This window comes from Podarcis liolepis, assembly GCF_965112155.1.
Source record: "Podarcis liolepis genome assembly, chromosome: 1".
NCBI classification, from domain to species: domain Eukaryota; kingdom Metazoa; phylum Chordata; class Lepidosauria; order Squamata; family Lacertidae; genus Podarcis; species Podarcis liolepis.
Window position 1 is genome coordinate 1,487,134 of NC_139554.1, and position 219,690 is coordinate 1,706,823.

Genomic DNA, 219,690 nt, shown 5'->3' on the forward strand with positions numbered 1-219,690 from the left:
CCTCTTAGCACGTTTGTCCTTTGCATCCTGAGTTTGAGTGTCTTCAAAGCCCATGACACCTTTGGTCAAGGCTGTTCTCCAACTGGAGCGCTCGCAGGCAAATGTTTCCCAATTATTGGTGTTTATACTACATTTTTAAGAATTTGCCTTGAGACAGTCTTTAAAACTCTTTTGTTGACCACCAGCATTATGCTTTCCCTTTTAAGTTCAGATAGAGTGGTTGCTTTGGAAGACGATCATCAGGCATCCACACAACATGACCAGTCCAACAAAGCTGATGTTGAAGAATCATTGCTTTGACACGGGTGATCTTTGCTTCTTCCAGTACACTAGGATGGCATGTGTTGAGCTTGACCATCTGGCCAGCATCTCATGGAAACGGAGATGTCTCACATGGGCCCAGGGCCTGGACCAGTGTGGCAACTTCTCTTGCATGCCTAGACATAGAACCATAGAGTTGGGGGGGGGAGCCCAAAGGGCATCTAGTCCAGCCCCCTGCAAAGCACAGCTGGAAAGGCCTGGCTCAAATGAGCTGCCAGCTATGTGGAACATTGCATGGGGAGCTCTTTCTTAGATGTTTGGCGTCCGCTTTAGATGGTGTCCAACATGAAGGATGCCAGGTGGGGAGAAAGTGGCTAGTTACAGAAGAGGCAGCCGCTGGATCAGGCCGAGGGTCCATCCAGCCCAGAATCCTCTTCTCACAGGGGCCAACCAGATGCCGATTGCTGGAAACCCACAAGTGAGATCTGAGCTTTCGGGTTTCCCCAGCAAATGGCGTTCAGACGCATTGACCGAGATGATTTGACGGAGGTTTCAGTTGAGATTCCTGCATTAGAACATGGCATTTCAGGGGGTGAAGCTTAATATTTGCAAATTTCTTCAGCGAGGGGTCTTAAAATATATGTTTGGATGTGGGGAATTCAAAACTGCTAATTTTTTGTGGTTGGACAACATTTAGCTTGGGAAATCTACGTTTGATGTAAAAGCACATAAATAACTTTGTCTCTTTTTTAATTTGATTTCTTTGTTTATCTTTGTTACTTCTTTATTTCTTTATAAATTTTCTATTTTATATACTTTTTTTCCTGTTAAGAGATAGTACATAATGTTTGTATAGACATGCAAAACTTTTAATCAATAAAGAATTGATAGTTTTTAAAAAAGCACATAAACTGGTCTCAGAAAACCCAGGAATTTTCATTTTACCTTCTTGCAGTGTCAAGCAGTGCTATAAAAGTGTCAGTTTCACTGCATGAAGGCATGTCCTGCTAATCCTGCAAATTCACCTTGCAATCATAAATCAACGTTAGGAAGTAATGGCATCAGTTAGTAAGAAATTTAAGCAACAAGTTTCCTCAAGTCACCCAGAGTGGCTGGGGAAACTCAGTCAAGTGGGTGGCATAAAAATATATTATTATTATTATTATTATAATTGTTGTTGTTGCTGTTTAGTCGTTTAGTCATGTCCGACTCTTCGTGACCCCCTGGACCAGAGCATGCCAGGCACTCCTGTCTTCCACTGCCTCCCGCAGTTTGGTCAAACTCATGCTGGTAGCTTCGAGAACACTGTCCCACCATCTCGTCCTCCGTCGTCCCCTTCTCCTTGTGCCCTCCATCTTTCCCAACATCAGGGTCTTTTCCAGGGAGTCTTCTCTTCTCATGAGGTGGCCAAAGTCTTGGAGCCTCAGCTTCAGGATCTGTCCTTCCAGTGAGCACTCAGGGCTGATTTCCTTCAGAATGGAGAGGTTTGATCTTCTTGCAGTCCATGGGACTCTCCAGAGTCTCCTCCAGCCCCATAATTGAAAAGCATCAATTCTTCAGCGATCAGCCTTCTTTATGGTCCAGCTCTCACTTCCATACATCACTACTGGGAAAACCAGAGCTTGAACTATATGGACCTTTGTTGGCAAGGTGATGTCTCTGCTTTTTAAGATGCTGTCTAGGTTTGTCATTGCTATTACTACAATTAACAATTGTTATTTCTTGCACTGCAGGGGGTTGGACTAGATGTCCCTCAGGGTCCCTTCCAAGCAGCTCTACAATTCTATGATGTTATGATTGCAACTGTGGAGCATTGCTACTTCCACTGTTACTTGAGCAGCGTGGACAGACGGAGGATGAGGAAATTCAAGATCAGTTGTGTGGAGCAGCAAACCAGCATCTCAACCATCTGAATTCTCAAACGTTGGCAGGTGCTGCCAGCTGGCGTGAGAGAGCAGCCCGAGCCCCTTGTTCCTGTTCGCCCAGCCGCTGCCGCTGCCTGCAAATGCTCAAGGGACCCCTCTCCATGCCAAGGTGGGCGCAGCTCATGCAGGCAGCTCATTAGCTGTGAGCGGCTCTCCTTTGGCCACCAGTTATATGCCAGCTCGCTCTTCCCCCGTCCAGGGTGCCAGGAGATGAGAGATGGAGGTTCCTCATTAACTGGCTTTCCGCTGGCAGAGAAGGCTGTGTCCTCCCTGCTGCCTCTTTCCTTTGCAAAGAGTTGCCTGGACCTCTCAGAGAAGGAATCGCAGCAGGCTCTCTCTGCGGCGCTTCCGTAATAGGGACCCCACCAGGCTGCGGAATTTGTGCAAAGTGGCCTTTTTAAATGCCAACAGGAGGGAGAGGCGGAATCCTGTTTCACGGGGGCCTTTTTGGTCCCCCCCCCCCCCCAGTGCCTAAAAGGATTGGAAACAAGCATTGAACGCAGGGCCAATTCCAGCTCCCCAAAAGGGAACCTGGTTGTTTTTTTAAGATTTGTAATAATAATAGTAAAAATTAATATTTTTTTATTTATACCCCACCCTTCCCAGTTCAGAAAACCGGGCTCAGGGCGAATAACAACAAATTTAAAACACTTGATAAACCATAAAATGCAGTATAAAACGTGAATAACAATAAGTTCAGAATTCAAAAATCAATTGAGGGGGGAAATCCATCCAATAAACATTAGATGATCACCAGGGCTAGCTGGCTAAATTACCGTATTTTTTGCTCTATAACACGCACCAGACCATAACACGCACGTAGTTTTTAGAGGAGGAAAACAAGAAAAAAAATATTCTAAACGAAATAGTGGATATATGATTTTTGTGGTTCATGCTGTGGCCACAGACATGTGATCTGACAGTGAGTTTGGAGTAGCCCAATGCAAAAATCCTGAGGATCCATGTGGATCCATGCTTTGTAACCACGGAGGAGGGAAGGAAGGGGAACCATGGATCCTCTGCTCACGACTGCAGCAGATCCCCCCCGCCACCCGCGTGCATTCGCTCCATAACACGCACAGACATTTCCCCTTACTTTCTAGGAGGAAAAAAGTGAGTGTTATGGTGCAAAAAACACGGTAGTTCTATTTGGGCCAGCGAGGAGAACAGGGGAGAATTAGCTGTGGGATCCCAGAGCGGATAATCTTCAGCTGAATTTTTACATCCAGCAAAAAAGAGAATTTCCAGGGAACCTGTGGCCTTCCAGATGTTGATGAACTCCAGATGTGTCAGTATTTTCATTCTCTCCGGTTGCTGGATGTGTGATTGTCACATCACATGTCTGTGTTTACATGCTTGGTAAGTGCGGGAAACGGAAGCCAGTCCCATCTCTTCCGTTGTGTTGTATTTTTGTACTTTTTCTCTCTCTCTTGGAGAAGGTGTGAGAGGACACCATGATTGCTTTGTCCTGTATATACTGCTTATTAAATTACTTAGATGATACACCTCTTGGCCTCAGATTCTAGCTTTACTCTGCTGTTTGAGTGGGCACATATTTTTGGATATGTGTCACTGCTGCGCAACGGGACTGAAGAGTGATGACCGCCCCAGGCTGAGTTCCAGAGGAAGATGCCTGGAGAGGTTTGTCTCGATCTGGGGGCTGTGCGGTGCCCCCCCCCCCCCCCGCAGCGCTTCCGACACAGGGATATGTCTCCATTGGCCAGGCTGGCTGCTGGGAGTTGGAGTCTGACGGCATCCTCAAGTTTGTAGATGACACCAAACTGGAAGGGGTAGTTAATGCTACTGAAGATGCACAAATATTAGATGGGGGATACCTGGCTTACAAGCAGTACAGGTGAAAAGGATCTAGGGGTCTTAGTGGACCACAAGCTCAACATGAGTCAACAATGTGATGCAGCAGCAAAAAAAAGCCAATGCAATTCTAGGTTGTTGTTGTTTGTTGTTGTTTAGTCGTTTAGCCTTGTCCGCCTCTTTGTGACCCCCTGGACCTTCCAGTGAGCACTCAGGGCTGATTTCCTCCAGAATGGATAGGTGTGATCTTCTTGCAGTCCATGGGACTCTCAAGAGTCTCCTCCAGCACCAGAATTCAAAAGCATCCATTCTTCGGCGATCAGCCTTCTTTATGGTCCAGCTCTCACTTCCATACATCACTACTGGGAAAACCATAGCTTTAACTATATGGACCTTTGTTGGCAAGGTGATGTCTCTGCTTGTTGTTTACTAATTTTTATACCACCCTTCATCTGAAGAACACATGGCAGTTTACAAACTAAAAATACAAAACCAAAACACAAAATCCTTAATAAAAACAAGAACAAGAACAAACCAATAACCCTCCGTCCCGCAAACATAGCACGTCAATCAGCGAATGGCCTTGTGAAAGAGAAATGTTTTTGCCTAGCACCTAAAAGTGTTTAAGGAAGGCACCAGGCAAACCTCCCTGGTGAGAGCATGCATGCCACAAATGGGGAGCCACTGCAGAGAAGGCCCTGTTCTCGTATTGCAACCCACCGGACCTCTCATGGAAGAGGCACACAAAGACGGGCCTCAGAGGCTGCTCTCAGGGTCTGCGTTGGTTCAGATGAGGAGAGTTGGTCCTTGTTTTATAGGTCCAGATGGAGCACAGCTGGGCCAGCTGCTGAAGCTGATTGGAGGGCACCCCACACCACCAGTCAGAGGCAGCGATAATTTCAAATACCGGTTGCTGAAAATCACAGGTGGGAAGAGTTGGGTTCTGCTTAGTTTCCCATAATGGACAACTGTTCAGCCACTGTGAGAACAGGATTCTGGACTAGATGAGCCCTTGACTTGTCCCAGCAAGCTCTCCTTAGGTTCTTCCATGTTCATTCCCACTGCTGTGACTTCAGCTCCACCCCATCCTGCTCCCCTCAAGGCCAGTTCAGCTGCTGATGCAATGCCTGTCCCAGCTGCGATTTTACCTGCCAGGCTCTGGTGACATTTTTAGCGATGATTTCACAAGAAAGAAGCACGGCCGATCAAGTCAAAAGCGGTTTGTTTCAAGGACCGGTGGATGAATAATGGATGGGCTGAAAGTCGGTCAGAGTTTAGCAGAGCAATTCTGCATATTAAATGGAAATTAGCGGGTGGCGCTTGAGCACCCGAAATCCATCCTTCTTCAGGGCTCTCGTCTGCTCCAGAAACAGGGAACTCCAAAGCCTCTGATCTCTGCTGTGATTTCCAGCATATCCTCATACGGCTGCCTTTCTGCTCAGCACAAGGCCCATAAGTCTGCCTTAAATACCATGAAAAGGCAGCATTTGCCAGAATCCCTCTTGCCATCTACCTCTCAGATTAACAGGGACATCAGAGAGAGAGAGAGAGAGGGAGAAAGTCAGGCAGGTAGGTAGGCAGGTAAGTACCATTTTTTGATGTAGTAGCAAAAATAAAATAAAATAAAATACCTAATGCAATTCTCAGCTGCGTCACAGAAGTCCAGCATCCATGTCAAGGGAAGTCATAGTCCCACTCTCTTCTGCCTTGGTCAGACCACACCTGGAATACCATGTCCAATTCTGGGTGTCGCAGTTTAAGAAGGGGTGCAGGGGATGGTGACCAATATGATCAAGACTCTAGAAACCAAGCCTGATGAGGAACGGTTGAAGGAGTTGGGGGCGGTTTCAGCCTGGAAAAGAGAGAAGACTGACGGGTGACATGATGCTCATCTTCAAATATCTAAAGGACTGCCACATGGGATATGGAGCAAGCTTCCTTTTTTTGCTGCTGCTCCAGATTTTATAAACTTCCACCATGACACTAAACTTGCCCCTCCGGAGTTGCCCAGTGGTGGCGATGATGGGGCCTGGGTGGTTTGGAAGAGAAGCCTTTGCCCCTCCCAGGATGGTCTGCAGCCTTGTTACCCCCACTTCTCAAACGTAATGGGAGGTGCCTTCGCCAGAGAGCCCTTCGGCCATCTCTGGGTGCTGGGCCCCTGCTCCTGAGGCTCTAAAAAGACTTTGCTGTGTTTGACTAAGAAATTGTGTGTGGGTGTGGGTGGGTGTGGAATAACCACCCAACACCCGCCTTTTCCTTCCCGAATGAGAAAACTCTGCCCTCATTGGTAATAGGCTTTTTAAAGAAAACCAACAGCAAGCCACGATAACGCACAGCGCTCTCCATCTTCAAAGTGTTTCGCAAGCGTGAACAAATTAGTTCTTCTAACACCCCTCTGAGGAAGAAAATGCCACTCATTTCATCCTTTCTGTCTCCCTTCTTTGCAGATGGAGAAACGGAAGCAGGCGGATGTCGTCCTTTATCTGCCACCTCCGGAGAGAGGCACTACTACTTTCCTCATTTGTTTGTTTATTTATTTATTTTATATCTTGCCTCTTCTCCAATGAGGAGGATGGCCTTCCGGAATGGCTGTGCTCTGCCCTCGCGGCTGGAGGCTGTCAATGTTTCTGAAATCTCAGTTGCTGGAGACCACAGGAGGGGAGAGGGCTATGCTTGGATCCTGTTTGTGGGTTCCCCCACATGCCTGCCGGATCCCAGACCTGAGTGTTTCCGGCACGGCCGGGTTCTCGTTGCCGCAAATCCCTCCGAGGCAGGTAGGCGAAAGCAGCCATGCTGCTCCACCTCTCGCTCCCTGTAAAGAGCTTATGCAGCCAGAGATACGATAACAGGGAACAAATTGGCCGGTGTAAGTAAACTGCCTGCGCTTTGTTGCCGAGGCCTTGGAGAGCAAGCGAGACAACAAAGGGCTGCCGGAGATAAGCATTAATCTGTCCTCCGTGCATGCCAAGTGTGTGTGCATGTGTGGATGTTCCTAAACCCACGTCGGAGACCTCGGCCGCTGCCTCCAGGCTCAGCTGAAGTAACCGATTCAACGTCCAGGTTCATCCGGGTGGGAGGAGACCTTACTCACCTGCGGAAGGACCTGGGTCCAGGCAGGAACGGGTGGAGAACTCTGGCACATCTGTGGTTGGGTTCACGTATTGTTTCAGGTAGTTGGATTCATGATAAAATTTCTCTCCCGTCCTTCTGTCAGGGATGTTTAGTAAAGATTCCTGCAAGGGGTGGACTAGATGACTCTCGGGGTCCCTTCTGACTCTACAAGTCTATGATTCTATGGTTCTGGAAGCGACTAGGCCCCAATGGGACACAAGGTTTAGGTTCCTCACCCATTTAGGAAAATGAATGAGGACTAGAGCATTCCTTGTTGTTGTTGTTTAGTCGTTTAGTCGTGTCCGCCTCTTCGTGACCCCCTGGACCAGAGCACGCCAGGCCCTCCTGTCTTCCACTGCCTCCCCCAGTTTGGTCAAACTCATGTTGGTAGCTTCCAGAACACTGTCCCACCATCTCGTCCTCTGTCGTCCCCTTCTCCTTGTGCCCTCCATCTTTCCCAGCATCAGGGTCTTTTCCAGGAAGTCGTCTCTTCTCATGAGGTGGCCAAAGTCTTGGAGCCTCAGCTTCAGGATCTGTCCTTCCAGTGAGCACTCAGGGCTGATTTCCTGCCTTGCCGTGGCAAAGGGGTTTGAATAACTCGGAGAAGCTATGAGCTATGCCATGCAGGGCCACCCAAGATGGACAGGTCCTAGTGGAGAGTTTTGACCAAACGTGATCCACCTGGAGGAGGAACCGGCAAGCCACTCCAGTATCCCTGCCAAGAAAACTCCATGGACAAAGACAACAGAGCCTTCCTTAGATGGCCAAGATTTGGGAAAGTGCTGTAAGGATGGTAGAGGAGAATTGCAGAAGAGTCTCAGCTAAGGTGAGTTGGGGAGGAGAACATAGAGGAGGAGGAATGAAGCCCTTGTGGTTGATGGAGGCAGGGAGAGGGTGCCGATTCCAGTGAAGCGAGAGGCAGATTATGAGGGTAGCAAGACTTGGGGGGGGGGGAGAGGGGCAAAGGTTGACAAAGGCTTCTGGGATGCAGAAGGTCCCATGTTTGGCTCTCAGCTAAAGAACGACTGACTTGAGGGGGTCAGCTCCTGCCTTCAAAGGCAAGCATGAACAACTTCTGGATAGCGCAGTTCTAAAACTCCTATCCCATGGAATTTGGCCTGCCTTGGTTCCTCATTTAGTAATAATAATAATAATAATAATAATAATAATAATAATAATAATAATTTTTTATTTGTACCCTGCCCATCTGCCTGGGTTTCCCCAGCCACTCTGGGCAGCTTCCAACAAAGATTAAAAATACATCAAAATGTCACACATTAAAAGTTTCCCTGAACAGGGCTGCCTTCAGATGTTTTCTAAATGTCAGGTAGTTGTTTATATCTTTGACATCTGGTTGGAGGGCGTTCCACAGGGAGGGCGCCACCACCGAGAAGGCCCTCTGTCTGGTTCCCTGTAGCTTTGCTTCTCACAGTGAGGGATCCGCCAGAAGGCCCTTGGAGCTGGACCTCAGCATCCGGGCAGAAGGATGAGGGTGGAGACGAGGCTGGACCGAGGCTGTTTAGGGCTTTCAAGGTCAGCACCAAAACTTTGCATTGTGCCCGGAAACATACTGGGAGCCAAGGTAGGTCTTTCAGGACCGGTGTTATGTGGTCTTGGCGGCAGCTCCCAGTCACCAGTCTGGCTGCCGCATTCTGGATTAATTGCAGTTTCCGGGTCACCTTCAAAGGTAGCCCCACGTAGAGCGCGTTGCAGTAATCCAAGCGGGAGATAACCAGAGCATGCACCACTCTGGCCAGACAGTCTGTGGGCAGGGAGGGGTTATTGAACTGGCTTCCCAAAGCAGGTCTGAATCCCCTTTAGATCCTGAGGTGGAGGCAAGGAACTTGCTGTGCAAGCCCAGAGCTCGTGCTGTTCTCAGAAATATCTCCGTCTGCTGCAGACAGAAAGAAGAATGACCTCCTTTTTTAGAAGAGAGGCGAAACCTCAGCCAGACAGAACCTCCTTCTCTCTCTCTCTCTCTCTCTCTCTCTCTCTCTCTCTCCCTGATCTCCCTCCCTCCTTCTGTTGACAGAGAAAGAAGGGCATCCCTGGCCCAACTGGGACTTGAATAGCACGTCAACACCAGGAAGGAGGGCATGCAGACCTGCCCCTCCAACTCCTTCAGGGGCAGAAGAAGGGCCTTCTGGATCAGGCCACTTGTCCTTTGAGTCCAGCATCCTGTTCTCCCAGCGGCAAACCAGAGGCCCCAGTGGGAAACCCGCAAGCAGGAGCTGAGCCCCAGAGCAGTTCTCCTCTCCTGTGGGTTTCTGCTAACGCCATGCACCGCTGCCTCCAGCCACAGAGCACAGCCACCAGCTGCCGCCTCTTCTGTGCACAGAAAGTGTTCTCAGCCGCGCACTCACTCTGCGCCCTCCCGCCTGCATTGCTTTGCTGGCTGCCTTCATGCAGGTCCTGGGCGAGGAAGGTCTGATCTGCTGCAAAGGTTTGAATTCCCAGCTGCGTTTGCCCGCAGAGCTCTGCTGCCACCTGCCGGGGAGAGGCCCGGATGCCAAGCCAGCCGCTGGGGCCAGAGGGAGATCTGTGGAAGGAGATTCCTCCTCCATCACCCGTGCGTCTCCCTTGGCCTCCTTCTCCCCATATTTAACCCACATCCCGGCAGGACTTCACAGGGAGGCTGAGAATGAGGGTTTGAGTTCACCTCTGCACTGAGTGATCCCAGCTCAGGAATTCGGGAGCTCACACTTTCGCTTGCCCTGCCGCCTCCCCCTAGGAAAGCCAGAGAGAGGCAGTGGGAAGCAGTTCCCTCCAGGTCTCAACTCCACAGGGCTGTCAGGCTTGGGAGAGGGCCATGGGGGGCTCCTAGCCAGGAGGGCCTGTCAGGTGTGCATGCAGGAGCCAGGCCCTGTGACCAGTAGGGCTCCGCAGGACTGGGGCCTTCCTAAGTTTGTTCTGGAGAGGCAAGGTGCGGCCGCACAGGTGAGGTAACTCACTGCACCTGGTGGCAAGAGCTGGGAAGGGATATAAGGTCAGCATTTCCCTTCGGCTTTTTGCCACAGCAACACGCTTCCTGCCTTGGGCTTCTTGCTTCTTGATCCTCAGACCCCTGACTTCATGACTCCTTGCTTCTTGACCCCTGACTTCATGACTCCTTGCTTCTTGACCCTCAGACCCTTGACTTTCTGACTCCTTGCTTCCTGACCCTCGGACCCCTGACTTCGTGACTCCTTGCTTCTCGACCCTCGGACCCTTGACTTTCTGACTCCTTGCTTCTCGACCCTCGGACCCCTGACTTTGTGACTCCTTGCTTCCTGACCCTTGGACCCCTGACTTCGTGACTCCTTCTTCTTGACCCTTGACTTCGTGACTCCTTGCTTCTCGACCCTTGGACCCTTGACTTCGTGACTCCTTGCTTCCTGACCCTCGGACCCCTGACTTTGTGACTCCTTGCTTCCTGACCCTTGGACCCCTGACTTCGTGACTCCTTCTTCTTGACCCTTGACTTCGTGACTCCTTGCTTCTCGACCCTTGGACCCTTGACTTCGTGACTCCTTGCTTCCTGACCCTCGGACCCCTGACTTTGTGACTCCTTGCTTCCTGACCCTTGGACCCCTGACTTCGTGACTCCTTCTTCTTGACCCTTGACTTCGTGACTCCTTGCTTCTCGACCCTTGGACCCTTGACTTCGTGACTCCTTGCTTCCTGACCCTCGGACCCCTGACTTTGTGACTCCTTGCTTCTCGACCCTCGGACCCCTGACTTTGTGACTCCTTGCTTCTCGACCCTCGGACCCTTGACTTTGTGACTCCTTGCTTCTCGACCCTCGGACCCTTGACTTCGTGACTCCTTGCTTCCTGACCCTCGGACCCCTGACTTCGTGACTCCTTGCTTCCTGACCCTCGGACCCCTGACTTTGTGACTCCTTGCTTCTCGACCCTCGGACCCTTGACTTCGTGACTCCTTCTTCTTGACCCCTGACTTTGTGACTCCTTGCTTCTTGATCCTTGATCCTCGGCTTCCTGACTCCCGGCTCTCTGACCCTCGGACTCTTGGCTTCCTGGCTTCTGGACAATCTTGCCCCCGGATATGACGTCCCCTGCCAGGACTTCGATCGCCCGTGAACCGGACCGTGACAGGGCCCTGGTCTGCCTCCATGGTCAGAGGTAGCCATGCTTCTGAACACCAGAAGCTTTCCAATTAGGCATAACAGGAATGGATATACAGTGGTACCTCAGGTTAAGTACTTAATTCGTTCCAGTGGTCCATTCTTAACCTGAAACTGTTCTTAACCTGAAGCACCACTTTAGCTAATGGGGCCTCCTGCTGCTGCCGCACCGCCAGAGCACAATTTCTGTTCTCATCCTGAAGCAAAGTTCTTAACCTGAAGCACTATTTCTGGGATAGCGTAGTCTGTAACCTGAAGCGTATGTAACCTGAAGTGCATGTAACCCAAGGTACCACTGTACCAGGACCACAAAAGGATGTACTTAAGTACGCAACTACAGTCACACGAATATTGCTAGCACAACATTGGAAAGAAGGAGGTGTCCCAGCTAAAGAAGTCTGGCAAGTTAAATTAATAGAATATGCTGAAATGGCAAAATTGACATTGAAACTAAGAGGAAGAGACAACAATGAATTTAAAGAAGATTGGAAGGACTTTATTGCATATATACAGAGGCGATGTACACATTGGCAGGATTGTAGAAATACTTGTAATGATATTATGAATGGACAATAAGTAATTTCAATGATTTTTTTAATTTGAAATGGACATGCGGTATGATGATAAACAATGGCACCAGGGAAGGGACTAGGAGGAAGTCAATACTTTTCTTTTTTTCTGTACTATTGTTGTTTTTCATTTTTGTCATTTTTGGGAAATTAATAAAATATTATATATAAAATAGAAGAGGTAGCAGAGCGTCTGAACACCAGTTTTTGGGAGCCGCAGAATTGGAGAGGGCTCTTCGGCTCGGATCCTGCTTGCAGGTTCCCCACGGAGGCATCTGGCCAAGTACTGTGAGAAAAGGATGCTCAATTCCATTGCTACCCGCCTGGCAGCTCCAGAGTGGAGGCCAGGAACCAAAGCAGCCCCAACCATCCACAGCCAGCCAGTTAGCAACTGTGTCCCTAATAATAATATAATTAAAAAACTTCTCTAAACAGGGCTGCCTTCAGATGTCTTCTAAAAGTCAGATGGTTTCTTTTTCCTTGACATCTCACGGGAGGGTGTTCCACAGGGCGGGTGCCACCACCGAGAAGGCCCTCTGCCTGGCCCATCTCTTTCTCCCCAGTAGTCTGGCTTGACCTGGTTTGGGAAGGCAGGTGGAGTCAAGACTGCCGGCTGGTCCTCTCAGCCCCTCTCCAGGAATATTAGGCACAGAGCGCTGGCAAGTGAAGCCCCCTGTTCTTGCCTTGACAGCAGCAGCAGCAGAAAGCAGAAAGACACATGAAGATGGAAAAGGACTGAGCAAAAAGAATCTTATGCTAAGTAATCTGGGTTTATACTTGCTTTCCCTTTTTTATAGTGACTCATCAAAAACCCTTACAATGAAATCTGGCCTTTGAAGCATCTTTTAACATATTATAATTTATATATACTAGTTGTCCTACAAAATAATTTGTCTAGGTTATGCACGTCATTTATCATTTGCAACAAAGGGTTATACGAATGATAAATGACATACATAACCTAGCCAAATTATTTTATGGGACAACAAATGAATGTAAATAGTAAAATTATAGATACACTTCAAAGACCCATATTAATTAAATATGGGCCTTTGAAGTGTATCTATAATATTATTATTATAGTTTTGTATGTTTCCAATCATGGCTTGTAATTGTCCCTGCTGCTCATTATGGGACACAGCGTGAGGAAAATCCCTGAGGCGTGTTTGAAAATGCCCCTCTCCGCAGGGACCCGGTGGGGCTGGGAAGAGACGCTCCTTTACGTCCATCACTGCCCATCCCAGTATCAACTAGTCCACACAGGAGGCCACATTGAGCACATTAAGAGATGGAGAGGAAGAGCCACGCTGTGGAAGAGCAACTCCATCGCAGGCAGAAAGGACCCGGCTCATTCTCTGGCGGCATCTCCTGGAAGAGACCTGTCTGGTCTGAAATTCCTCTACCAGTAAGGGTGGACCAGTGGCCCCCCTGCACCCCCACCTAGGGCTCACTTGGTGGACTGCTGCAGATAGATATGGGGTGGTTTTTAATTGTATTTTTAGACACACCACAGACCACGTGTATGTATAGCTGCTAGACTGGTCTAATAATAATAATAATAACAATAATAACAACAACAACAACAACAACAATAATAATAATAATAATAATAATAATAATAATAATGTATACCCCGCCCAGAATATTAAAATACAATAGTCTTTTAAACATTAAAAACTTCCTTAAACAGGGTTGCCTTCAAATGTCTTCTAAATGTCATATAGTTCTTTAACATCTGATGGGAGGGCATTCCACAGGGCGGGTGCCACTACCGAGAAGGCCCTCTGCCTGGTTCCCTGTAGCCTCACTTCTCGCAATGAGGGAACCGCCAGAAGGCCCTCGGTTCTGGACCTCAGTGTCCGGGCAGAACGATGGGGGTGGAGACGCTCCTTCAGGTACAGTGGACCGAGGCTGTTTAGGGCTTTAAAGGTCAGCACCAACACTTTGAATTGTGCTCAGAAACCTACTGGGAGCCAGTGTAGGTCATAACGGTGTTATGTGCTCTTGGCAGCCGCTCCCAGTCACCAGTCTAGATGCCGCAACCCCTGCGAAAACCCGCACTACACCGCTGAACTGGTCCAAATGTGCATTTGTTTTTCTGCGTGTTGATGTTTGCTCCAATTCAGTGCTAAGCAGGTCTTCCTGGGGAAAGTGGTGGTGCAAATGGAAAAGCGCTTTCCATGTAGGCCAGAGCTTTCCAAACTGCACGTTGCAACACGTTCGTGCTTTGGCGTCTAGGTGTGTCGTGTGAACGCTCCACACTCTCCTCCCGGGGCTGGACAGGGGTTAGTTTAACCTCTGGTTTTCTAGTAAAACTGAATGGCTGTGTCACGAAATGACTCATGTCTAAAAAGTGTGTCGCCAACATGAAAAGTTTGGAAAGCTTCAATGTAGGCTGTATTCTGTGTCCTGTTGAGGCAGCCATGCTTCAGAATGCCAGTCGATGGAAACCACCAGAGGGAAAAGGACTCGAGTTCAGATCCTGTTTGCGTGTTTCCCATAATAGGCACCTGGTTTGGCCTGGATGGACCATAGGCCTAATCCAGAAAGTTCTTATGGGTCAGAGGCTCCCAAATATGCTAGACAAATTCATGGAAAAGGGAGGTCAGTCAGTGGCTACTAGGTAAAGGGACCCCTGACCGTTTATCTCGCTTTATTGGCCGAGGGAGCCGGCTTACAGCTTCTGGGTCATGTGGCCAGCATGACTAAGCCGCTTCTGGCCAACCAGAGCAGCACACGGAAACGCCGTTTACCTTCCCGCCAGAGCGGTATCTATTTATCTACTTGCACTTTGACGTGCTTTCGAACTGCTAGGTTGGCAGGAGCAGGGACTGAGCAACAGGAGTTCACCCCGTCACAGGGATTCGAACCACCAACCTTCTGATTGGCAAGCCCAAGGCTCAGTGGCTTTGGCCACAGAGCGACCCGTGTCCCTAGTGGCTACGAGTCACAACTAAATAGAACCTCCATTATCAGGAGCAGCATATCTGGTTGATGCCGGGGACTGAGACATGTTCTGCGTGCAGAAGGGGCCCAGTCTCAGCCTTTGATCTCCATAGGCCAGGACCCCCCCCCCCATGTGGTAGCCTCCTGACATTTTAAGACTACAACTCTCAGCAGCCTCAGCATCATGCGGGTGTGCAATGCGGGGAGGAGGTAGCAGCATGGCTCAGAACTGTCCTCCAAAGCACCTGAAGGGCACCAAGTCTGGGGAGGTAAGGCTGGAGTAGACGTTTGTGGCCTCATCCATATAAAGGCAGAGTCATGAATCCACTGTTTAGGTTCAGCTGGCTACAGCTATGGGTGCTGTTTGTTCTTCCGAGGGGCCAGCGTTCCTCTCTGCGGCAGCGAGGGGCTGTGGAAGGACTGGTTGCTATTTGTTTTTAGGACGACCTTGATTATATTCCCTTTGATGTGTATTTTGAGCCTCCCTTCGGACCAGCTCAGCGTCACAGGGCCACTCGGATGGTTTGCTCCAGCGGAAAAGCATCTCCCCCTCTCGCGCTGCAGAGACGCAACAGGAACGAGATGTGGCAGCACAGCTGCCGGACATTTATCTGAATGCCAGTCCCCAGAGAAGCCGGCGCTTGGGGGGCTCCTTTTATAGCTCAAGTGAAAACGCTCCACTCACGTGTGCGTGGGCTTCCGTTTAAAAATGCGGCAGGGCAGATTCAACGGCGAAACGGGAAGCAGCATTTTAATCTGGGCCCTTAAAGCACGTCTCTGCGGATGCTGGTACTCACATTTATTTTCACTTCAGCTCGTCCAGCTATTTTAATCTTTTGACACACACTGCTAGCAAGAAGACAAATGAGCTTGGGAAATCAGAGTGGGCGACACACGGGGTTGGACTAGATGACCCTTAGGATCCCTTCCAACTCTACAATTCTATGATAAAAGGCGTGAGCTCCAGGATGTTCTGGGATGAACATCACCCAGGAAGTTCCCTAACTTATCAAGGATTTAAGTCACTTGCGTCATTCATTTAGAGAGGTGTGCAAAAATAGGTAATGGACCCCTGGATTGTTAAATCCAGTCTAATTCAACTATGGGGTGCAGCGCTCAACTTGCCCTTCGGGCTGAGGGAGCCGGCGTTTGTCCAGACAGCTTTTCCGGGTCATGTCGCCAGCAGGACTAAACAGCTTCCACAGCAATGGGACACTGTGACGATTGCCAGAGTGCACGGAAATGCTGATTAATTTCCTGCTGCAGTGGTACCTATTTATCTAGTCACACTGGTGGGCTTTTAAACTGCTAGGCTGGCAGAAGCTGGGACAGAGCTACAGGAGCTCACCCTGTCATGTGGATTCAAAAAGCTGACTTTCCTGTCAGCAAGCCCAAGAGGCTCAGTGGTTTAGAGCACAGCGCCACCCGTTCCCTCTGATGTGCAAAAACAAACACGTGCATACAAAAGTGAGTGGTGCAGCAGTTAAGAGAGTGTCAGACTAGGACCTGATAGGGACCAGGGTTCCAATCCCCACTCAGACATGAAGCTCACTCCCAGGGTTGCTGTGGGAATAAAATGGGGAGAACCATGTACCATGTTCCTTGGAGGAAAAGTATAAATGCCATACAAACAACCAACAGTGATCTCACCAGTAGAGAGACACGCTGTCACCTCTGTAAAACGAAACTCTGGGCAAGAAGTTTGGGATCAGAACAGAGCCTCCAAGATGGGGTGTGATGGAGAAACAGCTGTGTTCTGACAGTGTTTAACTGAGCAGCAGGCTTTATTTCAATTGACTCGATTGCCCGCTGTCCAAAGGAAGTGTGGACAGGGAATGTTGGTTAAGTGTCTACTGTTAATTATTAGGTTTTGGGGCAGGGGGAGATACACCATTTTAGGGCTGCTCCAGTTCATTTGAGACGCCTCAGAGGGAGACTCTGGCAGCCGCCCCCAAAGACCACAAGGTACAGTTACAAGTTTCCTACATGTCTGTAATTTTATTACTTGGAAACGATTTCCCAGGTAGGACCGAGGCATCTAGTCAACTGCAAAGACAACATTCACTCAACAACTGAGAACAGCAAACATGCTTCAGTTACTGCGCCTTGGATCATGAACTAGTCTTTCGTGTCACAAGTCACTTGTGCAGTAACTCTGACCTAAACCTAGTTTCTGCAAGCCGCCTTTCGGAGTGCTGCCTGTTCGCATCAGGAAAGGCTCCCTCGTTCTTCAGAGCTGGAATGCATTCAGTCAGCTGCCTTGGCCACGACTGCACCAGGGGGAAAAGGAGGCGGGTGCACCTGTCCCACTCAAGGAGCACTGTTTGTTTAAGTCAGAAACCAGGAATGTCCTTCCTCAAGCAAATGGCAGGCTGCAAATGGAATGACCCCCTTCTTTGCACTTCCCCTCTCAGGGGCCATGTGCCAACAGTTTAAAATATATATTTTAAAAAAAAATCTCCCACACCAACTAGGGCTTCAAAAGTTGTGGTTCAGGCAGAGAAATGTTATGGGATGCAACTGAGCCGTCTTCTGTGGCAAAGGAGAAGCACGCATGGGCACACACCTGCTGATGACTCAATCTGCCTCCCCCCCAACTGCTACATAAAGGCAGCCTTGGCCCACCTGGGGCCCACCTCAGTGTTTTGGACTCTTATCATCCCCTGCCATCAAAGCAGTGCTGGCGGGGGATGATGGGAGTTCAAAACACCCGGAAGGCCCCAGGTTGGCCAAGGCTGGATACCTGAGGGGATACAGGAGTGGGGAAGAGGGTTGCTTACTGACCAGGAACTGACTCTGAAAACCTTATCTCCCCCCACCCCTCCAATATTTTTTATGCATGAAAACACAACGCAAAAGGAAAACAGCAACAGCGGGGCAGAGGGCTTCTTGAACACGGCATGAAGCCGGAGATCCAAGGCAGACAACTAGGAAGTGGGGCAGTCCAAGGCCCACTTTGCAGTGGAACTTACTGAAAACTTTAAAAGGTTTAAAAACAGCATTACTCTAAAAAACCAGCCTTGGCTGACCTGGGACTGACCACCTTCAGCCGAAACACACATTTGGAAACCCAAGCTCTCAATCATTTCACCAATTATCTGAGTGGTACTGAGGTTGCAGCCCACCTTAGATCAGGCCGTGACCAAGTGCTGGGTTCAAGGCTCTAAAGGGAGTTGGAGGCAATGACAACCCACTTTCAGAGACAGGCAGGACCTGGCTAAACAGAGCGGCTGTAAGCCGGTCTCAGTGTTTTCCAAGCACATCGTTGGTCCTTTACAAGCACCATGCACCAGAAGATTTGGGAGAGATGCCCCAGGTTTTTTTAGAAGCCGACTAAAGAGGATTACAGAGCTTTCATGTGTTCATCTAGATAAAACGAAACACCTATGACGAAAAACTGCCTGGGATGTCTAAAAGCGGCCAAATCTTGAGCATGAAATGCCCTTAGTCTGCTCTGTGAGGAAACAATGAGAAAGTGAATACACTCAGGCTGTACTTAAAAGGGCAGAAAGCAAGTTGGCCCCAAGGTGGAAAACCTTCAAGAGAAGAATGGCGTGCGCCGTAGAAAAAGAGTAAGTGGCCGCAGAGGAAGCGAGAGACATAGAAATGCTAGCGGCATTCACAGTGTCACTGGCCTTTGTGGCTGCCACAGGAAGCTGCCCAAAGAGTCAAAGCCTCTTCTAGAATACTGTGAGGAGTAATAAACTTTCAGTTGAGGATAGAGATAGAAAAAAGGCACCTGGGCAGAGAAACCAAGGACTGAGCCAAGCCCTCAGAAAAACCTGCCAGAGTTCATATCCTTAATTTTGCAATCGACTTACAAGTATTAGTTTGCAAGAACAAGTTAGAAGGTGACCGAACAGCTGACTTCACAACCTGCCTTTCCCCCTTGCATATGATTCGCATCCCTTAGACTCAAAGTCAACAAAGTTTGGGACACGGCATCTCCCAACTCCTTCATAGGTTATAAAAGCAGGAGGAACAAGGGGGTGGGGGGACTGTCACATAAAGGGGGGGAAGAAACAATACCCAGAGGCCAAGCAGAGGGCCAAAACTAACAAGCCAAGACAACCAATGTTACACTAGGCTGGGGGACAAAGGACTGTTTTTGGGGTGCCCAGAGGGTTTGGAGCTCCTTCCCAGTTGGACAGCAGACCCCACCCAGGTCATCGACAAACGGCTTTGGCAGCACCCCTCGGTGGTTGTGCTGGGGGCAGCTGGCCAAGAGACGCAGGCCCCTTCCTGAGCATGCGAAATTAGCTACATCCTTCGAATCTCCCTGCTTATTTCAGAGGCCTGTTTCAGACACAGCTGCAGATTCCTTTTTTGCATTCTGAAGAGCGGAGCTACTTTGAGAGGACTACCCTCTTGTTAGCATTGGAGGAGGAGAGCAGACGGCATGTCTGAAGACTCCTCTTCCCGGACTGCCTCTGCATGACGAGGAAGGAATGCGTACACAGAGAAGCCTCATCGGGGACAGTTCAGGGAAACTTCCTCCAGCACTGCAGGCTGGCCATCAGAAACAACTCATGTGGATACCGACAGAAAGCCGTATGTGTAACTTGCCCTTCTGCACTGCCCGGCCCAGCCCAAGGCTGCCACCTCCATTGCTTCACATATCAAACTTTATCAAAGACTGGCTAAATCAAAATGTGGTTGCGCCCCCCCCCCCCGCCCGCACTTCAAACTGTTCCATGTCTGTTCTCTTGAAGGAGAGGAAAAGGAGGACTCCCTCTCCTTCCCCTTTGAATGTCAAGTAGTAACTCAGGAAATCCAGAAAGGGAGCCAGCTGGAATTAGTAGCTACGACTGCTCTGCTCCAGCGCGGGCAACAGGGTTTGCAGTACGCTGCCTCAGTGCATTCGGTGGTTCTCTGGGCTCCACCTCGGCATCGGAAAGATCATCTTCCTCCAGTCCTTCACCCGCTTTTGGCAAGAGCTGAGTAGACTCCGGTGGCTTTTCTGAAAAGAAAAAATATTTTTACCTCTGGGCAAAGATCACCTGTTCAGGCCTACGGGGGATCCAAGCTTGGAGCTTTGCCCAAGTACTGGGACTTCCATTTTTCAAAACCACAAATAAACACCAGGAATTTCTGTTTCATTAATGGATCTGTCTTTTTACCAGCAACTTTAAGCAAAATGCACTAAAATTAATCACAGACATAAAAAGAAGCACTGAGGTAGTTTTCTCTCCGTTTTTGGAACACTTTTTAAGTTTTGAAACCATTCTACAAGCCTTGGCAGAGTGAAACTAGTGTCCCAGACAAACGAATGTCCACCTCCTTCCATGGAAGGACAGCCCACCAGCTCCTGAGGCTCTCTCTGGTCTTCCACTGTTTGTCCCACAGCTCTAAACTATGAGCCAGTTTCTCTCAACAGCTCAGCCAAAATCTGCTTGCCTCAAATGTCCACCTACTGATTTCAGCCCTGGCCATTGCACAGGGCAACTAAGGAGCCAAGCCATTATCCAGTGGCAATTATTACATCCATTTTGTAACTATGATTTTCATGCTGTATATTTGGAGCATGGGGTGTGTTTGAGGAAGGCCACTGTCAAGAGAAAGGTTCTTTCGCTTAGACCTCTGAAACGTTATTTTTCAGTAACTGGGATGAGCTCATCAGTCAGGAGCACCTTTGTCAACTTGTGCTACTGTGCTCCGAGACGGGAGACTGGGCCTGCCAAATGAGAATTGGCTTCAGCTCTGAGAATGTGAGTAAGCCTGAGTCCAGAAGCTTCTGGCTTCTCTAACCCTTCTGACTGGCTCAGGGGGCACCCCCTAGTTGCTATCCCTTTCGGCTATGCGATCAGCCACTGCCTTTGCCCCTTGGTCTCCTGCTTCCAAGCTGTCCTGCTTGCTTCTTCTACCTGTTTCTACCTGGGACACAGTATTTCCTGGGCTATGGAACATCAGCTTTTGGGTCTTTGCTCTCTGCTGGTGTTCTTCAGCTTGGATCCCCAGATGTTCTGGGACTACAACTCACATCATCCTTAGTCAGGAATGACAGGAGTTGCGATCCAACCTCAGTTTGCAACACAAGACACGCAATAGGGCTTACTTTGATAATGGTGCTGCAGCGGTCTGTGCTTTTTGGAAGGGCAAATACAGTCTGCCAGAAATACCATTAGCTGAAAAAGAAAAATTCTTTGTTTTAACACGGTATTATTGCTTCGTGTGTGATGTGAGATGTGACCTTCAAAGTTTCCAAGACATACGAAAACATCTACTTACAAGCCCCAAAAGGAGTCCTGAAAACAACGTTGCAAATGCAAAAATGGCATAGGACCCCCAGGTTGGGATGCCGAGGTTTTCTGTGAAATAGTTGTGGCAGTTCTACAAGAGAAGGAAGCTGGTTAGGGCAGAGGGTCACCAAACCTTTGGTGTGTGTGAATTTTTGAGCTAATGCCACCCCCTCTGATCACATCTCCCCCAACCCACCCACAAAACCCCCAGAAAGATAGAAATTGCACTTTTCCAAGGGACCTGGGTATAAGACCGACCCAGCAGAACTACTCTTGAGCACAGAGAGGTGAATGAGGAAGTGGGAAAGAGTGTGTCTCTTCCAACTTCCTCCTTCAGGTCTATGCACTTTTCTATGAAAGAAAGGATAACCTCCCTCACCGGTTCAGAAGCAAGGGGGCAGTAAAAGGGAGGATGGCCCAGAGACTTGATGGGCGGCAGGGGAAGACCTCCTCAAGGTGGCAGTTGTGCCCACAGGAGCTATACTGGCAACCCCTGGGTCACCAAGGTAGACACTCAAGTGTCTTTGGCTCAAAGGGAGATTTGAAACACACACATACCCTGATCCACATAGATAGCTGGAACAAGGCAGACATGCTGCTCATCCTGCCAAAAAAAAAAAAAGCAGAAGAGATAAAACAAAAGGCCTTTTCTGCAATCAAAGAAGGCAACAAAACACCAAGTGTTGTTCACTCCCGTTGGGGCACTAATGAAACCTTTGTTCTGAATGCCTGATGTTTTCTTTGCCATACTTGGGATTCTGACGCCGGATGTTTGCTAGAGAAAGTGTGCGTGTGGCACAACTGCAACATCCTTCTCGTCTCAAAATTCACTTTTTAACATTCTGTAACCTCCTCTGGACATGGTTTCCTTGGCTCCACCATCAATCTTCTCCTAACACAGAGTTAAAAGAGGCTTTTGACCAAGACCAGATTGATTAAATAGGCTGTGAAAAAGGCCCTAGTCTCGAGCACATGATTTTCATAATATGGTTATGGAGAAGGGCAATTTTTGCTGGAAAAGTTAGCAGCTTAAAGAAGCCTCTTTAAGCAGCCTGGCCTAGGCTGACCTGCAATTTCCACAAGGTGATACTGGTTTGACCACACTATCAGTGCTGAAATAAGTAAGTTTATTAAGTGGTCTACCAAGACCCTCAAGCAATTTTCAAGGTGACTGTTTTTTTTTAAAAAAAATTATCTTAATAGGTAATTCATTCATTTGCATTTATTTATTTTTGCAGAAGCCTATTAGGGAGGAGAAAGAGACTTTAATTGTCACTTACAGGAAGGAAGATGGACCAAACCATGATGAAATGGGCTCAGTGGACTTCCACTCCTGGTCACTGATGAAATTGATGAAATCCGTTTTAGTCCGTGGACCCTGGTATCGTCTGAATTCACCGTCTTTACAGCTGCTCAAAAGAAGAGTCCTGTCAGTAACTCAAAAATTCCACATATGTGAAACTATGGAGAAGACTGCTGGACTCATATACTAAGGCTGAGCATTGGTACAAACACAAGAACTCGTTGTCAGCTTTATTCCCCAATGATTGAATGAAGAATGAAGAACTAAGGACTCCCACCACACCCAATAAAAACACCTGTCACATTTAATTAGAGTACTTACTGGTAGATGGTGGGGAGTGCTGTTATGATAAACCGTCCACTCAGTCCTGCAGAAAGATCCAGAAGGAAAATCAGAGCTAAAAGTTTGTTAGAAGTAAGGGTTTTTTCTCTGCTATCAATATGTATTGCTGCTAAAGGCTTGTTAAGACTTATTTTCCCAAATTGCACATATTTTGTGTAACCCTTGAACTCTGTACTCTTAAGCCTTCTACAGCTCACATAAGATACTCATGTAGCAATCAACTCTCCAACCCCACGTAACATATGATCAGTACTCGGACCCCAAACAGACAGGCCTTGCTCTACAAAAGCTATTCGTCTTGAATAGTGACTTGAAAATTTTTGCAGCAGCAACACACATGCATGCATGCTAGAAGGACATAATTCAGGTGGTGTACTGTTAATTAATACAGTAGCAGGTTTTTAAAAAACACTTGTAAGAGAATGTTTAAATTCAGAAACAATTAAAGGTAAGGAAATCATTGACATGTATAAATTAAGATAACACAAAAGAACCAGGGGAGGGAGTGGAGGGAAGTCGAGGGATCTAAGAAATCCCAAAATATGAATTTATTATGGTGTGAAAATGTTTTATTTTCTATTTTTTATTTTGTGTGGTTTATTCTTTTATGATGATGTGATGATAATGTTTAATTGTGAAAATTAATTTTAAAAATATTTTTAAAAGGTGGTGTACGGTGTTATCCATGTTAATATTTATGGAGCAGGCCATTTAACTATAATTACTTCAGTTTTATGCATGCTCTCCTTTGCAAATGTCTTGCTACTTAGCCCAGACACAGGCAAATTCTGGCCCTCCAGAGGTTTGGGACTACAATTCCCATCATCCCTAGCTAACAGGATCAGTGGTCAGGGATGATGGGAATTGTAGTCCCAAACATCTGGAGGGCCGGAGTGTGCCTATGCCTGATTTAGCCTAATCCACACAGATGTGTGGTACATGCATCTGCTCTAATGCAACTACTGTATCTGAACAAGTTAGAACATCCTTGTAAATGAACTCTCAAAAGTTACTAACTAGCCTCTCATGGACTGAGGGCCTTGAAGTCCTGTGTAACGTGCAGGGGTCTCCCTTCAGATGTCAAGGAGATAAAGAACTACAGAACTTTTAGAAGACATCTAAAGGCAGCCCTGTTTCGGGAAGTTTTTAATGCTTGATGTTTTACTATGCTTTATATGTTCTGTAAGCCCAGAGTGGCTGGGGAAACCCAGCCAGATGGGCAGGGTATAAATAATAAAATAATAATAATAATTAAATAATAATAATAATAATAATAATAATAATAATAATAATAATAATAATTATCCTGCCCCCAGAAGTCCATTGTATTACTGTGGCGGCACAGAGGATGGATTTGGTTTCTGTGTTGAGACAGAGGAGGTCAGAGCACCTCACTCACCTGTGTGCAATTTCTTTTCACCTACAAGGTGAATGCTTTAATAAGAGAATGAATTACAAACATATAAACTATTTCCCCTATGACAGAAGTAAACCTTACCTGGCTGCTCTGTCACATCCACTTTTGCAATGTTAATTTCGAGATCCTCCCCCCATTCAGCAAAGCTCTCCCATTCTGGCTGTAAGTTCTGACAGGCAGGGCACCAAGGAGCATAACTAGAAAAGAAAACTTATGTAAGCAACTACTGCACGAGAAAACACAAATCCCTCTTTTGCCCTGCTAATGATTATGTAGATTTACACCACTTTTCTGGAAAGTTTCCTTTCCACAAAACCATCACCTTTTATAATATATTTTTAAGATCCGGTTCCCTGAAACATATTCACCATCCATGCCATGTCTATAGAGTGCTAAAAGCACAACTGAAGAGAAAACTGCTTACAAAAAAATGTATCGCAGCCGCTCACAATGCAAGATATGCTCTTTTGTTCAATATTGTTTTATGAGTTCATGGTTAAGAAAGGATTTGGAGTCAGCCTCCTGAATGGTCCACTGCCAGTGACATGATCCAGCGGCTCTCCTTTGGGAGGCAAATACTTCCCGCTCTGCACTCTCCCAATAAGGGCTCACAGGAAAGAACCCGGAGCAGGGGGGGGGGGGCTTGCAAGGCCTCAGAACCTATCCTTAGACAATGAGATGAGTTCACAGCTGAGGAGAGAGGAGACAGCAAAGCCAACATTCCCTGACTCAGCTTTTGGTGTCTCCAGCTAAAAGGACCTCAGGCTGCAAATGACCTTGTCCTGCCTACAATTCTGCAGAGCTACTGCTCTCCAGAGCTGACAACTCTGGGTGGAACACCAGATTCTCCTCTTAGCAATGTAATGCAGCTGCATATGCTCATTATTCTAGATTCAGGTAGGTATCTATGTTGGTCTTGAAGCAGTCCAAATAAATACAAAAATTAAAATATTGCCCAGTAGCACCTTGTTGTTGTTTAGTCGTGTCCGACTCTTCGTGACCCCCTGGACCAGAGGACGCCAGGCACTCCTGTCTTCCACTGCCTCCTGCAGTTTGGTCAAACTTACGTCCGTAGCTTCGAGAACACTGTCCCACCATCTCGTCCTCTGTCGTCCCCTTCTCCTTGTGCCCTCCATCTTTCCCAACATCAGGGTCTTTTCCAGGGAGTCTTCTCTTCTCATGAGGTGGCCAAAATATTGGAACCTCAGCTTCAGGATCTGTCCTTCCAGTGAGCACTCAGGGTTGATTTCCTCCAGAATGGAGAGGTTTGATCTTCTTGCAGTCCATGGGACTCTCAAGAGTCTCCTCCAGCACCAGAATTCAAAAGCATCCATTCTTCGGCGATCAGCCTTCTTTATGGTCCAGCTCTCACTTCCATACATCACTACTGGGAAAACCATAGCTTGAACTACATGGACCTTTGTTGGCAAGGTGATGTCTCTGCTTTTTAAGATGCTGTCTAGGTTTGTCATTGCTTTTCTCCCAAGAAGCAGGCGTCTTTTAATTTCGTGACTGCTGTCACCATCTGCAGTGATCATGGAGCTCAAGAAAGTAAAATCTGTCACTGCCTCCATTTCTTCCCCTTCTATTTGCCAGGAGGTGATGGGCCCAGTGGCCATGATCTTCGTTTTTTTGATGTTGAGCTTCACACCATATTTTGCGCTCTCCTCTTTCACCCTCATTAAAAGGTTCTTTAATTCCTCCACACTTTCTGCCATCAATGTTGTGTCATCTGCATAACTGAGGTTTTTGATATTTCTTCCGGCAATCTTAATTCCGGCTTGGGATTCATCCAGCCCAGCCTTTTGCATGATGAATTCTGCATATAAGTTAAATAAGCAGGGAGACAATATACAGCCTTGTCGTACTCCTTTCCCAATTTTGAACCAATCAGTTGTTCCATATCCAGTTCTAACTGTAGCTTCTTGTCCCACATAGAGATTTCTCAGTTGGTCTCTAAGGTGCTACTGGACAATTTTTTAATATGCTGATTATATCACTGAAGCCTGGCTTTATAATTAAGGGTAATGAACAGTGAAAGTGTGCATATAACAAAGTAAGGGGGGAGGGTGGTGTTTCCTTGGTTCACATCTGGCTCTAGCAGCAAGAACAAAGTTGTTCAAAAATGCTCTAAGTTGTGCAACAGCAGGCTGTCAGTTCCCCCTCCTATGTCACTATGTTTGCTTATGTATTTTTCTTTAAGGTAAGTCGCCTGATGACCTTCAGGTGACAAGGCAAAAACATTCTTCTCCTCCCTGGTCTTCGGCTACTTAAACAATTTGTGGCCTTTTAAACCCTGGAGAGGGGGGTATTGCTCTGCTTGTTAACATGTTACGTATTTTTATGCTTTCATACTACAAACCACCCTGCGCTCCTTAGACGAAGGGAGCTATAGAAATCAAGTAGATCTATAAATAAATAAAAACATCATAAAATCAACCAAAGTAACTGCTGGACAAGTGCAGATTTTAAAAAGGGCAAAGCTGTTTTAGTAACTCGCTGAAAACTCTTTGCAACTTTTGCAATCTTTGCGCATTTGAGGAAGTGGCTCGTGTGCTTGTTGCGTGTCAACTACCATGTTAAGAGTTTTGCCCTGTTGCAGTGGTTTTTTCTGCCTCCTCATGGTGCAGCTGTGCCTCAGAAAGAGAAGTGAAGGTGCTTCCAAGGAGCCTAAGAGGGACAAGCCATCTAGTCACAGACAAGCTCTTCTCTCTCCTTTAGGGATTAGTGTTTCCTGCTAGTATCCCTTCCTGTGTTTCCATGCTGCAAAACGCCCTGTGTTGGATGAGGAGCCATGGGGGAACTTTATAAATAGGCCAGAAGGAGAACAACACAATGGTGGAGAGCAGGAAGGAAGTCAACTTAACGGGGGGAATTGTATCCAATCTATTGTAATTTGTTAAAAATTCAGAAAACTATCGTTAGTAGGATTGGAATAACACTTGTGGTTTAATGCTGAATTTTGGACGCAATGGAGAGAAAAAAAGATATGGATTATCGTAAAAGATACAAGGGGAAATAATCAGGACCCACAAAGGGGAGGAGGAGAGAAGTCCAGGGGAGTCTTTGGAATCTTGTTTTTATGTTGGATATGTGACTCTAAACTTTTAATCTGAAAAACCAAATAAATAAATTTGCAAATAGTTATAGAAAGGTAGAAAATTTCTCATCACGAGTCTTCAGACAACCCTGCTAGGGATGTCAATTGCTTGCAATAATCTTTCAAGTACCTTTCTGTATTTATTTAAATTTTGAGTAACTTTGTAATGAGTGCAATTAGAATTGGAAAACATGCAAAATGCTGTGATATAAAGGTGAATTTTGATAGCCATGAGGTGGGAGAGAAGGAAGGAAGGAAGTCAATAGGCTCTAAAGAGCCAGGGCGGTAAAGTGGATCATATGATGATGTGAATGTATATAATTAAATGGAAAATAAAAATATTATTTATACACACACACACACACACACACACACACACACACACACTGTTCTTAACCTGAAGCACCACTTTAGCTAATGGGGCCACGCGATTTCTGTTCTCATCCTGAAGCAAAGTTCTTAACCCGAGGTACTATTTCTGGGTTAGAAGAGTCTGTAACCTGAAGCGTATGTAACCCGAGGTACTACTGTATATATATATATATTATTATTATATATATAATAATTTACAATTTTTTTGAAAAATTATGTGCATGTGTGTATATATATATATATATATATATATATATATATATATATATATTTGCTTTCGTAGATTTTCACGGGTACAGGAATGTAGGTTTTGGTGTCTTCGGGTGTCTTCCCGTGTAAGAGTTGGGGTGTCTAGGCGACGTTTCGACGAGGTCTCACTCGTCATCTTCAGGCTGGTGCTTTCGGCTTCTTGTTACTGGAACAGAGCAGGATCTCAGTGTTTGAGTTCCTATAAATACTGTTGAGGGGGTGTGGTGTATAGCCTCCAACGTTCTGGGCAGAGAGGAAGTTCCCAGGTTAGTGTGCCTTTTCTTCTTTTGTTCCTTAATTACTTGAGGGATATCTTGAGTGATTTCTTGAGTGAATTCTGAGTACCACTTAGGTGGGTCATTAAGTGTGGATTAGTTGCTAAAGCTTTCGTGTCTTGACCTCTTGAGCTTGTGAAGAGTTTTTCTGAGAAGATGGCTGTACTGCACTTAGTTGTGCTCTGGCTTGGCTTCGTGTATAGGGGCGAGCTGTGGTTTTGTGCCCTGTGCCAGCCAGATCTGTGTAGGGATTGCAGGGGGGTGCAGCATCCGGAGGTGCCACTATGGTTTGGCTACTGGATGGTGTCTGTAATTTATCTGTGGAGAGGGTCTGGGTTTGGGTCTGGTGTGGTTGATTGGTGATGGCGTTCTGTGTGCCTCTGGTTCTGGTGTCGGTATTTGTGGGGAGGGCTAATTTCCAGATGTCTGGCAGGCGGGACGTGTCGTCACGCTTGTTCATGTTGTGAGGGTGTTTCTCTATCTCGATGGCTTCCATGATTATTCTCTTGTGGTGATGTTCCATGTTAAAGAGCAATTTGGAATCTGCAAAATTAATTTCGTGTCCTGTTTCTTTCATGTGTTGGAAAAGAGAGGAAGTTTTTTCTTCTTTTTTGACGGCATTCTTGTGTTCTGCGATACGTGCATTTATTCGTCTGTTTGTTTGTCCAATGTACGTGGCTGGGCAGACTTTGCAGGGTATTTCATAGACCCCTTGGTTTTCCAACTGGATTTTATCTTTGGGGTTTCTGAGGATATTGGCTATTTTTTGGTTGGTGCAAAAGGCTGTTTTGATATTGTGTTTATGGAGGATTTTGCTAATTTTATCTGTAGTGCCCTTGATATAAGGAAGGAGGGCCATGCCATTGTTTTCTTCTGTGTCTTGGTTTTTGGGGGGTGTTTCTTTTTGGATTAGCTTCGTAACCCTGTTTTGCTGGTATCCATTGGCGATTAACACATTTGAGAGATTCTGTAACTCAGTTGTCAAGTGGTCTTTGTCAGCCAGGCGTTTGGTTCTGGAGATGAGAGTCTTGGCTACGGAGTTTATTTGTGCAGGGTGGTGGTGTGATTGTGCATGTAAGTAGCGGTTGGTGTGTGTTTTTTTCCGGTAGATAGTGTGTCCTAGGGAGCCATCAGGTTTTTTGTAGATTAGGACGTCAAGGAAGGGAAGTTGGTTGTTGGCTTCTATTTCCATAGTGAATTGTATTTTGGGGTGTAGGCTGTTGAGATATGTGAGGAAGCTATCTAGTTTTTCTTTCCCGTGTGGCCAAATTACAAAGGTGTCGTCAACATATCTGAGCCAAAGTTTGGGTTTGTGTTCTGACTTGTCTAAAGCATTGGTTTCAAAGTGTTCCATGTACAAATTTGCGATGACCGGTGAGAGGGGTGATCCCATAGGTGCTCCTTCTATCTGTTTGTATCTTTGTCCATTGTGGATGAAGTACGTGTTGGTTAGGCAGTGGTTGGTCAGGTCCAGGATGTATTCGGGGGGATTGTATTTGTTTTGAATGGCTGTCAAGGCTTCATTGATGGGCACTTGTGTGAAGAGAGATACAACATCGAAGCTCACAAGTAGGTCATCGGGATGTAGGTTTTGCTTCTTTATTGTTTCTATGAACTGGAAGGAGTTAGTAACGTGTGAAGCGATGGATTCTGCATAGGGCTGAAGTTGCTTAGCGAGAAATTTAGCGAGATTTTGTAGAGGTGAGCCTATGGAGCTGACTATTGGTCTGAGTGGTGTTCCTTCTTTGTGTATCTTGGGGAGACCGTAGAGTTTGGGGCATCTGGATGATTTTTCTCTGGGGATGATTCTTAGCTGGATTTCTTCACTGATAGGAGAGGCTTTTATTTTGGATTTGGTGGTTTTTTCCAGATAGGTGGTGGGATCTGTTTTTATAGGTTGGTAGGTAGGGTCTTGGAGTAGATTTGATAGTTTTGCTTGGTAGTCCGATGTGTTCATCACAACAGTGGCATTACCTTTGTCTGCTGGGAGAATGATTATGTTGTTGTCTTTCCTCAGGTTGGTGAGTGCTTTCTGTTCTTCTTTGTGTAAATTGCTTCTGGGTGGTTTGCTGGAGCAGAGGATGTTGGTGACTTCAAGTCTGATTTTATTGGCTTCATCTGGGTTGATTTTGGTTAGGCTAGCTTCGACTCCGCATATGATGTTTTCCGTGGGGATGCGTCTCGGGGCGACTGCAAAGTTGAAACCTTTGGAGAGTACTTTGGTTTCAGTTGAGGTGAGGATCCTGTCTGATATGTTATGTACTGTTTGTTTCATGGGTTGTTGTGGAGGGTGGCTGGGCTTCTGGCGTTTCTCTAGTTTGTGGAGTTTGTTGGTGTGTCTGTCTGTCTTATGTGAGGTCTCAGTTTCAGCTCTCCAGACGGCTAGTTGTTTGCATTTGTCCCAGAGTGCAGGGTGGATTTTGTTACAGAGTTTGAGGTGAAGAGTGAGCAGATCTTTGTTGGTTTGGTTTAGTAGGTATCTTTTCTTATGTATTTCGTTTCTGATTAGGGATAGTTCAGTTCGTTTCAGGATCCTTTCGGTAGCTGGGGTTTTAGAGTGGAATTTAAGTTGGAAGCATGTGGGAATTAAGTTGTTGTCTCGGCAGTTGCGTAGGAACAAGAGATCACATAAGATGGTGGCTCTTCGGATTTCTAGTTTCTCGTAGGTTCTTGTCAGCTGGAAGGTTTCCTCCCCGTAGAGGTGAGATATTTGCTTTCGTAGATTTTCACGGGTACAGGAATGTAGGTTTTGGTGTCTTCGGGTGTCTTCCCGTGTAAGAGTTGGGGTGTCTAGGCGACGTTTCGACGAGGTCTCACTCGTCATCTTCAGGCTGGTGCTTTCGGCTTCTTGTTACTGGAACAGAGCAGGATCTCAGTGTTTGAGTTCCTATAAATACTGTTGAGGGGGTGTGGTGTATAGCCTCCAACGTTCTGGGCAGAGAGGAAGTTCCCAGGTTAGTGTGCCTTTTCTTCTTTTGTTCCTTAATTACTTGAGGGATATCTTGAGTGATTTCTTGAGTGAATTCTGAGTACCACTTAGGTGGGTCATTAAGTGTGGATTAGTTGCTAAAGCTTTCGTGTCTTGACCTCTTGAGCTTGTGAAGAGTTTTTCTGAGAAGATGGCTGTACTGCACTTAGTTGTGCTCTGGCTTGGCTTCGTGTATAGGGGCGAGCTGTGGTTTTGTGCCCTGTGCCAGCCAGATCTGTGTAGGGATTGCACACAAACCCAAACTTTGGCTCAGATATGTTGACGACACCTTTGTAATTTGGCCACACGGGAAAGAAAAACTAGATAGCTTCCTCACATATCTCAACAGCCTACACCCCAAAATACAATTCACTATGGAAATAGAAGCCAACAACCAACTTCCCTTCCTTGACGTCCTAATCTACAAAAAACCTGATGGCTCCCTAGGACACACTATCTACCGGAAAAAAACACACACCAACCGCTACTTACATGCACAATCACACCACCACCCTGCACAAATAAACTCCGTAGCCAAGACTCTCATCTCCAGAACCAAACGCCTGGCTGACAAAGACCACTTGACAACTGAGTTACAGAATCTCTCAAATGTGTTAATCGCCAATGGATACCAGCAAAACAGGGTTACGAAGCTAATCCAAAAAGAAACACCCCCCAAAAACCAAGACACAGAAGAAAACAATGGCATGGCCCTCCTTCCTTATATCAAGGGCACTACAGATAAAATTAGCAAAATCCTCCATAAACACAATATCAAAACAGCCTTTTGCACCAACCAAAAAATAGCCAATATCCTCAGAAACCCCAAAGATAAAATCCAGTTGGAAAACCAAGGGGTCTATGAAATACCCTGCAAAGTCTGCCCAGCCACGTACATTGGACAAACAAACAGACGAATAAATGCACGTATCGCAGAACACAAGAATGCCGTCAAAAAAGAAGAAAAAACTTCCTCTCTTTTCCAACACATGAAAGAAACAGGACACGAAATTAATTTTGCAGATTCCAAATTGCTCTTTAACATGGAACATCACCACAAGAGAATAATCATGGAAGCCATCGAGATAGAGAAACACCCTCACAACATGAACAAGCGTGACGACACGTCCCGCCTGCCAGACATCTGGAAATTAGCCCTCCCCACAAATACCGACACCAGAACCAGAGGCACACAGAACGCCATCACCAATCAACCACACCAGACCCAAACCCAGACCCTCTCCACAGATAAATTACAGACACCATCCAGTAGCCAAACCATAGTGGCACCTCCGGATGCTGCACCCCCCTGCAATCCCTACACAGATCTGGCTGGCACAGGGCACAAAACCACAGCTCGCCCCTATACACGAAGCCAAGCCAGAGCACAACTAAGTGCAGTACAGCCATCTTCTCAGAAAAACTCTTCACAAGCTCAAGAGGTCAAGACACGAAAGCTTTAGCAACTAATCCACACTTAATGACCCACCTAAGTGGTACTCAGAATTCACTCAAGAAATCACTCAAGATATCCCTCAAGTAATTAAGGAACAAAAGAAGAAAAGGCACACTAACCTGGGAACTTCCTCTCTGCCCAGAACGTTGGAGGCTATACACCACACCCCCTCAACAGTATTTATAGGAACTCAAACACTGAGATCCTGCTCTGTTCCAGTAACAAGAAGCCGAAAGCACCAGCCTGAAGATGACGAGTGAGACCTCGTCGAAACGTCGCCTAGACACCCCAACTCTTACACGGGAAGACACCCGAAGACACCAAAACCTACATATATATATATATATATGTCTATGAAATACCCTGCAAAGTCTGCCCAGCCACGTACATTGGACAAACAAACAGACGAATAAATGCACGTATCGCAGAACACAAGAATGCCGTCAAAAAAGAAGAAAAAACTTCCTCTCTTTTCCAACACATGAAAGAAACAGGACACGAAATTAATTTTGCAGATTCCAAATTGCTCTTTAACATGGAACATCACCACAAGAGAATAATCATGGAAGCCATCGAGATAGAGAAACACCCTCACAACATGAACAAGCGTGACGACACGTCCCGCCTGCCAGACATCTGGAAATTAGCCCTCCCCACAAATACCGACACCAGAACCAGAGGCACACAGAACGCCATCACCAATCAACCACACCAGACCCAAACCCAGACCCTCTCCACAGATAAATTACAGACACCATCCAGTAGCCAAACCATAGTGGCACCTCCGGATGCTACACCCCCCTGCAATCCCTACACAGATCTGACTGGCACAGGGCACAAAACCACAGCTCGCCCCTATACACGAAGCCAAGCCAGAGCACAACTAAGTGCAGTACAGCCATCTTCTCAGAAAAACTCTTCACAAGCTCAAGAGGTCAAGACACGAAAGCTTTAGCAACTAATCCACTCTTAATGACCCTCCTAAGTGGTACTCAGAATATCACTCAAGAAATCACTCAAGATATCCCTCAAGTAATTAAGGAACAAAAGAAGAAAAGTCACACTATCCTGGGAACTTCCTCTCTGCCCAGAATACACCACACCCCCTCAACAGTATTTATAGGAACTCAAACACTGAGATCCTGCTCTGTTCCAGTAACAAGAAGCCGTAAGCACCAGCCTGAAGATGACGAGTGAGACCTCGTCGAAACGTCGCCTAGACACCCCAACTCTTACACGGGAAGACACCCGAAGACACCAAAACCTGCATTCCTGTACCCGTGAAAATCTACGAAAGCATATATATATATATATACACACACACACACACACATATTACAATTATATAAACTATATATATAAATTATATATATACTCTCTCTCTCTATATATATACTATATATATATATATATATATATACACATATACACACACTATACTATACTATTATTTTTATATATATATATATATATATATATATATATATATATATACACACACACATACACACACACACACACACACACACACTATACATATATATATGTATAATAAAAACGAATTGATAATTTTTTTTGAAACCTAATGAAAATAATTTGGCAAGGAAGATTTATTTAATCCATTAACAATAATAATAATGATAGCAGGGATAGGGATATGAGAAGGGCGTTCCTCTTTCCCCTGAGCATGCACAGAGCGCCCCTTCCCCCTCAGCCTCTCCCCTCGACTCACAACTCGACCATCCACTCTCCCTGCAGGAGGTCCCTCCACGACCCGTCGCTCAGCGCCCTCACTCGGCTCCTTCCCGCCCGCGCGGGCCCCGCCGCCAGGAAGAGGAGCGCGAGGAAGAGGAGGAGGAGGTGGCGGCCAGGCGGCGGCGGCGGCGCTGCTGAGGAGAACGGGAAGCCGCCGGGAGCCGCCATCTTGGCCCGCTCCACCGCGCATGTCACAAGGGAAGGCGGCCCCGCGGCATGCCGGGAAAAACGGGCGGCGTCAACGGTCGCGGGGAGGGAGGGGGAGGGAGCTGGCCTGCGCATGCGCTGCGTTTCTCCCCTGCGGGCGGGCGGGGGGAGGTGGGTCGGAGATGGCTCCGCCCAGGCCCCGAAGGGGGACGGCGATTGGGCGGCTGCCCCTCCGCGGCGAGCCAATGGCTGTCTGGGACCGAGGCCTGCCCCGCCCCTCCTGGCTGGGCAGAAGAAGCCTCCGTCCCGTTAGGATGACTCAGCGATTCTTATCGCGTGACGTTGCATTTTATATAAGAAGCGATTCGCTTCGGGGGGAAAAGACCGGGAAATGGAGCCGAGAGATCAGGGTTTATAATAATAAAATAATAATAATAATTTTATTTTTTTCGTAAGTTCTCAAAATAAAGGCTCAATTTTTTATTTTTAAAAAACACAGAATATCGGGCTACCCGAGTTGTAGGATTCCTTCAACAAAGCAATTCTTCTTTAATAAGTAGTTTTATTGATTTCCAATATCTAACAATTGCAAGAGGGAGAAAAGTGTAAAAACAAAATCCCAAAGCAATTTTTGTACTTAAGAAAACAAGAAAATTTTATCACAAATCAGAAGAAAAGAGCTGTGTGGTTGGGAAGCAGGGTGCTATGTAAACTGGGGTCAGAGATCATGGTAATCCTCATAGAACTCTAGCCCAATGGTTGCCATTAATTTGACTCTGAATTGATTTTAGAATGAATTGATTTTCAAATGTATTTCTATTAATTGATTGTGAATTTATGTAAACTGTGTTACTTTTACTGTTGTTAGCCGCTCTGGGCCTGGCTTTGGCTGGGGAGGGCGGGATATAAATATATTATTATTATTATTATTATTATAGCCCTCCCATCTGGCTAAGTTTCCCCAGCCACTCTGGGCGGCTCCCAATCAAGTGTTAAAAACAATACAGCATTAAGTATTAAAAACTTCCCTGAACAGGGCTGCCTTCAGATGTCTTTTAAAGATAAGATAGCTGCTTATTTCCTTCACATCTGAAGGGAGGGCGTTCCACAGGGCGGGTGCCACTACTGAGAAGGCCCTCTGCCTGGTTCCCTGTAGCTTTGCTTCTCGCAATGAGGGAACCGCCAGAAGGCCCTCGGAGCTGGACCTCAGTGTCCAGGCTGAACGATGGGGGTGGAGACGCTCCTTCAGGTATACTGGACCGAGGCCGTTTAGGGCTTTCAAGGTCAGCACCAACACTTTGAATTGTGCTCAGAAACGTACTGGGAGCCAATCTGGGTCTTTCAAGACTGGTGTTATGTGGTCTCGGCGGCCATTCCCAGTCACCAGTCTAGCTGCTGCATTCTGGATTAGTTGCAGTTTCCAGGTCACCTTCAAAGGTAGCCCCACATAGAACACATTGTAGTAGCCCAAGCGGGAGATAACCAGAGCATGCACCACTCTGGCCAGACAGTCCGCAGGGAGGTAGGGTCTCAGACTGTGTATCAGATGGAGCTGGTAGACAGCCGCCCTGGACAGAGAATTAACCTGCGCCTGCATGGACAGCTGTGAGTCCAAAATGACTCCCAAAATGTTTCTCAACCTTGGGGCTTGAGATGTTGTTGGACTACAACTCCCATCATCCCTGAGTTCTGGCCTTGCTAGCTAGGGATGATGGAAGTTGTAGTTCAACAACATGTGGGAACCCAAGGTTGAGAAAGGCTGCGACAGATGATAACATTACATGATGTCTTCCGGGGTGTCACATTGCAGAACGCCCTGGGATCTTGAGAGGAAGGGCGGTATAGAAATTAAATAATAATACAGTGGTACCTTGGTTCTCAAACTTAATCCGTTCTGGAAGTCCATTCCAAAACCAAAGCATTCCAAAACCAAAGCACGCTTTCCCATAGAAAGTAATGGAAATGGATTAATCCGTTCCAGACTTTTAAAAACAACCCCTTAAACAGCAATTTAGCATGAATTTTACTATCTAACGAGACCACTGATTCATAAAATGAAAGCAATAAGCAATGTACTGCAGTCACACAATCAATCAGTAACTGAACTGGGTTCCACACAGTCACAAAAAAGCCACAAAAACTAAAACGCAAAATAAATAGCAAAAACACAACGATCTCAGTGTAACACTCAAAACAGAAGCATGGCACTCAAAACGGAAGTATAACACTCAAAACGGAACATGTTCAGCTTCCGAAAAAAGTTCGCAAACCAGAACACTTCCGGGTTTGCAGTGTTTGGGTTCCAAGTTGTTTGAGAACCAAGGCGTTTGAGAATCAAGGTACCACTGTGTATATATATGTATACACACACACACACACATTATATATACAATGCAATAATTACATTCATTCATATTTTGGGGCCACCAGGAACTCAAAAGAAATTTGCAAAATCTTAACGCACCCCACCCCCAGCACATACATACATTAAAACTAGCATTTCAAAAAGCTAAAAGATCGTTCTTTCTTTTTCAAAACGTGTTTCCAGCCGTGTGGGTGGGCAAGAGGGAGAGGTGGCAAAGGAAGAAGGGGGTTAAATGCACCCCACCAATGCACCCATTTACTTTTATCAACCAAACCAACCAAATTGTCCGGAAAGAAAGCGTGGGGTGGGGGGTGGGGTTAATAGCCACAAAGAACGAGGCTCTCTGGTGGGGCATCTTGGGAGGTCCCAGTGGTGGGGGCCGCATGAAGTGAGGTCTGGGGCCAGAGGCTGCCCCTTTATGTGTCACTCAAACTTGACACTGAAACACAGTTGGATTGCAGTCAAAAGCAACTTGCTTCTTTGTCTGTCCGACTATCAGAGTAGCTAACACCACTTTTGTCAGCTCATTAACCTCGGGCAGACCTGCTGAGGACCCAGAGATCCTGGAAGGAGGTTCACTCGTGTTTATTTTGCATTAATTTCAAAATTCCTACATCTTCGCAAGATTCATAAACGATTGTCCATCTCGGTTAACTGGTGTCCTGATGCTTAAGTCTTAATGGTCATTAATATTCCAATTTTTTTATTCCCTAAATGGGAATTTGAATCTCTTTTTGAAAGTGAATACTTAACACTACTACCTCTTCTTTTCAACCCTGGAGCTGCAGATTTTTTTCAACTGAATCTATTTTTCTCAAGAAGACTGGAGGAAAGAAAGAATGTGAATCCAGGACATGATGACTGCTGTATGAGCCTGGGAACCGGAGACCTGGCTCCCAGAAACCTGGCAATTCTCGAACCAAAGGAAATATATTAGAAATACATTTATTATCAGAATGATTCTTTGGTCTAATTGTTCCAGTTAAAGACCAGAAGATTTATTCCTTGCTTTGTAGGGTAGCTACATGTTTCTATTGAATGCTTTAGGTGTGTTTGTAACTTTGATTCTGGAAACTGAAAACACAGCAGAATTTGCTACCTAACTACCCAGGCAGTCCAGTGAAACACGCTGAAGTGTGGGTGACAGCAGTCTACAGCAGTGGTTCTTGCACGCCAGCTCAATGGCTACCACACAACCCACGGGAGCGACTTTGCAGTTTTCTGTTTCTCAAGTATTGTCCAGAGGCAGCCCTGTTGGTGCCTTGCCTGGGACTTGTCCTTCTGTGTCAAAGATCATCATTTTCAATCTTTACTTGGCTTTGAAACTTCCTCTGGACATGTCTCTGTCTTTGCAACCTGGCCTGATTTGAAGAGCTGTTGTGCAATAGAATTTCAGAGTGCTGGTATTCAACAAAAAGGATTAATAGCAAGGTTCGAAAGAATCGTAGACAGATAGGAGAAAAAGGGGACAGCTCCCAAGGGGCAGTCACTTTTGGGACTGGTGAACAAACTCCAGGAGCCGGAGGGGTCACGCAACACACTCCCAAACTGCTTGCTTTCACTGATTTATTTAGTAAACATCGCACAACCAAATGAAATACCGTTACAATGAGAAAAGAACATTATCACACTTAGCAAACACAAAAGAACAAGGAGGTTGCTGAGCAGGTTCCCACTCAACTCGAATGCCACCTTTGTAAACGGGGCGGGAGAACACGAAGCCCGCTGGTAGGAAGCTATGCTAGTTGCCCAGCAAACCCAGGGGGGAAACGGGTCAGAGTCGCGCTGAAAGCTACAGTACATGAGGGGTCGGAATCCTGCTTTAAAAGCTGGCTTTGCCTTGGGCCAGAGAGGTGACAGCACATCCCGTGTAAGGCAAAGAGAGGAGCCGTCACCCAGCTCTTCCAAGGAGTTCAGAGGGGTTTAAGGCAAGCATGGAGTGCTCATGTTCTGACACACAACGGAAGGGTCACAAAGCAACAGTAATGAACTTCTCTATCTCTGGTGGGTGGGCGAGAGGGGCGAATGCAAGCAAGGCGACAAACAGGTGCCCAGGGGAGCGCCACGGTGGAACCACAACACTTCCCAAGGTTCTGCCTCAGGTCCTTTTAGGAGCTGAATGACAACAGTCTTGTGGGACCAACGAGCACCATGTGCAGCCCAGCATACCTCACACCTGCCGCCCCTCCAATCTACTCTGCTCTATGTTTCCTGATGGAAGGGAAGTGCGCTTCCAAGCGTGGGCAGTGCGTCTGCTGCTTTCTCCTTGAGTCACCCATTAATGCAAATCTGACCGATAGCAGGCACGCTCTCCCCCTGATCTACAGTTGCTTTGCCACACGGGGATGATGACTTAAGCAAGACCTTGTGCAATGTCTTATGTGGAAAGGCCTTCTCTGTGAGACAAGACAGTTGCTGAACTACAGCAAGCTTATTGCAGCCTAGAAGTGTGACAGCCGGGCTGTTCGGTTTGCCTTACGCCTGAGCACTTAGGTGAATGGGAAAACAAAGCCCCCAGACAGAAGGGAGGCTGGCAAACTTGCTGAAATATGCCTATCCCTAGACTTGCATCTACCACACTCACAAATTACCCTGCGAGGAATCAATCCAGTCTTGACTAAAACTGTTATTTGCTCCTTAGCACACTGGTTTTTAATGCAAGTGCTCTACATAAATATATTTTTAAAGAACTCATGAACATCTACAGGGCTAGATTCCAATAAGCTAACAATTTTGTAGGGTGCCCAATGAAAGTGCCCAGAGGCCCTTGATAAAAAGCTGCTACATCTGGATTAGTTGGACCCTCTTCTGGGTACTATATGCCACCTCCTTCCAACAGGGCAGCTTAGGAATGGGCAACGGGCAGGATTCAATCACTGTGTTTCGAAACACATCCTTGGCTCAGGGGTCCTTAGGCATGACGAGAAACTGCCAGCTCTGCTTACGGCGACAGCCTAGCCGCAAGTCATGCTTTGCAGGAGGCTCAAGGGGCATGGCAGATAACGAGGGCAACCATGTGCCCATCAAGGCCTTTGCATCCCGCAACCATTTCATACCCTCCCTCCCTCGCCCTCCGGTCATGCCTTGTGGCTAGGAGTTCCAATAATCAGTCTGCTTCTAAGTTCAAAGGCACCTCAGAGAGAGCGAGAGAGCGCTAGCACATGCGAACTGTTTAACCAAGCATTTTTCCTGAACTGAAATTAAGTAGTTCATGAACGCAGAAGAACCGAAACAGCTTTGACGGCCTCCTATAAATTGCTTAAGGTTTTCTTCGCGCTGTCCAGAGTGAGCATCTCCGAAGGAAGCCTCACAGAAATGAACAGTAATTCCTCCAAGTGCACAATTCCGTACGTGAAAGGTCACTGCAACTGTTTGCATGATGCTATTATTGCTGAGGAACAAGAATCAACAAGCCACCCTGCGGCCACTAGGCAGAAAGTGCTTGTTCAGTCATTTAGTTGCTTGAAAACTCTGCTGGACTCCCTTAATATCTTAAGGAAAGTTTCGGGAAAACACAGTACATGCAAGGTAGAAATGTGATGCAACTTTGACTGTGTCAGTCTAAACGTGAGCTCATGGAAGGAGGAGGAGGAAGGAAGGAAGGAAGGAAGGGGGGAAACAGCGTCATTTACCCTGTTAGAACTTGGGACAAGTTCAGAAGTAAAAGGCTTAACACAAAGAAACTGCGTACCCCATTGCTGTATGCTTGTGAATTATGAATAACTGGGGAAAGTAACTTGTGTTCAATAGAGAAAAAAGAGGGGAGAAATGATTTTGAGAGGAAGGAAAGTGGGAGAGCACAACAGCAAAAGGGTAGCCGCCTGAACAAAGCAGAAATATATAGGGGCAAACACACAAAACAGAAATCTGAAGAACTAGTTTCACAGTCATCTGTATAAAATGAGGATGACCACACAGGGTCTTGCTTAACCCTTCAGAACATAAAACTAAGTTTAGATGGATATTTCTTACAGGAACTGCCCGGCTGGAGAGCAATTCACCAACACTGGGCAAGTCCTCCTGAAATGAACAGCAGCATTTGAAGAATTGCTTGGAAAGACTGAAAGTAGTGGGATCAATGCTGCCTCATTATTTGTCTTAAAGGGAAAAGGCAATAATCTGTATGGAAGAATATACTTTCCGTTCATTAAGAATCTGAGTTAGAGTTCTCCAAATGACGTAATCTAATGAAATGCTATGATGTTAATTGTTTGACATGTCGCACAGGCACGGACGAAAGAAACAGAAGGAAAATGTCAAAACAAGAAACCACCAGCGTGTACACTGGCGGCATTCACCACATCGGCTTCAGACCCCCTCAGACTCCGCAGATCCTGCTCTTTTCGCCAAACCATCAAGACAGTGCAACCCTCTCCTATGTACCCGGAAGCTGGTCCCTCTGGTTTCAATGGGACTTTGCTTCCTTGCAATTGTGCTGCGGGTAAGAGCCTTAGACTGCCAACAGCCTTGCTAAAAAAATAAATAAATCTTTTCTTAGCACCATGTTAGAATCAGAAGACTTTGAAAACTTGGTTGTACATTCTTTACAGTCATACATGGGCCAATTAATACGGATTGAAGGGAGGGAGGACACTTCTATCTTTTTGAAGTAATTTTTACACACATGCTGCAAAACTGATTAAATATGATAAAAACACACACACACAACCAACCCAAGAGGTGTGGAAGGGTTTGCTGTCTAAACTGCTATCTCTGCGTCAGGCTTGAAAGCTGCTGATCCTTTCATTCAGAGAAAGAGAAGGGAAAGAAGGGTTACAGGTTTTAGACAGGTAGGCAACTCCAAAAAGTGCAGGGCTAAAAAGGCATTCAGCTTATCAACTTAAAGAGAGCCACCCGCTCGTCCACTCGCCAAATCCACACAAGCAAGTTAAGAAAAACAACAGGGAGTGGATACTAAGTGCAGGCAAACAGACGACGACCGCATCAGTTATTTACAAACCTGGAGTAATGGGGGACGGGGGGAGAGGCAGCCCTTTAGTTAACTGTTCATAAAAAAATTGTGAAGCAATGATGGTCTCTCACTGCAAAGATGGAGCCAGACATCAACCAGGCAGTCTTCACCCAGGTTAACTGCGTCAGTCAGAGGAGGAGGAGAAAGAGGACAAAGCTCCGTGAGTCAGGGAGTTTCTACGCCTACTTCAGGCAACACAGTGATTCTTGCATCGAGATGAATTATTTCACGTTAATGACAGTATGCAGCCTGGGTCCCTGCTAGGAAACCGGCTTCATTTTTTCGCCCTTCGCTTCTTTGTGATCAGCAATAACCAGGAACAATTCTTGTTTGGGGTTAACCTGTCTGCATTTCATTTGAGCTTTCCCCCCTTCCTCCTGACTCCACAAAGTGCAGCTTCCGGTCTCCACAGTCTGTGCCAGTTGCATCCTCAAGTGCTCCTTCTTCATAGCGCCGTCAAGCCAAAATTGCACCGGCAGTACATCATGCCAGCCGTGTCCAGCCAGCTATCCGATATGGGGTCGTATTTCTGTACAGTGTTCAGGTAGGATGACCCTGAGTGTCCGCCAACTACATAAAGGTAGGTGTCAATTACAGCCGCACCAACTCCTAATGGGGGGGGGGAGTAGAAAGGAGAAAAAGAAATGTTGAATGCTAGGATATCGCCTCCCCTTCTCTACAAAAGGAGAACACTGTAGGAACAGAATGTAGGCCAACTGCGGAGCCTGGAGACTGATCATAAGCAGGCCCAGACTGAAGCCCTGCTGAGTTCAAGAGAACTTACAGATCCGAGTTTATTATTGGGCCAAGTTCATCTGCGAAGTTTATTTAACAGATTTATATTCCACCTAGCAACGTAAATATTTTCAGGGCAGTTCACAATACCAAATAAATACAGAACAATACAAGTTAACGTGGCCCATGAAACTAGCAGCAGGAAGGAAAGCCTCTTCAGAAATTAAAAGTTAAATTAATAGAGACTGATGTGGAATCTCTGGGTGATGCCTTGGGTCTGGTTTATTGTGAAAAGGTGTCTAATAGAAGGGCCAGTACAGTACCAATCACAGCATGCACCTTTCAGGTATTCTGAAAAGACCACCTAACCCAACTCCCTTTCCTCATTCTCACATTATAATGCCGCCTAGTTCCTACAAGGCCACAGAGTAGTAGATCCATGGCTGGAATTAGCCAATGACTTGATAAGCAGAGAAGGCATATCTGGGAGGGAGGGGAAGTGCCAGACCCCTTGAGCATCTAGGCTGGGGGATGCAGGGCTGAGAAGAACGCCCAGCAGAAGCCAGAAGCAGAAAATTGTTCCTTGTCCAACCTACAGTGTCACAAATGCATTCCCAGATGGAACAGAAGCTTCCACTCGTCTCTAGGCCAGGGTGATGAGAGTCCATGGAGGTCCCTCTTGGGCTGGTCCGGCCCTTGAGCAAGCAGGACACCGCCCTCAAGCCCACAAGGGAGGCACAACCTCTCGTTGGCTCACCATTGCTCTTGGGGCTCAGATTTGGGGACTCCCTCTTAGCGACAGCAAGCAACTCCCCTGTGGAGCTTATTGGGGTTATTCTGCAAGTCAGGGCTACAAACAAAGGAAATCGATTCAAGGGTCAAGCCTCACCCAATTCCTCACCAGAAGAAAAAAGTACACGGTTGGAAAAGAGGAAACTGGCAAAGCCACATTCAAAGACAGCAAAAAAGCCATATATTGCCTGCGTATTAAAGGAGTCAGATGGAGGAAGATACGCGATCAGGAGTCACTGAAGCAGTTCAGTAACCTTCAGGCTAAGGCCAGCCTTCTCCCAAGTTGGTGCACTCCTGATGTTTTGGACTACAAGTCCCATCAGCCACAGAATCACATGGGTTGCGCTGTAGGGTAGTCGTAGTGGAAAACATCTGGAGGACACCAGGTTGGTAAAGGTAGGCCTAAGGTATGGGAAGCATCTTAAGCTTCATCGAGAGATCAATCCAACATCCCCTTTCAATGCATTTTCAGCTCCTGGGCTGCTCTCACCCAGAGAGGACTGGAAGTGAGGAAGGAGCAGGTGTATGAGGTTTTAAAGGTTTTATATCCCTGAACCATCAGTTATTTGAGTGCTACTGCTCAAGTAGGTCCCTTGCAGAGCTTCTTGGTCTTCCGTGGCAAGACTACCATTTCCTTTCTGGAAAGCAAAGCCAAAGAGCCCTTTGGGGTATCCTGGCAACTTCACTAAGCACTGTCCTGCCTGGACATAACAGATGAAGAATGCATTCCTACAAATAAAAGGCCGGTGAAGAGCACTGAGGCAAAGAGAATTCTTGCACGTGGCCTCAAAGGAGGACTCTGTGCTGTTTCACTTAGTTCCACCCCAGCCCCCGTTAAGTCACAAGGAAGTGGCAGCGACTTCTAAGCCAACCAGAACCAGCTCCTGGGATTCTTCCTACCTGTTCGGGGTTCCTTCATCGGCTGGCAAACAGTCCACTGGTTTTGATGAGGGTCGTATCGCTCAATGCTGGACAAGTGGGAGACGCCGTTGTGCCCTCCGACCACGAAAATAAAGCCCAGCATGACCCCAACGCCGAAGTTTATTCTTTTGTCCGCCATCGGAGCGACTGGCTCCCAGGAGTCCTTGCTGGGATCGTAACGTTCCACGCTGCAGGAGCAGACCAACCAAAGGGATTAGTGGCAACACTTTGTACTGATTTAATATCTCAAGAGGCCACTGTAGCTGTGTTCAGGAGGGATTCCCAGAACATTGGGAATCCCCAGTGAGATATTCGATAGAACAGGAGTTACTCGCCTCAATATATTTTGCTGTAACAGAAAAGCTCTGGGTACAAAGAGGAAAACATCTACCAAAGGAGCAATTGCTAAAGAAGGGTCACCCAGTGCAGTATCCTTGGCCCACAATGAAAGCAAGGCTGCGAACTAGCTGCGTGTAAGGAGAAGGGCCATAGTTCAGCAGCAGAATATATCAGCTTTGCAAGAGAAAGGTCCCAGGTTCAGTCCCCAATGGCCCCTCCAGGAAGGACGGAGAAAGACTCCCTGCTCAAAACCCTGAACAACCACAGTCAGTGAGTGTAGACAAGGCACAGCTTGATGGACCAATGGTCCGTCTCCGTTTAAGGCAGCTTCCTCTGCTCCTAAAAGACCAAGACAATTGAGGAGAAAAAAGAGGGGCACTGCTCAGGTAAACCTGCCACACCAACATGGTCAGCCCCTCTTGGGCTCATGCCGTGCTTCCTTAACGTTTTGATGGCTAAGGGACCTTGCCTTCGTGGACACTTCTACATACCAGAAGTGCAAGGAATGCCACCCACATCATGAAGGATGAAGTGGCCCACAATAATCCTGCACCCACATTGTATCTTGGCTCAAGTCAATGGAAGCCACCTGTCCTGGCTCTACTTAAAACTCCACTGGGGAGGTAGACTGGTACCATGTTACCTGTCGTAAGTCGCTTCCTCCTGCACAAAGATCCCTTCTCTCACTCAGCACATTTTCTCGAAGAAGTGGAGGGATCCGAGGAAAAGGGCTGGACACACCTCCGTGCCTTCCCCATGGGGTAAATGGGGAGGCAGCAAGGCACTGCCTTCTGCAGCATGCTAACATCCTGCCCAGTTCTGGCAAGAGGCATCAAAAAGGCCAAGGCTTTGTGCTGTTGAAAGGAAGACGCTCCTTTCACCAGACATTCACATATCAGGGCAGTGACTCCTGCCTCCAGCTACAAGAACATCAAAGCAATCCAAGACCTTCCTCTTTCATACCACCCATATAACAAGCCTGGGAACAGAGAGTAGTGCTGAAGCTCTGCTAGTGCAATGGACCTCCGAGTGCACAAAAGGGTTTATTTTTCTTCTTCTCCTGCCCCCCTCAAAATGAGTTCTGGAGGGTTGGGGGACCCTCCAGAGATTTTGAAGGCATGCAGGGGGAGAAGAGGAAATAAATATCCAACTGTGCCAAGGGAATCATGCACATGGAGCACTGGACACAACTCTTAAGCTCTACCTTTCATGCCGTGTGCCTATTTTTCCCAAAGAGACCCACCTAAGTGTACCCACGGCAGGAAGAAGAGAAGATATTGGATGTAGGGTGGTGGGGAGGATAAGAAACCAGAGTGTGTGAACCTGAGCAATTGCCTACCACACTGCAAGGCCTCCTAGTTTAGGAGTGAAACAGGGAAGGTTTGGGGCAATGTTAATTCTGCTATAATAATGTGGATTTGAATAGACAGTTTATTTACTTGTTTTAAGTGGGCTGGTGTTTTTATGTGAGCTCACTGCTGAGTCCTGGGTGTTAGTTGAACTAGCAATTCAGTTATATAAAGACTATGGTTGCCAAGGCTGGACAAGAGACCCCAACTCTACAGGGTGGGGGCACAGAGGAGTTCCTGCTCCAATTCAAATCCAAACATGAGCTTAACAAAGATGTTTGCATGAAGCAAATTTCCACTCTGCTTTTGCAACACCAGTCAGGCTCCCAGCCCTTCCATCAAGTGAGCAGGGAGTATTCAGCCGGAGTAAAACTAAGCCCAGAGAAGACACAAGGGTACCCACAGGGGTGCCAACATCTTGCCCTGTGAAGGGCACAGAGCCAGTGCGCACAGAGACATTTCCGGACCAGGACTTTTTTATTAGCCCCAAGCCAACTAAAAGCTTCTTTGAAACGTTCCAATTTCTCTTTCTAAGTTTGCAATGAAGGAAAACACGTTGAACTCTACTGCAGCTGAAGATCACAGAGAATTCCTTGGGCGAATCCTCCAGAGAAAGCTAATGAGGCTCACTGGGAGCAACTACGGGTTGCCTGGAAGCAGCTCCTGCATCTGCCGACTGAACAGCGCTTAGGTCTGTGGGGGTGGGGCGGGGGGTGAGCTAGGGGGTGCTTCATCCAACCCCCAATGACCCAGCTCTACTTACCTGTTCATATGGGCAGGGCCATAACCTCCAATGGCATAGATCATTCCATCCAGGACGGCTGCGGCAAAGCAGCTCCTGGTTTTGCTCATGGGCGCCACAGGCTGCCACTCCTTCACCTTGGGAATGTACTTCTCCACCGACTGCAGGTAGGACTGCCCATCGTAGCCCCCCAAGGCGTAGATTTCCCGCGACAGAACCGCCACCCCCAGGGTGCTGCGGCTCTCGTTCATGCTCTCGAGGGACGTCCAGGTGTTTGTGTCGGGGTCCCAGCATTCCACCGAGCTCTCGTGCTTCCGGTAGTTGATGCCTTGGCACATGTGGGTCGCGATCCCCCCTATAACGTAGATTTTCTGGTCCAGGACGCAGATCCCGAACTCGTAGCGAGGGACGCTCAAAGGGGCCAGGCCGATCCAGGAGTCGTTCTGAGGGAAGTACATCTCAACGCTGCGGGAGGAGAGGGAAGAGGTCATGAGGGAAAACGCAAGAAGTGAAGAAGAGGCCGCTGTATTGAGCCAATGGCCCACCTAGCAGCCCAGCATCCCGTTCCCACAGGTGCCTATGGGAAACTCTCAGTCGGGATCCGAACACGAGGGCAACTCTCCCCTCTGGTGGTTTCCAGCAACTGACATGCTGAAACATTGCTGCCTCTGACCAGGGAAGCAGCGCATGGCCATCAGGGTGAGTAGCCACTGGTAGATTGAAATTGTCCAATCCTCATTCAAAGCCATCCAATTCAGTGGCTACCTTGGGGTCCCACTTCACCACCCACAACGATTCTGTGGAGTAGTCCACCCCTTTGGGGATTTCTAGTTTGCTGGACTCAACGCCCTCCTTGATGGACAGAGCGACCCCACCTCGCGCATCGCCCAGCGTCAATAATCATGGGTACAGGCAGTCCAGCAGACATTGTATATGTGGACATTCAAAAGGTTTTCCTTCGCCAAAGTATTGAGCTAACTTTGCAGTCATGGGATAAGAGGACGGGTCCTCCCATGGACCTGTATAATTGGGCTTATTTATTCTTCTTTCATAAAATTTAAAAACCGCTTGGTGGTTAGGAAAAAAACTCAAAGCGGTTTACAAAAAGGATAAAACAATAAATTGCCCCTAAAAATGTAACAAGCGCAGAAAGTTAAAAATAGACTAAAACAAATGAAAACTCATACAAGCTTTTTAAACATCTGGGTAGGCTTGCCTACGTAAGAATGTCTAAGAACAAGAAGCCAACAGTAGGAATAAACTGAGAGTTCTCTAGGATGGAGGCCAGTAAGTTGTTGGGTTCTGCAGTTATCTGCACAGAGATCTTTTTAACTTGTTCATAACCAGTATTTGGGGGTGAAAAGTGGGGTGGTTAAATTTGCTGATGACATGAAATTACGGTACTGTATGGTAAGAAAAGTTATGAAGAGCTGTGAAAGGATCTCTCCAAATTTGGTGAATAGGCAGTAAAATTATGTGTACTGGGGCACCTTCACATAGACCCTGAAGTGATCCAAACTGGGGGTGACTGGTCAGGAAAGGAACCTTGGGAGCAGAAGTGCATAGCTCAGTGTGCAAGAGTTTTGATAAAGGCAAATTCCTTGCTGGGATAGGGGCGAAGAAGAAAAACTGTCAATAGCATCACGATTTACTATGAATCCAAGATATGACGACAATTGAATTACTGTCTACATTTCAAGGTTGCTGCCCCATAAGCAAAATATTGTAGAGCTGGAAGAAATTCAAAAAGGGGCAGCTGTGATGATTGGGGTCTGGAAAAGCTCCCCAACAACTTTAGAAAAAAGTGACGGTCTTGGGACACAGAGGCATAAATAATTATGCACGGTGCAAAGAAAGTGGGGAGAGATATTTTTCTCCCTCTCTCATAAAACTGGAACTTGGGAGTCATCCATTGAAGGTGATTAGTGGGAGCTTCAGGACGGACAAAAGAAAGCCCTTACTCCCACTGCACATAAATTAAATGGTGGAATTCGCTCCCACAGTGAAGGCCAGCAACTTGGATGGCCATAAGAGATGAGAATTCACGGATGGTAAACCTCTCAGTGCCCCCATGCTGCCTCCAGGATCAGAAGCACCATGACTCTGAATAGCAGCTGCTGAGGGAAAACAAGTATGAAAGCCCTATTGCTCTCGTGTCCTGTCTCTGGGCTTCCCGGAGGCACCTGCCATCTGCCACTCCAGAAAAAAGGGTGCTGGACTAGGAAGGAGTTTGGTCTAACCCAGGGGTTGGCAAGGCTTACTGGCCATGGGCCAGATCACCCCCAGAGAGATCATCACAATGCCGGAAGTTGCGCCTGCGCATGTCCGTGGCGCTGGAAATCGCTTCTGTGAATGCCCAGACACTGAAAATTGTGCCTTCCGGTATCTGTGCATGCACAGACGTGATTTCCGGTGCCACTCAGTGAGTCCCCGCGCCGCGCCGGTTTAGCGCAGCGCATGAGGGACTTGCTGAGCGGGCAGAGCGGTTCAGGGGCAGGTCATAGGCCGGTAAAATGGTCTTTGTGGACCGCATCCAGCCCATGGACTGCACGTTGCTGACCCCTGGCCTAACCCCCCAGGGATACTAGCTGCCTTTACAGAGTGGCTACTGGAGTGCATGAAGAACAGAATAACAGCTGATAAAGAGCATTACATATTATAAGCAATGAACTGATTGCCTTCCCGAAGCTGTTTCATCCCAAGCCTTTCCTTGCTTGACCCTTCTGCTTGCTCTACAAGACCCAGGAAATGAAAGGCCACAGAAGGCTGCCCACCAAGCTATCACTCTGTTATGTTCAACTACGGGGTGTGGTAACCATCGCTCACTGTCATGGCTTCGGAACAGAAGCGCTAGGAAAAGCAAGACCGCAGACTCCTAACCCTTTTCTGGCTCTCACTATTCCTCACCTCTCCAAGCAAGCGAAGAGTCCAGCCTTCCCTCCCACAGCGCAGATCACTTTGGGAGGGCAGCGGGGGCGTGTGGTGAGCACCGTCTGGTAAGACAGCCTGTGCTCAGGCATGAAGTGGTACTTCAGGGCTTCGTTCAGCAGGTGCTTGCAGGTGTGGTCATCGCGAATGAGATGGTTGGCTTCGTACAGCCTCGTGAGGAACTTAACGCTCAGCAGAGGCAGCCGCACGCAGTGCAGGAGCTGGGCCAGGTACTGCTGGCGTTCCTGCACGTCATACTTGATCCAGGACTCCAGCGCGTAGAAGACCATCTCCTCGGTGGCCACATTCAGGCAGTCATTGGAAACTATTTCATCCAGCTCGGAATGAGTCAGTTCAAAAAACTCTTCCGTCTGGCAAACGTCTTCAAAGTTCTGGCAAATGTATTTGTTGGCGGCCAAGTAGAGGTCGTGGCAGCCGTACGTCTCCGCAAAGCGGGAGATCCCGATGCAGTTTCCAGGATCCAGCTGGCTTTCCAAGAAGGTGCAGCATTCCTTCAGCACGAGCTTGATCTGTAGGAGGTTGGCAGCAGGCAGCAGGGACTCCACGGTGTCCTGAGAGATGAAGACGGTCCCCGTGTAGGCATATTCCACTATGGCCTGCAGGGCCGCCTCGGCGATGCACTGGAATTCCACCTCAGAGTTCTCTTTCTCCGAGAGGTTGCCGCCAAACATGGCTTTGAAGTACGGGCTGATGCTGGCGAGCACCACTTTGTGGGCGTGGATCTTGACGTCTCCAACGCGAAGGATGATGTCGCAGAGCTCATGGTGCTGCCGGAGGAGGTTCAATCCCTGCAGGAGTTGTTCCGAGTGCAAAGGGGTCAAGTTGGCAATCATGTAGGTTGGGGACGACGGGTCCATCTGCAAGACATGGAAGGGGAAGTTGGGAAAGCGTTAAGCAGAGCTGAAACCTCAAAGCATAGTGCATGAGCAACCCTGGCTCATGATTGCACATGGAACATACCTAAACACACAGGCTGGGATTCGTGTTAGTGCTGGAGATTTCTCTATCAGCACAAGAATTTCTGCTTGCCTCCCCACTCCTCACCTCATGTGCAATTCTCAGGGTCCTCCCTGCCCCCCACTGCTAGAACCGACTGGGGGTGGAGGAGGGGAGGGGGAGAGCCCTGTTGTACTAACGGGACTTGTTGTGCTGAGTCCACCTAGAAATTGGACGCAAGTCCTGTATGGCCGCACATATTTTTTCTTAATTTGCTAGGCTTCCATGAGAGCACTTTCTCTCTCTCTCTCTCTCTTCATTATCCTTGCTGCATTGATTTCTTGTTTCCCTCCACATCTGGCTTGAATTGCCTATCTTGCGTGGAAGCTACTTGAAGTGCACAGTTCTTTGATGCCACCCAGGATGAATGCTTTCAAAATATTTTGGCTTGCCACATTCATAGGACCATGCAGAGGGCCTTTTCGGTGGTGGTGCCCTCCCTATGGAACACCCTCCCTTCAGATGTCAAGGAAATAAACAACTATCTAACTTTTAGAAGACATCTGAAGGGAGCCCTGTTGAGGGAAGTTCTTATTGTTTGATGTTTTAGTATGCCCTGATATATGCTGGGAGCGGCCCAGGGTGGCTGGGGAAACCCAGTCAGATGGGCAGGGTATAAAAAATAAATAAATAGTATTTTATTATTATTATTTGCCTTATACCAAGAAAGACCATTACTCCATCTAGCACAGCATACTATACTGTTCTAAGAATATCCTTTACCTTTTTTCACCTACTACATATAGCTGTATCTCTTCTTCCTTCCATTTTATGGTTGTAACGGTTTATCCATTTCATTTATATGCTCATGCTGCAACCCAGCCTGAGACCTTAAGGGTAAGAAATCTAGTAAATAAGGAAATATCGTCCATGTTGCCTGGCAGTGACTCTCCTGAGTCTCCGCTCATCCTGGAGAGATGCAGGTGGACTGAAGCTAAACACATTTTATTTGCAAAACACATGTTCTACCACTGAAATGCGGATCTTCCGTAAGCAAGAGGGGTAACGAGAGCTTCTATCAGAGAGAATAGACTGGTGTCAAGCAGACCAGGCAAAATACAACCAATGTTATTCCCATACCCCCCCCACTCCATCCTCAAAAGCCAGTGTGGCCAGTGTGGCATAGTGGTTAGCGTGTCAAACAGACGATGACCTGGGAGAGGCCAGGGCTCAGATCCCCCCAACTCAGCTACGGAGCTCACTGGGTGACCTTGGGCCAGTCTCTCCGCCTAACAGGGTTGCTGTGAGGAGAGAGAACCATGTAACTACCTTGAACTCCTTTTAGAAATGCAATGGGAAGAATATATATACATGTATGTATGTATACACACACACACATATATATCTACATATATATCTACATATATATATACACACACACACACACACACACACGTTATATATATTGCGGCTCACAGACCCCAGAAAGTGCTACCCAGCCATTCACCCTCTTGAGGAGGTTCCCTGCACCCGCACCCTGTCGCCTTCGGGGCATTGAGTACAGTACACGGGGCCAGGCAATGAAAAGATGTGACCACCTAAAACCCCCTTTGGGAGTCTTTGGACGCCTTGCTGATGCTGCACAGCGGGGACAGAGGGCTTGCTGAGAGGCCCGGAAAGGCCAGGGTTCAAATCCCCCCCCCGTCCCGGCCATGAACTTCACCTGGTGGGGGGGCAGCCCCTGCTTCCTCCCAGCCTAGCCTACCTCGTAGGGTTGTTGTTGTGGGGGGTGTCAAGTGGGGGTGGGAGGTCAAGGGGGGCCATGAGATGCAGCGCTCGTTCTCCTTTTCTCTCCCTGGGGCGGCCCCCCCCCTCCCCGCCTGGCCTACCTGGCAGGGCTGTTGTGGCGGGGGAGGCGGGCTGCGAGGAAGAGGGTCCTGCCGCCCCTCCTCACAAGGGACCCGGGGGAGAGAGCGAAGGACGACCCCCCCCTTCTCGGCTCACCTGAGTCACGTGGCTGCGGCCCGGTCGGGAGAGGGGCGGGGGCGGCGACCTCCGCGGGCTCCTCGCAGCCACAACAACACAGGCGGAGGAGGAGGAGGAGGAGGAGGAGGAGGAAGGGGAGGAGGGAGGGGGCGCGTCACTTCCGGCGCCCGCCCCTGAGGAAAGGAGGTCGGATCCAGGCCCTGACAGGCGGGAGAACACCCGCCCCCCTCACCAAATCCCCAGCCCGGCTTTTATTTCCCGGCGCCTGTATGTGTACAGGTGTATAAGTATGACGTATGACGCGTCCCTCCCCCACCATCCCGTTTCTTGAGGCGAGGACTACGACTCCCAGCACGCCCCGCGCGGAGGAGGAGTCGGCCTGCCCCCACGTGACCTCCGCTCTCCCCCCCCCCTCCCGGCTGCTCTGCTGTTGCTCCTGCCGCGCCTTGCGTGTCCCTCCGCGCAGGCGCAGTGGGCGCGGCCTGGGCGGGCTGCCTGAGGCGGCGGCTGAGGCGAGGCGGCGGCGGCGGCGCTGGTGACGCGTTTCCCTGGAGACGGCGATGCTCCCCTGCGCGGGGCCCGGCGGCGGCGGGGGCGGCCCGGGGTCGGCGTGGCGTCTGAGCCGGGCGAGGCCCCGCGGGGGGCCATGGCCAGAGAGGAGCCCGAGGGCGGCGGCGGCGGCGGCGGGGCTGAGGCGGAGGAGCGGCCTGGGCGTGAGGCTCCGGGGGGCGCCTGCCCGCCGCCCTCGTCCCCCCCTCAGCCTCCTCCTCCTCCCCCCCCGGGCGAGGGCCTGCGCTTCGGCCTGGTCCCGGCGGAGCTGCACGCGCGGCTGCTGGACCAGCGGGACTACCGGGGCCGCGTGGGGGCGATGGGGCAGCTGAAGCGGGTGCTGGGCGAGGCGCCGGCCGCGTCCCTGGCCTGCCTGCCGGCGCCCTCCCTGCTGGGCCTGCTGAGCCTGCTGCGCGCGCTGCTGGACGACTCCAACTTCAAGGTGGCGCTGGGCGCGCTGGAGGCGCTGCGGCTGCTGGCGGCGCGCCTGGGCCCGGCGGCGGGGTCCCGCGCGCGCCTGGAGCCGCTGGTCTCGGCGGCGGCCAAGGTGCTGGGCGACGCCAAGCTGGCCGTGCGGCAGGAGTACCGCCAGCTCTTCCTGGCGCTGATGCGCGCCGCCGGGCCGCAGCCCGTGCTGGACCTGCTGCTGCGCCCCGAGCACCTGCGCCACCGCAACGCGCGCGTCCGCGAGGTGGTGCTGGCCATCTCGGTGGCGGCGCTGCTCACCTTCCCCTCCGAGGACTTCCAGCTGCCGGCCCTGGCCGCCGCCCTGGCCCCCGCCCTGGCCGACGCCAAGCGCCGCGTGCGCCACGCCGCCCTCGAGGCCTTCGCCGTGCTGGCCTCGGCGCTGGGCCCCGCGCGCGCCGGCACCCTCCTGGAGGCCGTCGACGCCGTCGAGCTGCGCGGCGAGGGCGAGGGCGTGCTGGGCGCCGTGCAGGCGCGCCTGGCCCGCAAGACCCTCCCGCGCCTCACCGAGAACTGGTTCGTCGAGTACGCCGTGCCGCTGCCCGACTCGCCCCACGCCGCCGCCGCCGGGCCCTGGCCCCGCGGCGCCGACACCGACTGGCTGCTCGAGCAGGGCAACCGCATCCAGAGCGCGCACAGCGGGTCCGCCGCCGCCGCCGCCAACCTCGCGCCCTTCGCCGAGCAGGCCGGCTGCCCCAGGAGGGTCCTCAGCGCCGGGAAAGGGAAGCTGCCCTGGGAGAGCGACAGGCCCCCGGCCGCCCCCGCCGCCGGGCGAGGATACTGCTTCGCCAAGGCCGGCGACGCTGCCCCGGTGAGTCCCCGCCTGCCGGGCAGGCTGCAGCACAGCTATCCAGGCTTTGAGACGTGCATCGATTGGGATCACCGGTGCATTCGGTTTTATAAGCGTCTCAGACTGCTAACCCCTTTCCATGCGCCAGGGGGGCGTCACACATAGTTTGGGAAGCTGGTTTACTGTCATGGACCAGCAGCTTAAAAATAGCTGAAAGACAAAACTGTAGAAAGGAGGTAAAGTAACTATAAAAACGGAAAGACAAAAGTTGCTGACCAACAGGTTAAAACAACTCAAATGGGAACTACAGTGGTACCTCTGGTTACAGACGCTTCAAGTTACAGACTCCGCTTGCCCAGAAATATTACCTTGGGTTAAGAACTTTGCTTCAGGGTGATAACAGAAACTGCGCTGTGGTGGCAGTTGGAGACACCATTAGCTAAAGTGTTGCTTCAGGTTAAGAACAGTTTCAGATTAAGAACAGACCTCTGGAACGAATTAAGTACGTAACCAGAGGTACCACTGTATTATTAAAGCGATCTAGTTGAAGACTTCACAGGATTTCATAAATGGAATACTAGTGGTGCCTCTCTAAGGCCCACTGTCCTTGTTTTATCAGGGAGGAGAGGTGGAAGCAGGGTTGCTCTTGCCCTCTTGTGCATTTTGCACCTGGCTATTGGCCACTTGCGACCAAGTGAAGACGCCTGGGTGCCAGGATGGCAGCTGACATCTCCACTGTCTGGCTGGCACACAGCAGCATATATTTGTTGCCATGCTATGGTGCGAGTCAGATTTTAGCTGGAGCTGACAGGAGCTCACATTTGTCATCTTGAAATAAAAAAGGCACCTAAACATTCCATTAGTGCACCTGTAACCTAGGTTTAAGGGGCTATATGGCGAATAGCTTTTATATCTCTAGTGTGGGATTTGAATCCTAGCCCAGCACTGCTGGTTGCATCCTCTCCAAGATTGGCTCTTGCAAGGCGGTGCTGATGCTGAAACTTCACGTCCCTCTGTTGAATGGCTTTTGCACCCTGCAGTAGCTGAGGGTGGGGACAAAGGGTTTCCCCGGTAGATTCGTAATCTGGGGAACCGGGTTCACGTCTTATATGCATTGCAAAGCATATAAGGGGATTGCTTGCGTTGATCCAGATTATTGGTTCAACCAAGAGCCAATGTGGTGTAGTGGTTAAGAGTGATAGACTCGTATTCTGGGGAACCGGGTTCACATCTCTGCTCCTCCGCATGCAGCTGCTGGGTGACCTTGGGCCAGTCACACTTCTCTGAAGTCTCTCAGCCCCACTCACCTCACAGAGTGTTTGTTGTGGGGGAGGAAGGGAAAGGAGAATGTGAGCCGCTTTGAGACTCCTTCGGGTAGTGATAAAGCGGGGTATCAAATCCAAACTCTTCTTCTTTTTTCGTTATAGTGCAAGGAAGAGAGCCATGGGGGTGGGGGGGGAGCTTGGCATGTGGTTTAGAGAAGCAGGTGTGTCGGATGGGGGAGCTATAGAAGACGGACTGGTAGGGCGACAAAAGAAACATTCATAGCCTTTCCACCAAGGAACTCTAGGGGGCATGTCTGGTTCTCCCCCCCCCCTCGTTTTATCCCCACAACAGCCCTGGGAGGTAGGTTAGGCTGGGAGAAGGCAGTGGCTGGCCCCCAAAGTCTCGCCCAGTGAGCTTCATGGCCAAATGTGGGATTTGGACCTTGGTCTCTCCCAGGTCCTAGTGGGACACTTGTAACCACTAGGCCACCACTGGCTCCCATAGGGTAGGTCAAGAAGAGGAAATGGCTATTCGCATTTTCTCCAAACTGGCCCCTGCCAAGGGGTGTGGATGCTGCAGCTTCAATGGTGTGGTCTTCACGCCACAGGAGCCGAGGGTTTTGCTGGTGCAGCAAAGAGCTGTGGGGAGGGAAAGCTCAGCAGACCGTTTGGAGAAGCAGGTTCCTTGGCATCCATAGAAGAGGGAGCAATCTTTAAAGTGCAAGGTGGGGTGAGGAAAGGGGCATTATGATTCTAATATGCCTGTGGTTAAAGGTTCAGCACGTTAGAAGCTTGGATAGCGGTTTTTTTAAAGGTAATAACTTTTAGCTACCCTCCACACACTTCTTGTCACACCCTTGGAAATGTCTTCATAGGAGCTGATGGTGAATGGCTTCCCTGGTCCATCTACCCAGATACGTTTAGGTTACATTAGCTGAGATCAAAAAGGAGGGTGGGATTTCTTTTTACAAAAGCTCATTTGCCTCATCTTCTGGAGGCAGTATTTCATACCCCATAGACCACTAGACAAGTAGCTATTTGCAAGCTTGTGCTATCCATTATCGTTACTATTTTATTATGGGCTGACCATCCTTCATCACTTATAGTGATCTAGATCAATGGTTCCCAATTGGTGATCTGCAGCACCCTCCCCCAGGGGGTCTGTGGCACATACTTGTCAGCTGTCCAGGACATCCCCTTTTGGGGCACTGTACTCTTGCACAGGTCACATGACTAACCAGATTCAGCATAAAGTGAGACTCAAATTGAAGCTTGAATTTTACAGGTATCTGTAGAATTTCAGGGAGGAATTATTTGGTGGTTTCTCCACTGTAATTTTGCTTAAAGATTATATCTGAAGGAGCGTCTCCACCCCCATCGTTCAGCCCGGACACTGAGGTCCAGCGCTGAGGGCCTTTTGGTGGTTCCCTCGCTGCGAGAAGCCAAGTTACAGGGAACCAGGCAGAGGGCCTTCTCAGTAGTGGCGCCCGCCCTGTGGAACGCCCTCCCATCAGATGTCAAGGAAATAGACAACTCTCTGGCATTTAGAAGACATCAGAAGGCAGCCTGGTTTAGGGAAGCTTTTAATGTTGATGGACTACTGTATTTAATATTTTGTTGGAAGCCACCCAGAGTGGCTGGGGAAACCCAGCCAGATGGGCGGCGTATAAATATTAAATTATTACTACTACTGTACTATTATTATTATTATGATTATTATTATTATTACCACTACAACTGGGCTTGTTTTTTGTTACTTACTGAAAACTTTAAGTTTTTTAGGATTTTCTTCTGTATTTTAAATGTTTGTCAATTGAAAGATGAATTTAAGAAGTATAATTCTCATGGTTGGGAATTGATTCTTGAAAGTAGCAGCAAAAATGCTTCCCGGGATCATGGAGCAAATTAATTATTACCTTCAGGCGCATTCCAGTGAGCTCATATTTTGCTACAAATTAACACAAGTTGTTCAGTAATAGCTGAAAGAATTTATAATGAGGAATGTTCATAGTGATCCAGTAACAGTAGTGAAAGGTAGAAGACCAGCAGCCACAGAAATACTGAGAGGAAGAATAATATAATGAAAAATTCCTCTCGGTTTGTCCAATCAGCTTGCAGATTGTTCTGTTAGAGTGTGCTAGAAATTTAATCTGACTCCCAATTTCTAAAGGTAATCAGGTTTGAGCTGTCCCAGAGACTGATGGTATGGTACTTGAAAATGCTGTAACTTTTGTAAGAAACATTTATCCTTCAGGCTTCCAAGGTCCAGACTCAGCACAGTTGTCCATTGCATGTGACCACATCGCTTTTTAGTTTTACAAGGACGAAGGCGGAATTGCATTTTAATGCCTCCTCTGTCCTGTTTCTCTTGCAGCTCTCGCCATCCAACGATTTCCTGCAGTCTCCAAAACTGAGGCCTTCGCAAGGTAAGCGCTACATGTGTGTGCCGACCCAAGTGACTCCCTGTCATGCGATGGGGCAAAGGAAGCGGGGTCCCTGTCCTCCAGATCGGCCCTTTTCTCTTAATATGACACATAGGATGGCGTTCCTCACCCCCAACTCCGTGCCGAATCTGGGAGAAGTGCTTTCTGCTAAAACAAAGCCATGATTGGCTACAACCCAGTAGATTTTATCACAGTCCTGTTTTAGAACCCATTGATCCTGCCGCACACTGGATTGATTGGGCTAACATGTAAACTCTGGCCAGTAGACTTAACTGTGGTTTGTTTCAGCAATGAGTTGGCATTGCATCTGAACCCAACATCCTTGCTTGATCTCAGTTTGTTTGGCAGCTCCATACCAGAAGCCAGCCAAGCTACAAAGGCACATGACAAGAGCCTTTACTGGTCTGAAAGGCAACCTGTGATTTGTTGAACAAACCATGGCTTCCTGTTACAAGTGAACACACCTGTTGTCAGTAGGGATTTCCGGGGTGGGGGGGGGGGAGTGCTCACTCTGCAGAAATGAAAGCAGGGTGGATTTTAAAAATAAAATATGATTTGTTAAAAAATTAAAATTGATTTTTTTTAATTTAAATTGTATTTTTAAAATAAAATGCTTTTGGAGGAAAAATATTTCTAAAGAAAGTTTTCTATTTAAGTTGCATTATAGTCCAAAGGCTATTCTTCAGGAAATAAGGATTTGTTTTAAGTTTTTCATGTGTGCTAAGGCTCAAAGTTTTTTTTTTTTTAAAAAAACAAACATTTAACAACATCAGTTAACAAACATGGATACATATGCTATAATGTTACTGTTTTAGTTTAATAAGTTGTTTAAATTGTTATTAAGGAAATTATTATTTTTCTCCTTCCAATAAAGTACAGCAGAAAAGTTGTCCAAATATAAACAGTTAACTTATTGAACCTCACAATAATTTCATAATTATTGTTCTATGTATTTCTAATAGTATAACCAAATCAGTAATTTTTGATATAACTATAAAAACTACTCTGAAAATTTATTATTCAAAAAGTGAAACCTTCATCTGGTTGTAAATAGTAAGATTAGTCTTTCTGTAAAAAATAATGATTTAAATCAAGCCTTACTGACTAGTGATTTAAATCAAGTCTTACTGACTAGTGATTTAAATCGTGATTTAAATTTATTTGATTGTAAATCAAATCTACCCTGAATGAAAGAGCCAGCTGAGCACTAATTTGGCTGCTTTAAGGAAATGACCCTGAGGAAGATGCTTCTGTTGTCCTGGAAACCTTTCCAAGAATCTTGGTTCTTTGGGGAAAGCCCTAGACATTGAATGAAAAGCTCTATGGAAATAGCAGAATCCAGGACAAGCCCCTGAACTTCTTTTAAGAAAAGGTTGTTATAATTATTCCTCCATTGCACCGTTGAGTTCTTGCCTTTTTGAGTTTTTCTGCCCCATCAGAAAGGTACTGTCTTTATTGTCTTTTCTTTGCCTGTGAAAAACTTTTGTCTTCCAGCAAGCCTTTTAAGTGGTCTTTGCTGGCACAGAAGTTGCGTTTCTATATATATTTATTTATTGGTGGTAGTTTTTCTTATTAAATTTTTCTGGGCTGTTTCATGGGAAATGGCTATTAAATAATTTCCCCCTTTTTAACAACTGGGGGAAAGTTCAGAGTAACAAGTGGTGGTGATGTGAATGCCTGGGAGTTGAGTTGGAGCCAGCCCTTTTAAATTGGCAGTCATTTATTTTTGAAATGAATGTGTGAGTAAAGCACTTTTCTTATTTGGCGAGTCCCTCATCTTTAAGAGAGACTGAACTACTTCTAAATCTCTCCTCTTCGCAGAACTGCCAGCTATTTCCTATTCCTTTGCATTTGTGTAGAAAACGTAGTTTTGGGGGGCGGCGGCTCACTGAACCCCACTGTCTATCTGGGTTAGAGGTGGGGAACCTCCAGACCATGGGCTGAATTCAGTCTGACACAGGTTCTGGTTTGGCCTGTGAGCCCGTTTTCCCCAGACCACGGCCACCTACCCAACATCATACACGATGAGGTAGAGTCGTGGGTTTGATTGGATGTGCAGCTCAGTTCCCCATAGCGAACTTGAGCATACCGGTTGAAGTCGCCACCCATCGGCTGGCAGTCCGTGACTTCAAGCCTACTAGGTCAGGTGCATGACTCATTTCCCCGGTGAATAGAAATAATTCCCTAGAGTTCTTTAAGCAAGTGGATCTGAAAGCTGTAACCAGACAGCAGGCTATCCCTGGAAAAGTGCTAGATCTGCTTCCCAGTAGCTCAGCCAGGTGGATCTGTGGGGCAAATGCGGGGAGGGGAGATGCTGCAGCTGACTTCAGGTGTGTTTAACTGGTTCGTAGGAAGTTATTGCCAGGCCTGTGCCAGTCCTTGGGCAGGAGAAGTTAATGGAGTGAGTCTGGAATGGTTAGCATATTTGTAATAGTGACTCCTGAGAAAGTTTTTTGCGCTCTCGTAATAAGAAGGAGCCGAGCTTTGTCCCTTCCCACTTTAGTATTGAAAAGGCCGTACTGGACAAGACCAGACTTGCTTTGCTCCCTTTTATTGGCAGTGCATTGGGCACCTGCCTCTGGGTGGACTGTGCCAGTTTAGAGGGACTTCAGAGTTCATTTAGGATGAGCTCAATTAGAATGCAAGTGTGTGTGTTTGAGGGGGGAAGCAGGAGATGTGAAACTACTGGATTACTTTCAGTTGTATATGTTTTGTTTCTTTTTAAGGGCTGCTTTTGATTTTTATCTTTCTCTGTCCTGGATCGATTAGGGCAAAAAGTACTTGGGAGAAACTGCTGTGCCCCAAGGAAAAGGAACTCTTGTCTTTTCCGCATCTTGCCAGTTAAATTATTCTGCCTTGTGCACATGAAGAAAGCTTGTTGTAAGGTTGCCTTGGGAGCTTCTTCACACTTGGTGCTGGGAACTCTCAAGGGACATTCCAGAGTCCCCAAAGGAGTGTGTGAAATCCCAGAAGAGGGGCTGTGTGCTTGCATGCCTGTGTGTGGTCTCTTTGCTTGCTAAAGTTGCTTTTGAAGTGTCACTGCTTATGGAAGCATACTTGACTGCCCTTTCTTTTTTTCTTGAAAGGTGTGATGGCCTCTCATCAGCCTCATATTCCAGGAAAATGCGGGCTGCTTGGTTTCTCTCACACTCGCGGGAAGAGCGGCAGTGTGGATTCTGATCTGCAGTTTCTAGGACTGAGCAATCCCTGGCAAGATAAAGGTATTTGTAGAATGACCCATCTTTTAAGCATTTGTGCATGCCAGACCCATTCCAGCGTCCTCTGTAGCACTCTGTTGGGCAGGTCAGATCTGCATTGCAAAGCATATAAGGGGATGGCTTGCGTTGATCCAGATTATTGGTTCAACCAACAGCCATTGTGGTGTAGTGGTTAAGAGCGATAGACTCGTCTTCTGGGGAACCGGGTTCACATCTCTGCTCCTCCACCTGCAGCTGCTGGGTGACCTTGGGCTAGTCACACTTCTCTGAAGTCTCTCAGCCCCACTCACCTCACAGAGTGTTTGTTGTGGGGGAGGAAGGGAAAGGAGAATGTTAGCCACTTTGAGACTCCTTCGGGTAGTGATAAAGCGGGATATCAAATCCAAGCTCCTCCTCTTCTTTTTCAAACTGGCGAAGCACTTGCCATGGTTTTCCGGGCCATGAGCAGAAGTTTTTTCTAGCTTTCTGCTGTCTTGACATCTTTAACCTGAGGTGCACAGAGCATGTGGATGATGGCAGAAGTGTATTAATAATAATAGGACTCATTATGTTCTGAAGCCCTTCAAGGTCAAAGCTCTGTGCTATATATTACTTCCTCATGCAGTGCATGCATGAATGGGTCAGTTTCCTCCTCTGAAATGAATGGTGAGCCCTCCAAGCAGTGAGTACCCAGTGATGCAGCTGCTGCGCCTTTTCTTCTTCTTTTGCTTGTTAGGAAGCAGGAACACTGGCAAAGAGCATGAGGAAAGTATGGAGCCCAGCTCATTCAGCCAGCTTTGGGCACAGGGCCCTTGGTTCTTGCTCCAGCCCACCTGCTTATTCTCCAAACCCATAGGGCAGAATTACATCTGCAGTAGGGAGCAAAGAAGGAATAAATTATGGAGAATAATTTATGCCAGTGAAGCCAAAGTGGCAGGACCCGTTTGTATGTCACAGACCATCAGTTAAGCAAAGTAACGTGTCCTTTTTGATATGCTTATGACTTCAAGGAAAATCGGTGTGACTTGTGCTTGAAGATTGGTTATCAGACAGGTTAGACAAGAAATAGTTTTAAAATGGTTGTGTTTCCTTTCATGCTTCTTTAACCTGGATCGTTCATTTCTTTTCCCCTCCCAACCAGTGTGTGCCAGCCTCAGTTTCACCAGCAAGCCTCAGCGGACCTTCTGCAGCCCACCTGAGCATGCGCCGCCTCTCCTGGGCTCCCACCCCAGCCAAGGAGCTTTCATCCTTCCGTCCTACCCATTCTCATCGCCCAGGCACAGTCCAAAGCACACTTCCCCTCCTGCGGACTCGCTCAAGAAGTCGCAAGACTTCTCTAATTCCTGGCCTCTGAAGAGTTTCGAAGGGCTTCCAAAACCTAGTCATCAGAAGAAGTTTTCCAGCCCGATGGCAGGAGAGGACGCAGGTACGAGCCCTGGTGGAAATAGCTTGATGCAGTCTCCAGTAACGCGTGCTGAGCCTGGTAAGGAAGGGTTGCCAAAGCCGAAAAGAGAAGGAAAAGGAAGGTGCCACCTCACCCTGCTACAACCCAGTCTCCAGCAAGGGGGGGGGGGTCTTCCAGGAGGGAGGAGGGAGGCTGAGGTCAGCACTGGCAAGAAGCAGACAACCATGGAAATCTCTGCGTTTCGCCTTTGCACACTGCTTCCCACACACACTTCCTTTACATGTTACTGATCAGTCACTAAGCATCTGTCCAAATAGGGGGGATCTTTTTTGCCTCTAGAAAGGGGCTGTAGCTTCAGGAGTTGGCAAATTCCAGAGAAAGGGAGTTTCACAGTCGGCGAGTAATTGGCATTGTGACAAGCGGGGGAAGAAGCCATCTCGGGGTCCTCAGGGCTCAAGTCGTTGAGGGATTTATAGGTCAAAACCAGCATCTTGAATCGTATCTAGGAAACAATATTAAAAGCCAATGTGGACTGTGCATCAGTAGTAAAGAATGTCGTTCCTTTCTGTATATGAAAAAACTCCACTTTTAAAATGTTCTGAACGTGTGTTCTCTCTGTGTTTTCTGATGCAGAGGCAAAGCCACAGGATACGCCTCCCATTCAGCTGAAACCTGCCTTTGTGAGGTCGCCGGCTTCGCGGAGAGGCCTGAGTGGAACAAAACCAGTGCCTCCCATCCCCAGGGGCCTTAGTCCCTTACCTGACAGAGTGGAAATCAACGTAGTGGGACACAAGAATGGGGAGCCAGAAGACATCTGGCTGAATGAGAGGGACCGGAAGCTGGCCATCGATCTTTCAGAGTTGAATGTCAATGAAAAGGAGCTGGATGAGGAAGAGGTGGGGGCTCAGTGTGCTCTTTTTACTGTTAAGAAAGGGTGAATAGCAAAATTATTTTCCCGGGCTTCCCATAGGATGTATACACGTGGCCAACACAGGTTTGTTTGTAGTTTCTGTATTCCATGTTGCTTTCTTACCGTAGGCACTGCTGGTGGCGGGGGGTGTGTGTGTGTGAGATGATGCGTCTTTTAAGCAAAATTCCCGCTCCTCACTCCAGCATCCATTCATAGGCAGGCAGCATATAATTCTGCAGCCTCACACTTGCGCTTCCTCACAGCGTCCAGCTGGGATCACGTCTCTTCCCTCCTTTTCAGATGCAGAGTTCTCTGCGCTCCTTACGCAACAGCGCCGCCAAAAAGAGAGCGAAGCTAAACGGCAGCACTTCCGACCTCGAGAGCCCAGACTCTGTCCTGAAACTCGACCTGACCTCAGAGTCTCCTTCTTGCTTGTCGTCCCCAAGCACCAGCTCCTACAGCGAAAGTGGGGTGTATAGCCAGGAGTCCGTGACATCCCCGCTTTCGACAGCCCCTCAGGGAATGAGAACAATGTGAGTGTCATTCATAGCACGAGGGGGGAATCCACAGGCTGGGGGGGGGGGCGTTCCTTATCCTATGTGGGCCTTTTCCTGGAGGTGGTGATGCCAGGGACTGAACCATCTGGGACCTCCTGCATTCAAAGCAAGTGTTCATTCACTGAGCTGTAGAGGAGCAGTCCTTGCTTTCTTTTGGAGACTTCAAGGGTTGCTGAGCACTGATGGGGGTGGCTGGGGACATGTTAAGCCAGTGCTCCAGAATATGCGCTTGCTGAAGCCTCCTGGTTGCCATTCTCCGGGCAAGGCTCGGTGGTTTGTCTCCTTGTCCCTCATTTGAACTCCTATAAACAACAGCTAAAACAACAGCACGTGCATAGAAGCAGTTCATATCCAAGGCAGACTCCAACTGGGGAAAAGGCTTTAGAAGGCATGTTGAAAGAGAACCTTGAACTTGCCATCCTTCTTCTGGGTGCTGGGAGCTGCTATTAGAGGCTTTTCTGTTCGCAGTGGAACACCCACTTGGAGGGATGGTTTTCTCTGGGCCATGTGAAGAAGTTGCTCTATTTCCCATATATTCTCGGTCCTCGGAGAGCTGGTTCCTTCCTGCAAATTCTCTCGGATGAGTAATAGTGAAAGCTGGAGCACTTTGTGCAGGGTAGGAACAAGTTAACAAAAGTGCCTTCCTTTCTGCCACAGGTCGGACATATTCCCTCTCCTTGGAGGTAACTCCCAGCCAATGAAGCTCTCACCAACACGGAATCGAGGTCCTATAACTGTGGAGCAGAGTCCCACCACAGGTAGTCTGTAGGACACATAAGGACAGCATGGATTTAATGGAGTTATTCTTTCTGCAGTGTCTCTAGATGCTCCAGTGGGTCTCCCTTTGTTGTCATCGAAAGAGGGTGGGCAGGCAGCAGCCATAGACCCAGCTAGCTTTTTAATGTGGATTTGCAATCAGGTCGCATCATATCTGGGGGCTGGGCTCTAAAGCTTGGACGTAATAATGTGAAAATGCATATAGCAAAAATTACCTCTTCATCAGCCGGAAAAGAAAGGGAAGCCTCTTCCATGTCTCTGCTGGCTCCCCTCCTCCCCAGAAAGGATGGATGGAGGCAGGCAGGCAGAGATGGGAGGAGGAAGGCGGGCAGAGAGTGATGCAGGCAGAAGAAAAAGGCTGGAATGGAGCTGCAGCTGGGCGTGTAAAGTTGAATTTGCGTAAATGCAATGCACGTATGATGTGACTCAACTGTATTGCTGGGAGGGGTCAATACAATCTTATAAATATTTGAAGACTCTACACATTAAGAAAATAAAGGTACTGCAAACTGTCAGCATATTAATTTTGATGTCCTAGAATGACTGTACATAAATATACATGCTTTTTATGAGATTTGCTTTAAAGAAGTTAATAAAAACTTCGACTTGGCATTTGGCTGGTATTGGATCAATTTAATGAAGCAATGTTTCTAGAACCAGAAACTTTTCTTTCAGAAAAACATAGCAGTGGAAAGTTTTCTACGCCAGCCGCATTGCATACTGGATGTCCTGCTACTTCCCCAAACATGTACTGAGACCTAAATTCTAGTTTTCCTTGAACTGTCTCCCAAAGCCCACATCATACATGTGTTAACTCTTTTCACCGGGTTGTGGCAAAAATTCGCCAGGCAGGCATGCCTCCTGCAAGCAGTTTGTAAACGCAGAATTCACACTCTGCCCAGCTTGGGACTGTGGCATTTGCACAATTAGGCATCTTCCTGTGTTGCTCTTGGGAACAATTTGCTGTGGATTCTGCCTTCCAGGGATCATGTTTCATGAAAAAGCGGCTTCCAGCGTGAGCATCAGCGGCCAGCGCCTGAGCTACGGGAATGGATCAGGAGACTATGAAGAGGACAGACAGAAAGTGGCATCGCCCGCCATCCTTAAAGGGCAGAGTAAAGAGCACCAAAGGCACTGTAAATCCACCAAAGGTGAGCAGGTAGAGGGTGCTGGAAGGGAGGGGCTTCGACTCTATTCCTCTAAATTTGGGCCTGAATCCTCTCTTAGTCTTCCTTCCTGATTTTGTGTGTGTGTGTGTGTGTGTGTGTGTGTGAGAGAGAGAGAGAGAGAGAGAGAGAGAGAGAGAGAGAAGTGCTACCTTCAGATGTGGTAGAATCTAGCTTTTCGTTTTAAAGTTAAACTGGAGGAATGTTTCTGGGCGGAATGGGAGTGACGGCACATGCTTTGGACCTGATCCAGAGCTGTGCGGTGCTGCAGCAGGCATCCAGGTCCTCCGTGAGAGCATTTGCTTCTCTGTCTTTGGATAAGGCTCCAGAGGGTAAGTGGAGGCCCACCTTGTGTACTGGATGCACTGGTTTCGGCTGTTGATATCAAATGCAAAACCAGAAGGGAACTTTCTCAATGTCATAGATGCAAAGCCCAAATAACTTAATGAGGAATTATAGGTAGTCTTAACGCCCGGTTTTTGTTTGTTTTTCTAGGGTTTACAGGGCCCACTTCGAGTTTACAGCAGCTAACTAGCTTAGATTTCATTTCACCGAGTGCCTTGTCAGAAGACTCTGTAGTCATTGTTGGAAAAGGTATTTCGAACAAGCACTTCTTGATTACAATTCTTCTTAAGCTGGCCTGAAAGATTGTCTCACCACTTACACAGCCAGTCAGTCACTGGGCTCTGCAGGGCCTCCTTCAGAAACCATCCTATCAGGAGGTCCACTCCACCCGATGGAGGCATTGGGCCTTTAGGGTTGTCTCTCCCCTTGAATATTGGACAGGTGCCGTCTCTGTTGCCCTTTCAGCACCAACTGAAGATCTTCCTTTTTCAATAGCCCTTTTAAATTCCCAGTCTGCATCTGGGATGAAATTGTTCTTAAGATGTTTAATCGCTTTTGCCAGCCTGGACTCGTTTGTGGGGAAAAGAGTGGGATATAAATTTCATTAATAAATAAATAATGAATAAAATGATCAGGAAGGCTTAAAATATATTTTGCTTTATCATCCTTCTCCCCCACCCAACTCCCTTGTAGGTGTTTTTGTTGGAGTGGGAGGTCACATGGTCCTGTGCAAACATTTCTTGCTGAGCAAATAATATACTCGGTGTGTGCAAAAAATTGCACATTGGTAGCTGTGCTTGCCTTTTCCTGCTTGCAATAAAAGAGGCAAAGAAAGGTAGAAAAGAAAACAGTTCCTGTGCACATTGAATGACCTTGGTGCTGTCGTCGCCTTGTTTAAACCTGTGCATAAAATGGTTGTGTTTAAAGAAATAATGTATGCCAGGGAGGGGAAATTCATTGTGTGTTAGATCTTTCATGATAACCCAATGAGCCATATATGTCTTTTTAGGAGTGTTTGGAAGCCCGCCTTCAGCTCCACTAAGTTACGGCCAGTCCCTGATATTCTCCATGGAGAATGGAGATGCACCTTCGTTCAAGCAAAGCATGGAGCCGCTTTCCGGGATCTACGGGAGAGCCGTCCAACAGCAGAACCCTGCACTTTATTTTGATGTGGAAAACGAAAGAGATGTAAGAATGGAAAATACGTTGCAGAAGGGGGACTGTCACAAAGACAAGCTTTCTGAAAATGCATAATGCACCTGTGTGCCACGGTTGCTACGATCGCATTTTGTTCTTGTTCATGTTGTTTAATGTGTTAAGATGTTGCATGTTGCCAAATAATTTGTCTACAGGTAATGGGCTCACGGAATAATTGCAAATAGTTCCTGATGCATACTGCGGCACAGTGACAAATGCCAGTATGATCCCATTCTGTTATCCTAAAAGGTTCCAGCAAGTTTAAACAATAAAGAGAGAGAGCCAGTGTGGTGTAGTGGTTAAGAGCGGTAGTCTTGTAATCTGGGGAAGCGGGTTCGCGTCTCTGCTCCTCCACCTGCAGCTGCTGGGTGACCTTGGGCCAGTCACACTTCTTTGAAGTCTCTCAGCCCCACTCACCTCACAGAGTGTTTGTTGTGGGGGAGGAAGGGAAAGGAGATTGTGAGCCGCTTTGAGACTCCTTAAAGGGAGTGAAAGGCGGGATATCAAATCCAAACTCCTCCTCCTCCTCCTCCTCTTCTTCTTCTTATTATAAAGCACAACCTTTTTTTCACTAGGCTAGATAATGCTGAGCGCAGCCCTATTTTATTCTTAACTCTGGTTAGCAGAATAAAGAGAGACTTACTTTCCACCTTTGTTCATTTCTCCTTTGCACTAAAGTATGTACTACAGCCATCTGCAGTCTCGTAGCAATTGTTGACCTCTCAATAGCTGATCACTCAGATGCACCTGCCGCGTCTTGCAAAGTGCATCAGAGTTAACATTGCAGCCATGGCGTTATTTGCATGACTGTTTCTTGAATCATCTTGTTTTTCTGCTGTGGAAAAGTTATTTGAGTACGACATGATACAATATCTTTATTGTCATTGTCCCATATAGAACAATGAAATTGAAAAATCTACATAAGACATTCAAAACCCCCTAAAAACTCTGAAACCCCATTTTAAAATACAATATACTATAGAGACTCCTTATACTGCATTTAAAACCAGAATTGCATTTGGGTAGAAACTTTCTCAGGCGGCTAGTCCTGGCCTTTACAATCCTATACCTTCTTCCAGAAGGTAGAAGTTGAAAGAGATCATTTCCGGGGTGCGCACTATCCTGCGCTATCTCTGCAGCTTTCTTACAGCACCTGGAAGCGTAGATTTGATCCAAGGTGGGAAGAGTGCACCCAATTATTCTCTCCGCAGTCTTTACAACCCTGGACAGCATTGTTTTTCCCCTGGTCGTGCAGCTCCCAAACCACACACACAGACCAAAATGTGTGTGTGTGTGTTTGAAAAGGTGAGGAAATTATTGTGAGAGAAAGGGGACGTGTTCTGTTTCTCACTGAAGTGCTATTTCACTTCATCCATTAAGATCTTGTTGGCCTCCAGGAATGAAGTCAGACTGCTGGAGACTCCACCAATAATATTCAGAAATTTTGACTTTTTATGCCAACGGTCCTTCGTAGCTATTTTATTTTTGATGAGCCTGGCACATGCATCTGCATCTTTTAACATTTTTTTGTTTTAACATTGTATGCCACCGTGATATTTTTTGATACGGTGGGTATAAAAATACTTACTATAAAACAGTACACTTTCCTGTTCTATGCAGATGAAAGTTGCCTTATCCAAATCTGCCCGGGAGAAGATGAGACAGAAGAAAAGAGAAGAAAAAGAATATCAGGAAGTTAGAGATCTTGAAAGAAAGGAATCGCACTCTTGGGAACTGCTTAAGCACAATGAATCGGAGAAGAAGACAACCGAAACCAGTAAGCCAAGTTGTTGTTTTTAACTGCTCTTGCAATGCCACCTTGTAAATACGCCTGTGAAAGTCACTGACCTGCAAGTCCAGCTCCATCGCTTATTTCTGTGCTGTGCATGGAGGGAGAGGCCTTTCTTCCCCTGGCAGGCTGCTTAGTCTCTGTGTGCAGATCGCAAAGGAAGGATGAAACACTGAAAGAAACAGTGCTTTAAGATCCATTGAGCTCTGTTTCTTACTCCAAATGCAGTTTCTTTCTAGTGTGGTTTGGGGTGTGCATATCACTTGTTTCTCTAAATCGTCTGGGGGCTGTACAAAGACTAAAAGAGGCTTGTGATTTAGGTAACTTATGGAGATATGCTGTTAATGAAATCTGGTTCTTTGCCCTCAGGAAATGCTGCTTTCAGTCCTCTGTTGAAGAGAATGTCAAGTGTAAAAAGGGCACAGCCTTCGGTCTTGCTAGAATCAGGTGAGACTTCACAGCTCAGATATAAAAAAGAGATAGTTGCCGTGTCGCGTGTTGTGGGGCGTCTCAGATAGGTTGCTTCTACCGTTGGGAAGATCTGGCCATCCCTGGGGTTGGGGCTGCCTCTGGTTGCTCTGCCTATGCAGCCACATGCTCATCATGTGCTACTAGTCCCATTGCACTTTTGAATCACCAACTGGGCAATGCTTGCAGGTGACGTCTCTCCTGGTCCGCGAATGCAGTTGAGAGACCGGGTGCTGTCTGTCACGCACAGTCCAGAGATAATGGAACCGTCCGAACTGAGACCCTTCCCTAAACCTGAACTTGCTCTTTCGGAAGCCCTGCATTATCTTGCGGAAGACGACTGGTATGTGTCCAACGTTATCTTTCTCTTCTTTATTTTTATTGACTTGGTCATGCAATCAGCAATTAGAATTGAAGTCCGCCCTGTGCTGCTTGCATAGCTTTGTGTTGTTTCCGTTTTCAAACACAGGGAGAAGAAGATTGAAGGCCTGAACTGGATTAGGTGCCTCTCTGCCTACCACCCTGATGTGTTGACGGCAAAGCTGCACGAAACCAGCCTGTCTGTTGTTCAGGAGGTTAACCTCACCTCTCCTTTCTAGATCTTTTCCTGCAATTTCTTGGCGGATGGTTTTGAGGGGATAATAATAATTTTTTATTTATTCCCTGCCCTCCCCGGCCAGAGCCAGGCTCAGGGCGGCTAACACCAGTAAAATTACAGTAAAAACAATAGGGGGGAAAACAAAAAAAAAAAAATTTAATACTGGTTAAAATGCAATTTAAAATGCAGCCTCATTTTAATAGTAGCCCATACAGTGGTGCCTCGCAAGACGGAAAACCCGCTAGATGAAAGGGTTTTCCGTTTTGGAGGTGCTTCGCAAAACGAATTTCCTATGGGCTTGCTTCGCAAGACGACAATGCCTTGCGAGTTCCTGCTGTTTTTTTTCTCCCCCCCCCCTTTTTCTAAGTCGCTAAGGCGCTTATCAGCTGATCCGATCAGCAGATAAGCCGCTAAAAGCCACTAATAGTGCTAATCCGCTAATCCGTCAATGGGCTTGCTTCGCAAGACGAAAAAACCGCTAGACGAAGAGAATCACAGAATGGATTCTTTTCGTCTTGCGAGGCACCACTGTACATCAAAACCATAAGGGGAGGGAAACATAAGGGTGAGACTGAGTCCAAACCAAAGGCCAGGTGGAACAGCTCTGTCTTGCAGGCCCTGCGGAAAGATGTCAAGTCCCTAGTCTCTTGTGACAGAGCTTTCCACCAAGTCAGGGCCAGTACTGAAAAGGCCCTGGCCCTAGTTGAGACCAATCTAACCACCTTGCAACCTGGGACCTCCAAAGTGTTGTCATTTGTAGACCTTAAGGTCCTCTGCAGGGCAGACCAGGAGAGGTAGTCCCGTAGGTACGTGGCAAAATCCTAACCACGATGCAGTCCCAGCTAGGAGGGCTTAGGGTCACAGCCTAAATTTGCCAGCGCATTGGGCAGCCGATAATTTTATGTACCATGCTAGATACTGAAGTTGGGATTTTGCTTGGCTTCTTTTTTATGCCTGTCAGTGGGATGCGGGTAAAATACTATTTTTTGTGCCTGTTCTGGCCTACCAAGCCTAAGCAAAGGTGGTCCTCAAATTCGGTCCCTCTAATTCCATTGGCCTTTTCTAATGGACTGAGTTGGGGCTGCAGGTGCTTCTGAATTCCAGGATGACAGCCATGTTACTTTGTAGTAGCAAACAAAACCTTTGAGCAGTTTGCAAGAAATTAAAATTATCAGTAACAATAAGTGGTTAAAACATTTGAAAGAAAATGAAAATCAGCAGTAAACTAAAAGGAGATTGAAACACATCAGCTTTTACATGTCTATGTTGGCTTGTCTCAACAAAAATGTTTTATGCAGGTGCTGAAAAGACTATATACAGTACACCTGCCTAGTGTTCATAGGCAAGGAGTTTTAAAGGGTGGGTGCTGCCACACAGAAATATTTTTCCTTAAAAAAAATCGGACCTGTTATGTGACACTTGTAACTAGTGCCAGTTCTGCAGACTGAAGTGGTGGGCCCTTTGGGATAAGGCAACCCTGCAAGTAAAGTGTTCCAAAGCTGTTAAGGGTTTTGTATACCAGTATACACCTTGAGCCTCACCCAATAGCAGATCTCTGAGCACACATGTTATGTGCTGACAATGAATCCAGTCGGCAGTTATGCTGCAGCGTTCTGCACTAACTGTAGCTACCAGGTCAAGTACAAGGAAAGCCCCACATAGAGTGCATTGCAGGTTTCCAGTCCTAGAAGTCCCTGTTGCCTGAACTACTGTGGTCAGGCTCTCCCACTCAAGGATCAGTTGTAGCTGCCATGCCAGACACTGGGCCTCCAGTGGCAAAGCTGGACCCAGGAGCGTCCTCAGACTGCAATCCTGTCCAGCGCAGGCAGTTTACTATTTTTCAATACTAGGGAAACATTCTCAGTGCCTCTGCTGTCTCGTCTGGATTTAAGGCAACCGTTGCATTTTGCCACCATCATCTGACTCAAGGTCTTTTCTTTCGCACAGGTGAAGAATTTGCGTTCCGTTGTTTCCCGAGCTGCCGTGGTTTGCTTAGGGGACTTGTTCAACTACCTGAAAAAGAGCATGGATCAAGAACTGGATAACACGGTGAAAGTCCTTTTGCACAAGGCTGGGGAATTGAACACCTTCATTAGAGAGGATGTTGACAAAGCCTTGAAGGCCATGGTGAACAATGTGACACCAGCACGGGCGCTCTCGTCTCTGATCAACGGAGGCCAAAGGTGAGCCTCTGGGACTCTTCAGAGCTTTCTCCTGCTTCTTATTGCTCCTTTGTAGGCCTCTTCATTGTCAAACAAATGTAGATCATAATAAGAGCCAGTGTAGTATAGTGGCCAGAATGTTGGAGTAGGACCTGGGAGATTGGGGTTCAAATCTGCACTTGACCATTGGGGTTCAAATCTGCACTTGACCATGGAACTCACTGGATACGACCGTATCAGTTGCTGCCTCTCAGCCTTACCTTCCTCATGGGGAGGAGAAGGAGGAGGACTAAGTGTGTCACCTTGAGGCCTTGGAGGAAAGGTAGGGTATAAATGAAATAAAATAAATAGCAGTAGTTAAGCCTTGCTGTGTGAGCTCCACTGGAAGAAATGGGACTCACACGGGAGCACTATTGAGATGAAGTCCAGTTAGAAATGTGTGCAAGCTGTTTTGAAAGGTGTGCTTGGTAGAAAGTTAGGACAGGCAAATTCTATGTGAGTGCAGAAGACCCGTCACATAAACCATTCGCTCATCACACTTCAGAAAAGTATTTTTTTTCCTGCAGCAGAACTTTGAGAGAGCTGCTTTAATGCTTCCCCTCATGAGCAACAGTGATTCATTGGAGTTCTTCCTTGGTTGCTGCTGCTTCTGCATGAAACAAAACTGTTGGTTGGTGAAAGGTTTCATGTCAGCGCATTCCTACAAGGCACCTGCTCTCTGGTCCAGATTACGTTGGGAGAATGGAGTGAGGCTGATGATTGGTCAGCCAGCCAGATCCACTGCTTTTACTCCAGATGATCTTCACAGTGCTGTGATCAGCAGCTTAAAGGAAGGGTTCCGGTGTGCAGCTGTGGAAGTTTTTAGGGACTGCTTTCAAAATCATTGTTTTCAAGGCCAGATAACCACACACTTCTCTCTTGCGGATGTTTTCCTTTCTTCTCGTTCCCATTAGCCACTTGAACACAGCAGTGAGAAGATGTGCAGCCCAGCACTTGTCAGATGTGGTGGAGCACATGGGGCCGGGCCGAGCGTTGTCAGGCATTAAGGATGTGACCGACAAGCTTCTGTCTGCAGTAGCCAAATTTGTCCAAGACGGATCACAAGAAACAAGGTGAGTGAGCAGGTGCAAAGCGAAAAGGAATATGGGATGCTGTGACCTCCCAACTTGTCTGGAAACCTAGATTCACACATGAAGAAATGTGAATATGTAATGGCAGAAATAGCTGACGGATCAGAGACCGGGAAGGAAATGAAAGAAGCTCAGGTCACATTTTTTCAGCTGATTTTTCAACCTTGAAAAATCTCAGTATAAGCTTTAGAAAACACCATTTGAAAGTTTTCTACATTTCTAAACTGGTTCAGAATGAGAGCATTGAATAAAAGTGCAGTTTGTCTTCCAGCTGCTGCAGTTTTATGCATGTTAGGTTCATGCAAATTGGTTCACCACTAGAGGCTCCATATGCAAATTACTGATTGACACCTGGCTCCAAATATAGTTATTGTCGTGATTCCCAACTTTTGATCTCACTGCTCTTTGTGCTCCTTTTTTTTTACACATGCAGAGAATACATTTTGTATGTACATAATTAGCAAAGCCAAAATAATTAGTATGAGCAAGGTTTTATATGAATGCCTTCCTGTGGTTCATTGTACCATTGGAATTGTTTGGAAGAGGGACCCCAAGGTTCATCTAGTCCAGCCCCCTACAATGCAGGAAACATGAGCCCTCAAATGCTTCACAAATATGATATGGGGTGTGTGTGTTGTTGAGTTGTTGTTTTTATTTTGATTACATATTTTGTGGTTTTATATTTTGATTTTGTTCTGTGAGCCACCCTGAGACCTCTGGGTATATAAATTCAAATACTAATAATAATACTGTACATTTTACAGAAAGATGTCTGTACTTAGAGCATATATTTATAGTGCTTCGTAATGTACATCCCAGGGAGGTGGGGCAGGGTGTGAACAGCTCTGAGATCTACGGGTGAAGGGCAGTATACAAATTTAATAAAGAAGCAGACAGACAGACGATGAGTCTGTAACTGAGCTCCGGTATCCTCAGTCAAGCATTATTATTGTTGTTAATTTACCAAAGAATCTGGCCTGACAGACATGCGCTGGGTTGTGTTCATGGGTGTAAATCTACTCAGCTGATTTGTGGTGGGTGCAGGTACTACGGACGGAAGATGCTCTTCACTTTGATGACACACGCAGACTTTGACAAGATGCTTGAAAAGTATGTGCTGCCAAAGGACTTGCCTTACGTGAAAGAGACTGTCAGCAGCCTGCGGCAGAAGGTAGGCTGTGAAGACTGTAACGCCGTGTATAAAAACAAGAGGTGGGGAGATTTGTCAGATTTTGGAAGTAGTGATGAACTGACCGCTGCTGACAAGGTTTTTCCAACTTGGCAATTCCAGCTTCTCTTTTAAAGAGTCGGTCGGACAGACCGCAGAGGCCTTTGTCTTCGCTGTGTTCATTGGTTGTCACTTAGATGACACCTATGTATCCCCACCTACAATATCCAGAAATACTTTAGACCATCTTTGAGAGGTGACATCTGATACTCTTCCTGAGGAACAATCCTTAGTTCTAATTATCACAGACAGTGAGGAAGCTCAGTGGTCTTCCCTCATTAGCTTTTCACAAGTCCTGCTTTCAGTCCCTGGCTTGTAAGATAATTAGTTGGTCCACGTTATAAACCATGTGTAGGCAAACTAAGGCCCAATCGCCTTCTCAGTCCGGCCCGCGGACGGTCCAGGAATCAGCGTGTTTTTACATGAATAGAGTGTGTCCTTTTATTTAAAATGCATTTCTGGGTTATTTGTGGAGCATAGGAATTTGTTCATATTTTTTTTCCAAAATATTGTCCGGCCCCCACAAGGTCTTAGGGACAGTGGACCAGCCCCCTGCTGAAAAAGTTTGCTGACCCCTGTTATAAACAGGCACAGTTATTGTTTGCTGCTGCTTTTATTATCTGTCTGAGAAACTATACGGAGGCTGATCATTAGCCTCCTGAACCTTGGATTTTTTCAGAAACTGTCACTGCTTTTAGAACCCTGCAACTAATGCCCTTTCCACCAGTTAGGTAGAGAACGCCTCATAAATATTTTTCCTTGTGCACCCCAAAAATTCGCTCTTGGGGTGTGGGGGAGAACCCCTGAAACAGCACTTGGCGGGAGATTGTTCTGTCTGGCAAGTTGATGTGTTTGTGCAGATGAAACATTTGCAGTAGCACAATGTTGAATTCTACCCTTAATTTTTCATCCAGATGCCCTCTTGGAGTTGTGTCCAACATTAATCCTACTCAGAGAAGACCCCTTGAAGTTTGTAGACATGACTATCTTAGGCTCATTCATTTCAGTGGGCCTTTTCTGAATAGCACCTAGCTGGATATAACCCAAAAGACCCTCCCTGTCTTTGTAATGCAATTTCAGGGTCTGGGAGAGATGCCGATAGTCACACCCTCAGCCAAGGGCGGAAGAAGGGGCCACACCAGCAACATGGACAATTCCAGATCAGCCTCTGTGTCGCGAGAAGCCCTCAGTGCTGGCGACAGGTACAGTTGTGCCTTCCTGCTTCAAAAGCTTTGGTGGGGGGGGACATGGGTTAAGGAGTTGGGAATCTCTCCTGCGTAGCTCTAGTATCTATTGAACTCTGTGGGCCTTCTCCGAAGTTATTACAAAGGCTGCAGAAGTAGGAAAGTTCCGCTGCAAAACCTCTTGACGTTGTTCTTTTCAGCAGAGAGATCAGAGAAGTACGCGAAATGCCCCGGAAATTAGCTCCCCGTAACGCCTTGGAAAGTGCGGAATACGTGAAGGTCATAACGACGCTACTGAATGCAAAAGATTTCCGGGATCGAATTAATGGAATCAAGCAGCTGTTGGCAGACACAGAAAATAACCAGGACCTTGTTGTTGCAAACATTGTGAAGGTAACCGTATAAAGAAAAAGCCCCCAAGATCCTTGTTGGAGCTAGCAGGGGATCCCATAGAGCAGAAACCAGGAGATTTAAATTGGAAAATATCATGGCTCCGAGGGGAAAGGGAGAGTCGCTCTAAACAAAGGAGGAGCCTGCTTGACCCTAGAAGTAGAAGCACAGCTATATAGGGGGAGAAATGATGTGTGGGGGGTTCGATCACCGTTCCGGCTAGCCCTGTCGTCTACTGCAACTGGCAGTTCTCAAAGGGCATGGGGAAAGAGCTCCCTTGAGTTGGGAAGGGCAGGGATTGGGTGTGGCATCTTGTGGCCCCACCACTGAAATGTACATGGAAATGCAAGTGTGTTCGATGTCTTTATGGGACTTTTTACGCCCTGCCCTCCTCCTGGACACATGCTCTGCTCACCCCTTTGCACCATGGGATTTGGACCAAGACCCCCTCATGGCCTGGGACTGGGCACCAGGTTTAGACACCAGGGACTGTCGCTTGGGTTCTCCCTGGCACATGGATGTGTTGCAGAGCCTTTGACAAGTTAGCCTTTTCAGTCTTGGCTCTCTATAAAATGCTCAGAACAGGTCGTTTAGGAGCTTGGTTTCCTTGTTTCCTTTTTGATTATCTGATATTAACTTGTTTTTCATATTTCGGCTATTTCTTGAACAAAAGAAGCCCAGAATTCTAACTCCTTCACTGACTGTAGTTTTCAGAGATGGTGGGATGCACGCTGACCAAAGGGGTCTGCAGCCTCTTCCTTTGTTTTGTCCTCCCCACAAGTGTTGGGAGTACGTCGCTTGATGTGTGTGCTGTTGTCCTGGGGCATCAGCCGCGTTTAGATCAGCGTGCAGAGCCTGGTCAGCTCACTGCATCCGCGTGAGGAAATAGGCTTCCAGCTGTTGTGGTCCTCTGCCCTTGTCTAGATCTTTGATGCCTTCAAGTCCCGCTTGCACGACTCCAACAGCAAAGTCAACCAGGTGGCCCTGGAGACGATGCACCGCCTGATTCCTCTGCTGAAAGAGAAGCTGTCCCCCATTATCAATATGCTGATACCTGCCTTGGTGGACAACAACCTGAACTCCAAGAATCCAGGCATCTACGCCGCTGCCACAAACGTCATCCAAGCCCTTTGTCAACACTTAGGTAATGGGACCTTTTCGGCTACCAGCCACGCTTCAGAAAACAGGGTTGCGAAAAAGAATTCGCAGCAGGTTTGGGGCTGAGCGAACAAAAGCTCTTGTTTCTTTTTCCATTGCTCAGTTTATGCATCTGTTCATTGTGTGTTGGCACACTGGCGCTCAAGGGGGTGGAGGAACGATTCCAAACTGGAGCAGGCCTCCAGCCAATTCTGGTGTGTGTGTGTGTGTGTTTTAGGATTCCAAAGGCCTCGTTCTGTGCACTTCCCTGCCAGGGAATGCCAAAATAGCCCCTTTCTGGCTATTCTGCATCAAACACAGGATATATGTTGCCCTCCTGAGACTCCCATTGAGTTGGCTTTCTGTCTCCCTCCCTCCTCTGCATCTAGACAACTACCTGCTGCTTCAGCCGTTCTGCACAAAGGCCCAGTTTCTGAATGGGAAAGCCAAGCAAGACATCACGGAGAAACTTGCAGGTAAGGCTCTTGGTGCTTTGCTTCCATGCCTTCGTACCCAGAGTTTGCCCTTCCAGGATGAGCCTGCGCAGGACCTGCTTGCTCAAGACTCTTCACTGCTCTGCAGGCTCCGTGATGGTGCCAGGCAGCTTGGAAGGTTGTTGCCAACCTAAGGGATGTAAAACGAATGTGAAATAGCCCATTGACGTCCCATCCCATTATAACAGCTGAAAGCATAGCAGGAGTTCAAGCTTAAGAACTGAGGAAGCCGCCTCACACAGAGTCAGGCTATCGGTCCATCTAGGGCAGTACAGTGGTATCTCGGGTTAAGTACTTAATTCGTTCCGGAGGTCTGTTCTTAAGCTGAAGCTGTTCTTAACCTGAAGCACCACTTGAGCTAATGGGGGGCTGTTGCTGCTGCTGCTGCGCGATTTCTGTTCTCATCCTGAAGCAAAGTTCTTAACCCGAGGTACTATTTCTGGGTTAGCGGAGTCTGTAACCTGAAGCGTATGTAACCTGAAGTACCACTGTACTGTCTACACGCATTGTCAGCAGGGGTCTCCCCTAACCCTACCTGGGGATTGAAGTCAAGGCCTTCCACTGTGCTCTGCTGCTGAGCTGGGCCCTTCCCCACAAAGCTTGTTTGGAGCACTGTGCGCTTACCTTATTTTTCGCTCTGTAGGAAGCACCAGACCATAAGACGCACCTTGTTTTAGAGGGGGAGAACAAGAAAAAAAAATTCTGCCCCTTCAGTGAAGCAGCAGGAGAAACGGAGCCCCTTCCATTTCTCCTCCCGCTTGGCTGAAGGGGCGCTGCACAGCTCTCCCTCTCTGCTGAAGCCAGGAGAGTCTTGTTCCCCCGGCTTCTGCAAAAGGAACCCGAAGTCTTTGGAGCACAGTGGGAACTTGCGCTGCGCTCCAAAGGCTTCAGGTGGCTATCCCTGAAGCCTGGAGAGCAAGAGGGGTCAGTGCACACCGACCCCTCTCGCTCTCCAGGCTTCAGTGAAAGCAACGCAAAGCCTCCGGAGCACGGAGGGAGTGCTCCCTCTGCACTTCAGAGGCCGTACACACATTTCCCCTTCATTTTCAGAGGGGAAAAAGTGCGTCCTATAGAACGATAAATACGGTAATTGGTGGCCTTTCCAGAAGATGCTCTGAGTTTGCATGCTTTCAGTTGCATTCTTGCTCAAGTTGAGCAGGCCAAGGCTTGAGGTGGGGAAGAGAGCCTTTGGTGTGACCAGTTACTCCCCCTCCCTCTATGTCTCCCCCTTTCTGTTGTTCCGAATCCAGAGCTGGTGGTGGAGCTGTATCCTCGCAAGCCTCACGCCGTGGAGCAGAAGGTCTTGGTGGTCCTGTGGCACCTGCTGGGCAACATGACCAACAGCGGCTCCTTGCCCGGAGCCGGCGGCAATATTCGGACAGCCACTGCTAAATTGTCCAAAGCGCTTTTTGCACAAATGGGTCAGAACCTGCTGATCCAAGCTTCGTCCCAGTCCCCCCACATCAAAAGAACTCTGGAAGAATTCCTTGACCAAGCTACCTGAAGCAGACTGAGCAGGGGCAGGTGTGCGCATGAATAAATGCACCGGCATAGACAGTACGGTACCGACAGGTTACTGAATAACTGACAGCAAACTCTTTTCCGTGGGGTCGAGTGGAGCACCCCCCCCCTCTCTCTCTCGCTGCATTCCTTCACAGTGCCTGTGCTTTTCACGTGGAAGTGGATTTGGATTGACTGCTTTTAATTACTGGGTTTTCCTTCCCCCTGGTACGCGTCCCAGGCCGAAACCAAAATCAGTATGATGCTTGGGAACTCTCCCCCCTCTGGTGCTGTCCCAAGAATTCTGTGGAGTTGGGGAATGGATGTCTTGCGAAAGCAAAAGTCAGCTCTGCTTGTTTGCACTCTTCTGTAGACTCAGTGGGACAATGCCCTGTGTGTGCGCTAACGAAGATGAGATTTTAAAAAGGAATAGTTCTAATCATGAAATCATGTTATGACATGTCTTCTCATGTAGCCTTAAGAGGGAGGGGGGAAAAAACTTTTGAGAGGCACATTTATAAAGAACAGGGTTCTGTGTGATATTTGTGGAAAAAAATGTATTTTTAAAATCAGTCCCAGTCATGATTGTGCAGTGTTCGCTTGCTTTTGCTGCTGCTGCTGTTGATGTATGACATCTGCTTGACAGTTGGGCATCATTATCTGCACACTCTTGTCAAACTTTTAACAGGTTATAATGAAGCATGTTGACCAACATTTATAGAAAAGAAATAATTTTTACATATTTTGAACAACACATGTCTTAAAAGAAATGTCACGTATTGAATATAGCTTCCATATTTTAGTGTGAAAAAATAATACTGAATTTATCTCTGTCCAGAATTTATAAAGGTGTTAAGTTTTCTGCCCTGCTGTGCAATCCTCAGCGATCTAGTGCCAGTTGTTCCTTCTGCTCTCGAAATTTTACCATCTACAAGTACTGTATTCATTTGAAACACAAAAACAAAATGTTATTAAAAAAATAAATGGATTTATTTCTGTAAAAATGATTCCCTCATGTTGCTAGACTTGAAATTTACTTTGCATAAAATGTATGTCATGAAAATCCACGTGGAAGTAGGGGGAAAGTGGCCGGCAAATGCACCATTTTGGAAAGAAAATGTGGGGAGGTCAGGATCGGACCATTTGGTCCATTTAGTTCACTACTCTGCATAATCAGTCTTCTATGTGGGAAGTCTGTGAGTTGGGGCTGTTGTACGTTGCAGCCATATGAACTTTCTGAGAAAGTTCATGTCAGGAACGCCACTTTCAGAGATGGTTTTATGGAACAAACCTATTGATGGAGGGAAGACGTGCGGAGGGAGGGGGGAAAGCAGAACTACGAGACCCGCCATACTAATCCTCTTTTCCAAAGGAGTGGCCGCATCCTTGCGAAGTGTAACCAAGGGTACTCAGATCATGGCACAGCCTCAATTAAGGAGGAGCAGTGGGCTTTGTCCAGTTGGGGGAGGGGCGGATCTGGAGTGTGTTCCTAGCATGGTTCTCTCTCGCTCGGACTACTGCAATGCGCTCTATGTGGGGCTACCTTTGAAGGTGACCCGGAAACTACAATTAATCCAGAATACGGCAGCTGGACTGGTGACAGGGAGCAGCCGCCGAGACCACATAACATCAGTCCTGAAATACCTACATTGGCTCCCAGTATGTTTCTGAGCACAATTCAAAGTGTTGGTGCTGACCTTGAAAGCCCTAAACGGCCTCGGTCCAGTATATCTGAAGGAGCGTCTCCACTCCCATTGTTCTGCCCGGACACTGAGGTCCAGCACCGAGGGCCTTCTGGCAGTTCCCTCACTGCGAGAAGCCAAGTTACAGGGAAGCAGGCAAAGGGCCTTCTTGCTAGTGGCACCCGCCCTGTGGAACACCCTCCCACCAGATGTCAAAGAGAAAAATAACTACCAGACTTTTAGAAGACATCTAAAGGCAGCCCTGTTTAGGGAAGCTTTTAATCTTTAATAGGTTATTGTATTAGTGTTTTGTTGGAAGCCGCCCAGAGTGGTTAGGGGGACCCAGCCTGATGGGCAGGGTATAAATAATGAATTACAGTGGTACCTCGCAGGACGAAAAACGCGCAAGACGAAAGAGTTTTCCATTTTTTGAGTCGTTCCGCAAGACGAATTTCCCTATGGGCTTGCTTCACAAGACGAAACGTCTTGCGAGTTTGTTTCCTTTTTCTTAAAGCCGCTAATAGCCGTGCTTCGCAAGACGAAAAAACTGCAAAACGAAGAGACTCGCGGAAAGGATTAATTTCGTCTTGCGAGGCACCACTGTATTATTATTAGGCAAACAGGACAGATTAGGGAATGTGCTGGTTCTGTCCAGCAGTCTCCCTACCTGAGCTGGTTTTGGAGGCGGTGTTGAAGACTCCCGGACTGCTGGTTCTGGGGAACTTCAACATCCGTGCTGAGGCGACTGGCTCTGGGATGGCCCAACATGTCACTGGCCCAACACATGTGGGAGGACACACTCTGGACCTTGTTTTCTTGACTGGGCAGGAAGAGGGTGGTCTGGAAGTGGGGGACATGGACATCAGCCCCATGTCAGATCACTTCCTGTTGAGAATCAGGCTTTCGGCACCTTTCCCCCTCCACGAAGGTGGGGGACCTACAGTGGACGCTCGGGTTGCGAACGTGATCCGTGCAGGAGGCACATCAGCAAACCCACAGCGCCGTGTCTGCGCACGCATGGGTTGTGATTCAGCACTTCTGCACATGCGTGAGCGCCGAAACCCGGAAGTAACCTGTTCCGGTACTTCCAGGTTCCGGCGCATCTGTAACCCGAAAACGCACAAACTGAAACGTCTGTAACCCGAGGTATGACTGTATTAGGATGGCCCAGCTTCTGGGACTCTTAACAGCTGGGAAATAGCAGCTCAGCTAAACGAGATCCAGAAAACACCAACTGGAGAGTAGCATGATACATAGAGGTCTAACGCATTGGGCAGGCAGGGGATGGCTTCCCAAGTCCCAATAAAACTGTCATCCCCACCACACGGGACGTGGACTGCTCTCTTGCTTAAGAGGCTCCTGCGAGACCACAACCATGAGAGGAGCTTGGAGTTCTGATGTGTAAACACAAAAGCACACTTGAGCTTGGGGAAAATAATAGGTAATGTCGCTGTGAGGGTGGGTTTTTTTTTGGGGGGGGGGTTCTAACTGGATTCTTGGATGAGAAGTTTTATGCTTGCAGGTATTCAAAGAAGATAAATCACTATATGGGTAAAACCCACACATTTAAACTGTTTCAACTTGTATTTTAATAGATGTGCAATTGTTTCTTGAACATCTTAACCAGAATATTTTTTTATACAGGCTGTTTACTCAAGGAGGTTTTTATTGTATTTCCCTTAATCATAAGGCAAATTCCATTTTATCTCATTTTTTGGCAATTAAAGTGTCCATTGGAACTGGGCTATCAACTTGTTTTGCTGCAACTACTTGTTTTATATATAAAATACAGTGGTGCCCCGCAAGACGAATGCCTCACAAGACGGAAAACTCGCTAGACGAAAGAGTTTTCCGTTTTGGAGGTGCTTCGCAAAACGAATCTCCTATGGGCTTGCTTCGCAAGACGACAATGTCTTGCGAGTTCCTGCTGTTGTTTTTTTCCTCCCCCCCCTTTTCTAAGCCGCTAAGCCGCTTATCAGCTGATCCGATCAGCAGATAAGCCGCTAATAGCGCTAATCCACCAATGGGCTTGCTTCGCAAGACGAAAAAACCGCTAGACGAAGAGAATCACAGAACGGATTCTTTTCGTCCTGCGAGGCACCACTGTAACGTCCTAATAAGTTATCCAATTTTGAGAATAATTGCATATAATTTTTTTTAAATGTGGTTTTCACAGTGCTATGTGGTCAGGAATTGTTCCTCTTTGACTAACCCTCCATCTGCTCACATCCCATCCAATGCTCTTTTCAAAACAACTTGCTGGCTTCCCCAATGTCCACACCCTTTGAAAGTGGGTGGTTAGCAGTTCTGCCCCACTTCAAACCTGCCTAGTCTCCCCTGCTGCCCACCACAGCAGAGCCCCTCCTTAGCAAGTGGCACCATTTGCTGCCCTTGAATGTTACCCTGAACAGCTGTCCCCTGACAAAGCCTGGAAATCCCAACTATGAACAAAACAACCAACAAATGAATTGTTACAAATTAAATGACGCGTGTAATGATCCTGATGAACCTATGTAGGCAGAAACGTGGAATCCACTTGCAGACACTCCAAGGAGAGTAACTGATCCAGGATCTCCTCCAAAGTCTGCAGGGCTCTATTGGAACCACTTGATCCAGTAAGCCCATTTCCACGTGCAAGCTCATCCCCAGTACCGGAATGAAGGAAAAGCACAGATATTCAGGTGGTGTTGGGGGTTCAACCCAAGTTCAAATCCCCACTCAGTCTCAGACCAGGAACCATATTTCCTCTTCTGCTTCACAGCTGGTTCTGATGGTGGACTAGGGCTGCCCAGAGCTGAAATCCTAAGTGACTTAGCTGTCCCCTTCCTCTCCCTCCTCCTCGTTTTGCTCCTCCTCCTCCATCCTTTCATCCTCCTCTTCGTTCTCATCGCCTCGGTTCTTCTCAGGGTCTTCTGCATCTCCCTTCTGGTCTTTGTCTTTTTTCTTTAGCTCGGAGGCTCCCTTTTTGCCTTTCTGCTCACGCCTGTAAGCTAGAAGGACAAGCAACCGTCAAAGCAAGCCCAGGCAGTGGCTATTATCATCACATTCCCGGGCACAGGTGAATGTGAACCAGAAGCTGAACAGAGGACACTTGAGCATTTACCTTCTAAGGATTCCTTTAAGGGGACAACAAATCTCTGGAACTCCATCTCCTCCATGGCTGAGAGGACGTCTGCAGCATTCAGCGTCTTTCTTTTCCCCTTCATTGCAAAATTGTTGGCACTAATTAAGGAGAAAGGAAAGGAAAAATTACTCACCCGTCACTAGTGAAAATCTTCCACCAGTCTTTTTCTCTGGGAAAAAATTAAACTTCTAATAATTAATTCTCTTCCTCCTGCCCCTCATAAAATTAAACAGCAGCAAAATGAATGGCTACACAGTGCAACTATGTGGTTTCAAAGCTTTAGCTTTTTCCCCAGGTGACTATCCATATGAAAAACATACATGCACCTGTATCAATGCACAGCTCTTTTGAGGATTCTAAAACTAACATCTTAATTTTCAAGACCACCATTGTTTAAATAACTTTTTATGAGGAGGCATGGCTTGCCATGGCGCAAGATAGCAGCATGACCTAATTTCTCCCGTCAACTGGACCAATAGGACTTGTACTGAAGCCTTTGTTGATATACAACAATGTTTGTGTTGTTCTATACTGTCCATCTTATGGAAGCTGAGGCTACTGGAAGGCTGGAGCGCCACCAAACTTATTGCATTATGTTTGTGTTTGTTTGTGTTATTAAAACTGGTATGGTCATTATTCTTGTAAACAACATATAAATTGCAAGTCAGCGTTGTGAAATGTCACACAGGAAAGGTGTGTGTGGAAAACTGTGAAGGGACAGCCCAAGCTCTCTTTAGTTTTTGTAGAACAAGTGAACAAAAACAAAACAAAACAAAACCTACCGACATGACTGCAACCAGTTCCACTAGCCACATACCACTGTCAGTAAGTAAAAATGGTGAGAGGCTTGAGCTTATCCAGTCAGGCTCATGGGTCTCACCAGCAGCAGCACTCACTCACCATGATGTGGCGTACAACACAAACACACTGGCAGCTCGGGAGATCGCACTTCGGGCCTCTTTGGAAATATTTACTCCATCAGGAAGCTGAGAGGAAAGAGGAGTGTGTAAGCCTGGGAGATCCATGTTGCGTCTGCATTCAGCAGGCACCAGTTGCCCGCAGCGTTCTGTCCCACTCCCATCAAGACACGTCTGACATTGCACTTCTGCCACTGATGAGGGTCTTTTCCCTCTCCCTCTATGTCTTGCACACCAGCCACTAGCGCCTCTTATCTTCTCCAATGCTCCAGATTCCCAGCATCTTGTCCACTTACTCATACCTCCCAAGGCACCGAAAATATTTTTACAGAATTTTAACCATATAACGAAACATGACAAATACGTAAAACCCAAACAAAGGCTGGCACAGGATGTTACATTCAGCAGAGGAAATGTTAAAGCAGGTTATCCGGGTAGCTGCAATAAGATAAAGGCAGGTAAGTAGAGAGAGAATGAGAGACCAAGAGGTGAGGCAGACAGGACTTGTAAGATGTACAGAAACACAAAACTTTAACAGAAGCCATCGGAGCCACAAGGAGTACCAAGAACAGGGCTCAGCCACACTTCCATTTGCTCTGAAATTTCTAATCACGGGTCCAAGAGGTTTTTCTTTTCTTTCTATGTTCTGCCACCTTCCCCGGAAAAACCTGCCGTTTGTACTGCTGAACAAAGGCCACAGAAAACCCCATCGATGTTTGTTCCGATTCAACAGCAAACGGTGGGTTTTCCTGGGGAATGTGGCCGGAAAAACAAAAGAAACTACTTGCACTTTCAGGAAACATCTGAAGGCAGCCCTGTATCGGGAGAGTTGTAATGTTTGGGTATTTTTGGAGGGCTAGGGAAACCCAGCCAGATAGGTGGGGTATATTGTTGTTATACCGCCCTATACTGGTAGGTAGAATATAATAAAATTATTATTATAATTTTATAACAACGAAAATAATGATGTAATTGTTGTTCTTGCCTGAAACCCAGGGGCAAACATGGAAGTGTGCCTGAGCCCCAAGAGGCTGCCTATTACTCACGGCTTCCTTCATGATACGAGTGATGACAGCGTTGGGCAGGTTCAGGTCTTCGGGACGTTCTGCCATGGCGCCCCCGGAGCCTGGGGAAAGGGGGGAATACGGAGGCCAAGGGGGTTATTAAAGTTTCAGAAAGCTTATAATGTTTGGTGCATTACTGTACTTTAATGTTTGGCTGGAAGCCGCCCAGAGTGGCTGGGGAAGAACAGCCAGATGGGCGGGGTATAATTAAATTATTATTATTACTATTATTATGATGTGCCCCTCTCTCCCCCCACGCATAGCTGCCAACTTTTCTCTTTTCTTGCGAGGAATCCTATTCGGAATAAGGGAATTTCCCTTTAAAAAAGTACTTGAAGACGCAACCAAGTGAACTGGACTCCTTGGCTGGCTTTGAATAAACATTCACAAACTTTTTTATTGATGATAATCACCTAATAGTTTGAGGATCTATACAGTGGTACCTCGGGTTGAGAACTTAATTCGTTCCAGAGGTCCGTTCTTAACCTGAAACTGTTCTTAACCTGAAGTACCACTTTAGCTAATGGGGCCTCCTGCTGCCGCCACGCCGCTGAAGCATGATTTCTGTTCTCATCCTGAAGCAAAGTTCTTAACCTGAAGCACTATTTCTGGGTTAGCGGAGTCTGTAACCTGAAGCGTATGGAACCCGAGGTACCACTGTAGTTGTTAAATGTGGCGTATGTGCGTATGTAATTTGAAGCGTATGTAACCCGAGGGACCACTGTACAACTGTTAACATGCAGAAAACAGCATTCTCAGAGAAACCAAAGACTGGAACTGAGGGAACCTGGGGGGGTGGAATTTTGTGTGTGAGGGAGGAAGAATGGGGGGGGGGATAAGGATGATATGTTTCCGGATAATATGTTTTGTTTAAATTTTGAATTTAAAAAGTTGTTTTAAAAAAGGGAAATGTTGGCAGCTCCGCCCCCACGACAACCCCTGCGACGGCCGCCCTCGGCCTCTGGGCGGCTCTTTCCCTCGCTCCGCGTCCCTCACGGGGCCCAAGCGGCCGAGACAGGCGACCCCCGGCCCCCTCACGGACAGGCGCCTTTGGAACTCCCCGCGCAGGGAGGCCGCGCTGGCGGCCCTGAGGGGAATAATCGCCTCAACGGACCGCCGCCGCCGCCGCCAGGAATGCCCGCCCACGGCCTCCCCGCGGCCCTTTCGGCCTCCGCAGCCCTCCGCGCGAGGGTGCCCCTGAGCCTGCACAGAGCGCGGCGCCCCCTCACCGCTCGCCTCAGCAACGGCCGCTCGGAAGGCGCGCCGAGAGGGGCCGCCTCACCACTCCCGGCATGCAGCGCGCACGCGCACGCGCGGAAGGAAGGAGGGAGGGCGCCTCGTCGCCGCCACGACGCTTCCGGCTCCGCTGCGGTGGTTTCCCCTCACGCCGCCCCGCAAGCGGCGCCCGCGAAGGAGCCGCGGGAATGGGGCGGGGGGGCGCGACCCTCGACACGCTTTGCGTCGGAAGCTCCCACGTGGAAAGCCTGACGAGACCGAGAACTACGGCCTCCGCGGCCCTGGTCCCGCATATGGCGGCGGGACGAAGGGGAGCCGGAAGTTCGGGGCCGCCAAGCGTGCGCCGCTCGTCAGATTTGCTAAGAAGTCCTCCGCGCCTCTCTGTCCCGCGCGGTGCACTCTGGGAAGGGAGAGGGAGGGCGCTCGACGTTGCTTAGCAACCAGAGAGCGGCCCGGCTTAGCGCAGGTGGGGGAGAAAAGGCGGGAGAAAAGGGCGGGAAAAGAGGGCGGGGGGAGGGGAGCCCCGGGACCTTTTCCTCACAGAAAAGGACGGAGAGGGGGCGAAGGAGCCCCTGAGCATGCACAGAGCGCTCCCCCCCCCTCACACACAAACACCTCGCTGGTTGACTCTGAGACTTTGTTCCTCTCCTTCTCAAACTCCCTTTTCATAAATCTCCTTCCATTCAATTCGGGTCCTCTTTACCTCCTGGAGCCGCTCGGCAGCATAAGGGGCAGGGGGGGGGAGGGGGAAATCAAGATGATGCGACCCCCGAGCGAGGGGAGTTTGTAATGTTTGGAGTTTTGTTCTGTTTTTGAGGTTCTGCTGAAAGCCGCCCAGATTAAATAAATTATTATTTAACAATAAACAACTATTAATAATAATAATAATAATAAATTTTATTTATATCCCGCCCTCCCCAGCCGAAGCCGGGCTCAGGGCGGCTAACAACAATCAAAATAATCCAGCATTCTCAAAGCATTCATTATAAAATTAATTCAAATCAAAATTGATGGCAACCATAAACTAAAGTATTGTAAAGATTGCCAAAGGAGGGAGTCAGGCTGTGCCCTGACCAAAGGCCTGGTGGAACAGCTCTGTCTTGCAGGCCCTGCAGAAAGATATCAAGTCCCTAGTCTCTGTTACGATATGGATGCAATGCGGCCGCGAGCAGCTGGAAGCTTGAAAGCAAAAGATGATGGGAATGTTGGGACTGTACCGTGGGAAACAGTGGGACTGTCTATTCACAGTGCTAAGCACCGGATTTAGCTCAGAGTGTAATTTGAGCTGTACAGGAAGTACAGGAGGTGGAGTTTTGTCTCCCTGCTGTTGGAGTTTGAAGAGAGCAGACGCGTTTCTCTGTAATGCTGCAAAGACAGAAATAAAGGCATGTAAATACATTTCTGTCTATCTCTTTCCCCTCCCTGGGGGGAGCAGGGAGCAGGGAAGAGTGGTGTGTCCTTCTCACGTTTGAGGAGGATCGCCGATCGTGACCTAGCCTGGATCCTGCCGGGAAACGCAGGCAGGGAGGTCAACAGGAGATCAAGTCGGGTGCCTGGAGAGTGGCCCAGTTTCTCCTGAGAGGCAAGATTTCCTGACAAGCCTAACCTCTCTGAGGCCTGGGATCTTCAGGATGTTTTTACAGTGGTGCCTCGCAAGACGAAATTAATCCGTTCCGCGAGTCTCTTCATCTAGCAGTTTTTTCGTCTTGCGAAGCAACCCTATTAGCGGCTTAGCGCTATTAAAGGCTTAGCGGATTAGCGGCTAAAAGGCTATTAGCGGCTTAGAAAAAGGGGGGGGAGCGAAAAAAATCAGAACACTCACAAGACGTTTTCGTCTTGCAAAGCAAGCCCATAGGAAAAATCGTCTTGCGAAGCAGCTCAAAAACAGAAAACCCTTTCGTCTAGCTGGTTTTCCGTCTTGCGAGGCATTCGTCTTGCAGGGCACCACTGTATTTGCGGACCGTAAGTTCCTCTGTGGGACATACCAGGAGAGGCGGTCCCATAGGTACAAGGGTCCTAGGCCGTATAGGGCTTTAAAGGTTAAAACCAGCACCCTAAACCTGATCCTGTACCCCACCGGGAGCCAGTGCAGCTGGTATAGCACCGGGTGAATGTGATCTCGCAGCGAGGACCCCGTAAGGAGTCTCAATGCGGCATTCTGCACCCGCTGGAGTTTCTGGGTCAGTCTCAAGGGCAGCCCCATAGGGTCTCCTTTGCCTCCCCCCTCACAACAGCCCTGCAAGGTTGCCTTAGGCAGAGACACGGTGGGTGAGCAGCCAAAAGCTTCGTTTCTGAGCGGGCGATTTGAACCCAGAGCCCCCTGGTCTGAAAATGATTCTGGCACCATTCCCATCACATGCACACAATAAAAAATTAAATACAAGTTGAGGAGCAGCAAGTATCGGCGTAGCCAAAGGTTTGAACTACCAGCTCCTAACACCTGTAACTAAAAGTTTGTGTTTGTGTGTGTATTTTAAAACGTGCAATAAACATTGCAGTTCTAAACTAACTTTTTTAAAAAAGTGATGAAAGAAAACTGTGCAAAAAAACCACAAGAAAGATACGCAATGAGTATAATCAGTTACAGTGCCATACATTATTATATTTGCATATATATATATTATTGTCCTATGTGATCATTAGAAACCTACTATATTCTGTATAAGGGACGTGGGTGGCGCTGTGGGTTAAACCACAGAGCCTAGGACTTGCCGATCAGAAGATTGGCAGTTCGAATCCCCGCGACGGGGTGAGCTCCCGTTGCTCGGTCCCTGCTCCTGCCAACCTAGCAGTTCGAAAGCACGTCAAAGTGCAAGTAGATAAATAGGTCCCACTCTGGCGGGAAGGTAAACGTCGTTTCCGTGCGCTGCTCTCATTCACGAGAAGCGGCTTAATCATGCTGGCCACATGACCCGGAAGCTGTACGCCGGCTCCCTCAGCCAGTAAAGCGAGATGAGCGCCGCAACCCCAGAGTTGATCACGACTGGACCTAATGGTCAGGAGTCCCTTTACCTTATATTCTGTATAAACTCCTTCCAAACATCAATATATTTAAATAAACCTTTCACATTTCTACACTAACTTACCTGCGAGTACGCCCTGCTGAATTCCATTGGATTTATTTATTTAATGCCTATAGACATCCTGCCATTCTCCCAGATTGGGACTCAAGACGGCTGACAGCGTATTTCAAAACACAGAGTAACAAAAACAAACCACTTAAGATGACCGGTAAAAGAATAAAGCCAGCCTTGAAATAACAATTCTCCTGCTAGCGGACTTACTTCCGAGTAGATGCATATGGGATTGGCTCTTCCCCTACACATGCCACCTGTTTTATCCGGTCAACAACTCTGCAAGCTAAGTTAGGCCAGCAGAGAAAGATGGAGGGAAAGCCACCAGCCTCAGGCCACCGGGAACCAGGCAGCTTCCCCTCCCATCCGGGGCTGTTGTGATCGGTGAGGAAGGTCTTCCGGCCCTGGGCATCTCTTGGTTTAAAAAGCACAACAACGACTCTCTTGCACCCACTTTGTCTCTCTTAAAAAGTTGTGTCTGCCAGGTCAGGATTTCACCAGCAGCAGATGAGGGAGTCAACGAGCATCTCTGGATTGTGTCCCATTGGACTAAAGAGAACTTTTATAGATGAAAGTTCTTCCATACTTCTAAATACAATATATTTTTTGCCTATACTGTATGCAGTCAAAATGGCTGCTCCAAAGTAAGAACCCAGTTTAAGGTGTCTTAAAGGAGGGGGAGGGAGTTTTTATGCATGCAGGTGTGTATTTATTTTGTAAAGCGCCGTGTGATCCTCGGATGAAGGGTGGTATATAAATTTGATTAATAAATTACTTTGCCAGCTTTCCCCTTTGCAAAGGCTAAGGGCAAGTAACCAGAGGAAGGTTTTGCCATTTTTTCTTCAGGAAATAAGCAGGCTATTGGATGGGAAACGAATGGCTTGAACACCTCTTGACAGGCCCTGGTTGCCTTGATTTCTGCTCATATGATTTGGACCAGGAAAGTTCTCTCCATCTGAATGAAGGGGAGGTTCTCTCTCAGGCATAGGCAGCACTCAGGCTCCTAACTAGCACATTGAATTGCATCTGGAATACTAAAGACCCAAGACTTAGCTATACAGCTGTAAATATGTTTTAAAATGCAATATACAAATGTGTGGCACTAGATGGTAACAGTGAGCTATGCAAAATTCATTGTATTTTTTCAAAACATTTTTTTTAAAAAAGCATTTCCACAGCGTTTTTTATATGTGTGCAAATTCCACCCCAGTGGGGTTCTAACCAGCAGCAGGACAGTTACTGGCCAGCAATCTGTCCCTTCTGAAAAATTTGCTCACTGTTTCCCCTTGTTTTCAGGCTGCTCTAGAAAGCCAGGATGGCGACCATCGATGCCAGTCAGTGGGATGAAACCATTTGTGATATGATTGCCTGCCAACACCCTCCTTGCTGGGAGGCAGTCCAGAGGATCGTGAAAGGGCAGCCCCGGATCATGTTGAGAAGCCTTGACTCTCCGGAGGGAGATTCCCCCGAACCTGACGGTAAGCCAGAGAAACTCTCACCCTGCACAATACGCTAAATTTATTGATTACATTTATCTATTGTGGTGTAGTGGTTAAGAGTGGTAGATTCGCAATCTGGTGAAGCGGGTTCGCATCTCCGCTCCTCCACCTGCAGCTGCTGGGTGACCTTGGGCCAGTCACACTTCTTTGAAATCTCTCAGCCTCACTCACCTCACAGAGTGTTTGTTGTGGGGGAGGAAGGGAGAGGAGAATGTGAGCCGCTTTGATACTCCTTCAGGTAGTGATATCGGGTAGTGATAACGGGATATCAAATCCAAACTCCTCCTACTCCTCCTCCTCTTCTTCTTCTATATCGCCCTTCATCCGGAGATCACAGGTTTACAGTATAAAAACATAAAAGATGTAACGTAATAACAAATAATAACAATTTAAACAGCAACCTCCTCACCGTTTAAAAGGCCCAAGGTGATGATGATTAGTTATTAAATGTATATACTTCTGGTAGCGATTGGATGCCAAACCATACTAGCCAAGTTTGACCCTATAGCTGTTGCCAGCAGTAAGCTGGAAGTGTCGCCACTCATTCCTTTCTGCCTTTCCTTCTGTAGCTGGAGGGCTCTTCTCTTTGGTTTTTCCATGTTTCAGATGAACTGCCGACACTAAAGATTGTGGACCTTCCCCTCAACTATTCTCAAAGAAATCAGATAAGATGTGCTGAAAGTTTACTTTCCATCTCGAAAACTATCTCAAGCATCAAAGGTTCTAGAAGTTACTCGAATACCACCCTGAACAATGCTTTGATGCCCCCAATTTCCCGAATCAGGTTAGCACGCCGAGATTTCCCATAAATATGTGCTTCTGGAATCACAGGCTTTGGGTGTCTGACGTTTAATGCATTCTTTTGCTGCTCCCATGAATTAGATCCATTTTGGTGCCCTTGGCAAAAAATCCTCATGACAGCCACACACATCTCCCCCAACAGACAGACCCCCCCATTGAAACAAACTGGAGCTGAGCAGATACGTTGCAGTATCATTGTGGAAACCCCATACGTTTAAACGAGGCTTGCACAGTTGAGCTTACTGGTGGGTTGTGCCCTGTGTCAATTCATGCTTTTGCCCATGTGGTTTTTCCAGTTCCGAAAGGTATCCCTTCCCAGGACTGAACTCCAGGATGGAAACTCGTGCTTCCCACTCCTCACCGATAAGTTTCACCTGCTTGAGGCAAGCTGAGAAAGTGAGTTCTCTGGATTGCTGGGAAGCCGGCTGTGGGTTGGGAGGTTGGAGAGAGACAGTAGGTCAGGAGGGGCAACTTACACATGGCCAGGGTCCTGCTGGCTCAGCAGCAATAAGCACTTCCAGGAAGAGGCTGCTTCACGCTGCACTCTCTCCCTCCCTCTCTCTCTCTGGCTGCTTCCAGAAGCGAAATCTAAACAGTGGCTCCACAACACACTTCACACAGCATAATAGCTGAAGCATTGCCTACCAGCCCTTTAATTGGTAATTTCCTCCTAGATTTGGATACAGTTGGCACTTTAATCGATTCCTTTCCCTTTGTAGCCTGAGTGCTCCTACCTCCTGCTTTTCAACTTCCTATATATTTTTATTACTCTGATTGCCCACTTAACGACATTGATTACTGCAGTTGCTCGATGGGATTTCTTTGTAAACAATTAGAGCCTTAGGATTAGAAAGGGACCTTGAATTCCATCTAGCCCAACCCCCTGCTGATGCTGGAAACTCACCACAATTGCTAGTTAAATTCATTCATTTCCTTTAACTTGCAGTTGCCCAACTTTTGTTATACAGTGGTACCTTGGGTTACATACGCTTCAGGTTACATACGCTTCAGGTTCCAGACTCTGCTAACCCAGAAATAGTGCCTTAGGTTAAGAACTTTGCTTCAGGATGAGAACAGAAATCGTGCTCTGGCGGCGCGGCGCCAGCAGGAGGCCCCATTAGCTAAAGTGGTGCTTCAGGTTAAGAACAGTTTCAGGTTAAGAACAGACCTCGAGAATGAATTAAGTACTTAACCCGAGGTACCACTGTATACCTCCTGCCCAAATAATGCTTGGATATGCATAATGGGAGAGCTCATAGCCTTCCCTAAACTCCTAAAACAGTCTTTATGTTATACATCTTTCTTTTTATCTCACACATGCTGTTTACTTACAGCATTGCCTGAAACCTTGGAGAGCTCCTGACCCTGAGCTGGCTGGGCCCCAAAGGCATGACTTGGGGTAAATCAGCTTCCTGTGTTCATAAGCAGGCAAAAGCTGTGTGTTCCTTCTTGCCAGCTACATTACAAAGATTATTTAATGGCCAGCCGTGGCACTCCACCCATGAAATATTGCAAACATTGACAGAAGCAGCTGCAGAAACCACTTCTTGGGAAATCTTAGTTGTGTTTCCCTAGTGACCTTGTACAGTGGTGCCTCGCAAGACGAAATTAATTCGTTCCGCGAGTTTTGTCGTCTTGCGGTTTTTTTCGTCTTGCGAAGCACGGTGTCGGAAAGTTTTGGAAAAGCTTCAAAAATACCAAAGTCTTTAAAAACCTCAAAAAAGTCTACCACACCGCGTGCTATGAGTTGCTCTTCGAAGTCAAGTCGCAACTGTATTAACGGTGTTAAGAAAAAGGAAACAAACTTGCAAGACGTTTCCGTCTTGCGAAGCAAGCCCATAGGGAAAATCGTCTTGCGAAGCAGCTCTTTCGTTTTGCGAGTTTTCCGTCTTGCGAGGCATTCGTCTTGCGAGGTACCACTGTATAAGCTCTTTGGGGGCATTTGGCTAAATAGAGCATCTCATTTTCCCACATGTATATGATAGATGCAGGTGACGGACTTCAATGAGTCGGCTGTGCACGGGCTGTGCACACACCTGCCCCCCTGTGGAAGCTTGGTGGTCACATGGGTCCCAGACAGGCGCCACAGGCTTCTGCGACCTGAGAAGCCGGCCACAAGAGGGTAGGTAGCAGGATGCGGGTCCACATTGCCCCATGTGCATCTTAAGGGTTTCCCCTTGTGCTGGAGGCCGCTGGAGGCTTCAGTGGCAAGAACTTCCCTGATGGCCTGTAGACCAGGCGCAGTGAAGATGACTCCCTGGGCAGTTCCTAAATACGGAGCCTGAGGACCTTACCCTGTAACACCTGTAGGAAATGATCCTGCTCACTTATTTATTTCTTACATCTTTATTCTCCTTTTCAGCCAGTCTAGTCAGGCCCCCTAAAAGCAGCTCACACTAACTAAAATCCAAAATTAAAACTGAATGCCACGTACTCTGTGGGGAGTGGGAAGTCTCAGCTGGGTATAATAATAATAATAACAAGACATTATGGCAGGGGGTGCTTGACTGAGGGTTTCAGTGGCTGACTGAGAGGGGAGTTCTCTGCTGGAGAGTCCTCCTTCCCTTCCCTACCTGCCTGCCTGCCTTCCTCTCTCCTTCCGATAGCCGCAGCAATGGCAGCTGAAGGGCTGGGTGTAGGAAGTTGCCTTACTAGAGACGAGAGTTTGCAAGAAGTTAACTGTGGGGCTTCTCTTTTATTAGAGTGCGGGTGAAAGACCTTGCTTCGGAAAGCACCCTCATGGTTGTGGAGAAGAAGGAGATGGTAAGTTGAGCTTTTTGCACTGCCTAGATCTTGCTCCTGCTTTCTAGGTCAGAAGCCGCTGCCTCTTTCCTTTTCTTGGTGTGCTGGTCTGGCTCCTGTGCCTTTAATGGTAGCCTGTAATGTAACTGTGAAGCTTTTGCTGGCATTGGGAGAAAGTGCTGAGGGAGCACTCTGCCTGCTACGTTTTTGTTGGCTGCTGATAAAGGCAGGGGAAGGTCTGGGTGTCCCACTTCCAAGCTGTTCCAAGTCTACAGCCGGGGGGGGGGGGGAGATTCCATCAGGCTGAATTCTGTGGCAGCAGGTACTCAGTGACGTTGGGTTTGGAGCAAATAGCCTGCCTGTTCCAGGGTGTTTGTGTGAGTGCCAGCTGCCAGTGGATGGACCTGCCTTTTTGGAGCGGGTGGGAAGGGCAGAGGTGGTAGGAGCAGTGGGAGAGTGTATGTGGCTTTCCTCCCCTCCCGCCGACTGGAATTACCTCATTTCACAGAAAAGAAAAAAGTCGAATAAAGTTCCTACAGGTGGTCAGCCCTACCTCCTTCATCTAAGGAAGAAGCCAAAGGAACCTGCCAATATGCCGAGGTCAGCTCCTAAACCACCATTTCCCTAACAAGGGCTCATGCCTCTGAAAGAGCCAGGCCTGTATCTTGGTCCACAGGCTTTGGTGTCCTGACCCCTAAGAGCAAAGAGAACCCTCAAGAAGCCCATGAGCCTGGAAGCACCACCAGCTTCGTCCTCCGGGGCTTGGCCAAGTTACTCCAAATTCTGCTTGAGAGGCAGAAACTGCAACAGCTGGGTGGGCAGAGTGTGGTCCCCATTCTGTACTCATCGTGTGCTGCTGTTTTTGCCCTAAAGTATCCTTGCAGGTAAAGAAAAGGATCCCAAGGGAAGCCTCCTTGTGAGTAAAGAAAGGGATCCCAAGGGAAGCCTCCTTGTGAGTAAAGAAAGGGATCCCAAGGGAAGCCTCCTGGGGGAGAAGAGCTTCTCATCCTGTCACTTGCAGCTGGCTTCTGTTGCGCCCCCACTGCCTCGCTGCAAGAGCCTCCTGCATCTAGAGAACAGGAGGGGGGAAGTGGCAGCCAGGAAGGAGGTGCTGGAGTCCCTCTTCACTGTGCAGAAAGCACCCAGTGCAAAGGTAAGCAGTAACTGGGAGGGAGTTGGTTGCGTGGGTCCATATGTTATCATTATAGGGAGTCAGCTAAGGTGTGCCTTTGGCCTGATGGTCTCATGTTCAAAACTCCCACTGTGGTACCTCGGGTTACAGACGCTTCAGGTTACAGACTCCGCTAACCCAGAAATAGTACCTCGGGTTAAGAACTTTACTTCAGGATGAAAATAGAAATCACGCAGCGGGAGGCCCCATTAGCTAAAGTGGTACCTCAGGTTAAGAACAATTTCAGGTTAAGAATGGACCTCCAGAATGAATTAAGTTCTTAACTTGAGGTACTACTGTATTGTGTTCAAGCACTGTTGCTTTTCACATTACGGCATCCTTGACACACGGATGAGGTGGGGTAGGGGAGGCAAGCGCTTCTGACTTGCCCTTCAGCTTTTACCTGCCTGCCTTGCCCTGAAGACCTGTGGGGCTCCCGATCTTCTGCCAGGGAGAGGACCCCTGCCTCCCCACTGCAGTGCCTCAGTGGCCTTGGGACCATCTGCCTGCCGGACCTGCCAAGCCCCCTTGTGGGATTCTTTGGCTGGAGTCCTGGGGATGTGGCCTTTCATAAGAAGCTGCAACAAAGGTGTGCAGGCTTCTTTCCCTGTGTTTACTAGAGCAACTGCCTATTGCTCCTTCAGCTGATGCCATAATCCAGGCAGTGCTTCTGGGGCAGTGTGGTGCTCAGCAGGGATGCAGGTTTTACCATGTGCATCAGTGACTCCACAGTGTTCTTGTGGAAAGGGAGAAAATGCCTTCAGTTTCCACATGCAGCAACTTTTTAGATATTTTGTTGCTGTTGTAGAGTCATATAGAATAGGAGAATCCACAAGCACAATCCACAAGTCTTTGGGAGATAAGATTATAAGCCTATGATGGCTCCTCAGTTCACCCTGCCTCTAGTACCCAGCCTAACTTTTGTGGGTTCTTTGCGTGAGGAGAGCTTTTAGTCAAGCAATGTGCTATTTTATGTGTGTGTTAAATTTTTTATTATTATATGTGCTTTTGTGGTTGTCAGCCCCTTTGAGACACCTTAGTAGGATGTGACAAGTAAATGTGATAATCATAATAGAAACAACAACAGCACACCTTGGTGTGTCTGTGACGTGACATTAAGAAATTGTACGCATTTATTGGCCCATCAAGCAATCCTACAAGTGTTTGGTCAGAAGTGGGAGGGAACAGAGTCCGCTGGGGCCAGGAGTGAGTGCAGCTGTAGTCTCCTAAAAGCTGCATCAGACAAAACCAAATCTACCAGGGAAGAGATCCTTGTGTGGAATGAAAAGGTTCATAGAATCCCCCCTTGGGCTGACCCAATAAAGACACACCTATTTGCAATTGTGGACTGAGGGCAGGAGGTTTGCAGAAGAGGAAACTGGATGATACTTCTACATCTCCAGTTGATTTCCTTTGTACCAGACCCTTGTAAGGTGGAGAAGGCACAAATATCCAACTAGCTATCTATTCCAAACTGGAGTTTCGTTTTGAAGTCATACCAGGTAAGGATGCTAGTCCAGTTTCTCCTCCATCCTGTTACTGACATGTGGTTTTGAAACATGATGTGTTGGCGGCTCAGAACCAGGTTCCATCTCACATGTTTGCTTTTGACTCAGGGGTGGTTTTTATTGCATTTGGCTTGCAAGAAACTCATTCAGAGGAATAATCGGCTCTAAACTGCCTTCTCTTCTCCCTTCCCCTCCATTCTTTAGATTCCCATGAAAGAAAATCTCCTGAGACGGACCCCAAGCCAACTAAGATTTGCCTTAAGAGGTTTGGATAGCATACTTCTAGCTGTAGGTACTGCCTAAATCTAGCTGTGGGGGCAGGCACCCAAGAGATTTTCTAGGGAAGACTGAGCTGTGTGTTCCGGTTTTGCTCTAGACTCTGTGGCTTTCAGGCGTCCGATGCCAATGCTGGTAGAGCAGCAGGAAGTTGTGGATCCCCCTTGCAGTGGAGGAGGAGGAGGCGGCCTCCCAGACAAGGCCCAGCTCTACCAGGAAGGCATAAGTGCTGTCAGAGCAGGGCAGATCTCTCAGGTGGGTTAAGAAACTCCATTTCCTACGCAGGCACCAACTGGGTATGTGGAATTTGAACAGTGGTAATCAAGAAGATGGGTTTTTTGAGAAAGCAACATGGTAGAACAACTTGCTAGAGACTAGAGAGGTGGGCTTGTTTTGTTAATTATTAAAATGTAAGATATAGAAATGCAGGACAAGCAAAGGAAATATTTTGTAATGTGTAATAATGAATAAAAGAGTGAATTCCCCTCCCCAATCCATTGCATGTCTTTTCAGGATGAATTTGAGTCTTCCATGGCCCAAATTGGGCAAAAGGTGTCCCCAAACTGGATATTAGATTATTTTTTTTTGGAGGGGGGAACTGTTCTCTTCTGCATAATTAAGGTTTCCATCACTCTGTCCCCCACAGGGCCATAACAGACTATTTTTAAAAGGGTACCTCATTTATTCACCCCAGCTGATAACAGCCATCCCATCTTTGAACTTCTATAGACCATGTTGTTGTTGTTGTTTAGCCGTATATTCGTGTCCAACTCTTTGTGACTCTTCCATAGACCATAGATTCTGCCTTTGGGAAAGTTCTCAGAGGACACCATGGTGGTATTTTAAAGATGTTGTTGTCCTTAGCCATGAGGGCTAGAAATGCAGACATTTCAGACACTTTAGGTTTAGTGTGTGTTTTGGTTCCCCAGTCAAATCTCTTATCTTGGGCAAGCAGTCCTAAAGGGTGGGGTAGAGCGATCCATCATTGCCACTTATTCTTCTCAGCCTGCAGAAAACAGCAGAACACAGGTGGTGCCGCCGCCGCCATCACCAGCAACGGCTGCCACTGCTGCTAATGGGCAAAAGCCCTCGGTCAAGTTTGAGTCGCACAAGAGCATCACGGGCGCTTTGTACATGGAGGGTGAGTGCTGCCAACACCTTCTGCCTTGTGGCAGCTCTTGCCATGCACTGTGCTGTGGAATGGAAAGGTGGGCAGGTGGGTGCAGGCACACCATCTAGGGAGGGGCAGCCCCACCCCATAATGTAAATGTGCAGGCCAGGCCTCCTCAAAGTTCTGCAGTGTCTTAACAACAGGCTAAATGAAGACCAGGTCCAAAGGGCTGTTGTTGGGGTTGGGCTGGAGAAAAAAGATGGGCAGAAGGCCAGCAGCCCCTTGGGCTCAGGTCATGGACCTCTGCAGGCTGCTTTGCTTAGTGAGTTGGGGTTGTTGTTGTTGTTGTTAATTGATAATCAAAAAGCCAGCAGTCAAATAAGAACAGCAATGACAGATGGACCGATAATTCGCCTGAGGGTGGGGTGGAGGGGAAGAGAAAAGAGGAGAGCCATTCAGGTGCAGGAGAGCTGTGTGTTGATCCACATAGTATAAGCCTCTTTTCCAGCATGTTGCACACAACAAGCTCTTTCCCAGGGGACTTTGCAGAAGGAAACACAAGTGGCCGTGTAGAGGAAGGTCAGGTCCTGTGAGGCACAGGAGCACGTCCTTCACTCAGCCCAGGGATCTGCTGGGCGTCCTCAGTCTCTGCCTTGTGGTGCTGCCCTTTGGTTGTGTTGTTTTCCTTAAGGACCTTGAGTACAAAAGTAGAAATGGAGGGGGGGGAGCAAAGAGGAAGTGCTGTGGCAGAGGAGGCTAAAGACATAGGTTTGTGTCCAGTGCTATTGCTGCTCAGAGTAGACCTATTAAAATTAATGGGCCTGACCAACTGAGGTCTGTTAATTTAAATGGGTCTGCTTTGAGTATGATTTAGCTGGATACTTCCAACAGTAACAACAAATTTCTTCAAATGCATCAGTAGCAGGACACCCATCTCAGCAAGCAGTTGGACCATTGGATGGCCAGGGAGTCCGAGATGTTCTAAAATAAGGAAGTTACAGTGAAGCCCAGTAGATCCTTGGTTTGTTCCTCAAGTGGACTGACCAGCCCCACGGTCAAAGGGAGACTCTCCTCCTCCCATACCCCTTTCCTGCCCTCCTCATGTTGGAAATCCTCAGGGGGGCAAGTTTTGATCACACGACCAGGAAGCCAGCGTTATGTGCATCCCTGTCCTTGTGCCTTACTCTGTTTCTGTTTCCCTCTTCTTCCACAGCTGATGGAGAGTTCTGGCTCAAGAGAGTGGCTCAGAAACAAGAGAAGACCCTCTTGCAGTTCCAGTCCATAAATCCCCCTCCTCCTCCTCCCTCCCCACTCATGTCTGAGGCCAGCGATTAACCTCTAGGCCTGGCTTGAAGTCAAAAGGCAGCGGGGGGGGGGGGGCATATGTAGGCAGCAGCCTACTGTAGAAATGGGTTTTTATTCCCCTTTATGGGGATCCCTGGTTGCTCTTCTTGGACTTGGAATCATTAAAATCCCAGCTCTTCCACTTTCCTGCCTGTGTGGCCTTGTCTCCAGAGGAAAAGTCCATGAGAATAGCTTCTTATAACAGTGCAAAGGTAGGAAGCGTGGTCACACCTTAGCATCTTCCACTTCATCAGGTGCATGAAGTAGCCTGAGGAGAACACTGCAGAATAAACCAAACTTGAAAACTGAGAATGAAATGTGTTTGGTAGACTAAGCTTACAGCAAAGGGGCGGGAGGCAGGCGGGTATCTGCTTTTGTCGAGGGAGAAGTCACACTCCGGCAGTAATTATTATTAAACCCTCAGAAGTGCAGTTTGCATGTGTTTTTCTGCTCCGTTTCTGCAGAGCGTGCACTGCTCTTCCACCGTTGTCTTCTCATTGTTGCTTGGTCTGAGTCTTGCAAGCGAGTCCACAAAAGTCACTAGCCCATGGAAAATGTTAGTAGCCCCGTCTGCCCCATCTTACCTGTTTGAATCGCTTGTGGCACATGGGTGGCCTGAAAGGAAGAAAAAGGGAAATGACCAACTCTTACTAGCTTTTTTCAAAAATGTCTTTGCCTGGAAGACTACTTTTTCTCCACAGACGACCAGAGGACACAGTGGCTGTTGAAAAGCCTAGTTTAGTGTAGATGCAACCTACACTCTAGTCCAGAAATGTAGTTTTTGCTCAATCCAGAGTCATTCATGCTCGTCCTCAACATACCACATTCGATCTAGATTGATCCTAGCATGATCCTGCCGTCCGCAAGGGTGAGTGTGGCTGCTTGATACGTGTTTGGAAATGTTCCCCTTGATTAAGTTATGCACGCCTTTCCCTCCTTGCACGTGTCCCAGGAAGGAAGAGGGAGTGGCATTTCTGCTATATGGCCACCCACCATTTCACTGAGCCAGTAGGACTGCCTACATCGGTTTGCAAGTGGACACACTGCAGGGTAACACAAAATCAATCTGCAGTGAGCTTTTATTTTTGGAATGGAACCAGTTTCTCAAGAAGTGCTTTTCAGGGGCAGGGCAAAAAGTATGTGATTGATCTATATTGTGGGTGGGCTGCGTGTCAGGACTGGTCGTTGTCCTCTTCAGATCACCACACAAACGCTTCTTGTTCTTTTATAAAACTTTTTATTGCGTATTAACAAAACATTCTTATAAACAGTTCTTAACTATTATTCCTCAGAGTCACTTCTTTCAGCTACCTTCTGAGCTCTGCTTCTCCATGACCAGCCACTCTCAAAATGGCGAAGGCGCCTTTCCCTTCGCTTTCCCGCTCTTTTTTCTAACCTCCTGGCTAGAGCTGGCCTGTATCTCCCCTCCTCCGAATCTGAGCTAGAACTGAACCCTTGCCTTTCCTGTGAACAACCGGTCCCTCCCTGTTGTTCCTCTTGCTCCCTTCTATTAGATTCACTGCTCTCCTCCCCCCCTTGGAGAATGCTTTCTCCCTCTGATAAACTGAAAACCTCTAATTCTTCCCTGACACTGCGTAGAAAAGGCAAGCACTCGGTTTCCATTGATTGTAGGATAAAATTCTTGCATAAGGCAATGAATTAACACAAAGCAGGTGAAGCCAGGTTTTGTTTCTCCCTGCTGCTCTGAGAAGTAGGAAATTCAGGGAGGAGACTAGGAACATCTTGAGGTTTTAGAAATAATGACCCTCTTCTCTCATGGCTTAGGATGGCGGTGCAGGCTCCCTGGGAGGAGAAGGCAGCCACTTTGCTCTTCCCTGGTTTGTTCTTGGGTGCAGCTTGTGACTGAGGAGGAGAGAGCAGAACCACGAACCTGAGCTTGGATGACAACCTGAGCTAAGCCATGGTTTACTGAGGAGCCACAAAGCGGGTGGGAGCTCCTGGAAGGGGCAGGCAGGACTGTCGCATAGTTTGACTTATCATGTCACAGTGTGAACCAGTGCATTTTAAAAATGACTATTGTGTACAAATGGACAGGGAGGCCTTTCTTGGCTCCAGCCCTGCCCTGCCCACCCAAACAACTGTTTCTGTTGACATTTGCACTGCATGCTGTATTCCAAGCATAGTCCCATGACAGAATTGTGCAAGAATATTAAGCTGCTGACGGTTCTATTTTCAGTGCTTTCCCAGGCATCCCTTGTGAGGAATTTGCCTTTTTCATCGCTGGCACTGGAGCTCAAGTTCTCCTTCCGGGGGGGTGGGGTGACTTCCAGTTCATATCCTTATATATATGAAGTTTCCCCAAATGGGCATCACTACATGGAATGGAATCAAAAGGTATTTGCCCCTTTTCATTTCCTGCTCACCCAGTTTGGAGAGACTCTTTTGGAGCTCTTTGCAACCCCTTTCGGCTTTTTTAACCACCCTGAACAATCTGCCAACTCAACCCCCTCACCCTGCCCCCCAAACTCCAGATCATTTGGGAAGAAGTTGAAAGACCCTTGCTGGAGGAAAGAGCTTCACATCCTGCTCCCTGGCTCCCATCCAAGCACCTGTTTTGGCCTTGGCGGAAAGGTTTTCAGAAGAGGCCAAACCTTTGCTCCATGCTGGGGATTCTTTTGGCAGCCCTTCTAAAGCGAAGCCGCTGTGGACAGAGGCCCCTCTTGTCTCCCTCCCTCCAAGTTGCTGCTTCTAATCCCCACCCTCCTCCTGTGCTTTGGTCTCTTGGCATCAGACAGGACTGTCCATTGCAAATGAGACTTAAGTTGGTTCCTCATTCTTGATTTGTGGCCTCTCTAACTCCTTGTTCAGTTCAGTGATCCAAGTGGCTTTGGACAAATAACGTTTGACAGTCCAGCCAAAAAACCAAACACCAAAATACCCCATACGCCTCCAGTTCTGGCAACCCTGGGAAGATTCCCAGGCATAACCATTTTTGGCAGTTGCCATTTTTTATGTGCCTGGGTAAAAAAAGGTCCCTAGTTGTGCTATGATGGAGTTAACGTCCCTGACCAGAGGTCCTGGCAAATGATTTATGCTATTCTTGGACTGGAGAAGGGGGAGGTAGGTTATCCAGGTAGAAGGCAGGTTATCAAAAACTGCCTGCTAACTGGCCCTTTTCTGTTGCTTCCCAGGCTCTGAGGGGCAAAGTCCTCGCGGCTTGCTGGGGGTTCTCTTGGCAACGCTACCCTTCTGAGGAAAAGAGCCTTTTCCCAGGACTCCTCCCCCTCAAAGTTGTTAATTCTCCTTGTCTTCTCCCTCCCTCCCTCCCTCCCACTGGCTTCCATCCATGCTAGTCAGACAGTCCCAGTGCAAAAAGGCTTCCCTGCAGCTTCATCCCTTCGTTCCTTGGAGAGCAGGCGGGTTCTTCTACGGGACGCTCACTTGCCTCGTCTGAAGGTAGGTTCCAGGTGGCCCCTCCGTAAGTGCCCCTTTTGCTTGGCGACAGTTGTTTGGGGAGGCTGGTGTGATCTGCTTGAACTTGGAGTCCTCAGGCTTGGCTGCTAGTTTGTTTTTAAATATAACCCTGCTTTCTGCAAGGAGGTAGCTGTGCAAATCCAAGGTCTGGCGTTTGGAACAAGGCAGCAGCACAGGGGGCTGGGGAAGTGGGATGCTTTTCTGATGACCTGGAGTTTCCCTTGACACCAGTATGAAAACCAGGCACTCATGAGTTGAGTTGCTCTTGGCCTCGGTTTCCCATCTGCGAAATGGAGTGAATAGTGGGACTATGGCCTAGTAAGGCTTTGTGCGCTGTCCAGCATTTTAAAGCAGGAGTTGCCAGACTATGGTCCATGGACCCTGCCAGTGGTGTGTAAGCTTCATGCAGAGGGAGGGTCTGCAGCAGGTCTGTAAAAATGCAGTTTTTGCTTCTAGCACTGGCTGGCACGTGACAATTGCTACAACAGGTAGAAAAATCACACATAGTCCGCCTAGACCACCAGGTGCTTCTCAAGTGGTCTGTGGGGGGTGGGGAGAGAAATGTTTGGGAACCGTAGAATTTCAGAGTTGAAAGGGACTCTGGGGGAATATGCAGCTGTCCCTCACAGGGATCGAACCTGCGACCTTGGCATCATCTGCACCAGGCTCGAACCAAGTTTGTAAAATTATGCATAGTATGGAACTTGCTGCTGCAGGAGACAGTAATTGCCATCAGCTTGGAAGGCTTTAAAAGAGGATTAGCCCAATCCATGAAGGAGGAGAGGGCTATTGGACGCTGCTAGCCAGGATGGCTATGCTCTGCCTCCACAATTGGAGGCAGCCATGCTTCTGACTACCAGTTGCTGGAAGCCACAGGAAAGGAGAGTTCTCTTGTTCTTGAATCCCGTTTGTTCGCTTCCAGCAGTCATCTGGTTGGCCCCTGTGAGAACAAGATACTGAACTAGATGGTCTTTGGTCCTGCTCCAGCAGGCTCTGTCTAATTTCTTATGCTTGATGCTCATTGCTGCACATCAATCTGATGCCAATCGTGGTTGCAGGAGCAAGCAAGGCTCTTGTTTTTCTGTGCAGTTGGCAACTCCAAAGAATGCAGTAAAAAGTCAGTGTCAGGAAGCTGTGCCTAAAAGATGGAGGGAGTTTCTAGGAGACACACAGTGGCATGTCGGCCAGGCCAAAAGGAAAGCAAGAGATGCTGCGGGCGGGTTGGTGGAGCAGAGCAGGCGGGAGAATTTAAGGGATGCAGAGCGGGTTATCCAAGGGGCTGTCTAGAAACCACTCCACGCTCCCTTGTCTGGCTGAAGGGTGTGTGTGTGTGTGTGTATGTGTGTGTAAAAATGAGTCTCTGGAGGCTGAGAGAGGAAAGGGAAGTTCCCAGATGAGACAAGAGAGCTTTGTATTTCTTCTCTCTTTTTGTTGGATTTATTTTTTTCATTTTTATTTAGATTAATCTGTTTTTATTGTATTCTGTGCTGAATAGTTCCATTAAAAATAAATGTATACACCCCCCCCACACACACGAAGACTATGAGCTAAGAGATGATAAGGAGCTACCACTCAGTAGGTCATGCCATGTGTCCCTTGATCCCAAGCTGGTCTAGTAAAAGGTAAAGGTAAAGGTATCCCTGCTCGTACTGGCCAGTCTTGACAGACTCTAGGGTTGTGCGCTCATCTCACTCTATAGGCCGGGAGCCAGCGCTGTCCGCAGACACTTCCGGGTCACGTGGCCAGCGTGACAAGCTGCATCTGGCGAGCCAGCAGAGCACACGGAACGCCGTTTACCTTCCCGCTGGTAAGCGGTCCCTATTTATCTACTTGCACCCGCGGGTGCTTTCGAACTGCTAGGTTGGCAGGCGCTGGGACTGAACGACGGGAGTGCACCGCCACGGAAATTCGAACCGCCGACCATGCGATCAGCAAGTCCTAGGCGCTGAGGTTTTACCCACAGCGCCACCCGCGTCCCTAATCAAGCTGGTCTAACTGATAGCTATTCACTGGGATTCAAGGAGGTTCTTCCCTTAAGTCTGTACCTCTTTGTCCTGTTTTCAATTTGGTCCTGTAGTGGGTGTTCCCACTTGTGGTTTTTGCCTTGGGTTTTCCTTGGGGAAAGAGCCCTGAAGCCCCATGTTTCCCTATTCATTCTTCCTCTAATCAAATGTCTCCACCTTCAGCTCTGCCCACCTGTGGCATAGAGTCAGAAAACCAGATAATTGGGCAATCCTTTGACCTTAACAAAAGGAGCCGTGACCCTCCCAATGTGTATCATTCAATACTTATTGCAATAAAAAGAAATGAGCAGGAACACAATGTTTTACCTGTATGTCGTTTGATTTTTATATGAACACTAAACAGGGGAAAGTAAAATAAAAGATTTAAGCATGCCAAGAGAACCCTAAGTGTGCTGCTCAGAGCTGGAGGTGGGGGGCTGGAGAAAAGACCCTGCAGGGTAAGGCAGAGAAAGAAGGAAAGGAGGTGGATCACCCACAACACAGCTCCCGGGAAAGCATGCAGAGTCCCGTTCAGGAACTATTTTAGGACATGTTCAGAAGAGGAATAATTTTTTCTTTGAGTTTTCCATGGATTGACTTTGCTCTGTTTCAGCAGTCAGCTGCAAGCTTTCCTGGGGAAAGAAGCAGGACAAAAAAAAGAAATAAAAAACCCCAATCAGACTCATCGTAATAGGTTGATACAAAATACTAGTAATCATGGGACACACGCCAGTGTGGATGGGCCCAGAGCCCTGCTTCATAGCCCACCTGATCTCTCTCCTTCCCACCCACCTTTCTTTGTATCCTGCCTTTCTGCGGCTTTCAGCAATCTACAAAAACAATAAAATTCACCAAATCATAGTAAACCACAAGGATGAAACTAGCCATTGGCAAATAAAAGCAACAGCTGAAAAAGGATCTTGAGTCCCTGCGAGCGCTTGGAAGGACCCACAAGGTGAGGGTGGGTGTCCAGGGAGGAGACCCATAGAATGTTGCCACCTACAAGAGTTTCGCCCTCAGGTCCCCACCGCAGTCTGACACAGGATGGTTGATAACACTGTCCAGAAAGGCTGCAATAATAGTTCTCCCTCCTGCCTATTCAGATAGTGGCCAAAGGCACCAGCAGCTGTCAGTTCCTACCTAGCAAGCTTCTCCCCCAGAGCTCTGCTTTCCTTGCAGGTATGGAGCTTGACACCTGTGCGAAGGAAGGCCAGGGGCCTGCACATCTTCCAGAAAGCAGCAGCAGCATTTCCAGAGCTCAAACCTTGCCGGGGAAGGCGCTGGAGAGGCTCCAGAAGAACCGGAGGAGGAAGATCAGCCACTCCTGCATTAGAGGCAAGGGTAGGTCCTGGTAGGTGGCAGTGGGCTGGGGGCTGGCCTGGAAGCACCTTGCAAAAGGGGAGCTGGGGCAAGCAGAGTCCAGGTGAGCAGAGCCCTGGCAGGACTTTGCGGAGCCAAAGTAAAATCCCCTGCTCCATTTCAAGTGTTGCGTTTCTAAGGGTGTACACTCAGCATCTTGTAAGGCAGAAAGCTTGCTGCTTAAAAGGATTCTTACAAAGACCCTTCTTTCTTCCCTCCCTCCCTCCCTCTCTCGAGGCTGAAGAGCTACTGCCAGGCAGAGAGCAGACAATGTGCTGGAGTAGATGGAAGGCATAAAAGGGTCCATGGAAAAGGACCAAGTGAGCAGGGGCTGCAGGAGACCCTGCAGGAGACAAACACTAGGTTTGATGATGGACCTGTTGGCTGCCCCCACCCCCACCCCTGCCCACTACCCTGCCCCATAGAAGTTTCCGTACAACCAGCATTAGCAGTGCGTGAAATCAAGCTGTGACTGTTTGTGTTCTTTCCGGCATCGGAGAGTTAGAAGACAGGCGTTGGAGAATACTCGTATGCTCACAGATGAGTAAATAATCGCTATAATTCTAAAAAAATTGTTAATGTACGTGCATGCACACACCCACACCACTTAAATGTGGTGCACACCCACAGACACACGCTGGCGGTGCAATTTTGTACTTTGCCTTCAAGGCGGGGTGTCTCTCTCGCTCGCTCTCTGTTGTGGGCAGGTGCAGATTGGCTTTCAAATCCACCAATGGGCATCAGTGGTGCCTTTTGTCCTGTTCAAATAGTGGCGGTTAGGCCCCAGCAGCTGCTTCCTCCTCGGAGGAAATGACTTTGAAGCCTCTTTGAAGCTGCCTGGCTCAGCCCAGTGACTGGAATAGCAGGTGCCTCCAGTAAGAGAGAGTGGAGGAGCCGGGGTGCTCGGCTGGATGGGTGGCTGGGGGATGGAGCACGGAGCTGCCCCCCGAGCCTCCCTCTGTGTCAGGTCAGTCGACCAGCCGGAGCCTCCCTGCTATGTGAAAACCTTTGGTGAGTTGGGGTGGGGAAGCGTGGAGCTTGTTGCTGTGGCTGCAGAGCTTGTTGCCAGCAGGAGTCCCTTGTTCTGGCAGGCAGGAGGGGAGTGTGGTGGGAGGTGCTGCTGTTGGCGTCTCTGTATCAGGTGTCAGGGGATGGAGCCTGTGTGCAGCCCTTGCAGCAGAGGCAGGCTGTGGCAACGCTCCCTCCTGCCTGCCTGCCTGTGGTGGATTCCTTCAGGGGCAAGGGCAGGAACTCTCCTGCTCAGCTGCCCTCTGTGTGTGCGTAGGGGGTGGGGAGTGTACCTCTAAGCAGGGAGCTGCAGCCGCTCATAGCTCCCCTTCACACGTGTACATACAGCAGCGTCTGTGCACACGGGCTCATGCCATTTCCTCACTGCTGTGCCAGGACTTTGCAGAGACCCCCTGTGAATCTGCACCACATCAACCAATGGGATTTACTTCCACACAGAAAGAGGGATAATTTGTCCAATCTCTAGGTCAGGTATCTTTGCCCTTTTCAGACCCAGGGCCCATTTTTGACCAAAACATGCATTTGGGGAGCAATTTCTTAGCCTTTTACTGTGCTTCTGTCTGTATGGTGGCAGGGCTCCTGTTGTGACCCAGCTTGGACCAGGCCATGACCCACCAGCTGAAGACCAGGCCTCTAGACTACCAGCCAGTTTCTAGCAAGAGAGGTGCTGGGCTGAAGCTTGTGTCCTCTGATCTGGGGGGGGGGGTCTCCTTTATGATAATTTTAAAGGCAGGAGTTCTCTGCAGGCTAAGAGGACCCTCTTTTGTTTAGTACATCTTCAGAGCTGACCTTTTAGAATCAGTTTAACCATGACTGGCTAAATGGAGCCTCCATGTCCAGAGGCTGTCTACCTCAATACCAGTCTGTTCCAGCAGTGAGGATCTTCTTACACTCATGTAACCAACTCTTGGCTTAGAATTCAGCCTTGCAGATGGAAACGTATTTGAGCCTGGACAGGACTGGGCTCACCCCTGGCAGAGGCACTGCTTACAGGGGGGAACTAAAGCCACGTGAAATGTGAAACAGGATGTCCTTTAGCTCTGGTGCAGATGTAGGTACTCCAGCCTCGTCTGTCGTCGTTTATGATTCCACGTCCGCTTGCCTGGAGTTCAGTATTAAACACATGGGACTCAGCATCCCATGAGCTGGAGCACTTGCTTGCAAGCCACACATGAGTCTCTGTGCTTATGAATATGGGCTTCTAATGGTGCCTGTAAGTTGGAATTTCTCATGCTCCTTTCCCTGCCCCGCTGGCTTTGTTTCCTGGGAGGGGATTCTGCTCCTGGCAAATTCTTCCTTTCTAGGCCTGGTTGTTGGCTGGCAGGATCTGCCAGACACGCTTGGCTGGGTCAGCGCCATTCCGCTTTCACAGCAGGCCCTTTGTTCTGTTGACAGGCTTGTTCCCACAACTTCTGAACTCAGAGTATACCCCACTAGTGAATGAGAAGAATCCAAGATGTGGCAGGCCTTCCAGAGGGGCCGCAGACTGGCCCCTGCTTCAGAATGATTTGGGTGTGCACTTGCCTCTCTCCGTGGGCTACACAGAGAGCCACATTCGTTCATTCTCAGAGACACATGCACTGCCACCTCTATTCATTTCCCGGTTGCAGGAAAGGGTTGTAATAGGGCTCTCCCCCCCCCCAACCCCCTGCAGGTGTGTGGATGGTAGAAATTAAACAGGTGAGGAAGCCGTCAATCTCCCACTACATCTTTCTAGCTGAGAAAGCTTTCCTGGTTGAATTTCAGCATTGCCTGCTGCTGTTTTATGAAGGAGGGTTTCTGCTGGAAAATAAAAAAATGGCAACAGACCATGCATGGATGCTGCGGAGAGTTGAATATGAAACTGTCTGTCACCAGAGATAACCACTAGTTTAGGTGGCTTTTGGAAAGGCTTAAGACAAGCTCATGCAGGAGACGGAGAGAGAAGGATCTTTCCATAGCTGTCAGCCGTGGCTGCGAAATGGAACCTGCAAGTTCAGATGCAGTCAATCAGATGGTGCATGGTTACAATGAGGGACGGCTGTCACTGCCTGTGAATTCTGCCATCAGAGCCTCTGGCTGGCCTCCGTTGGGAGAAAGGATGTTGGGCTTAATGGGCTCTTTTTCTGATCCAGTTATATATATCACCCCCCACCCTCTCCCCACTTCCCCCTTCTGTTACACCCTTGGATATTTGAGGCCCTGGGTGCAGCACGAATGGCCTTGCCTCCTCTTGCCCACCAGGGGGCACCCTCCACGCACTGGTCTCCCATGGATCTTTGCTGTGTGCCCTGAGGAGGAGGAGGAGGAGGAGGAGGGAAGACTAATCATAAAATGAGGGTGCCTTGACACTTATTAAAGCAAACCTTAAATCAGAGCCATCCTTAACCTAGTGTTAAAAAGCAAACTACTGACTTGCTTTGTTTTGCAAACAGTGTGCACACACAAACATACACACACCATGTGCAAACCACAAAAAGTGTGCACGGGTTCTTTTGATATTTTTGTAGAGTTCTGGGGTGTTTCTTTAGTTTGTTTTTTCAACTCCTGCTGGCTTGGTTTGGTTGATTCCCTGTTATGGTTTTAGCTCTTCATGTTTTGCTTATTATCTTGGGGGGGATCTTACTGTGGTTCATTATTGTTATTATCATCTTATTGCATTCTAATTGTTGTTACCCACATTGGATATTTTGAGTAGTTATAAGTTTTATGTCTTTGTCATGATTGGGAAAAATATGCACCCAGTCTATGTGTCAGTAATGGAAGCCACCTGTTGCTACAGCATTTCCTATGTTGGAGGCCTCCTTCGCTTCATTCTCCATCTCATAACCACCTTGAGCATTTGGGTCAGGGGGATGTAAGAATGTCCCCAGCACTCAGTTGCTCCTGGGGTCCAGTATCATCACCCACAACAACCCCTGTCCTTCCTATAGTGTTTGCGTTCAGAGTGTCCTACTGGTTCTCTCCAGGCTCATTAGGAAAGAGACTAGAAATGAAACTGACAATATCATAATTCCCTTATACAAATCTATGGTGCAGCCATGCTTGCACATTTCTGGTTGTGCCACCACAGAAAGGGTATTGTAGATTTGGAAAAGGAAGGGGCTGGAGTGACTCAGATTACAACATCTGGGGCCTTTTGCTTTAGAAAATGCTAGCATGAGAGAGGTGTACAAAGTTATGCATGGAGTGGAGAAAGCAGATGGAGAAAAGTTTTTCTCCCTGTCTCCTAACTCTAGGACTCATGGGCATCGACAGACAGACAAAAGAAAGCACTTCTTAAAGCTTGTGGTCTTGATGGACAAGAAGCTTAACATGAGTCAACCGTGTGATGCAGCAGCAAAAAAAGCCTAACACTATTCTAGGCTGCATCAGCAGAAGTATAGTGTCCAGATCAACGGAAGTAATAGTCCCACTCTATTCTGCCTCGGTCAGACCCCCACCTAGAGTCCTGTGTCCAGTTCTGGGTGCCACTTTTTAAGAAGCATACTGATAAGCTGGAACATGTGCAGAGGAGGGTGACCAAGATGATGAGTGATCGGGAAACCAAGCCTCATGAGGAACGGTTGAGGGAGTTGGGTAAGTTTAGCCTGGAAAAGAGGAGATATGAGAGCCAACTTCAAATATCCAATGCATTCAAGCCAATGGATTCAAGTTACAAGAAGGAGATTCCAACAAGCATCAGGAATAAATTTCTGATGGGAAGAGTTGTTTGGCTGTGGAATGGGCTCCCTCAGAAAGTGGTGGACTCTCCTTCCTTGGAGGTTTCTAAGCAGTGGTTGTATAGCCATCTGTCATGGATGCTTTAGCTGAGTTTCCTGCACTGCAGGGGGGTTGGACTAGATGAACCTTGGGGTTCCTTCCAACTCTAAGCTTCTATGATTCTTCGATTCTTCACACAGCACAAATTTAAATTCTGCCACAGGAGGCAGCAATGGCCACCAACTTTAAAAGAGGATTAGGTGAATTAATGAAAGATAAGACTGTTAGTGGCTTCTAGCCACAATGGTTGGAGACAGTAGTATGCTTCTGAATACAAGTTGATGTTGTGCTCGTGTCCTGCTTTTGGGCTTCCCATTGGGGCAGCTGGTTGGCCAATGTGAGAACAAGACTGGATGGGCCTTTGAACTGACCCAGTAGGACTTTTTAGGAGAAACTTTTCAGGAGAACTGACTCTGATGCATAATTTGTGTGGGCAGGAGAGAAAGAGAGAGAGAGAAAAAAAACTTCTGGATTCTGATGGAAGCTAGTTTCATATCTAGTTGCATTTAATGCAAGTTCCCATTGTTCCCATTTCACAGGTGAGTAACTGAGGCCAGTTAGTGAGTCTCTGCCTGAGGTGGTTCTCAGTGTCTCCCAGATTCCAAGTCCAGCTTCTCTGTACACTCTCAGTCATAGCCCCTCTTGTCTCCTCTAGGGCAGCTGAAGCTTTCCATCACCAAGGAAGGAAAGGACCTGAAGCTCTATGGTGAGTAAGCAACCTGCGAAGCCAAAGGAGCTGAGCAGGTGGAGAGAAGCATCCATTGGGTACCTGAAATGTTCACTTTTTGAGGGGTGGCCATTCCACACACACACACACACACACACACACACACACACACACCAACTACATTGGTGGCTTGCTTTTTACTGGTGGTCTGAGAGCCAGCAGCCTCAGACAGGAGCAACACAGTGGCTGAAGCAGGGGCATATAGTGCTGGCTGTAAAACGGTGGCTCAGGTGTGGTGGTGCTTGTAACCTCCTGCACCTTCCCCATCCCCACAGCCATCTCCGTTGGGATGACCTGCATCTATGAGTATCTCCTGAGGGTGTCTGACCCCCCCAGCTTTAAAACAGGGCTTTCTGCTTAAGAATGCTGACATAACTGGATGTTCCTTACAATGTTCAAGTTTCCCAGAGGGTTCCCTGCCCTGCCTGGCTCATCTCTCTCAGCCTCTGTGCGTTTTGATTTGTTGCCTTTGGCCAGGTCTCTGCAGCTGACCAGTCTCAGAGTTTTGCGTTACAATACCTGATCTGTCACCAATCAGATGTGTGCTTGGCTCTGGGGGTTGTTGGGTGTGGGAAGCACTGAGCCCCTGTTATGTGTCTGGCTCTGCCCCAAGGCAGTATGTTCCACCTGGCTCTGGCTGGTGGACACTTTTGAGGATTTAGTAAAGAAGAAAGTATATCTGGGGTGTGAGGGTGGGGGGGATACATCCCTGCCACCTGCAGTCCCTGTGTCTGCTTCTCTTCTTGTTCCACTTCTGTGGATGGAATGGGCAGAGTATGAGAGAAAGAAAATTCACTCAGCCAGGGCAGAACCGCATCCTGGCTCTTTCTTTTATTGGGGGGGGGGGGGGAGCCAGTGCAGGGTGGGGATGGAGCCTGGATTCTTCAGCATTGCCCAGAGAAACTCCAGCCTCTCCTCGGCTATGGTCGCGGCACAGCTGCGCAAGGATGAGACTGAGCTAAAATCAAGATGCAGCCTCTTGATCTTTAGCTTGATGGTGCTTTTGGGCCTCCGGCACAGACCCTGTCATGGTGAGCAGGAGGAAGTCAGGCGCATGAAATGCAGTTTGGCATCTGGAAGTGGAGCTGCGCCTGCCTCCAACCAAATGCTCAGGCCTGGGTATTTTTAGTAGGCTTTTACTAATAGAAAACATTACATGCTTGTGGGTACACACACACACACACACACCCCGGCATCTATAAATCCTTCTTTCCCTCCCACTCTCTTTCCTTCTTCTGCTTTCTCTCCTGCCAGTGATCCTTAGTCGTGGAGTGGCAGGCAGCTGCAGGCAGAGGGGTTTAAACTCATTTCAGCAAATTGTGAGGGGTGGGTGGGTGGGGGTTGTTCTCTGCTAGGTTTAAAGTGGCAGGCTTCAGATCGATTGAAAAATAGGTTGCCCAGAAAACCAGCGTGCTTTGAGAAGATGTCTTGTGGTTTCTCCTTTTATTACATGGCAAGTATTGCAGTGTTATCCACACACATCAATTTTCTCTCTGTCTCTCTCCTTTTTTCTCAAGCAAAATGAGTTGTTCATTTGGCATGCAGACCTACTTGTTTTTTGTCATCTTAATTGTAGCTGTAAGTCACTCCTCTAAGCACTGGCTGGTAGCAGGCCAGGAGGATTAATTTATTGCCTTTCCAGCCTGCCCTCCTCCGCCATAACGCCCAGGGCAGTGCACATGATTCTCTTCCCCCAATTTTATTCTCAACAACAACCCTGTGGGGTAGGTGAGCCTTAAAACCAGTCACTGGCTCAAAGTCACCTGTGGCTGAACTCTCATCTCCCCAGTCCTGACCTGACACCCTGGGCCACTTGGGCTCCTGCAGAATAAACCATGTGAGCTGAAATCCATGGGGTGGGGTCCTGCTTCCCCCTGCCTGCCTCCCTGAACGGCAGGACCCTTTGCTGCTGCCACCACCACCAGGGGTGCATGAAGAGGGGCTTGGTGAAGGGGCTGGGACCGGATCCTGTTCTCTCCTGGAACCCTTTGCAGCCAGTGGGTCAGCTTCTAAGGAAAGAGGCTCCAAGATGGCGTCGTTAGTGGTAGCTCTATTTTGTGCTCCGCGTTGATATATAGATTTATTAGTATTTATCAGCTCTTTTAAAGCTTTTTTTTTTTTTCTCTTCTCTCTTTTAACCGAGCTTAGCAGTTTTAAATTATCACTCTTTTTTATTAACTGCCAAAGGCCTATTTTTATCCAAAGGAGGCTCAGCAAGCCGCCCTATCTTCACGAAGCTGGTAATTAGCAGACGGGGGAGGCCAACTACTCCTTCGGAAGGACGCCGAGCTTTTTATCTATAAAAAAAAGGGAAGGAATTGAAGCTGCTATAACCCCAAGAAACACAAGGCAAGTTCAACCCGATAATTATTACAAGGGACTTTTGTTTTCTTTTTTCTGCTTCGTTATACTGCCTAGCTATTTTACTGGTTACGTCGTGAGACTGTTGAATGAGGGAGAAAGACCTAGTTGAATTTTAAACGAAACAAGGCACAGTATGGAAGCTTAAGACCAGTAATATTTTCTAACATTTTAAATGACTGATACCTCACAAGCCCCGATGTAAATTGCTGGAGAAACTAAACAGGTTGGAGAGGTTGGAGAGGTTCAGGAGGCAACTTCCATAAACTTCCATAAATCGGCACCTCTGCCACTGTTTACTCCAGCTTTGAACAAAAGATAAGCCGCCGGTAAGCAAGCACCCCCTACTATATATCCATATATACCCATATACCCACTATGGTCCTCACCAGGAAAAATTACAAGGACCAAGGAATTCTGCCTAATTCACCACAGAGGCCGATGGAACGACGAAGGAGACAAAGTAAAATTACCAGCTACTTTCCTCAAAAAGACTCGAGCAAGAGAACTCAGAATGAGAGTATCCTAGATGTAGCTATGCCTTTGCCACTCACAGTGTTGGATTGGTCAACACAGCTAAAGGACTTGCAAACAAACAACAAGAGGACAAACCATCCAACAAATCTGGCCCAAGAACTTGCCATAGCAGAGAATGCTACAAAGGCTAACACAGCCAACACACCCGATGCCAATCCTCATTTGTCACCGCTGGAACTTGGAGGTAATCTTTCAACCCATTGGTTGAAAGCCAATGACTGTGGAATAGAAATGTGGGGTGATTATCTTCAGGAGCAGATATACCAGATCTCTAAGGATCTCCTTAACGTTAAAAATTTTTTAGCGATAACAAACGGGCTGCTCCTGACCCTAGTGGATAACTTCAAACAACATGTGAGCGCTTCAGACCAGAATACAAATCCCCTAGCCAGGCCGGATCCACCACTCCCCAGCAAACCCCGGAGGAAAAAAGCTGAGCCTAAGATGAAGAAAAGCAAAAACATGAAAAACCTAAGGCGGCTTAAGACAACTCACCGTACCTGTAAAAAATATTGGCAGAAGCTCTTTAACCTTCTTCCATCCCTTTCCACAAGTGGAACAAACAAATCCAACTCGAGTGCCATCAAAGAGACACGTAAAGTAGATACACCCATAAAAGAATCTAAATCAAGTTCTGAAGAATCAACACCGAGCTGGGACAAAGGAACTAATCCATCTGCAGTCATATCGCCCCAGAGTCCTCTCATGGCCAGCACAGAATCAGTAGGCAGAGGTGAGCAGGCGACCCAAACTATTGAGGGGAACCACTCCTCCCAAGTTCGACAGATGTTGTGTCCCAAAAGAGAATGGAGTTTAGTCCTAATCCCACAAAAGCTTGTCTTTGCTAATTACCCTAAACCGCCTAGATTTTATGCAGGGTTGGACCGTATAGACCACTTTTTGTCCATTATAAGTGGCATTTTACCGGGGGTAGTAAAAGCAACTGACATAGCCGCTATAGAGTATCTACATCAAGATGATTGCTCGGTACGAGCATTGATTACTTTTTTAGATCATAATCTGGCCAGTTTCATTTTTAGAGCTAAAAACCTATTCAAAAAAGAAAGAATAGTCCTGTTAAGAATATTTGAAAATAGAGCACCTGCAACCTCTCTGATAGGGCCCAAGAGCATAGGAGTGGAAGTTCACAAAAGGGAAAAAACCAACCACCAAAACCATCGAAATAGAAAGCATAAGCTCCAGCAGGATCATCCCCACCAAACAGCACCAAATGAAAAAAAGGAAGCCTCACATCCAACTGGCGTCGGGCCTCTCATGTGGGATAGTGAGGACTCCGTTTGGGAGGAAGAACTCTCGCTGATAAAGTGATTCTGGTCACTGCATTCTCCAGCTCAAACTGAGATCCTGAAAAGATTTGATTTACTTCGAAGCAGACTAGAAAAAAAGGATGATCAAGGTGAGACAATGAAGGACCCTTATGTGCAGCCCATATCTCCCAAATGTCTGGTGGATAAGAAGACAGTGGGAGGCACCTTCAAATGTGTAGACGTGGAATTACAATCAGAGCCCCCTGTGATGTACAATAAAGTAAGACCAAAGCAAGGTGTGAAACCTCAAAGCTCCTGGCACAGCTATCTTAAATTGTCTCCGAATGAATTAGCTTCCCCCCCAACTCCAAAATCTAGCCCCAAATCACCAAGAAAAGAGGATCACTACACTCTCTCCAAGCAGCCAGCCTCGAAAAGAACCAACGGGTGTGTTTTTTTAGACACCAAAGAATTGCTGGACATGGTGGTGACATAGATCCAGCTCCCCGAAGGGCCCGGGGCCTAAAAGTGCTGTCTTGGAATATCGCGGGTTGGCACGCCAAGAAAAATAATCAACAATTTTTGTGTTACCTTAAGCAATTTGACATCATCTTCTTTCAGGAGACATGGCAGAATGACCCTATATTTCTTAATGGGTATAACTGCCACTACCTGCCTGCCTCTCCATCTCAAAGGGGCGGCAGATCTAGTGGTGGCCTAGCTTGCTTCATTTCCACGGAGCTAGCGCACTCTCTAACAGCCCTACCCAGCTGCAATTCCTTAGCAACAGCCGCTCTACTTAGCTTCAAGAGAACTATTCTCTTGCTGGTCAATGTTTATATCCCCCCAGGCCAAAAAAAACCCGTTGTTAAGGCTACATGGGCTGAGCTAGAGGCGTTTTTAGAGCCTCTCGAATCTACTTACCCGTCTGCCCTGACTATTGTGTGTGGAGACTTCAACGCTCGTATAGGAACAGATGACAACAGTCTATACACTCATTTCAACCAATTTATGGACCCTGAAGAACAGACGGATATTGGCGCGACACGTCTGTCCAAAGATGGTAGAAGTAATTTCCCAGGTCTCTGCTTAGTGCAGGCTGCTAGACGGAGGGAACTGCTGATATTAAACGGCAATATAGAGGGGGACCGCCCCGGGGAATATACCCATTTCTCCAAGGCTGGGGGAAGTGTTATAGATTATATCTTAATCTCAAGATTTGCTCACAGCTTTATAAGGAAGTTTCAAGTGGGCCATAATACTCTGAGTGATCACCTACCTCTAATTTTAGAGCTTGCAGGTGGGCCTTTTGACTATTCTATTGCCGAGCCACAATATATACCTTCTGTAAATTTGGATATACCTGCCCCCAAAAGACTCAAATGGTCCCCAATATTGAATGAAAACCTAACCCTCCTTCTTCAGTCAGTGGAGTTAAAGCTTATTCGCTCCGCTATTGTATCAGGAAATTCAGCAGCTGCGATTATGGAACGCTTTAAATTACTCTTGGGAAGATTGAAACCCCATTTAACAACAGTGATACATAGCTCCGCTACAAAGAGGGCAAAGGACGGAGCTAGCTGGTTTGACCTGGAGTGCAGGCAAACAAGGAGACAAATGAGAACAGCCTACCGGAGATACAGGAAATCAGGGACTGCCCTCCTACTTAATGCCTATATTTATCTGAGACGGTCGTACAAACAATTATTAAGGAGAAAGAAACTGGAAGCTGAAAGAGCCGCATGGCACAGGTTGGTTAAGGCATCGCACGAGAAAGATACTACTTGCTTTTGGCGAACCATATCTGGTCTACTGGACCAGGTGCGTACTAATTCCATCTGTACAGTGGAACCAATGGAGTGGTTGCGCCATTTTCAATCTTTGTTCTATGACCAGGAAGCCCAACATTACAAACTATGCATTCAACTGGAGGACCTACCTCATTGGCCAGCAGTAACTGCGAAGGAAGTTGAGAATTTAATCGCACAATTAAAGAACAACAAGGCCCCAGGGAATGATTACATCCCTGCCGAACTTCTGAAGTCCAACATTGGCTGGTGGGCCCCCCTGCTGGCGTCTCTATTTTCTTGGATCGACTCAACGGGTTTACTCCCAGATGGTTGGACTGAGGCAATAATTATCCCAATCTATAAAAAAGGACCCATGACAGATCCGGCGAGTTATAGACCAATCAGCCTTCTGCCTATACCCAGCAAACTATATGCCAAACATCTTTATACCAAGCTAACTAGCTGGCTGGAAACTGAAGCTATTCTAGCGGAAGAGCAAGCGGGTTTCAGGCAAGGCAGATCCACCATAGACCATTGCTTCACCCTAGCCTATTTAATTGACAAATATGCCAAAAAATCCCGTGGGGTGTTATATGCAGCCTTTATCGATCTAAAGGCTGCTTTCGATTCAATTCCACGTGTAAGACTCTGGGATAAATTGAGCACCTCTAGCATAGACAAAAGACTATTATTTCTGATCAGCTGTTTATACAAAGACACGGTGCTGCATGTAAGAACTTCGTTAAATGGCCATCTTATAGGACCAGTTCCTGTCAGTAAGGGGGTCAAGCAAGGCTGCATCCTGGCCCCAGTTTTATTCAACATCTACATCAATGATATGGTTAACTGTTTGTCATCTCCGGACTTCCACGCCCCCAAACTGGCTGACAAAGCAATATCAGTGCTTTTGTACGCTGACGATGCGATACTCCTATCTCGAACAAGAATAGGCTTAAATAGGCTCATAGGTGAATTCTCAGCATACTGTAGGAGAGAGCAACTTGCAATAAACTATCAGAAAACCAAAATCATGGTTTTTGCAAGGAAACACAGACAGTACAGCTGGAGGATGGATAACCAGACAATTGAACAAGTCAAAGCCTTCAAATATCTGGGTATCGTTTTCCAGTCGACCGGGTCCTGGGATGTCCATCAAAAATGTGCCAAAGAAAAAGCTGCTCAAAGCATCAAGATGCTGTCCCGCTTCTTCTACACGAAGGGGGGCAGATACATCCCAGCAGCCCTTGAAGTTTTCCAAGCAAAACCTCTGGTGCAGTTACTGTACGGGGCGCAAATCTGGACGGGGAACCATTGCTCCAGTCTTGAAACTGTCCAGTCCAAATTTCTAAGGCAGATACTCGGTGTCCCCTCCTGTGTTCCAAACGCAGCATTACGACTCGAGGCCTGCCTTCCATCTGTGGAAACGCGGACCTGGCAGAGAACATTTAATTATTGGCTTCGTCTTAATCTGAATCCTCCTGGTCTACTGCCGTTAGTAATGCAAGACCCTCACAAAAGCAAGTGGTTTAAAACTGTGCATCAAAAACTCCTTACATGCGGCCTGCACTCACAGTCCCTACTATCAATGGGCCTCATTAAAGCAAAGAGTCTAATAGGCCAGCGCCTGAAAGACATTGAACGACAAAACAACCTGACTATCTTAAAGAAACTGTGCCCATGGTATACCTACTTTCCTCCTTCTCATTTTGACTCTCCAGCCTCATACTTGTCTAAACTAACCATCCCAAAATACAGACGTGCCTTTACATTGGCTAGATGGGATGTTCTTCCCTCTGCTGTACTCGAAGGGCGTTACCAAAAGACTCCATTTGAAAAACGACTCTGCCCATGTGGAGTTGGTAACACGGAAACAGTGTCCCACGTCCTTCTTTCTTGCCCCCTTTACAAAGACCTAAGGAATGAGATTATTACTCCACTCATTCTCTCCAACCCCGGCCGTTCACCAGACATTACACTGTATTTTCTATTATCTGATACGGATAGTCAGATAACAGAGAAGGTCGCGAGGTACATCGAGAGAGCTGCGAAATTGAGGGCCACCATCTGAGTGACAGACCTGTTTACCCGACGGACCTCCTTTTGCCTGTTCTTTTCTTCCTTTTATCCCCATTCTCACTTTTAACTCTTGTACAGCTGTGGCCTGTTGGCTTTGCTAATAAAGTTTTGATTTGATTTTGATTTGAAAGAGGCTCAAGGCCAGGTGGAAGACCCCTTGGCCTGAGCTGAGCCTGTAGGTTGGCATGTGCTCTATAGCTGCCATGGGAAGGTATGCTGCACGTGGTCAGAGGCCCTCTTTTCAAAAAACACACGGTGCACATTTCCAGGGTTGAGCCCTGGTGCTCAGAGCAGGTTCCAGGAAGGAAAGCAGGATGGGGTGCCGGGAAGAAAACAAAACACTGGCGACGAAAGGATAAATCCTGGACCTGTTATTTTGCAGACCAAGCTAAATCTGCATGCCTTTGCACACTGTTGTTACAAGAGAAGATTTTGTCATAGATTATCCTGCTTCTGCTGCAGGAAAGGCAGTGGGCGACATGAAGCACCATTCCTGACCACAGTGGGAGCTTTCCTGGACCCTTCTTCTCTTTAGTGCCAAACCAGTTTAGCTCACCATCTGTTTATGCTGAAGGGTCAACAGTGCCCTCTCTAAACTACACCCCTCAGGTGGCTTTAGGAGAAACTCTGGAGGTGTTTAGACCAGATCCAGTTTGTAATGTGGATGTGCTTTGTTCACCATGTTTCCCCCGCATACTTTCAAGTCTATATTTGCATCCATAGGCACAAAAATACCCAAAACAAAAAAGAACAGCTGAGATTCTCAGGATGCTGAATTCTGTGCCATTCTGGCACCAGATTCCTTGCTTTTATGGAGGATGGTGGAATGCATAGACTGCTGGGTGGTTTCCCAAGCTCAAATTAAGCCCTTTAACAAGGGGGAGGCAGGGCTATCTGCAGGAGGAGAGGAGAGGGGCTAGGGCATTTTGCTGAGTCAGCAGGGAGCTGTGGAGGCAAGGGCTGAGTGAGTTAGGCAGATCAAATAGGCTGGAAGCTGCAGGGTGTGTGTGTGTGTGTGTGTGTGTGTGTGTGTGTGACAGAGAGAGCGAGAGAGTGCACAATCTCAGTGGATCCAGCAGTCACCAACCTTTCCATGTCCAGGGGCAGATTTGGAATTTTGAGAAGATGCTGACAGCACCAGTCACAAAATAGCTGTGGTCACAAATAAAAAGATACAGTTAATGATGGGAACCTGTAGTTTTTGCTTCATAACTTCTGTTCTAGGAGAGCTGGAGACTTTTTAATGAAAGCTCAGAGTCTGGGACCCCTTCTGGGGACTCCACTGAATGCCTTTGGGGGTGCTGGGTTGGCAATCCCAGTTTAACCCTTTTTTCCTGCTCTCGGCAAAAGATGCTATTTCTGTTCACGTTTCAATGTAATTTCTTCTTTTGCTTTTCTCTTCCCTGTCCCCCAGTCATGGAAGCCAAGGGCCTGATGGGGAAGGAGTACCGGATTTGTGACTCCTTTGTCAAGGTAGGCTTGCCACCCTCAGGAGGGGTGCTGATGTCAAGACAGTAATCTTTCGTGGTGGGTGGATTCCCCTGAAGGAGCGGGGGGGGGGGGTAGGAGGGCTCCTCTTCTCTTTCCCCCTCCTCCGAGGGCAGGCCCTCCTCCTTACCAAGCTGCTGACTTAAGTTGTCTGTAGCCATTGATTTTTGCTACATGCATCTATAAAGAAACAAAACCCTTCTGTCTCTTTGCCAGCAGAAGTCTGAGCAGGTGTGGAATGCAGGAATCTCTGCCGCATCTCAGCTGGCCCTTGGGTGCTGGGGATCTTGCAGCTGCTGCTGCCGCCGCTGCCTCTGCTTTTCTGGAGGGTTGCAAAGGCAGTGGCAGGTTAACTGTGGCAGGTGCAATCCTAAAAGGAGCATCCTCTGCTGAGGGGCACTGCGAGTGGCCCCTGCCTCCATCCGTGCCTCATGGGCCCTCTCAGCCTTGCTGCCTGTGTAACTCAGCCTTAGGATTTCATGACTTCTGTGGAACTGAGCCAAAGCTAGGGGGCTCATCTGGATAACTTCGCAAAATGCAGGCTGTCTGTCCCCTTCTCTCTCCATCCAAAAATCCAGCATGGGATTTTAAAGCCAGCACTGACATTTCGTTGTGGGTTCCATTCATGCTTTGACATCCAGGTGGGGTTTTCCCCCCATTTCAAAGCTGCCGGTTTCCCGCTCATCTAGATGTGTTGGCTGGAAGCTTGCTCTAGCCAGAAGAGGGTTAACACGCAATAACAGCGACGCTCTTTCTCGAAGGTGTCGCTTGTGCCGGAGACAGATCGGAAGTGCAGGCAGAGGACCAGGACTGTGCTGGACAGCAAATGCCCCGTCTTCCACGAGCATTTCGTCTTGTGAGTATGGGGATGGGGGTGTCAGCTGCTGCCTCTCTCTCTCTCTCTCTCTCTCTCTCACACACACACACACACACACACACACCCTCCTCTTGTGTCCCAGAGAAGACCCAGGCTTTGTCACAACAGGCTAATCAGGCATCCTGAGCCAAAGAAAGTGTGCTAGGATTCGCCTTGCTTCTCTGACTCTCAATCTCCCTCCCTCCCTCCCTCTCTCTCCTCGCCCCCCCCCCATCTCTTGTCAGCTATTATGCCTCAGCACAACTTGCCTCACGCATGGGGAGCTGCTGCCATGAGATGAAGAGTGACAGACACTATTCTGCTGTTTTCTTGCAGCTCAAATGCCTCGGCCCTGTGCACAAAGCTGGCTTGTCTGTGACTGTCAGCCTGTGCTCATACACACACACACACACACACACACACACACACACACAAGCGCTAGGCTCCTGCCCTCCCCACTGTTGGAGTTTCTGAACTAGACAGCTTCTTCCGGGCTCTGAGCAGCCCTTGGTGTCGTGGGGGGACCTGGACCAGGTAATAAGGGTTTCTCCAAGGGTGCTGCTGCCTGGTGGGGGCGGGGGGGGCAAGTGCTGTGAACTTCCTGGGTTGGATTCTCAGTCTTGAGCAGCAGTGCTGGTGCCGCTGGTGGACATGCACCCTCTTCTCATGGGGCTTGTTAATTTCCGTCTGAACTCCTGTGCCTCTGGGACGCTGGCTTTCCTCCTCAGCTCAAGCACTCCGTCCCCTTGGGCCAGCCTCTTTGAGGACAGAGCTAGGTGAGGGGGTTGGATTGGAATAAATAATGCGAGCTGAAAATATGTACCCAGATCAGAAGCGTCCATAAGCTGTGGCCAGCTCTGGATTTCTGCCCCAGGTAGCCAAGTCAGTGTGAGAGGGCCTGAGGGAGAAGTCTAAGTTTGGATGTGGTCCTTGCTACCTCCAGGGGCTCATGGTCGCATCCTTTCTGCTTTGTGTTCCAGTCCTTTGCCAGAGGAAGATGAGCGGAAGCGCCTGCTGGTCACTGTGTGGAACCAGCCAAGGAATTCCAGGTAAGGAAGATGCAGCTACGAGACTACAACGCCATTGAGCCTTTGGTTGTTGTCATGGGAGTGGTGTTGCGGCAGAAGCTGCTTCCCTGAGTGTGAGTAGCCTTTGTGGCATTGGTTCCAGAGTCACGGGACCATAGCTGGCAACTTTTCCCCTTTTTAAGGGAAATTCCTTTATTCCAAATAGGATTCCTCGCAAGAAAAGGGAAAAGTTGACAGCTATGCACAGGACTCAGGGTTCGGCTCAAGGCCTCTGAGGGAAGAGCAGGGTCCTCCTGCCTAGCTCAGAGCCAGCTTCTTCTATGGCACCCTGCCTTGCCCCCAGCATTTAAGGTCTTTTGTGTGTGTTGTTCTATCTCACCAAAGGGGTAGATTAGCATCTGCAAGGTACAGGGGCTTCTCTGCCACAGCCCCCAGTGCTGAGCATGAACTCCCTCCCTGTGGATAAAAGTTTGCTCAGCATGTTCCTCCTGCTGTCCTTTGAGAGACGGATGAAGATGGTGCTTCTTCAGAGAATTGTTCATCAGTGTTCCCTGTGCTGGTTCTGTGACTGTTTGCTGAGATGGTTTGACCTGATTCTGATTTGTGTTACTGGAAATAATTTTTATTCCTTTATTTTGTAAGCCACCGTAGTGGTATGATCTTTTGATGATGGTGGTGATGTCATCTGTACGTGTAATCTGATAGTGAACAGCGTGCGAGAGGGAAAGAGAGTGAAAACATAAATCCATTTGGTATTTATAGAAACTTCAGGATGAATTAACAGTGTCGCTGACGAGATTCGCCTTGGAATTTCATGTCGCCTCTTTCTGACACTGAATAAATATCTCCAGTGGTCTTCCCCACCGAATGACATAACTGTAACTGAACGCCCAACCTTGTCCAAATATTTCAAAGAGCCAGTTTTTTAAAAAATAATAATACCTACTTTACCACATTGAAATTCTAGGCATCATCACCAAGTGTCAGGCTTTGGGGTGTATCTGGCAGTTGTAACTAACTAACTAAAGAAAAGATAGTACATGCTCAGTATTTAAAGGTTGAGAGAATGTTTAAAGCATGTGTGGCTGAACGAGAGGGCATCTGCTAGTTTGGGTGTTAAAGTGAGTGGCAGATAGGTGCCCCCATCCAGTGAGCCTTCCCTGCCTGTTGTGCCTTTCCATTATGGAACCAGAACTGCGTCTCCAACCATGTCAGCACCAGAGAGTTGGATCAGCACATTCGGATTTTGCTAGGACCTCAGGGTGCTTCCGGACAACCTGTTTATGAAGCATGCATCATCCTGATTTGTCATCCTACACTTTCCAGTATGTTTTCGCATCACTTTCCTTGTCATAGAAAGACCTATCCTTTGTGGAAGTGAGTTTGTTGTGCTGGAGCTCCCAACCAACTGTAACTCTGCAATCTGAATTTTCTGGTATCAGATTGAATCTCACCTGAATATGATGGCCCCTGGACTCGGCCACACCCCTCCCAGAACCCTGAGTGGCTACCCCCAGCTGCCACAGGGAGCCCTGGCTAGTCTAGTGTGGCTTACCCATTCTGGCTGGCCGTGGGCCGTAGGCATTGCCAGCAGCCACTGCAGCCTGAAACCTTTCTAAAATAATCATAGAATTATAGAGTTGGAAGGGACCCCGAGTGTCATCCAGTTCTATCCCCTGCAATGCAGGAATCTCAGCTCAAGCATCCATGACAGATGGCCATCCAACCTCTGCTTGGAAACCTCCAAGGAAGGAGAGCCCACCACCTCCCAAGAGAATCCGTTCCCTTGTTGAACAGCTCTTACTATCAGCATATATAGAAGCAGAACAGCCATAATGGCTACAAGGAACCTCTATTCTTGCAGGCAGCCTGCCTTTGAGTCCTGGTTGTTGGGGAGCTGCAACAGGAGCAGACAGTCGTCTTCAAGCCCTGACACAGCAAGGCTCTTCTTACGTAAAACCCTGCGCTGGATCAGCCCCCATTGGTGTGCTCTAGCAGTCGGGCTCTTCCTGTGCATTGTTATGTAATGTGCTCCAGCAGAGCACGACTGAGCTCTTACATTACCCCAGAGCAGGTCTAGCCAAGACCCTTCTTCCACAGAGCTCTGGGGCTTTGGCAGGGCCCCTGGCCATTGGGAGCTCTTTGACAGATGCTGGGTGCAGCAGGGTGCGGGACGGGAGGACCTTAAAGCTGCTGGTTCTGGCGTTCAAGTCATAGAGCTGGAAGGGACCCTGAGGAACATCTAGTCCCCCCACCCCACGAATATGCAGCTGTCCCATATGGGGATCGAACCTGCGACCTTGGTGTTATCAGCACTGAGTTCTAACCAACTGAGCTATCCAGGGGGAGGCTCCATTTCCCATACCCTCAGTGTCTCGCTCTTTGGGGCAGCTGACTATTCCTATTCCTTATTATATTTGTTAGTTGAGTTATCTTGCCCAGGGCAACCCAAAGCGACTTACAACCAACCAACCAAAGTTGCCTCAGCTAGGCAAGTCCTCTGTAGCTGCCTTCTCCACCCAGACACATGGGGGGGATACCTCCTTCTCTTCCTCTTCAGGGTCCACACCTCGCTCACTGAGTGAGGCCACGGGGCACATGGGCAGCTTCCTGTGTGCTGTGGAACTTTGCCAACCGGCATGGCCGATGGAGCCTGGTGATTTCCAAAGGCCGTCACTTGGGGCCAGCCACATGTGTGAGGAGCTTGGAAGGTGCAGACCAAAGTGTCTCCTCGCTCTGGTTCAATGCCCAGATCTCCTTGCAGGGGAGGCTCCCATGCTGGAGACAAAATGGCCAGAGCCCCCAGCAGGAGCCGTGGGAGCAGCAGCAGCCCAGATCTCCATGACCCTGTTTCAGGATTCCTTCTCCCCACAGGCAGAGCGAACTCCTCGGCTGCATGAGTTTCGGTGTGAAGACCCTGCTGAGCCCAGACAAGGTAGGGGGGAGCCTCCCACCCTCCTGGGTTGTGCGGTGGGGACACAGCTGTGGCACAGCTAATTGTCCCAAGGAGAAGGAAGTCCCTGTCATGCTTTAATGAGATGAGGTGTGACAGCAGCAGCAGCAGCAGCACACCAGTCTTTGCCTCACGGGGGTGGGGAGGGCTGCTGACCTCTTCCCAAGCTGGGCAGGGAATTGGGGGGGGGGGATGTATAAAGCAGGCTAGAGAATCCTGGGTCTGGGCCTGTTGCAGGGCATGCAGTTTCCTCTCTATAGTGGTGGGATTTGGTGTGTGCTGTCACTGAAATCCCCCCATATCAAAAACTAGTTTGCTGTTTCTGAATGTGGAATTTCCATGCAGTCGTGATGCCTAAATGGAACCCTGGGTGGGATTCTACTCATGAGACCCCTCAGAAGAAGCCCTGCACAAGGTCTCCCGCCAGCACAGCGGGGCTTTTGACCAGGCCCTCGTCTCTCACCCCCATGCCCCCTGAAATTGGCTCCCCTCCAAAAAACAACAACACCCCATTAACCAACAGCAACCTTAATTAGGTGGTTTTTTTAAAAAGTAAAGTAAAATACCGTATTTTTTGCTCTATAAGACTCACTTTTCCCCTTCTAAAAAGTAAGGGGAAATGTGTGTGCATCCTATGGAGCAAATGCAGGCTGTGCAGCTATCACAGAAGCCAGAACAGCAAGAGGGATTGCTGCTTTCACTGCGCAGTGATCCTTCTTGCTGTTCTGGCTTCTGAGATTCATAATATTTTTTTTCTTGTTTTCCTCCTCCAAAAACTAGGTGCGCCTTGTGGTCTGGTGCGTCTTATAGAGCGAAAAATACATAAATTGGGGAGCAGAGAGTGCTGAGAATGTGTTGTCCACCAGCAGCCATGTCAGAGCTGTGGGCAGAGGATTGGGTGCTGCCCTCTGCTGCCAACTTTAAAATAAAAATGTATAAACCACATGCAGCAGTTTCCAAACATCTATAGTGACTTTAATTAGAAAACTATTTGAAGCTGTAATGGTTCTAGGGGTTGCTCGTGCGTAAGTAGGTGCCTATCTCCCTGGCTGGGTGCAAATACCTGGCTGGGTTGCCAAAGTGAACCTTTTCTGTCTGGACAGCCACTCACCCGTGGCTGACTCAATCGCTGGCAGAATCCGTCAGTGGGCATTTCTTAAACTTCTTCCAGCAAAGAAGCTCTTTGGCGCCTAGTCTCCTCCTACTCTCTCTGCGCGAAAGCCTTCTGCGCAAGGAGGGCGTAGGCAGCGGAGGACCCCTACTCTCCCCGCTGGTCCCTGGCAAGGAGTCATGGGACCGCCTCGCCGCTTCCCCCATCTGCCCCCCTTCTCCACTGGTGCTACGCTGATTCTCTTCTCCAGAAGATGGGTTGCTTCTCCCGATCCCTGGACGCTCTCTGGAATCCCTCTGGCTTTTGCTCTCTCCCTCCGGCACTGATGGCAGTTCCCTGACAGAAGCCAATTGGGATGTTCATCCTCAAGGCAGATCAGAAACTGGGGTTCAGCGACATCCCCTTTTCAAAGATGGAGATTGAAGGCTTGGAGATGTCCAGTTTGAACATAAGAAGAAGCTGCTGGGTGAGGCCAGTGGGCCATCCAGTCCAGCATCTTGTTCTCACTGGGGCCCACCAGGTGCCTATTGCAGGAAACCTGCCAGCAGAACATGAGCACAAGAGCAGGTTCTTATTCCCTCCCATCATTCTGCTGTCCTGTCAGCTGGGCTGCGGAACAGAACACAGATAGGGTTTCCCAGGTGGATTTTGTTGGGCTCTGCAAATGGGGGGGTACCTTGGTTTTCTTTAATGACGGGGTGGGGTCTGTGCTCACAAGCTCACATGCACACACACAATGATGTGCATTTTGCTAGCAAATAACAACACAGCTGGGAAGGGATTTCTAAATCCAGAAAAGTTTGGGATCTCCTACAGCTTCCTTCTACTGACTCTCTTTCTAACTGCAGGAGATCTGTGGATGGTACTACCTACTGGGGGAAGACCTGGGCAGGACAAAGCACCTGAAGGCAGCTACACGGCGGCTGAAACAGAGCAGAGGTGGGTCCCTCTGGGGGATGCTTGTGGGCCTCCCTCAAGGGGGGAAAGGTGGTAGGGTTCCCCCCTGGGATCCTGTTGCAGAGCTTGTGGACACTGTGCAGGGGAAAGACCCCCAGGCAAGCCTGCCCTGACTGCTCTGGACTGGCCTCCATGGCTGCTGCAGGGGGAGCCAATTGCCCCCCCCCCCCAGCCTGCTTGGGCGACCAGAAGGCACACACCCCACCCGGCCTAGTTGGAGGAACAAAGAATCACTCAGAAAATGGCTAGTCCCTGGACAGCCATTTTGCACATTTTCCACACGCAACACAGGCTTGTAAGTACAGTGGTACCTCGGTTTAAGAACAGTCCTGTTTACGAACGATTTGGTTTACAAACTTCGCAAAACTGGAAATAGTGTCCTGGTTTGCGAACTTTACCTTGGTCTAAGAACGGAATCCGAACAGTGGGAAAGCATGCCTCAGTTCAAGAACAGACTTTTGAAATGGATTAAGTTCGTAAACCTAGGTACCACTGTAAACAATTACGAGTCAGTCCAACTTGGCTGGTTTCATTTCACCTGCTTAAGCAGTCACGGGCTTGGGAACACGTTCAGAGTTCCCTGCAGAGCACCTTTGGAAGGTTTGGAGGAAGGCAAAGGTTAAAGGAAAAATCGTACGTATTTATGGGCATTTGAGACTGGCGAGTCTCTCTTCTAAGACAGGCTGCCTGTTGGCTCTATGGCAAAACAGGCCTCACCTCTGACATCACTGGTTGCTATACAGAGAAACATGGGATGTTGGTTTAAGCTGAGTCAGACCCTTTGGGTCCATGTCACTCAATATTGCCCACACTGACGGGCAGCAATGGCTCTCCAGGGCTTCAGGCAGGGTCTCTCTCCCAATCCTTCCGGGAAGTGCCATTGGGGATCAAACCCCATGCAAGGCAGGTGCTCTGCCCACTCAGCTACAGCACCACCCCGTTGCAATGTTGTGTTTTGGCCAACCCCAAAATCCCACCTCTCTGACATTTCAAGAGGCATGGCTGGTTCAGGCCAGTTGAGGCATTGCTTCGGAGGTCTCAACCGCTGGAGATGCTTCTTCAGAGACCATATAGTGGGCTGCTGTCCATTCAGGTCCCCAGCAGGGGTGAGAATCGCCAGTGCTCTAGGTGGCGCTGTTGAGTTGTATCAGAATATCCATTTGCCCATTGATTTGCCTGCTCTTCCCTACTCTCCTTTCTCCTGTATTCCACCAAGCATTTCAGTAAATTAATTTGATTAATAGCTGGTCATTTGTTCAGTATTTTATGGTTCTATAATTTTAAGATTTTAAAGTTTTAGGGTGCTTTAATGATTTTCCTGTATACTGTCTTGAGTTGGAGGTTCCTAAATATTCTTATAAACATCTTGCCGATGCTCTAAGATCCTATTCTGTGGTCCTGCTCTTCATCCCATCTTTGCGGGAGATTAGGTGGGCAAATACAGGAAACGAGGCCTTTTCAGTGCTGGTCCAAAACTGTGGAATGCCTCCCCTTGGGGGATCTGCCAGACTCCGTCTCTTCCTGTTTTAGGACAGGAATTGAAGAGAGGTGGCTGTTGTTGTTTTTAAGCCAGCAAGCTCCTGTTGTAAACCACTCTGGGGTCAACTGATGAGTGGCAGTAAGCAAATCTCTAAGATAACCAGCTGCTTTAAAGAATTGTTCTACTTTACAGTGGTACCTCGGGTTACAGACGCTTCAGGTTACAGACGCTTCAGGTTACAGACTCTGCTAACCCAGAAATAGTACCTTGGGTTAAGAACTTTGCTTCAGGCTGAGAACAGAAATCGCGCGGCGGCAGCGGAAGGCCCCATTAGCTAAAGTCGTACCTCAGGTTGAGAACAGTTTCAGGTTAAGAACGGACCTCCAGAACGAATTAAGTTCTTAACCCGAGGTACCACTGTACTAATACAGCTGTTTTAGTGCTGCTGCGTTGCAGTGTTTTGTATTTTTGTATTGTTTTTATTTCCCACTTAGGTTTATTGTTGCAGGGTTAGATATTCCTGTTTTTGGAAGCCATGTAGGTACATTTTGGAGAACCATTGGACGCTAGTAACAAATAGCAGAAACTCTCACCCTTGTGATAGGGGTGGAAGAGGGCAGAGAGGAGGAGACTCCTATATTACATAGCTCTCCACAGCAAAGTCTGTGTGTGATGTGTCTAATTCCATTGCCCCCCAGGATCAAGTCTGCCCCAAGTTGCGCAGATAATGAGAAGCCCTTCCGACGGCTTCAGTGGACATTAGGCATGTGAAGCAGGACATTTCAGTACAGGGAGGTCAGGCCTTCCCTCTTTTTTCTGCAGAGGTGATGGACAGATTCCTCCCTGTTGTTTTGCAGAGCTGATGTTGGCCAGGCCAGCTGCGGCAGTGGCGTTACTGGGGAAGCAGCAGCAGGACGAGAACATGGAGCAGCTCAAGGTAGGAGCATGCAGGTGTGGGAGGCCGGGTTCAACAACCGCCTTTCCCAGGGCAGGGAGCGAGTGGATGCCTTGATCACATTCAGCTGCTCCTGCTAAACACCCATGAAGGGGGCAGCCAGTCAGAAAGCGCTTTTTGCAATGAGGTTGAGGAGATTGGGGTGCCTCACCGTCCTCCCTCTCCTGCCCACGGGCAGGAGGACTGTTGCAGTGAACATCCTGCTGCAAATTGCACCCTCCCTCCTGCAGTTCTGCAAGTGTTTTCCTCATGCCCCTCGCATGCTGCTGCCTGCTGGGAAGGAGAGGAAGCTTGAAACTCTTCTTGCTTTGACGTCCCTGGCAGCATTCCTGCATCAGTCTCTACAGCCACAGCAGGCGCTGTAACTTTCCCCCTGCTTGACCACACCCCAAAGGCACACTCCTGCATTGTCTCCTGAGACAGGCGGATGCCAGCCATTTCACTACAGTCACCACTATCTGTTCTTTTCCTTTCTAATGGGCACAGGCAGGCAGGAGTCAGCCGGCTGCCCCTCCCTCTCATGCTTAGGAAGGCTCAGCTGTTGGGTTGCTTTTCCCCTCTTACGCGGTCTGATTTGCGGATCCCCATCAGTAAAGAGTTTACTTGTGTGTGAGAGCGTTATAGAGAGAGATTTTTCTGGGCATCTTCTTTCCTTCCTTGGTTACTTGCAGTCCTTACTCTTTCTCCTCCACTCTCCCCATATGAATGTGAATGTAAGCCCCCCCGCCCTTTTGCACAGCACTAGTGGAAGGCCCCCTCCGACATCCTCTGACTGTTTGTGAGAACCCGGGCCGTGTCCGTGTGCCGGGGAGATTTGCCTCGGTGAACAAAGGCCGCCTGGGTGAAAGAGCTGACAGGAGCTTGACTCCAAACTCTCTCTCTCCCCCTCTCCCTCTTCCCCTTGAGTTCTCAGGAAGCCTCTCCGCTTATCATAAAGCAGCACATGGCAGTGAGAGCTGCCCGGGAGGTGAGGGGTGGCTTCCTGCCATTCTTCTGCTGAGCAGCTCCTGGGTTCTCATGGGCGGCCATGCCAGGATCACAGAGGCTTATTCTCAGCTGCCAGAAGGCAGGCAGGCAGGGGGCCTCTGTTCTGCGCTCGCCAGGGAGACCGGGGAATGGTTTAGCTTTGCCTGGTCTGGCCGCAAGGCTCCAGGCCGCGGACATGAGCCGATTCAGCGGACTGTGCAGAGTGTGCTCGGAGCAGCGCTACCGGCAGGTCGGTTGCATGCGAACCCAGGAGCAGGTGTGCGCGAGGTTCAAGGAGCGTGGCCTTCTCCAGTGGGTGTGTTGAGAGGAGACGGGAGCCGCACCCCACGGAACTGGCTTTGGTGCTGGGAAGGGCCCACACTTCTCCTTGCCAGGGCTGAATAATTCTGTGGACCTGCCCCACTCCTCTGGGTGGCTGACTGGGCTTTCTAAGAGGAGTCGAGGGTGACCTCCTTGATTGTTCCTGCATCATCTGAAGGCTTGGATCCTGGGATGGGTGTTCTCCTTTCCCTGTCAGGGCAGGGAATGCCCCTGAATGTTGCTTGTTGGGGATCCCAAGGGGGTCGAGCCCTGCCATGGCACTCAGATCCTGTGCTTGGCCCCTGTGAGGACAGGAGGCTGGGCTAGACAGGGCCCAGTTGACCTGATCCAGCTGCAGCCAGGCTCCCTTGTTGAGAGAGGCTGGCTTGCCTAAAGGCCTCTGACAGCCCAGTCCTAGGTGGGCTGGCTCAGGGAAGTCAGCCTCACTGCTTTCCATTGAATTGGTGCCCTAGTCGCCATGCACTGGGTGGCAGCTCTGGTGGCTTCGTAGCTGAAGTGAGATTCGATCCAGGGAAGTGAGCTCAACCGCACAGCGCCGTCTCTTGTTGCATATTGATTTGGTCTTGTTGTTTGTGTGAGAGAGAGAGAGAGAGAGAGGGAGAGAGAATTGTCTTTTGAGGGTTCAGAAGGAACTCCCTCCCAGCCTTACATGCTGCCTTCATCCCATCTCTAGCAAGAGGCTCCTGGGAATCTCACAGAAGGAGGGCAAGCAGGTGGTGGAGGGTGGTAGGAATCCAGCTTTATTCTGTTTCTCTCCACCAGTGGCTGCTAGTCAAAGGGATGCTGCCTTTGACTACAGGTGCCCCATTGCTAGCTGCCCTTATTACCAGCCAGCCACGAATTGGACCGCCTGATCTCCCCTCATGTGTCCAAGCAGCCTTTCTTGGGAGTTCCTAAGGGGCAGCCCTGCTTCTGCCACACTGTGCTCTGAGGATGCCTCTTGCGGTGTGTGGGATGCCTCCTGCAGAGGGGTCTTTCACTCTGAACCTTTTGACCCTATGGCTTTGGAGTGATGAGATTGTGACCTGGAGGGCGAGCTACCCACGCTTCATCTAGGTCCCCCACCTCTTTCTGGCCCCTTGGCCTTGGCGTCCAGTTGGGCATCAAGGAGGTTCCATCAGGTCCAAAAGATGAAGCAGCAGCTAAATAGGGCAAAAGCTGCCCTGTGTGTTTGCCCTGATGCAAACAAATCTCCTACCCTAAAACACCCTGAATAAAGCAAAGGAGGAGGAGGAGGGAGGCAGTGTATCAACATGCAACCCTTTGCAGGCTACTCAAAAGTAAGCTCCGTTGACTTCAGGGAAGTGTGTGTAGGATTGTGGCCTTTGTCAGCTTAGCGGGGTGCAGCCTTTCCAGTTACACAGAACTCCTTTCCAGGTCAGTTCAAGAGGGAAACCCAGCCAGATGGGCGGGGTGTAAATAATAAAAATATTATTATTATTATTATAGGGTGGAGGAAGACCTCTGTGATTCCTCTGTTGTGCCCAGGGGAAAACTTGGCTTGGCTTCTCTTCAGGTTGCTGTTGTGAGGTAGTTTGTGTTGATAACTAGTGGATAAAACGTACAATGTGAAACGTACGGTAACTCTTCATTCTTCCTGATGAAGTGGGACTTGAAGGCTGGCATGCTTTTGTTCTTGCTGAAGTGGGTCCTCAGAGCTTGACTGGATTGGGCAGAGGAGGATCCGCTAGGTCCTCCTAGCCAAGTGTTCTGCTTTCTCTCCACAGTGACTGGCCAAGTGGCTGCCCCTGCCCCTCCAGGAAGGCCACAAACAGTGCACGAAGCCAGCAGCCTTCACCCACATGGCTTGTTCTCCATCACCTAGTATTCAGAGATAGACTGCCTCTGAACATGGAGGCTCTCTATACCTGTGATAGAACCATGAATTGCACTAGTTTCCCCTTTAAAGCTATGTTAAGCTTGTAGCCACAATCACAGATTGGAGCAGTGAGTTCCACAAGCTAATTACACGTGTGAAGAAGTAGTCACTTTTCCTGCTGGTCCGTTTCCACTGGGTGGCCCTGAGAGAAAGAGGGAAGCGTTCTCCCCATCTACTACCGGCGTGCTTTAAGTAATCCTTAAATCCTTTCAGTTGTCTCTGCTAAGCAGCCCACAAATGCTTCAACCAGGGAACTTGGGCTCCAACTTCCTATGGTCGTTCTGTCTGCCTTTTTCTGACTATGGCTCCTTCCCCCCGTCTTTCAAACCACCCTGTGGCACGGCCCATGCACTGCCCTTGGACCTCTGCGGAATCACCAGGGAGTTGCCCTTTTGCTCCCAAGCAGGAAGAGTGTGTCCCGCAGCCCCTTTGAACAGACTCCCTCCTCCTTTGAGCAAGCCCTGGTGGAGGAGCTCTTAGTGGGGGTCTTCCTCGGGAACCGGAAGGGCAGATCTTTCCCCTTTGCTGGTCAAACAGGATACGCAAGAGACAGTCATCTCTGGAACCACTCAGGCTCCACATGGGATGCAAGTCCAAGTCTGAACAGTGTCTGCGGTCAGACAGGTTTCCTCTCTTCCCATCGGCAGCCCAGTCAAGATGCCTCTGCCTGCTCTCATGGGCCATTGAGCTTATTGGGTGCTTAACATGAGCTTAACATGAGTCCACAGTATGATGTCGCAGGGAAAAACAACAACAGCCAGCTAATGCTATTCTAGGCTGCATCAACAGAAGTATAGCGTCTAGATCAAGGAAAGTAATAGTTCCACTCTGTTCCGCCACGGTCAGACCACACCTGCATCCAATTCCGGGGGCCACCATTTAAGAAGGATGTTGACAAGCTAGAACTTATGCAAAGGAGGGCAAGCAAGATGATCAAGGGTCTGGAAACCAAGCCTTATGAGGAACGGTCGAAGGAGCTGGGGATGCTTAGTCTGGAAAAGAGATTGAGAGGAGATGATATAGAGAATTTCAAATATCTCAAGGGCTGCCACAGGGAAGAGAGAGCAAAATAGGTTTTTATGCTTTGGAGAGTAGCCTTTCGAACCAGAGTAGACTTGAACCAGTGGCTTCAAGTTACAAGGAAGGAGATTCCGACAAATCATCAGGAAGAAATTTCTGACAGTAAGAGCTGTCTGACAGTGGAGGTTGTGGACTCTCCTTCCTTGGAGGTTTTTTAAGCAGAGGTTGGATGGCCGTCTGCCAGGGATGTTTTAGCTGAGATTCCTGCATTGCAGGGGGGGTTGGGCTAGATAATCCTTGGGTCTCTTCCAACTCTACCATTCTATGATTCTATACTAAGACCCCTAGACCCTATTCGCATGTGCTACTGGTAAGCCAGGTGTCCCCAGTCTTATATTTGTTCACCTGGTTCTTCCTGCCTATGTGGAGAACCTTACATTTGCCCCTATTGAAATTAATTTTGTTAGTTTGGGCTCAGTTTTCCAATCTGTTAAAGGCATCTTGAATCCAGATTCTGTCTTCTGCAGCATTCACTGTCATGAAGGGAATAAAACTAAAATCATGAGGAAATATCACCAGGGGCATGACCAGGATGCACAGGGCTCCATGTCAGACCTTGGCACATCTCCTGGAGGGAGGGGTGCAGCTGGGGTGGGGAGCATCCATGCCCCTGTTGTGGTACAGTGTGAGTGGTGACAGGATCCTGGCTAAGGACCCCTTTGGTTTGACTCAGTGGCCCACAGGCACCTGTAGTCTCTGAGGCGGCTGAAAGCTCTTTCTGCTGGGGACCAAATCCCTTTGAAGCCCACGCTGCCTAGTGGCCTGGCAAGCCCTGGCTTTTGGAAAGCCCCTTCAGCCCGAAGGCACAATGCTATTTTGAGGAGAGCTGCTGTGGTGCTTCTATCCTCCCTGTGGCAACGGATGTGGGTGAGGCTAAAATAACCTCCTCCTCTTTGTGGTGGTGGAGGCGGCTAAGGTAGGGATTGATAAGATCAGCGCAACCTTTCAGCTTCCTGTCCACGTGTGGCCAGTGGAAAGTTCCTGGTGCTCATTGCTCAAGGAGAGAGCAAAGTGCTCCCCACCCGTGGCTGCCTGCTGAGCCCACACCAGGGGACTCACTTGGCCTCCCAGGGGGGCTTTTCTTGTTGTGAAGGCCGAACAGAATGGCTGTGGGCACAGTTGCAGGGTGTGCGCTTGGGGATAGTGGAAGAGATCCCACTTCCCTCTCCTGGGGTTCAGTGAGCATGTGCAGAGTGTGAGTGTGCATGCATCCCTTTTGTCTTTCCCCACCTGCTGCAGACACGACCAGTGAATGCAGAATGCATGAGGGGCAGCTGTTGCTGTTTGTTAAAAGGCATAACTTCGTTGTTTCTTTCCAGATTACAATCCCCCGTGGCAAGAATGGGTTTGGGTTCACCATCTGCTGTGACTCGCCTGTCCGTGTGCAGGCAGTGGACTCGGGTAAGGAGGGCAGAGGTGCCTGGATGGTGGATTAGTTCGCTTTGCAAAGGGCCTGGGCTCTGGGCTCCAGCTTCTCCTGCCTCTTGGCACTCTCCTCCTGGTCTAGGGAGTGGCATGCTGGCCGTGCGCTACACAACACAGGTCCACTTCCACCCGCCACTCATGGCTCCAGCCCACAGACTTCTGACTTCAGCATTATTTAGGCTCTGGAAGCTGGCAGGGCCTGCTTTTGGACTAACACAGAAACGTGCACCGCTTTCCCTGTTTCCCTTCCTGTCTAGGAGAGCTAGGGGTTCTCCTAATTCCTATGTTTGAGTAGTTCTGTTTGGCTTCCAAACTGCTAGGTACTCATCCACCCAAGTTTGCTTTGGTGGGAAAGGCTATGAAACCAGTTTGCCTGTGGTGCAGACATGCCCTGTTTCTCCCACCCCACCCTTTGCAGGTGGCCCAGCAGAGAAGGCTGGCTTGCAGCAACTGGACACCATCCTCCAACTCAATGAGCAACCTGTCGAGCGCTGGAAGTGCGTGGAGTTGGCCCATGAGATCCGGTGACTATGACACATGTGTGGAGAGGGAATTGCAGGGGCGGAACCAGGATCCCTGGATCCCTCGGGGTTGTGTACATGGGTGAAGAGTAAGGGGTCTCTGTGCCTGTGTCTGAGTATGGAAGGGCTGCTTCTGGGAAACTTCCAGACATTGGCAAAGGCCTGACGTGTAGGAGATGTGCAGATGTTGCAAACACTTTATGGTCGTCATGGTGCCAGCACAGAGAAGACCTCCTTCGCAACATCTTGAGAATGGGTCTGTCTGTGGCCCTTTCCATCTTGACCTTTCCTCCCACATTTTCCATTACTGAAACCTTTGGAAGAGCCTCTGCATGCTGCACCCTTCTCTACGCCTTGCCAGTATCTGAGGTGCTTTTTGGGAGGGTTGCCAGGAGGCTCCAGAAACTCCCTCCATGGGGAGCCTCCTCAGAACCCTTCATCTATCAGCAAGCAAAGCCTTCTTTGTTTTGGAGAAGGCTCTGGCCTGATTTCCAAGCAAGGGTGGGAGAGACAGGGCAGAAAGGGCGGGGGGACGGACACCAAGAACGAATCTGTGTCAATGCCAATCCTATTTCTTGCAGGAACTGCTCCCGTGAGATCATCGTGCTGGTCTGGCGCATAGTCCCTCGGGTCAGACCTGGCCCAGAAGGTGTCATCCGCCGCTCATCCTGCAAATCGACGTACGACTTGCAGTCACCGCCCAACAAGCGAGAGAAGAACAGTGCATTGCGCTCCCAACACCTCGATCATCGCCAGAGCTGCCACATCGTCTATGGTGGGAACGAGGGCCTGGCGCTCAACGGCTGGGAGCGCTACACAGAGCTTGGGAAGGTCTCCCAGCAGCACACCATGCCCTCCCCTTCCCGAACACCGTCAACGAGTGGGGGCGACAAGAACTACATCATCCTGGCACCGCTCAATCCAGGAGGCCAGGTATGGAAGCAGGGGTTGGCTACTGGTCAGGTGGCTCATCTCACCTCTTCTCTGGTCTGAAATGCTCTACTTGCACACTCCTCCCAGAAGAAGTGCAATTGGCCGGTCAGAGTCTCCCAGATTGTCATTGTTTTCATGTGGGATTAAGTCACATCCTGACAAATTTGGAGCCTTCCTCCCCTTGCGATAAGGAAAATGGTAGGAATGCGTTCTTGGGAGGGTGGGATATATCATTTGCCTAATACAGGCATGGCCAAACTTGGCCCTCCAGACATTTTGGGACTACAATTCCCATCATCCCTAGCTAACAGGACTAGGGGTCAGGGATGACGGGAACTGTAGTCCCAAAACATCTGAACGGCCAACATTGTCTCCCCACAAACAAATCAGGATGAAACCTCATTAAGCAGGTTGCCTGGAAGGGAACCCCTTTCACTGCCAGAAGTGAAAATACAAGGCCTTCATCCACAGAAGCCGCTCCTGAGATTATTAAAACTGGTCCTGCAGGGGACAACAGGCTGTGGGTGGCTGGATGCTCCAGAAGAAGACTGCCTGCATGCAGAGAATTGGATGTCAGCCTGGAGGTCAGACTGCAGCGTAGCTCTTTCCCTGGCACATTTGCTCTCTGTGTAAAAGGAATTCCTTTTAGAGCAAAGAGAAGTTCATGTGCTGAGTCTGCCCTGCAGGCTGAAATGCAGTAGTTCAGGTGCTGCCTTTCCAGAGGATGCTGCTGGGCCCTTGGCCCTCCATCCCATCATAGTCCTCTGCTGCTGCTCCCCTCCGATAGCCTTGGTTGGGCCTGAGCTGCCCACCTGAGCATGTTGGCTGTGCATGGACTACCTAGAATAGTTCTTCCAGGGTAGGGACATCTTGTCCCAAACAGTGCTGACCTATATTTCAAAAAGAGAAAGGCTGAGGTCTCAAGATACTACATACTGCAGCCAGCACTAGAATTGCAGGGTCTTCCCAAGCCCAGCAGTGTCTTCTGAGAGCAGGGAGGAGGAGGAGGTAACCCCGGCTCTCCTGTCTTGTGTCTTCCAGGTGCTGAGGCCCATCTACCCGGAAGGCAAGGCCCCTGGAGGTGAGTTAGTGAGTGAGAAGGGGCTCTAGCTCCATTCTTGCCTGTGTCTCGGGTTTTGCTCATTTCTGGGTTGGAGGTCCAGCTTTTCTTGAGGTGGCAGAATATTAAGTGAGGCCAGGAGCAGTGAAGGGAAATCTTAGGGAGCCTCTTTTTACTACTTTTTGTGCTTGTTTTATTGTGTTTAGAGCACAGAGCAATGGAGAGGAGTTATAGAGAAGCTGGGAGCCACAGCAGGTGGCCTGTTAGCTGGTTGGGCTCCTGGAGTCCACAGAGGTTTGCCTTCTCGCAAACAGCATCTCATTACTTGTTGGGAGTCATGTGTATCCCAGCCTTCCGCAAAAGAGGTTGCAGGGGCGGGGAGGTGCCCCAATGTTGTTATTGTGGCAGCCCTGAGATCAGAGGGCCTGGCTCCAGGGAGGTCGCCCAGGGAGCTTCATGGCAGAGCAGGGATCCAGAGCCTCCATCCATGCAGTCCATTAAAGCAACTCACTCCTGGGAATGCAGGGTGGGGGGCGGTGGAATTGCAAAGGGCTGCATACGAGGAAAGGACCCTGGGCTGGGCCAGGCCAAAGAGTGGGGGCTCTATAGAGGGTTCCTGAGCCAGGAAGTCCCTGCTTCAGATCTCTTGTCACCCGCTGACTCACTCCCCCCACGGCCACTTACCCACATCGTCACGACAGAGAGGGTGATAATGCTGACCTGCCTTGCAGGGCTGTTGTAAAAAGGGCTGTGCTTTTTTTGCCTGCTGCTGTTTGAGACCTGCCACTTGAGCATTACTGCCCCCTCCTAGAGTCTCAGAGGCCTTTCCCCATCTCTGCAGCAAAGAGTGGCGGCTTCCAAGCCATTGCCAGTGAACCTGACTTGGTACAGACCATTGTTTATCTGAGAGCAAACAAGCCCTTTCCAAACGGCTCATGGAATGGTCCAGTTTGTTTACTTTGGAGCGGCCCTATCTGCTTCCCCATCTGCATCCAGGAGTGTTTGGGTTCAGGGGGACAAGGCAGGTCAGGGAGGCTGCTGCGCTGGTGCCAAGGCAGGCTCTTGAATGTTTGCCTTTCCCAGGGCAGCATCAGAGCAGCTACGAGGGGCCTGCTGTGTGTGGAAAGGCAGCTGAGGGCAAGATGCCTTGCCAACAACGCTGGCACATTCCCCCAGGTGTGGCCCTGAGCACCCCAAGACTGAAGAGGCTCCACATTGGCCACCCAGCAATGGCAATATCCTTAGCCCAAATCATCACAGTCAACACTTGTAAAAGTGGGAGTGATGAAAGCAGGCGAAGAAAAGGCTTTGGGGGCCACTCTGCTCATGATAAGGCCAGCCTGGGAACAGAGAGGCCCTGGTGGAAACGGTACCAGCTGAGCTGCCGTGTTGTTTTCCAAGTCCTATGTGGCAGCAGCAGCCACGTAGGAACTTTGCCAAAGCGACTGGCCAACAATGAGCCGGGTTGACTCACCGTTTCCGCGAGGCTCCGTTTCCTACTGACTCTTGGAAAGCGCCACGCCCTGAGCAGGCACAGGGGACGGATGGAGAGAAATAAACACATAAGAAGCAATTCCTTGACGTTTCCGGGGAGGCCAAGCCAGTTAGATGTCTGGCGCGGGGTGTGCACAAGGTTTACTCTGGGCACTTTGCTCTCGGAAAGAGTCAGTGGCATCTGCCCTCCCCTCCCCTCCCCTCTGCCGCCTTCTCCTGCTTGCCCATCAGAGGGGGAGCTGCCCTGTGTTCCTTGCAGGGGCTTCTGTTCTTCTGGCCAGACCTGATGGTGGCTGCAGCCCAGAAAACACTCAGTTCATAGGCTGCAGAGTGAGCTCCCTTGAGCACCGTGGGGTTTACTTTCGAGTGACCCTGCATCAGGTTGGGCTGTACGCCTTGCAATCCTTCTCCTGCTGTGTTTAAGGTGATTACAAATTGCAGAATGGGGAGAGGATTTTTCTTGTGCTGGTGGACTCCTGCTCACTACTTTCCGCACTGTTTGAGGGTTGGGCTGGGCATGGAGAGTTCTGTGAAGGGACCCCCTGGCCTCTTTTCCTCTTCCAAAACCAAGCTGATGGGGGAGTGAGGACCATGGCAGAGGCCCTGCTCCTTGGCTCTCTCCCATCCCCTGGCAGGGCTCTGTCTTCTTAATGCCTTTCCCCAGACCAGGGGAAGTGAAGAGGCTGGCATGTGCTTAAGGGGACTGTGTTTCCTGATGAATCTTGACGGTTGAGTCAGGCTCCTGACAGATGCTGGTAGTTGGACAGGAGGCTCATCCACACTTCCACTTGTCCTGTGCCTAGAAAGTACAGGGCTGGGCAGTTTTCCACTTGACCTGGACTTTCTAGGCACAAAACCGAGCAGTTTCCCCTTTGCCTGCTCTTTTCCCAGGGAAATTCCGCTCTTTAGCACTGAATCACAGCAACAGGAGAAAACCCGAATTGCCGTTTGCTCTGACTGAGTGCCTAAAGAGCAGGTTTCCTGACTGGGTGGGGTGGGGGAGCAACAGGACAAGAGGAAGTGGGAATAAACCCAGAGTGGTAATGGCCCACTTGGCCGTTCTGATCTGCAGAACTGGCACTGCTACAGGTGCCTCATAATACTCGCTCCACAGTTGGAAGAAATCAGTGTGCAGCACCTACACTTTGGAACTCCCTGCTTATTGACATCATGCAGGGCCTTTGCTGTATGCTTTCTGGTGCTTCCTTAAAACATTTTTGCTTAGACAAGCCTACCCAAAGATCCAGAAATTTTATCTATGTCTTGATCTCTTTTTAGTCCACTATTGGTTTTAATGATCTTTTGAATGTTTTTAATTCTTTATTGATAATTTAATAGTTTTTTTCAAAAACTGTTTTGTGGTTTACTTGGATGCCTTTAATAGAGGATAAGACAAATCCGTGGGGAATAAGTTGCTGGAAACTTCTGGGGGGAGGTAGCTGCTGTTTCGTTCAGGCCCTTTGGCCTGATCCAGCTTCAGGGCTCTTCTTGTGTTCTTACAAGGTTTTTACTTCAGTCAAGCAGTAAAGGTAAAATGGTAAAGGACCCCTAGACGGTTAAGTACACTCAAAGGCACCTATGGGGTTGCGGCACTCATCTCGCTTTCAGGCCGAGGGAGCCGGCGTTTGTCCACAGACAGCTTTCTAGGTCATGTGGATAGCATGACTGAACTGCTTCTGGCTCAATGGAACACCGTGACGGAAGCCAGAGCACACGGAAACGCCGTTTGTCTTCTCGCCACAGCGGTCCCTATTTATCTACTTGCACTGGTGTGCTTTCGAACTGCTAGGTTGGCGGTATACAATGTTGTTACACAAATTAATTAGCGTGGTCTAGTACAGCTCTCTGGCAGGGCTGTGACCACAGCAGTCCTGCAGCAGAGGGAACAATAAGCTGCCCCCCTCTCCCCCTTTCCTCCAGGCAATCCATGCAGAAGCGGGTCCCAGGGCAAGAAGTCCCGGCTCATGAAGACGGTGCAGACCATGAAAAGCCACAGTGGCAGCCGCCCCCAGAACTGCACCCTCGTGAGACCTGGCATCCCACACTCCAGCTACGGCACCTACGTGACGCTGGCCCCCAAAGTGCTGGTCTTCCCCATCTTTGTGCAGGTAAGTCTCAGGGAGGGAGGGGAAAAGAAAGCCCTTTCTGCTGGATAGGCGCTTCCTCCTGTCCCTGCTGCACTTGCTTCGGTACTACCACCTCAGTAAAGCAGTGCTCTGTGTGCTGCCTCCCACAAATTGCTATTGGCCAAAGTACTAAAGCCAGGGTGTGGGGTGTGAACAGAGAAGACGGACTTGCATCATTGTGGGGAGAGAGGTGTAAGGAAGACCCAAGGAGGAGGCTCAGAGCCACGGGCTGCCCAAGCTAGCATCCCTCTTCCGAAAGAGGAAGCTCCCAGCCAGGGCTCAAAGCAACATTGCTTTGTTGTCCATTTGTTTCCTCTTCTCCTTTGAGGCAGCCCTGGGAACATTGTTCTAGGGGGCCACTATAAATTTAGCAAGTAAGTAAATTCTGCTCCTCCCCAAGCCGCTGTGGCATCACTGCTTCTTCATGTGGAGGCTCTGTCTAGTCACCCTGACTCCTAGCCATCGATAGGGTTGGGGTTAGCCCCAGCCAATATGGCCACTGGGCAGGGACGATGAGAGTTGTGGTCCGCAGCATCTGCAAGGCACCATCTTGGTGGCCCTTGGGTAAGGGTCTTTGATAATGCGGGAGAACCAGCTTTAAGCAACTGTGGGGGAATAGGGAGGTGGGAGGTTTTTATTTAAAAAAAAAAACCAAACCTGGGGAGCAGTAACTTAAAAGTTGCGTTAGAATGTGGCCGGTGTTCTGGCAGAATCCGAGACCAGGGAGAGGAGTCGGTGGAAGAAGACTGGAAAAAGTTTAAAGACTATTTACAGAAATATTGTAAAATTAATGAATGTTAGAAAAATGTTGGAATGAAGTTATATGGCTTTAGTAGAAATGTTATAAGGAATTAAGTATAAATAGATTAATAGAGCATTAAAGGGAAAAATAAGGTTAGAATGTGTTAAGACAATTATAGGATAGAAAACAGAGGAAGTTGGAAAGGAATTGCTGAAACAATTAATAGAAGTGGAATACAAAAAGGGAGGTGTGAGGAGGTCATGGAAATTAGTGAAAGAAAGATAAGATATTGAAATTGGACTGTATTTTAAATGGTTTTTGTTTTGTTTTGTTAGTTGTATGTTAGTGTTTTGCAGTGTGTGTGTTTTTTGTATTGTATTGTTGTATGTTTTTTCTTTTTTGGGTTTTTTGTAGTGTTGTGTTCAATTTGTTGGAAAACTAATAAATATTATTATTAAAAATATATATATAGAATGTGGCCGGTGTGGACCTGCTGTGAGGACATTAAAAAATAAAAAGCCCTGACTGAATGATTCAGAGTGAGCCTTTATGGCTGTGGAGTGGAGCATCCTTTTGTGAGGACCCCTTCCTCTGCCAGAGTCCTGCAGCATTTCCCTAGGAAGGGTCCAAGGGTGCCAGTCTAGGCCAGAATCCTGCTCTCGCAGTGGCCAGCCAGAAGCTCACAAGCAGGGCCTGAGAGCGGCAGCACTCCCAGCAAGCAGCATCTGGAGGTGCCCTGGCCTCTGACCGTGGAGGCAAAACAGAGCCAGTGTGGCAAGTGGCCATTGGGAGCCATACCCTCCATGCACTTGTCTTAGCCTCTTGCCTCCCCACCCCCACCCCGAGCCTTGATGTGGCCATAGCTATGGGCAGAAATGGTCCACAATAGAAAAAGTCCTTTCATACTGCATCACGGTGTGGTACGCTGGTTTGACATCATCTGATAGGAAGTGCCTACAGAGGGTGATGAATACAGCACAAGATATTATGGGCTGTCCCGTGAATCTGCTGGATGAAATAGCGGAAGAACGTTGCCTCAGGAGAGTGAGGAAAATTCTCAGGGATGATTCACACCCTGGCCGGCACTTTCTTGATCTCCTGCCCTTGGGCAGAAGATATAGAAGCATGATTAGTCGCACCAACATGGTAAAGAACGGCTTCTATCCGTGGGCTTTTAGGCTGCTGAATGAAAAGATAACAACAGGGCAACTGACTTTCGGGTTTGGTGTGTGTGTGTCAGTAAACGAGGGAAATTGAGGCTAAGAGAGCTGAGTGGGGTGTGCTCATGTAATCTCACTGTATACAAGTTGTACAAGTGACCATAAAGTATTTCAATTTCAAATGCCCAGCGTGGCTGCATCTGTGCACCTTGGCAAGGGAGGATCTTCCCTGCGCCCAGCCTCACCCTGAGATGTTCAGGGGCTTTGAGGAGAGGAGCTGGGAGAGAAGAGCGTTGGTGGCCATTGGTGGCTGGCAGCTGTGGGCCTCTCGCCTCTCCTCTCTTGTGCCCTCCACACACTCCTCTCACAGCAAGCATCTCCTGCCTCCCACATGCCTCTTCCATACTCCCCCTGATCGCTTTCAGTCACTGTTGTGGCTGCTGCAGCTCAACAGTGATAACCACACACAGGGGCAGAGTGTGAGAGATCTTTTTATAGTTCCTGTGTGTGATGTAGGTGTTGGGGTTGCAAGGAGCCATCACACGCTCATACACAACCCGGCCCGCCCACACCAAGCCCTCAAAGGCATCTTGTTTTCCCTCTGCTGGACTTTCCACCTGCAAGATCCGGTTTGTTATCAGGGGCTTCCCAGCCTCTCTGCAAAGAGGAGGTTGGTGGGGCTCTCAGGGGGCTGGCGTTGTTCTTCACACCCAAGTCCCAGGTGTGCCTCCCTCCTTCTCTTCTTCTTCTTCCTCCTCCTCCTCTTCCTTTCAGCCTCTGGACCTTTGCAATCCAGCCCGGACACTGCTGCTGTCAGAAGAGCTTCTCCTTCACGAGACACGGAACAGACCAACTAAGGTGAGGCTCTGGGCACTTGTTGGTGCTGGTGAATTGTGTGAGGCGGTGTCTGCTTGCTGATGGCAAAGGAAGCCAAGGCCCCTCTTGCCTCCTCTGCTGTCAGCGGGATGCTGGAGCCCACCTCCAGAAACATGAAGATGGGGCAAAGTGGGGAATCTGCCAGGGCAAATGTGCCCCCACTCCTTTGGCAGCAGAAGCACTGAAATGGGGCTTAAGAGGTCTGGCATGGCTTTGGGCTGAGGTGGCCCAAGAAGTGCTGGTTCCCCAAGGCCAGAGCTGGGAGGAGCTTCCTGCTCCTGCCTCACCCTCCTCCCTGGTCCTGCTGCTGTGCTTTGCACCAGCCCACGGGACATCTCCAGCCATCACTTCAGCTCCAGGATTCTTTGGTGGGCTCATCAATTTCTGTGTGCTGCTGAGATCATCTTAAGGAGACTGGAAGCAGGAATTTGAGGGGCGGGGTGCAGAGGAATCAGCCACCCAGCAGCAAGCAGTCCAAGCATTGCACATCAGGTCTGTCAAGCGTGGACCCCCTCCCCCCCCCCTCCGCCCTTCATATAGGCTTCAACAAATCTGGTTCTGCTGCCTTGTTTGAGATTGCAAAAAAGTCATTTGTGTGAAGTCTCTGTCAGCCCTTCTTTGTGGCTGCTGGGGGGCTCCTCGAAGATAGTTGGGCTGTACCGGGCACTTTTTTTGACAAACACTTCTCTGCTCCTGGACATTTTGCAACAGCAGAAGGAGCAGAGGGACATCACTTCTCCTGCCTCCCTGTCCCCATGCCAGGCAAAGCCTTTGCCCACCAAACGTTTGTGCACCAGGCTGCCCCTGGAAGCTTTGCGGGGGAGGTTGCCACCTCTTCTAACCCCCAGCTTGTCTGCCCATCTCTGCTAATGTTAAATGTACTCACATTTATATGCTTCCCCCACCCCACATTAAGAAAGAAAGAAATTCCCTGCATGTAGATAGGCAGTGTGTCAGGGGAATGGAGTCCTTTGTCCTGAGGCACTTGCTTGCTTGCTTCCTGCGTGCAGAAAGGGCTTGCTTGCTTGCTTGCTTGCTTGCTTCCTTCCTTCCTGCGTGCAGAGAGGGCTTTCCAGTAGGAAGTGGGGAATCCACCCCAACCCCTTGCATCCAAGAGCCATGAGGCCCAGGAGGATGACAGGGGATCCCTCTGGCAGGGATGACAGAATGGGAGAGAATGGCAGCCACCCCTCTCTTCCGAGGAGGAGTAGGAGGCCCTGCTGCGAGTGGAGAGCCGGGGCAGGAAACGGGCCTTTCATGGAAGTGGGTGCGCCTTCTGTGGGGTGTGGTTCTCCCTTTGGGCCACTTGCCTTCTGCCTGCTTTTGCCTCTGCTGCAGGCTGGGGGCTTTAGCTGGTGTCTTCTCTCCCAGAGGGAAATGATGATGGTTTTGGTATTGTTCCTGAATTTGTCTGTGATGTACTGTACGTTGTATGTCCCTAGAGGGAAAACTGGGCTGGTGCTTCTGGCATGATGGCCTTCAGGTGCTTCCAGGGCTTTGCTCAGAAAGTGGGTAAAAGTAAATGAGCTGAAGATGCCACCAAAGGATTCTTTTCTTTAAGAGCGGGGAGAAGATGGCGGGTGGCCGTGGAGGGAGCCATGCCAAAGCCAGCCCTTCCGCGGAATCCTGATTCTGGCTTGAGCCACATCCTGTCTAGACTTGACGGTGGTTCCTGTAGTCACAATCTGCTGAGATCTTGGTCCCGGGTTTCCGCTGCTGTGTGCTACAGGAGGCCCTTGTGCTCTTGGCTCCTTGGCCTGGCACTCTACCATCTCTGATGAGAGAAGGAGAGTCCAAGGGGCTCTTGTGTCGGCAACCTCCTGACAATGCCATCGGGGCTGTGGGAAGGAGCCTCTGGGATGTTAAGCAGAGGCTGCACGTTCAGGGACAGATAGTTGAAAGCTAAGCCTCAGAAGATCCCCCAAACCTAGCCTGGCATCCTCCTTCCTACGCTGGCCGTCAGACGGATCAATCAGTTGATCAGCTTAACAACTCGCACGGGGAGTTTATAGGCAAATGCTCTTCCTAGTTCTATTAGAAGTAATTGCTCTTTGGCCTGTCCATCCACTGTAATGTTGAAGCAAGAACTTAGCAAGAATTTGGCTTATATAAAACAGGGGGCAAGCAAGCTCTTTTTTTTTACCAATCTCCTGAGAGTTGCATGCCAGTGGTGGGTGATGCCACACACAAAGGCACACAGCACCCCCTCCTGGCTGTCCTGTGCAGAAGGTGTCCTTGTCCATCCCTGCCCTCAGCTGATCAATCTGATGTTGATCTGCACCCCCACCCGGGAGTTGGGCTCAGCTCAGTCCAGTGTTAGGCCTGGCTTATTCTCCCACCTTTTGCCACTTCCACCAAAGCTGGGTGGCCCTGCGTGCCTCAAGTGACCTCCCTGTCCTCTTCCCACCTTGGCCAGGTGACTCTCTTCATCTACTCAGACTTGCTGCTCTTCACCAAGGAGGATGAGCCGGGACGGTGCAATGTCCTCCGAAACCCCCTCTACCTGAAGGATGTCAGAGTGCAAGAAGGTGAGTTGTGGCAGCAGGGGGTTAAGAAAGGACACAACACCTGCAGGTGCCAGGGCACCTCTGCTCCTCCAGGAAGTGGGCTGAGAGCAAAGATATGCAGCCCTCTCCTGATTGCTTTACAGCAGGGGTAGGCAACCTAAGGCCCTTAGGGGCCTTAGGGCCGGATGCAGCCCAATCGCCTTCTCAATCCGGCCCACGGACAGTCTGGGAATCAGCGTGTTTTTACATGAGTAGAATGTGTCCTTTTATTTAAAATGCATCTCCGGGTTATTTGTGGGGCAGAGGAATTCATTCATTATTATTTTTTCAAAATATAGTCCAGCCCACCACATGGTCTGAGGGACAGTGGACCGGCCCACAGCTGAAAAAGGTTGCTGACCCCTGCTTTACAGCAACCGGTGTTCAAAGTATACTGCCTAAGTACATGGAGGCTCCATTTATTTTTATATATTTACGTTTCGCTTTAAATCTTGCCTTCCTTCACGGAACTCAAGGCGGTGTACATGATTTCTCTCCCCCTCCCACCCCAAATATTATTTCAACATGTTTAAGGTGAGAGATAAGGTAAGGACTGTGTCATCCAGTGAGGTTTCACCCAGACCTGTCTCCCAGCAAGCTGCTGTCATGGCCCACAACCATGGACAGACCTCTCCTCTGCCACCCTGTATTCACCCAGCTCTTTCCCTTAAAGCCCCACCCCACCCTGTGATCAAGGGCCGTGGCCACCAATTGCAGGACTGAGTTGAGCGTAGAAGGAATTCCTTTTGTCACTCCGGGACTTAGCACTGACCTGCTAAACCAAGTATTAGGAGGCTGTGTGAATTCTCTCTGCCTGTCATGCCCGGTGCTGGAGCTCATCGTGAACTTCTCCTTTATTCTCTTAGAATGGCAATGGCGCCCACCTGAGAGGTGCCGGAGCCGAGCTCCTGTGAGGAGAGAGCCTGTGATGCTGCCTGAGGCATCTTCTTTGTCTCTGCATATGTGAGAGCTTTGCTTCTGAGGGCTGGGAAACTCTTCATCTCTTTCCTTTTTGCTGAAAGCAAACAAAAGCAGATAGGAAGCGAAACCCAGTTGTTTAGTTGCCAGGAAGGAAAAAGCATTTTGCTTGTGGGAGCCACTTCAGAGTCAAGGGAAAGCTAAATTCTTCTGATCTGCTTCACTTGCAGCTTCTTCAGAGGATTTGAAGTTCTGCATCCTCTACCTGGCCGAGGTGAGCATTGGACAGAGCACAACCACACTGTGTTCTGTAATCGCTTGCCAAATGCTTCCTTTACCTGAAGCGCCTGAAGCACTTCCACCTGTTTGGGGCAGAACTGGCCCTCTAGAAAACCAAGCGGGGGGTGGGGGTGGGGCAGAAGGTGAGCTGGCTGGGGAAACTTCTTTCGGGAAAACCTCATTTTACCACTGAATTGAAGCAAATGTCAATTGGGTTTTCTCTGGATATATGTTTGCACCAACTTAGCTCTGAAAAGTGGGTTTTCCAGGGGGAAACGACAGAGCAAAGCCAAAACCGCTTGGACCCATGCCTGGAAAGCATGGGACAAGCAGGAAAGCATTCGGACCCAGGCTTCCTACACACGGGGCAAACGGAAGTGTGGATCAGCATTCTCTCTCCCTCGGAAGAGGTAGCCTGTTGTGTCTCTGGATGAGCCTCTGTTTTCGGATTTCTTTCTTCTGTCAGGAGTCCCTGGAAATGAAGGAGAAGGGAGAAAGTCTAATCATCTTTTAAAGGGGATTGAAAGGGAAACGTAGCCAAATCCACACGTTCCAGAGCAATGGATGAATGGAAACTCAGCTACCCTTCCCAACTCCCTCTTCTTCCACTTTTGCAATGCCGTTCTCCAGTCAAGGAATGTATACATACATGTGTATAAAAGCAAACATCAGATACAAAAATAAGGGGAATTATTTTGCAAAAGTGTGTCTGTTAGGCAAACTTGCATGTAGAGATATGTGAATGTGGAAAAATTCACACAAAAATGGTGATTAATTTTCAGCAGGGCTCCCCACTCCCCTTTCAATGTCAGAAACTGATGTGGAAATGCAGGGAATGATCCTAACATTGGGCAAATGAGACACCGAAATGCTTAAGGGCATAGGAAGGGACGGGTGTCACTGTTGCCCTCGTACCCTTTCCTGGGCACCTCCCTCCATTTTAATTCAGAGGGAGAAATGTGAGCCTCACCTGGAATAAATTTGGCAAATGCAAAATCTAAACATGGTGTGTGTGTGTGTGTGTGAGAGAGAGAGAGAGAGAGAGAGAGAGAGAGAGAGTGTTTCAGCCCCAGTGCCAAGTGCTGTCTGTTGGTCACAGAACCTCCTGCCCTCCAGGGTTTGTGTGGAGGGGGAGGGTTGTGTACACCCATGTAGGGAAAAAGCACCGCAGAACCATCTCGCCACCCCATGTGGCTGGCAGTGTTTGCACAGCGTTCCCATCTCCCGCCCAGCCCTGATCGAATTGAGTTGCAAGCCGTTAATCCCATTAGCTGTGGGATTAGGAGATGGGCTCCTGAATTGCTCTTGATGGAGAGCACTTGCAAACGTCTTTTCAGATGCCTCTTGGGGCACATTCTGGTGGTGAGCTGCGCAAATAGTGTATTCATTCGCTGCAACAGCAGCACAGCCAATCCTGCCCCCTGCCCAGCCGGCATTATGCCTAGTTAGCCTGAACTGATTTCCCGTAATTCACCCTCTCCTTCTCTGAGAGACACAAGCGTGGAGAGGGCAGAGCTGGCTGAGCACGCACATGTCCCTTCCACATAGAGGAGGCTCCTCTCTTGCAATCCTTCATGGCGCCGTTTCTGCCTCATGCTCCGCCCGCGTGGCTCTAGAGCGCAGGGGCTTATCCTCTCAGGACTAGGTGCTGTTCTGTCTGTCAGGTAAGCTTTGGTCTGGATTTAAAGACTAATGCTATGGGTTAGGCTAAAAAGAAGTCTGTGTTGCTGCACACAGAGCTGTAACTTTGTTGAGTTGGCAGCAGCAGCAGCAGCAACAACAACATCTGTGTCTCATGCCACAGAGAGAACCTTGCGATGCCCCTCTGGGCATTCTGCTCCTGCGGGAGGGCAGGGAGGTGCGCTCTGAGCAGCCTGCCCTCCATGGTGAGGCTTGGGCCAATTCAGACAGCCCTCCATGCTGGGCATGTTGTGGCTGCAGAAAGTCAGAAGCGATCCCAGTTTTGAAAAAGCAAGGATGGGGGGGGGGAGGGGGCAAAGCCAGGCCATGGTCTTCCTGCTAAATGACCCTTGATTCCTCCTGCTGCCACCCTTGTGGCAAGTGTTCTGGCGCCCCATAGGGCTCCTTTTAAACTTCCTGTGCAGCAGCTGCTGCAAGTCAGAGGAGCAAAGGCGTTCAAGGCAAAGGAGACACCTGGGTGCTGCAGAATACTTTTGGGACTTGTCAGGATGTGGGGTCCCTAGATAAATGAGTGAACTACTTGTCACTGCAACATTCTGCCCATCAAGAGCTTGCACATCCTGCTAAAAGGGTAGCAAGACAAAGTGTCGGTAAAGCATACAGGCACAACCCCCCCCAACTATGATACGATTAAACTGTGCCCGCCTGGCGACAGGCTGCCGTGGCGCTTTGTCTCAGCAGCCCCTGTGGCGCTGAGGGCAACCTCGTAAGTGGATGATAAATCCCTGCCAGTCAGTTTCCTAGCCAAGGAGCCTTTTAGCTGAAAGACGGGTGGCAGCAGTGACGTCTGCCTTGCCGTCGAGGGGAAAGGGGCCTGTAAAACAGGAAGAAAGCTCTGTGGATGGGTCCGTCCCTGTGGAGGGTCGCTTGACAGCCTGGCCCATCGTGACTGTTCAGCAAGGTAACCGGTGAGCAGAGTGAGAAGTCGGCCTGGTTCACCAGACTTCCATCTCCCTTTCCTGCCAGGGCAGCCCAGACAGGAGCAACTCGAGAGCCTCAGCAAGGTCTTCAGCCTTGGATTTTAGCAAGTCTCCCGTGGGAGGGGAGCTGCACTGCTGGGGGGCAGCCCTTGGCCGTGCCTCTTCTCTTGCTGCCTCTGTTGCCAGAGCACAGGGACCTCCTCGGACGGAGGCATGAGCAGTCTCTGTGTCTCCCAGGTGTTCTGGGCTTAAGCCGCCATGAGGGCTCCTTTGCTCGGAGGGCCCACGATGCGGATGTTGCCTTCGGAGAAGCAGGCCGGCTTATGGGCCCAGGGCTTGGCTCCAGGGTCTGGCTAAGGGCAGGTGTCCTTCTGTGTCCCTAGAAGCTGGAGTGCGTGCTCAGCTTGGAGGCTCACTCCCAGGAGCAGAAGAAGAGAGTCTGCTGGTGCCTGGCCGACAGCATCTCCAAGCAGCAGCCCACGACCCCCACAGCTCCTCCAGCCGAGAGCAAGGTAAGCAGCCGGGGAGGGGGTGTGGTGTGCTGAGGGGGTCCCGCATCACTACCACCACCTACCCTTCCAAATTTTGAAACCCCTACCCCCTCAAAAGAAACCTGAAGTTCAGTCAACCGGCAGATCAGTCAACTAAAGGAATAGATCAATTTGCAGTACTGTTGTAGGAAAAAATGGGGATTGGCTGTGTTTTTTATAACAGTACATAGGAAGCTGCCTTTATGGTGAGTCAGACCACCTTGCTCAGTACTGTCCACTCTGACTGGCAGCAGCTCTCCAGGGTTTCAGGTCGGAGCCTCTCCTAACCCTGTCTGGAGGCGCCTGGAGTAAGTGAGGGGAAATCTTAACTGATGCACAGCAGGTTAGTTAAGGGCAGGGGTAGGCAACCTAAGGCCAGGGGGCCGGATGCGGCCCAGTTGCCTTCTCAATCCGGCCCATGGACAGTCCGGGAATCAGCGTGTTTTTACATGAGTAGAATGTGTCCTTTTATTTAAAATGCATCTCTGGGTTATTTGTGGGGCCTGCCTGGTGTTTTTGTTGTTTTTGTTTAGTCGTTTAGTCGTGTCTGACTTTTCGTGACCCCATGGACCAGAGCACGCCAGGCACTCCTGTCTTCCACTGCCTCCCACAGAATGTGTGCTTTTATTTAAAATGCATCTCTCAGTTATTTGTGGGGCATAGGAATTTGTTCATTATTATTTTCAATGTATAGTCCGTCCCACCACATGGTCTGAGAGACGGTGGACCGGCCCACGGCTGAAAAAGGTTGCTGACCCCTGGTTAAGGGGATCTTGGATAGCAAAAGGAAATGTTGTGATGGCTGCTCAGTGACTGTGTCTTCCTTCCTTGCTTGCTAATGGCCTGCAATGACTAACTGTTGCCTTCTCAGCTCCTGCTAATCATTAGAGAATTGTTTTCCCCAAAGGCCCCTGGTGGCTGGTAGCTTCTCCTAATGGAGGTGCAACCCAACACCAAGGGTGGACGGAGGGAGGCCGCAGTTCTGCCAGTAGATGCAGAAGTCAGTGCAGTTTTGGGGGAAGCCCACCAGCAGCTGCCCTCCTCCCCGTTTGCCCTGCCAGTTGCTGGCATTCAAAGCTGGACTGCATTTGGACCTGGAAGTTCCTTATATCTGACAGGACCAAGAACTCTACGTTGCCCTCTCCTCCACAGAAGCATCAGAAGCCAAAAGAAAGGCGCAGTCTTGCTGCTGCTGCTGCTGCTGCTGCTGCTGCTAGAAGGGCAGGGCAGGGGGGGATTGTCTTCCCACGGGGATTGTAAGTTTTGTCTGGGTACAGAGGAATAGACTGCAGTCCCTGCAGGGACTCAAAGAGTAGTTGGGGGTTGATAACGAAAACCAACCCCCACCCACCCACCTGCTTCTGAAAGCCTGTCCCTCCCCTCTCCCCACACCCTACATCCTGCAGTGGATCTTGGGAATCGGGCAGCTTCTGCCCTGCTATCTCCTTGTTTCCTGGACCACTTTACCGTCTTTGGGGAAAACCACACCTCCCTGTTTCAGAGGAGGCTGCTTCTTATTTTTCCTTGGCAGACCTCCCATGCTTTTCATGCTTACTGCTCCTGCAGAAATTCAACAGACAAAGCACATTCTGCACAGAAATGAGCAAGGTCTCACCTGTTGATTTCCCTCCTACTGTGCCACTGTTGAAGGCATGGGAATCCTGCCAGGGGAGAAGGGATGGCATCCAAGTTCCTTCCTCTGCAGCCTGTTTCCTGGTTGCAGCAGGTGCTCAGCTGGGCTGCCAAGAGAAGGCTGCCCTCTGGACAGGGAGGGGCTGATGTCCACTGCAACCTGGGCAACCTGAGGGCTTTGCTTCCTCCAGCCAAGCCTGCCCTGAAAGCCTTGCTTTTGTTTCCAGGGAGGGAGGGAGGGAGGGAAGGAGGGAGCAAGCAAGCAAGCAGTGCCTGCCTCTGGGCAGCCAAGATCAATTGGGCATCTGGCGCTATGAGCATAATTTGAATTGGCTGCTTTCTGGCAAAGGTCCTGACGAATGCTTAATCCAATGACGAAGTGATTTAGGGAGGACAATGAAATCTTGTGTGAGTGTCCCTAGCTCACTCCCAGCCAAGGAGAGATGCTCCCCGCAGAAAGGAGAGGCAGAGCAGCCAGCGGGAGGGCCTCTGCCTCCCTTCGTGGCTCTAGCCCACCTGCGAGGTAGGCACCTGGCGCCTGGTCAGCAGCGCCAGACCCCTTTGCCTCTCTGCCCACCTCAGAGGGAGTGAGGAGAGGCCACGTGGCAGCCTCGGAGGCAACGGCGGTGCTTCTGCCCTGCTTTCTGCCCACTCCAAGAAGGGCCTGGGTGATCTCTGGTGGGTATTCTGGCTTTTAGCAATGAGGGTGAACTGTGCCTGAGCAGGGCTGGCACAGCTGCTGGGCGGGTGTGAAGAGCATATGTTGCTCCAGGCCATGGGAGAACGAGGCTTCCTTTCTCTCTGGCTGCTTCTAACCTTCATGCAGGTTTCAGTTGCTCCTCTCCAGTGCTTTAATATGAATGTGTTCGATTGCAGTTTGTTGACAGCTGTTTGTGTGCTGCCTTGAGATTTTTCATTTGGGACGAGAGATTTTGAAATGTTGCGAGTAACCACTTCCCATCCCCAGTGAAGCTTCCTTCTAGGGTGGTTAGGAAGGGCGGACGTAATTTGCAATGAATGGCCAAGAGGGCAAACCTGGTCTGTGTTACTGGGGGTGAGTGCAGAATCCACAGTGTTTAGGTGTGTGCACACGCAGGTGTGGTTGTTTTGGACCAGTTCGTGCTGAGCTGAGAGTGTGATCTCAAGGACTGGGAGTGGAAAGGGGAGGGCTTAGCCTAGTCCCTCCTGTTAAATTACAAGAGTCTGCAAATTATTTCTGTGGTGTTACTTTTTCAAAAAAAACAACAACAGCAGGACTCGGAAGAAAAACTGTAATGTTGCCCACGTTTCTGCACTGGCTCTGCTGTTGTGCTTTAACAGCAGCCCAACAGGTAGAAAATAAACATTTGCCACTGTTTTATGTCCCTGCTGAGAATTTTTTTTTAATTGTGCTGTCCGAGGCAACTGGGGCAAGGCGGTTTGAGCATATAACGTCAATCCTGGCCCGACTGCATTGCCGGCCAATTAGTTTCTAGGTCCAATTCAAAGTGCTGGTTTTGACATATAAAGCCTTAACTGGCTTAGGATCACAAGGACTGCCTCTCTCCAATTGTGGCTGTTTTGCAGAGTAAGTGCAGGTGCTTCGATTGTGAGGGCCTGTATCCTTTGAAGCTTCCTTAAATTGTGTGAAGAGGTGAGCAAAGGATGCTTTGATTTTCACCAGTGAAATTCAGGTTATGTGGAATAGGTGGCTGTGAGCATCCTTGGTTTTGTCTGCTGAGTGTTATGCAATGGAAAAACATTAGAGGTTCCGAACATCCCATCCGTTGCTCACCACAGAAGTCACTTCTGCTCCCATTCCAGTCCCTTAACGCACCTTGCATATTTTTCATTACAAAAACAATGGCTGTGATGCAGAAGGGACAGATGAGGTCGCAGAAAAACAGAGCGTCCCACAGCCTGTTGCCAGTTGCCCAGCTTAGACTTCAGCTCCCCAGCCCCTGCAGAGGGTGTTGTTGGTTGTGCACTTGCATTTGTGGTGGCATCTGTGGTTCTTCCCCCTCCTCGTTTAATGTCCCCCAACAACACTGTGAGGTAGAGTAGGCTGAGAGGTGGTGGCTGGCCCCCAGGCTCACCCAATGAGCTTCATGACCAAGTGGGGGAGATTTGAACCCTGGTCTCTCCCAGGTCCTGGCCCAACACTTGAACCACTACACCACACTGGTTCCCAGTTTTAACAAGGCAGCGCAAGAGGCGGAGAAATACCTGGGACTAGAAAAGAGGGGGCTGTCCTTGTGAAAGGTCAACAACTTGAAGGGTATGGAAATCTCCCTCCTAAGGCCTCTGCCATTTCCCATGTGGAATCAGAGTTGCATCATCATCCTCACTGGCCTCAATTGCGCTCACTGGAAAGATGTGGATGTTGAGATTTCCATTCCATCTTAATGTCAACATGTCGACAGTGACATCTTGTGTTGCCGTGGGCATGTTCGAGGGGAAAGCCATCCAGGGGAAAACTGCACCCCCTGCAGCAGGAGGAGGAGGAGGAGGAGGAGAAGGAAGGTGTTTACATGCCAGAGTCCTCCTTCCCCAAAGACCCAAAGGCCACTGGCTCCCGGTGAGCCACTGAGGCGTGTTGGAACCTGACCAGCTCTGTTTGCTTCCGCAGCCGGAGCCTTGTTTATTTGCTTTTGAGCCTCTCGTAATGATAGGTGAGTCCATGGTGCAATTAAGCACTTCAGCTGGCACAGAGGAGCCAAGAGCTGGGTGGACAGGAAGGGCTGATGTCTGAGCCGAGGGATGCTGCTGCTGCTGGGTAAACATCTTGAGGGGAAGAAGGCTCCCCACCAGCTCTCTGGCTGTGAAAGAGGGGCTGCCCAGCTCTGAGAGCAGCTGTGGAACTGCTCTAGATGTTAAATAAGTAGAGACTGTGGATGTATTCCTCTCTCTCTGTGTATAAGTGTAAAAGCGGTGCTTCCTGGCCTATCCTATCTTTACCATCACTCCCTAGGAAGCTGGGGAACTCTCCTTCCTTAGAGATTGTTAAGCAGAAGGTGGATGGACACCTGTCATGGATGCTGATGGCATTGGCAGGAGGTTGCCAACCCCAGAGCCGCCATGGACCCTTCCAACTCTACGGTTTTATGATCAGGACCAAAACGGCCCACAGAACCACGAGATAGTTGGTAGGGATGGGAGGGACACGCTCCCACATGCTCACCCCCTTGCACAACTCAGGTGCCGGGTTCATCAGTGGATGGGTGGGGGAATGTACTTGCTGACCGACACAGAACACATTTTTCAGCCTTCATTTGTTTATAATTTCTAAACATGGAGGTTGCTGCTAGTTTAAATGGCTTTGGGGGTTGGGGAAAGAATTGGGCAAATCCGTGGAAGAATTGTTGTGTTCCTAAGGTTGTTTGAGTTCTTGGGAGATGTGAAAAGGAAGACAACTGTGCAGCCCTTGGCAAAACATCCTTGGACACGTCCAGACCTCTCTCTCTTGCCCCTCGCTGAATCCCCCCCGTCCCCCCTCCTCCTCAGTATTTCATCACCTTCTCTGTCAAATTCAATGAGCAGGGATAGATTAATTGGCGTGATTAAACAGACAGTGGCTTAACCTCCATTTGAAAAGCAGAGCCCCTGTTAATTGGACCTGATCTTCAGGAAGATTCATGCTTTCAACTAGCCCACTAATTCCTGCCCCGCCTGTCCGTGGGGAGGAGAGTGGGGCCCCCCCGGTTCCATGATGACACAAAGCAGCCACAGACCAGCCCATAGCCCAGAATTGGCCACTGTTGGACTCAGGAGAGATGGTGGAGAGATCTGATTGTCTTTCAGTAGGGAGATGCCTGATTCACCTTTCTCAAACCAACATAAAATTGCAGTTCCCACAAATAGTAAGATGCAGTTCTCCAGCCAAACAATATATACAGAATTGCATTGTGTTGGGGGGTATAGTTTGCAAAAATCTTTATATTAAAAATGTGTGTTTGTTAATGGGAAATTTCCATTAAAATGCTGGTGGGTTTTTACAGTATTTTTTTTAAAGCGAATTGCTGCAGAAATGTGGGAAATATTGGCAAAATGAAGAACATTATTATTTAGTTGCTTTTTTGAAAGGATGAACTCAAAGCAAATTACAGAAACAAACTTTAATACAAGCATAAAAACCAAGCTTAACACTCACAATAATATACAGAAAAGAGCAGATCCAGCTCAGGCCCATTGACAGGCTCTGCCGCCTGCACTCTTGGGAGCCAATCCTTCCTCCTCTAATCTTGCTGCTTATGTTAGGTTGTTGGGCTACTGGGCATCAGTCGAACTCTTGCGGAACTACAAAAACAAATCCCAATATGCCTTATATTCCACTCTTGTGTACTTCATTTCTTAAAGGCGCCAATACTTTTGCAGCAGTAGCAGCAAGTTAATGCTGGGCTCTCAGGACTTTGCTGGAAGTGAAGGGAATGGCAGAGGATTTCAGTGTGGGGTTAAAACATCAGGTGCCAGGGCAGACGGTGCCTCAAAGTCACTGTGGGGGGGGGGCTCCCAGCGCCCATCAGAGTTCCTCCTCCTCCTCCTCCTCCTCCTCCTCCTCCATTTCCTTATTATCCACTTGACTTTCAAAAGTGTTTCCCCTGTTTTCTCTACAATTCAAGTGGAAAGGATGGTGCATTTAGTTGTATGTCTTGGGGAAAAGAAGCTCCCATCTCTCTGAGCAAATAGGCTTCTAGTGTGTGTGTATAAGAAGACACTAAATCAGAAACGAATTACTTTCACTTGCTTTTCAAAACAGTAGCTGTAAAACATTGATTCTCCGGATCCTTATTTGAGAATCGTTTTCAAGTATACCTGTGTGCTAATCTGAGGTAGTCACAGTAAAAACGGGAGCAAGGTGGTCTTTAATCTGCATTAATTCAGCTAGCCCACTTTTGCCAGAATTTTTCAGACTAGGTTTGGAAGTGCCAAAACTGCTGCATGCCCGTGTGTGGCATACTGTCTATGCAGCCTTAAAACCACAAATCCCATGGTGCAGTGCAAGTGCATGTGCAAAAACTGTGGCACCCCTCCTCTCTAAGTGGGGGAGCCTTTAACTGGAGGCAGCATTGAAAAAGGCAGCGTAAATGGAACCAGCTGCTGCTCAAATGGGGGGCAGATTTTCCATGGGAATCTGCTGCTGTTTATCTTCCTGACTGTATATGCTGCAGTGCTGTCATATAAATGATAATCGGACTATCAGTTAGAAACTTCATGGCTACTGGATTCAGGAGTGGGTCTTAGACACACACACACACACACACACACACACACACACACGTGTGTTTCCGTCTGCCCTGATTGGGAGAGGCAGGGAGTCTTTTCCCTGTTGATAGTGAAGGTCACTTTCCGCCCCCCTCCTTATTGTCAGGTACAAGAAGCTCCCGGGAGCCCCAGAAGAGCCAGAAATAGACCGACAGGCTCTGAGGATCACTATCTGGGGAGCCGCAGCTTCTGCTTCTCCATTAATAACCGTAGAAGGCTTGGCCGGCTGCACGGAGGTCTCCGTGCCAGAGCCTGGCCCGGGGTGAGACTGCTGGGTGCCGCCAAAGGTGCTTCTGTCATTGTGGTTCCTTGCAGGGAGGGGAGGGTGACCTGTAAGAGCGGCAGGCTGGAGAAGAGGGGTCCTGCCTGGGCCACAAAGTGGGTAAGTGCTTCTGATATATAAGGTCAAGGAACCCAGGAGCTGAGGGCTCATTCAGGCAGGGGGCAGGGCGGCCCTTGCCCCATTGCTGCCTGGCAAGTAAACATTAGCTGGAAGCAGAGCAGTCCCTCCTCTTGGGGCAATGCTGGGAAGACAGCACACTTTGTAGCTGGGGGTCTGCAGTGGACCGGCACCCACTTCCTCACGCAGAGCCCCTGGGCTGCCGAGTGTTGGGGCAGGCGGAGGCTGGACTGGAAACGCCACTGGGCAGATGGGCACTGCTAGGAAAGTGAGGAGCTTCTGAAATATTCCAGCTTCTTTCTCTGGAGGTTGAGCTTTATTTTTTTAAAAAAATAATAAACTAAAGGTTGTATCCGGTGTGAGTTATATTCAGAGTAGACCCATTCAAATGGATAGAGATGGCCAGTGGGTCTACTCTGAGTAGCACTCACACTGGTTTCAGCCCCGAGTTTTGGTCAGTCTTTTATTGTGTCCTTCTGAAGTGCTGCTGAATAATAACAATTACAATAACAATAAATAACTTACTATATGCTATCCATCTGACTGGGTTACCCCCAGCCGCTCTGGGCAGCTTCCATCAAATTAAGATACAGTACACCAAACATTAAAACCTTCCCTATCCAAGGCAGGGGAGTTGATGCCCTCAGAGCCTCCAGCATTTCATCTGAGAGATGCACCACTTTGAGAAGCAGTTTTAAAAGTAGGATATTAAAATGTAAATTGATGAAAGGAAGCACTTGGCCACATTGCCCTAATGTTTGAGTATGTTGATGTTATTTAACGAACACTCTGGGCTGCCTGGCTTAGGGGATTTTATTTGTTTTGTGTGTGTTTGTCTATTTAACATTCAGGAACCAGGGGCAGATTAGCCCAATGTTGCCTACTCTGCTGGTGGGAGACTTTCCAGGGTCTGAAGCGGTTGTGTGTGTGTGTGTGTGTGTGTGTGTGTTACATCAGTACTTGCTGCCTGCTCCTTTTTAACCAGAGTTGCTACCAGGATTTGAACCCAGGGATCCCCTGCAGGCAGAGTGCCGTGATGCCCCTCCCTCAGTAAGCACAGCCCAGGGGATCCCCCACCACCATTGCCTCTCTGCTGCTGGAGTTGCCTGGGTGCCACAAATGATTTCTGGGCTGTGGAGAGGGAATGTTAGGCAGGGACAGCTGCTCCTCCCTTGGAATCATAGAATGGTAGAGTTGGAAGGAACCCTGGCGGTCATCAAGTCCAACCCCCTGCAATCCAGGGATTTGCATGCAGTCTCATGTCCAATTTGAAACCACACTGGACCCTGCTTAGCTTTTTCTTCTGGGCCAAAGCCCCCACCATCTGGGCTAGTTTCAGGACTTGGCAGCTGGTCTTACAGCTTAGGTTACACATGAGAGTCCAGTTTTTATTTTACTAAGTGCACGTCAGGCACCCGTTGTTGTGTTCCACCACTGCGCCGCTTGGCTTTCTGCCTGTGAAAGGCACACTGTCACCAGATGTGTGCATCTGCAAATCAACTTCCTTGCTCAGCCAGGGCAAGTGATTCTTTGCCACCTGGCAAGATCCTGACCCCACACCCCTTTCCAGAATGCTCCTTTGCGTGGCTGTTTGGAGAAACCCAGAGAAGCCAAGGAAAGAGGGAAAGCAGCAAGGAGAGATTCCCTCAGACCCTTCCCTTTTTTTTCTCCATCTCCATCTTCCTCCCCAATCTCTCCCGAGGAAGGAGTCAGGGGGGACAAAGTGTTTTGAAGGGTCCTTTGCACTAAGTTTAGGGAGAGTGCAGAAACTTCAGGAATAGCTCCTGCTTTTTCTTAGCTTCTGTACACCCTCAGCATCTGCCAGAAGATATTTGGGGAGGGGGGAATTGTTGTTGGTCAAAAATTACTAGCCAAGCCAAGATTTGCCTGTCCAATAGGGTGCCTGGTGTTTGCCCATTGGCAGTGTGTTTCCCCAGAGCACCCTCCTGTGACCCTGAAGAGCAAGCAGGCGGAGGCTCCTTCTGTGCAGGCACGAGGCTTCTGGGGTCCAGTTGCAGAGGTGCCCTTTCTCTCTGGCCCAGGAAGCTCGCCGGCTCCTGCAAGTGCCACTCCTCCTGCTTGCTAGTCGCTGGGTCTCATAAGTGGCTCTGGCTGATAGAGCAGCTCCCGGTGCATGATGTGTGGCCTGGAAGAATTTCACCCTTCTTGGCTGCTGACAGTGGTGCTGTGATAGCAGGCAGCCTCTGTTTGTTTAAGCTGGTTGCGCTGACGTCACGGCTGGGCAAGCAAGGAGCAGGCCAACCTGATTGAATTACAGAAGGATCGGCCCTTGGCTGAGGAGTGGGGGAGGCAGAGAAGCTGCTGGCCGTTTCTTCTAGCCAGGCAACAACAGCCGACCCCACACATGGCTGCCAGGCTGAAAAGAGGATTAGACCATTCTTGCACCATGCAGGCGTCACTAGTTGCTAACCAGTATAGAATGGAGCGTCCATCTCCAGAGACAGTCTGCTTCTGAGTCCTAGGCCCTGGGGACAGATAACTGGGAGTGGGGTGATGGTTGCCTAGTGCCCTGCTTGTGAGATTCCTGGAGGTGCCTGGCTAGTGGCTGTTGGATACTTCTACTGGACACCAAGATGGCCTCTCAGGCTGACCCATCTTTGGGGCTGCTCTTCTCTTCAGGGGAGCTGCTTCCAGGCCTGCAGGCTGACCGCCTGGAGAGTGGCCACACCTACACTGCACATGCCCAGGATAAGGGGGCAGGGATAGGCCTGTCCCAGTTTCCCATATGTAACTGAAAAGGCTGTAACACATTTTGGGAGCATCCCTTTTGCATGCAGGAGGACCCAGATCCCAGCTGGGCAGGGCTGGGAAAGAAAGGGCAGCTGCCAGTCAGTGAAGGCAGAGTGGAGTTAGGTGGACCTACCTGCCTGTCGGTCAAGGGCAGATCTTTGTTTTGTTTCTGGAACTTGCATCCGAGGAGACCCCTCCAAGGCAGAGACTGCGGCTCCTGATCTTCTCAGGAAGATCTCAGGCACATCTTTAGCTCTTCAGACCCTGTGTCTGAATTTGCAAGGAATTTAATGTAACCCCCCCCCCCATATTTCCCATTCCAAAGGCACTTCTTCATTCCTGTTGGGCCTTTTTCCAATGGGGCAGCCATCCCCCCAAAGAGCGTTTGTAAAATGCTCTTGTGCAGCCTCTCCTAAGGACTGTGGGAAACCCAAGCAAATGTCTGCGCATGTCTTGGACTGACCACAGCCCCCACCAGTACACCCAGAGGGCCCCACCCCACCCTCAGGAGCCTCTGGTGAAGAAGGGCTCTCAGGTAGCAGCAAGTGATGAGGAAGCGGCCTCTGGCTGTGGCTGGAGCAGAGAAGGGGGAAAGAGACAAGCAGTCTGACTTGGCCTAAGGTGGCTTTCTTATAGAGCCTTATACCTTGGCATCCTTTCCCCCTTTGTAAAGGATCTTGGGTCCTGATACAGCGGAACGCATGGCAAGCGATGACAGGTTTTTCTCTGCCCCAGCTTCCAAATGTGCTGGGACTTGGGGTGGGCTGGGTGATCATAGTTCTGTAGGTGGTCTCTAGAACAGAAGAGGTTTGCTCCCTTCCCAAACAGCAGCTTTCCCTGGACCCTTTGAAGGAAATGGACACCTCTTGGGGGTCACACGGGTGGGTCTCCAGGCATGCCAAGCCCCTCTTCTTCACAGAATTGTAGACCCCTTGCAATGCAGGAATCTCAACTCAAGCATCTGTGATGGAGCAATCCATCTTCCTGCTGCTGCACTTTTAGACCTGAGCCCCTCTGCCCCCCCCCCACCATGCCTGCACTACCCCTACCCCCAGCATGTGGCTGACCCTTTTCCCCTCTCTACTTCTTCCCCTCCCCCAGATGCTCGAGCCAGAGGCTGCAGCGCCAGGGGCCTTGCCCTCCACAAGGGAGGACAGAACAAGTCCCACGGCCCACGCCATGAGGGAGGACTCAGTGGAGGAGACAATGGCAGTGGCCCAGGACCCCCCAACAACAGGATCCAGGGAGAAGGGGCCCCCCAGCCCTGGGAAGCACAAGGAGGAGGAGGAGGAAGGGACCAAAGAGACCCATCTCAGCCCCACAGCCTTTGCCATCCCCAAGCTGCGGCTGGAGGACACAGCAGCCATCGCCACATTTGATCTTGATGGCCCAGCAGACTTTGGGGAGGAGGAGGAGGAAGAAGAAGAAGAGGAGGAGGAGGAAGAGGAGGAGGAAGACGAAGATGAGGAGGATGAAGAGGATGAGGACAGCCATGAGGCCTACCTGAGCAGAGGGGAGGTGAAGCGCTGCAGCATGTTTGAAGCCTCAGCCGGCGAGCCACCAGCCTGCAGCCTGAGTGCCCAGAACTCACTACGGCGGCGCACCCACAGCGAGGGGAGCCTCCTGCAGGATCCGCGGGGCGGGCACTGCTTCACCTCTGACACCAGCCTCAACTACGCCGAGGCCCAGGGCCCAGGCACCAGCTGGACACTGCCATCCCCCCAGACACTCAAGAAGGAGCTGGCCAGGAATGGGGGCTCCATCCACCAGCTCACCCTGCTCTTCGTCGGGAACCGGAAGGTAGGGCGCGCAGAGGGATTGTCTGCGGGGAATCTGGGGGACAGTGGGGGTGCTTGGCATAGGGGCAGGAGGTGTTTTCCTCAAGAAAGGCAGGCAGTGGGTTCTGGGGTAGTCTCGCAGCCCCCAGCCGCTGCCTATACCACCTCTAGGGTAGGGGCAATTCTGGCTCCTGCTAGTTCATAGAATCATAGAATCATAGAGTTGGAAGAGACCACAAGGGCCATCGAGTCCAACCCCCTGCCAAGCAGGAAACACCATCAGAGCACTCCTGACATATGGTTGTCAAGCCTCTGCTTAAAGACCTCCAAAGGAGACTCCACCACACTCCTTGGCAGCAAATTCCACTGTCGAACAGCTCTTACTGTCAGGAAGTTCTTCCTAATGTTTAGGTGGAATCTTCTTTCTTGTAGTTTGGATCCATTGCTCCGTGTCCGCTTCTCTGGAGCAGCAGAAAACAACCTTTCTCCCTCCTCTATGTGACATCCTTTTATATATTTGAACATGGCTATCATATCACCCCTTAACCTCCTCTTCTCCAGGCTAAACATGCCCAGCTCCCTTAGCCGTTCCTCATAAGGCATCGTTTCCAGGCCTTTGACCATTTTGGTTGCCCTCCTCTGGACACGTTCCAGTTTGTCAGTGTCCTTCTTGAACTGTGGTGCCCAGAACTGGACACAGTACTCCAGGTGAGGTCTGACCAGAGCAGAATACAGTGGCACTATTACTTCCCTTGATCTAGATGCTATACTCCTATTGATGCAGCCCAGAATTGCATTGGCTTTTTTAGCTGCTGTGTCAAACTGTTGCCTCAGGCAAGGGGTCGCCTTCTTCATTGCTGTCCTTTCATGGCTCATTTGCCGAAAGAAAGCTAACCAAGTGAGAGTTCAGCATTCTAATAACCTATTATCTTTTTTAAATGTTTCTAGTCTTTAAGACAGAGAAGAAAGGCTTCTTTCTGCCCTCCAGATGCAATTCCTTTCCCAGGGAAAGCCAATAACTGGCACATTTGGGTTCAGTTCTTGTGCTGCTCAGACCTAAAGAGCCCTAAGGTCACATGCAGCTTCCAGCCAAGACAGCCTTCTCTGCAGCCATCTCCAAGCGCCAGGAGCACCCATAAGCCTGGTGCGCAGCCTGGGAGTCATTCTGGACTCACAGCTGTCCCTGGAGGCACAGGTCAATTCTGTGCCCAGGGCAGCTGTCTACCAGTTCCATCTGCTGTGCTGGCTGAGACCCTACCTGCATGCGCACTGTCTCGCCAGGGTGGTGCATGCTCGGTTATCTCCCGCTTGGACTACTGCAATGTGCTCTATGTGGTGCTACCTTTGAAGGTGACTTAGAAACTACAACTAATAACAGAATGCAGCAGCTAGACTGACGACTGGGACCTGTCATCGGGACCATGTAACGCTGGTCCTGAAAGACCTACATTGGCTCCCAGTACGTTTCCGAGCACAATTCAAAGTGTTGGTGATGACCTTGAAAGCCCTAAAAACCTTGGCCCAGTATACCTGAAGGAGCATCTCCACCCCCATCGTTCAGCCCGGACACTGAGGTTCAGCGCTGAGAGCCTTCTGCTGGTTCCCTCATTGCGAGAAGTGAAGTTACAGGGAACCAAGCAGAGGACCTTCTCAGTAGTGGTGGGGCACCAGATGTCCTGTGGCCTTGTTGCGCCCATAACCCTGGAGAGGTCAAACTGAGCAATGCTCTACTTCTGCCCAGGATGCTGGTGGGCAGGGAAGCTATGTGCTGCTGCTGCTGCTGCTGCTGTGAGCTTCTTCTGCGCTTTGTCCATTATTGCTGCTGCTGTTTTGTGGTGTGTCCACCTGCTGCAGCTCAGCCTCCTTGGAGCCCTCGGCCAGGAACTGGTCTGTATCTAACCTGATTAGCTGCAGGAAGCCTGGCTTGATGGCAGCTGCAGGGCTGAGGCTGCCTAGTCCTGAATTCCTGGTGGGGGCTCTTATCATTTGCTTGCCCAAGATGCATGCGTGTGAGCACATGCTTCACCCCTAGGTGACCCTCCTGAGAGGCAGCTAGACGCTGACTTCGGAGACAGGAGGCTTGACAGCACATACAAGCAGAGAAATGCAAACAAGTCCTTAGAAAAGTATTTCTTTGGAGATAATTTTCTTCTCTCCCTCTTCCTCCCTCCTCCCCCCAAAAAGCTGCCTGGGACAGGGGAGGGAGAGGTGAACTGGCCAGGAGGCCGCTTTCTTTCAGCCTTTTGCACAAACTGTTGGTTGGGAATGTGGCAGTGGGGTGTGTTGCTGGAATGGCTTGACAACCACCATCACCCTCCTTTTGCTTACAGAATGTTTGTTTACATTCCAAGGCATCATGGCGGACAAAAAGGAACAGCCATTTTCCAGTCTGTTTCATAAGGATGCTGTTTGCAGTTTTTGACCCTGCTTTCAAAACCTCAGAATGCCTTCTGCGATCTTTCTCTGTCATTCTCACAGACAAGTCACCACGTTCTCCCTTTCACAGATAGAGAGGCTGAGAGTGCGGCTTACCAAAAGCCAGCAAATCCACGACTAGAACTAGGACGTAAAGCAAAGTTTCCTAGATTAGACCCATCTAGACCAAAAGTCCCCTGAGCTCCAGTTGCTGGTGGGCACTCAGGGGAGAGGACAAAGGCCCTCACATCTGGTTGGCTAGTGGATGAAGCAGGGAATCTGGAGAAGATCTAACCCCACTCCCCACCCTCCACCCCACCCCCAGAAAGATCCAGTTGCAAGCACTGTGAGCAATTGTTAGCTCAATGGAACTCCCACATTGAAAGGCAGTCTGCCTCTGGATGCCGTTGGCTAGGGAGCAGCAGCAGGGGCAGGGCCTTTGCTCAAGGGTAGACCATCTGCCTAGCATGTGGAAGGCCCCAGGTTCAATCCTCACTGGCATCTCCAGGCAAAGCTGGAAGAGCCGTTGCTGCCAGTCAGTGTAGACAATACTGATGGACCAATGGCCTGGCTCACTATAAGCCGCTCCCTGTTTCCTTGATTTCTGTTGGCATGATGCCTTGCTTGGCTGGGGACTTCCTGGAGGCCATGGCCAGGTGGCAGGGGGTGGAGGGAGGAGGTTTCTCCAGAGGGATGCAGAGGTCATGAAGGCAGATCTGCTCTCAGCTGCTTAGACTGCAGGCAAGGGGGTCTCATGGTGACCCTTCTCTGCTCCTTGACCTTCAACCGGAAAGAGGCAGTTGCAAAACTCCTGGTCCTCAGCAGGGGTGGAGCAAGGGGGTGCGGTGGGTGCAGACCACACTAGGTGTCATCCTGAGGGGGGGGTGACACTCGGCACGCCCCCCCCCCCGCCCACGACTCCCAAGGCTACAGCGAGCAGCAGCTGCAATGGCAAAGCGGTGGCTTGGTGCGGGGGGTGGTGACAATTTTTTTCCCGCACTGGGTACCACCTGACCTTGCTACACCTCTGGTCCTCAGCAGCAGCTCCTGCCCACCTGGTTACCAAAAACCCCCTTCCTCCTTACCGTAGATTCCGGTGTATAAGACGACTTTTTAACCCCGGAAAATCCTCTAAAAAGTTGGGGGTCGTCTTATACGCCGGGTATGGGTTCGCTGGGCAGCGGCAGTGGACGGCGGGTTTCGCACCGGGAGGAAGCTGCCCAGCGATGCTAAGCCGGCTTCACTGGGCAGCTTCCTCCCGGAGCGGAGCCCGCCGCCCACTGCCGCTGCCCAGTGAAGCTGCCGTGTATAAGACTGGGCGTATAAGTCGACCCCCCCCCCAAATTTGGGGGGTTGACTTATACGCCCAGTTGCCTAATATGCCGGAATCTATGGTAATTCTCAAGCCAAGAGTTTCCCATACTGCCAGGCTGGGCTCATGCTGTGTCTTGGCTGCCTCCTGGCGGTCATTTCCAGGATGGCTTTGGGCATTCCAGATCAGCCCTTCCTTGCAGGGAGAGACCAGAAGGGGCTTGTCTACACAGGGAGGAAGCTCAATGTGGATTAGAAGCTGCTTCTGCCTCAATTTTTTGTGGGGTGGGTGGTGGGCTTCTCCACACCAGGTCCTCATCATCCATCTGTCAGCCTGAATGCTTTCCCGTCAAGATTTGGTTTTCCCAGCTGAGGGATAATCCAGTAAGGGAATTAAAATCAATATAAAATTGAATGTTGCCTTGGAGTGGGTTTACATGGGTAGTACCACCTATCCCCAGCCTCCTATTTTGTTTCTGTCATGTTTATGGGTTGTTGTTGTTTTAATTTCAAAGCAGGGCCTCCCATTCCCTCTGTCTGTCTGTCTGTCTGTCTGTCCGTGTCTGAGAAAGGGCTCAGAGGTGCCTCCTCCAGCCTGGCTGTTCCTTGCCCTCTTTTTAAGCTCAGCAGGCTGCCAGTGAGGCTGTGGGCAATGCATATACACACAGGTATATATTTTATTTTTCCACCTGCTCATTTGTGCAAATCTGGTAGATTGAAAAAGGTATGTTTCAGGCATAAAAAGGGACTGCTTTGCCCACTGTGGAATATGCATTAAATGCTGGCTTTGCTGGAAGTTTGTTTTGCAATTCCACATACCTGCCTGCATATCACAGCCTCCCAAGGCACACCTTCCACTGTCAAACAGCTCTTACTGTCAGAAAGCTATTCCTCATGTTTAGTCGGACTCTCCTTTCGTGTAAATAGAGTCCATTGTATTGGATCCTACCCACCAGAGCAGCAGAAAGCAAATTTGCTCCATTGTTTTCTTTGTCCCTTCTCCCCCAGCTGGTTTACATAAATGGCTGGAGTTCCCTCTCTCTCTCTCTCTCTCTCTCTCTGTGTGTGTGTGTGTAAACTGCACAATTCTGAAACTGACTAGATAAAAAGAAGGACCCGGCTGCATTTCAAGCCACTAATATGTCTACAGCCGCTGCTAAGTCATTCTTCTCAGTTTGGATTTAAACTGAGTCGTGTGTGGGTTGGGGAACAACACATAGACGCGCAGGGTAGATAATGGACTGCAGTTTGCACGCAGCTTCCCAAAGCAGAGCACATGGAAGTGTGCACAGCACACAGCCTGGTTGGAAGCTCCCCCTGTGCTGGCGAGGGCTTGCCCCTTTCTGTCGGGCAGCAGCAAGAGGAAGATGGGCCCCCAAGTGCTCGGCTGCTCCCGCCTGCCTTTCTGCCTCTGCGTGGAAGCAGAGTCTCTCCCTTTCTCCCCTTCCAACAATGGGAGGAAATGTCTTTGGGGCAGGCTGCCTCTTGGAGTGTCTCTGCCAGGGAGGGAGACGGCCAGGCCAATAATCTCCGGAAGCCTCACCTAGCAGGGGAAGGAAGCTGCAGGACCCTCCGGCTCCTTGGCTGGGGAGCCCATTCCCACGGGTGAGCGGAAAGCGAAGGGTGGGGGAAGGGAGGCAAGTGACCAAGAGAGAGAAATTCCTCAGCAAATTCTCCTCCTGAGCTGAGCGTGCAAAAAGTGAGGATTTATATTCTTCCCAGGTTACAACCCAGGGCTTGCTTCTGAGATGAACAGCTACCCAGCCAGATGGGTGGGGTATAAATAATAAATGAAAAAATTAATAATACAGAATTGGGCTGCCTCCTATTTCAGTATGTTCAATGAATGGTGATTTTGGTTACTGCTACTTATTGGAGCTGAAAAGTGTTGATTTGGGTGCAAATGTTTAATTCATCCAGAAAAGCTTCTGTTTCTATTGCATTTTGTACATTTTGTGCATTGTCACAACTTTTGCCGCAGCCATAAAACGTGGAGGAGGGGTGTTGCAGGAAATGATTGCAGAAAGCAGGAGCATAAATGCAGCAAAACACCCTATTTAAAAATGGTGCTCTTTGTAAGTGAGCAATTAGTAAGAATTCCATTCCCTTTGAGTAAAAGGAGTCAGAGACTTGCTGTGCTTTATAAACCGGAGAGAAATTAAGGGAGAAGACCATTTCAAAGAAAAGCTTGCAGTGAATTGGTTCTTGTGTTGTGGTTATAGTTAGAGAAGCAGGAAGAGGAGGAACAGAGCAGGGAGCAGAGATACCCCATGGCAAGGGGTTCAGGGCTCAGCCCTTGGTCTTTGGAGGTGGCAGAAGGATTCCAGGAGAGGGTGGCTCCCCTCAGCTGCAGCCTGCCTTCAAGGGGCATCTCACTCCCCAGGGGCTTCTGCTTACCCCCCACCCTGTCCCATCTCATCCCTGTGCTTCTCTCCCCTGCAGCAGCAGCAGCAACATGGGCACCTGCTGGACCCCCACTGGGCCCTTGACAGAGGAGTTTCTTCTCGAGGGGCCTGCAAGAAGACAAACAGGAACCTGTAAGTCGAGGGAGGGGAGGGAAGCCATCTCGGGAGGGGGCTGAAGCCAGACCCAGAGTCCCTGCCTGAAGTTGGGGAGGCCCCACACCAGGCAGGTAAAGCCCTCATGTGCCACTTGAAACAGACACACACCCCTGTGTGGAGATTCCTGGGAACTGTAGTTTGGTAAGGGTGCCAAGAGTTGTTAGGAGAACCTTAGCACACTACAATTCCCAGGATTCTTTGTGTGTGGTGGTGGTGGGGTGTTAATAAGACTGCTTTAAATACATGATATGGATGTGACCCTGGAAACCCAGATCCCAAGCTGTGGTGGGCTCCTTTGAGTGGACTCTCTAGTTATTGGGGAGTGAGAGGCAAATGGTTATTTCTTTTACTGTTCCTTTCCATGGAGCTGGGGTGGGATGGGGTCACTTTCTGCATGCTCAAGGTATCCTCCGATTATTCCTCACATGTTCCAGGGCTAATTGCATGTTCATGGATGGGGCTTGCTTGCTCGCTCCTGAAGGAAAGGTGCTCTGCTCGTGCTCAGAAGCCCCTTGTGTGGGGGCTTCTTCTGCCAGCCGTAGCAGCCAGAGGAGGCAGTTTGCAGGCCATCCACACCAGTCCCCACGCCCGCTTCAAGTAGCCTGGTACAGAATGAGACCCTGGGTGCTGGGCAGCCTGTGTGCAAAGTCAGGAGCAGGGTCAGCTGGCCTCCCCTGAATTCCACCCCCCTTGCCCACTGCTGGACCAGGAGAATGTAAACCTAGAAAAGGAGTGGGTGGGTGTTGGTGCATTTACCACTTCTTGACTTTCTAAGAGAAGGGGGTGTCCTCAGCAAATGCTAAAAGGCCTCAGGAAGAGCTGGGTCAGACCAAAGGGGGCTCAGCACGTTGCCCCGGCAGGAAGGCCACAAGTGCCCCAGGCGTGCCCTAGCTGCCCTCGCCAGGGCCTGGCACAGTTGAGGAAGACTGCCTCTGAACATGGAGGGTTCATACCCAGGTGTGGCTAAAAGGCGGGCAGCTAAATCAAGCCAAAGTGCGTCATCCTGGCTGGCATCCCACCTTTCACCATGGACAACAGCCAGACCCCCCCCCCCCACACACACACCTTCCCCAAAATAGGGCATGGGAGCAGGACGGGCCTTTGCTGCTGCTGCTGCCACTCAGTGCAGCATTTATGTCTCTGAACCACAGAGCTTCAGCTGGTAGACCCCCTCCATCCCCCACTCCTCTATGCAATTTGCCTGAAACCACACCTGGCCGTATTCAGCATCAGTGTCTACTCAGAGGAGACTCCTTGAAACTGATGAACGTGACTCCCTCGGGCCCCTTCCTAATTCCAGCACGACCCTGTGGTGCCTCTTCTTTCCAAAGAAGCTGCTTGATGTCTGTCCCGAGAGGGCACATGCCACATGCTCAGAACTACTCTGCCCCCTAAGCAGAAGGAAGATCTCTGCTTAGCGCAAAGGCACTGCACACCTTCCCCAAAGGGGAGAGATGGGCAAGGCAGGCAGACAGCCTCTGTGTCCATGTGGGGATTTCCCCTCCTGGCCGGCCACATCCTCTTCATGCAATCCAAGAATGGTAGAGCTGGGAGGGGTCTCAAGGGTCATCTAGTCCAACCCCCCGCAATGCAGGAATCGTAACTGAAGCACCATCTTTGTTCCTGGGTGCTACTCTTGAGTAATCAGCACTGGGTTGCTGCTCATCCGCTGCAGCCATCTCTCATTTGTTTCATTTTTATGTGAGAGATAAAACGGACGAAGACGGCAGCTTAGGTCTTCTAGCCCAAAGAGAGGATCTGAACCCAGGACCGCTTGAAGCCCGCCTTACACTCTGGCCCTGAAGAAGTGGGGCGGGGCATCTAAATCAACCCCCCCTCCTCCTCCTCTGCAGATGCGGGCAAGGCGGTGGGCACGGGGAGGGCTTCAGGAGTCCCGCTGCGCATGCTCGAGCGTGGGGAAGCGTCGTTGCGAGGCGCTGCCGCGGGGTGTCGCTGTCGGCGCACTAGTGGAGACGCGGCGGAGGGCAGGATCCGGCGCCCCTTTCTCAGCCCGAGGGTCCGGGGAGGGAGAGGGCGGGGGGCTCCAGCTCCCTTCGAGGTCTCCGCGCATCCAGATGCATCCCTCCGCGCGGGGGGTCGCCGAATGGTACCTGGAGAGGTGAGGGAGGCAGCAGGAGACGCGGCTTCCTCGCGAGTAGGAGAAGGGCATTCGGCTTTATTTTAAAAGTACCGGGAAATATTATTTTGAAACGGGCGTAGGGCGCTCAAGGATGCCTGCGGGCCGGACGCCCTTCTAAATCTGCACTCTGCATTTGCTCAGGAGCGCTCTCACCGATGCCCCACGTTGTTGGCTCGCTGGCATTCCAGCCATTGAAAACGGAGTTGTGCGACACGGGTGGCCTGGGCGCAAATCTTCAGAGCTGGACTCTTGAAATAGTTTTGGGGGTGAGACGAGCCCCCCGGGCCCACCTCTCCAAAAGACCCGGGTCTGGAAAGGACGTGGGGAGATCAGCAATCAATCAATCAATCAATCAATCAATAAAGTGTGTGGGGGGGTTCCTTTTCAATTAGAGCAAGGTGATGGGGAGGTGCGGGTGTGACGCTTAATCTGTACATCCGCTGCGTCTCAAGGGCGACCCATTTGACCCTTGTCATTCATGCACGTAGAGGTCAATTCAGGTTGGATGGGAGGCCAAAAAGGGATGGTGCTTCTTGCGAGAAAGCTGCCCCTTTGGGAGGGTGGGCTACCCCTTGCCTTGACCTTACGGTCGTTAACCTCCCTGCGAACCAATCCGGGCGAAGGGCGACCATCGCAGGCTGCCCACGAAATCCACTCGGAGTCGGGGAGGCGCGGTTCCGTCGCGGAGTCTGCGGGGAAAGGGCCCGTCCGCACTGCCCTCTCTGAGCTCATCCAAGGCGCCTTTGACTCAGGGCTGCCCTTCTTGCGGCTGTCCCTTGTGATGGGTGCTGGAAAGGGTGCCAAACTGCAGCTCCCACCAGGATCGCTCTGGGATGCGCACGGGGGATGCTTCGAGCGTGTAGTGTGGATCTGGCCCGTAAAGAAACGGGAGAGCAGACTTTGGGAAGGCTCTGGGCTGCGGGGGTCCCAGCCTCTCCGCCCCCCCCCCCCCCGTGAAGAGGGCGCCCGGACTTGGCACAAAGGTCGCCAAGGAAGCCGCGACCTTCCCTTGATTGACATTTCCCTGCCTCCCCCCCCCCCCCGTTTAACCCTCGGCGCGCCAGGAGCTCTATAAATAGCCTCGCCCCGCCCCGCCCCGAAATAGGATCCCGGGGCGGCCCTCGCACGTGCAGCCGCTCCCCTTCCGAGGGGCTGGCGGGGCCGGCCGGCCGGCTGCAGACGCGGCTGTGCTCTGGCTGCGCTCCGGCTGCTGCGTCCCCCGGAGCGCCCGGCCATGCCCTTCTCCCGCGAGGCGGCCCAGGCGGTGGAGCTCCACGCGGAGATCCTGCGGGGCTCCCGTGGGAGAGGCGGCGTCACGCTCAGCCTGCAGCGGAGGCACACCTTGAAGGAGTACGTGGGACACCCCCGGCGGCTCCTGAAGGAGGGCGCGCCCTTTGTGCGTGCTCAGGGGCACTCTTGGCCCTGGCTGGGAAGCCTCTGAGCTTACGCGGAGGGCGGTGTGCTCGCTCGGAAGACTGCGGAGGGTTGGATTCCTTGCCGGGGTTTGCGGCGTTGTTCCTTAGCAGGGCGCCCGGACCCCTCCTCCCTGCCCTGGAGGACAAAGGAGAGGCGCCGGGCTGGGTTGGGAAGCGACCCTCGATCGCGGGGCTTGTTGCTTTGCTTCCCCGCAGCCTCGCTAACCCCCCCCCCCCGCCCCTTCTGCTTTGCATCTCCAGGGCCAAAGACATGAAGACCCGGCTGGGGATCTTCCGAAGGCGGAACGAGTCTCCTGGAGGCCCTGCAGCCTGCAAGGCGGACAAAGCCCTCAAGACCCTCAAGTAAGGAAGGGGGGTGCTAGGTGAGAAGAGGCTTGAGGTGTCTCAGGGGTGGTCCCAGATCCGCAGAGGTGAAGCCAGGCTGGGACATGGTCTCTGAGTGTCTCTTCCCAGCGCAGAACTTCACCCACCAAAAGCAGAAGCTGCCCTTGAGGTCCCAGATGGAGAATGTTCCTGGAGCTTTTTCTCCTCTTCTGACCCCATCCTGCTCTTCCATTTGTAGCAGTCATATCCTGGGTGGATTTCCAGCATCTTTAGACTGGAGAGGGTCTGAGAGGGATGTGACGGGCATTCCTGCACACACAAGAGGATTGGTGCTTAAACACATTTTGAACAAATGCAAAAATCTGTATTTCCCAATTTTTCTTTGCAAGAAATCTTTTTTAAAGCGTGTGTAGGATTTTCAGACAATTGCAGGTTTTAGCCTTGCTTTTTGAAATCCATTAATTGGTGTAAAGCTTGGAAGGCTGCATCTTGAAAAATGAATGTTGGCTATTACAGTATAGTAAGAGGGAGTCCAACAATGTCTGTGTTTTGGGAATGGGGGTGTTGTTTAGTAGGGCAGAATCAAAATGCAAGCTACTTTCATGTATGTTAATCAAGCAGCCTTTGCCTTCAAATTTTAATTTACTCCAGTTTGGGGGGGGGAGCTTAATCCTCTGGGGGAAGGGGTTTCCCTTTTCCCTGCCTTGCAGCTTCTCTTTCCTGCCAAGTGACTCCTCCCCTCATTTTCTCCTTCTCCTCAGGCCAACTCCTGAAGAAGCTCTCAAGTGGGGAGAGGCCCTGGAAAAACTGCTTCAGCATAAATGTAAGGCGGGAGGAATTTTGCCGTTTCTAGCTTTTGAGAATCACTTAAGCTTCAGAGACGCAGAACCCAAACTCCTGAAACATCTGTGACTCTCAGATATGTGCAAAATCTTGTTTTTAAGTGGGACCTGCAGTTCATCCCTCCCTTTCTCTCTACTTTTTAAAAGCACTGTGGCGATAACAGCATCCAAGGCTTGGCAGGGTGTGTGTGTCTTTGTGTAACTCTGAGGGTGATGCTCCTCCCCTCCCCATTGGCTGCTTTCACCCCCAGGTTGCTCTACCCCCAGCTGCCCGGCCAGTGGAATGCCACTGGTGTTGCCTGGCACAGAGGCAGAGCCCACTGGCTCGCCTGACGCATGATCTCCTTCTCTTGGCTGGCAGCGATGCTCCACAGTCTTGGCCAGAGAGAGGCTTTGGACAGTTTCTGCCCTCTGAGATTCTTTTCCAAGTTGGGCAGGTTACAGTTTGTGGGGTACTTTTCTCTGTGCCATCCTTGGATTGTGGATCTGTGGTTTGGTGTTAGGAAATGGTTGTACCTACAGGACTCTCATGTTTTACCCTTCTGGTGCCTGAAATGCGCTGCTGGGGGAGGCAGGCCTGGTTCAGCCTGCTGTGCCACCTCGGAAGAGGCTTGCTGGTTTAGACCCAAGGTCCATGGAGTTCAGTAATTTGTGTGCCAGCCAGGTGCCTTTGGCCCTTGCCTTCATCCCCTGAGTGTCTGGTCTTTAGAGGCAAACCACTTCTGGCTATGCATCCCAAGAGTTGCCCTTCCCTTTTTCCTTAAGAGCAGGCACCCCCAAACTCAGCCCTCCAGGTCTTTTGGGACTACAGCTCCCATCATCCCTAGCTAACAGGACCAGTGGTCAGAGATGATGGGAATTGTAGTCCCAAAATATCTGGAGGACCGAGTTTGGGGGTGCCTGCTTAAGAGGAAGGGGCCAGAAGGGGAAGGCTGCTGGCTTCTGGCCCTCAAGGCTACTTTCTCCCTCTCCAGATGGTCTGGCTGCCTTCCGTGCCTTCCTGCGCACCGAGTTCAGTGAGGAGAACCTGGAGTTCTGGCAGGCATGTGAGGACTACAAGAAGATCAAGTCCCAGTCCAAGATGGTGTCCAAAGCCAAGAAGATCTATGCAGAATACATTGCAACCCAGTCCTGCAAAGAAGTGAGTGAGTGGCTAGCTGGCTTCCATTGCCCGGGGGGTGGGGGGTTGGCATTCCAAGGCCTGTTGGTGTTGGCTGTGCCAAAGTGCAGCGCAGACCAAGAGGCTCTGCCAAGGTCTGGGGTGAAATGGACACCTGGATGAAGGATTTTGAAACTCGGCCTTGAGATTTTGCAGCTCAGTGCTTATCTTGCGTCCGGCTGATGAACAAGCTTAAGACAACGCCAAAGTACTAGGCTACGCGGCCTAAGATACATGGGCGCGTGTTTAACTGAAACCTGTATATGGGCAATGTTTACAGCTGGAGAGGAGCAACTCGGGTCTAAGTTTGTGCAAGGAAACTGCCTAGAAACTCTCTCCTCCCCCAAAACTTGCTATCACCTTTGAGAGGCCTCTGAAGACTCTTAGAGAAACAGCTCTGAGGTGAGCAGTGCAAAGCCCAGTCTGGTTAAATTCTCCATTTATGCCGGTTTCTCTGTCCTGGCTGCTCTGCAAAGAGTTTGGGAACTTTCCCGGGGATTGTGTTGGAAAGCCTGGGCATGTTCTTCCTGCCGGCCCAGAGTTTCCATTTGGAGAAGGGAATAGCTTCTGTTTAAGTCCATGGAACGGATAATGACTCCTAGGAGAAGGTCTGCTGGCTGGTCAGCTGCTTGGCAGAGGGGGAGACGATCTAGTACAGGGGCCAGCAAGGTTTTTCTTGCCTGGGCCGGATCAGTCCCACAGAAATCCCTCTGTAGGCTGGATCACACATGCGCCTGCTATTTTCAGCATCTGCGCATGCGCAGACGTGATTTTTGGCACCACAGAAGTGAGTCCCTGTTCCACGTTGGTTTAGCGCAGCGCGTGAGCAGGCGGCTCGGTTCAGGGGAGGCTCGGGGGCCCGTCAAACGACCTCTGTGGGCTGCTTCTGGCCCAGGGGCCTTAGGTTGCTGACCCTTGATCTAGTAGCTGGCAAGGGGCATTAGTGCCTTTTGCCCACTGCAGGTTCAGAACAGGGATTTGTAGCTTTCAGGAACAGGCAGTATTGGGAAGAGACTGTCTGCCATGGGAACTCTGGCCTCAGCTACTCTGCCTTATTTTAAAAAGAAAATCCCAGCTCTTTTTGCATCTGGAAAGGATCTTTAGGTGTATCAGCCACGCTTCCCAGGGGGCTGTGCTGTCCCCCCCCTGACCATTTTTCCATCCATCTATCCAACCAACCAACCAACCAACCACCCTTAACATAATAGGAGCCTGCTGGATGAGACCAAAGGGCACCCATCCTGTGCAGCATCTTTCTGTGGGAAACCCTTGAGCAGGATTTGAACGTGAGAGCCCTCTCCCCTCCTGTGGTTTCCAGCAACTGGTATTCAGAAGAATTGCTGTTTCTGACCATGGAAGCAGAGTATAGTCATCCTGGCCAGGAAGAACTGTGAGGGGGGAGAGACTTTGTGTGCTGATCACAGCTGTTTCCACTTGCCTCCCCCCCCCCCCAGTGATCAGCACAAAGTCTCTCTCCCCTCACAGCCCTTCCTCTAGAAACAGCTCCTTTTCTCTCTCCTGAATCTGCCCTCCTGCTATCGTATTTGAGCTGCAGTGACTGAATGGGGACTTTCCTCCCTCCTGCTCTCCTAGGTCAACCTGGACTCCTACACTCGGGAGCACACCAAGGACAATATGCAGAGCATCTCCCGGAGCAGCTTTGACCTTGCCCAGAGGCGGATCTACGCCCTGATGGAGAAGGACCCCTACCCTCGCTTCCTGCGCTCAGAGTTGTATTTGGACCTCGTCAACCAGAAGAAGCCCAGCCCTCCGCTGTAGAGGCGGCCTGGCCGGCTTCTGAGGGGAGACGTGTTTCGGGGAGGTGTATGTTTACATGTGATCCGCTGCCTTTCTGGTCGGAGGCCTGCCTGGACAAAGAAGCCACCGCTTCCCCCCACCCCTGGGGTCAGACAGCTCGGCCTCCTCATTCTCTTCCACCCCAGGAGCTTGCTTTGTCTCTCCGGTACGACGACGTCATGGTGACCAGGAGCTGGAGGCTGGGGGTCCCACCAGACCACTGTGAAGTTCAGAGCTGTCTTCCCTCCCCCTGCTGCGCCCGGGGGCTGTTGCAGAGGGGCTGTTTTCTGAGCCTGGACCCAGAGGGAGTTTGTGGGGTGGCAGACAAAGATGGCTCCTCCTTCCAAAGAGTTGCTGACAAAGGGATTTGGGCAGCACTTGGGGGAATTATCGCCCTTGGCACTTGGGCATCTCTGCTCTCGATAAAGAACTCTTTCTTCCTCTTCTTCCTCTGTCTCGTCCTTCTCCCAAGAAATGCTCAAGCAGCCCCCTACTGCTTCCAGTTGTCATCTGTTCCCCTATTTATTGAAATCATCTAGCTGGATGCTCAACAGGTGGTGTGCATGACCACTGCTCAACTTCCTGTTGAGCTTTTTTGTTTTTTTTTTTACTTCAAGTGCAATATTATTAATATTATTATTACTGTTTTCGTTTATGTGCCTCTTCTCTCGCCCTCCCCCCAATCTCCCGGAACTTTGCGGTGGAGCGAATGTGCCTAAGTTCTGAGTGTGTCCAGCATCTCTGACGATGCTGATGACTGACGACATCTGCTGTACCTGCAGGCAGCTGAGAGATCTGTAAGAAGAGGGCTGAGGGCAGACTGTGGCCTCTGCGGTCAACACACAGAGATGAAAGAGTGCTGTGTGAATGGGATGGTGACTGTGCTGGCTGGGCCTCCAGAGGAGAGAGTGTGCCTGTATGTGTGTCTGCGTGTGCGTGAGGCCCCTGCTTGCTCATGCTTTGGTCCAGGAAGCCCTGGCTGCCTCCTCTCTGGAGGAATCTGGTGGATGGACGCTTGGCCCAGGGCCTGGTTTACAACTCAAGCCCATCTCTGCAGGTAGCTGTTCATGTTGTGCTGTTGTTTTAAAACCCATCAACTTCTTTTTTTTTTAATGTCATGGCTATTTAGGATAAATAAAGAGATAATAAAAGTCCTTAGCTTCTTTTTTTCCTTCCTGATTCTCTGCTTTCCCAAGGCTTTCCTTCCAAGCCAGACTTTGTCAGAGACCAATCTGGGATGGGCTTAATTTAGAAATTGGTGTCTGCACTCTCCCTGACTGGAGGGATGTGGTTGGGCTACTGGCTTTAGGGAAACTGCACCATTGTCTGTCTGCCTTCATCTCAGCTGTGCAGAAGGGCTCTTGGTGGCTGTCAGTCAAGAGCGCTGGGGAAATCTGCAGCAAAGGATGTCCTGAGCAGAGCTCTCTTGAAGCTGCCAACCAGCCCGCTAAGCCCTCGTGATGAGACTTGGTTCCATTCTCCCTGCCCCGGTCAGTCAAACTTGACCCATGGGGTGCAGGGAGGGTTCTCCTTCACAAGCACGTTCCTTGCAGGGAATGCACTTGTACAGCAGCACCTAGCAGGATCGGGCCCTGCCCATCTACTGACATATTCCGGTGAGGTTGGTGATGGATGGGGCATGGTTTGGGAAAAATGGTCTCACAGGCCAAATTGGACCCATGGCATGCCAAGAGTGGTCTATGGGCCAGGGTTTCCCCACTCCTAAAGATGGAGGGGGGTCTCTGGGACCTTCTTTGAGCCCCTGCTTGGTGTCCTGAGATGTTAGCTCTCTGGAGAATGGACGAGTCCCACCTCACCTCCATTTGGGACAAGAAGGCTCAGCTGCTTTTCACTCTCAGACTTGCGCTCCGAGGGCCTTCAAGCTGAAGAGGGCAGCTGGACTTGAACTCATATCTTCCTGGGGCATTTTCTTCGCCACTGAGCAATTGGCCCCTCTCTGTCTCTCTCCAAAAGAACAGCAAGAGCATCTCAGAGCTGTTCTCAGCCACTTACTTCGTTTGGACAAAGTGCAGGGAAAATTTCATTTCATTTTCCATTTCCTCCAACTGCATTTTTTTTTTTTTTTTAAAGGCAGAGTTATTTTTAGGGATTGCTGTGAGCAACAGGCCCGCTAAGCAAATAAGAGCTTCACTTTTCTTTCCTTCTGCAAAATGTGCACAGTGGGTTTTGGCAGGAGGAGACCCGAGATGGGGCTCCGTCCTAAGAGGAACATTTTATGAGGCCCCTGAAGGATCTCCCTGGCCTTAATTACAGCAAAGTTAAAGCCACGCTAATTGCCAGCACTACCTCAGCTTTTCCAGCTCCTGACGCTCAGAGCACTTAGTTCTCCCTCAGGGCCTGCGTCTGGGTAGAAAACAAAAAAGTGGCCAAGGATGATGCCACCTTTGGGTAACACGTTGGGGGGGAGTGCAAGTAGGTCGGGTGAAAACTCCAGAATTGTAGTGCTAGCAAAATGACTGGTGCATAATTTGTGTGGGCGGAGGGGGAGGGAACCTGATTCTGATGGAAGCCAGGTAGCTGTCTTCAGTTGCATATCTAGTTGCATTTAATGCAAGTTCCCATTTCACAGATGAGTAACTGAGGCCAGTTAGTGAGTCTCCCCCTGAGGTGGTTCTCAGTGTCTCCCAGATTCCAAGTCCAGCTTCTCTGTACACTCTCGGTCACGGCCTCTCTGGTCTCCTCTAGGATAGCTGAAGCTCTCCATCACCACGGAAGGAAAGGACCTGAAGGTGAGTAAGCTACCTGGGAAGCCAAAGGAACTGATTTCTCACTGCCTCCCCCCCCCCCCCAGCCTCAGACAGGAGTAAAATAGTGTCTGAAAGCGGGGACACACACACACACACACACACACACACACACACACAATAGCTCTGTCTGTAAAACGGCTCAGGTGTGGAGCCACCAGGTCCTCATCATCCAAATGAGTCTGAACTTCTTCCCATCAAGACAGGGTTTTCCCAACTGAGGGATGACCCAGTAAGAGATGTAAAACCAATATAATGTTGTAATGTATTTTTACTATTTTTTGTTGGAAGCCACCCAGAGGAGCTGGAGCAACCCTGTCAGATCATTATTATCATTAACTTGAATGTTGTCTGGGGGAGTGGGGCTTTTTACATGGGTGGCACTACCTGTCCCCGCCCCCTATTTTTATTTGATTATTAAAGTCCCCCCCCCCCAAAAAAAAAAAAACCTGCTGTAACATACAACAAACGTAATTGATTTCTGTGCAGGAGCAGCACAGGCTTGGAGGAGGGTGTAGAGACGAGCCATTTTCCTGGCAATTATTGGACAGGTTACATAGAAGTGACCAATTTTCAGTTACCCAGTCTGCAAGATCCTGACACAGAGCAGGGCCTCCCATTCCCTCTGTCTGTCTGTCTGTCTGTCTGTCTGTCTGAGAAAGGGCTCAGAGGTGCCTCCTCCAGCCTGGCTGTTCCGTGCCCTCTTTGTAAGTTGCTCCTCAGCAGGCTGCCAATGGGGCTGTGGGCAATGCACACACACACACACAGGCATATATTTCATTTTTTCACCTGCTCTTTTTTGCAAATCTGGTAGACTGAAAAAGCTATTATGTGTTATGCGAATTCTAATATGTCAAAAATTAAAATGAATGCTCATAAGAGCACAAGGTGAACTCACACATGTAAGTACACAAGCCACATGTCTCCAACAGTACAGGAGAGCAACCCTGAAGCCATTTCGAGCTGTGCTTTTCTGAATATTGCAACCTGACAGCAAGGCAATGTCGCTCTCCTGCTGGAGCCCCTCCAGAGAAGCAAGGAGGGAGCAGCACGAGCGCCACCTGCAGCTCTTGTTGGGAAGCGCGTCTCGCAGTCCAGCAGGAGACTCAGGAGACGCAGTGAACTCAGTTTAATATACACAGAAATAAAGCTTCTCCATATCCAGAGGATATTTCCTAATTTTTGAAGGGTGATAGACTGTGGAATATGTGTCTATGTCTGCCCCTTAACATTCGTGCAACAAATGCAGTAAGTGCCCGTAGCTGGAAACTGCATGTGGGGAGGGTGTGGCGGCTGCGCTCTGGTCACACTTGTGGGCTCCTTGTCTGTGGGGCGCCCCACCGGTGGCCCCTGGAAAACAGCGGCGGGCTGGGCTGGATGAACCCCTCAGGGCATGATGATGATGATAATGATGATTTCTGACTTTCTCATGGGACACACGTGGCTTAGAACATGCAAATATCTTCGCCCCCTTCAGCCAATGTTTTTAGCTTTTTTTTATTTTAGCCATAAGCCGCCTTGAGACCCCGTTGGCGGGGGAAGATGGGATGGAAATACAATACTGTAAACAAGATATAGCTTAGAGGCCAACTTGGGAGCCCCCAAAAAATTTAAAGGGAAAAACCCTGGATGTACATATCCAAAATATAAGACACAAAACAAGTAAAATAAAACCTACATAAAGTGGCAAATGGCTTGAGATACCTACTAGGTCCTGAATGGGGTAACTGTGCCCCTGAAGGACCAGGTGTGCAGCCTGGGAGTCGTTCTGGACTCACAGCTGTCCATGGAGGTGGAGGTCAATTCTGTGTCCAGGGCAGATGTCTACCAGCTCCACCTGGTACGCAGGATGAGACCCTATCTGCCCGCGGACTGTCTTGCCAGAGTGGTGCATGCTCCGATTATCTCCTGCTTGGACTATTGCAATACGCTCTTCGAAGGTGACCCGGAAACTACAACTAATCCAGAATGCGGCAGCCAGACTGGTGACTGGGAGCGACCGCCGAGACCATATAACATCGGTCCTGAAAGATCTTCATTGGCTCCCAGTACGTTTCCGAGCACAATTCAAAGTGTTGGTGCTGACCGTGAAAGCCCTAAAAACCTTGGCCCAGTATACCTGAAGGAGCGTCTCCACCCCCATCATTCTACCCAGACACTGAGGTCCAGCGCTGAGGGCCTTCTGGCTGTTCCCTCACTGCGAGAAGCCAAGTTACAGGGAAGCAGGCAGAGGGCCTTCTCGGTGGTGGCGCCCTCCCTGTGGAACGCCCTCCCACCAGATGTCAAAGAGAACAACAACTACCTGACATTTAGAAGACATCTGAAGGCAGCCCTGTTCAGGGAAGTTTTTAATGTGTGACATTTTAATCTATTTTTAATCTTTGTTGGAAGCCGCCCAGAGTGGCTGGGGAGGCCCAGCCAGATGGATGGGGTACAAATATTATTATTATTATTATTATTATTATTATTATTATTATTATTATTATTATTATTATACATACATAAATTACCATATAGCATATATTCAGCACAAAAAACAGCTGGACCTATAAAGGGCCCCCATTATCTTCAGTAGCTGAGGGCCTCATCCAGCCTAAATCCGACCCCGATAAACAGGAACCCTAAATACCTATAAGAAATGCTCTGCATCTTATCGGGCTCTTTGGGGGGAGCCCCGCCCTGCCTTGGGAAGAGAGCAGAGCGTGGCGGCGGGAGAAAAACTCTGCACCAGCTCAGAGGCCCGCTCCTCCCCGCCCCGCCCCGCCCGCTCAGAAGGAGGCGGGGCAGCCAAGCCGCGCGGGAAAGCGACGCCCCCGGAGCCCCGCCCCCTCGGCCTCTCCGGCGCCTGCGCCGCCCCGCCTCCTCCCTCTTGCGCCTGCGCCGCTCCTTTCCCGCCGACGGGGCCGCAGCTCAGCTCGGAGCCAGGCCGGAGGCCCGTGGCGCCTGCGCAGTGCGGCCTTCCCAGCCAGTCCCTCAGCCGGGCGGCCTAGAAGAGGCGGAGGAGGCGGCGGCGAGCGGGCCCCATGGCAGAGAGTGCGCTGGGCCAGGTGGGAAAGGCCTGTGGGGGGAAGCGGCGGCGGCGGAGGCCCCGCCGGGTCTCCTGAGGGGGGAGGCGCCGCCTGCCTGCCTGCCTGCCTTCCCGTTCCCGCCTCGCGCGGCGGGGGGAGGGGCGCCAAGGCTCCCTCAGGAAATGGCGGGGGGGGGGAGAGGCAGGTGAGCCCCGCCCCATGGGCCACGTGACGGGGGGAGAGAGGCGGACGCCCCCTGAGGGATTTCCATGGGGGGTCCGGAGGAGAGACCGGGGGACCTGGAACGAGGCCTGGGGGGCCTTTACGGCCTTCCTCCTCCTCCTCCTCCTCCTCCTGGTGGCCGAAACGGACACCCCCCCACAAAAAAAATCCCATTTAAACACCCACATCAACCCTGCGAGGCGGGATAGGCTCAGCGACTGTCGCCCCCGAGGCGGGATTCGAACCCAGGTCCTGACCATCGTGCCCTCCCTGCCTCTTATCCCCCTGGGCCAGGCGCTGAGGGCGGGGGGGGGTTGCAGGCGAAGGAGGGTCCCAGCCCCACCATGGCGGGGGGGGAGAGAAGTTGGGAACAGGTCTCCAGAGACCAGCGCTAGGCCGATCAGCTGCTTTTCATGCCGTGTAGTAGTAGGTTCTGCGTGTCTCTCTCCTAATCTAGGACAAGGGCTTCCTGGGAGGGAAAGTTCAGTTTGCATTGAAAAGGGAGAGAATCATTTGATTTCGCATGCATTTAGTAAACTTTGGAGCAGTCTAAGTCTTCTGACTTTGAACTTGGCACGTTTTCATCGTTACTGTTGTACTCAACGAAATAGAAAATACAGTGGTACCTTGGTAGATAGGTAGCCGTGTTGGTCTGCCATAGTCAAAATAAAAAAATTCCTTCCAGTAAAGAGAAGCTGCTGAATTACAACTCATTACCAAACTTAGAACAATGGAAAAACCTGGTCTGAACAGAGACATTGGATTCTTATCTCACTATACATGACTAAACCATTTCTCACCTCCTCACCCCTTGCCTTTTCCTGTAAGACCTATTGCAGTCGTTAAGAGTCGTCAACAGGCTCCTCTCAGCTATCTGCCAATCTCCCATTCCCACCACCCTTCTGAGTAATACCCCTCCCCACCTTCTCACTATATAGAAGGATCTGGCAACTTCTGTTTCAGTGTATCTGAAGAAGTGTGCATGCACACGAAAGCTCATACCAAGAACTAACTTAGTTGGTCTTTAAGGTGCTACTGGAAGGAATTTTTTTATTTTGACAGTGGTACCTTGGGTTACAGACGCTTCAGGTTACATACGCTTCAGGTTACAGACTCCACTAACCCAGAAATAGTACCTTGGGTTAAGAACTTTGCTTCAGGACGAGAACAGAATTCGTGCTCCAGTGGTGTGGCAGCAGCAGGAGGCCCCATTAGCTAAAGTGGTGCTTCAGGTTAAGAACAGACCTCCGGAACGAATTAAGTTCTTAACCCGAGGTACCACTGTAGAACATAGAAAAATAAAGTGCTGGAAAATGTTCTGCCCCACATTGCAAGTTTTAATCGATTACTGAAATCCCAAGATGTTTTGGTAGCTGGATATTTTGATAGTCTTTCTCCTGCTTTGGAATAAGCCACATGGGCGTGTGTGAAGATTCACCTCCTTAATTGTTTTTGGGGAAGGCATGTGAGGCTTTGCTTATTTCAATAAGACTTTCTGGTCATTGGCTGCAGTTAGTGCTGTTTATTTAGGGCTGAGGCTTATTGCTGCTATTCTTTGTTTTTTATAGGTGGGTTTAAGTGTGTGGACGTTTTATGCTCTTTGTTTTGAGAGTCGTATTGGACATTTTTAATTTTACATACTCTCACCCTAAGGGCCTAAGGTGTGTCACACCATTACACTAAAATACAACATTAAAAACATTAAAAACAAATTACAATTACAAAAGTAGAGTGGGTCCTAAAAACAGAGTAAGCCCGCAATTTACAAGGGGTTACATTTGGGAAGTGTGCCAAAACTAAAATCAGGTTGGGTGCAATGTCAGGTGGGGTTGCCAGAGCCTTTTTTCCCCTGGACACCCACCCCCTTTCTACCCAGTTTTTCAGTTTTAACGATTATTTTGCTAAATGCATAAAGCTGAATGTGCACTGGTTAAATGTGCAAAAGTTGTGTGCTAGAACAGGCATAAGTGTGCAAATGCAGTCCTGGCCACTGCAGAAAGCTGGGCCTGCCGACTTAGGGCTACATCTAAGAGCACACCCAAATTTGTGTTGTGGTTGAAACTTTAATTTTCTTCATCACTGTCCAACCCCTGGAAAAAAATCTGTAATTATATAATTGCTTTTCCTTTTATTCTGAAAGTATTAATTACTTAAGCTACATTTCTCATGTAGAGATGCTGGGAACTGATTTTTACTGTCTCGGTTATAGAAGTGTTGTGATTGATGATCATCATCAGCCTTGATTACAGGTTGTTAATTGTTACCGTCTTGCTCATAAAGCAGTACGGGAGAATGCCCACATCAAGGCCTGACGCTCATTTCTCCTAGCTTGATTAAATTATGTGGGCAAGGCCTTTGGTCTTCCAAAGTTTGGGATTATCACAGAGGTGGTGACGCATGACTCTCAGGGATGGGATGGGGTTTTTGCAACTAGTCTAATTGCACGCTGGGGAAGCCACTTAGCCAAGGTAGGTGCCCCATTTTGCTTTAAAAGCCATTGTGGTTTTGAAGATTTGGGGTTTAGATGGTTGCAGGTTGTCTGACTGTGCAGGGAATAGGGAGGGCGCCAGTGCAGAGCTCTTGGAACCCTTTTCTGAGGTGAGGTGAGTTCTGAGAGCATCTGGGCTGCCTTGCAAAGGAAGTGTGGGAGATGGGCTGGCTAGAAGCATTTGTGCCTGTTGTTACTTACTTGTGTTCAGGGGCTGGCGGGAGATCACTCTTTTCGGCTGGTCTTCCAGAGTAGGGAATGTGATTGTTGTGTGCTTTGGAGGGTTTATGAGGAAAGTAACAGCTGGGGCAAGAAGCTGTTCCAGGGTGTGTGGATGTGGGTTTCGGTTTGCAGGAAATTCAGGAACTGTGAGCGGGAGGAAAGATGAGTCTCTAAAGGGCTAGTCAGAAACATCAAGAATAATTTTCTGATAGTAAGAGCTGTTTCACAGTGGAATGGTCTCCCTTGGAAGGTGGTGGACTCTCCTTCCTTGGAGGTTTTCAAGCAGAGGTTTGGATGGCCATCTGTCAGGGATGCTTTTGCTGAGATCCCTGCATTTCACAGGTTGGATGAGATGACCCTCAGGGTCCCTTCCAACTTGTGAGTCCCTTTTATCTTGTGGGGCTTGAGTTGGACTTTCCGGCTCCTCTACAGCTAGTGGTCTGTGTTTTGTTGTTAGTATTAATAGGATTATTTCAGAGTATCTCAACCAGTTAATTGGAACATTACATTCAGAGAGGGAACTGAAATGCAATTCCGCTGTCATAGTTAGCACAGCAGAAAGCCTACAAGTTTCCCAACAAAAGCGTTAACCTTCATTTGGAGGGCTGCCACTTATCTTTGATGGGTGTGTGTATAAAAGAAAGGCCATGTGGCTGATAAAGTCCCAGCTGTTGGAATGAAAGATAGGCTAGCCAAGAGCTTGGATGATAGTACAGTACTGTCACAGTATTTTATTATTAATAGCATTTCATAATACAGAAGACTTCTATATAGCTATCAGTAATTTTAGGTATTTCTTCAGGATATGAAACAATTCAAATAAATTTACTTTCTAGTAAGTTATGTAGGCTAAGGTTTGGGCTGCAGTGGCATTTTCCAGGTTTGTTTTTCCCCTACTAAACTAGGAGAGCTGGGATTTAAGGTATGAGCACCAAACTTTTTTAGAGTTTGCTTTGTTTCTATCAGTATTGAGTGCGCACCTTCTTCAGATTTTGGTTAGTTCTCTTCGTCTTTGGATGTGTATATGTGTGTGCTTGCTTGTCAATCTCATACTGCTCTCTGCCTCCCCCACCTGCCCTCACCTTCAGATTTATCTGAGCAGTGCAGGTACAGCAAGTGGTATTCAACCAAAAGTTTTACTCCAAAAACGCCCATTGAAATTAATGAACCTACCCTAATCATGTTCCTTAATGTCAGTGGGTCTACACTGAGTAATATCACCCACTGTTTACAAATTGGGGACAGTTCTTAAATTAATTATCTTTAGCCAGTAATTTGGTTTTGGCCTTCAGGCTTCCTTTCTTCTGATGCCAGAGGAGAGAGTCTGAAGACTGTTTGCTTCTCACTCAATACTTGACAAATCCATTGACTAGGAGAACCAAGATGCAGAACTGTAAGTCAGTTTTAACTCTGATATCTAGGATTGTATCCCAGTCCAGCCACTGATGCTCAGGGTGTTTTGGTGCAAGTCTCATTCATTCATCCTTGGTTCTTCACCATTTTTATTCCCCTCTATCTGGGGATGTATAGTGTCAGCTGCCCTTGTTTTAGGAATCTTATCCCCAGCAGATGATGATGACGATGATTTTCCACTTCAACAGGTTATTTTCTAACAGAACAAGAGGAGTGTCTTGTCGCTATGCAGAGTTCAGATCATAAGGAAGACAACAGTAACTTGAAAAGCGAGAGCATGGGCAAGGACACTGATGCCAAGAGTGAGCAACCAGCTGACTTCAGCACGGAGATCATGAGTGTGACGGAGATGGAGCAGTCCCCTGACAACTCTCCCGGCGACAACACTCTGGAAGAAACTACCCAGGACAGTGAAATGGCAGACAATGAAGCTGCAAAGACTGGTGACCCTGAACCTTCATTCCCTCCCGAGTTTGAAAAATTCTGGAAGGTGGTTGAAACTAATCCACAAGATTTCACGGGCTGGGTCTATCTCCTGCAGTATGTAGAACAAGAGGTAAGCAAGTGCTTTGTCTTTTTCTCTCCCATGTCCTCTTTCAAATGGGCAGTGCTTCAGTACGTCAGTGCTGATTTTGATATTTCAAGCGTTGCCATAAAGCCCAAAGCGTTCCTAGCATGCAATGAAATAAACAAGAATTTAAAGTACAGGATATATTAAAGCATCTGATAAAATTACCGGTCATCATCAGCTGGTTCAAAGGTCTTGCAACATTGTCAGGGAGATACTTGTGTTTTGGGGGTTTTCACAGCAGGGAGAGAAAGTTCAAATAATAGAGACAGTTGCTTTCACAACAACTGGGAAGGTCCCTCTGCATGACTAGGCTGTTCTAAATTAGACAAATTAGAAGACTATTTGCAGCAGGCTGTAAATTCTTAGACACCAGTTCTTAAACTTAGTATTTCTTTGGATCGTTGAATAAGTTTTTGTTCTACAAATCAAATCTCTATAACTCATATGGTCCAGCCCTTTGAAAAGAATAGTTCTGGTTCTTTAATACAGATAGCACTAGACTAACGAAAGTACTTCTTGAGAGGGTTTTTTTTTTAAATCCCAAAGGCTAACTTTGTGAGAGGTATCCCTTTCATTTTGGTGGTTTTCACCTGTTGAAAGCTTTCATAAAAATGTTGGTTTTCCATTGCTGGCCAGGATTTTGAGCATGTTGTGGAAGAGCATTCCAGAGTTGAGGGGTAGTGATTGTGTATGCCTGTCTTTGTGCCGTTGTTCCACGGATTCTGCTCATTGATAAATACTAGAAATACTCTTGTTTATTTCTTTATAAGATGGTTGTGAAATCCAGAGGAGGTTGTGATTTCTAAGGTTTGCAGGACTTCTACTTTTCCTTCAACCTTTTCTTTTGTTGTTCATGGATGAAGAATGTCCAGGCAAGCAGCCCCTGTTGGTTGGCTCTTTTAAAAAAAGTGCTATTGTTCTGGATTCGGGGAGGCCTCACTTTTGAGAGAACTTCCTCCTGATAATGTGTGGAATGACTTACGCAAAGTCTAAGACCTCTGAAACTGAGCTGTGTGTTTCCCCCCCAGAACCATTTACTAGCTGCCAGAAAAGCCTTCGACAGTTTTTTTGCACACTACCCATATTGCTATGGCTATTGGAAAAAATATGCAGACCTTGAGAAGCGGCACAGCAACATGAAGCAGTCGGACGAGGTATGTAGGCTGTGGGTTTCAGCTGTTGCTCTTGGGTCCTGTGAGCCAAACACCGACCAAACCACAGAAAGTAACTCTTTGGCTGCCAGTACCTTCCACTCTTCGTACAGGGCTTTCTGTTTGCGCTTGTCCCTCCTTGTGGCACTCGGAGCTAATATCTTCTCTCTTTGTTGGCAGGTGCGTTAAACCTCTACTACAGTTTGTCAAGCTTTGCAGTGCAAGCGTCTGCATTACACTGCAGCTTAACAAGTAGGGCAGGGCTTTTCTGTCACTTACGTTATACATTTATTATTATTTCGCAAAATTCGAACACTGTGGTTGGTTTTGCTGGTCACCATTGCTACATCTTATTGCATTTTTGGTCAGACGCTGTCATTGGTGCTCTAAAGGGTCTGTGCCCTATGGTCTGTACCCCAAAGCCTGCCCACACAGCCTGGTCAGATGCAGGGACTGCTGCGCTTTGAAGATCAAGACTCCGCACGTGGAGATCAGAGCATTGCCATGTTCTAGCCAACCTCCACCCAATGGTAATGGTAGATTATTTAAACAAAATTCCAGTACATTAGTATTTCTTAAGGTTCACCGGATAACACAGTGTTGCCTCTCTCTTGCCACCTAAGTAAGGATTCGAAAAATAGCCTTTTGGTGTTCTCTTTGTAGGTATATCGAAGGGGACTCCAGGCAATACCTCTTAGTGTTGATCTCTGGATCCATTACATAAACTTCCTCAAGGAGACGCTGGATCCCAGTGACCCTGAAACTGTTGGGACCATTAGGGGGTAAGTTGTTTGCAAAAACAATCCAATATAAACACCCTGTGGGGTGGAGTTTTGCGTAGAGCTGTGCTCGGTCATGTGAAAAACAGCCTTCTCATTTTCCACCTGAGTTGAACAGAGGGCAGGCACACGGCTTCTGCTATCCAAGCTCCTGGAGTAGACCATTGGGGTGTGAAATTGAAACTGACTCGTCTGAACTGGTCTTGGGAGACCTGGATGTAGATCTCTGCTCAGGCTGCAGCTCTCAGCTTGTAATGTCTTTGAGTTAACAGCAATTGGGGTGGAGAAACTTCCTTAAGGGACACATTCTTCTGTGGGTCATGTGCCCTGCATGCCAGTATGCCTGGAAGCACCCCATGCTCATTAATGCACACATAGAGGTTTGTTTTGTTTGGGTTATTGTTTTGATTATGCATTTTGTGTTTTCATCTTGCATTTGTATGGTGTGAACTGCCCTAAGATCTAGGGATAAAGGGTGGTATACAAACAGACAAATAGATAAAATAATAGTAGTAGTAGTAATTTCTTGCCCACATGCCACATCCCATTCATTCATATTGTCTCCAGCTTGCATTGAGGGGGAAGACTCCCCCCCCCCCGCAAATGCAAATTGCCTGCATCAGGACACTCCAGGCATTAGAAGTGGAAGCTTTACCCCTTTGTCCCCTGCTGCTGGGGGGTAGCCCTCCCCACCCTGACTCCTGTAGTTTGGAACCCTGAGCGGGGGGGGGGTATTCCCATTGGAATGAAAGGGAAGCCGTCACCCACTCCGCCCAGCATGCAAACTACTGATACGGGGACCTGTTTGGGGCTGCAACCCAAGGGAGTGGGGAAAGGATCAAAGCCTTGTTGTTCCCCATGCCAAAGTCCTGATCTGGAGTAGATCTGCACTGCAGGTGGCTGGACTAGATGACCCACCTCCCCAGGGGCCCTTCCAAGTCTGCGATTCCACGAAAGAAATACAGGCGCCTGCCATTTGCTGTGTTTCTGTGCTGGCCAGGGCAGAAGAGAAGCCCTTCCATCTGCATCCAGCGTGGAATCCTCACTGGACAGATGGAGTCTGCAGGGCAGAGGAACGTTCCCCATCCATGCCTTAAATTGAGGGAGGGGCCAACAAGGATTAAAACGCATTATAGGCATGTTTTGTAAATTTAAAAAAATGGTTCACACAGAATATTTTCTGGCATTGCACGGTGATAACTGATCGTTTTCTGTGTCATCACAAATTTCATTCTTTTCAACAAGAGGGTGTGGAAGTCTGCTTTTAATACCTTCTCCCAGTTTGGTTAATGAAATGTGTTCTGTGTTCACATTTTTCACTAGTTGCTGTTAAAGCCAGTTTGTCAACTGGACAATTCAGTCAAATTGAAATAAACTTTCATGTCACCACATCCTTAGTCTAGCGGTCTTTTTGAGGGTGTTGAAGAAAGGGTATTGTTTCGAAAGAGTGAGGGAGCTTTTTGTTAAATTTTACACTGGTTTGTCTTCGGATCTTAAAATTTTTACATTGTCACTGATGGAAGGAAAGCGCTTTTGATATTTTGCATCAGTTCAGGAATTGGGGGTATAGAATATTGCAGAAATGACATCTGAGCCAAAATCGCCTAAAAAATGAACAGTATCAAATTCTATCAGAACAGTCAGATTTAAAAGGCTGATGATGACTGTTTTCAGATAAACTATGGTTTTGCAAAATGTGAGCAAGCCCAGTTTCCCCCTCCGCTTTCCCCTCCTCCCCTTCGGAGCCTGGAAGGTTTGGTTTAGTGTCCTGGGTCCAGTCTCCAGTGCCATCTCCAGGCAGGGCTGGGAACAGCTCTCTGAAACCCCCGAGAGCCATAGCCAATTCTTGTGAACAGTGCTGGGTTAGATGGACCAGGAGGTGGATTTGGCATAAAGCAGCTTCCATTTATCCCTTTAATTAATTTTCATACCATCCTTCATCTGAAGACCACAGGGTGATTCACAATTATTCATAAGACAGAGAATTTTGGGTGCTATCCATTAAGCAGCCAATGAGTGCATGATTTTGCCATGTTTTATTTTTTAGTGAGTGGGAGAAACTCTAGCCACCTGAGCAGGATCTGTGCTCAGGACTAATGAAGTATTTCCATGATGACATAAATTGTCTTACCTCCCAGGACCTACGAACATGCAGTCTTAGCTGCAGGGACAGATTTCCGCTCTGACAAACTCTGGGAAATGTATATAAACTGGGAAAATGAACAGGCTAACCTGAGAGCAGTGACTGCCGTATTTGACCGCATTCTTGGGATTCCCACCCAGCTTTACAGCCATCATTTCCAAAGGTAAGGAGGTTGTTAAGGTTGAGTTAGTGTTACACTTTTGGTTTCTGTAATGTCCTATTATTGCAACACTGAAAGGCCTTGAAGTTGTTTTAAACAAATGCATTGTTAGTTGCATGTGTGTTCTGGTTGTATTCTAAAGGAGGAAATTGAGACGACGTTACACCTGAGCAGTGTAACTGTGAAAATGTCATGTGTAGTGGAGCATCTAATAATTTTCAGCACTTTATACATGGCATTCATTATGATGATGAGCACTTATAAATGTTCTGCCAGGCATGTATTCTCTGCTAGGTAGCATAATTTTATCTGTCCCAGAGAAATAGCTTGGCATCTGTAAGAGCAGTTCAGCTACGGAAAGCCCTGGTAATTCCTGATAGGGTGACAAATCTTCTCCTTGGGCACAGACGCTTGCTGTGTCATTGTGTTGTCTGTGAGCTGGTTGATGGGCACAAACTGGATGTCAATTTCTTAAATGCTTCCCAGGGGTTAAATTCCTGAATTTCTGACTAACTGCAAGTGTGAAATAGAGCAGCAGGGGTGGCTTTCTGAGTTATTTGTGGTAATGCAGCTGAGCTTCAGGGCTTCCTTTTGGAAGATGAATAAGCTCCTAACAAGCAACTTAACATCTTATGTTAGTGGGGGGGGTGTTTTTGTAATATGTGATTATAAAGAAGAGCAGATGAAATGAGAAAAGGCGTTTCTGGAAAACAAGGCCAGCTAGTTGCTTATTAAGAAGTAACAAATGCAACACTTGCTGCCTGGGTTCTTCCTAGAGCAGTTTCGTTGTGGCAAAGAGCTGTCCAGTTTCATCTTAGAACAGCCCACAAATTCATTCTCATTCTCTCTCTCGACTGTAGGTTCAAAGAGCATGTCCAGAATAACCTGCCCCGGGACCTTCTTACCACTGAACAGTTTATCCAACTGCGCAGAGAACTCGCTTCTTCCAATAGCCATAATGGGGAGGATGCCCCCCCTGGAGATGACCTCCCTTCTGGAACTGAAGATATAACTGACCCTGCTAAGGTAACTGTGCATAGCTTGCCCTGTTTTTTTCCTCGGGGTTAATAACAGCAGTTTTGCATAGGCCTAATTTATTCAGCTGCTCATAAAACGCCTGGATCTTTTGCTGACTAGAGCTCTTTGAAAGCACATTCAGAAGCCGGGCGTGTCTGTATCTGGTGTCATGTTTCCGCATTTGCCAGCTGCCGTCCTTTGCTTTCTGCCTTTAAAGTTATTCCCTGCCTTGTCTCTCACCCATAGCAGCTCTCCATATTCCTGTCCTAGTTTTAGCACATGTGCTTCTGAAGCCTTTCTTCTTGATTCTGGTTAGAGTAGAGCCTGAACTGACGCAAGATCTGACCTTTAGCATTTACAGTGGTACCTCTGGTTACATACGCTTCAGGTTACATACGCTACATGTTACAGACTCCGCTAACCCAGAAATAATACCTTGGGTTAAGAACTTTGCTTCAGGATGAGAACAGAAATCGTGTTCTGGCGGCGCGGCGGCAGCTGGAGCCCCATTAGCTAAAGTGGTGCTTCAGGTTAAGAACAGTTTCAGGTTAAGAACGGACCCCCGGAACGAATTAAGTACTTAACCCGAGGTACCACTGTATTTATACAAGTAGTTTGCAGGCAGGGTCTACCAGTTTTTGGCCAGCATTGCTGTTGAGGCAGATTGGTAGTCACCTCAAACCCACTTCCCCATTTCCCCCCTTTTTTCTGGCTTGGTCACTTCTTCATTTCTTTCTAAATGTCTTTAGGTAGCAATATCCAAATCCCTCCTTCCTGCCTTTCCTCAGCAAGGAGGGTTCTGTTACGGGTTCCTAAGTACCCTGATGATGTAGCTACAAGACATGTTGTCTTATGGAAGCTTTTGCCAATTTTACTGAACCTTTTTATGTTGTATACAACCTTTATATACTTTTATGAAAAACGCAGATCATAAATACTTTAATAAATAGATAAAGCCCTGCCTTACTCCCAGCTGAGGAGGTGGATGGATTACCCTCCAGCTGTTGGGACGATTCCAGCTCAGCTCTGCAGATTCAAAGTTAAGGGGAAGGCTGGCTCCCTGTCACAGGAAGCAGCACCTCAGGCAGCAGAAATGCTGGAGCCTGTTAGCAGTTCCCTTCACCAAAATTTGGAAATGCTAGAGTTCCTTCTTTCAAAAGATGGGGATAAGGAGAGCTGTCACTCCGTGTATTTGAGACAACAGTTCTGTGGCAGGGCCTGTGAAGCACAGCGAGCAGCAGAAGTGCCGTGCAGGGTGATCCCTACCCCTTTGTTGTGGGTGTTTAGAAGAAAGAAGGATATATAAGCAGCTGCCAGACCTATAGACCAATGATCCATCTAGCTCAGTATTGCCAAATCTGACTGGCAAGAACTCTCCCAAGATTCTCAACCAGAGGTCTTCTCCTGTTACTTTAGGTGGACATAACAAACGTGGTACCTTGAATTTGGAAAACTTGAATTCTACCCTTGAGTTAGGTACTTGTTCTCCTTCGCTGTGGTCAGACTAGAGGTTTGTCCTTAAGAACTGGATTCTGCAGATCCCAGGTGCTGTGCTGGCAATAGAGTCCAAGGACATCACATTTCAAAGTCCCAGCCGGGCAGATTTTCTGGATCCCCTCTTGAGCACTGTGTGTGCTTGCTTCAGAAGGAAAATTTTGAAGCTCACTGCCTCATAAAAGCGTGTCTGTGTCTGGATTTTGTCAAACCCTTTCCTTTCTGTATTTGTTTAGCTAATCACTGAAATAGAAAACATGCGTCACAGAATCATTGAGATTCATCAAGAAATGTTCAATCACAATGAGCATGAGGTCAGCAAGAGGTGGACCTTTGAGGAAGGGGTAAGTTCCTTTGCATAACATGCTTTTGTAATTCCGTGGAGGAGGAGGCGGCAGCAGTAGCCGCTTTGGACTTCCATGGAGAAGCTGTTTCTGCCATTTGTGGGTCATGTCCAAAACAGCTTGTAGTTGAAGCGCACAAACTTACCTTTTGAGCTGCCATCTGGTTCCACAGACTTCATCCACAAGACTTGCTAAGCGTCAGTTCTTCTTATGCTTGCTAAGTCCTACAGTTCTTCTTATGCTTGCTAAGTCATTTGTACAATGAAATAATGGCTTGCCTAAACAAAAATGTTTTTAGCAAGCACTGAAAAAAGTACAGTGAAGGTGCTTGCCTGATGTCCATAGGCAGGGATTTCCTACGTGTAGGTGCTGCCACACTCAGAGATTGACTTCTTATGTATTACACGGCACCTGCTAACAGTGCTGGTTCTGCAGATGGAAGCAATCAAGTGGGCATATATAAGGCAAAGTGGTCTTGCAAGTAAACTGATCTCAAGCTGCCAAGATAAAGGTTACACCTTGAACCTGAACCTGTAGCAGATTGAATTGGTGCAGATCTCTGAGCCAGAGGTATTACTCAGAGTGACAATTCTACACAGAGGTGCCATTGCATCAGCATTTTTTGTGGTTGCCTTACGGGAACTTTCCCTGTTTCCCTGTCTGCTGCTTGTAGGCAGGCCCCCTCAGTGATGAAAGAAGAGTTGTTTAATCCCTCAGATAGCGCATGCCCGACAAACATGAGATTGCAGCCTTATCTCTTGCTTCCATTTGGAATTTCATGTGCATTCTTTGCTTTCTTGCCCTCAGGATTGCTGTATGTGTGTGATGTGTAGTATGTATTGTCGGAGTCATTTTATTTAGCAGTTTAAACCGTCTGAAATATCAAAGGTGCCAAGTTCAGGAGCTTTACATTGGCCCAAGATTATTTCTTCACTGTGAGGGCCAATAACAGTGTTCTCATCTGATCTCCAGTTGGCTTAGTTTGCATAAAGAGAAAATGAACGGTCTCCTTCTATGACAAATAACTGCAAAGTGCTGTTTTGAGTAAATGCACAACCTCTAGACTGCTGGGTGTGGTAGGTCATCAGTATTGCTAGGCAGGGGCCCTGACTTGAAAGCAGCAGAATGTAGTGACTCCCTGCCTGGAGGGTTAGCCACCAGGAGCCCAGGGCAGCACTAGCCGCCTGCCTTGGCAAAGGGCTTCCTACCCTTAAGATGACTTCAAGCGGAGTTAAGGTTATCATAACTTTCTGTCTAGAGCTTGTCTGTGGTGGCGGCTTTTGGAGCTCCACCTTGGAGGAAGAGGTGAGTGAAATGGGATGTGTTGCAATCCGTCAAGGCCACCCAACTTGGGCAGGTCCTAAAGCAAATTCATACTCTGTAGATAAAGATAATCCTGAGTAACTCGGGTGTGGCTCCACATCCCTTTGTATTCCACTCAGCTTCTGCTGCGGTCAGCAGACTTTAATTAACAGCTTTGCATTCGACTGGGAGTATTTTGAATATTAGATACACATTTAATGGGCCAAAGTTCAAGCTTTCTCTTGAATCCAAATGGCAGAGGGATGTACCTGTATAGTATAGCTTTTTCATCCTTAATACACTTAAAAAATAAAAATCCAGAGGGATTGCTGTGTTAGTATATTGCCACAAAAACAGCAGAGTCTTCTTGCATCTTGAATTGCGGTTCCGGGTGTCCAGTTAAGCTTTCTAATCCTACCCTTCCCCAATGGCGTTCAGGCAATGGCGTCCTAGCAAGTTAGACTAAGGTAGGGGTGGAGATGTTGTTGATCTCTGGCTTGTATCAGCCCCAGCCAGCATGGCCTCTGTAGTCTCATGGTTTCAGTTTTTTAATGGCCCTTGTATACACCTTCATGGCTGAGCAGGGTTTGCAACTGGGGTCCCCTATTTTGAGGTTCAACACAGGGCATTTTTGGAGTCTGCACTACACTTCACTGATTGCTCATTTAATTTAAAATGTGTGGGCTGCTTTTCTAGAAAGTGCAAGAAAAGGTAAAGGGACCCCTGACCATTAGGTCCAGTCGCGGCCGACTCTGGGGTTGCAGTGCTCATCTCGCTTTATTGGCCAAGGGAGCCGGTGTACAGCTTCCGGATCATGTGGCCAGCAGGACTAAGCCGCTTCTGGCGAACCAGAGCAGCGCATGGAAACGCCGTTTACCTTCCCGCCGGAGCGGTACCTATTTATCTACCTGCACTCTGGCGTGCTTTCAAACTGCTAGGTTGGCAGGAGCAGGAACCGAGCAACGGGAGCTCACCCCGTTGCGGGGATTTGAACCGCCAACTTTCTGATCGGCAAGTCCTAGGCTCTGTGGTTTAACCCACAGTGCCACCTGCGTCCCAGAAAGTGCAAAACAGAGTGCAAAAAGACCAATTTCACTGTTGTGAAAAGATCTGCACTGGCTGCCCATCTGCTGCCAAGCCGTGTTCAAGGCCCTTGTATTAATTTACAAAGCCTTGAACAACTTGGGTCCAGGGCATCTGAGGGGTTGCCTGAATCCTTATATCTCATCTCAGTCACCAAGATGATATTTAGTGGCGCTGCTGATTATCCCCCAAGTTGGAGCAGGCTCCAGTATTATTGGCCCAGTCTTGAGGAATGCTCTTCCAGCATAGATTCAGCCAGTGGTTTTTGTATTAATTCTGAAATGTTCATTGAAAACTTTCCTATGCCCCCACCTAATGTGGACAGTTAAAGAAAAAAATAATTTCTGCTAGTTAGCCAGTGATCTGATATTTTTGTTTTTTGTAGTTTTGTAATGCTCTGATACTTACATTTTTAATGAAATTGCAGCATTTTTATAAATGTAATGAGACATGTGGGACTTCTTACCAAGACAACTGCTTCTGTTGTCTCCTTTGATGCTGCTTCTGTTCAGGGTGTTTGCTTGTCCATAGGCTCCAAAGAACGTGGGGTGTAGGAGAGATGAGATCCGATCTCTGTTGGATACTCTTAATTGGCTTAATAGCGTCTCAAGATTTCAGAGACAAGTGGTTTTTTAGGTGTGGCCATTAAAGAAGCAAAAAATTATAAAATGGGATAGATCTCTAGATACCCACGTTCTGCTTGCTTTACCCTTCTAACTTTGTGTCTGAGCGGTTGATTTTTTTAAAGTCCCATGATCCTGTTTCTGCCGTCTCACCCAGCAGTGCTCTCCTCTAAGGCAGGGGCATCCAGTCCACCATTCTTTTTTCCAGTGGTGGCCAGCTAGACATCTCCAGGAAGTCCATAAGTGCAGCCTGAAGGGAGCAACTTCCTAGCAGTACAGAACATTTACAAGATGGAGTGGTTTAGGAGTTCTCCTTTAGAACACAGAGGGTGCTTAGAAAAGAAGAATGCTTTGGCCCAAATTTGAGCAAAGGTTGTATTTTGGTAATTGGGGAGGACTTTTGGGCAAAGCCCCCCTCCTGGTGGCCATGAGATAAGAAGACAGGCCCTTTTGGATTGGTGATGATTCAAGAGTAGGAGGCAAAAGGGTACCAATCAGTGGGCAATTCTTACAATGCAGGGAGGTAAGAAGTTGGGTTCCTTAATGGCTTGAGGGTGTGCAGGGTTGGGGAGTTAAGGCTGAAAACCAAAGCAGATTGCAAAGAGCACCAAAAAGATTTCTCCAAAGTCAGTGAATGAGCAATGAAATGGCAAATGAGAATCGGCTGAAGTGTAAAGGATGCACATGAGGCACAATGAGCAGATTATACTCTCTAAGAGAACCGTAGAGGAGGCCTAGGTTTGGCAACAAGAAGCAATGGAAAGAGGGATCTTGGAATGAAGACATCTGTTTGGCCACCTTTGAGACATGATGACTCTTCTGTGTTCTTAAGGATGCAGCCACTTATTGAATTGAAACATAGCAAGGCTGAGAGCTGTGCATTCTTATTGGACCCAAGAGTTCTGTGCCTGATCTTTGTTAGGTCTTTCTGTATAGGGAACTTGCTAGCTTGGTCAGCTGTTCTTGAAACTACACTTCAGGGGTATAGGGCTGATCACACATTAATCCATGTATAAATTAATGTGTGGAAGGAGGAACAGTATTATTCCGGAGGTCTGTCCACGACTTGTGGAGGGTCTTCAAACTTGTGATTGTTTCCAAGCTGGGCGCATGGAGGCCTTGTTCACAGGTTTGGAAAAATGTAGGGGGAATAATGTGATCCACCTCTCTCCTCCGCATTCACTTGTATATGGATGTGTTGATTCTGAGCAGGCCTTCGCTTAGATAGCAGCAGGTTCCAGTTTCTCACGTGCTTGGCGGGATTAAGTGGCAGATGAAAGTTGTTTTGTCGCCACTGTAAAACTGGTTTACTTTCCGTTCCCTTGGTTCTCCTCCATTGCAGATAAAACGACCTTATTTTCACGTTAAACCTCTGGAGAAAACTCAGCTGAAGAACTGGAAGGAGTACTTGGACTTTGAGATTGAGAACGGGACTCATGAGCGAGTGGTGGTCCTCTTTGAGCGCTGTGTGATCTCCTGTGCCCTCTATGAGGAGTTTTGGATCAAGGTACGGGGCGTGTCTCCCACGCACAGCTCTCTGCCTTTGCAAACATTGATGATCAGTGACTAACCTTCTGTACTCTTGTTTGAATGTTGTTCATGTATAACTATATCTGTTGCATTAGGAGATGGTCTGCTTGCAACCAGATTTGACAGCTGCATATGCCAACTTCGTTGCCTCTCTTCGTCCCTCCTTACAGAAACTAGTCTAATGGTTCAATAAAGGTGCTGAATGGGTTTAAACACAAGAATTTTATAGTTCTCTCAAGTATTTAGCAGCCCAGAGTAAGCTGTGAATTGTTCAGTCTCTGCTCTGTCTTCAAATGCAGTATGCCAAGTATATGGAGAACCACAGCATCGAAGGAGTGAGGCACGTCTACAGCCGGGCCTGCACGATACACCTCTCAAAGAAGCCGATGGTGCACTTGCTCTGGGCAGCCTTTGAAGAACAGCAAGGTGAGTGAGGAGCCGGGTCTCCTAGAGGAAGGAATGGGTAGCAGAGGCATCCTTCAGCCAAACAGAACGGCAGGCTCTTGGAGGCTCACCGCTCAGTCAGTCATTTTCTCTACAAACTTAAATGCCTCCTTGTAAGCCACTCCATGAAGAAGACTATAACAAGAATAAAAGCAGATGAGGATACGTGCACTTTTTTCCTTGCCACAGGATAAGAGTAAATGTAAATGGTCGTAGACCATCTGGAGATACTCATCTCCGTATCCCAGTATTTTGATCATTTGGCAACCCAGGAAAGGTTGCTCATCCATGGATGAAACAGCCACTGCAAATTCTGGAGAAGTGAATGAGGCCCTATAAACATTGAAAGTAGGGCACATCTTGAAGGTTCAGGTCTTCTGCTTAGGACCGTGATTGGCATCTCAGCGATCAGACCTGACTGAAAGACCAGTGCTGTACAGAGGATTCAAGGAGGTGCTTAATGCCATATCCCTGCTGTAACCCTGTTGACTCCTCCTCTCCTAGTAGCAGCACTTCTTAGGGTCTCTTTCCAGTATCCCTATGGGGATTACATGCCTGCAAAATAGGAACACTTGCCGTTTTCCTCTAACCTCACTTTGCAGTCTGTGCTAACGTTGCTGCTTCTCTGAATTGGTTGCAGAGCCTGGTTGGAAGAAGAGATTATGCAGATGCTAAAATTTAGCAAAGTTTGTGGCTCTAGTAGCTGGTAGTAAAATGTAGATCAGGGTGTATTTAAGTGTCTGTATCTTATGTTTGAAGTTGAGGATCTTTTCCAGGACATTGCAGAATCTGTGCATGGAATCTGCTGGGTGTGTGCATACGCAGACACTTGCCACCCATGACGACTGTAATCAGCCCTCCTTGCAGGGAGACTCCTGTTTTTATCTATCTACTCTCAACCTCCGCACATATGAGAGTACACCTTGCTCCTCTCCACGAGAGTGCCAGAGGGCTTGGCAAGAGGCGGAGGAATGTCTCCTGCTGCTTGGAAGCGACTTCCACTATTCCCGCCTTGAAACTGCACCACAAAGGAGACTCCTGAGGAGGGCGCTGTGTGTGCTGCTGGACAACTCAAGGGCTGATTCATGAACACCTGTGCATTGATTCTCTTAGTTTGTTCCAGTTTCTCTGTTTGGTGTGAAGGAGATATTCATACATATGGGTTACATACGCTTCAGGTTACATATGCTTCAGGTTACAGACTTCTCTAACCCAGAAATAGTACCCTGGATTAAGAACTTTGCTTCAGGATAAGAACAGAAATCATGTGGTGGCGGCACAGGTGCAGCGGGAGGCCCCATTAGCTAAAGTGGTGCTTCAGGTTAAGAACAGTTTCAGGTTAAGAACGGACCTCCAGAACGAATTAAGTACTTAACCCGAGGTACCACTGTAGTGGGTTGTTGCTTCCTACTTCTCAGGAAGGCGGGAATCAAGTGACCTGAACAAAGTCTGGTGCTTGAAGCCCCCACCTCCCTTTCATGCCCATCTGAAACTTAACTCAGCTAGAGTTAAGCCAAAACTGATCTTTGGGTACCTGGCAGGGAGTTGTGCAGGAGGACCCCAAGGGGCTGTTGGCTGATTCCAGCTAGGTGCCATTCCACACCCACACATTTCCCCTTGCTTTTAGGGAATATCAATGAAGCCCGAAGAATTCTGAAGACCTTTGAGGAGAACGTTTCAGGCCTGGCCATGATCCGCCTGCGGAGAGTGAGCTTGGAGCGGAGGCATGGGAACATGGAGGAGGCTGAGCACCTGCTCCAGGAAGCTGTGAAGAACGCCAAGTCCAGCTACGAAGCCTCCTTCTTCGCGGTCAAGCTCGCTCGGCACCTTTTCAAAATCCAGAAGAACCTCCCCAAAGCCAGGAAAGTGATTCTGGACGCCATCGACAGAGACAGGGTAGGCAGCTCTCGGAGGAGGGCTAACTGGACCCCTTCCTTGCCACCTCTGCCAAGGGGCTCCCGTGCCTGGCAACAGTGATGACGACTCTTGACTCTGCAATGCGTCTTGCTGCAACTTGGAGACACCAGTCCCTCTAAACTGATGTTGCCAGGCTCCCTTCCCTACACACCATGCCCCAAACTCCAGGCTTCCCACCAGAGAAGAGCTAGCTTGGCATGGCAGTGTCTGGGGTGCCAGATCCCGGGGCTGTAATGTGGCCAGGGGTGCAGCTCTCTCCCTTTCCCCAGTTCCTGGGCCATAGATGTAGATGCATTTCCAGAAGAATCAATAGAGACATTAAAATGGGAAAGGAGCCCCATACCTCACGGCAGAAGACCCTTCTCAGTACTGGCTTAAGGCAGCGGCAGCAGGGGGCACTCCAAAGTTCTGTGCATTACAAATACAGTGGTGCCCCGCAAGACGAACGCCTCGCAAGACGGAAAACTCGCTAGACGAAAGAGTTTTCCGTTTTGGAGGTGCTTCGCAAAACGAATCTCCTATGGGCTTGCTTTGCAAGACGAAAATGTATTGCGAGTTCCTGCGGGGGGGTTTTCCTTTCCTCCCCCCCTTTTTCTAAGCCGCTAAGCCTCTTATCAGCTGATCCGATAAGCTGATAAGCCGCTAATAGCGCTAATCCGCTAATCTGTCAATGGGCTTGCTTCGCAAGATGAAAAAACCACTAGACGAAGAGAATCACAGAACGGATTCTTTTCATCTTGCGAGGCACCACTGTATGCATATTTATGTTAGATTCCATAATAAACACATAGAGGTGCACTCACTAAAATTCATTTTTTCAAGGCATTGAGATCCGGTGCATGTCTCTAGGCAAGCAAAAGTTTTTCCTCCTCAGGAAGGTACCAGCCCCTCCCTAACCTCCTGCAAGACTTTTGTGCCTTGATTGGGCCAGGAGGTGGAGGGATAATTCTGGTGTTCTAAGATGCACCTTGATGATACCGTGAATCCCTGAGGAGAATGCCGAGAAGACTGGTGCTCGTGGGATTCTTGGTTTGCTGTGCGTCTGCCTACTTAGAGGATCTTGTGCATGGCTAACTTGAGCCATCTGATTTTTGGAAGTGTAGTTGCAAATTAGTCCCGGCATGAAAACATTTCTGAAAGTGGTGGTTCTGAGAGGAAGAGGTCTTGCATGCACAGCTTACTCCCCCTGCACCCAAGCAGAGGCTCCACCGCTGACATACCCTTCAGACATTCTCTCCTGTAATTTCAATATATTTAGCTGCCTCATCATTGCGGTTGTAATAATTGGTGTACTACTCTTGAATATTGCCATCTGAATGTTTCTGTATTGTATTTATTTTGCCTAGGATAACCCCAAACTGTATCTCAACTTGCTGGAAATAGAGTACAATGGAGACCTGAAACAAAATGAAGAGAACATCATTGCGTGTTTTGACAAAGCGATCAGTGGCACGTTGGCTATAAAAATGAGGATTATATTTTCTCAGCGAAAGGTGGAATTCCTTGAAGATTTTGGTCTGGATGTGAACAAGTGAGGTTTTACATGTGCTTAACAGCCTTAGGGGAACTGGGCAGCATCTGAGCCCATTTTAATGCCTATTAATGGCATGTACGCTGCAGACAAAGTTCAGGAGGGTTGATGAGAGGCCATTCTTTGTAGAAAACTGTTCTTCCTGCTAAAGGTTGCCGAAATTCTGGCCCTGGGAGTAAGTGGGGTTCTCTTCACTGATGCCAACTTCAGTAGAGGATTTAAACTACTGTGATCCAGTTCACAAACATGCAAAATGGAAATGTTTCTGCATCCTGCACTGACGAGCAGAAAGGCCTAACCTGCCGCCTCTTTTTTCTCCCCTCTCCTCTTTGCAGGCTTATGGATGCCTATGAAGAGCATCAGTCCCTTCTGAAGGAGCAAGAGTCTTTGAAAAGGAAAGCAGAAAATGGGTATGAACTGTCTTGTTTAGCAGAGAGCAGTGAGGGTGTTAAGGCTTAGCTGCAAAAGTCTGTCCGGGCTGCCCTACTCCAAACTATGCATTTTGGTTCACCCAATATGACCATGCTTCCTTGGGGTGGGGGGGTGGGGGGAGAGACACAGACGGACAGACAGACAGGCCAGAGTGGAAGCTCTATTCCCGGATGTGCCAAAGAGTTTTTCTGAAAAAACTGCCTCTGCATGGAGGTGGGCAGTCGAGAATGATCTGATGCGCCACTTTTGAAAATGTGCCTCATAATAATAATAATAATAATAATAGTTGTTGTTGTTGTTGTTGTTATTTATTTATTTATTTATTTGTACCCTGCCCATCTGGCTAGGTTTCCCCAGCCACTCTAGGTGGCTTCCACAGAGACCAAAAATACACTAAAATGTCACACATTAAAAGCTTCCCTAAACAGGGCTGCCTTAAGATGTCTTCTGAACGTCAGGTTGTTGTTTATCGCTTTGACATCTGGTGGGAGGGCTTTCCACAGGGAGGGCGCCACCACCAAGAAGGCCCTCCGCCTGGTTCCCTGTAGCTTTGCTTCTCGCAATGAGGGAACCGCCAGAAGGCTCTCAGAGCTGGACCTCAGTGTCTGGGTTGAACAATGGAGGTGGAGACGCTCCTTCAGGTATACTGGACCGAGGCCGTTTAGGGCTTTAAAGGTCAGCACCAGCACTTTGAATTGTGCTCGGAGATGTCCTGGGAGCCAATGTAGGTCTTTCAAGACCGGTGTTATATGGTCCCAGTCACCAGTCTAGCTGCCGCATTCTGTTATTAGTTGTAGTTTCCGCCTCACCTTCAAAGGTAGCCCCACGTAGAGCGCATTGCAGTAGTCCAAGTGGGAGATAACCAGAGCATGCACCACTCTGGCCAGACAGTCTGTGAGCAGATAGGGTCTTAGCCTGCGTACCAGATGGAGCTGATAAACATCTGCCCTGGATACAGATTTGACCTGTGCCTCCATGGACAACTGTGAGTCCAAAATGACTCCCAGGCTGCGCACCTGGTCCTTCAGGGGCACAGTTACCCCATTCAGGACCAGGGAGTCCTCCACACCCGCCCGCCCCCTGCCCCCCAAGAACAGTACTTCTGTCTTGTCAGGATTCAACCTCAATCCATTAGCCGCCATCCATCCTCTAACCGCCTCCAGACACACAGGACCTTCACCGCCTTCACTGGTTCTGATTTGAAAGAGAGGTAGAGCTGGGTATCATCCGCATACTGATGAACACCCAGCCCAAATCCCCTGATGATCTCTCCCAGCGGCTGCATGTAGATGTTGAAAAGCATGGGGGAGAGAACCCTGAGGCACCCCACAAGTGAGAGCCCAGGGGTCTGAACACTCATCCCCCACCACCACTTTCTGAACACGGCCCAGGAGAAAGGAGCGTAACCACTGTTTAACAGTGCCCCCTCATGTTTAAATGCAAGCACTCGAGAGCTTTTTACTCTTTTCCCATGAAGCATTCGAAGCAAAGGAGGCAGCATTCAAGCAGCAGCTCAGGTTCTTCAAACTTAGGAAACTTCCAAGGCTGCTGTTCATATTAAGGGGTGGCCAGGCGACTGGCTTCTTCTTGTGCTGAAGATAGATGAGGAGCAGGTGGCTTTAAGTTTAACGGCCCCCCTCCCCGGGTTGATGGGATTGAATAGCGCCCAAGGCTTGAATTCCTTGTCAAGTGTGTAGCAGGGTTTCTATGCTTCTGGCAAATGACATTTAGTTATTGGGATGCCAAGTCTTTGTTTAAAAAACTCGCAATGTAGCACACGACAGTAGAAAGACATCTCCCCCCCCCAAAAAAAAAACCCCACATAAATTAATATAATTAGCTCATCAGAATCAGGAAAAAAACCTCCAAACAATAAAAGGAGATAATCAATAGCTTGAAGGCCTGAGCAAATAAAAAGGTATTTGCCTGGCATTGGAAAGACACCAGATTTGGCGCCAGGTGAGCCTTGCTGGGGTTGAGGGTATTCCTTGTTGGGTGTCGCAGCCAGAAAGTCCCCCTCACTGATCACCTCCTGCCTTAATTTCAAAAGGTTTGGGGTGGGGACTGTTGAGGAGGGCTTAGATGCTGGGGAAACCCAGCCAGATGGGTGGGGTATAAATAATAAATTATTGCTGCTGCTGCCATTATTATTATTATTATTATTATTATTATTATTATTATTATTATTATTATTATTATTATTATATTTTGGAAAAGGCAGTCCTTTTAGAACTGAGGAATAAGATATAATGCTTTTGTAAACAGCTTAAGATGTTTTCTTACAGTCAAGTGCTATATAGGTAAAGGTAAAGGTTATATATAGGTTAAATAAAGGAAATATTTCAGAGCAGAGAGGCAAGTGCAGTATCTCAAAGGGAGGGGCCTGGATCCCTTCCTGAAGTGGGGGTCAGGGGAACAGAGATGTTTTGTTCTCTCTCTCTCTCCCCCCCCCCCCAAGGCAGGTGAGTTGTCCTGCCCTTACAAAGTGGGCCACCATTTGTCGTTCCCTAGAGGGTGTGGAGGTGACAGAAAGGGAGCTAGGGGTGCCAGAAGCCCCCTTCTCCACCAGCTCCTTACCATGCTGGGATATCAGACAGTGGTGTTAAGATTCGAGGCAAAGCAGACCCAGCGAGTCGAGGACTTGCTAGCTGGCTGGTGACTTTTCCATCTCTGGGCCCTCTGCTCTGTCGAATAACAGCCGCGCATTTCTTGCATCTTGCAGCTGCGAAGAGCCAGACGAGAAGCGAGCGCAGGGTGACGAGGCAGCTCTGGCATCTGGGCAGATGGCGGACGGAGACATGCAAGCCAACCAGGCTGCCTACAACTACAACGCTTGGTACCAGGTGAGCAGCGGATACGGGGAAGTTTTTGGGCTCCCCTTTGCCACGCAACCCCTGCCAAAGTCAAGCTCTGCCATGACAGGGATTCAGGCTTTAAAAATGCCAAGGGCCTCTGCACCTGCAACATTGCAGCGGTGGAGCTGTTTAGCTCTTGGCCCTTGGCAGAGTTTTGCGCAAGTGTGGAAGGCGCAAAAAGTTTGCTAACCCACCTCCCCCTTTTGCTTCCTCCTCTAGTACAACTACCCAAATGCATGGAATTACGGACAATACTATCAGACCTCTTCCACCTGAGCAGAAGAACAATTTGAGCAGAAGCGGGGTGTGAAAGTGTTTTTGGTTTGTTTTATATATATATATACATATATATATAAATGGGGATGTGAACAGACAGTCACACAATCCTTTTGTGTTTTCAGCATGTGCGGTGAACTGATGTCCACAGGGTTCTTGTGACAAATTCTTGTATTAATTGGTATCTTGCTGTATACATAGTTTATCAGGATTTCGGCTTTCCTGTTACAAAAAAATCCAAGAAATTCCAATAACATCTGTTGAATGCTGGCGAAAGTCGGCTCTCGGCAATGATCTGAAGGCGGCTAGAACAGGTTCGCGCCACTCCGGGAAATGGTGCTCTATGTGAGTTTCCTGCTCCTGTCCCTGAATAAGTTTCAAATCTACACCCTCATCCAGGTCTGTTTTGGCTTTGAGTTTACAGTTGCAGCATCCAAAAAAAGAGAGATTTTTAAATATATATATATATGTATATGGGTGGGTGGGACTACATAATGTGGAAGGGCATCTTTTGGATTTAAAGAAGTGACAAATGAAGTGTGTTGCTAGAACCATGCTGTGTTTGGGGTGGGTTTTGTATTGAATTTTCATGTATAAGTTTAGAAAGGTTTGTTTAAAATGTCCTTTTTTTAATAAAATTGTGCAAATTGAGCTACTTCTCGTTTCTTTTGGTCTTGAACAGTATCACAGTTGTCAAATATACTACCTAATAACACTTCAGAGGCTCGAAAGCTTCTACAGCGCAAGAATATGTTTTTCTCGTGAGAGAGCTACAGTCTACACTAGTAATAGCTGGAGATCAGCAGCCAGTGCTAATTGGGCTCTTGTCCCTTCCGTCAACCTGATTTTCAGAAGTGTTCCCTGCCCCATAGCAGAAAAAGTGGCTGCCTTGAATAGTCTCTAACTGTAGGGGCTGCCTCAAAACATGTGAAAGGAGGACCTCTTCAAATCTTATGACAACTGCACCATTTGAATGTGCACTACCTTTCATAGGTGTGCCAAAGTAAAAAAAAACATGACAGCCACAGATGGCCAATGACAGTCAGAGCCATGTATATAAACCAGTCTTTAGTTAAAGTGATGCTGTACACAGCAACTGGAATAAAAGCTTTTCCCCCCCACCCCACCCTTGCTGTGTGAGGAACAAGGCCACAAACACATTTCCTGGACTTCCGAGAGCATCTTCACAGTTTTCAAAGATGGAGCAACCCATCATTCAATATCCACCAGTTCCACTTCAAAGAAAAGTTTTGCATTTGGTGGAATTCTAAAGTATGCAAGTTAAGGAATTTGTTCTACGGTAGAAGTGACACTTGCAGAGTGGCAGTTCTGAAGAGAGTCGGAACGCAAAGTTCATAGGAATAGGGGAGGGAGGAGCAAAATGTAGTAAGCATTTGCCAATTGTTTGTTGTTGTTACATATCCTATAATTAGCTGATGCAGACCTGCTATATAACATCCCCCCCCCCCCCAAGTTCCTCAAGTACATGATCTGTCTGATACAGAGCTGGCATCACCATCCCTTTAAATATTCAGTCAATGGAGAACACAGAAGTACTTAAAACTAGATCGAGTTTGACTCTGTTCCAGAACAACTTCGGTTACAATTCCCAGCCACAGGACACACCACATGGACTGGGCTGCAGCAAGCATTGTCACATGAAAGGGGAAGTGCAATGCTCTCGCCTCCCTCAGTGCCTGCCTCTTCAGTGCCTTATTTCCAGATCCTCTGGCCTCCTCTTCAAACATCTTGGCACTGCCTCATGCCCAAGTTTAGGGATCACATTCTGTTTGGCAGCACAGAGGGATTCAATTGACCAGCTTAGCGTCAGAGCTGTGCTTTGCCCTTGTGGAAAGGGTGCTGGTGATGCCTGCCATGCTGCAGGCATTTCTGCCCGTTTGCATCGTATGCTCCCCAAAAATTATGGAAAGGGGGGGGGCTACTAGCCATGATGGCTGTGCTCTCCCTCCACAGTTGGAGCAGCAGTGCTGGAGGCCACATCAGGAGAGAAGCCTCTTGTACTCAAATCCCGCTTGCAGGTTTCCCATTGGGGCATCTCTATATATTGTATTTTAAAATGGGGTTTCAGAGTTTTTAGGGGTTTTTGAATGTAGATTTTTCAATTTCATTGTTCTGTATGGGACAATGACAATAAAGATCTATCATATCATAACAGGCTGCTGGACTAGATGGGACAATGACCTGATCCAGCAGGCTCTGATGTTCTTACCTGCACTTGCCCCATGCTTAGACCTAGGGAATTCCTCACCAGCACCTGGCATTCTGAGCCAGAGAATTTTGCACACCCGCATTTTCCATCAGATTAGTAGGCTGCTCAGCGGCACACTTTGCAAGGATACTTGGCATCTGGCTGCCCTTTCTTCCCATAAGCCCATTCCGGTTCGATTTCCAGGTGAGCCTTCTCCCCTTTGCTCATGGTCAGCAGAGCTTCGTCCCACTGGGAAAAAACAAAACAAATCTACCTGAGAAACAGGCTGGAAGGAATGTTTTTGACCTGGGCTATTAGAAGATAAGCTGAAACAATAAGGGTGAGTGGAGCAAGTCCCATTGCTGGTTAAGTTAAAGAACTTCAGCAGAGATCCATCTGGCGAGCATCTTTTAGAAGCAGGGTAAGACCTTTGTGTTTTGAGGAGGACTAGAGAGCCAGCCTTTTTAGGTTAAATGTTTTACAAGAGGTCTGTCTTATTGAAAATCTGGTTAGATGAATTACCGCAAAATCATGTTTAATTAATGCATTCTAGTGCTTTAAGATTCATCAGAAAGGTAGAGACAGACTGATGCAGGATATGTAAAAAAAGGTAAAGGACCCCTGGACTGTTAAGTCCAGTCAAAGGCGACTATGGGGTTGCGGTGCTCATCTCGCTTTGAGGCCGAGGGAGCCAGCGTTTGTGCACAGTTTTCCGGGTCATGTGGTCAGCAGGACTAAACCACTTCTGGCGCACGGAGGACCATGATGAGTGCCAGAGCGCACAGAAATGCCGTTTACCTTCCTGCCACAGGGGTACCTATTTATCTACTTGCACTGGGGTGCTTTCGAACTGCTAGGTTGGCAGGAGCTGGGACAGAGCAACGGGAGCTCACTCCATTGCAGGGATTTGAACCGCCAACCTTCCGATCAGCAAGCCCAAGAGGCTCAGTGGTTTAGACCAAAGCACCACAGCTGTATACGAAGGAGAAGTGATGTCCATCCCACAAGTTTCTGCAGAAGAAGCCACCACTGTCATTGTCCCTACTGTTTGAGCCTCCTGCAAAATGCCAATTGGAAGGAAATAAACAAGCCCTTTCTCTGCCTCTCTCTTCCTTAGGGGCTCATTAATACTGCTTCTGTATTCTGCCAAAAGCACAACTGATATGACGGAAGCCATTTCTCCTCCTCCCTCCTCTTAGATAAAGGAATCAGTTTCCTGTTCCCTGAAACCTTTTCAGGAGGCTGTAGCAAAAGGTTGCACCTTCTGCAGAAGATCACCCAAGGGCACGTCTCCCTCCCTCTGCACACACCATGGGAGTCAGAGAAGGGAGAGGTCAGGGACACCACAAGTTGCAGGTCTTGCTAGTAAGGCAAGCCACAACTGGTTGGCCACTGCACTTGTGAGATGTGATGACAAGTAGCCCAGGGAGTGCGGACAGGTAACAAAGGACACATAGAAACAGCCAAATGGTGAAATAAATAAATCCTGGCAATCCTTAAAACGGCATATACACTTAGGTATTTTAATGCCAATCATCCTAACCTGCGCTCAGGTAAAACATTTAACACCCCACCTCCTCCCTCCATCTTGGTGGGCAGCATAAGCTGTTTCAATGGGCTCTGATGCAAAGACCACTGAGCATGGGAAAGGAAAATGAATTTTGTCAGATGTGCTATGGAGGAAGGCTGACAGACAACATGCATCAGCTTCTCTTCTTGGAGGATTCCAGCAAATAGCCTGGCAGCTGCCTGGCAACAGGAGCTCCTCCCTGACGGATGGGCACAGGAGGTGGGAGGCCCAAAGACATCCTAGCTGCACCCACCCACTCTTCCACCAGCATACTCACGCCTCGTATCACTTTTCCAACGCCGACTTTGAAGCTCAGTGGTTTTGCAGCTTTCTTTTTCTTTGAACCTGAAACGACACCAACATTCTGGAGCTCTTATCCCTCTCCCAGCTGGCTTCTCGCTCTACACCAGCCTCCCCCCACTTGGTGCACTCCAGATGTTCTGGACTACAACTCCCCACCTGGAAAGTATCGCTGGTGGTCAAGGGTGATGAGAAAGTTTGCCTTCTGCCCAAAGGTCTCAAGGCAACTGTCAGGACTGGTCGTTGTCCTCTTCAGATCACCACACAAACGCTTCTTGTTCTTTTATAAAACTTTTTATTGCGTATTAACAAAACAATCTTATAAACGGTTCTTAACTCTTCTTCCTCAGCGTCGCTTCTTTCAGCTACCTTCTGAGCTCTGCTTCTCGGTGACCAGCCACTCTCAACATGGCGAAGGCGCCCTTCCCTTCGCTTTCCTGCTCTTTTTCCTACCCTCCTGGCTAGAGCTGGCTTGGATCTCCCCTCCTCCCAATCTGAGCTAGAACTGAACCCTTGCCTTTCCTGGGAACAACCGGTCCCTCCCTGTTGTTCCTCTTGCTCCCTTCTATTAGATTCACTGCTCTCCTCCCCCCCTTGGGGAATGCTTTCTCCCTCTGATAAACTGAAAACCTCTAATTCTTCCCTGACAGCAACTTAGATACAAAACAAATATTAAAAACATGCAACAATAATACCAAAAGGAGGTCCCACTGAGCCAACAGGTCTGGGTCTAGTGAGTGACTGGGAACCACAAGTAGAAGCTACCTTGGGTTCCATGGCAGAAGACAGGTGGGGTATAAATGAGAGAAAATAAAGCTGTGCCTTCACACAGCTACTCTGGTCTTTAAAGCCCACAGCTTCCCCATCTCTGTGAAGAAGAGAAATGCCACCTTTTCTGAACACTTACTTGTCTGAATATTACTATCGAAGACGGTTCCATCTTGCAGCTTCCCTGTATACCAACAGTGAACGACATCGCCCTTTTTGGGAAAGTTGATTTTATCCCCCTTCTTCAGTACTGACTTTGTATATTTCGGGGGGCCCTGAAATGGGAGGAGGGAAGAAGCAAGGGTCGTGCTCCCGCTCTCACTGTTCCAAAAGGTACAGAAGTTGACCAAATCATCGCACAAAAGACAATGAAGAAATGGCTTCAGAGGGCAGAAAGGAAAGACAGCCAACCATTAGCTCTGCTATTTAACATTAAAGCTTCAATATGACTGAACACAATGCTCCACACAGCTAGTAGATGAGATCACAAAATGATGTGCAGCATGACCTACGCTGGACAACAGGGTGAAGGCTGCAATACTACACACAGTTCCCTGGGAGTAAGCCCTATGAAATACAATGGGACTTATTTCTGTGAGGAAGTGCGTCAGACTGCGAAGTAAGTCACTTAGGACTCTGTGGCTATGTTCAGGGAGGATCTTAAATTCTGAGCTCTTAGAATATGTGCTGAAGTCTGCCTGATTTAAGGTCGCCTATCCAGAAAATGCTGCAACAGATCTGATAAATCTCCAAGGGAAGAGAGTTCCCTGGAGGAAATTGCAAATGGAACCGACAGCTGGTTCCAATCCAGACATTCAAACCCTTCGTGAGGGTGTGAACTGGGACTTCTAGGCACACAGCTGCACTTTCTGGAGAGCAGTTCCCACGATTACAGCTCTGCATTTTCTCGGTGAGGAAGATCCTGAAATTCTGAAGCGGCTCTTCTATGTCCAGAAGAGGTGCACCCCTCCTCCTGCCCATTTTGCCTGCTCCCTTACATTCCTGCAAGGGCTGCCTCTTCCCACCAGCCAGAGTCTGCAAATCATACCTGATTGTTCTCCTCACCTACCTCATCCACAGCTTCCTCAGGCTTCGTCTCCTTGGGCTTCTCCTCATCAATCTTGACATTTTTCACTTGCTCTGCTACATGCTCTGGACTCTCAGTACCCTTAAATCTCTAGAAAGAAAATGTGTTACATCCGTGAAGAAATTCCTGTCCCAGAGGCATCTGGTTGGCCACTGTGAGAACAGGATGCTGGGTCAGGATGCCATTGGCCTGATCCAGCAGACTCTTCTTACATACTCATTGTAAAAGAAATACAATCCATATCATTTCGTATACCTTATAAAGGAAGGAAGCCGAGTCACACAGGCCACACTGAGCGTTAACTTACAGGGAAAAGACTTATGGAAAATGCCACAAACCAAAGATCCTACAACACTGACTACCAAGCCAACAAGCAGACTCCACAAATGAGCAGGGAAACGCTGATGGCTGAGCTTCCTGGAGAGCTCCACCTATACTGGGCCTTCATAGTCATTTGGTTAACTATATTGATCCACAGCAAATAATTACCAGGTTTTTAGAGAACTTATGTAGGAGCTTGTATGGCAAAGGACATATCTCCCTCTCCCCACTACTATCAATGGCTACTGAAAATGGATTTGTGTCATAGCTTATTTTAAATAGCCCATTTCTACCTTTCCCCAGCTGATGTTAAACCTCTTACATTTCAGTAATATATGAACATATAAGGTGGGATCAAGCCTCATGCCGCCCACTCTGAATGGCAGCAGTTCTCCAGGACTGAAGGCAGAGGTCTCTCCTAGCCCTGCAAGATGCAGGAGAAAAGCAAAGCATTTGTTCTGTCCCCAAGGCAACTGTTTCTTAATTTTGATTTTGCTAATTGTTGTAAGCTGCCCTAGAACCAGCTAGTGAAGGGCTGGTAATAAATTTGATTATTATGAACATTAGTCACAAAGATTCTAGTAATAAGATCTGCTCAGACAAGGCAGGGTACCTACCTTGGTTTCAAAGAGCTCGTTATATGCTGTGATCAGCTGCTCCTTACTGGCCGTCTTGGCCACATTTTTTATCTGTCCTAGTAGTTTGTGCTCTGACAGGAACTAAAAGCAAAAGCAAGAGCGTTAGTTCAATACTGGGAAAGAAAGGAATCACGTCGCTCTCCTGCCATGCAATTGGGATTATGGGAAGTGCATTTACAGAGTGGAATACAGTGGTACCTCGGGTTACATACACTTCAGGTTACAGAGTCTGCTAACCCAGAAATATTACCTCGGCTTAAGAACTTTGCTTCAGGATGAGAACAGAAATTGTGCTCCGGCGGTGCGGCAGCAGCGGGAGGCCCCATTAGCTAAAGTGGTGTCTCGGGTTAAGAACAGTTTCAGGTTAAGAACAGACCTCCGGAACGAATTAAGTACGTAACCAGAGGTACCACTGTATTCTGCTAGAACCAGACCACATCCAATGAATGAAATCATCTGAAGCCTCTTCTTCCAACCAAGCTCAAAAATCTCACGTGGGCATTCACAGGTAACACCTTGTGGCCACGCACTGGGGGTGAACTATAAACCCTGAACACAACCCAGTGGCGTTCGAATTTTAGTATATGTGCTGTTCATGTATACAACAACAGCGGCAAGAATTCTTTTAGCCAAAAAAAGGAAACAATAAGTACCAAGGAAAGAGAGTGGCAGATGAAAATGATGAACTTTGCGGAACTGGCAAAGCTGACAGGGAAAATCCAAAACCAGCCTGATCAAGTATTCCAAATGGACTGGAGTAAATTTGTACGATATTTAAGAGTATTATAAGCAATTAACAACACTAATAGGGCTGTCTGAAGACTTGTAATGAGAAATTTTATATTTATATAAATTTTGAGATATTTTGCAATGTGTGTGATTATAATTGGAAAATGTACAAAATGCTATAATATTAAGGTTAATAAAGAAATCCATGAAGGGGGAGGAAAGTCGACAGACTCTAAAGAGCCACAGAGGTAAAGTGGATAATAATGATGTGAATATATGTTATTAAATGGAAAATAGATAAAAATTATAATAATAAAAAAGGAAAGAGTCAGTGCTGCCCTTGTGATCCCCCTCCCACCCAGCTGCAGGAATCCGCAGCTGTCACCCAACTCCCAACCCAGAGGGATCCCCTGCAAGGGTGGCCTCAGTCGCAGTCCTCAGCCCGAGGCTGCTTTGGATCCAGAGTATTTCTTGCAAGCTTACAGGTACAAAAGAAGTCCCTGCAATCAAACGAAACCCCAAAGTTGCATCTCCTTTGACATTTATTGACGCCCTGCCTTTTCCCTGTCAGTGACTCAAGGTGGCTTACAGATGAAAGCAAAGGCGACTCCATTTGCCAGCGCAGATCCATGAACATAAGGACGCTGCTTTGCCCAGAGTCAGACCCACAACCGCCTCATTGTTGTCGACTCTACTCTGACCGGCGGCAGCAGCCCGCAAGGCTTTTGGGCAGGAACCTTCCCAGCCGCCTCAGGCCTTCTGCCTGCAAAGGGGACAGGGGACTTGGTCCCTTCGTTTCTTTTGGGGGGTGATCTTTATTTTTCAATTATAAAAGGAGGGGAGCTTTGAATGCCCCACAAAGACGAAAGAAGAGGGGCAGGCGAAAATGCTGGACTTTGCTGACGGGAAAAATCTGAAACCAGCATGATCAAGCATTCCCAAAAGACTGGAGTAAATTCATACAATATTTGAAAGATCATTGAATTGGAATTGAACTGAAAGATCAATTAACAACGCTAGTAGGGTTATCTGAAGACTTGTAATGAGAATTTTTTTACCTTTCTATATTTATTTAAATTTTGAGGTATTTAGTAATGAGTTATATTAGAACTGGAAAATATAAAGGTGAGCTCTGAAAGCCAGGAGGTGGGAGGGAAGGAAGGCGACAGGCTCTGAGGAGCCAAGGAAGTAAAGTGGGTAATAATAATGAGGCGAATATATATATTTAAATGGAAAATTAATACAAATTATTTGAGTGCCCCACAATGAGCAAGAGCCATTGGGCGGTGGGAGGCAGGAGCTGGGCTGGCCAAGGGGGCAGGCGGGCTCCACTGCAGGGGGTTGGGCTGGATGACCTTCTGGGAACCCCGTCCACCCTTGCGATTCTGCTCCGTGGATAAGCGGGGCGCGACGGGGTCGAAGGAAAAGGGGAGGCGGGAGGCGCTGGCGAGACACGCGCGTCCAGACGTTCTCCCCGCACGCGTGTCGGGCGGGAGGCGGCCCCGCCCGCTCCTCGCGTGTCTCCCGCCCTGGCCGAGAGAGAGAGAGAGAGAGAGAGGCTGCGGCGGCCCTTCCGCCCGACACGCGTGTCCCCGCGACCGTGTGAAGGGAGGCCGAGCGGGCGCCCACCTTGTGCGCCGCCTGCTCCTGCAGGAAGCGGACGATCTCCTTCTTGGGCAGGGCGTCTCCGCGGAGCTCCTCGGGGCTCCAGGGCCGCGCCGGGGCCGCCATGGCCTCGCCTCCTCACACCAGCCAGCGCTCCCTCACGACGCCGAGACTACATTTCCCAGCGCGCCCGCGGGAGCCTCACGCCGCCGCTTCGCCCGCTCGGCATGCTGGGAAATGTAGTCCGCGCCGGGTGAGCGGAGACCGGCTGGCCAATGGCGGAGCTTCTTAAGGGCGCCCCCGGTGCATGCTGGGTAGGGCTCACGGCCGCAGCTGCTGCTGTTAGTGCAGCTCTGCGCTCTCTGCAGAGGTCCATAGATATATAATAGATAGAGGGGGCTGCGAGGGAGAGTGACGGGATGCATCAAAAAGAAAATGAATGGAGCTTTGGACCCATGTAACGTTTTTATGTTGTGATATTTGGTTTAAGTTGTCCGTTGCTCCTTCAGTTTTTTGTAAACCGCTTAAGTGATATTTTAAATGGCATGGAAATTATATATATATAATTGGCCCATGTGGACAATTAATAATGCACAATCAGTAACTGATATTTGTTTTTAAAAATTTCAACTGTTTTTATTTTATGGTTTTGCTTTCATTGGTGTAAGCCACTCTGCTGTATTTTTTATGACACAGTGGTATGCAAATATAAAAAAAAATATTATAGTGTAAACCATCCTGTGATCCTTGGATAAATGACGGTATATAAATTTAAATTATAAAAATAGCAGTATGTGGGTAGCTAAATAGATACTTCTAGGGGACTTTGTATCCCTGTTTCATTTAGTTTTGCTTTGACAGGTGATAACAGCAACTCCTCTGAAATTTATTGAAATGGGTAACAGTAACAGCACTCCCACCAGAGCAGTAAAAAGCATTCTAGCACTGACCCTTCGCTGTACAGTTATTTCAGATATGCATTACATCTCTTGCAAATGCCACAAGGCTGCTCGTTTTATCTTTTCCTGGAGAAGCTGAATTGAGAGGAAAATAATCCGCTTGGGTTATGTTGTGGGACCTCTGATCTTGCAAAGTTTCCAGC

The 219,690-nt window shown here is 48.9% G+C and overlaps 8 protein-coding genes across 30 annotated transcripts; 4 read left to right on the forward strand and 4 right to left on the reverse strand.

Moving 5' to 3' along the window:
* Positions 1-16,725: 16,725 nt before the first annotated feature.
* Positions 16,726-34,458, reverse strand: TMX1 (thioredoxin related transmembrane protein 1). Of its 2 annotated transcripts, XR_014528957.1 has the most exons (9): positions 34,201-34,423; positions 24,130-24,245; positions 22,611-22,656; positions 22,267-22,395; positions 21,545-21,590; positions 20,976-21,077; positions 20,803-20,872; positions 17,595-19,707; positions 16,726-17,333 (listed from the first exon to the last, which is right to left on the reverse strand). XR_014528957.1 is itself a non-coding variant. In XM_083515931.1 (8 exons), exons 1-8 carry the CDS (start codon positions 34,389-34,391, stop codon positions 19,550-19,552), a joined length of 858 nt encoding a protein of 285 aa, XP_083372057.1. In that variant the 5' UTR covers positions 34,392-34,458; the 3' UTR covers positions 16,726-19,549. The 2 variants fall into 2 exon arrangements, 1 of the variants encoding a protein (XP_083372057.1); XM_083515931.1 differs by having other exon boundaries at positions 16,726-19,707; positions 34,201-34,458.
* A 3,829-nt stretch (positions 34,459-38,287) lies between these two features.
* On the reverse strand, positions 38,288-54,112 carry KLHL28 (kelch like family member 28). Of its 2 annotated transcripts, none has more exons than XM_083515169.1 (5): positions 53,732-54,112; positions 49,493-50,391; positions 46,607-47,050; positions 44,135-44,343; positions 38,288-42,316 (listed from the first exon to the last, which is right to left on the reverse strand). In XM_083515169.1, the coding sequence occupies exons 1-5, from the start codon at positions 54,092-54,094 to the stop codon at positions 42,153-42,155; spliced, it is 2,079 nt and encodes a 692-aa protein (XP_083371295.1). In that variant the 5' UTR covers positions 54,095-54,112; the 3' UTR covers positions 38,288-42,152. The 2 variants fall into 2 exon arrangements, with proteins under 2 accessions (XP_083371295.1, XP_083371296.1); XM_083515170.1 differs by lacking the exon at positions 53,732-54,112 and adding an exon at positions 52,475-52,742.
* On the forward strand, positions 52,921-80,607 carry TOGARAM1 (TOG array regulator of axonemal microtubules 1). The gene is made up of 23 exons (XM_083514512.1): positions 52,921-52,962; positions 54,110-54,281; positions 57,900-57,951; positions 61,056-61,190; positions 62,308-62,592; positions 63,205-63,467; positions 63,782-64,014; positions 64,696-64,796; positions 65,799-65,966; positions 66,477-66,575; positions 67,336-67,514; positions 69,144-69,300; positions 69,682-69,759; positions 69,970-70,123; positions 70,250-70,355; positions 72,326-72,561; positions 73,494-73,652; positions 74,715-74,841; positions 75,979-76,100; positions 76,283-76,475; positions 77,397-77,616; positions 77,999-78,085; positions 79,354-80,607. Exons 4-23 carry the CDS (start codon positions 61,061-61,063, stop codon positions 79,605-79,607), a joined length of 3,351 nt encoding a protein of 1,116 aa, XP_083370638.1. The 5' UTR covers positions 52,921-52,962; positions 54,110-54,281; positions 57,900-57,951; positions 61,056-61,060; the 3' UTR covers positions 79,608-80,607.
* A 3,146-nt stretch (positions 80,608-83,753) lies between these two features.
* Positions 83,754-87,700, reverse strand: POLE3 (DNA polymerase epsilon 3, accessory subunit). The gene is made up of 5 exons (XM_083516295.1): positions 87,620-87,700; positions 86,373-86,452; positions 85,310-85,395; positions 84,389-84,507; positions 83,754-84,275 (listed from the first exon to the last, which is right to left on the reverse strand). The coding sequence occupies exons 2-5, from the start codon at positions 86,436-86,438 to the stop codon at positions 84,097-84,099; spliced, it is 450 nt and encodes a 149-aa protein (XP_083372421.1). The 5' UTR covers positions 86,439-86,452; positions 87,620-87,700; the 3' UTR covers positions 83,754-84,096.
* A 275-nt stretch (positions 87,701-87,975) lies between these two features.
* LOC310712366 (uncharacterized protein C9orf43 homolog) lies at positions 87,976-101,297 on the forward strand. Of its 7 annotated transcripts, XM_083515338.1 has the most exons (14): positions 88,048-88,092; positions 89,832-90,042; positions 90,766-91,084; positions 91,997-92,178; positions 92,806-92,983; positions 93,297-93,396; positions 94,986-95,122; positions 95,703-95,763; positions 96,251-96,342; positions 96,616-96,895; positions 98,626-98,686; positions 98,798-98,952; positions 99,703-99,838; positions 101,022-101,297. In XM_083515338.1, exons 4-14 carry the CDS (start codon positions 92,016-92,018, stop codon positions 101,141-101,143), a joined length of 1,485 nt encoding a protein of 494 aa, XP_083371464.1. In that variant the 5' UTR covers positions 88,048-88,092; positions 89,832-90,042; positions 90,766-91,084; positions 91,997-92,015; the 3' UTR covers positions 101,144-101,297. The 7 variants fall into 7 exon arrangements, with proteins under 7 accessions (XP_083371465.1, XP_083371464.1, XP_083371468.1 ...); XM_083515342.1 differs by lacking the exon at positions 90,766-91,084 and having other exon boundaries at positions 96,652-96,895; XM_083515337.1 differs by lacking the exon at positions 90,766-91,084 and having other exon boundaries at positions 88,049-88,092.
* RGS3 (regulator of G protein signaling 3) lies at positions 101,188-180,745 on the forward strand (the record flags this gene model as incomplete). 14 transcript variants are annotated; one of them, XM_083514520.1, is made up of 25 exons in its annotated part: positions 101,188-101,364; positions 104,467-104,569; positions 107,770-107,931; positions 113,375-113,425; positions 122,893-122,951; positions 123,728-123,822; positions 124,803-124,871; positions 127,707-127,785; positions 129,763-129,853; positions 132,209-132,288; positions 137,893-137,974; positions 138,417-138,522; positions 139,101-139,452; positions 140,494-140,533; positions 143,927-144,114; positions 146,809-146,892; positions 149,327-149,438; positions 150,605-150,648; positions 153,658-153,786; positions 164,930-165,628; positions 171,775-171,869; positions 175,710-175,811; positions 176,555-176,616; positions 177,610-177,776; positions 179,388-180,745. In XM_083514520.1, 25 exons carry the CDS (start codon positions 101,335-101,337, stop codon positions 179,571-179,573), a joined length of 3,267 nt encoding a protein of 1,088 aa, XP_083370646.1. In that variant the 3' UTR covers positions 179,574-180,745. The 14 variants fall into 14 exon arrangements, with proteins under 14 accessions (XP_083370646.1, XP_083370652.1, XP_083370653.1 ...); XM_083514526.1 differs by having other exon boundaries at positions 171,778-171,869; XM_083514527.1 differs by having other exon boundaries at positions 101,189-101,364; positions 127,725-127,785.
* Positions 180,746-185,247: 4,502 nt separating this feature from the next.
* On the forward strand, positions 185,248-210,012 carry PRPF39 (pre-mRNA processing factor 39). The gene is made up of 14 exons (XM_083515200.1): positions 185,248-185,403; positions 189,898-190,265; positions 191,309-191,434; positions 192,095-192,213; positions 194,349-194,516; positions 195,374-195,539; positions 197,261-197,368; positions 201,719-201,883; positions 202,206-202,332; positions 203,978-204,246; positions 205,614-205,798; positions 206,134-206,208; positions 208,953-209,073; positions 209,305-210,012. The coding sequence occupies exons 2-14, from the start codon at positions 189,936-189,938 to the stop codon at positions 209,359-209,361; spliced, it is 2,016 nt and encodes a 671-aa protein (XP_083371326.1). The 5' UTR covers positions 185,248-185,403; positions 189,898-189,935; the 3' UTR covers positions 209,362-210,012.
* A 400-nt stretch (positions 210,013-210,412) lies between these two features.
* Positions 210,413-218,822, reverse strand: FKBP3 (FKBP prolyl isomerase 3). 2 transcript variants are annotated; one of them, XM_083516163.1, is made up of 7 exons: positions 218,613-218,822; positions 216,234-216,335; positions 215,278-215,385; positions 214,348-214,483; positions 213,418-213,485; positions 211,722-211,819; positions 210,413-210,628 (listed from the first exon to the last, which is right to left on the reverse strand). In XM_083516163.1, the coding sequence occupies exons 1-7, from the start codon at positions 218,712-218,714 to the stop codon at positions 210,574-210,576; spliced, it is 669 nt and encodes a 222-aa protein (XP_083372289.1). In that variant the 5' UTR covers positions 218,715-218,822; the 3' UTR covers positions 210,413-210,573. The 2 variants fall into 2 exon arrangements, with proteins under 2 accessions (XP_083372289.1, XP_083372290.1); XM_083516164.1 differs by lacking the exon at positions 213,418-213,485 and having other exon boundaries at positions 218,613-218,778.
* Between the last annotated feature and the right edge of the window lie 868 nt (positions 218,823-219,690).

Excerpts from the sequence above, each read along its gene's own strand:
- TMX1 (XM_083515931.1), bottom strand. The coding sequence starts at position 34,391 with ATGGCGGCTCCCGGCGGCTTCCCGTTCTCCTCAGCAGCGCCGCCGCCG. Across the intron at positions 21,078-21,544 it reads AGCTATCTATGTGGATCAGG|AACTGCCACAACTATTTCAC; the intron begins GTATGTGTGTGT and ends CTTCTCTTGTAG. Across the intron at positions 19,708-20,802 it reads GCTGCAGCACCATTATCAAA|AAAAGCCACCGGAGTCTACT; the intron begins GTAAGCCCTATT and ends TTTTCTTTTCAG.
- POLE3 (XM_083516295.1), bottom strand. The coding sequence starts at position 86,438 with ATGGCAGAACGTCCCGAAGACCTGAACCTGCCCAACGCTGTCATCACT. Across the intron at positions 84,508-85,309 it reads GTGTTGTACGCCACATCATG|TGCCAACAATTTTGCAATGA; the intron begins GTGAGTGAGTGC and ends CTCCTTAATTAG. Across the intron at positions 84,276-84,388 it reads CTTAAAGGAATCCTTAGAAG|CTTACAGGCGTGAGCAGAAA; the intron begins GTAAATGCTCAA and ends TTGTCCTTCTAG.
- KLHL28 (XM_083515169.1), bottom strand. The coding sequence starts at position 54,094 with ATGCGGTTGCCCTGCTCGAGCAGCCAGTCGGTGTCGGCGCCGCGGGGC. Across the intron at positions 50,392-53,731 it reads GGAAGTCCTCGGAGGGGAAG|ATGGACCCGTCGTCCCCAAC; the intron begins GTGAGCAGCGCC and ends CATGTCTTGCAG. Across the intron at positions 47,051-49,492 it reads CTCTTCGCTTGCTTGGAGAG|CGTTGAGATGTACTTCCCTC; the intron begins GTGAGGAATAGT and ends CTCCTCCCGCAG.
- LOC310712366 (XM_083515339.1), top strand. The coding sequence starts at position 92,016 with ATGGCGACCATCGATGCCAGTCAGTGGGATGAAACCATTTGTGATATG. Across the intron at positions 92,984-93,296 it reads CCCCCAATTTCCCGAATCAG|TTCCGAAAGGTATCCCTTCC; the intron begins GTTAGCACGCCG and ends TGGTTTTTCCAG. Across the intron at positions 95,123-95,702 it reads GAGAAGCCGGCCACAAGAGG|AGTGCGGGTGAAAGACCTTG; the intron begins GTAGGTAGCAGG and ends CTCTTTTATTAG.
- FKBP3 (XM_083516163.1), bottom strand. The coding sequence starts at position 218,714 with ATGGCGGCCCCGGCGCGGCCCTGGAGCCCCGAGGAGCTCCGCGGAGAC. Across the intron at positions 213,486-214,347 it reads CGATAGTAATATTCAGACAA|GTTCAAAGAAAAAGAAAGCT; the intron begins GTAAGTGTTCAG and ends GTGTCGTTTCAG. Across the intron at positions 211,820-213,417 it reads TTGGAAAAGTGATACGAGGC|TGGGACGAAGCTCTGCTGAC; the intron begins GTGAGTATGCTG and ends GTTTTTTCCCAG.
- PRPF39 (XM_083515200.1), top strand. The coding sequence starts at position 189,936 with ATGCAGAGTTCAGATCATAAGGAAGACAACAGTAACTTGAAAAGCGAG. Across the intron at positions 191,435-192,094 it reads ACATGAAGCAGTCGGACGAG|GTATATCGAAGGGGACTCCA; the intron begins GTATGTAGGCTG and ends TTCTCTTTGTAG. Across the intron at positions 197,369-201,718 it reads GGTGGACCTTTGAGGAAGGG|ATAAAACGACCTTATTTTCA; the intron begins GTAAGTTCCTTT and ends CCTCCATTGCAG.
- TOGARAM1 (XM_083514512.1), top strand. The coding sequence starts at position 61,061 with ATGGCCTCTCATCAGCCTCATATTCCAGGAAAATGCGGGCTGCTTGGT. Across the intron at positions 61,191-62,307 it reads CAATCCCTGGCAAGATAAAG|TGTGTGCCAGCCTCAGTTTC; the intron begins GTATTTGTAGAA and ends CCTCCCAACCAG. Across the intron at positions 69,301-69,681 it reads GAAGAAGACAACCGAAACCA|GAAATGCTGCTTTCAGTCCT; the intron begins GTAAGCCAAGTT and ends CTTTGCCCTCAG.